General features: G+C 43.9%; 1 protein-coding gene across 1 annotated transcript; it reads right to left on the bottom strand.

The window, feature by feature from the left end:
* Positions 1-78705: 78705 nt before the first annotated feature.
* MTPAP (mitochondrial poly(A) polymerase) lies at positions 78706-225719 on the bottom strand. The gene is made up of 9 exons (XM_085631790.1): positions 225524-225719; positions 199071-199243; positions 196684-196917; positions 182966-183190; positions 130414-130625; positions 127899-128125; positions 123092-123184; positions 122941-123014; positions 78706-79548 (listed from the first exon to the last, which is right to left on the bottom strand). Exons 1-9 carry the CDS (start codon positions 225687-225689, stop codon positions 79180-79182), a joined length of 1773 nt encoding a protein of 590 aa, XP_085487916.1. The 5' UTR covers positions 225690-225719; the 3' UTR covers positions 78706-79179.
* Positions 225720-288358: the final 62639 nt, after the last annotated feature.

Genomic DNA, 288358 nt, shown 5'->3' with positions numbered 1-288358 from the left:
CTTCATCACAGTGTCAATCGAGAACAATGACATCAGCCATAACCAAACTTGCATCATAATGTTCGGTACTTATAGCCGGTGTTCAGTGCTCAAGTTATCACACAATGGGTGAAAAGAAGAAAAAACATATAGCAGTGTATAACATAGGGAAGGCAATGATACAGTAATGGTTTCTTAATTGCAGTTTGCTCATTCAAAGTCCTTTGTATCAATGCAACAAAGTTATTGAAGTGTAAGTCCAATTGCCAAGGGCGTCAACAGCGTTTCGACCTGTGGCGAGTTAAAGAGTCATTGTCAGGACGTGGAAATTGAGAAGAGTCACACTTAATGTTCTTGTTTTCAACAGATTTTGTGGATTTGTATAGAGGAGTTGCTTGGTGTAGGGACTGAGGCAAGCCGTCTTTGAAAGCATAAGAGACTCTGGAGTCCCTCGTCTTTTTGAGGAGTCACTACTAATATCTCTCAACTGTCTACGATGTAGCTAGCTGCCTTGAAAGTCTTTTTTGATGGCTCAGGGACCAAACAGACAAGATAATTTGGCCACAGCTTTCCATGGATCTCAAAGGATAGCCACCAAGATAGGAGACTAAAGCCCTAAAGATGGAACCGACGCTGCTGCTTCGGCGTACAGTACAAACAGCAGACTGATCTGCTAGATGCACCAATGCTGCCTGCTGTGTCTGCAGGTCTTCTCTAAGCTTGTGGACTACTACCTTTCTCCTTAGGACAGCTTCTTCTATTTTTGCAACTCAGATGCTTGCTTTTCATCTGCCCTCTGAACTCATTGCTGTCGGCAGTGTTTCAGCTTTCTAGAGCAGGATCATCTATTTTGCTTTGGCATTGACTACCTTTACCCCTTGGTCCTCTTGTTTTTTTTCTGCACCCAAAAGCCTTCTGCTCTCCATGGCCATCTGCATTGCCTCTACCCTAACTCAACCATCTTGATCTGCATCTTCGCTCAGGGACACCTCCTTTGCTTCCAGGGCTACCTGCCTCGCCTCTACCCTGCATAACCATCTGCTCTGCCTGTGCCCCAAGCAGAGAGAGCTACACAAGAAGTAAGAAAGTCAAGGAAGATAGATGGTGAATATATATACAAAGAAAAAGTAAGAGGGGGTAGGGAAAGGTAGAGGAAAAGACAGAGTGAGGAGAAGGGGTGGCAACAAGAGAGAGCCAGAAAGAGGAGAGATGAGGGAGTTGGAAACAAAGACAGACCGTGGGTGAACTACAAAGATGCAACTACAACTCTGACGATAAATGTCGATTTTCCTAGTGTTAATGAAAGAAAGTCTTCATTTTATTAAAGACATTATTATGCTTCTCTTAACTTGCTTATTTTTAGTAGCAGCAGCCAAAAACATAAGAAAACAACTACATTTCCCATGAGGCTTAGAGACCACAAGCCAGTGGTAGAGCAATAGTAATACAACATTGAACCAATCAAACATAAATAATTAAATAACAACACCTATCTTGACTGCAAACAGTCCTCTTTTCTTGAACAAGAAGTCTATAGTATTTATGTAACAATGGAAATATCAGAAAACCAATAACCATTGTTAACCAAAATATAAACAGTTCCTGGGAAATGTCTGTTAAGTTATTCCCTTAGAGAAATCGATGAAGAACGTATTGGAACTTCCTGAAAATATAAAGAGAAAGAATTTGGCATATAAACTTGTTGCTGTCGAAGACGTCTGTAAACATACTATGCAGAGGTAGTTGCCGTTGAGGTGGACACTAAACAGGGAGGGATAAAATAAAGTTAAATACATTGTGTGGTGGGATAATACCCTCCTCTGTGTCTTTAATAAAATTAAGAATTTCCTTCATTAACACTAGGAAAATCTGCATTTAATGGCAAGACTGGTAGCTCATATTGTGCTTGTTTAAAGCGTGTTTAAAACCAAAGATGATGGTGTATTGACAGGTTTACAATAAAAACTATAAAAAGTATTGAAATTTGATCATTCATTTGATCATTCATCTGATCTTAGATTGCCCTATAGATGTGACCCAGCCCAAAATGTTTTGGATGCCATGGCACCCCTGGAAGAGTGTGCTCCAAAATGGAGGTCTCAGTAACCTCTAAAGACATTACCCATTGAACCCATCTAGCGAGAGTAGGGGATCAATCTGGCTTGTGCATTTTTCTAAAAGAAATAACGTGTTGAGCGTCAGCGGATGTTCGGGATGGTTGGTCTTTTGCTCATATATCTTCAAACAATTACCCAGACACAGTTTATATTGATTTGATGAGTAGGGATAGAACATAGTAATCGGATTAGTTTTAGTATGTCTCCTATCATTATATAAAACATCAAAGGCATTGTAATGATGTGCAGAGATATCCAAGGCTCTTACATCTGAAAGACGTTTTATAGAGATTATACATAATAACGTTGTTATTTTGCAGAAAGCATTTTAAGAAATAGAGATTGGTCATCTGGCCAATTAAGGAACATTTAAAGACCAAATGAACATCCCATAATTGACTATATTTTGGAAGAATATTACAAAAAAATCTCTTTACGTACAAGAGGCCGCTTTCCATCTGGTTTCCCATTAATAGGTGGATGATTTTCAGAAATTGCTGAACGATAATTATTAATTGTGCTGTAGGTCTTACATTCTCTAGCCTGTTAAGCAAGGAAGTTAATTAAGGTTGCATCGGCTGAAAGTAGATAGACAGATTTTCCCAAACATCAGCTTGCCTGAAAAGACTTGGTAGTCCAGTGGGCCAGAATTGTTTTTATATATTTTGGAACTTCTGGTGAAATGCCTAGAATAGACTAGACTGCCGTGTAACGTTACAGGTTGTTAGAATTAGACTGTTGTCCAAAATAAAAACTGCGCATACTGCCCTCTAAATCTAAAAGAAGATTGGAGAAAGATGGTATCATTACTGGAAAAAACACTGTTAGTTCTTAGTTATGTAGATACTAAACCAGAGACTGCCAAGGAAGAACAATTAGAATTAAAATTGATTTCTGTTGTCTCACTTGAGCCAGAACCCCATCTATCATAATGAAAGGAGGAAAGGCATAATTGATCCCTTGCGCCCAATCCTAAAAGAAGGCATCTGTGGCTAGGGCTAAACAATCTGAGCTCCAGCAGAGAATCTCTGGAGATGAGAATTGAGTTTGGAAGTAAACAGATCTATTTCTAGGGAAACCCATTTGCAATAGAGTTTCTTGAATATGGAATGATGAAGTCTCCAATCGCTTGAATCTTGAAGATATTGAGATTACCAATTTGAGACTGTATTGCGAGAACCCAGAAGATATTCTGCCCTTACTGAGCGTGAATGAGATGAAATTCCCAGAAGCTTTTTGCTAGCTCCACCAGGTGTCTGGATTTTGTACCTCAGGAGATTTATATATCTTACTGCTGGGAGATTGTCCATTCGAAGGAGTATGAAGCACCTTACCCTGTTTTTTGCTAAGATCTGGATTGGCAAAGGAGCCTGCAAGCCTCTCTAAACACTTTATGTGCATTGTAGACTCAAGTGCTGATCATGTACCTCCAGTCGAGATTTGACCACTCTGGTCGCCTCAACCTGTCAGACTTGCATCGGATTCTAAGACAAGATCTGGAGCTAAAGCGAAAATCGTTATGCCATTATAGGTGCCTGGATGATCCAGCCACCACTGAAGTTCCATTAGAAACACATCTGCAAAGGCAAGACCTCTGTTTAGATGACACATCTTCAATCTCTGAGGAGCTCACTAATGAAGAGGCCCCGGAAAGATAGCTTGTATCTACGAGGAGCGAAGACCTACAAATCTTGCAAGAGTTCTTAGAGAAATGGAATAGGCTTGAACTGTTTGAGAAATTTCTGATTTTATTGCCTTTACTTTAGATTGAGGAAAATGAAGAGTGGAAGATTTCCAATTTATTAGAAAACCCAGAATCCAATTTGATTGGAAGGAATTAGAAGAGATTTCCCATTGTTGATAATGAACCCTAAGTCTTGTAGTAGGGAACATATGATCTGGATCTGGGACTGCAATGATTTTGGGCCACCAAAAGAACGTTGTCTAAATAAATAATTATGTGGATCCCTTAAGATCTGAGATGGGCAATGACTGGTTTCATAACCTTTGTAAAGCACCATGGTGCTGAAGATAAACCGAATGGTAGGGAAGGAAATTGATATGTTCTGCCTTTCCATTGAAATTGAAGGTATTTTCTGAATTGAGGATGAATTGGTATAGTTAAATATGTGTCTTGTAAGTCTAAAGGGGCCATCCAATCATCTGGTAAAAAAGACTCCAGGAGATGAATTATAGTTTCCATCTTGAAATGATGGTATACGACAAAATGGTTGAAATTTCTTAGGTTTATTATAGGTCGCATATTCTTGTTTTTTTTTTTTTTACAGGAAAATAGCACTTAGAAAACCTGCCAAATGTAAGAAGGTTTATTTAATTGCTGGCTTATATAGAAGGGACTGATTCTCTTTGGATAACAAAGAGTCTAGTATGTGGGGGAATTTTAAAGGAGGAGGAAGATAGTTATGAAAATGATTTGTGTGATTTCTATACAATAACCCTGAACAGTGTTCAACACCCAAAGACCTGCTGTTATAGACCGCCATTTGAAAAAAAAAGTCTTACAAAGACCCTCCCCAGCATGAAGGCCAAACTTTTGACTTATCTGTTGGGTTTGCGCCTCTGTGCACTTTGATATCGGGTTACGGAAACGCTGTCATCGTTGAGAGTAGAATTGGGGTCAAAAGTCTTGAGATCCGTAATAAAAGGAGCCTCTGTAATTCTGACTTCTGTTGAAGTGGCAGGCAAAGCTGCTTCTGCGTCTGCAGGCCCTGGCAGAAACCTGTTGTCCAAAAACTTTATGAAAGGACTGCTGACCTTTATCCAAGGATGCAAAAGTGCTAACATATTTGCTTGATTCCTTAATAAAGGAATCTCCGAATAATTATTCTTCAGCTTTGACTACAGTATCTACCAAAGCTATTTTCAAAAGAAGACCTTTTCTCCTTTCATTTGTAATGGCAGATATATCATTTACCAAAATACATATAGCCCTCTGGGTCCACACGAACTATTCTTCAGCATCTATAGTAGAATTTTTAATCGAGCATTCAAGATTTAAAATGCGAGTTAGGGTTCCCACAATGTCCAACATTTTATCTTGACAATTGGACCACGCTTTATTCTCTCATTTTCTAGGAGCATTGCCAAATTTAGCATAGAAAGTTAACATGTTCTGAGCTATAGTAGGGTTAGAGGTAATATTGGAAGGTAGGGAAGGCCTCTGATGTCAATTTGGCCCCAGCCTGTTTATCTAAAGGCGAACGCAATCTACTTGTAATGTATTCTCCTACATGATCAGTAGGAAGCCATTCTGTAGAATTGGGGTGATGAATTAGTTCAGGTTCAAACATTGGTTTCCCTTCTGCATCTAACACTACTTTCGTATTAAAATTTGCCAAAGAGGGGAGGAAGATCATTTATGTTTCTTCTCCTTAGGTCCAACCCAGAAATCTGAATCGTCCTTTTTGTCATTATCATCACCAATTTCTGGACAATAATTATCCTCCTCTGTATCCTGAATATAATGTACTAAAATATGTAAAAAAAAATCATTGCTAGATGTTGTGTGCCCTCATCCACCTACGAGGAACTCTCACCAACCAATTGGGTATTTTTTTACTGAGAGCTTTTTTGAAGACATTTCATCCTTCTTGGATGTAGAAGAATTATTTTCTACAGAATATAGTGTGCCTTGTGCTTTCTGCTTTCCCTGCAAAATGGGGTAGAGTATTTTTTGACATCACATCTTTCACAACATTTTCAATATTTTTTGCTGACATAGAGGATGATACCGCTTCTTCAACCAAAAATTGTATAAAAGAATTTATATTATTACAATGTTTCTCACCTTCATCATCCTCATAAAAGACTGAATATCAAAATTCACTACAAACAATTGGCAATGAAATGATTTTAAATAAATATATTTGAGTTAATTGTAATAAATGCCAATGTGAAAAAAATATTGTTTGTAAAATATTTATATATACTGCAGTAATTATAAAAGAACAATACATGAGGAGTTAAAAATGAACTTTCCTGTTCAAGAGTCGGTTTATGTTGAGAAAATCACACCCGCAAGGAAGTGGCCAAGTCTATTGCTGACGATATCTCTCAAGCTAGATGCAGGTGGAGTAGACCTAGGTCGCTCCCATGAGATGGCAGACGGACGCTTAGGGAAAGCACGTCAGAAAGAAAAACAACAGCAGACCGTGGAGCTGGGCAGAAAGCGGAGCAGCGTGAGGCCACAAGACCACCTAAAAAGGACAGGAGTTTACCAAAGGATTGTATAAACGCTCTGAAAAGCAACAGAGACTGACGAAAAATTGCAGAAAGTAGGCCCGAGGTATGTCAGTAAAAATAACGGTCGCTGTATGAGAGCAAAGAAAGTTGCACATTGTGTCGGAGATGCCAATAACACTGAGCATCAAACTTCTAAAGATAATAAATGCAAATAGAATGTAAAAGACAAGGCACAATACAGTATATCCGCTGGACGGAATTACACCACATTTGGCAGACAGGTATCTTTTGGTTCACAGATCACGCTTTTAATTATTTGGTGCAAATCTATTCAGTACTTGATGAGAAATTTAAGGAAAACCAAATAAGAAACTCTGCGATTGTGGCTAATTCGCCAATAATAATGAGCTTGTGCAGGAAAATGCAGTGCTCTGATTGGCTGCCAACACTTCAACCAGGAAGTGTTGGCAGCCATCTTGGTATTCTGCTTCAGTTGAGTCCTACAAAAAATAGGGGGAAAAAAAGGAGGCTGGATAGGAATACCCTGACCCTCAAGCCTTGGTCTTGAGGGACCCCTGACCCCCCCCTCCCCCCCCCCCCACCCACCCGGCATAAAGGCGTTTTTTTTTTATTCACAGCGATTTTCACAAAATATTCGCAAATATCACAATGAATTAAAAAAACAAAAAAACGTGGGCGCCTGCACTTGCTATAATTGTAGCCCCTGGTAGGCCAGGGGGCATGCGGGAAGTATTAAAAAAAATGGAGGAAGATGCACAGGGGCCCCCTCCAAGGGCTTAAAAATGCCCCAGGGACCACCACCTTCCCAGGGCTAATTTATTAGGAAACAAGGGGCTGGGCAGACCCCTGAGCCCCAGGGACCACCACCTCCCAGGGGCTGCATAATAAATGCTTGGGGAGGGCTTGCAGACCCCTCCTGAGCCCCTGGGATCATCACCTCCCCAGGGCTTAAAATAAAATGCCTAGGGGACAACCACCTCCACGGGGCTTTCTCTTTTTTTTTAAAGGAGCGCCGTCGCGTGGTCCACCTCCTGGACCGTTCTCACCCCGGGGACCACCACCTCCCCGGGGCAGGCCCATGAAAGTGAAAGGAGGGGGGGCCATGCAGCCCCCTCCTGGAGCCAATAATGGCCCTTGGAACCGCCACCCCCAGAGCCAGCTCCTGCTATGTCCCAGGTTAACCACCCCAGGACATAACTGTTTGCCATGGCTCATTGTTGATCTACTTGTAAAACAGCAAATTGCGGGTCCCACACGGCTCATCATTGGGCCCCCACATTTGTATCTTTACGTGGCCTCTCTGCCTGACCCTATAGCATCTCCTGGCCTCTAGAGTTATGCCTATGCAGATGACTACCAAATTATTTTAAGAAAGGAGAGAGTGAACTTCTCAAAGACCATTTTAAAAGTTGTCTGTGTTATGTGGCCATGTGGATCAATGTAAATTTCCTCAGGTTTGACACTGATATGATTGAGGTTCTGGATGTTGGTAACTACCCTGCCTAGAGTTTCTAATGGTGGCCTGTGTTTCTTGGTGTTTGTTCCACAGCTTCCCACATTGGTCACAATTTGGGAATATTTTTTTACATTAAATTATTTTTCGAAGTCCACATCAATAAATGTATATGATGAAGGACTTAAGAAAAATGATTCCTCTCTTACCCAGTTTTTCCAGGAAAAGTTTAGTCCAGTCCTTCATCTCTAATAGACTGGATTATTGTAACTCCCTTTTTGTTGGACTGTCTTGCCAGCTTCTTTCCAGATTGTAATTGATAGAGGACACCGCTGCCAGTGTTATACTAGGTCTTAGCAGACGTACCTGTACTTCCTCTGCAGTGCCTGCCGATACATAAATGCTGTCTTTTCAAAGCTCTCTGTTATGGTCACAAAGCCACGCATGGTTCTGTGCCTAAAAGCTACATGGCATTCTGTTTTTTCCTCCTATTGGCCGATTAGACCTTTACATTCCACCACTTCACACCTGCTACATATTGCTAAATTCTGTAATGTGTGCCCAGGTGGCTGAGCCTTTTCTGTGCTGACTGCTCAGGCCTGGAATACACTTCTGCTTGCCATTTATGCTGAACCCTGGGGTCATGTTTACCTGAAAATGACACAGTGTGGCTCCACAAGCAATTTTGCTGCGCCCAAGCTGCGTCATTTTCAAAATGCAGGGATGCGCCGTATTAACAAGAATACGGTGCATCCCTGTGCTCACTCCTGCGACGGCGCTAAAAAAGATGCCTAGCGCCAATGCAGGCACCCTTGCATTGCAGGGATGATTGTGTTTGTGCAGGAAGGGCAGTGGTCGAAGTGGGGGGAAAAAAGTAGGGGAACTGTGGGCGGAGAATCAGAGGGCGGGACTAACCCGAGGATTGGATCAGTGGGCGGAGCCAGCGGTGTGGCAAGAATGCACAAACATCCCAATTTTTAGTATTTGTTTGGCATTTCACAGCCCAGTTTAATCAAACAATGGATACACAGGATTATTTAAGGTTATAATGAGTTATTGACATTAAAATACATTCACAAAGTGGGATATGCTTCTAATCACAGAATGTCCAAAATACAATAAAATGTGAAACCACAAGCCATTTGTCTCCGAGCCATGGAATTTCAGTCATCAGCACTTCTCCATTTTTCCACAACAGCAGTTCAAACATGAATGGCAAAATATCCTAGTTTGCAAACGTTTTCTATATAATTATTGCTCTGCCATATTTGCCTCATAATGCAAGATCTGCTGCATGATCTGACCATTTAAACTAATAAATTGTTTGTAGCTCAAACGTATCAAAAGTTAATAAAAACTGTGACTTGTGTTGTTGCGGAGTGGATGGCTTATTGCAAAGGTTGACTGATCACCTTTCTCACTGCTGCATTTGTACGTTACACTGGTACTAATAAGGCAAAATCTAAGAGAGACTGTTAGCATGTGTACACATGTCAAAAAAATAAAATATCAGAAAATAAACTGCGTTACGCTGCAGCCTTTTTTTAAATGCATAATTTAGTCAACACTGCGTCATAATTTTGTCCTCCTTTGCTGCATAATTAATTCCAGTGGCCCCACAGCAGGCAGCACATGTTAAAATTGCTTGTGAATGAAGCAGAGAGACTGTGAAGTTTGCAAACTTAGTTTGGTGTGCGTGCAAATCCTGCATTGCCAATCCCTGGTGAGCTGCAGCTACTACTGCTGAAACTAGGCTAATGGAGGTACCTATGGGGGGGGGGGGGTCGCACCACAATTAAAGTAGCCCCTATTTGTGAATCAGACCTCTAAACAATGTCCCACATTTCAAATTGGGGGCAGTTTTGATCTTGTAAAGACATGCTGTATAGGTGCTTTGCAAGGTATGGCAAACCAAATTAATTTCTGCTTGCTGCAGGCAATTTCTGTGGTAATATCAGGAAAATCAATAACGTGTATTATTTGTAAAGCGCACATTCACCCGTAGATATCTTGGCGCTGAATAAAAGATGTTTATTGTTACCCAACTCAATGGTACTTATTTTATCGACCTCAGATGGATAAAAGGCTGAGTGGAGCAGCCGGGAATTGAACCTGTGACCATGAGGTCAAACACAGGCCCCTGCAGTGGACGCATTAGTCCACTGAGCCACCAGACCTGGCTTTCCACAGCAAACAAACGCCACCAAGATCATGAAACAGACCCAAACAGCCAAAAACCAGCCCATGCATGACCTGTCAGACCGGCCTTTTTGGTACTGCCAGATTGCCCGATAGGCAGGTCTGGCTCAGTTTCATGGTCCAGTTCTAATCTTCCCACAACTTATTGAATCAGGACTGCAGGCCTCCTGCCAAGCTCTACCTACATGTGCTGCTACACCCAAAGGGACAGAAATATTAAGATGTAACCAACTGGGTAAGGGCAAGAGGATCATGTTAATTCTGACCCATAGAGCTCTGATCCCTGACTGGAGAAGTCTGTCCTGACAGTGAAGCCTCCCAACAACTGAGCCAATCAGACTGTGCATCGTGGAGTCCAGCAGGAGTCACTGTGTGAGGAGAAAGAAGCAACAGGGGAATGAACTAATAATAGTTTGTGAGAGCCCGTTTACGTACATCAGAGTATTAATACAGTCACTGTGTCCAAACTCATCATCATCTGTGTAACCAATTTGAATCCCATAGAATGCCCTTTAATTCCCATAGTTGGAGCTCCCTGCTTTGTATATTTGATAGAAGGGTTTTAGGGGAAATTAAAGTGGGGAGGGGAAGACTTCGTGGCCCCACCTTCTGCTGGGAGTCTTCGTTGGCCCAGAGTAGACATTGGTACAGAAAGGTTGAAGCATTTGTATTTGTTTTGAGGTTATATTAGGAATGTTATGTTTGTTATGGGCATTTATAGCAACTTCCTGTGATGTCACGGTTTATGTTAATTAGCAGCCCCCTGCTAGACAGGCCTACATTCATTCCGCGCCCCGGCTGCGCCTGCTGCTCAGTCCCCCTGAGAGTAGCAGCTTTTGCTTAGGTGGACACAAGTTATAATTATTGTAAGGATTGTTGGTAAGAGGGGTTTCTCTGTTGGAGGCTTATGAGCAGATGATTGTTCTGTATACTTTTTTTTTATTACTAATGAGGTCGGCTGGTTCTAGCGGGTAGAAGTGGTGCTCAGGGCTAGACGGGCCTTTTATTCCCCGGGCATTATACCAGAGCCGGGCAGGAGCCCTTGGAGGCCATTTTGAAAGGCCAAGGCCACGCCCAGTGCCTCTGTCACTTTACTCAGCTCCGCCTGGTTGATTGCGTCAGACACATGGAGGCTTCAAGAGAGAGAGGGAGGGGCGATTGGAGAGGGAGAAGAGGAGGAGAGACAGAATGGATGGATGGATGGGATTGGGAAAAGAGTGACTGCGCGAGGGGATGAAGGAAGGGGGCTGGGTTTACTTGTTGTTGCTGTGAAAGAGGACATCTCTCATTAAAGTAGCAACCCCCCCCCCCACCCCCCCCCAAATGTCTCTTTGTCTGCCATGATTGCGCTATCCAGTCCGAAGCACATCAGATCTCTCCTGCCGCCTCAATTTCCAATCTAGCTCTTGGAACTTACTCACTCATGGACAGTAGCGGTCCGTGGAGGGAGTTCGGTGAGGCAGTGAGGCGGGCGGAGGAGGGGCAGAGTGGGGATATGTAAACACCGGAATATGGATGAACGGAGGTAAGTACACATTTAAATAAATAAAACGAATTTCGTTGCCCGCGCTGCATCGCATCTTGCGATGCAGTGCGCGCAAAGGAATTCGTTTTATTTATTTAAATGTGTACTTACCTCCGTTCATCCATATTCCGGTGTTTACATTCCCCCCCCCCCTGACCCCCTCCCTGAACTCCCTCCACGGACCGCTACTGCTCATGGACATCATTTAGGGGTCGCCAGAGGCAGCAGCTGCTACCCCAGGCTTGCTACTTGCTGCTCCTGGCACTGCCTTTGCACCCCTGGCGTCACAAATCCCAAAAGCAGAGCAAAGAACAGAAGGGAAACAGTGTCCTCATGAGCACCGTTTATATTCTCCATTCCCCACTTGGACTTTCTAGTTTCAGTGTATAGATTAAATGCATACATCACAATGCACACTCTGCGGACTACAACATAAATATATATTCAATAAATTAAAAATACGTAGGATTTCAACTTCTTTCCAAGTTTCTTTATTATGAAAGAAAAAAAATGATGTTCATGAATAAAACATCCACCTCTGTGATTCACAGTAGTGCTGTACAAGTGATCATAAAACAAACCTCGTAATGGCGAGGAGTAATTCAAACCAGCAACATAGGTTATAGTCTATGTACGACCCATATCAATTAATATAGGCAAACATGACCACTATTGTTTTTTAAAATCTTTTTTGTATCTCATTGGGATTTATCAATACATTTTCTTTTTGCAGTATTCACACTAGGCTTCAGTGATACCAATTATTGTGATATAAGGATTAATTTCATGTGACATCACTGCCAGGGATTCAAGGTCAAAGGTCATATGATGTAATTTCCTGTGGGGTCAGTGAATGATACCACTTATGCTACTCCTCCCATGTTGGTATATCATAGTTCATGTACTTACGCTTGCTAACCCTGCCATACATCACGTGTTGGACTAATGCATTTAGATAATGCCACTGCACAGCTTGAAGATTCTCATGTCAATGCAAGGCCCTTGGCAGTGCTGAGATGAACTGGAGCGAATAAAGCCGTCCCGGGGCCCCGCTTTGGTACTTGTAGGAGGCAGGCGAGGGTTACAGCCTCACTCATCTGTAGGCTTCCTTTGCACTAACTGCCCTGTCTGGAGTGTCAGCCACAGGCACTGTAGTTTGTTGCACTGTAACGTCTGTTGTGGTAATTGAGCTGGTGGCCATTTCCTCAGGTATCTCAGCGAGTGCATGACTTGCGTCGGAGTGCTGAGGGGAGGAGGGGGTATCCCCCTCCAAGGTTGGATTGGTAAGGCGGGCACTCGGGCAATGGCCGAGGGGCCGGAATCCGAGTTCCAGCTGTGGACTGCTTTTTTGGGCAGCCTGGGAGGCCGATTTGGGCAGTGCCTGTGTTGTTCGGTTGCCGCCAGCGGCCCAGTTGGTGCCTGAGTGGCCTTTCTGGAGGCAGATGGGCGTCCATTACCTACCTGTTATCAGCAGGCAGAGGTGTCCCTCACTTTCTCTCGCTGGGCTGACCCATTAATGTATGCATATTGAGCGGTGGCAGGGGGCCTGATCAGAAGTGGCCTCGCTTGTTTTCAGGTGTGTTTCACCAGTGTGAACTAATCCGTGCATTTTCTTTTTATCTAAGTAAAATAACAAAACATGCCTCTGTCAGATACCCCCCCCCTTCTTTTTATAAAACTTTGCCTAAGCAGTGTTTTGCAGAAAGGCAATATGCAAATGTGGGCCACTTTTATTTAGTGTGCCCGGGCTGATTTTGAATTCCAATCCAACCCTGTCCCCCTCTCCCTCAATACTGAAGTCCCGTCACCACCATGAGAGTGGCCATCAGGCGAGGGATTATTGTACATTTCAGGCATGTCTGCTTCCGGAGAGGGAAGCAACGTGACCAGTAGCACGCAGAGTCTGTTCGAACAAGAGGGGGGGCATCCCGGCAGGGCCTACTCCACCTTTTAACCATTGATGCTGTAGTGAATGAGAGCTATTCCTAACCAGTTACATTCATGCGTCATTGTGAAATGTTTGCCCCTGTCCAAGCAGTCGTTTAACAGCCCAGTACATTGCAGTAGTTGTATTTTTGATTACTTCAATTACTCTTTTAACGGCCGCGAATACGGTGGCTCTGCAAATAATAAATTGATGTTTGCGGGTCTTATAATATAGGAAAGTCAACAAAACACCAAGGGGCATATCATCAACGGTTGAAGATATAATTATCGCCGCTTTAGCGTACGTTTTTGGACGAAAAGCGGCGATAATTATATTGCATTATTTGCAAGGACACGCTAGCGCGTGTTTCCTTGATTCAGCTCCCGTTTTGTTCACGCCTCGCTTTGCATCTCTAATGAGATGCAAATGAGGCGTGCCTGACAAAACACCATGGGAAAATATCGCTACCCCAGCTTCGTGATATCATCAACGAGGGGTAGCGATATTTTAAATCCCGTGAACTATGCCTTAACGCAGGAACTTAACGTCTTTTAAATTCCTGACTAAGGCATAGCTAACATGGGAGGTGGATTATGGTGATACGACCACAGGGTCGTATCATCAAGGCTATCTTTTGTTGGGTGCAACATCGCTGGTTTTCCAGCGATGTTGGCCCATTTCCCTGGAATATTATCGCCCTGTAGTAAGGCATTGTTGATAACGCGTTACCAGGGTGATAAATTCCAGTGATAGACGGCGATAAATAAACAAGCGCTAAGCGCTTTGCGTTTATTTATCGCCGTCCTAGTAAATATGCCTCCAAATGGTTTAGTTTGAAAATGCGGTCCGGGTGTTTGCCCGCGCAGTGACGTAGATAGGGAAGTGGAAAGCCCAGGCCCCATGTCTCGGGTGACTGACACCTTCGTTCTACCCTTGACTTTTATCCAAGATCACTTAGAACTCTACCTCTTTGAAGGACATTAGAAACCATTGCATTACACGAAGTTTACAATTTATGATATCACGTTTCATGCACATAATAATTCTGTCTATTCTCTATAAAGTGTACTCAAAGCGTCACACATACAGCCTTAAAATGTCACACATAAGAAAGAACATTGGAAACTTGGAAGCGTCACACATAAGCAAAGTGAAAACATGAAAGTTAAGTCTTGCTGTTCAATATAAAGAAGCCTATGTAATACATTATATAGTACATGACTAGATGCCTCTGATGTTTACTTTATATGTTTCAGATATATCTCAGGACTTTTTATGTTCATTGTTTGTAAATCTACGCCACAGTTTCGTTTGCTTAATTGGGGTTACGTAAAGACCTTCCGCCATCTAGTGGCCGTTTTATATATACCGCTTCGGCAGTTATCACCACTGAGGCAGACAATGTGATGAACACGAGGATTAAGGTAGACCGCGCTCTCAACTTCGAGGATCTGGAACTACGAGGCACCCAGACGTGGACCAAACAAGCTTATCAACATTACCACATATTGTTTTTTAACGACGAAACACTTCACTTCTCCAAAATTTCAAAAAAGAGTTGAGAGCACGGTTAAGATAGGGGCAGAAGACAACTAACAGAGCTGAGGTAAACTGATCTCATGGTTTTCAACAATAGTAAACATAACTTAGAAGTTTTATTATTTCATTAAAAATCTGCGATGCACATGTGCTAATATTAAGTGTTCTCCCTTTCTGTTTCAAACCAGATTCAAGAGACAAAAGCAGTAGAGTAAATATGGAGTGTCACATACGAAAATATCCGAAAAGCTTCAGGGGTGGACATTCGCACTGTTTGACACATACCACACAGTGGACGCTCGATTCGTAAGCAGCGCCACTCCCCAGGGAAACAAGAACAGACAGCCAGTGCCCAAGGCTTTGTTCCCAGTGGTCTAATGACCTACAATAAAAGTTGCCTGTGCAGTGAGATTAGAGCCTGGAGTTGCGGCCCTTCATTCACCGAGAATAACCCTAAATCTAAACCGAAGCTATTTTAGGGCAAACAATCTCCCTATCCAATGGTGCTGGAACAGTTTTCAGAGTGAGGATGCTGCCACCATTTTTATGTCACTGAAGTCCTAAGGATGGTGACAATCAAATCCATCACACAAAGAACAAATGTAGCCTATGGGCCATGCCCTCCCAGGGGAGTGGTGATGGAGTTATAAATATCCTGGGATGCGTTTTGGAGCACACTGTCCCAAATGTATGACTAAAGCGTGGTGTGGTAGGTACTGCCATTAACAAAAAGCACACTTTGTATTTAAATGGCCTCTTGAAAATTGCCACTAAATTTGCATCCCAATTTACTATTACAAAAATAACACAGCTCATCATTTGTATTCTCATTACTGCAGATAGATGTGTTTTGAAATATTTGTAATGTTCATTTATAAGCATTCAAATTAGGCTGTGCATTGGAAAGCATTTGAAATCCTACAGCTCTCCTTACACTCACCCTGTACCCCAGCAAGACTGCCACCTAGTTCACGTTACAAATGTATCAAACTTTGCATAGAAAGGAAAAGTCAACTCCAATCTCCCAGTTTGAAGAAAAAAAAACTCAAGTAGGAATTGGTCAGAAGACATTGTTTGACTTTTGGCCTCGGTCTTTGAACCTCAGCAAATATGACAAAGTAAAAACTAAATGTAAAGGCCTTTTTATTGCTCATTTTCCTTGTGAACACTGGCATTGTTTTAGGGATGCAGCAGCACCTCCAGCACCTCTATTTCCAGCACCCTTGTCCTTATTAACCTTACCAACACCCCCCCCCCCCCCACTCAGGTGACCTTCTGAGCTGCTCCTCCAGTCTTCCTCTAGTACACATCACCAACATGTAGTCAAACATAAATGAGATATTAGGACAAGACTCAAGACATCTTCAGTCATTAGCATCCAATACATCAGCTTTCCACCCAGAAGAGCTAATACTTTTAGGTGTGCTTGGCTTGGCCACCACCAAACCTGGCAACTAGTGTGCGAGCTCTGCACCGTGTGCATATAAAGTAACACCAGAGCTGCCTGTGTGATTCCAGGAGGACAGAACCGTGTGGGTGTCCTTCCGTTAGTGCAGGGACGTGCGTCGTGACTTTCATTTCATGGAACGAGTCGTCTTTATTAGAATACCTGACTGCCGTTGATCCTGTCACAGGCGCCAGGAGCAGCGGCCATTTTACTGCAACATCGGATCCGGTCAAGCATGATGACACTTCCGTTCTCTTCCCTCCCTCTGCTGCTAATCTGTCTTTCCCTTCTATTGTGAAGGGATTATGAAATATACGGAAAGCACATCATTATATCGAAAGGATTTAAAGCAGTGAGATTCATTTATTTTTTTCTACTTTATGACATTTTGCAATGCATGAAGCTCTTTGGTCACCCACTATTTAATTTATGAATTTGGACTCACTCCTGGGTTTTTTCCTTTTGTCCACTGACACATTATTGCCTCTGTTTGATTGTTCACGCTTTATTTGTATTTCAATACCCTAGCGTGGGTAGGGTTAAGAAGCTCAAGACCAAATGTTCTCTGACACCAAAGAAACTACTGAATCTACACCCTGTCTGACTGCAATGGCGTCTAGTCTAGCTTCCAGCGAGTTGCTCCCATCTGCTATTTTGAAACCTGTTGCACCCTCTTCCTCCTCAAAATCTCACACAACCTCTTCTGAAACTAAGACTTAAGAAAGACCCACCTTCGCCTGACAAACTAACCTCACCTATTTGTTTAAAGTAACTTACTTGAAACGTTAAGATCATTGTGTATTTTCGTAGAGGAATCCAATAAACACATAGAGAGCCTGGATGACAAATGGTCTCTCACTGAAAGGAGGGTCTCAGGAGTGGAACAGAGAGTCAGTACCATTCAAGATGATATGCACAAAGTAACTTGCTTGGATAGGAAGTAGCATTGTTGAAGAGGCAATCGGAAGATTTGGAAAATAGGAACAATCTATGAATTTATGTCCTTCTAGAAGAAATAGAGGAGGCAGGCCCACCCTCATGTTTGCTTCTTTTTTGCCTCAACTTGTTGATCTACCACCTTCAACTGTGTTAAATATCCAGAGAGCGCAAAGGTTGGGTCAACATACGAGTTCAACTACTTCTTCCTCTAAAGCCAGAAGTGCTAATTGTAGGAAGCTGGCTCTGTATATGCCATACCAAAGTAAGGTATAGTGTGCACAGAGTACAAGGGATACCCAGAGATACAGCAGAGGCTAAATTAGATAATCACTAACAGCTCACTTTGTGGTAGTATGGTCAAGCAGTTAGGCTTATCAGAGGGTGTGTTAAGCATTTATTGTATTCACTCAATCAAGACTGATGGTACACACTCAGAGACAGAACCCAGACCAATTAGGTAAATATAAAAAAAAAAGGTATACTTATATTTTATTTGTAGAAACAAGCAGGGCTTGGCACAGGTGAACAACATACACTTTCAAATGCAAGGCTGTACACAGAAATGCAATTGTGGATGGAACTGGAATCGTTACAGGTGTGTATTGGCTTTTAATACAGTTACATTACTTTAGATTACTTTTAGATCACTTTTTCGTTACTTCCACTACTGAGGGTGATATGCCTAGATATCCCACCATGGACCTTACAAAACAAAGGTAAATGCGAAAGTTTTTGGTTCAAAGCAAAATTACTTTGGTTTGCATATAAAAGTCAGTTCAACACTTAGAATATTTTCAGGGAAAAGTCCTAACATGGGTTTCTAAGGGAGGAAGGGTTATCGGTTTGCAGATAAGTAAACCACCTTAAAAAAAATAGCTTTTTGGGTTTAGAACCAAGATACCCTAAGGTTCAATTAGGCACTCAAATCGCCCCACCAGTGGCACTAGGGCGGCCAGGTGCAGAGTGCATGGGGCCCAATGTTAAGCAATGTGGCTATGGGGGCCTTCTCTCAGGGGCTGCTTACAAGCAGGCCACTTGGTTGCTGGAGCAAAGCTCCTGGGACTAAGATCAGCACTGCAGGGGCTAACAATCAGCACAGAACCTGCACTACCAGCAGCATGGACGCGGCCGGATGCAGAGTGCCAATGAGACGTTGGGAGCCTAGTGGATTTCAATGGAGATCTCCGGTTTGTAAGAGATGCTGCAGGTCCAGTCAAGGAGGTCTCCTGAGGACGACCATTGGCAGTAGAGGTAAGGCAGGTTCTTGGGGGATGCTTGGACACCATTGGTTGGGCCACCCAAGGCCGTGGAGCGTCGGGTGCAGAGGTGTCCTTAGGTGTCAAGTCTTCTTACCAACTCCGGTTGCGTCGGAGGGACCCCTCAGGTTGAGGTTGCAGGCGTTGGCTGGAAGGTCGACGCAGGCCAGGGATCACTGGATTCAAAGTCAGGATCACTGGGGAGACCTCCTCGGGGTGTTGGGCCACTCTAACTCGGGCCGTGGGCCTCGGATGCAGTACTGCAAATCCAACTGGATCCGGGATCTGTGTTGGAGTCTTTTTGGTTGAGCATATCCGGTGCTCACGGGAGACAGAATCTTTTAGAAGAAGGCAGTGCAGGACCTCTGGATTATGGATTTCTGATGGCTACTGAACACACCGAGGTTTCACTGTGAGCAGGTCGTAGTCGGGACTGGCCACTAGGGCTGGGGCCAAAGCAGTTGGTGTCCTCTTCTTCCTGGGTCAGCACAGCTCTTTGGCCCTTCTTTCTTCATCGAATCTGAGCAGGCAAGGTTCAGGGTTGCCCCTAAATATTAAATGTTGGTGTGTTACAGGGGTGTGTAGATTGGGACTAATAGTTCCCTTCCTTGGGGTGAGTACACCCCCTATTATGCCACCCTCCAATGATAGTGGGCATGAGTCTCTCTCTAATTGGCTGGGTCCCCTCATCTTCAAGATGGAGGGGACTGAGATGCATGCCTCACCTCCCCCCCGCCTGAGAGGTGGGGTTGGCCAAGGTGGGCACACCTCTCTCCCTAACTTCGTTTTCCCACCAATTCTCCCCCCCAAAAAAGGGGGGGCTCAGAACCAGTAAGAGCCAGTTGCTGGGGGCAGAAAAAGGCAGGGTCAGCTAAAAAAGGCGCAGCAGGACTTTCAAGCTCTTCCTTTTCTATCTCTTCCCCTTTTTTCTTCTGCCTTTCACACCGATCTTACTATCCCCTTTCCTGTTTGCCACGGGGACACACGACACACCCGCCTTTCCACATGTCTTAATTAATTAAATATATGTATGTACAGCCCTGAGGAAGCCCCAGGCCGGATGGCCATGTAAGATGTGAAGCATGTGTTGGCTGTTAGTTTGTTCTTTCACTCACTCTCACGGATAGAGTGACAACACCATCATAAATACGCAAAAAAATGAACCATGGTCTGATTGGAATTTTTTCCTAAGAAATAACAGAAACCTATCTTGCCCTGACAACCTTGTTGAACATTGTCTTCATTAGGGGGTTAGGGGTTTCCCCCTGTCAAGGGCAAGTACCAGAATACAAATTCCCGCTCAATGTATTTTCCTTCCCCCCCGGCCCCCACCAATCCTCCCCCCCAAACAGCCTGATAACCATCGTAACTTCCTCTACCAAAGTATTGAGTCTAGACAGTGGATCACCACACTATACCGTCCTCCCCACCTATATCGTAATTATGCATTATAGACCTCTAAATAGGGGGCCTATTACCAGCCTCTCTGATAACACCCTGGGGCAGGACTCCCCCTTCAGGTCTTCCTTTTATCTCATTGATGCCACACCCAGCATCATCCGTAATTTGCCTCTACCAGGTGCCTTCTCCTAAACTACCACCTTTGAGAAATTTGCCCTTCATCACCCACACCACACGGAATCTGATTTTATTACTTTTCAATTTGTCTTTTATTGGACCTTAACCTTTTCAATATGGCGCCCAGATTAGCACCAACGACAGCGCATCCGGGGTATGACCCAGAAACACTTTTATTTCCATCTTAAAAATGGCTGCCAAACTTCTGTCGCGTACTTGCCAGACCGATGGACTGAGATACTATTGCAGCGGCATTACGCCGGTTAATTTGAGGTAAGCTGCCGCCATCTCCCCTCCCCTCCTGCGGTCAGGAATCACTAGAGGTTTCCTCATTCTACCTCCATTGTATCTACCATTTCCTCATTACAAACTCACCAAAGGACAGTTAATTCCTTAAGCTGAGGCGCTAGCTGGCACCGCAGAAACTCCAACATGGCTGCCAACATACTGACACTGCAACAGCACACTGCTTTTTAGCAGTCTAGTCTTTTAGGTAATGACAGTCTGGTGAGGTGTGCTCCAACATTCCACTGCGCACTTCACTGAAGAATTTGCTGGAAGAGCACCAGTTTCCCAAGCGTCGTGAAAGTTAGTCAGGGTAGTCGCGGAATTAACGGGGTTAGTTTCGTCGGTACGTCATAGATTCTCAGAACCAAGGTCTGTGATAAATTCTGTTAACCATTTTAGAATTTAGTAGGAATATTCTTGAGTAATTATAATAAAACTCATAGGTTAAAAGCAAGTGTATAAACCAGTGAAAATAGCTAAGTGAAGAAACTCTCTCATTTGTCATTGTTAAAAACATCTGAGGAAATATTCAAGTGTTTGTGACATCGTTGGTGTGAAGCTTCAGTGAAATGAGACGCGGGTGTGACCTTTCAACACACCGCGTCTTCAGAAGTTTTCTGAGCAATAACTCTTGTGGCCGAGTATAAACTAAGGGGAAAAATAACCAAACGTGGGCACTGCCTTCTCTTGTGCCGCGTTTGAACTTCACCGGCAATAAAACTGAAAACGCGTGCTCACTTCTCCAACGAGCCGCGTAGAAAACCAGAAACGATAAGAATCAAATAAACACACACGGGCACTTCCTTCTCCGTGCCGCGTTGGGTAATTCAGGCAATTTTTAGAATTAAACACGGGCATATCTACTTCGCGCCGCATTTAATTCTCTTTGGGCAAATAAATAATATGCGCTCGTTCTTCAAGCCTTCCGCGTTAGTTTAGAGTATAAAAGAGTAACGTGGACTTGATTTTCTTAACGCTCATTCCCATTACCTAATTAGAAGCTCCAATAAATATCATAATAAATCCCACAAAAATAAAAAAAAGAATACGCTTTCGTGGCTAGAGCACTGTGTAGCTGAACAAACGGAAAGCAGAGTAAAGCAACTCCAGACACCCAGTTAAGAACTTCACTCCAGCTAGTTCTAGTGAGTATAGAAATTGGGGAGAAACAAGAAGGTAAACCCTATTTAAAAGGGTATTAAAATATACATATACTTACCCACATTGTCTTGCACCACAACAGAGCACATTCAGAAGAAGGAGGACCTGTAAGAGAAAGAACAAGTGAATTGAGCGAATTGAGTGAAGACTTCTCATGATACAACGCAGACTAAACACATGAGAAGTAAGAAGAGAGGCAAACCCAAAACTACTTCTTGGTAAGATAAGTAATCCAATGCTAAGATTAAAGTAAGTTTAAGGTGAATTACCATAGCTAATAAATGTAAATGCTTTTAGCCTGTTCAACGAAGAAGACAAGGACAAAGCTGAACCGGCAGAGCTTTGGAGCAGTCTCTTCTCTGTCCCCAAACCCCTTTCCCCCCTTAGTACTTACCTGCGATGGAATACTAAATACCTAGCAGGAAGGTCCTGAGAAGGGCATTGGAACTTAGCGTCATTCTGCTCCTGTGTGGTTAAACTAGTTAAAAGTCTAGACCTTGACACCTGCCCGCCCTTTATAACTCCCTCTGACCGACCCCTGCCACAGGCAACCTCCAACTTTCTATTAATTTCTCCTTTAGAAACCTAAAGAACCGATTCGACTTAGATGACTTAATTATTCAATAATCTCTAATACGGTAAGCTATGAGACGCCACATTCATAGACCTAATCACGTCAAATCACCGATAACTATTTAGAGCGTTGAAGTTTCACAAGCACATTATATGCATGGCCACCACAACCCGATATACGTACGATCTTCCTAAGCACCGATGTGACCCCCATTGCTAGTGAGCACACTATTCACTTTAAACTAAGCTGCTCTGACAACTTGCCGCTGTGCTAATACATGTAATTTACATTTCGTCGCATTAGTTTCTCGATTACCTCGTTGATAACAAGTCCACATTGTTTGTGCCAATGCACTTAATATAAACTCTCGCTGCATAGGCTTCTTGATGATCCTGTTGATGCCATAAATACTTCCCACAGCACCTCCGCACATGATAGATCTTCTCTAGGATCTCGCTGCACGAGCGTTTCTTTTCACAAACATAGTGTCCGTACACTGCCATATAGACTTGTATAGCTCTAGAAGTGACACATGCCTGCTCACCAGAGGTCTTCCTCTGTTTCAAATATAACCAAACTTGCATTCCCCCGACTAACGAGTTTCACCTTCCTCCATGTACACCCCTGGATCCTGATCGAAATTGACTACTAGAAAACGACAAATGTGAATATATCACTGCCCATGCTAATTTTATTTTTGCTGTCTCGCTGGTTACATTTTCCTATTTCCATCTTCTCTTCCTCCATATGCCTTCCTTTCCAATACCTTGTTCACTACCTGAACTCTGGGACCTACTGTATGCAATCTAATGTTGAATGACGTACCATTGTAAAAATATGCAATCTTGCTGGCTGCAGTTTCCTGTTTCCACCTTCCCCCATATGCCGTCCTTTCCAATAAACATGTTTTTTAATTCACTACCTGAACTCGGGGACCAAATGTATGCTATCCAGTCCTGAATGACATACCATTGTACAAATACGTCTCTGTATTTTATTATAACAAATACCTGCTATGTTCCCTATACTCTTGCACACCTACAAATGTTGCCTTTCCATCAAGTGCCTTCCCATGTTTATTGCTATTCATATTGTATAGGGACATACAATTTGTAATGACTCTTTCCACCGGTTTTTGACCGGATGGAAAATGACTGGACACGTACCAATTGCCATAATGCCCCCTGCTTTCTCTCTTTTGTCTTCTAGTTTCTCCACTTCTTTACTCTTTCTATTTCTCTATTTTCCCTCTCTCTACTCCCCCTTGACCTCTCATAACTCTCACTTGCTTGACCTTTCCGTGCTTCCCCTACCCCTTGTGTTGGTTTCTATCTACACAATTATGGTGACTAATTACTCTACATTACTATCTATAATATTGTGCGTTATCCATTATGCTCCGTTCCTCCCCTGCCCACAAAACCCCCGCTGTTTGCATAATAACTAACAAAACACTTCCCACCTTACCTCCCCCTCACAATCCCTCCTCTTTTTCCGTCTCTTCCCCTTTTTTCTTCTGCCTTTTACACCGATCTTACTATTCCCTTTCCTGTCTGCCACAGGGTTGGACACCCCCCTTTCCACATGTCCTAATTAATTAAATATATGTATGTACAGCCCTGAGGAAGTCCCAGGCCGGATTGCTGTGCAAGGGGTGAACCACGTGTTGGCTGTTAGTTTGTTCTTTCACTCACTCTCACGGATAGAGTGACAACACCATCATAAATTCGCAAAAATATGAACCATGGTCTGATTGGAATTTTTTCCTAAGAAATAACAGAAACATATCTTGCCCTGACAACCTTGTTGGGCCTTTCAAGCTTCCCCTTCATGTACCCAGCCCATCATAGGGGAGGAGGCATGACACCTCTGCCCAGGATGGGCTTGGTTGAGCGGAGACCCTCTTCCCAGGGGTCCAGAAACCTGTCTGGGGTGGCAAAGGGTGGGTAGGCATTCAGGAACCACACCAGTTGTTGGTCGTTTTTTCAGGGGGAATCTCTAAGATGCCCTCTGAGTGCATTTTACATTAAATCTTTGTTCCAGCCTGCTGTCACTAGCCACGCCGCCTACCTGCTCCCTGTGAGGTCGCCCACACCTGCACACTACAGCGTCTCCCTGCCGCCGCCGTAGCTTCCATCAACACGGCCGCCGTGTGCAGGGAGACTACCGCTCCCAGCAACCTTTGCGGGTGGAACCCGCCCACGGAAATTGAGCGCGCTGAAGGCGCATAAAGACAGCGAGAGCCCCGGCAGAGCGGGGGTCTTTGTTCCAGCCTGCTGTCACTAGCCACGCCGCCTACCTGCTCCCTGTGAGGTCGCCCACACCTGCACACTACAGCGTCTCCCTGCCGCCGCCGTAGCTTCCATCAACACGGCCGCCGTGTGCAGGGAGACTACCGCTCCCAGCAACCTTTGCGGGTGGAACCCGCCCACGGAAATTGAGCGCGCTGAAGGCGCATAAAGACAGCGAGAGCCCCGGCAGAGCGGGGGTCTTTGTTCCAGCCTGCTGTCACTAGCCACGCCGCCTACCTGCTCCCTGTGAGGTCGCCCACACCTGCACACTACAGCGTCTCCCTGCCGCCGCCGTAGCTTCCATCAACACGGCCGCCGTGTGCAGGGAGACTACCGCTCCCAGCAACCTTTGCGGGTGGAACCCGCCCACGGAAATTGAGCGCGCTGAAGGCGCATAAAGACAGCGAGAGACCCCGCGACGCGGGATCGCGCGCGGGTCGGCGCCGGGCTAAGCCCGGGCAAAGGGCGGGCCCTCTGAGGCCCTCAGAGGTCAACAGTGGTCGGGCGGGCCACCCATCTAAGCTGCCTACACAGGGATAATCAGGTGAGAGTAACGTAAATGCCAATTAGTGGGAAGTGCCCTGTTAATCAAACCAGCAAATCAATAATGGCACATCCCACCATTCCTTCATCGTTAGAAAGCATGCTGGATAATGCATTTAATATGGTCGCAAATGAAATCGCGAGCACTGAGAGACGGATGTCATTGGGCCTCTTACGCACACACTCGGAGTCCGGGGATCTTAGTACAGAACACACCCTACCCCTATCTCCAACTGTGACAGTTACCAAGCCCAACTCGTGCCATCAACCTACTATCACCCCAGAGGAGGAGGGCGACACTATCATCCTTGATTCTCAGCTTGACGTCACTGAATATGTCCCTATTTCCCAGGCACCTTCAAAAACTAAACCCACTGGTGGGACAAGGAAAAAAGGGCCTATTAAACAGTTAACCAATAGAAGGAAACCAACCACATGCAACAAGGATCAGCCTACACCACAGAGCATGTGGACCAGAGGGAAACAAAAAACAATAGAGGGTAGTAATGCCAGGATTGAACCCGTACACTTGGACGAAGGATTGTTGAATACTACCCCCCCCAGAGACGGTACAAACTGTATTTGCACACAGACTGATCCAGTGAGTGAAAGTTCCACACTCAATAAGTCAAATGTCAATTTTATGGAAACCATTGTGGACACCATTTTTAAACAGCTAGAATCTCAAATGATCAAACAGTTTAATAATGTTTTTAAAAGACTAGATCGTATTGAAACTATGATCAGAAACGAGGATGCAAAAAGGAAGGGGGCTATTAGCCTTGACTTAACAAGGGGTGAGCGCTTCATTAAAGATTTAGAAGCTGTAAATAGGGGCACTCTGATTGAAAAACAAAATGCTCCCAATAAAATGACCACCCCTAGCATCATCATACCCAGAGGTGTTAACAAAGCTACAGAACCAACACCATATACTAGCCAGGCCAGTAATATGATAAATGATGCTCCCACTATGTCATCTTCAGGGAGGAATGTAAAACCAATATGCCACACTAGTCAGGCTAGTAATATGCCAAACGATGCCCCAACCCTGCTATCCACTGGGGGGAAGGCTTCTGCTCCCACTGGATTAGATAAGGGCCATACACTTACTATCAGGCCAACAACGCATTCCGGGCCTGTTCTTCATCTGCCCCCCGACGCCTGCCCCTATGTAATAATTTTGGCAGGCGTACCACAGTTAAGAGAGGGGCAGAGCGAGTCATGGATGCAATTAAATAATAAATGCACAGACTGGCTATGTAAACACAAAGGAGTAGGCCCCAATATTATGAGAGAAATTATAACCACTAGACGGGTGAGTTGGGTTGGGCCATCACCCAAGAACATTGAAGGGGACTGTATTGTCATCAACTTTAGAAATCCTTCTACAGTTAAATATATCCTTGGCAGTACTAACATGCGCTTTCCCCGTCCGAGCGACATAACTTCTCTGCAACTGGGCTATTTTTACAGACCGCATCATAGATTACCTAGCCCTTCTTCATTACCTCTCCCCTTACACAATAGATATAGTGCACTGTCTGACTTGGATACCCTGGACTGACCATCAATTATTCCCTTTGACCCACTGGGTAGAAATCAACCCAACATACCTGACCCAGTAGGGGATCTGTCCTTGGACTCAATTAAAATGACTGCTAATGCACCTAAGGCGGCTACGGACAGGTGTTATGTCTCCCCCTCGGTAATACCTATCAACAACTTGACAATCCTGAGCTGGAATATAGCAGGTTTAAATACTAAAGTAACAAATGGGGATTGGGTGGACTGGGTCTCTAAAATTGACATCCTGATGTTTCAGGAAACCTGGTGTACCACCCCTTTGTTTTTTGATGGATACCACTGTTTTAACCAAACCGCACTAATTCCTGCGTTAGGCAGACCAAGTGGGGGACTATCCATATGGGTTAAACCAGGCGCAGACATTAAAATTGAACCGTTGGCAACACACGACAGGAATTTCCAGGCTTTGCTCTACATCAGTAGCATTAGAATATGTTTAATAAATTTTTACAACAACGATTTTAAAACACATCCCAATATGAATTTTACAAGGCTGTTTAATTTTATCGACGATATTTCGGAGGGACAAAAATTTGGGAAACTCGACGGGATATGTGTAGGAGGAGATTTTAACGCACACATTCACCGACAAACCCCTCCTTGTAAAAGAGGCATAGAATTATTTAACCTTCTGGCTACAAGGGATCTAATTAATGTTATGGAAAAAGCCAACATTAAGGAAAATAAACGTCCCGCGGTCACTTATGTCGGGCACGGGGGTGCATCCACAATTGATTATGTATTTGTGACCTCTGCACTCGTGGACCTTTTATTGGAGGCCAAAGTAGTTAGGTCTGTACATAGTGACCATTACCCAATCCTATCCACTTTGAAACTTCCCCTTAAGAGGGTGAACCGGATAGAAATAGGGGCAAAAAACCTAGTTGTATCCACAGACAAACTCAGGGTGGTCTGGAAGGGGATCGACAATAAGGGGGTGTTAGCTCGAGTTATCAAATCTGAACCAAGATTAGTTCTTACTTGTCTATCTCTTGAAGGCCCAGATCATATGATCACTGAAGCATTCACGGAGCTGTGTAGGACCATAAAAAAGGAGATATCTAAGCCTGTTAAAATCAACTTTGATACTACCCCTAGATGGTTCGATAACTCCTGTTCTAGAGCAAACAGAGATTTGAGAGCTGCCCTAAAAGTCGATCCACCCAATCAAATATTGGTGAGGTCTCTGAGGATCAATTACAAACGTACTCTAAAAAGACGATCTGAAGAGCTACTAAAAACCCACTGGGAATCACTCGTACGAACCGCAGCAACGAGGGATGCTGCTGGGTTTTGGAAAGAGGTTAAAAGCCTGAAAACGTTTGGTTCCAATATTACCCCTACAAATTGTAGCATAACAGGGGACGTATGGGTGAAGCACTTCACTAACATTTACCTGTCACCGACCCCTCCCACCGAAAATCGTCAACCTTTTAAGCTTCCACATATTTTAATTACAGAAGTGGAGGATGCAATTTCTCAGAGCGCAGGAAATAAGGCGCCCGGGCCTGATGGAGTATCCATCGATCTAATAAAATCAGAGCCCGACTTATGGTCCCCATTACTGTGTAATGTTTTTAATAACTTGTCCAATACCTCATTGCCCGATACCTGGTCGAATAGTACAATCGTCCCTATTTTTAAAAAAGGCGACAGGCTCGACCCTAGCTGTTATCGCCCAATATCACTGATTGATAATACATTGAAGATTTTGGGCAGGGTCATTTTTAACAAGATCAGCACCTGGGCCGAGGAAAACGAAATTTTACACCCCTGCCAGCTAGGCTTTAGAAATAACGTAGGGACGGTTGAGCAGTGCTTGAACCTAAACCTAGTCTTAGATAAATACACCAGAGCTAAAAAATCCCCACTTTATCTAGGTTTCATGGATTTAAGCTCTGCTTTCGACTTTGTCAACCGATCTCGCCTATGGACTGCCTTGCTGAGCTACGGTCTAGATGAATCTCTGGTCCAATTTCTGGCTTATCTACACAGAGACCTAAAGGCCCGTGTTCGCATTAATAACGATGGTGAGGTTTCGGACGAGATTTTAATTGGTAGGGGTGTCAGACAGGGTTGCGTCCTGGCTCCCCTACTTTTTATTTTATATATAAATGGATTAAGTTCATCAATAAATAAACTAACCACTGATGTTCCGCTCGTCAACGGCAATCCTTTACCTGTACTCCTTTATGCCGACGATGCGGTACTCATAGGCCGTACACCTAATGCACTTCGCACTTTAATTTCAGGCTTTGTTTCTTTTATGGCCGACCTGGACCTATGCACAAATTTAAAAAAATCCTATATAATGTCCTGCGGGCCAAAGAAACACAAAATCCGACATATAATGGCAGGGAATAATACCCTAGATAGCACTTGCACTTTCCCTTATTTGGGCCTGTTGTTTTCTGACTTTGGATCCTGGCAACCACATGTTGCCAGAGGGAGGAACAAATTGGGTAAAGCTATTAATTCCTTAATTACTTTACGCCAACCAAGGCACGCTGAGGTCACCTTATCTTTACTAAAAATCTATAAAACCCAGTGCGTCCCTACAGGAACGTATGGCGCCGAGGTGTGGGGTTACTCGAGCTGCACCAATCTTCAGGTAGAAGAAAATAAGTTCTGTAGGAAGGTACTGGGGGGAGTCTTCTCGGCTTCGTCATACATATGTCACAGAGAATTGAACCTCCCCTATATAGAGGACTTTATAAAATCAAGACCCGCTCTATTCTGGTTAAAAAGTTGGCGTAACCAAGCCGCCTCATTGACCCGCGATATAATCATAGATTGTTTAAAATGTGAGCGGGTAAATTGCATTGCTTGGCTTAAAGCGGTACAGGCGAGCCTAGAAAGTATTGAAATGGGGCATCTCTTTTCAGCACCTGACACAATAAATTCATCACACAAGCTTATAGTGAAAAGGGCCTTATTCGACCTATATCGATTAAATAGAGAAAATATTGAATTTAGAAAGCCAGCCATCCTTGGGTACCTACACATACAAGAACATTGTACTAGGCCATCAACCAAACCCCAAGGTTATTTGTGTAAGGTATTGGGCAGATGGGACAGGAGCCTGTTGTTTAGATTTAGGGATGGGAGCGTGGTAAATTTACTTTGTTTCCCCCTAGGTTATTCCCACAACTTAAAAGACTTATACTGTCCATGTAACCAAGGTGGCAAGCAAAATTTGATGCATTTTACATTATTCTGTGGCTTCTATAAAAAATATACTAAATATTTTCTCATCTCTTATTTTAAAACCAATGCACTGACAGATTTTAAAGAGGCCTTTAGAACTTTGCGGACACTAAGCAATGACGATGTAATTTATAGAGTCAGTCATTTTCTCCGAACTGCTGTCCGCTCCCGTGCCTCAATGAACACGATTTGAATTATGTCTATTATTTTAGATTTTTGTACAACGGCTTGTATATTATCGTATGTTGCATTTCTGCATTTTAGGCGTACGACAATATGTGTTGAACACATATCTTAACTTTTTAAATTATTCATTGGGATGTTCTTTTTATGGATTTTAAAGATGTATTTATTGAGCTTCTGATGTGAACAAACTGAACCTGGCCAGCTAGTCTTAGATGTATCCTTTGCACATCCACACTTTGACTTTGCACTTTGTACAAGAATATATGTAATAATTTTTATGTACTTTTATGGATGTCTTTTATATATCCGAATAAAGATCATTTGATTGATTGATTGATTAAATCCCACACTGTCATCAATGTGGGTTTAATGTGCTGAGAAGTTTGCTACCAAACTTCCAAGGTTTCAGTAAAGCCATTATGGAGCTTTGGAGTTCATAATGACCAACTTTCAGACCATATACTCTTTATGGCTTCACTGCACTTACAATGTCTAAGAATGGACTTAAAACCTGTAGGGGTACAGTGTTCATGCAACTGTACCCCCACCTATGGTCTAGTGCACCCTACTAGAGGTATGTCTTACCTAGGCCCCAGGCAGTGGGTAGGAGGTATGTCGACTCTTCACTTTTCGCTGCACTAAAGCACGCAGCCTCCAATGGCAGTGTGTGTGTGTGTGTGTTAAGGTGCAGGGCCACTAAAGGTGGCACAATAGGTGCTGCAGCCCTTCGAGAACTTACCAGGTCACAGTGCTTTTGGTACCCATGCTACCTTTTACAAGGGGCTTATCTGTGGCCGGAGATGTGCCAATTGTGGGTACAAAGGTACAGTTTTGGTAAAGTACACAGGCCCTGGGAACCTGATTGGCAGGAACACTGTGCACATCAAGTTAAAGTGCATCAAGTGTCAGGCAAAAAGAGGGGGCTAACCATGCAAAACGGGGCACTTTCCTAGAATATTCTGGTATGGCTTGAATTTACGGACCTCCTCAAGGTACTTAATGCTAAGGCCAAGAAGCCATTAATTTGCTCCGGGAGAAAGATTTTCCTTACTCAGGATGTTGCCAGGATCACTGCCAATCACCAAAAAGAATTTCTTAACCTTCGCCCAACACTTCGTGCTTTGAGTGCTCGCTAGGAGTTGTTCCATCCGTGTGTTCTGAAAGTCACCTATAAAGACAAGAATACGAACTATGAGGACCCCACTGAACTCTGGAAGTTTCTTAACGATCATATGAGTGAAGTTATGGGCACGTCAAGACTATATCAACGTTATCACTTTTGAAGGCTAATTTGCTTCCTGCAGTTCTTCTAGATGTTAGATGTTTTTCTGTATAACTTGTTATGTCCATGTGTCTCTAGTTTTCTCTGTATGGTGGACACTGTTGTCTGATTTGTGTTTTTAACAATCTCCTTTTGCTTCAGTTACAGACCTGTTTAATGTTGTGAAGTCCTCACCCATCCTTGCTTATCTTGTTTATCTGCTCATACATATCGGTGTCAGCATGCATTGCTCCCTGGACGTGTTGCCTTTTCTTGGTGTCATCCCCACTCTATCCCCCTTTTCTCATTCCAGTGAGGTACAGTCTTTTCAGTCGACACTTGTTTCACATGTACTGTCTTTTTTGGCCTTCTCTTATTTCCTTTTTTCTCATCTGTATTTACCTTCTCTGTTTTCGTTTTCATCTTCCCCTCATTTGGTATTTCCCCTTTGCTATCACACTTGCTTGTTCTCTATCTTTATGTTTTTCTTTGTCAACGGTGAAGACCACGTAAACCACCATCCTTTTACAGTTAATATAGTTCAGAGTTATTTTATGGAATGTAAAAGGTTTTAATAATCCCATAAAGAGGCATCTAGGTAAATTTAATCCAGGTCTGGTTCTTCTCCAGCAATCTCACTTTTCTGAAATTGAGGTACTGGAATTCAAATGGAATTGGGTAGGGATGGTCATTGTTTCCCCTGCCCTTAATAACAAAAATGTTGTTATTATTTGTAACAAAATATTAGATTTTACTGACTTATCTCAGGAAATCGACAATGATGTTAGCTGGATAATTGTAAAATATTATATTAATAAAATTCCTTTGATGGTATTTAACGTCTATGCTCTCGAAAATATACTTTCTCTTCCCCCGTCCATGGATCACTATCTAGATTGGATTATATCTTTAAAGCAAAAGCTTACCTCAAAATGTTCTCTCCACTGACATTGGGTCTCTTCTGATTTTGGATCACACCTTGGTCATTACTGATCTGGACATGCTTCCTGTTCAAAGACCAAGGGTTAGATGCAGATTTAATAACTACTTTTTGAAAGACTTTACACATTTTCTTTGGACTTTATCTCATTTGCTCTGGACTTTTTTGATATTCACAATTATTCTAATCTATTTGCTCCATTATTATGGGACATATTTAAATCAGCTGCCCGTGGTTTTGTAATAGACTATGTAGCCAGAATGAAAGCATTTTTATCAAAGAACATAAAGAGTTGCTCAAATCTACCAAAACACTATAACATCAATTTTACTTGTCTAAATCCAATACAATTTTTGATGATTTAGTTACAGCCAAAATGTGATTTGATGAAATTTCTACAACGGCTGCTTCATTGTGCTACTCAAAAGTAGGGCTCCATACTATGGTGGTTGTGATAAAGTTGGAAAGCTACTGGCTAGTTATCTGAAGGTTGAACCGCCCACCAGGATATATCATGTGCAGAATTCTCAAGGATCTCACATTTTCAAAGATAATGAAATCCTTGCTGAGTTTGAATATTTTTATAAGTCTATATGTGTATATATACATATATATATATATGCACTGAAAAAACCATAGGTTTCACACATGTTATAGTTAGCTGGACATTTCACTCGTAAAAAACCATTGAAATTCCCCCGTTATAGTTAGTGCAGGCAACTATAACTCACGCGACCGCAATCCTCTGCTGATGCTAATACTGCATTTAGACACTTATTTGCCCATGTCTTCTTCCATTAAATTTTAGCTATACATATATTGCAAATATTTTTTTTTCATAAAGACACATATGTCATCAGCAGAGGATTGCGGTCGCGTGAGTTATAGTTGCCTGCACTAACTATAATGGGGGAATTTCAATGGTTTTTTACGAGTGAAATGTCCAGCTAACTATAACATGTGTGAAACCTATGGTTTTTTCAGTGAATTTGCAAGGTTTTTTAAATGCTAATTCCTAACTATAACGTGTGTGAAACCTATGGTTTTTTCAGTGAATTTGTACGTTTTTTTAAATGCTAAGTTACTTTACGCTGTTCGTGGCGTGCGCGCCCACTTCACGCAGTTCGTTCCGTGCGTGCACGGTGCGCTTCGTGCACCGTGCGCGCACAGTGAGCACGCGGTGCGCTTCGCGCACCGCGCGCCCACTTTACGCAGTTAGTGCCGTGGGCCATGCCGTGGGCCATGTACGCACGATGCACTTCGCGCATCGTCCACACACGGAGGACATATTATGCGCTTCGTTGTGAAAGGTTATCTATTAAATGATCAAAACTTCCATATGCCGTGCACAAAAGGTGCACCTCGGGCACCTTTTGCACACGGGGTGTGGAAAATGTGGATAATTATTATTATTTTTTTATACCGTACGCGTACGGTAAGCGCAATCGGCGTTTAAAAAAAAAAAAAAAAAATGCATTTTTGGCCTTCGGGGTTCTTTTGGGACACCCTAACCATGGATAGGTGGTTAGGAGCTGTCTAGCCTGCCCCTTTCATGTTATCCAACTTTGTTTTTCTTCCCCCCCTCAGAGTGCGAGAGAGAAAATGGCGGCCGACACTTCCTGGTTTCGACCGATTCGAATGTTTACTAAGATCTAACAGCCAATCAGAATCGCGCTTGCGCACGGCACCGTACGCGTACGGTAAGCTTACCGTAAGCGCACGGTAAACGCACGGTAAGCTGCCACAGATATATATATTGATTTAAATGCTATTTTCTCAGGAACTACTGAACAGATTTACACCAGACCTACAAAAGGCACTTCCTTGACCTGTAGACTACCTCTCTGCCAAATTTTAAGTAACTCTGTTCAGCCGTTCGGGCTGTAGCTGTGTCTAAAGGTCCTATGGAAAAATGCATGGGGAAAATGCGTTTTGGGACCCCCCTTTTTTCTCAGCCCCCGCTTGACGAATCCCCCCGAGACTTTCAGGGTAGGAGCGGAGCGTAGCGCCCCATTAGTTTTGAAAATTTCGCGAGGATTCGTCGACAGGCGCCAAAGTTATTCAAAATAGAATGTTGCGGTTTTCCTATGGAAACAGGGTCCTAACTATAACTACCTACTGGCGACCGCCAGTAGGTAATTTATATATATATTCAGTGAAAAAACCATAGGTTTCACACATGTTATAGTTAGCTGGACATTTTACTGATAAAAAACCAATGAAATTCCCCCGTTATAGTTAGTGCAGGCAACTATAACTCACGCGACCGCAATCCTCTGCTGATGACATATGTGTCTTTATGAAAAAAAAATATTTGTAATACATGTATAGCTAAAATTTAATGGAAGAAGACATGGGCAAATAAGTGTCTAAATACAGTATTAGCATCAGCAGAGGATTGCGGTCGCGTGAGTTATAGTTGCCTGCACTAACTATAACGGGGGAATTTCATTGGTTTTTTATCAGTAAAATATCCAGCTAACTATAACATGTGTGAAACCTATGGTTTTTTCACTGAATTTGCAAGGTTTTTTAAATGCTAATTCCTAACTATAACGTGTGTGAAACCTATGGTTTTTTCAGTGAATTTGTACGGTTTTTTAAATGCTAAGTTACTTTACGCCATTCGTGGCGTGCGCGCCCACTTAACGCAGTTTGTTCCGAGCGCGCACGGTGCGCTTGGCGCACCGTGCGCGCACAGTGAGCACGCGGTGCGCTTCGCGCACCGCGCACCCACTTTACACAGTTAGTGCCGTGGATGGACCATGTACGCACGATGCGCTTCGCGCACCGTGCGCACATGGAGGACATATTATGCGCTTCATTGTGAAAGGTAAGCTTTTAGATTTCTAGCATTGATTCTATATGCCATGCACAAATGGTGCCCAGCGGGCACCATTTACACACGCGGTGGGGAGAGTGTGGATAATTTTTTTTTTTAATTTTTTTTTAACCGTACGCGTACGGTAAGCGTAATCGGCGATTTTTCATAAAAAAATAAAAAAGATTTTTTGGCCTTGGGGGTACTTTGGGGACACATACCAGACCGCCAGTAGGTAATATATATATATATATATATATATATATATATATATTCACTGAAAAAACCATAGGTTTCACACACGTTATAGTTAGGAATTAGCATTTAAAAAACCTTGCAAATTCACTGAAAAAACCATAGGTTTCACACATGTTATAGTTAGCTGGACATTTCACTCGTAAAAAACCAATGAAATTCCCCCGTTATAGTTAGTTCAGCTAACTATAACTTGCGCACCCGCAATCCACTGCTGATGACGTCACATATTACATCACTCATGACATGGTCAGTGACATCACTGATGACATCACTGATGACATCTCAAATGACATCACTGATGACATCTCAAATGACATCATCCATTGAGTATGTGTTTCTGAACAATTTTAATATGTTTAATATTTATAGGCAAAGGCCTGTTGAAGAATGAGTGGGTGTACAAGTGTGTAAATGGATGATTTTCTTTGGTGCGTAACTGACTCTATAAGTGAGTCATTAAATGTATGTTACTGCAGACTAGTGACTAAACTGTGTAAATGTTTGTATGTGTCTGTATGTTGGTGTATAAGTGGCGGCATGGTTTTGTGAATACCTATATAAGTGTCTATATGAGTTATTGATTTGTGGAAATATGGATTCTTCTGGTCAGTTATGTCCCCTATCTTGGACCCCAACGGTTCTATGTGCATGTTACAAGTACATGTATCCTCCCTCCAGTTCCAGTTATGAAGACGCAAACACATGTGCGTCCACCGTCAACATGTCCTCTGTCAGATCCGCCATGAATAGGCCGGATATTCCATTCCTAAGTATGAAAAGCCACCGGCTTTATATGGTTCACTTCTGCCATTTTACAGTCCAGGCAAGTAGGCCCTGATTCTGTCATCAAGCTTTTCTTGCCTTCTGCCTCTGAAACCTCCAGTCTGAGCCTGCATCTGTAACCATGAACTTTGTCTCATTCTCTGCGCGGCTCACGAAGCCTGACATCAGCCTATTCTCTGCCAAGAACTGTATTTCACCTTCGAGTTATCTGCTTCCCCCCCTCAGCCGATGCATTCCTGTCTAGTAGTTTAAGTAAACATTCTTCCAGCTACCGAGCAAAAGGCCCGGCTTCTCTGTCTTTATACAAGTAATTCATAGCCTTGTTACTATGGAAGATTCCGCCATCGCATCTAGTGTAGACACTTAGACGCTTGTACACGCACGCACAGTCAGTATAGAATAGATTCTGTCCGAGAGTCCTTCTTTTGTGGATAACATAGTTCTTTAAACATAGGATGTTAGATATGATTTGGGATTAGGTTGACTTGACCCCCCAGACTTTTCGTCTCCACATGTAGAGCTAAACGTCAAGTCCCCTTCACCCCCTAGTTGCACGTCAATCACACGTCATGCTGCTGCGCGCGCATCTATGCCAAGTATTATCTTATAGATCCACCTATATATGACATCATAACCAATTATGTTCCTTTTTACTCCTTATTACACCCATTTTCGGTTACGCATATGAATCGTCATTTTCCTTATCAATTGTTACGCCTACTGTGTTCGCTTCATTGTAATGTATGTACTATAAAAGTCATTTCTTGTCAATAATGTATGTACTTCACTTCCTGAACCTCCGTGGTGATGGAACTTGGAGCAACCGATTATAATCGTTCATTGGAATAAAGCCCATTCCGAACCTCTAATACCACGGATTCTGCCTCTCATTTTACTGAGCTGTTTTATTATGTTTCCGTATCAAATTAAGTCCCGGTAAAGGAAAATTATTTACCACATGAATGGCGCCCGAACAGGGACACTTTCTCATCTCACGCGCCGGCGGTGAGTTGCAGGCCCGGTTTCCTGCCACAGCTGGACGGACAATAACGCGTACCAGCAGGATTTCCTGTATCTCCCTCCGGTCAAGCGGGGGCGACTGAGGCTGCGATCAACACCCAGACGAGGCGGTGAGAAGTGCGAAGTATTCCGACCAGAGCCTAGCTGAGAGAGCAAGATCCGAGGTATACAGAGGCCCACCAGTTTCCGAAGTCCCAAGTCGAGTCCAGTTTCCGACGAGTCGAGTCGAGTCCAGTCCGGTCCAAGTCCAGTTTCCGAGGCTTTCCGTTTCCGAAGCTACCCGGTGAGTACCATTGCTGGGGAGGCATTTCTGACGTGCACATAGGTTGTGCCGGTCAAGACGGGTTTGGGTACACAAATCCGGTCTGCACTGTTTTAGCAGTGTATATGTACTGTTTAGCAGTATATCAAGTATTCCGAAGTATCTAGTTATTGTCAAGAATTATGCTTGGTGATTAGTTATGCAGACGATCATCATTGTTGGTTACTTTAAAGGTTAAGAATGTTTAATGTTTAATGTTTAATGTGTTAAACGTCCTGCATATTGTGGTATGAATGGTTGTTCATTATTGTGCTTTTGTACTAAGTGTGTTCAAGATTAAGTATCAGATCAGTTCTCAATATGCCGCTCTTTTCGAAACTAAGACAGATCACTACAAGAAAAGGGGTACTCGAAGAAGCCGTCCCTATTCCTCCTAGGGACACTCCAGGGTACTTCATGTATCATAAACATGGCTTAGATGCTATATTATTTCTTGATTTATGGGTAGACTACACCAAGGAATTACCAGAAAGTCAGAGGTGGCCCACAGCGGGAACCTGGGATGCAGAGTGCATCATGAAAGTAGAAGAAGAGTTATGGAAAAGGAAAGTCAGACAGTCACAGAAAGATGCCATTGAATTATGGCGTAAAGAATCACATAGACGAACAGAAAAAGCACGTAGACAGGAAGAGAAGAGTAAAGAGAATTCTAATGAAGTCCGAGAAAATCTATTAATTGAGGAAGGTATCCGAGTGAAATCAGAACAAGTAGATAGACAAAGGAATGCCCTTATGAATGGTATGTATCCCCTTCTGGCCGAAGGATTACCTAAAGCTACTCCAGAAATACCGAAAGACTTGCCGCCCCCATTATTCCCAATAAAGGTACATCCTAAGGGGCATCCTAGAACCGCAGAAGATGTTTTTCTTTCCTCATATTTAGATGACGCAGCTCCCGAGTATGCTAATTCCGCCCCACATAGACCACCTATCAGGGAGGTTCAACGCCAAGATCCGGTACCCGTATCTCTACAGCAACGACTTCCGGCAAGCACATCCGTTTCTACATCTGTTCCCACAGCTGCTTCTATAGCTGTGTCCACACCTATAGTTGCTGTATCACGTTCAACGAATCCTTTCACACCCGACACCCCAGATGGGGCTACGGGAGGTGCTACCAATATTTTTTCTACGCCACCCAGAATAAATAAACTTACTTTTCAAGAGTCAGCACATTCACGTACACCCAAACTCATAAATGCCCGTACGCTTAAGGAACTTCTGATAGATTGTAGATATGACCCTGTGCCCGGAAAAGAGGACGAAATGACCCTAGCATCATTACGTATCAGACGAGCCGCAGTGTACTTAGGGAAGTTACCAGGAATGACTGCGCATCTAGATAAAATATACCATTTTGTCCAAACAGGGCGAGATCCAGAATGTATTAACAGAGCTATGGAATACCAGAAAGTGGAGATACAGGGGGAACTGTTACGTTTCCTCATAAATTGTGTGATCAGAAATGAAGACCGACCGGGGGTAGACCCGGAAGCAATGCAAATTCTTACCAGATGGAGCCAGAATATATCAGAAGGTAGACATGATAAACAAAATTGTATAATAGCCATGTGCCGAAAGATCCGTAAAGAAATAGAACGCCTACACGAAGAAAGATTAGCGGTAGATGAGTTCGAACAAAACGAGGAGGAAGGATCAGGACTGCCCACAGGACAGTCAGACACTATAGCCTATGTAGGTAGAGGAAGATCTTGTAATAGTAATAGATGTCCTATTGACCCGATACGTCCGATATGTCCAGACAATAACAGGAGTTTCCCAACACCCGTAGTCCATATGAGGTCTAACGAGCATTCGTTCCAAGTCGCCGACAAACTACTCCGAGAACGAAGGGGTTATCATTTCCTCGATTCTATGGATGAACAAGATTTAGCTAGGGCAGCTGTCCATTGGGTTGACAGTCCCGGAAAATATGGTGATGATACAGTAGCACGCACGTTTTTGAATCTCACCCCAGATGAACAGAGGTTAGCTGGGATTTATATGATTCAACAACTCATTATACTATATAGGAGTCAGCATTCGGACCCTGGTCCCTTACCTGACATATTGACTGAATTGCTTATGAATAAATGGAGAGGTTCAGGTACTAAATTAATTAAAGAAATTCTAGAATCAAGAAAGCAGTATATTCTTTTTGTATGTTCAGACCGTGTCTCATTACCCGTCAAGGAAAGAACCACGTATTACATGGATAGACAGAATCCCTTACGAGAAGTGCACCCAATAAAGGGCGAGGACAACGAGTTTAAGCGCGTATTTGTATATACGCCCATATCAAAAATAGAATTGTTAGAAATGAAGAAAGTGGTACCCAGTCATGACAAAGACCCAGCGGGTTTTCACCGAGAAATTAAAGACATGTTACTAATGGGAGAGTATACCTATCCCGACATTATGACAATATTAAAGGTATTGATGCCTGCTGGCATTTATGAGAAACTCAGGGAAAAAGAGTGGGAGGTAGGAGACCAAAAGATAGAATGGTCAGTATTAGAAGCAGAAGAAAAGGCCCGAACTGCAGGAGCAGGACTTGGGGATAAAACTAAAGCACTACCAGGTTTATTAGTACAGGTACTGCCACGTTTATTAACTACGAAAAAGGAAGATTGGGGTGCAATTTCAGCCTGTAAACAGAAGCAAGATGAGGACACTAGTGATTACTATGCCCGATTTGAAAAATGTTTTGGTATAAATAGTGGCCTAAAAGCAAGTAGCGAATCATACCCACATCTGTTTGTAACAAAATTAGTAGAAAATGCTCTACCCCAGGTAAAGAATAGAGTATTAAAATTCGAGAGTACCTGGCAAGGTAACACTCCATCACAAATGTTACAAATGTTACAATACCATCACAATAGAATTAGAGAGGAACAAGAACATGAACACAGACGCATGAAAGACACGAAAATGAAAATGCTAGTTTCTCAGACAATTCCAGCTGAAGGACATAAGAAGGGTATGACACATTCCGGTGATTCAGCAGGACCTGTAAAAGGGACATGCAATTATTGTAAAAAGCCAGGTCATTACGTACACGATTGTCCAGTTTTGAAACATAATATCGCCATAGGTAAAACACAAGAAAGATCACGGCCACCTAGACAGGACCAGAATGAACAAGGAGCTCCGCAGCATGCACAGTCCATGCCAGCTCCACCACAGTCTGTGCAGTTTGTGCCAGCTGCACCAGCGCTGCCTGTTGCTGCCACACAAACCACGACACGACAACTGTACCAGACCGCACAGTACGACTATCCTGATTATCAACGATACGCATGAACAAGCCTAGAGAGGGAAGTTGACTTACCCCTTATCGAGATCCCTGTAGATCAAGAAGGACCTTATATACATAGTGAATTATTAGGTCAAGACAGAAAATTTTTACTCGATACAGGGGCAAGTCGAACGACCATAAAACGTAGTGAAGTTCCAGGGGCACCCCTCTCAGGCTCACAGAATATTTCCCTTGGTTTTTCAGGAAAGCCTATTGTTAATGAAGTGTCACAGCCTCTCCCACTTACGATAGGACCTTTGACCCGAACTACCGATTTATTGCTTACTAAATCATGTCCAGAAAATCTGTTAGGAATAAAAACACTGAAAGCTCTAGGAGCCATAATATGTTGTTCTCCGGAAGGAGTAAGATTGTTTTTACGTGATTTTAAAGGTCATTATGTGTCTAGAGACATGGATCCCCGACTACAGACTTTACCCACACATCTATGGGCACAAGGCCCTACTGATGTTGGTTGCATGAATATTACACCATATCGAGTCACATTAAAGGCAGGAGTGGTACTACCACGAATGCGACAATACAAGTTACCACCAGATGCTGTAGTGGCTTTACTACAAATCATTGACGAGCTCATTGCCCAAGGAGTGGTTGTGGAAACAGACTCCAATGTATGTAATTCACCGATAATTCCGATTCTTAAACGAACAGATCCAAAGGCCCCGCCAGTCTATCGATTGGTTATTGATCTGCGCGAGTTAAACAAATGCATTGTGCCACAATTTCCTGTGGTCCCAGATATCTCGTCATTACTGACAGCTATTGATTCCGAAGCGACATTCTTTACTGTAATCGATCTCAAGAATGCCTTTTTCAGCGTCCCAATAGATCCGGAAAGCCAATATTTGTTCGGATTTAGTTTAAATGGACGTAGCTTTAAATTCTCACGCGCACCTCAAGGATTTACAGAAAGCCCCAGCATCTATAGCCAAGCACTGAAACGAGAACTTGACAGTATCCACATGCCAGTTAACACTGCTCTGCTTCAATACGTCGATGATCTGTTGATCACCGCGAGAAGTGAACCGGAATGTGAGAAAGCATCACTGACAGTTTTACAATTTCTAGCCGAAAAGGGGCACAAGGTGTCCCCTTCTAAGCTGCAATTCTGTGTCCAGCGAGTTATTTATCTTGGACACTCGCTGTCCAAGGAGGGAAGGCAGCTTACACCCGACCGCATTCAGTTGATAGCTAACATGCAAATACCCAAGACACAAAAGGAGGTGCGGGCTTTCATAGGCCTCACTTCATACTGTAGACAGTGGATCCCGCAATACGCATTTTTAGCAATACCACTCATTCAGTTGACAACACAGGAGGCAGCCACATCGACTGTTCTCCCTTGGACCCAGGAACATACACAAGCTTTTGAAAGCCTAAAGAAAGCTTTATGTCAAGCACCTGTTTTAGCAACACCATGTTACAGAAAACAGTTTACACTCTTTGTTACAGAACGCGAAGGTACTGCCTTGTCAGTACTCACACAGGAACAAGCAGGAGCACACAAACCATGTGCTTATTTTTCTAGTACATTAGATCCCGTAGCCCAGGCTTTGCCTGCATGCCTAAAATCAGTGGCAGCGACAGCTTTAGCAATCAGACAAAGCGATGCCATAGTGTTAGGACATCCATTGACAGTTCAAGTACCACATGCAGTAGAGGTTCTTGTAAATAGAACGCAAACACAACACTTGACTATAGCACGACTTACAGGGTACGAGCTTACATTGTTTCAGCCACATATAGAAATCAGACGCTGTAACACATTGAATCCTGCCACACTTTTGCCAGTAACCGGAACAGACCCACTAGCCCATAACTGTATTGAAGTTATTACTATAACGACGAAACCCAGACAAGACTTAACCGATGTCCCATTGTCAGACCCAGACCTGACATTGTATGTAGATGGTTCATGTATGAGAACAAATACAGGAGAATTAGTGGCTGCTTACGCAGTCACAACAGATACTGAAATCATTGAAACTAATCGTATAAATACTTTGTCAGCTCAAGCCGCAGAGCTCATCGCTCTGACACAAGCCTGTATTCAAGCTACAAATAAAAAAGTCAACATATACACTGATTCACGTTATGCATTCGGAGTTGTACATGACTTCGGCGTGCTGTGGCGAGAGAGAGGTTATTTAACTTCCCACGGTGCCCACATTCAGCACGGACCCCTCATTCATGCCTTATTAGATGCAATACATCTACCGACTGCAATATCAATTATGAAATGTAAAGCTCATACGAAAGTTACTGATATCATTTCTCAAGGCAATGATCTAGCCGACAGAACAGCTAAACAGACTGCTCAAACCCAAACATCCGACATGACAAAGACAATAGTCCCGATGCCGACACATTGTATGACAGTTAAAGATCCTACCCTTGACGTAATTGACATACAGACACATGCTACACCAGACGAAATAAAGAAATGGACTGAATTAGGAGGGATCCAAACGGACCAAGGATGGATGATGAAGGAAAAGTCTGTGTGGTTCCTCCCTGATTCAATGGTCCAAGTCATTATTAACACTATCCATAGTCCAGCGCATCTAGGAGAAAAAGCTATGCTAGATAGCATTCAACACATTTGGTTCAATAAACATTTACGAGCAGCAGCCAAACAAAAGGTCCGTACCTGTATGATCTGTTGCCAGTTCAACCCAGGAAAAAGTGTTCCCGTAGAACAAGGTGGATTTCATCCTCCTAATCACCCTTTTGAAGTCCTCCAGATGGATTATATCCAGATGGAACGATGTCGAGGATTCAAATATGTTCTCGTAGTTGTCTGCGCTCTGTCCCGCTGGACGGAGGCATACCCGGTTTCAGATTACACTGCCCCGACTACTGCCAAACAGTTGGTTCGAGAATTCTTCCCACGATACGGTTTACCACGTGTTGTTCACTCAGATAACGGCCAGCCGTTCTCATCCGAATTAATGAAACATGTTTCACTTTTGTTAGGTTATCAGTGGAAATTCCACTGTGTCCGACACCCTGAGGCAGCAGGTCTCGTAGAAAGACATAATCAGACACTGAAAATTAGATTGTCCAAAATATGTAGGGAGAAAGGTGTCGACTGGGTAGTAGCACTACCAGTTGCACTCTTTTTCACAAGAATGGTCGCACACTCTCGAACAGGGCTATCCCCGTATGAGGTGATCTTCGGCAGACCACCAAATATGTGGGGGACGCCTATACCACGCAAAATAACTGATATTGACTGTAATATGCTGACAGATTACTTGGCTTCCTTGATGTCTGCACTACAATCTTGTCGTTCACAGGTAGCTGCAGCCTTTCCCGACAACACTGAGGTGAAACCCCATGACGTAATTCCGGGGGACCTCGTCCTTGTGAGGAATTTCGACCGAAAGACTCAGTTGGAGCCCAGGTGGAAGACACCCAAGTTGGTCTTGCTGACCACAAGGACAGCCGTGAAGATCGAAGGCAGGAAAGGATGGATTCATTCAAGTCATATCAAGAAATTTCATGGACTTCCTTCAGATGTAGACAGCCCACCTCGTGTGTCCTCACCAATTGACTCAAAACTACCTCTGGCTGAGACCGACAGTAAAGAACTTTATAAACTAAAATTAAGGCCTAGACCGTCGGACGATTTGATTGTTTAAGTCCTCTCCTAGGTGAAGCGGTTGAATCTGTCTACGACATGTATCGCCTAGACCTGAATCATGGACAGTCGCGAAAAATAATGAAACGACAGGCGTATTGTAAATCACTGCGTAGCCATTGCATAGTGACATTATTAATCTTGTTTTTTTTGAGCCTTTTAATAATTACTGCAAGTATATTGTTGCACATATATTACCCTATTGCCAGAAATGTTTACAATGTTACTGCTGAACATTCTTTTAGTGACTTACCTCCGCATGAATTGTCTTATAGACTTGCGCTGCGCAATAACACTTTCATTAGTATGTTACATCATTCCCATCAGACTAGTAATGCAACTAATTGTTGGGTGTGTGGCCGGCTCCCTCCCTATCAGAATTATGAAGGAGTCTTGCCTTTCTTTCCACATCCGTTTACACATAATGGCTCCTGTGGAGCATGGTTTAGTTTGATCAATTCCATAGACTCAGACACAGCAGTTTACCAAGACCAGTGGGTATGGGGAAATCTGAACCTAGTTTTATTCAAAGTCTGTTACCCTGATAAGGAGGGTCGCCCCAAAGGAACAGGAACTGATCTAGAAAATGAAGTATATGGATTAGGTAACTTTACTCCTAATCCCATGGTTCTAAATGTCGAATCCAAAGTTGAACTAGTTTTACCAACCATGTCAGTATTCCCAGCGAAAGGTGAATTGTGTGTAAGAAAAGTTGGTTCCATACATATGGGCCATAGTAAATGCACTACTACAGTAGAATTCAGTGATCAAGGCAAATCTTCATTTAGAGCTTATCGCCACTCCTACTTTATATGTGGTCAGACTGCATATATGCGTCTACCTCTAGACTGGGATGGTACCTGCTACATTGCATTCCTTTTGCCACCTGTTTTCCTAGCTCCTCCTGATTATTATAGAAATATTCATTTAGTACACAACAGAGAGCGGAGAGATCTCCCAATTGTCGATTACACTGAAACAGCATGGGAAAAATACACAGATTTCAATAAAGGCATCTTTCCCTATATAGGTACTGTTACTAATAGTAAGCTGATACGTAGATTAACTAGAACCCTTGAAGCAGTAGTGAATGAAACTATTTCCGCCTTAGGCAATTTAACAGAAGAGCAATCTGCTATGCGGATTGTTGTGCTTCAAAATCGTCTTGTCCTTGACGTCATCCTGGCTGATAGGGGCGGAGCTTGTAGGGTCATCGGATCAAGCTGCTGCGTATTCATACCAGAAAATTCGCCATCTGTATATAAAGCTATAACTCGCCTTCACAAGATTGTAAGCCAGATACACCAGAACCCAGGCACCTGGACTTGGTCCGGTTGGTTTTGGAGTGTGATATCAGCCTGGGGATGGAGAGTTCTATCCTTCCTAGGTATTGGCCTTCTCATACTATTCAGTTGCTGTCTATGTCTACAATGTGGACCAGCGATCTGTGGTCTGTGTGCCACATCGTGCACTCCACATCAAGATTTTCATTCAAGATCCCGGAAGAAGAAAGAAGAACAAATGATGCTATATGAACAGATCAATGGATTAATGAAGATTGATATCTCTTGACGGGCAAGGAGGGGACAAGGAGGGAATGTGGAAATATGGATTCTTCTGGTCAGTTATGTCCCCTATCTTGGACCCCAACGGTTCTATGTGCATGTTACAAGTACATGTATCCTCCCTCCAGTTCCAGTTATGAAGACGCAAACACATGTGCGTCCACCGTCAACATGTCCTCTGTCAGATCCGCCATGAATAGGCCGGATATTCCATTCCTAAGTATGAAAAGCCACCGGCTTTATATGGTTCACTTCTGCCATTTTACAGTCCAGGCAAGTAGGCCCTGATTCTGTCATCAAGCTTTTCTTGCCTTCTGCCTCTGAAACCTCCAGTCTGAGCCTGCATCTGTAACCATGAACTTTGTCTCATTCTCTGCGCGGCTCACGAAGCCTGACATCAGCCTATTCTCTGCCAAGAACTGTATTTCACCTTCGAGTTATCTGCTTCCCCCCCTCAGCCGATGCATTCCTGTCTAGTAGTTTAAGTAAACATTCTTCCAGCTACCGAGCAAAAGGCCCGGCTTCTCTGTCTTTATACAAGTAATTCATAGCCTTGTTACTATGGAAGATTCCGCCATCGCATCTAGTGTAGACACTTAGACGCTTGTACACGCACGCACAGTCAGTATAGAATAGATTCTGTCCGAGAGTCCTTCTTTTGTGGATAACATAGTTCTTTAAACATAGGATGTTAGATATGATTTGGGATTAGGTTGACTTGACCCCCCAGACTTTTCGTCTCCACATGTAGAGCTAAACGTCAAGTCCCCTTCACCCCCTAGTTGCACGTCAATCACACGTCATGCTGCTGCGCGCGCATCTATGCCAAGTATTATCTTATAGATCCACCTATATATGACATCATAACCAATTATGTTCCTTTTTACTCCTTATTACACCCATTTTCGGTTACGCATATGAATCGTCATTTTCCTTATCAATTGTTACGCCTACTGTGTTCGCTTCATTGTAATGTATGTACTATAAAAGTCATTTCTTGTCAATAATGTATGTACTTCACTTCCTGAACCTCCGTGGTGATGGAACTTGGAGCAACCGATTATAATCGTTCATTGGAATAAAGCCCATTCCGAACCTCTAATACCACGGATTCTGCCTCTCATTTTACTGAGCTGTTTTATTATGTTTCCGTATCAAATTAAGTCCCGGTAAAGGAAAATTATTTACCACAGATTGCTTGTCTCAGTATCTGTATGGGTTCCTGAGTGTTTGTGTGGGTAGGGTGTGTGTGACTCTATGCATAGATGTGTGAGTGGGTGATTCTATGGGTGCATGGTTTTAAGAGTGCATCTGTGATGGACTGTATGGTTGAGTGAGTGTATGTATGGGTGTGTTAGGGATTGAATGTATATCTCAGTGGTACATTTGTGACTAACTACATATGTGAAAGGCAGTATATATGCGTGTAAGAGTATATAAGTGGGTAGATGTGAGAGTGTGTGATTGTGAGAGTGACTGTATGGATGAGTGTGTGCTTGTATCAATGATTCTATAAGAGCGTAAGAATGTGAAACTATTTTTATGAGTAAGTGAACTTGAGTGTGTATAACCGCATAGGTGAGTAAATGGGAGTGTGATTATTTGCATGACTGAGTAGGTGTGAGAGTACCTCTATGGATGATTGGTAGTGTGTGAGTGTCTATATAGGTGTATAAATGCATATGATAGTTTTGTATGGAGTGACTGTAAGTATGAGTGACTGTACAGGTGAATGAGTTAATAAGTGGGTATATAGTTATTGGTATTGCAGTATGTATGGTTTTGAGAATGGAACTCTTAAATTTTGAGTCGGTGTATCAAAGGTTATATTAGGGTGTGAGAAGATGTGGTAATTTATCACATGGATGACGTCATCAGTGATGTCATCAGTGATGTCATGAGTGATGTCACTGACCATGTCATGAGTGATGTAATATGTGACGTCATCAGCAGTAGATTGCGGGCGCGCAAGTTATAGTTAGCTGAACTAACTATGACAGGGGAATTTCATTGGTTTTTTTACGAGTGAAATGTCCAGCTAACTATAACATGTGTGAAACCTATGGTTTTTTCAGTGAATTTGCAAGGTTTTTTAAATGCTAATTCCTAACTATAACGTGTGTGAAACCTATGGTTTTTTCAGTGAATTTGCAAGGTTTTTTAAATGCTAATTCCTAACTATAACGTGTTGAAACCTATGGTTTTTTTTAGTGAATTTAAAATGTTTTTTAAATGCTAATTCCTAACTATAACGTGTGTGAAACCTATGGTTTTTTAAGTGAATTTGCAAGGTTTTTTAAATGCTAATTTATGAATGTATTATTATATTTTTTAAATATTTATTTTACAATAAGCTACCTATATATATATAGTTATAGATTAACTTTATCCTGTAATATGGAATGGCTCAGTTTTTTTTTTATTTGGATAGAGTTGAACAGCATAGTTAATATCTTCTATAAACTTATAAACACTTTAAATTATTTTTTTTTTGTAAGGGTTTTTGACCGTGCGCGCACAGTGCACGCATGCGTACGTGCTCCACGTGCGCATGCATACGTCATGTGTGCTCCGTACGTGCATGCGTGCGTGCTCCGTGCGTGCTCCGTACGCTCTGTACAAGTCATGTGATTTATAAACAACACTTTTCATTGGTTTATAGTAGTTTCAGGTCATGTGATTAAGAAACAACACTTTTCATTGGTTTATAGTAGTTTCAGTTCCAGAAACGTCCAACACCACACCCACTCCCCTCATTATTACTTCTGATTCCCTGGGAGAAGGAGCTGAGCAGCTTCTCCAGTACTTGAGAATGGCAGAGCAGCAGTCATCTTCTGGGAGTGAGCAGGAGACCCTTGTGCCACAGAGACAGAGGAAACAGAAAAACTCTTTTATATGGCAATTTTTCACTTTTCCAGAGGGGCAGAAGAAGGTGAATGCTCCAAAAGTCACCTGCACTCTTTGTGGTGGTGTTTTATCAAGAGGAGATCCTATAAAGAAATACTCTTTTAGTATCTTCACTATGATCAGGCACATTAGAGAGGTACATCCTGTGGCTTATGCTCGAGCTGCTAGAGAAAACCCTCCAGCAGCTCAGCCGAGCACATCTGCAGCAGCTCAGCCGAGCACATCATCGGCAGCTCAGCCGAGCACTTCATCTGCGGCGGCAGCTTCACCTGCTTCTGTTCCTCTGGATATACACCCTCTGTTTAAGAGGGTGCATATACGGTGCATATACGGTGCAATGCGTGCAATGCTCTTCTCTCTTATGGGGACACCAGCATGCCCCTAATAGAGAGCAAGATACAGCAGCACACGTGCGGCACCCTATAATTTTTTGTTCCTCTGTCCCTCAATTAACACAACGGCTCTTTTTAGAGCCACCTAACATCTAAACACTTAAATTTGATTTTTAATTCTATTTTTTTATGATTTTTTTTCCGCCGTGCGTGCACCGTGCGAACACCCCGCGATTTAAAAAAAAAAAAAAAATGTTTTTTTCACCCTTCATGGTCCTTCAGGGACCCCCTGACGAAAGCTAGGGGGTCAGGAACTCTGTACCCTGCCCCCTTTTCACGTTCTACACCTTTCTTTTTCACTGTCACACACAAAATGGCACACAACACTTCCTGATTTCGACCGATTGGAATGTTGACTGACATCTAACCACCAAACAGAATTACGCTCGCGCACGGCATCGTGCGCGCACCGTGCGCGCCTATAGATATTTATGTACTTTTAACTGCAATTTTCTCAGGAACTACTGAACAGATTGACACCATATATGCAAAAGGCACATCACTGACCTGAGGACTACCTCTTTGCCAAATTTCAAGTAATTCTGTTCAGCCGTTCGGGCTGTACCTTCGACTAAAGGTCCTATGGGAAAATGCATGGGGAAAATGCGTTTTTGGACCCCCCTTTTTTCTCAGCCCCCGCTTGTCGAATCACCCCGAGACTTCCAGGGTAGGAGCTGAGCTGAGCGCCCCATTAGTTTTGAAAATTTTGTGAGGATCCGTCAACCGGCGCCAAAGTTATTCAAAATAGAATTTTCAGATTTCCTATGGAAACACGGTCCTAACTATAACTATCTACTGGTGACCGCCAGTAGATAATATATATATGCGAGAGGAGCAGGGGTAGAGACTTTGATATCCCTGAATCTCTAGCAACAGGAGGCAAGCCAACAAGCTCTTGGAGATCACTTGGCGTGAAGGCAGAGTCCAGCTCTCCTTCAGCAGAGTCAGAAGGGCAGGGCAACAAAGAAAATAACAGGCCTTCCAAATCAACAGTCCAGTTGAGGTCTATAAGCAGCACAGATGTTCATCTGGCAGAGCTTCAGTTACAAGTCCAGTAGTGCCTTTGATGTGGGAGAGCTCTTTGAAGAGCACAAGTATCCCTTTCATCCCAGTACTCTCTGCCGGCGGGGGGTAATCAGTCCTTTGTGTGGGGACAGGACATTCCCTATTTAAGTGAGGTGTTAGCCCCTCTCTTCCATACTGCCCTGGCAAGGCCATCAGAATGTAGATGGGCACTCAGACACACCTATCCATCCTGTGTTGTTGTTCTCTAGAGAGAATGCACAAAGTGTAGTTGTCACCCAGCCCAGAAATGTATTGGAGACAGGCTGCAAAGCACACAGAGTTATAAGCACAGAAAAAGTACACTTTCTAAAAGTGGCATTTCGAAAATAGTAATGCTAAATCCAGCTTTACCGGTAAGGAGGCTTTGTCATTACTGTTCCAAACATATGAAACATAAAAAAGCTTCTCTTTACTCATCAGGAATTACAGCTTAAAAGTGTATTATGAAATTCCCAATGCTGACTTACAAGAGGCGTAGGCCTCACAGAAGTGAAAAACAAAACAGACTGGTTGTCACTACCAGGACATGCAAAACATACCAGTATATGTCCTACCTTTCATTTACACAGCACCCTGCCCATATGGCTACCTAGGGCCTCGCTTAGGGGCGAATGATGTGTAATAAAAGGGGAGTTCACAGCTTGGCAAGCAGTTTTAAATTCCAAGATGAAGGGGCAACGAGCTGCACACACAGGCCCTGCAGTGGCAGGCATGAGACAGGTTTGAAAGGCTACGTCTCTGCGTGGTGCAATCAGCGCTGCAGGCCCACTAGTAGCATTTAATTCACAAGCCCTTGGCATATGGTATACCATTTACAAGGGACTTACAAGTAAATCAAACATGCCAAATAGGTTTAAACCGATTATACCATGTTTAGAGGAGAGGGCACATGCACTTTAGCACTGATCAGCAGTGGCAAAGTGACCAGAGTCCTAAAGCCAACAAAAAGAAGGTCAGAAAAAGAGGAACAGGAAGGCAAAATGTTTGGGGTGACCCTTCACAGAGTGCCATTTTCCAACAATGCCCTTTTGTCTTATTCTTTAGACAGCAATAATGCTTGATGCTGAGGAAGCCTTTGATAGGCTTGGTTGGGATTTTATGCTTTCACCTCTAAACTGGCATGGCTTCAGATCTACATTTTATCTTCTAGAGTTTCTGTGGTAGTGAATGGCATGACCTTGCCCTACTTCCCACTCCAAAGAGGTGTCCGTCAAGGATTTCCTCTTTCTTCTCTCGTTTCTTTTCACTTTGGAACCTCTCCTTTATCGGATACGGAATTATTCACTAATTTAGGGTTTTCAATATAGTAGTCATCACTTGAAGTTGGCATATTATGCTGATGACATTCTGCTTTTTGTGTTGAACCCTGATCCCTCATTACCAGCTTTATTGACTGAATTCTCACTGTTCTCATCTGTCTCCAGGTATAAAATTAGCTGTGATAAAATAGAGATACTCCCTTTAAATACATTCTATACCAAACAATCTTTTGAATCTTTGCGCTTTATTTTGACCTCTTCTAAAATCAGATACTTGAGAGTGAACTGCTTCCCTTCCTGCACAGTCCCACCTGGCACCTGCTGCTCCTGACCCTTGCAGGTTGGTGTTTGAGGCCCTCTTACGCCCACAGGCATCCTCATCCCTGGTGGTCCAGTGGGGAGCTTCTCTTCTCTGCCACTGTTCTGCCCTTTGTCTCTCTGCCTTCCTCTTTCCCTCATTTCATTTTGCTTTGTTTTGCTTTTTATTTGCCTCCTTTCACTTTTTCCATCTCTTGCCTCTTTTTGCACCTTTTCTCTCAATGTACATGCCGCTGCTCGTTCCTCGCGGACCTGCCCCCTACAGTGCAGATTCCCGCTTTCCTGCCTCCCAGCTGTCCAGCGCTCCCCCTCACACTACTTATGGCGGCCACTGCACAGTAGCACAGCAGACGCATGCACCCAGCCTGTGCACCGAAGGCATGTCAAAGGCAAGCCCCATCTGCGCCCATCCGCGCCCAGCGCGACGGGCCCTGGTTCTTGGACCATCCACCACTACGACACCAACACTCTCCATGCTCTCAACATCAGACTCTACATTGCCTGCTGCCGAGCATCGCTGATCGACACCCACGGCCCTTTTTCCTGCCTGAACTGCAGCTTCACCTTCACCTGCCACCGCACACCAGCCCCACCCACCGCACAACCGTCAAAAACCGGACCCGGCCGCTTTAACTGTATCCTGCTCCTGCTTGACTGTGGACCCCGACATCGTCATCCTCATGGAAACCTGGATGAGCTCCACCTCTGCTTCGGACATCGCCACCGCCTTCCTGGGTGGCTACATGATCATCCACAAGGACTGTGCCAACTAATTGGGAGAGGAATCGCCAGCGTACACAAAAGCACCCTCCGCCTCACCACCCATGCGGACGACCTCTCGGCCACCATGGAGCATATCCACTTCCAGGTCCAGAACAACCCGAACACCACTCTCCGCAGCACCCTCATCTACAGACACCCCAGATGCCACACACCCTTGAGGGATTCCATCATCTACTTCATCGCACCCCACGCTCTCGCCTGCACAGACTACATCCTCCTTGGTGACCTCTAGTTTCACATGGACAACTCCAACGACAAAAAACATGTCATCCCTGCAGGAGAATCTCGCCACAGTCAAACTGGTCACCCCCCAACCCACTCAGCTGGACACACGCTCGACTCCATCTTCTCTGCCAGCGACATCACCTTCAGCCACACCACCGAGCTCCAGTGGACTGACCACTACTGTGCCCACTTTTCCTTCACCAAGCCCACATTACACCACCATGCCCACCGCTGCCCTCACAGGAGTTGGAACACGGTCACTGAAGAACAGCTCACCACCTCCCTCAGCAAAACCCCTCCACCAACATCCACAGATGCCAACATCACAGCACGCAACCCCCACAATAGATCTCAGACTGCACTGACACCGTGGCCCCTCTGAAAAAATGCCCAAGCAAGCAACACTCCAAGAAAGCCAGCTGGTTCTCTCCCACCCTTCATGAGTCCAGACGCACCTGTGGATGGCTCGAGAAGAGATGTCGGAGCAGCAAGAACCTCAAGAACTTCAGTCCCATCCCCCATTCTCAGCCAAGGTCATCAAGAAGGCCATCAACACGCCAGTCTCTGAGTTTATCAAAGCGAACCACATCCTGGACCTCTCCCAATCCAGCTTCCAAAGCAACCACAGCACCGAGACCGCCCTCCTAGCTGCCACAGACAACATTCGTACTCTCCTCGACCAAGGCCAAACTGCAGCCCTACTCCACTAGGACCTCTCGACCACCTTCATTACCATCTCTCAACGCACCCTATGCACAAGACACCACAATGCCGGCATCAGCAAAAAACCCTGGAATGGATCTGCTCCTTCCTCACCGGTCGAACAGAGAGTCAGACTACTTCCGCTCCTGTCAAAATCCACAGAGATCAGCTGCGGAGTGCCTCAGAGCTTCTCTCTGAGCCCCACTCTTTTCAACATCTACATGGCCTCGCTCACAGTCATCATCAGGAACCACGGACTCAACATAGATTCCTATGCAGACGACACCCAGTTGACTCTCTCCCTCACCAAGAACCTACAGTCACCAAGAACAACTTTCATGACAGGATGAAGGCTGTCGCCTCCTGGATGAAGAACAGCTGCCTCAAGCTTAACTTAGAGAAAACCGAAGTCCTCATCATGGGCTCCAGCCCCAGGTGGCCTACAGCACTTGGAACACCCCCACATCCACAGACCACGTGCAGAACCTCTACATCATACTTGACTCCTCGCTCACCATGAGCCACCAGATCAATGCAGTCTCATCATCCTGCTTCCACACGCAACGCCTGACCCGAAAGATCTTCAAGTGGATGCCCACAAAATCCAGAAAGACGGTCACCCATGCACTCATCAGCATCAGAATCGGCTATGGCAAGGCACCCTACACCGGCATCACCCAGAAACTCCTCAAGAAACTGCAGAACATTCAGAACGTCTTCGCAAGACTCGTACTCAACATCTCCCACCGCATTCACATCACCGGCTCCCTAAAAGACATTCACTGGCTCTCAGGCAAGAAAAGAATCACCTTGAAGCTCCTCACACACGCCTACAAAGTCCTACACGATGCGGGACCTGCGTACCTCAACCACCACCTTTCATTCCACATATCCCCTGAGATCTCCACTCTGCCCAACTGGCCCTGGCCACTGGCCCATGTACCCGCAAGACCACAGCCGGAGAAATGTCCTTCTCCTACCTCGCAGCAAAGACCTGGAACACCCTGCCTGTCCACCTCAGGAAATCACAGTAACTGCCTAAATTCAGAAGGAACTCAAGAACTGGCTCTTCGACTGAACCATAGCGACTTCGACGGACCAGCAGCTCCCCCCCACCTCCCCCAGCACCTTGAGACCCTTACGGGTGAGTGAAGTAATTAACTCTTTGGCTCACTAACTCCATCAAGGAGACAGTTCACATTAACCTTGAAGTTCTGTCTAAATCGGACTCCTTACTTTCAAATTTTAATACTTTATTCTTAACTATGAAATTGATGATTTCACTTATTCTACTTTATAACATCTCCATGATACCGTTAAGAAACCCCTCTTTCATTTTAAGACACTCGACTGTTGATGTTGGTCTGTGTCTCCCAAATTCTTGAAGCTAAAATACTCAAACAAGAAATGTGCATTGGTGTAGAAAGGTAGAACCCTTCTCCATGGTTTCCCCCACTTTTTGCCTGGTGCTAAGCTGTTTTTGAACTAGTCTGACTGAGATCCTGCTAATCAGGACCCCAGTCTATCTGGTTTCTCCCTATACTGTTGAGTTGAGTACTTCGGTACATCCCAGATTGGATACTGGGGTACGCTTATGAGTCCCTAGTATATGGTACTAAGGTACCCAGGGCATAGGTACCCCAGAGGTCCCCCATGGGCTGAAGCATGCATTATGCCACCCATGGGAGACCATGCAAAAGGGAGCTACAGGCCTGCCATTGCAGCCCATGTAAGTTGGTGCTAGCACCACTTACTAAATATATAGGTTTACTATATCTAGGGTCACTGCACTTAAAACCTATAAGTTACCCCTATATCAGGCCTTTACAATACTGAAGGCAGGGTGCTTGGTTATGAGTGAGAGGGTGCCCCTGCATGAGCAGGACACACCTGCAGCCTACGGAGTCCATTCTCCCAGGTTGTCAGTGAAGCAGCCATATCCTATATAGAGGGGCACCGCGTAATTACGTGATGACCATCTCGAAAACGGCTGCAACGAAACCTATCATGTTTGGTATCAAACATGTTGGAATCATACCCCCACACTGCAAACGGTGTGGGAGGTATGATTCGAATCACTCAGGCCGTGGATAAGATTCAGATCAGACACCACTGCTCTTCTACCGTCTGGGTATTCTGGACTTCGCTGGACTTCGTTTGGGCCTGACTTCGTCTCCCTTCCAGTTTGCTGCATCGCCTGTGCATCATACAAGAACCTTCCAATGCCTGTGAAGCATCAAAGACACTTGAAGAAATTTCCCTTGGAGTGAAGGAGTCACGCCCCTGCATTTTCAGGCACCACAAATAAGTTGGGCGGTCTGCAGATCCTGAGCTCCTCCGGACTCCGTGGGCTCTGTAACACAGGCGGTGGTTTGCCCCAGCTCCCGAGGCATGCTCTATCCTCTCACCAAGTTTGAGCCCAGTATCCCTCGTGGCGGTTGCAATAACAGATCCCCTGTGCACAGCGTCAAACTTTCAGTTTCAAAGGCTTGTTAGTCTCTATCCAAGAAGATCTTCAGACTTCAAGAATATCTTCGGGTTTCAAGTAGCTCCAACCTCGAGCATCTCCATTGACCAGAATCTTCAGCCACATCACATTGTGTGCATCGTGGCCTGCATCTTTTGGTGAGCTGCTTGAGTTCCTCTTGCGACGCCAGTGCCTCCAGCCTGTGTGTCCACTTGAGGGTCACTCCTGTTTCTGTTGGGCTTCCCTGATTGCTCAGGCCTGCTCTGACTTCTCTGCCTTTGGTAAGTCCCCTGGACCTTGCACGCTCCAACGTTGCTCCTTCTTTAATTCCTGCATGGCTTGCCTTTGCCAAGGCTTGTTGGTGCCCCCACTGGACAGCGACCCCTCAGCACTCGACATCCTTTGTAGGACAGCTCATGCATGGCTCCTGGTCTTCCTCAGCACCGCCTGGTCCTCACAGCTGTATAGTCAATGTCATCGTCACCCATCCAGCAACACCCGACATCGGAGGGCATTCATCTTCCAAGTCTCCTGGTCATTCCTGAGTGACATAGACTCTGTCCCCTCTGCTTGCAGGTACCTCTCATCTAGAATCCACCTTTGGACTTCACCGGACACTTTCCCCTTCTTCAGCAGCAGCACTTCCCTGAAGTCCTCCATTGGGTTCGACGGCGGTTCCTGACACCACTTCACACGTATGCACCCGGCATCTCTGGTGTAGGTAATGTGTGTACTAGGGTATCCACGGGTGGGGTGGCTCTCCAATCTTCTGTCTTCCATGGGGTTTCTTCAGAGTCTGCTGGGAAGGGTCCTTAATCTTTAAAAATCCAACCGCAAGTTACATGTAGAGTTGTACGAAGCCCGTAGTCGTGTTCCCACACTGCACACGCTCTCCGTGGGGTCCCTATCTACTCACCTTGGGTGGTTCCTTGGGATCCCAGCACTTCTACATCCTCTTGACATTGTCTTGACTCCCGTCGTGGTTCTTACACAACTTTCTTAGTATATGTTTTGGTCCCCCCCCCTGGGGCCCCTGTGTATTTCGTGCAATTTACTGTGTTTCTTTGCTAAAGTATTGTGACCATATCTCTGTGTAGGAGATATTTCTATGTGTTAGAGAGTCTTATATAATTAAATACATATTTTATAAATACTTTGTGTGGTTCTTTTTCACTTAATCTATACTATAAGATTACATTCTGGTAAAACAAGCTGCTTTACACTCCTTCTGGACTAAGCCTGAAAGCTGCTCTCTGCAGCTACCACTTAGAGAGCTTTCTAAGGTTGTCTAAGACCCTTTAAATCACCATAAGGGTTGTCTGGACTGGTGCAAGGTGTCCACTTACATACGTGTACATCATATACCAGGTCAGCTTCTCACAATTCGGAAAACATGTTGTTCCAAAAATCTAGATCACCCACTATGCGCTGATAAGAGTCACAACTCAGTTTTATCTTATTTATTTTTCCAAAATAAGCACTTGAAACAAAATAAAAGTGGATGGGCAGAAAAGGATTCCTTGTCTAATATCTACCCCAAATATTTTCAAAAAGTGTAGCAAACAAGGGGGCTTCAGATAACAAGGACTTAGAAAACTAAGCTTCCCTTGTTTCCCGTGCGGATGTGATATCACTTCTGGCTGCAAACGGGTAATATGCAGCAAGGATTCCATTACAGGCGTGCTGAGAACCAGTAATGTTCCTGTAATAAAGTCCTGACACTAGTTAAAGTTGTAAGTTGAGCGAGTTTTTATTATACAACCCTATCCAAAGTAGACCTGAGCCAACTGACTCAAGTAGAACCCCACATGCCCCACACTCCAAGATGGAACGCAGAACCTAGCTACATCACACTTCTTCCTCTTTACATTTTGAAATATAATTACAGTATAGAATTAACATGTAAATATCTAAGAACATAAAATGTAAAAGTCTTAAAACATGTGAGATACAATTTTAAGCTTCCCAAACCTTTCCTCCCAAATGAAACAACAAATCAACTTCTTACAAAATCTTTGAGATAAACAGGAATCTTCCAAGATCTGATGCTTTTGCGTATAGGTTCCAAACATTCTTTCTCCGAAGAAGAACCCCTTTGAACTATCTCGTCCATCTGCATAACCACCTTTTGCCTTAACAAGAACAACACGGCTATGATTCCAGATGCGACCATCATTTGTTTTCACAGCACATTTGAACAACTTCACCACAGTCTTAACATCCGTAAACTTTGACCAGTTTAAGCAGCCTACAGGCGCCCTAATTTTAACACTGCCTCCCACTTTAAATTAAACTCTTAGTGGATTTATGTGAGTCAACATAAATCTTCCTTTTCCTTTGCAACAACAATTCTTTATTTCTCCACGGACCAATTTCATTATTCTCAAGTCCTTTATCCATAATCATCCATCCAGGACAGATGATGGTATTGGCAGATCTTCCTTTGAATAGCTCAAAAGAGGTTCTCCCTGTTGAAGAGTGAGCTGTAATCCTATTTTGTAACTCTTCCCTCCAATTCAAACTGTTGACTCTTGCCAATTGTATACTTTCCTTCAATGTTTTATTTAATCTTTCAATGGCACCATTGCACTCGGGATGATAAAGAGAGGTCTTCTTAGGTTTGATTCCACACTTTGCTAAATATTCCTCCATTTCACAAGAACAAAATTGCGGACCATTGTCCGATAACAAAGAACAAGGAAAGCTTTCTCGCTTGAAAATTGTATCTAGAAACTTAATTACAGACTGAGTAGTGATGTCACGCACTGAACTCACTTCAATCCAACGTGAGTATAGATCTAGTAAAACCACTAAATACGGAGTCTGATGTTCACCATGAAGAGGTCCAACAATATCAATGGCTATTTCATCCCAAGGACACATGGGTAACTTCCTACAAACCATGGGGGATTGTTTGGGCTTAAGAATCTTGTCGCTCAAAGAACATGGGATACAATCACGCACTGCATGTTCCACCATGAGATCTAGACCAGGCCACCAAAAGTCTGGTCTAATACGTTCTTTTTTTTTTTTTTTACAAATACCCATGTGTCCTTCATGAGCCATTTTTAGGTCTCACCTGACCCAGCGCATGCGCTGGTCTGGCGAAACTTTTAGTGAGGGCTCAAAAAAATGCTACCATGGCCAGCCTAGAGCTACAGTGCATGTGCGCGGGCGCGCGCTTAGGAGCAGAGGCACCCTATGGCAAACCTCATTAAGCGCCCGTGTTCACTTTCACTTTTGCCGCGATCACTTTTGCGGCGCTGCTTTGATGTTCTCATTCAAAGAACATCAAACATCAAAGAACATGTTGTTGTGTTAATGCTTTGCTGCACCCGTTTGACTTGCAATGTGCTTTCTCTTTCCACAAACTCGATGTTTGTGTTCCTTTATTTTGATATGCTTTTAGTATTACTGTCACACACATACACACACACACACAACCACACACACATAACCACACACACAACCACACCCACCCAACCACACACACACACCCAACCACACACACACACACAACCACACACAAACCACACACACAACCACACCCACACACAACCACACACACCCAACCACACCCACACACAAACACATACATACAAACAACCACACACACACACACAACCACACACAACCACACAAACACCCACAACCCCACAACCACACACAACCACACCCAAACAACCACACACACACCACACACACCCGCACCCACACACACACCACACACAACCACAAACATGCACAACCACACACAATACACACAACCACACACACACACAATACACACAACCACACACACACACAATACACACAACCACACACACACACCACAACCACACCACAACCACACCCAACCACACATCCACAACTGCACCTGCACCCACAACCGCACCCACAACTGCACCCACACCCACAACCACACACACACACACACACAACTACACCAAGCATTGGCATAGCCAATAGGTCTCGCCTCTGAGACCTTATAAGTGTTTAGCCACGATACAGTTGATGTGGTTGCACCAAGGATATTGTGCTGCATACCTAAATACGTTAAAGGTCCCAAAAGCAAGACCTATTTGCTATGCCAATGCTTGTTACAATGTTGTCTCAGACTCACGGGAGGAACCAATCTTGTACCTCTGGTAAGAATGTCATTATTAATAGCTAACTCATCACAGACCAAGACCCAAGGTTTCTCCAGCTTGTTGCCTTTATCTTGTGAAACCATATCCATCACTCTCAACATTTCATTATCCTTCTTTATTTCTTCCTTCCATTCATGTTCTTTAATCACCCCTAAAGTGATTTCACACACTTTCACTTCAAACTCATCCACCAGATCATCTTCTCCGTTTTCATCCTCACATTCCACACAATCTACCAAACGAGAGAGACAATCCGCCGAAACATTACTTGCTCCTGGAATATACTCCGTAACAAAATCAAATTCTTGTAGAGAAATCACCCATCTCCTGATCCTAGAAGAGATCGAGTCCAAGCCCATTTTCTCAAAAATCTCTTTAAGAGGTTTATGATACGACCTAACACTGAATTTTGTACCCCACACAAACTTCTTAAATGTATTCAATGCCCTGAAAATGGCAAGCGCTTCCTTCTCGATGACTGAATAATTAACTTCAGCACCTCTTAGACATCTTGAAGCACATGCGACTAAACACTCTTGATTATCTCTCTTCAGGGTCAGTAAGGCCCCTAGCCCTTTCTTACTAGCATCAGTTACAATAAATGTCTGATCACCTGGTTTGAAAGCCTGTAAATCCAGCGCATTTTTTAGATCCAACTTGACCTTTGCAAATTCTCCTTTGCATACTTCGTCCCACACAAACTCAGTTTTCTTGCACAGCAAACTTCTTGGATGGCTAGTTGTATCCGCAAAATTTCTTATAAACTTTCCGTAAAATTCAGCCATGCCCAGAAAAGATGCCAGTTATTCTTTTGAACACGGATCCTTCAAATCTGCAATGGCGTCTACCAACTCTTTTTAGGTCTCGCCTGACCCAGCGCATGCGCTGGTCTGGCGAGACTTATTGAGAGGGCTCCAAAAAGTGCTACCAGGCCGGCCTAGAGCTCTAGTGCATGTGCGCAGGCGCACGCGACTCGCTTTACCGCAAATACTTTCACTTTGATGTTTGATCGTGATCACTTTCACGGCTGCACGGCCGCTTTGCATAGCCAATAGGTCTTGCTTTTGGGACCTTATAAGTATTTAGTTATGCAACTGTTGCATGGCTAAACACTTATAAGGTCCCAAAGGCGAGACCTATTGGCTATGCCAATGCTGGTTTGGTTTGACACCGCTCCTAGAAATATGGTGACCAAGATAATTTACTTCTGTAACTCCAAACCTAGTTGTCAAAACGTAGAATCAAACCAGCTTTCATCAGTCTTTCTAATACCTTTTCTACTCTCCCATCATGTTCCTCAATGCTCTTACCATAAATCAAAAGATCATCCTGATAACACCTGCCACCCTTAATTCCCTTCACCACATCACTCATAATCCTCTGAAACACTGATGCCACTGAATCTATTCCAAAAGGCATTCTTAAAACTTAAAAGATCCCATCTGGGTAATGGAAGCAGTAAGCTCCTGAGAACTCTTATCGAGAGGCACGTGGTGATATGCTGAAGCTAAGACCAGGGTACTGAAATAACATGCACCATCCAATGTTGACACCATCTCATCTATATTTGGTAACGGAAATGTATCTACCACAACTTCTTTATTGAGCGCACATAAATCCACACATAGACGAATCTCATTGTTACTCTTTCTAGCCACAACTATGGGAGCCAACCACTCAGTCGCCTCCACAGGCTCAATCACTCCTGCATTCAGCAATCTATCAATTTCTTTTTGTACAGGCTCTTGTGCGCTCAGTGGAATTCTCCTCACTTTTGCTGCAACTGGCTTTGCACCCAGCTTCAGTTTAATCCTGTGACTGTAGCCCTTCAAACGTCCCAAATCCTTCTTGAATAATTCTCCAAACGTATTCTCAACATTCACTATAGTTTGTACCTGTACAGGCGGATTAGCATTAGGATCTAGAATAATGCCAAGGTGTGCCTGGTGTGTCCAACTTAGTAAGTTATCACCCTTCTCTGCCACATAGAGCTTAGCATCGGTAAATCTCTCATTGCACTCTACGCAAGTCTGAAAATAACCCAACATTTTAATAGGAGTTCCCCCATAACCTGTTGGTCTTGCATCAGTTTTCATCAATTTCACTTTGCTTTTGAAATCTCTTTCAAAAACCTCTTTAGATATAAACGTCAGATGATAGCAAGAGTCGAACTTCATTTTTATCTTTACATCCCCTAATTTGACCCATTCTGAAGGATACTCCAAACCACACACCTCATTCACATGGAAACTTACTTCTTTCACTTCATTTCTGCCATCTCTTTTGTTTCGAAAATGGCAGTTCTTAGAAAAATGTCATTTTTTACCACAAAAGTTAAAAACTACACTGAAAGCAGGACAAAAACTGGCATTAGCTTTGTGACTCACCTTTCTGCAACGATAACAAGTTGCTTGGAAGAACATAACATTTATTTTTGCTTCTTCCCCACTCTTGTTTCTCTTTTCTTCCTCCCCACTCTTCTTATTTTCTGTGTCTGATTTATGTACAGCCTGACACACAACTTTGTCTACTTTTTCTGAACTAATGGTAGATTTCATCAAGCTGCTCAATTCACTCACACATTTTAACATGTGCTCAACCCGTTTCGCAATCACCATAACTTCATCCAAGGGAGGTTCATCATTTAACCAGAGCTCCTCTCTTATTTTATGACTCCCACATTTCAATACAAATTGGTCACGTATCCTCTCTTCCACCAATTCTCCAAACTTGCAACTTGACGCTAATTTCCTGAGAGCAGTCACAAATTCTTCAACTGTTTCTTCCTTCCCTTGCTCTCTAAAACCAAAATAATAACGCTCCATAATAGTACTTACTTTAGGCAGAAAATGCAGATCTAATTGCTATATACAAACTTCATATTCATTCAACCCTCTGTGGTTGCAGGGCTTAATGGTGGCAAATTCTCTAACACCTCCTGCCCCTCACCACCTAAACAATAAAGTAATAATGCCTGTTTTCTCTCTGCACTCAAATTTGTACCACACACTAGCATAATTTTCCAATATTTTCTTCCCACTTCTGCCATTTCACCGGTGGCTCCCCAGGATCTGTCATAAAAAAGGGGGTGCAGTTACATTTGGCATTTTCCTAAAAAAAATATTTTTTAATTATATTTATATATTTCAAGCATTCAAAGTAATCTTTATTTCGGTCGTAGACCATAAAAGATAATCATTCCTAAAAACATACATTGTTAAAAATAGATATTATAATTCATAAAAAATATATTACAGTAAAGATTACATTAGTTCATAGACAATTCATTAAAACAATAAAAGAATAATAAGTTAAAATAATTGTAAAAACAGTGGTGACCTAGAATCGATGGCTATTTGGATAGGCTTAAGAATTGGATAAAAGAGAACATCTCCTCCGCCACACAGCATGCCAGTAGCGTGATACCGAGAAGACTATAGGTAATGATGTATCAGTCTTCAGGATTCTGTAGGCAGCCTTACAGTGTGTAGTGCCCAAATTCCTACAAAGTTGAAGGAGCCAACGTTTTCTAATTAGTTTATATGTGGGGCAAAAAAATAAAACATGTAGGTCAGTTTCACTTGTAGCTCCACAAGTAGGGGAATCAGAAGGATTATCTACCAACCACTTTCCTGAGAAGGCTCTCAAGGGCAGTGTACCATATCTGAATTGCATATACAGCTTTCTAGAAACATTTGGCTCAATCAAATCTAGGGCAGGTTCTATTTTGAACTCCTCCTTTATATAAAAAAAGTCCATAGTCAGTGAGCCTAGCTTTTTATTGGTTAGCATCATATTTTTGCTATTTGACCAAAATGCGTTAACCAATTCAGCTCTAGAGAAATTTAGGGCAGTTATCTCGGGGTGATACCATAGAGTAGAGATTCCCAATCTAATAAACTCATTTTTAATGTATGCTAGCCACGGTATATTGGCTAGACCGGAAAGGGCCATTAGTGATTTTAGATCGTTTTGGTAGTTCACTAACTCCGGTGTTGCCCACAGCCTCCGCCAATACAATAGTGGCCTTAGTGCAATTTCTTCTTGAATGGATCTAACTCCCAAGTCCATTCTAAGTGGATTAAGTGGTGTGCTGGGTGGTAGGGTCAATAGAGACCTTAGAAACGAGTTCTCATATCTGCCGATGTCTCCAGTTGGGCAGTGCCCCCAAAGTTCAACCCCATAAAAGGTTGCACCCCATGCTTGCGCTTTGTAGATCTCAATAATGGGTGCTATGTGTTTGGAAGTAGATGCTCTATGCATTTTGAGGATCCCACCGCAGGTCTGTGTAAGTCGTAATTTGGCTTTTGCTAACTGGGAGCCCCATTCCATCCTATCTGAAAGTGTGACTCCAAGATATTCGAACACTGTTACCCTGTCCAATATGGTACCATTAAGGGAAAGATTAGGGCCGCTTTTTTGGGGGGGTTACATACAATAAATTTTGTTTTCAATGTATTAACCTCGAGCCCTCTAAGGGAACAGAATTCGGAAAAACTATCAAGGGCACGCTGAATCCCCATGGGGGATTTTGACACTAAAAGGGTATCATCGGCAAACATTAGTGCCACCACCTGCACGTTGTTAAGTTTAGGGGCGTCGATATCCTGGACTCCCCTCAAGTGGGCCACTAATGCGTTAGTGTAAAGGGAGAATAGGGTTGGGGCCCGCACACATCCCTGATAGACTCCACGGTTAACAGGGAACTTTGATGTCAAATTTCCCCTCTTACCACACCTTACTTGGGCAAAATTATCTTTATGGAGCCGTTTTATAATCCCAAGTAGACAGGCAGGCATCCCCATCTCAGCCAAAACCGCCCAAAGAGTCTGCCGAGGAACTAAGTCAAAAGCTGCTTTGAGATCGACGAAGATAAGGTAAAGACTGCCACCCTCTACCCTCACGGTTTTCCAATAGAGGAGTTGTAAGCGAAGAAGTTGGTCAACCATGGAAGTCTTCTCTCTAAATCCAGCCTGGTATGGGGTCAGTATTGATTTTTCATCCATCCAGGATTGCACTCGATCTAGAATGATACGTGCAAAGAGCTTTTGACTAACATCAATTGAACTTATCGGGCGGTAATTGTTTGGCATGAGTGGGGAGCCTTTCTTGAAAACCGGGACTATTTCGGCACCTGCTCAGGTGTTGGGAATAGGTGCACCATGAAGTACAGCATTATAAAGGGAGAAAAGATAGGGGATTCAAACCTCAGGTTGGTGCTTGTATAGGTCCCCGGGAATTTTGTCCAAACCCGGTGCCTTTCCTACTGGGAGCCTATTTACAGCCTTTTCTACTCCCTTGAGGGTTACGGTGTCGATGGATTCATCATTCGAGTTAGAGAGAGGTAAGGACTCAGTTGCCGGGGCCAAGGGAGCGTATAGACTCTGATAGTGATCGATCCATTGGCTCGGTGCGATATTAGGGTCATCGGCCACTAGGCCCTCCTTTGTGTCTGATCGAATGATTGCCCAAAATTCCCTCATATCTTTATTAATAAGAGCTCTTTTGATATCATCCCATTTATTATTTTCCCAATTCTGCTTGGCCACTTTTACGGTCTGCTTATATTCGATTCTCCTCATAGCCACCTTTGTCCTATCACCAGATTTTAATGAAACCAGGTGAGCTAATTTGGCCCTCCTACATTCAGTATTAAACCAGGAAAGGACCTTCAGGGTTTTTTTTGTCTTAGATACAATTGGGTTCAAAAGATCGCCCAATGTTGTAACTAAATCTGCGTGAATTTGAAGTAGATAATTTTCCCTGTTATCACTGTCCTGGTCTAAAATATAACATATTTGTGCGAGGGCTTTATATGTGGCCAAATAAACAGAACTGATTTTATCCGGGGATTTAAGGATCAGCGGCCACTTGAGCCGTCTTCTGTCACCAGAGAGGAATAGGGGTCTAAAGTTGTTCCCACAATTTTGTGTAGGACTATTCTCCATCACTAAGGTCAGGTCGAGGATCAAAGCATTGTGGTCGCTATCGTGACGAGGGTGAATCACGAAATCCATAATCCTAGACCATGTTTTAGCCTCTACCATAATATAATCAATGCGTGAAGTCTGTCCAGGTCGATTAAAAGTGTGGTTCCCCTCTAAGTCCGATAGGGTGCGCCCGTTGCAGGCTCTCAGTGAGTTAGCGAGTGTTAAGGAGTTTATTTGCAAGGCCAGAGGTGTCCATGCCTTAATAGGTGGAATTTGGAAGGCCGGTATGGACCACTGTTCATCCTCCTCTCTGGTAATGGGATCAATGAGCCCCGGTAAGGGCTCAAACAGACAATTGAAATCGCCGGCAACAATCAGGATGCCCTTGTCTGCTACTGTTTGGATAAAATTATCCAAGATTTCTAATGTGGGTGATTCACTACCTGACTTAGTGGGACGGGAGTAAACGTTAACAAAAATAAGGCTAGACCCGGAAGGGAATGTGAGTAGTATGCATTGCAAATCAATACTTGGCGTGGTAATTTCAGAGATTACACATCCCAAATGTGACCCTATAAAAATAGACAGCCCCCCCAAATGGTCTTCCCCTAGGACCTGCAAGGGCTAGACTATTAACTGTAAGAAAGCCGTTTTTTGTAAATTCGTCTTTTGCCCAAGTCTCCTGCAGCAAACAGATGTCGTGCTGGTTAATGAAAAGATTCCAGTCAGGGCAGAGAAGTTTATTTACAATGCCCGCGACATTCCAAGATAATACTTTTAGATGGTTATTTGGATGAGTGTTCTTTCTTTCTGATTGCGGGGCAGGGGACGAGGGAGAAGTAGAATGGAAAGTCACCTCAATGGGTGTAACATTAAGAGGATGGGGGCCAATGGGGGGGAAAATGTTTTGGGGAACGGTGTATAAAGGAGAGGGGATGGGACTAGTTATAATGTCCCTATATACAGGATTTGCCTTTGCTGGAATAATTCCGGCCACCTGGGCACCCATAGAGCCTGTGATAGGATTAATCAAGGTATTGCCATCAGTAAACAGAGGGCACGACGAAACCCTTTTATCTAATGTTAGATCAGTCGAATCATCCAGTCAATCAACGTCCTCTAGCGGAGCAAATCGATTGTACACAGGAATTCTAAAGGGTGGAATATTCAAATTGAATCTCTGTGGGAAATTTTGGGATAACCCAATGTCTGTGGCAATAGAGCCAGTTCGGTGAGGAACAGGGACCCAAGTTAGTTGAGGATAAAAAAATTCAAGGGGGGACGCATTAATTGAGGCTTGGTAGCCTAAGGGTAATGTGGGTTGAGCAAGGATTTTTTGGTTAATCTGCGGGTATCTAAAATGAATAACCACACAATCCCCCCTCAGACTTTTTTCCATTGGTCCTATCCATGCAACACTTCTCACCATCAGAATCTCGTTGCCCATCTCATATGGGAATTGTTTATGTCTTGCCAGCCAAAAAAGAGCTTTATTTCGTAGGTCTAAGTGATTTTCCCTAGTGCCTTCCTTAAGTTCAGGAACACCAGTCAATATGGTCACGTAGGGGGATGCAGCTGGGGGAAGATTGATCGTTGGCAAGTTTGTGGCAGTAGTCTCATTGTTGTTATCCAGAAGATTTTTACGAATCAGGGTAGGTGTAGCTATGGTCTCACTACTGTTAGTATTCCGCACTGTAGGAATGGGGTTATTTAGGCATGGATCTTATGCGTGAGAAACATAAGAAGAGGGCCTTCTGATCCCATTATTTACAAGGGATTCCTCTGTCGGTATGCAGACTTTGGTTACCTTAGCTTGCCCAGTTTTACGTTGAGCAGACACTAAATCTGATGATGGAATTTGGGCTGTAAGCAGCCCATCATTTTGAGCGTTAGATGTACTAGCCGTAGAATTTTGGGGAGGGTCAGCATGTACTTTCGTAAAACTTTGGACTAATTTTAAGATAGGGGCTACCTCCTCTTTTATAATAGACCTACATTGGTCAACAATATCAATCACCACAGCATGTAGTCAAGATGGATATGCTGTGTCCTGAGAAAGTGTTGATGGTGGGGTAATGACAAGTGTTTGAGTACTAGAGTGTATGGTTCCCTTTGACGGGCTCCCCTTAGTCTTCCTACTCTTTTTACCAACCCTTGTAGCTTTCCTTTTTCCCCTGGTTTTGGGGGTATAGGAATAAAACCCTCAGTATCCATAGATGTTATTATGGGATCTTGGATAGGTGCAACCGATAGAGAAGAGTTCAGACTAGTATGTGGTTCGTTAGGATCTAACTCGATTGGGTGGACAGATGACCCCATAGATGGAAAATCAGGGGTTAAAGAAAGACGGCGCTCAGTCAGTTCAATTTCTGAGGTGACCACACCAATAGCTTTCTGGAGCATTAAGTCTATTGCAGTCGGGAGTTTACCCTCAAGTGCTCTTGGTTTAGTTTGTTGGTGTTTGGTAACACATGCACGGACCCCTTGAACACGTTTAGGGAGAGCAGGTTTAGGCATTATGCAACAGTTGGTAGATTATCCAATATAAACCCCTGAGTCACTAGAACAACACGATGTCAAATCTCAACAGTGCCTTAGGTCCTTCGTAGGGGATATTTAGAGCCGGATGATAGGGATATGGCCCAGCCCAGCCTCTTCCAGTCACTGACGGCCACAGACGGCCCGCCCTCTGCCCGGGCTCAGACCGGCGCCGCCCGCGCGCGTCCCGCGACGCAGAGGGAGCCGGAGCTTTTGAAGCGCCTCCGGGCGCGCTGGTGGGCGGAAGTGGGCTGGTTCCGCGAAGGCTCACGGGAGCTGTAGTCTCCCCCAACTGCGGCCGATGCTGTAGTTTGGCGGCAGGGGAGACTTACAGCGTTGCCACCCCGTAGGAAATGCGCTGCACTGCACCCAGGAGCTTCTCGTAAGGTCGAGTCCCGTTCGCTATGCTGCTGCTATATTTAACTTCAAGCAATTCACAACTGACTTATTTACATGTTCTTACAACACAATACATTTTTCCCTAAATATGAGATGTCCAACCAGTATTAGATACCAGGTCCAAAAATAAGAACATAAAAAATAAAAATAAATTAATGAAAAACCAACTTTAAGGTGTGCTTGTCACCGTGGTAGCAAACTTACTACTGACGATCTTTTTTAGAATTCCAAACAGAGAAGATCCTGTTAATTTTCAGCTTTTCCTCGACTATCCACAAAAAAAAAGGTATCGTTTAATTTTCTCTTTTAAAATGGCCGCCGTCTTCACCACACAAACATATGTTTTTGTTTTTTATTGTTGATAGAGCTTGATTTTTCTTTTCCTATTTCCTGTCTTCAAGATGGCCGCTGCTGCCGCCGCCGCCATCACGCATACATTCCTGTCTATTTCAGCCAGAAATAGAGCTTGTTTGCTGACGCTTCCCAACGTAGCACTTGGCCTTATTTCTAAGTGCAGTTGAGCACAGTATTCAAACGATCACTTTACATGAAACGCAGACGCTCTCTGAGTTCCAGCAGCCACCGCCTCAGCGCCGCTTTGCGCTCCACTGCTCCTCTTCAATCCGATCCTCCTCCAAACCGTATCAGACAACGCTCGCAGTGATCCGCCACACCAAGTAAGCAGCTTTCACTTCTCTGTGCATCTGGTCCTTTTAACTTCCCTTTCCTTTTTCTTCCAGCTAACAAAGTTATTTTTCCTGTCTCCCAATGTTGGGGTTGAATTCGCTTTTGTCCCCATGCGATCGTCGCCAGTGTAATAAAGTCCTGACACTGGTTAAAGTTTTAAGTTGAGCGAGTCTTTATTATACAACCCCATCCAAAGTAGACCTGAGCCAACTGACTCAAGTAGAACCCCACATGCCCACACTCCAAGATGGAACGTAGAACCTAGCTACATCACAGTTCCGGCAATACCGCAACGAGGATACACATCCCATTTAAGTTATGAAGTCCAAAAAGCTAGCTCAACCATGCACTTCCGGATTACAAGAGGAGTAACCAGCTGACAGTCTCCCCATATGTTTTGTTCTATTTTGTCTTGCTCCGCTGACATGAGTAGAGGTCAAATTCACAGTGCCGCAAAAAAGGAACAGTGAGCTTGTCTAGCAGCTGCCACGGTGGATTAAGTAAGGTAGGACAGTAAAGTCTTACCGATACTTTTACGTGCTATTATCCCTGGCCCCGACTAGCACAAATCACCATGCACTATATCTTTGCAGAGACTGGAACCAGTCGAAAGTTAGAAAAGTCAGCCCGTATGCCAAAACCCCATTTATTTTATACCTAAGGGCACATTGTCGCGCCCCATCTGTCGCACTGCGAAGTGGGAAAAACATCCCTCTTATAACCACTTGATCCAATATTATCCATATCCATCAGTGTAATCAATAATCATACTGTTCCTTCTCACGTCATTTTTCAAAGCTTATTAAATCACTGAGGAGACAGTGTCATTCCACCTTCTTTCTTTATTGTAATTTCTTCAAATGACTACTGAGCGCCCATCAAGGCTTTTTTCACACCATTATGTACAACCAGAAGGTGAAACATGCGACAGAGTAAACTCTTCACTTTATGCCCAATGCATTTCGAGCCTAAAAGGCTCTTCATTAGGGGTTTCTGCAACAGATTATGGTGTTTTAGAAGTGCCCATAAGGCATTCATATTTGCCTCATTAAATGGCAGGAGGGGCTTTCAAACTTGATTATTTAAGGTATGAATTTTTTACAATTGTTTGGGGTGTCATACTTGACTAAGAGACGTCCAACACGTCCCTGCCATTTTAGTTTGAAACATGTTATTTAGGTTTTCCATGAAACAGAGCATTCACAGCCATAAAGAAATCAAAATTCTATCAACACAGCCCCCGGCAACTTCTAGCAAATACTATGTGGGCCAACCATTAGGAGAATATAGGCTCTAATATGAACCGGACAGCATGATTCTCTGTAGTGTTTCGCCATATAGTCAAGAAGTTATCACCATTTAAGGTAAAATTTCCTAGATGAACCCCACAAGGTAAACATTTGTCTTAATTGGGGGACAGAATAAATGCTGTGCACCATAGATAGTCCTTTGGTCACAATTCCTTACCTCATAAACTAGCCACCCCCAGTCTGCACGCCATGAGCCGATTCATAGTACACGAAATCTAGCAACGGTGACTTCTCCCCCATTAGATGTCCACCCCTCATTGGCACCTATGAAATGCCTGTAGCCATAATCCCTCCCACTTCTTTGCTGACTACGGTTCAATACTGAGCAAAATATGGTTACATCTACTGAATATGGAGGAAATCCCTTTTTCCTCCCGCATCTCCTTCAGCAGAAATGTAACCCATTTCTGAGAATCAATTTCATCATACCCACTATGTGTAGTACTATCTGTACATATACTTTAGATTGACCGCTCTCATTTGGAGAGTAGTGTTTGAGTAAACATCCTATCATGCATCATTTTCTACACCCTATCTGTGATGACCCCATATATGTTTTACCCAAGGCTTCCCTGTAAGAATATACTGAACTAGGCAAGTTTGTACACAAGAGCTCAAAGACATGAGCTCAAACCTCCAGAGCTGGACAACCAGCTCATTTGGGGCTCAAACTTGGTCATCCCCTTTTTGCAGCAGACTTAATTTCTTGCTGCCAAACACACTAGGTTGGTAACACTGAAGATCATCTGCTTCCGTCACCGGAAAGTACCTCTGCCAGTTCTTTCTGAAACTAGTCTACTAATATCTTACAAACCCTCCAGTTTGCCCTGGTTAAGGCCACCCTATCCTGTGCAAGTAAGAACCCAGAATTTATAAATATGTGCAAGAAGGGTGGTGCATTTGAAGTTATCCCTAGTTTTAAATACTGCAATCCCATGTTTGCTTAAACACCCTCAATTTCTTTAAACAGCTCAGTAAAGAGACTCTGCTTGTATTCACTCCCCTCAAATCTGCTGCGCCAGTGTGACAAATGTAGTACCTTTACTCCCTTCTCTGTAACAATACCTTATCTGGTTCAACAAGATGCAGAAGCACTCTAACAAACCATGCAGCTAAACTCCTAGCAATCAACTTTGCATCTATGTTAATTAGGCAGCAGGTCTAAATGAAGTGCAAACTTGTGGGTGTGTTCCAAGTTTAGGGAGAACTGTGATCATAACCTCAGATATAGTTTTATTAACTATTCCTGACCCCAATAAGGAGTTAAACAGCTTTCCCAAAAGACCTGACAAAACACACTATAATTTCACATAAAATATATTCCTGTCAAGCCATCTAGCACTGTTGTCTTATTGACCTTCAGCAATTTAATTTGCTTTATTACTTCCATTTTGTGGTGGCCCTCTTCATCATCTCTCACTGGACTAGGAATCTGGCAGCAGCACATTACTGAAGAATTTCTCATCAGCTAGATCAGCCATGTGCAGTGATTGATAAAACTGAGGGGAAAAGGTCAGGGTTTTTTCTCCTCTCCATCCTTAAAGGAGGCAATGTAAGAACTCTCATACTCTCTTTCAAACTATACTCTAAAATGTCAGCCGTATTGCTTAAAAACCTCTGAAATTAAGCAGCGTCTTTTCTTCTTTGTTTGTTGAGAGCAGGTTTTCCTGTGACTACACTGCCTTCAATTTGTGGAAATCCACAGTTGACCGGGGACTTATTACTGAAAGGGCGCACTGTCCATGTTTGCACCAATGCACATTTTAAAGCTGGTGCCCAGGGGCACAAACAGGGACAGTGTGCCCTACTACCAGCGCATTTAATGAAATACAGAGTGGTTGCTTCATAGCCGCTCTGTGTTTCTCAGTGCAGACAGCAACCCACCTGCACTTGGAAAAGGAACTGGAGATCCCTTAGCACGAAGAAGCAGTGAGCGACTGCACCCAACTGCAGGGAAATGTCTGAGGGGGAGGAGTCCGTAGGACCCCCTTTCCTCTCTTTAGAGGGCTGCCTTCAGGAGGCGCACTGACAGTGCACCACCATTTTGTTTCACACTGGGAGTGTGCCTCCTAGGGGCCTGTTTGTGTCTGCGTCTGCTTCTATAATACAGCACGGTCACCAAGGAGACCAAACCCTCCCTTCTTTCCAGTGATTCTTGCACACAATGTCCTCACTGCCTGTCTCCTCTATTCAACTATGGCTTTCACTAATTCTAAGTGTCAAAATTCACTTTCCTACAGCCAGACCTTACATGCTTTTGAGGCTAACTTGTCACTTCTTTGCCTCTACAGGAAGACTCGCAAAAAGAGACCCTCATATTCTGCCTCTGCCCCCTATGCTGCTTGCTGTGCGTGGCGTTAGAGAAGTTGATTTAGACACAAGGACAGTGTTTACCACTGACGCTGCCTGAAGAAGCTTCCCAGGACGGCTGGCCCACTAGCAAGCACTAACTGCAAAGACTCCTCTTTGCTGCCCCTTTCTCTAGCCCTACACCACCTCCTGCTCAGTTGCCAAAGTGCCTGGCACAAATGTTCCACATTCACCACACTTCCCAGATTGTAGACTCCTCTGTCTAGTTCTTTTTTGGACAATTCACATATTTGCGATCCCAAGTCTATGGATTCGGAGCTGCCATGTCTTACCCATGACATAGTTCCTGCAACAGTTCCTCTCCCCAGCCACTATATATAATTGCTCCTGAGTTACTTTTCCCAGCGAGAGCCAGCACTCCAGGGGATGGGAGCACATTAGTTCTCGGACATGCTATTCGTACTGGGTCGGATTGGATCCAAAGGCCTGGGCCATGCGAGGGTCAGGCAACAAGCTAATGGATGTCATCTTTGATCTCCCCCACCTTAGAGTAACTGCAACAAAGTGTGTTTTCTAGAGAGGAGGAAAGTAGAAACAGACACCCTCTGGAGTAGTGCAAGCTCTACCAGCAATCAGTGGGTTTTATGCAAGACCATTGCCAGAATGCTCAATTGGAAAAACTTGTCTATCTCACTGTATCATCCTTGTATCAAACATGATAAGGCCCCGAAAACCCCAGAGTATCGGAGCCCAATAAGAGAAGAAAAATTCTGAGTTAAACCACCTGTCTATTTAATTTTTTGATTAACCAAAAGGTTCCCAGACACTTTTGTTTTACTAGATCCGTTCAAGGTGCAGCGGATGTAGACTGCCACAACGTCTGCTGGAGCCATCCTGTGTCACAGGCATTGTTCGCAAAATCACTGAAACCAACTTGGACATAGAAACAGACATGCTCTGGTGTTTTCGAACGAATATTTCTGAGTCATTGCCACTAGTTGATCAGAAACTAATATATGCCTCCCACATTCTGGGTAGAACTTGCAGTCTAGAGATTAAAGAGCGGATTTATATGCGGCTTTCTCGTTAAATCTATACAAATGGTGAAATATGCATAAAGCAACAACTGAGCACACACCAAACACAGAGATCAGTGGCACATGGAAAAATAAGACACCATCATCAGTTACATGCGTTTACTGCAAAAACATATCAAGATACAATCTGCAACCTGCAGATACTTAAAGATGAATAAGCTGCTGGCAAGAGTGTTCCTTTGAAAAATTATTGCAAACATTAACAAGCATTGCAAAGCCAATAGTTTTGCCTATGCGAAACCTATTGGCATTGTCAATGTTTTTAAAGATGCTACACAGCAGCGTGGGCCGCTGTCCAACATGGTTCAAAGTCATAGCACTTTTTTTGTTTACTTTAAGCCATGTTGCACAGCAGCTGCTGTGCAACATAAAGGCAAATAGGTCTGCAATTTATTAAAGAAGAGGGAGAGGGTGGGGCCAAGGAATGCTCCCCAAATGGTATCCTATGCCAGTCTGGTGTCGGTTCATCTGAAGGGGGGGGGGGGGAGGGGGGAGAATCAGGCTCAAAGCGTGTGAGCCTAAGGTCACACAGTGAACAGCAGGAAGAGCGCTGTGACCGCACCCCTCTAGTAAGGCTCCACTGAAGGGACCAGGCTGGTGTCCGTTCATCTGGGGGAGTCCCGGAGCGCAGTAGTGTCTTCAATCCCTGCCCCAGATCTCCAACAGTCGTAACCTGTAAACACAAGCACACACTGTGACAAGAAGGTTAGAAGGCGAAGGGCTATGACCGCACCCCTCTGGGAAGTCTTCACTGAAAGGATCGCGTGGTTGGAGCACGCAAGGAGGGTGGGTGGAGGAGTTCGACATCACAGAGGGCCGAAGGGGGTGGGGTTGAAGGCAAGGGACTGCAAAGGCATGCACTCTCTAAGACTACAAGTTGGAAAGTTAAAAAATAAAAATAAAAATAAAAAAAGTACCTGCAGGAGCCTGCGGCCAGTGGAATGACACTGGCCACAGAAAGCTTTACTCGGTCCAGCAGATACGAAGACGGAAGCCGGGGCAAAGAGGAACGTGCAGGGCAATAGGAAGCAATAAAACAAGAGTGACCTGGGAGCCAGCCAGTGGTAAGTAAAGGTAAGCAGTGAGAGGGCTCTTAGCTCCTTTTAAATAGTTTTGTGAAAAATCACCAATAGACACATGTGGGGTTTACGAAGTAGACTGCTCTTCTAGCCGCACATTTTAGTGGCATAAAAAGAAAGGAAGATTGCTTGTCAGGGTATTTGCATTTTTGTAAGTTTCGTATCGGGGGAAATAATGAGATGACCACTTGACCACAAGATACTTCATAAAAGTCATTAAACATTGGGGCCTCGCTAAGTGATTATTAGGTTTCACCTGAGACAGTGCGAATGCGCAATCTGCAAAATCTATCGTCATCTAAAAAAAAAAAAAAACCTATTACTTACCATTGGTTGGCTTCCACATCACTCTTGACTCCTTGCTACTGATTGTTCAGCACTTCCAGTATGTCACTGCCGTGGAGCATGTACCTAGCACAGCTTCCTGTCTGCGGCCAGTGTCTTTCCACAAGCTTAGGCTCCTGATGGTAATTTTTTATTTTCTACTATGCACTCTGTACAAGGGCATGATTCTACAGTTCTTGCCTCCTCCGACTGTCTGCACTCATGCCCCCCACTCCCTGTTGTGTTGCTGTTCTCTACTTCCTCCCCCACACCTCCCTCATGTTGCTTGCCCTGTACTTTGTTGCCTTGCTGCTCCTTTCCTCCCTCCTTCCCCACACCTTCATGTTGCTTGCCCCCCGCCCTGCTACCCATGTCCACTTTACGGCTAACCCCCCTCCATTGGTCCACCTGCACCCTCCCAATACTCCCGTCCCCCACAAAAAACATTAGGCAAAGCTAAATAGCTATAGCTGATGCGAGTGTTAGTGGACTTAGTTTAATGTTCTTTAGACATATTGCACAGCAACTCGGGCTGCTGTGATACATGGCTTAAAGAAAAACAAAGCACTAGGATGCGGTCAACACTGGCCATCTCATTGCACATTACTTTTTTCCTTTTTTTTTAACCTTAAGCTATGCATGTTGCAGCCCACGCTGCTGTCCAGCATTTCTAAAAAAAAAACATTGACAAAGCCAACAGATCTCGCATAGGTGAAGCTTATTTGAATCTCATGCATGTTTTAACTGTTTATTGACTAGAGTGAGGATTTCTATGGCTAGTGAAAACCACCAGTAAGAAAGATAATTCATTTATTTCAAACATGATTTACTTTGCCGCAATACTGCATTACACAAAATATAAAAAGCAAACACGTTCTGGGTAGGCTCTGAAGCTATTGTACAATACTCCCTTGTCACACCATGGCTGTCAAGGGCTTACCTCGAACTAAACACAACTGAAGCGGAGTTCACTCTCATCAGAAACCTCACCGGGAAACTCAGATCCAGGAATAGCTCAGCAACATGAAGACGGACCGCTTCACTAGATCTCTCTCCAGTGATAATACGTCTTTTGGATTCACTACTGGCAGAGACACCTATTTGAAAAGCGAGACCACTGAGCACAAAAATTGTGGTTTCTCACTACTGTGCATAAAAAAACACCCTTGACACATAAATCCAGGACCTCACCTACATTGGTAAAATGACATTTACTGCCATCCCCGATTACAGACCGAAGAGCATACTTCATACAAGCCCTGAAAAAATACCCATACTACTCTGCATTGGATATTCTGTTGAGCCTCCATCATCGTCAAAACCTGTGGCAACAACAGCAGTGATATCAGTGCACAAACCTGAAAGTTAATCACGTGATAAGGCATTCCCAACACAACGAGTCATTAACTGGTACACTCTAAATCAAGAAATGCAAGAAAGAAAGAGCAAGGAAACTCGTTTTATGCTCCTACATCTTGGAAAACACCCCTTTACTTTTGGGATCGCGAACATCACTGCTGAAGCTGAAAAAGGAACACTTTTCTTGAAAATGCATTCCATCAAATCTCACCTTCTTCGCTGTCACATCCGTCAAAAGGACACAATCCGGAAAGATTCCCTAACCACTTCATGACCCAGAAAATGTCCCTTTCTGTTACTACATACAGGGCTTAGTTGCTCCCCAGCAACTTTCATGCATTATATAAATAGCACCAAATATGTACACAAAGGAGTGTATTAATCCATGGCCACCATACCTGCAGTTAAATATTAGCTATAATGGTTTTCTACCATGGCATAAGAAAGATCTAAAATTAGACAATTATATTTGTCCATCTGCCAAGAAACCAAGATGTTCCCTGACACTTTTGATACAAGCATTGAGATGAACAGTAGAGGTGCTGCCACCTGAATACAGAAGAAAGGTACTTTAAAAATGGCTTAAAGAAAATCACCATCTTGATCTTTAATATTTTCAAATGCTTGGGGGGTATGCAGTGAAGGAATTTTTCAATAAAATTAAATTTCACAATTAAGAAGTGGTGCATCAGCTAACAAAATACAAAAGTGAAAGATCCCTCTTATAGTTAATAAATTATAAATAATAACAGTGATTGATCTAGAGGTTTATTTTGTGTGTTCCAAGGGAGACTGGTTCTTTACTGGTTTGGACGTTCAGTACGGTACTAGAAAGAAATAATGGATTTGTAACATTATTACCTACGCAAATTAATCGAATAAATGTACATCTAGTTTGTTATGGCCGCTGGTAGACCATTAAAGACCAGGGGTTCAGTAAAAGTAGGAGGGTGACCGTTCCACTATGGAGACCTGCAAAGATCATTTTTTTAGAATAATGGTAAAATGTTCGAAGTGATTTCAAAATGAATTGTCTATCATGAGGGACCAGAAACAATTCAGGGTAAATTAACTCTCCGTTTTGTTTTTAATAACCGAGGTAAGAAAATAATTAGTTCATATATGCCAACACCCTTTCTTGTCTTAAATAAGATGTTCCTAAACCTTCCTAACAAAGTGGGATTTACAATTGCTAATGGAAGGTAGAATGGCAAACTGCATGGAACCCTAAACTTTAGCTATATCGTTTCCAGATAAAGCATGCATTTAAATATTGAATCATAAAAGAAAATCTGCAGTCTCAAAATAAACAGACATTTTTAAACAAAGAGCTGTTTAATGTGATCTTCTACAGGTGGCCTAACTGAACTCTAGTTCAGTGAACTGCACGTCCTCTTTAAAAGATGTAATACTTGTTGATTGAAAATGCATGTGTATTAATGAAAATAAGATTTTTATTTAAAGAAGTATATTTAATAAATCATATTATACTTTGATAGAAAAATCATTGTCAGGCTATCCATTTTAAATTATGTTCATGGCATCGGGTCTATTACAGTGAAAGTTCTGATTGCTGTGGGAGCCATTTGACTTCCGTTCTGTTTACAATACATTTCCACCCATGTTGGAGTGCTTCTGGAAAACTCCCCATTACATTTGCTTCCTTAGGCTTGATGTTTGTCTTCCCATTTCATATTCAAGTATTTTGCTCCGACTTGAAATTACTCAGGTACTTTCCTCCCGGTGGGTGGCAAAATGGCGTAGGCAGTGGTTATGAATTCAATATAAATGGGTGTAGACAAACTCTGGGATGGCATAAGGTAACGTGAAGCCCAGTTTCAGAATCTCACCACAAGTGTTGTAAACAAATTGCCTTTGCGGGGCACTGTCTGTGCCTTCTTTCAGTAACAATGGTTCTTTTTCCGCTACTGTTTTTTAGTATCAACAGTTCTTTTCTTAGTGTCATCTGTGGTATTTAATTTATCATTGTTCACTTTTAAAGATTCCAAAAGGCCTTTGATTCGTTCACTTGCAGGTCCCCTTTTTCTTTTCTTTTTATTTTTGCTTCCATCACTTAGTGCAGTTGGTAGTAGTACTGCTGCAAATCCCCATGGTTGAGAATAACTTTCAGATAATTTGCCTCGATCTCCTTGTAAAATCCATGCACTGTCTCTGGCCAGGGCCACAAATCGTTCAAGCTGGGTCTGGTTCACATTCTTGCTGACGTTAAGGATGCATTCAAATGGATTCTGGATATACAGTGGAGACGTTTCGGGCTTATTTTGTTCCTTTCCCTACGGAAAGTAAAGAGTAAAGTGCACATTTCAGAAAATGATTAACCATAAAATTACCAACACAGTAAAACATGCTACTAGTGGGTAGAACATCACTTGACAAGAGCCCAAAAATATATAGTTGTGAGGTATTGACTACTGTTGCTATGCACGGAGTATTCAATGAACGAGGACGTCTGTGAATATGCTAGATTTTGAGGATAGCCATAGAAGATAAACTTGCATGCAATACATCCAAATGGAACGCATTTATATATTAGAACATTGGAATGGTGAGCACTCTTTTGAAGACAATGGAGTGCCCCGGGCTTCTAATGCCTGGTAGAAGCCCGGAGCATCAACGTTCCAATGTTTGTTTCACATCTGTTGCTGTGAACAAAGGCCTCAAGGAGCCCGAGGGAATTTCCAACCCCCTTAGCTCGGTGAGGCCTTAGTTTTACAAATTTGAACATTTTGCCCTCAGGGGCGTAAAGTTCTAATAGTCTTAGCGCCCTCTGTAGCGGGCTCTACCGGGCATTAAAGGCCAGCTCCCTTGTTTAAGATGCGAGCCAAGGCGGGCCTTTAATGGCCGGTAGAGCCCGTTAAGGTGGGCTCTAAGGCTATAATGATTATCCAGAGATCCAGCCCCCAAGCTATACAAATACAAGCAACATACAGAATGATATTGCACTTGCAAAGACCTTCATATTAATAAAAACTGTCATTTCCAGACAAAGACCTACTTCCAAATCTCTCGATTAATTTCTTATTGAACCCAATTAACTTTACTAATGAGTAAAATAGCACTAAGGAACGTTGTGAATTATTCTTCGTTGCACCGCCTTAATACAAGGTTGTGTCTTACCATAGACAGATGCTCTTCACAATGAAATACAAACTGATCCCCAAAGATATTTGGGTGATTGGCTGGAGCCCATATTAGGGTGGTGTATTCCAATTTCCTAAGAATGTTGTCACACCTCTATGCGGCCGATTTACAAAAAAGTGAAAGTCCATTTGGGTATAATGGTGCACCAATGCTTTACATAGTTCTGCCAGTTTTCGGCACTTCTAATACTGTCAGGTAAAGAAAAAAGAGCATTGCCCTACAAGTACTGTGGTTCCATCAAGTGCTGCTTTGCATACTCAATCAACCACAGGTATATTTTTATGGAGCCAGTAAGTCTTACCACAAACATGAATGCTCTACAGCAAACTGACCAAGTTTCTGATTTTATGTATGGGTGGTACTACTTTGTGATGATCATGTACATGTGAACTAATTGATAAGCACCTCACTGATTAGAATTACCTTATTAAATGTTACAGTGATACAGAAGCAATAAGGGCCTCCCATTTTACATGTAGCTTCTAAATATTGGCTGTTTGCTTTAATAAATGATGACAAAGTGAAAATTATGTCCATTATTTATAACAAGGTTAGATTTATCTGCTTAGAGAAGTAGATGATGGTCAGATATGTTGTCATATCTAAAGCGACAGAACAAAAAAACAATATACTTACTTTTTTAAATCACGTAAATGCTGCTGATTAGAGGGGACAAACGTAAGGATTTACGCAGTACCTACCTTGCACTGGGTGACTCGCTGCAAGGAAGAAAGATCAATAAGATTGTTTTTTTTAAAGAATCCAGCTGCACCTAAAATATCTTTGTACACAGCTAGATATGTAAAATCTTCTAGTGGAAATGGGAGTCACAGTTTGGATAAGAAGCTACCATGGACAGCAGCCTAATAAGGGATGCTTTTCATGCCAGATCTTCAGGAAGTTCTACCACACAGCAGTTTGAATCCTTCTATTTGGTGATTTATTTGGTTTGATAGCATCTGGGTTCCACCCACATGCCCCTGACCTGCTGGTGTTGTATGTAGAGCTTATCAACATCACTGCTTACCAATTCATCCAAAACTCTTGGATGGCACTTTTACCTATTTCTATTACTGAATCAGTCTGTTCTGTTAAAACTATGGATCGTCAAATCATGCTACAAATGGGTGAAAACGTAGATAGCAGCAAACCTACTGACTTAATATATGATCTGGTCTCAGAGCAAAATCACCACAGTATTTGGTAGCGGGGTGACAGAACCTGACATTACAAACAGAACTCAAGTGTAGTTTGCATTATTCCACGAAAGTAAAAAGAAAGACACAGTAAGATATCTTCAAAATTATATCTCCATTATCTCTTAATGTTTTTCTTAAACTCCTTACCATCCACACTACCTCATGACTGCAGGGGACATTGTGGTCATGTCCAGGGCAGGACATCTCTTTGGTACATGCCACAGAAGGATTTCCTCTGCAGGCCCCTACCTGGGGCTGCAAGGGAAGAGCTTTCCCTCCAGCCCAATGTCTTTTTTGATCACTCATGCCGTCACATATGAAAGTAGCTGGGGCTGAAAGGTCTGACTGTTTTCAGTTTGATCAGGGCGGGGGGACAGCGATTTGGACCAGACTAAAGATTATGATACCCAGTAGAACAAAGGGATTTTTGTAAAGGGGAGGAGCAGCTCTCCAGGCATGGTAAACTTCTACCCCTCACCAAGGGCCCAACACGTCTGTTTGCTACCATGGGCAGACTGCAGTAGGTCTCTTCAATGTAACCACTCTGGGGGAGGGAAGGGGGGGGGGCAGAAAGCACTGCTACACATTAGGGATTTTTTTTTATCTGAAGAGGGTCAAGGACTGGCTTATATCAGACACCAGCGGTTACTTTTAAAAAACAAAATGTGTATGGGGTGGGGGCTGACACACATTGGCATCAGGATGCACTCCTCCACCCCAGGACCACCAATAGCCATTCTGCCTCCCTTAAGGCGTGACTGGGAACTTCACCCCTATACCACTCCACAGGTGGGCACAAAGACCACTAGAGAACAAGGATTTTTTTAAAGAGTGGCTGGGGGGTGGGGTGTGCCCTAACCCAGCATGAGAAATTAATCCCTCCCAATACCAGGGAACATGAAACTTTTTCCCCATGGATGGGTTAGCCCTTCCTGCTTTTGGGCCATTCTCCCACTCTTAGGTCAGTCAGTCTTCCCATTTGTGTAAAAACCTTTTGTAACTGCCCCAAGGACCTCTCAGTTTACATGAGGGATGGTTGCAGTATTTTCACCTGGGGTGGTAGGCAGGTGTGCGTTTTTGACAAATCCAGCCCCCAAGGAAATCCAGGTTGGTGCTGCTTGTGTGAATCCGTGCATGGTTTCTTACCCAGCATGCACTGCAAATGTAAACTCCCTGCATTAAAAAAAAGTTTTTCTCTCCATTTCCAAAGTGGTAACTGCAGTATTTTGGCCCAAAGTCAGCTGGGACCCAAGGGACCCTACGATTCCTGGCCAAGGTACAGATGTAGGGGAAACTGGGGTGTGTGGCTTGCATGTATCCCATGACACGTTCCCACCCAGAAAGACCAGCAAATATCCATACATAGCTGAAAAACACTCAATTCCCCCATACTGCTTTCATGTGGTAGAAAACTCCAGTAATTCTAGCTCTACTTCAAATCTTACCATTGTGCATTCATACACTGCTGATAAAATATCCCACGTGTGTGGGTGAAAGTATCCAACCTGGCAAGAACGGATGACAACTGTTAACAAGTGGAAACCACATGATTTCAGAAGGTCTCAGTTTTGAACCGCACCTACTGCTAAAATAACCCTACCCACACTTGTAGGGTACTTTTTTCAGCAGGAAAGTGGAAATACAAGATAGGGCTTTCGTTGTGGTCTACTGTTTTTTTGTATTCTGCTTTTTGTTATTTTTTTGTTATTAGTACTTTGAAATTTGCAGGGCATTGTGGCTCTAAGAAGATGTTGTCAAACCCATGAAAGTCACTCAACCCGGGATTCCCACAGATCAATAACTTTTAGAAATATGTGGAGTAGGTAGATCTCCTTAGGTGCCTATCAGCTCAGACAAAATGCAAAAAAGGTGAGAAATGTTTTTGGGCACAGTTATGAAATTAGTGGAATCTACACAGGATTTACTTTGTGCGAACTAGTTCAAAGTCCAGACACCACAGCTAGCTACTCACGTCCCAAGAATTATTGGCCTTCGCAGGAAAAAAAACAAAAACTGAAGAGTAAGACTTCACGTGTACATTTACTGCATCCTAAATATGAAGTAAATGTAAACGTGAAGTCTTACCCTTCATTTTTTTTTTTTTTTTACTTACAAGGTCCCAAAGGTGAGACCTATTGGCTATGCCAATGCTTGTTCCTCTTCGCTCCCAACCGACCCACAACCTTCTGTGGAAGTGGGGGTGAGCTGCCTTACTCACAAGCAGAGGGGCCCACTCAGTATGACACCATCCGTCATTGTGCGCCTGTCGCACGAGGCAGTGGGCTGCACACACTTCTGGCAGGATGCAGTGGGCGCCAGCGTCAGAAAGTTGTCGATGCCGCTCAGCGTGCAATTAATAACCGCGATTACAGCCCGCCCGCAGGCTGCGTGCTGGCAAGAGCCGGGCGTGCGCTGCCGTCAAGCAGAACCGGGAGACGCACGCACAGGCGCCGAGCGAGCTAGGCGCTGCGTGTTCCAGGCTCTAGCTCCCACATCCATGGGAAAAATACACACACACAGTGACACTGAGAACGTACAAGGGGCAGGCACCGCTCTGAGGAGAACTGGACACACACACACTGAAATCCGCAGCAGCGAGGGAGGCACACGCACCACACTGACAGGATGACTACTACACAATAAAACAAACAGCCAGCTAAAAACACACAGAGATGCTGAAACAGCCAGCTAAAACCACACACAGATGCTGAAACATCCAGAACATGTAGTGGCACACTCCACACTCACAAAAATTGGCACACAACCAGCAAAGCGCAGACACAACATACTGAGAAACCCATCCGAATCGTAAAATCACGTTGAAGAACGCACACAACTCTGGTATGTAAACGTATACACTTCAACCAGGAACACACAGCACATGGTGTCAAACACGCAGATTCAGATTCAAAAAGCCCACGTGGCGGCAGATATTACACTGCCCCCCTGAACACGCACATTTTAAAGTTTGCGGGTCACGCAAGCGACAGAAACAGCCGAGACAAGACGTGTACTAACTCATAGCAGCACACAGATTAGAGGCAAAAATCAACAGTACATGCAGTGAGCACACAGCACTGCCAGCAAGACTTAATATCCAGTAACAGAACATATATGAAAAGCATAACGAGAATATACTGACAATTGTTAACACACACATACGAGACGGTGAATCGAAACGAGTGGTGCGGGCGCGCGCGCCACAGCAAGCAATCTGTTTTGAATTATCGCGCACGCATCTGTGCATGATAATTGAAAACAGATGTGGCCTGTGCAGGTAACCGCAAGCAATAGGCCGTGGGCGGAGCAAAGGCGGGACATGCGCTCTCCTTTGCCCAATTGCGTGCTGTCTTTCTTAGAAAGACACACGCAAACGCCAATGGCTTGTCACGAAAACAAAACCACACACACAAGCGTGTGGTGAGCTTTTCAAAGCCCTCTACTGATGACATTAAGTCTCACAGAGCGAGGAGCGCATGCGCGCTCCAGCGCTAGGTCTGCAAGACCTGAAAACTACCTACCTTTTTATTGAAAGTTTAAGCATAAACTGTCCCAAGTGTAAAAATAATGCGGAGCATGGGGGTTGGAGTTAAGGGGGAGGGAGTACACACATTATCATTGCTGATAAGATGACCATTTTTTTTCAAAACGAATTTAAGACAACTTTTAGTTGCAAAAAAAAAAAAAGCATATTAAATGCAAGTATTCATTTCACCCCTACAACCCTCCCTCACCCCCAGTAATTCTTGATGCATTGCATACCTGCGTAAAAATAAAACACACCTTATTAATAATTATTGGTTCCATATTTTGCAACTCAAAGCCTACTCAACTAACATAACGTGTTTCCTTTACAGATGAAAAGCCAGAACATAATGGAGTTAAATTTTTTGCAAAACAAATTTGAACAAAAATACTGCAAAATATTGAACAAATAAAATCAAAGACCAACACGTTAGAAGCTGAAAAATTGGCGTAGTTTATCCAAACCTATTTCAGTTTCTTCACCTTTCATCTTACTTTACCAAATAATAGATTGCTTGGAATAAACAAACATTTGTCAAGTAAGTTCCTAACCTAACCAACTTCGTGTGAACTTGTTACAGTAACAGGTCAGTGATATGGGCATGGTACATAAATAGGTATTTTCCAAAACTTAACATTACTCTAGCTCTCAAAAGTCAAGTCAACTTGTATTTTATCTGGGTCTGTATTTCAATTTCGCTTTTATTTCATAATTATATTAGTAGTTTGTAGAACTTCAGTCCAGCCATATAGATGATACGGAACTTTAGTAGTAAAGTGATGCGAGTCAAAGGGAGAATAACTAAAAGAAAACAACAATTCAAGCTTGTGTGATTGGCAGAAGAGCTGAACTGAATTACATGTTACTACTTCTTAAGTACACCTCAAAGCCGACAAGCAGACTTAAGTTCTAAAGCCTTGATAATACAGAGATGTTCCCATCTTGAGAGCAGAAGCAAGAGATGGTGCTAAGAGGAAAGGTACTCAACTGTGCTGTTGCTGAAGGTTTCTGGACCAGGCAGAAGGTTTCAAAAGTGTTGCTTCATTTACTCAGCAGCCAGAGAAACAACCTAAGAACTGTTGAAAAACTCTCAGTTCTTTGAAATCCAAGAAAGTATCTAGCAGCATAATTTCAATGGCTTTGAAGCTTGATGATAATTGTTTTTGCTTGGCGACCTCTACAGACACTATGGCAACAATTGATACTCAAAAAGGTAATTTAGTGAGGAGTCTATAAGAGGGGGGCTCCAAAAAGTTGGCAATGATGGATGAACTCTTACTTAAGACACACTAAGGTAAGATTATGCCAAGATTCTTGAGCATGCTGGTCACGGTTGGAGGAAGGGGAGGGCACCCATGATAAAATGGAACAATCTAGGTCTTCAGAGTCTAAGAGCACAGCCTCAGCGTCATGTCATTCATGCACAATGAATTAGAACCGGTCCATTGCAATAGGTGAGAGGAAACCATGGGTGAAGAGCAGTCTCTCAGCTCTTTAGGCAACACAATATAAATTAGGGTATCATATCTATATATATACATGCGATAGCAGTTATTTTTGATTTTGATGATGGTGCAATCTGAGGGTGGAAGAGAACTAGTTAAAAGGAAGAGTGCTGGTGCACAACACAGGACACTTTGTCAGCTTTCAAGAGAATGGAGCCAAGCCTTACCTGCAGGATAATTTGAGAGGAATGATCCAAACCACTGTTGTGCAGTCTCTCCTATTCCACACAAAATTTACATTTGATGAGAGAAGAATGTTGTGATTCTCCAAGTCAAAGACCATGAATGAGTCTTGTAAAATCAAAGCATCGTTTTGGGAATAGTGCCTAACAGTGAAGATCGACTCAGAACACTAACATGGTCAAGCATTACTGGAAATCACTTAAGAGGTAATCTTTTTCCGGTGAGCAGAAAAGAACACGATAATCACAGTTTAGAGAATATTCACAATGGATGGTAGGCTGAAGTTCGGCATGTATTTTGTCATGACTTCAAGATCAGCAGTTCATCTCTTAAGGGGTGGAGAGTCAATGGCATATTGTCTTACCTAGATAACTCCCTGGTGTAGGTAAGCTCCGACAAACATTAGAATGAACGACATGACGGTAGACTGGCTGTGGAAGTTGTTTTGCAGTACAGAGAGTCACAGGATACAGCAACAGATTTCCATTCCTTGAAGAGGTCCTAAAAAACCATAATTGCTAATATTTTGGATGGATGGGATTCATGTCTCCTGGTACTATTAGCTCCTATGGGGGCGTTCTCCACAGATAATGATGGCTGCCTTTTAACAGTAATGGAACACTGCATCAGAATCCAGGGAAAAGTGTTTTTAGAGGTTCACCTCTGTTCTATCCAAGTGATTCCAAAGGTTGAATCTTTGCTGCCACACCATCGCAATGCGGGCGTCTTGTGGGAGTACCTGAAGGTACAGTCTAAGCACCTAAGCTATTCAATATGTAAATTGGACCGCAGTGTTTGAAGACACAGGAGATTGTAAACCAGTAAGCGGCTGACAACCAGGTTGACCTGAAAATCGCTTGTATTTAGGATATCATCATTCTTCGATCAGTACTAATCAAGAAGCAACCATGGATGAAAAATCTTTAACTAAAGTGAAAAAAAAATTGTACTGCTCTCCACTAAATACAAAAACCTATTTGATCCAGAAATGCTTGAGAAACTAACTTCTACAGACTTCTTACCTGTTCACTCCGCCACAGTGATCTCACTAGGTTTGACGCTTGATATATACCTATCTCCTTGACACCTTACATAGAGCCTCAAAAGCAGCAAACTTTCAACTACAAGCTCTAAAAAATGTAAACCTTTTCCGATATCAATCCAACTGAAATTTGCAGCTTACATATTGACTGCGTCTAGACTAGACTTTGAAAATGAAATTGTAGTAGGCATACCACAAGTCATGCTCAATCCACTGAAAGCCCACCTTCCACAAGTCATGCTCAATCCACTGAAAGCCCACCTTCCATCCCACCACAGGATAAGTGTCATTTTCAAACAAATATGATCAAATACACCCCTCTAAACCCCATCCATCCTCAAAGCTTTACATTGGCTTCGAACCGACCAACGTTCGATGTTAGAACTGGGATGTCTCACATACAATGCTCTACATCTTACCTCACAGACTTTCTAAAAATCACTGCTGACAGACTAGGCCTTCAAAGCAAGGGTACACTTTCTTTTTTTTAAGAAAGCCCAGGTTTTAGAATATCCCATGCCCACCACCAATCATTCTCTGGGGCTCTCACCAAATTATGGAACTCTCTTCTAAGGCATACAAGAATGAACAGGATACTGCTGTCATTCCATCTACAGTAAAAGATTCACTGGTTTAAGTTATATCTCCCTAAAATTTAGCCCACTAAACATTGTACGTACCTGTTTTTAGTACTGTTTGTTTACTGCACTGAAGGTTGATGATGACAGCAATGTTGCTTGCAATGTACAGCGCTCACATGCTCATGTGCAAGCAACACTTAGGAAAACGTTTAAATAAATAAATATCTGTATTTATCGGATAAATGTGTTTTCCGAGTATTAAAATCAAATGCTGGAATGTAATAGGAACTTCATAGTGACAACTTAGCAATCATATTGTCGCTACTGCACGGTTAAAAGTGCTTTAAATTATCTTGTCTTGCTCACTTAGCTGCTGGTGTGCCAATCTCCTGCTCTCAGGAACCAGATAGAATAGATAGGCAATGGGTACTGTTTCACTGATTCAGAGAGCTCTGGGTATTGCATGAAGGGCTACATGAGATTTTCAAAGGTGGACTTCACTTCAGTCTATTTCAAAATGTCTTTTCTCACGTGCTGTGCAATATGTCTTATCACAGCAGGGATTTAATCCTTTCTACCAAGGTTCTGCTAGGTACCAGCTATACAGCAACACAGTAAATAGGATGAATATGTATTATTTGTTTCTTGAAATGTACCCTGTACAACAAATATAAAGCCGTCTGAATAAACAGGCCAAACCAACACAGCAGCATCAAAACCTAGGGCAGTGACAATAAGAGGATAGCTTCACTACAATTAAAAGAAGAGAAGGAATCTTACAAGTCAAACCTGGCTGGAGAGTCCTGTGTCCTGCTGACAAGACTAGGATGGAAACGTGTAATACACTATAAAGAGATCTGAGCTTCCCAAAACAGATTAGCCAGAAGGAACAGATTACACAACTAAGGGGCTGTTCTCAAAACAAGCGTAGAAAAGACAGAAGGAATGTTAATAACAGGCACACAAGAAGAAGATTACTGCTCCCATTTCCATCTGGAATGAGCCCAGGGCTTTAGGTGAGCTGGGTCCTGCTGGTGCTCAGCACCGGCAGTTCTAAAAAGCAGGTGCTGGGACGGGTCCTTATCGGGCTCTTCATTTTTGCCTTCAGCATTGGGGTGAAAAATAGGCCTGGGTAAAATTCCGTTCCGCTCGCGGAAATTGCGATAATTTGACATTTTTGCGCTCCGCGGTGAGCGCCAAAATGTTAAAATATCCACAATCCGCATTTTACCGGAAATTTTTTGCTTGCTCGCGCTGTAAAATACATTCTCGCGTGCGCGCGATCGCCTTACCTGAGTCCCCGCGTTCGCCGACAAGTTTTCCCGATCCGGTCGCGTTCTCCACGAGATGTTGGATTGTTGGTAGCCATTTGTGCTGTCTCGCGACAGTTCGCGCCCGCAGTAACGTCATTCATCGCGCGATCACGTCTTTCTTCTCGCGATCATGCACCGCGAGACAAGTGAAAACAAGATGGCTGCGCCCGCGAGCAACCGCATGGGTAAGTTGGCAAGCCGCGACCACGCAGAAAATACCGCGAACGGGCGGGAAAAAAACTTCGCATCTTCGCGATATTTCCGCGTGTTTGCGTAGATTTTTAACATTTTCACGATAATTTGCGAAAGTGAATTTCGCAAATTCCGCCCACCCCTAGTGAAAAAGAAATCTTAACTCTGCAGCAGTACCACCCATCACTGCCTTTGAGGTAACTTCAAGGTGACTCGTTATAGTTCTTTCACAGTCTCATCATTTCAGAACTGAAGCATTTTCAATGCTAAAATACAACAAAGCCATAGTTGCAGCTTTTGTATCTTATGGAACTAACAGCCATTGACAAAGCCAATAGCTCTGGCTTGTTGTAGGTGTAATGTTACTTGTTGCATTATATATCAGGATGCAATCACAGAAGCAGCAAAATACCAGTTGGGCGGCACACAATGATGAAGCACAAATTCTTAGCTTATGGGTTTTTAAGCCGCGCCCTTAACTGCATTGACCACACCCCTTTGAGTGACACCCCCCCTCCCCCAGTTTTGCCATCCCGTTTAAAGCCCCGAGGGAGTCTATCAGAGAAGTAACTGATCTTTTAGCCTTATTTTTCGTTTTGACATGCAGGAGGCAGCATGGTTCTTGTTAATCGCCTCCTCAATACACATTACATCTAATTCTCTGCACTCGTATCATCACCCACTTTGGACGTACCTGAAATGCTCCGCAGCACAGGACTGGAAACAAAACACCCAGAGTGCTGTCCCCTGAACTCCCCACTGCATCCCTCACATGGTTCTGCTTATGGCACCATCGCAATTTCACGCCACATTCAACTCTCACCATGAAACTCATGGGACTCTGTGTCTATGACCTACTCCCTTTTCTTTCTTCGTTGTCCTCCGTTCTCTGTTCTTCCTTGCACTTCGTTCTCTATGCCTCTTGGGTATTCATTCTCTCGCTGTCGTATTGTCGGGCAATTTCATCCAAGATCGCCTGTGTTCTGATTGGCTTTTGTGCCATATGACTTACTTCCTCTCCCTTGCTGTTCTCCCTTTGGAGATGGTGGCTGACTAGGGCACGGCAGTGAGAGCATCCACTGCTTCTCTGAAAACATGCACAATGCGCATGCAGGTCTGCCTCTTTCTGCGCATCAGAGTTTACAGCGCAGTTCCCTTATGGCTCTGCTATATTAATGTGTGTATTTGCAACACTCCCTATCAATGAAATATGCTCGACCAGGGCTACCATCGGACAGTCGAAGACACTGTTAGCTGCCAAGGTTTCGGATGGCTTATGAGTGACATTTTCATAATTTCAGTGTAATTATGAGTGGCATTCAACAACTATAAGTGCCACTTTCTCAACAGTGAAAATCAAGCAATGAAGACGAGGGAAACATAAATATAAGAAATTACACCCATTTGAGCAACAAGAAACTCTAAGATCTTAAAACTGCTGCAAAGCACCAGAAATGGAAGGGCACTAACCAACATGAGACACCGAGAGTCTGTCCAGGCATAGCTGCCAAGCTTTCAGGTAGCCTATGTGTGACATTTCCATAGTTTCAGTGTTGTTATGAGTGACATTCTACTACCTTATAAATGACCTCTCAGGTGACAATCTCTCACCAGCCAAACCAAGCAATAAAGCCAATATAAAGTGATAAATATTTATAAATTGCCACCTTTAGAGCAACGAGCAGCACTAGCCTTACTACACGGTCCATTCAATCATCATTAACCAAGAAATAGCATGACTCAATCCAAGTCCATCCTAACTCCATTAACAGTATCAGAAAGAGCCTGCCAATGCATTATGTTCACACCTTGTACACATTCAGCAGATCTACCCCTACTCAATGTCCTCTAACCCCATTTAAATCAATCAATTAGCCCAGTCATTTCAAAGCCATTCCAGCCCCATTCCCATCCACCAGAACCAGCGTGGCCCTGTCAAGTCCATCGTAGCCCCATGAACAACCATTAGAACCAGCCTTGCCCTGCCCAGCCATCCAACCCAGCCAGTTCAAACCATCCTACCCCCATGAACATCAACCAGAACCAGTCTTAAATAGGGTTGCCATCTTGCCTGATCAGTATTTAATATCCTGGACCACACAAAAAAGAAAATAGTCTTAATTCAGTATTTTTTCCCTCTTATCAGTAAATATTTAAAATGGCAAACATAAGAGCAAAGGACTTCAAAATGTATTCAGGAGCTAACTTAATGGTCAGTGACTGGCAAAGTAAACAAAATCAGAGAAAGCAGTTTTGATAATGAACAGGGACGATTCTATATAAATCCTGTTACTATGTTCAGGCCTTTGCTGAATATTAAAATAATACCAAATATGGTATTATTTTCTGGGAAAGGTGGCAACACTACTGACGTAGCCCAATCTTACTTTAACCCAATTCACTGCCCTGCTTAACTCACCTGTGCCAGAGGCACAAGTTTCAGCCTAGTGACTCAGTGCCAGGCAGAGCCAGCGTGTTTTCATGTGGCCGACAGGGCTGGGGGAGATCATGGGGTGCTCTGGAGTGCTGCAGTACTGAATATGAGAGAGCCAGAGCCCAGCATAGGCTGAATGGCTTCAGTCACGGATTGGTGCTTCCTGTTACTGCACCTTCCATTTGAGGCAAGGAGGACAGCCAAGCACCCTCATTTTCTTCGCTGTGGATGGCAAAAGTCCAGTTGCTGTAGCTAGGTGTTGGCAGTGATCAGTGAAAAACTGACCACAAGGGGTGCTCAGTAGCAGTGACCGCTAGCCTTCTGGATTGTGCATGGATGGGGCACAATTCGGTATGGCAAGATAGAAAAAACTGCCGGTGCCACCTCAGTATCTGCTCTCGACCAATCCCGTAGCGTGGTCACATTGAGGCAGGTGCCTTGCTGTAATGGTAAAATAACATCAGGCAAGGCACGGCCCCAGGATCCACATGAGGGACTAAAGCACTGTCTCTGCCAGCAGGAGTGAACGGTCTGTATTCATGAGAGACCACGTGGGACTCTCTAGCTGGGAAAGGTGGCTCACTTCATAAAACTGCTTCAGTAACTGGGTGATATCCAGTGCCGTGGTGCAATGTATTTAATGCTCTCGGTGAAAAAGTTTGATGCAGCCACTGCTGCCAGGACGAACAGCATGCAGCACATTGTGCCTGCTGCTTAAATGCCTTCCAGCCTCCCCTGGGTCACTATATTTGAGTGACTAATGCATTTTAGTGTGGTGATGCGAATACAAGCAATAAAAATGTGTTAGTCAAACCCCTAATGCGTACTTGGAAGGCTTCCGGTAGTCAAGTCTCACCCTAGCAGACCTTGGATCTAAAATATAGCTAGTCCCAGGAGGGAGACCATGAAGCAGAAACTACTAGGTCCTCCATGGAACCAACAGGATCTGGAGAGAGCACCTGACAAGACCACAAGTGTGCCTTCATGTTTTGTTTTGCTATTGAAATTTCACTTTTCCTGTGTCTGTCTGATGCCTGAGAGAGCATGTCGGACGAATTGTCACATATGTCCTATGTGGAGTGAGGCTCCATGAATGCCAGAATTTGAATGGATTCATTTAAAGATTCGGGACACAAATACATCACTTGATTGCCCTACTGGTACTTTAGAAATATAAAAAGGTGCATTGAAAACCATTTTGTAATGATCCCATATAACTCACAGTACCCTGGAGTGCAAGCACTTTATAAACTCCTGTCACTAATTGTTTAAAGTGCCTTCTGGTATCAAAAGTTATCAAAAGACTCCAGAAGGCGATGGTAGTTACTTTTTTGTTGTTGACGTTTTTAGAATTTCAAAGTACACAGTACGGTAGAACAACCCATAGAGAGACAAAGTCTGCAGCAGAAACCACTGCGATCTTTTTGCCGGCGGAATTAAGGAGAACAAAGCAATACTTTAAGATAGAGTAGAACAGTCCACCATACGCATCACCGGTTACATTAACATAGGAATGCATAGTGAGAATGCCACAAAATACAAAGTAGTAGTGCCAGGGCGATTGGCATAATACAACAGAAAACAATAAGCTGTAACAGATGGCATGATGTTGGGAGACAGAGGATAGAAAGAACCGTTGAGGGGTGACCACGTTAGTGGCCAAAAGAGACATCGACGCAGGTGAAAATCACCAGATCCCCCTTCACTGGCACAATGGAGGAGGGGTGTGGACTGGTGTGCTTGTCAGGAGTAGATTGATCTATGAGGCACGGGGATACTCACGGAAACACAAGATCTGGGGCAAGTGGTGGCAATACCACGGGTTGCGTGAGGGATCTTAACATTTTATGACCACTGATTAATTGCCTTTTGTATTTTAGTGTGGAATGGATCAACTGTGTACTGTTACCTTTGAAAATCAATAAAATGTGGTTATTAAAAAAGACATCAAATTTCTCCTGGGCACACCACCAGCAGTTCGAGTGAGGAAGTAGGCCTGCCTTGTGTAATTTGTGCGGCCTCGAATACCAGTCCTGAACCATCTTGAAGAGACAGCATTCCATTCTGGATTCCCTGGCCCCTCTGTCTACCAGCACCCTCCAGTCGGACTCAGTGTATTCAACGTGCAGAAAGCCTCTCTGGCACACAGCTCTCCCTTGCCTTCTCTCACCAGCTCGCCGTCAGAGGAGAGGCAGGCAGTGGCTCGCAAGCTTTACTTCTGTCTTCATTTTCCTACAGTGCTACAGTGGCAGTAGGTCAGACCGCCTCTGGTAGAATCTCAGGCGATCATCTCAGCGCAGGACTTCTCCTGACTAGTGGTCAAGTGGCAGTCCTTATATACTGAATCTTATCAGAAACTGGAATTTCTGATATTAAGTTTGAGAATGTTTGACCTAGATTATGTGCATCAAGGTGTCCCAGATGTTTCCTTATGGACATATAGGGTAAAAAAACATCAATTCAAACTACATTATTTTGGTTACACGTCTGTATGTGTTCTTATCACACTTTGACATGGGGATGAGCAGACATTTGACCCAGTCGCATTAAGCGTTGTGTCAATATTATTAATCGAATGACTTGATGCTTTCATAGTTCTTGGAAAGAGAAGGTCAGGTGACATCTGTGTCTAATGACAGACATGACCATGATACTGCATAAATCGGTAAGAAAGTGACTGCAATGTTTTGAGAGTGGGAAGATGGCGACCTCCATTAGTCAAATTGGGGTTGGGCCTACATAAGATGGAGTTGGACCATAGGTGCTTTATGTCAGTGAAAGAGCTTTAATAATGGCTCAGTGAGCTAAACGTGACCTGTTGAAAAAATACTGTGTTCAGAAGAGCATAAGATCGAATCCCAGAAAGACAGACTCAGTCTTTTATCTTTCTTGGATCTTTAAATTGGGAAATACTAACAGCTGATACTTCAAGCAGATATAAATGGACTGGTGAAGTGTGCCCAGACACTGCATGGAGGTTGGGCACTAGCAGAATGTAGCAGAAAGTGATATATGAGATAATCCATCTGTTAATTGTGACCTTAGAACCTAGTAGGTTGGCATCATGCCCTCAAAGGTACAACCAGATCATCGGAGGAACACAGCTTCTAACGTTTATCCAGATAAAAGTGGAAAGTCAATAACACATCACAGTTGTGCAATGTCTCTTTGAAGGAATCGGAACACGTCAGGAGAATAATCTCTGCATTCTGAAGTGATTAACAGTAATTTTGGGTCAAGTTTTTTTAATGCAACTTTGTTTAGCATTCCTTAACCCATATTAACAGAGACAGAGAGACTTATTCAGGAACCCTTTATTTACCTCTAACAATCCGTTTTCAGCTTGTAGTGCTGGCTATTTACAAGCTGTGCCCATCCCTGCCTTTTAGCGTTGGTCTCAGAACATTACAACTTGTTTTTCTTCAAAGCAATTCTGAGGAGGCTCGCTATAGCTCCCTTGAAACAGACCATGCACAAAGACACAGTCTTCCACTCAGATTGTATTTTTCCTCTTATGTGTAACTAAATGTGTAAAGATGCAACACAAATAGTGTCTTGTAAAGATAATGTTACAAAGCTCAATGCAGGTGTAAAACTAGAACTGCCCTTCTGGTAACTGTCTCCTGGCTTGTATTTGGAAGGTGGGTAGGGCACATATGAATCTAAAGCATTACAGGTAAGAAGCGTTTTCTGTTTGCTGGTGCTGCAGATCACAGGTTGTGCACAGAATGAAAAACATTACTGAATCCTCTAGTACAGAGGCCTGCAAAAAAATAAAATAAATACTTGAAACAAAGTATTAGGCACTGTTTGACCCATCTCCGCTTCTTGGTGAGTGAGGGGCCTCAATATCTACACAATAGTGTTTAGTAGAAGTATAAAGTGAAGACCAAGCGGCAACTTTGCAAATGTATGCTAATGGCAGGTCTACCAGTTGCACCATTTTTGCAAGTAGAATGACACTAGGGATAGTATGCAGTGTGGGTCTGGCTTCAAACTAACAAAGTTAAATGCCACTAACAATCCATCTTGGCTTATATACTTTTGAGATTGGGTTTCAAAGATAGGGAGGTACAAATTAATCAATAATGGCTTCTGTCTGCACATAAAATGTGAGCTCTTCTACCATACAGTGAGAATTTGAAGCTTTGGAAAAGAAGGAAGGGAAATAAGTAGACTGATTGACACAGAAAGGTGCACATTTGGCAGAAAGCACGGATCTGTGAACAGCATTACTTTAGCCTTATGATTTTTCAAGAATGGCTCTCGGTCTGACAGAGCTTGAAATTTCACAACCCAATCCAAAGAAGTGATGTCAAGCGGGAACATCACATTCCAGGACAGAAACTGAAGACAACAAGAAAGGAGCAGCTCACCCCCGGGCATTAGCTCAGTAAGGACAACATTCAGGTACCAGGTGAGGGTAGATGCACCTCGGGGATGGGGGGAGTGGGGGAACACTCACATTAACCCTTACATAAAAGACTTGTTTGACAACCTCCTCTTATTACTCTTACATTTGCAACAAAACTGTGTGCGGCTCTGAAAATTTAAGAATGGCTGCATAATAATATGCATATGTTTCACCTTGTGGAGCAGCATTTTCAGACTCGATTGGTCCAAAGTCCTGGAGGTCCAGCATTAACTATTCCATGTATTGTCCCAATGATCTTCCATTCCTGGTTATTGGTAAGTTGCTGGATCATCCTCATCTGTGTGAAACTACTGGTGAGAAGACGTGGATAGCAACTCTTCAGTTTTTGGATTAGGGAAAGCCATGAGCTCAGGAGATAAAGCCTCTTGCAAGTTAAGTTCAATTTTCTTTTGAATAGGCGGCTGAGGGATCTTTGTAAGCTATCCCACTATGTGCCCTGTGTCACGCTACATGTAAATGATATGCTGGAGTTCATCCGACAATTGTGGTTGGGGTGAATCCAAGTTTCAGCTTAATGGACCGGTTTCTGTGCAGAATGTTTACAAAGCATTTATAATTTACCTGGTGTCAAAATCACTTTTGGTATCAAAGACTTAGTGGTATCTTCATGAAGCAGCGTGTTGACTCCGGGTCGAGACTTGATGTAGCATGACTTTAAAAATCATATTACACGACATGTTTATACACAGAAGTAACGAAAGGTTGAAAGTATACGTAAGATACAGTGACACATGAAACAAGAGACAAGTGTAGTAGAAGCATCGTAAACTCATGCTTTAAAACGTCAGATAAAGAAAACACATTTAAGAGACAACACTAATACATATAAAGAAGTTGTGCTAATGAACATTTAATGCATATGTATGCTAAGTGAAGTGGCCTAGTATTTTTCATGCTTTTTGCTGAAAATGCACCAGTTAGAAAAATCGGTGCAAAAATGTGTAGCAATGAAGTAGAAGCGTGATATTTCGTAATATGATACTAGAGACTCTATAGTTTCTGAAATATTAAAAACGAATTTTGTAGAATGAAATATGAAAAAACGTGCATTTATATGAATAGGTAGGATTCTCTGAAGTCTGCAAACGGAACTTTATAACCACTAGATAAGAATTTGCCATAATGTTTGGTGCTTTAATGCAAGCTGTGATACTCTTGACTGAAGTCCTTAAGAAATAGCTTATTTTAATGATTTTCGATTCTTTTATACAATAACCAAGTTAATCTAAATCTGTCCGAGTCTATTATTGAGTCCTGCTGGTTCTTCCATTTACACTGTGTTTCTGTACTGATGTATTTAAAGTATTGTAGAGAGAATGGACGAGCTCTATCCGCGTTGCTATTGCGGAGCTTTTGGTTTGCATAATCTTCACTCGACTTAACTTCTTTAGGAGGTTGGGTTTCCCAGTTGCTACTCTTTATTTCGGATTACAAATCTGTTAGTTGGCTGTCAAATAAAGGTCCTTTGCGCAGCTTTCACCCCTCATAGTGGCGGAGACAGATTCACCCATTGCCTCTGTGGTAATGGAAACCTTTCAGACTGTCTAATCGTAAAGGTACCAGTACGGTTAGAGGAGTAAAGAGAGTAAGCGTACAATAAATATTGTACCATACTTCACGCTGCAACAGGCTCTTCTCTAAGCAGAGTCTATTTCAATGTTGAAGGGGCATTACGATGTCAGACGGTTTTTGGTGGATGGGTTTTCAGCCTTTTTTCAGGGAATCCTCTTAGCTAAGGCATGTTGCTAACTTTTGATGCTTTTTTGGGTACAAGGATTTGTGATTCTTTTTGAGGTATAACCCACCGGGAAGGTTCTTATGCTAAAGAGTTTGATACTGGGGAAGGGAGTTTTATTGGAGCTGCTTTTCCATGTCGAGTGAAGCAATGCAAGGCGTGGTCTTAGTCCTGAGGGGAGCCCGATGTGGAGTCCTAGAGAATATTGCTCTTCATTGTAGAATCATCGGAAATATAATATGAAATCCAGTCCTGGAAAACGTTTGGGGTACCAAACGGTTCTAACTCATTAGCAGTGTATTCCAAGCCCTCAACGACATAGGCAACCCAACTAAAGCTGAATGGTTGCACCTTCTGTCCCTTCAATGCCATAAAGTATTTAAGGATCGAAAGGCATGCTATGCTGCACGTGCACTTCCGCACTGCTTCCTCTAAGCCCGGTTCTAGCAGGGGGTCCGAGTGAGCCAAGCCCATCCAAACATGACCCTTGGCCCACACAGTCATGGCAGAAGAGGCCATAGAGAAGGTAGCTGTTAATTGCTTCCTCCGTGTCAACGTTGGATCACTGTGATGTTTTGTCACTGTCTTAACTTTAATTATCAGTCAAGGGTCATGAAGGAACCTTTAGAACACATTTTAAAGTGTATCATTTATATAATTAGTATTTTAGGTACGCACTGATAAGGGGAGAAACTACTGGCTTTAGTTAATTTTCCCTATTTTTTTTACCGGCTGAGACATTAAAATACTAGTCATGTTGGTAAAATAAAAACAACCAGGAGGGACCTCCAGCTGGTCTCTCTCCCCAAACTGCAATTGGGCCGTGTGTGTGTTGGAGGCAGAGGTGGGCAAGCCAACCAATTAATGGGGAGAGCAGTGCCAAGCTAAAGGTCTGATTTGGCTCTTAGACCAAGGATCTGGCTTGCCTCTTAGAGCCTGTGCATGAGCCGAGCCCCAAACATTTTTGCTACCTAAATCATACAACAAACATCACGTAAAATTTGATAAAGTCTCTTCAAAATTCAAAAAAGTGAATTTCTTTAACACGCAGAAGATTTTCCATTAATAATCCACAATATAGCGCTGCACTAAGAAGTACTTATCAAAAGTGATTTTTAAACATAAGCTTACAGTTATTTCTAAATGCGACACTCAAGACCGGTCAAAACAATGATCTGGATTGCAGCATAAAGTAGTAAAATTATAAGAGGTCGGCAGCAACTTGGTTAAAGGTTGATTTATTGCATTGGAAAGAGGCAAAAAAACTTCTCCAGAAAGATGATCGATATACCAGTCCTCAAAATGAAATTGCATGAGGCATTAAGGTGTCAAGGTTTTTCAGACGAGAAACCTCAGCTAAAGCATACAGCAGCCTCGGTTCAGAACAAAACTCTTTATGCTGCAAACTGGATCATTTTTTTGATCAGTGTTGTGTCGCATTTATCATATGAAGAGCCATATAATTATATACCCCGATCTACATATATATGCATCAGTCATATATTCTCTGACCTTCGTTCTTCTGGTCTCGATATAGGATTTATTTTGGCTTTTCCTGATAAAAGCGCTTTGTTCGCAGAAACACGCGTATTGTTACTAAGAAGGTTCATCAACACATCAGAAGCCACTAGATTATATTGTTGATTCATGATGTCCTTGATTTTTTCCATTTGCTTGTCATTACCTTTATCACATATAATTAGTTTGTCCTATGATTGACTATATAAGAATGTATGTTGCATATATTCAATATTGTTTATTCTGTGTGTCATATTGTGATGTTATTGTTTCATATTTATCTTTTATATGAATTACCATACAATTTGGGAATGGATGTTTGTATTTTAAAAAATCTTTGTATAAATAAAATGAACTTTTGCTGAATATGATTGTACACTGAGTCCATAAATATCAAGTGCGCTTAGTTTAAGGTCTTACATCTTTAATAGACAGATAGTTGCCTAGGGAATTTTTCTTCAATACACAGTTATTCCTGCCATTAGTGAACCAAGAGGCAAAAGAGTTCTGACATGGGCCTTGCATGTGGCACAGATTATTTTAGAGCAACATTAGTCTATTAAATCAAACACAATAAGCTTTTGTATAGTAGGTTTCATGAATTACATATTTGAACGTGCTTTCATGCGCAAATATGAAGAATAACAAGCTGTGGTGAAATAAAATATTTGTCTACGGTCACACAATTTAAGTGGGTAATCTGCAATTTATCCAGGTTTTATAGTTTCACTTTGTACAAATCAGCCACTAAATGGTTTGTCTCTTTTTATGTTAATTCTTTGTTTTTACCTCGTTGTGCAGTTTTTATATAGTGTGAACTCGACCTAGAGGTACTGAAGGACTTTACATGAACACCAGTTACATTACAAAAGGTCACATTAATTTCTTTTAGGGACCAGAGATTTGCCCAGAATCACAAGATGTTGAACCGACACAGACTCGAACCTGGCTGGTTCAGTTCCAGAGTTGGAAGCTCTGGACGCAACGCCACATCCTGGGTAGATGAAGGATGCAGACAGAAAGTACATGAAAGCTCGGCTCGTTATGGGCTTGAAGTTCCAACAGGACCTCGAGCTGAGCCAGGCTTCAGGCTCAAGCACGGCTTGAGATTTCAGTGGGTCCCTCATCGCTATTTGGGAGAGTGAGGAGAGAGACTTACCTGGCTATGATGCAGCAGGTACAGTGACACCAGGGCACAGGCCTGTGAACTGCCTTCTGCACCTCAATTATAGTCTGTGTGTGGGTTCTGAGAGTGTTTATGCATTTTAGATTGTGTAAAATGCACACAAGACTATACTGTAGAATGGGGCATGCATTGTCCTATTCAGACAGTGCGTGCCTCATCAGATGAGGAGCCAAGAGGTCGAGGGAATCATAAATGTCCCCCATTACCTAAGAATGAATGTGGAATTATAATGCATAATAAAGTAAGGGCCTGATTCACAAAGATAAACTTACACTTTTGTGTAACTTTACTCGTTTTTTTAATATTAACAAACTACAAGTTTATTTACACTAACAGTAATTTTCCGACTCCAGAGATGCCGCAGAGTCGGAGCGGAGAGCTCTGCACATAAAAACGCGCGGCCCATCTTTTATGTGCAGAGTCTCCCGCGCGAGTGCGGAGCCTCCGCAGTCGTAAAATTACTATTAGTATAATAAAACTTGCAGTTTATGTATACCAAAAAAAACATAGTAAACTTACCCACAAGTGTAAGTTTACCTTTGTGAATCAGGCTTTAAACGTGTCCATCGGTTTTCTGCCAGATGATGTGATAAAGTAAATAACTGTGTTATCTCAAGTAAGATTTTGTGTTAGGCTGAATTTATTCCCATCAGTATGACAGACGTACAAATGTGAGCAGTTCGTATCCTAATATCCTGTGACACATTCCAAGGTTATAGTTCGAGCCACTGGAATTATACAATTTTATGCCTGTGGTGTTTTCCGCAAAGATATGGATTTGCCGCATTTGACACACTATCTTCTATGGCATAATCGGCAGATTCCAAAACACAAATTCTAGCTCAAAGTGACCAACAGTTGATAGAAAATGATGCAGCACATCTGCAATACAGTTGAAGATTCTTTGTAAAGGTTGACTGGTCACCTTTCAGTTGCTTCAGTCACAAAAAATCAAAAGCAATGTTACTAGACCTGCAGGTCTAGTGACTTAAATAATTACTCGGGCTTACTGTAATGCTCGATTCAAACTGCTTCAAAATATGTGATCCTGGGCTAATATTTTATTCCACTGAGCCACCATTTTCTTCATTGTCATGTATAAGAGCACCTTCAAATATGCAAGTTCAGCATGTCTGCTGTACCAAAACCTATTTAGTTTGATTTAATAGACTAAACTTTTGCTCCATATATATAATACAAATCTAGCCACATATAGTATACACCTGACTTGCCTCATAGTTTATTAACAGCACTGTCATCCGGGCAGGGGCAGGAATGCCTCTCAAATCATATTTAAAACTATCACTTTTAATAAATACACTGTAATTTTCAATCAACAGATTTTCTATTGAAATGGCCACAACATTTCTCACTGACATACAGTTTTCCTGCTAAAACTATATAGTGCACAAACAATAAGGTTTGGAAATCGAGTTTCTGCAAATATTTGTCATTTGCACTTTACCAAGTAAAGTGTTCTGATTTATTTTGCTCCTATTTACATCTTTGTGCAATACATTTCTGAATCACAAAAAAAAATTAAGCTTTTGTAATTCCTGATATATGTTTTTAATATTTGTACTATTCATTTACAAGCTATTTAAATGTTGCGTTAGAAAATAAACTGACATCTAACAGACTTTTGTTTCACAGTGATTGTCACACAGCTCACTTGACACAAACCTCTAACTGTAGTAAGAGAAGTAAACACCATTTTCCAGGGTAAGATAAGCAGAAATTCGCAAAAAGACAAACTCACATTTGACCTCTGTCCTTGAACAGACAGCAAATGCGTCAAGATGAATAAAGATTGAAAGGCATCTTTATTGCTCATTCACTTTCTGAATAAACAGAACACCTGTCCCTTTCCAGCTTAAATTCAGTCGCAAGAATGGACCAGTAGATCCTAAAAAGAGCTTGACCTGATAAAATCTGACTCGCCGCGAGTGGATTTTTTTAGGCCTGTGCTTATTTTTACCCTTGCGCGTTAAACTTGTACTAATGAGGTGCAACCCAGGCCCAGGCAATTCTAACATGTGTAAAAGAAAAATTTAAAAACAATGATGTAATACTATAACAAAATGTCGCAGCATTTCACAACATATTTTGCCTTTTCTTGCTGCATAATTTAGTTAACCTTGCCGCATAATTTGGTTCTCCCCTACGCTTAAATTCAGTGAAGCCGATTATAGTGATACTCTTTCTAATCCCATCTACTTGGAACGAGAATCATCATAATTCAGTTCAATAAAGGACTACCATGCATTATGCAATGTGGCACGATATACACAAGGTGGTATTAATGCTAACGTATCTGGACTAATGACCCACACCAAACTCCACATCACAGCCCAAGTCAACGCCATCATTGCATTCTGCTTTCACATAATCAAGATGCTGGGGAAGATTTTCAAGTGACTCCCAGTCAACACCTGGAAATTATCACCCACACTCTTGCCACCAACAGACTAGACTACAAGAATATGCTCAACGCCAGGATCAACAAGCATCTCATCAGGAGGCTGAAGAACATCCAGAACTTGGCAGCCAGAATCACTCTCAACCTCCAACAACATTCACACATCTCATCTCACCTAAAAGATCTACAGTGGCTACCCATACACAAATGAGCACATTTCAAACTCCTCACACAAACTTTCAAGGCAGTTTGGCTCAGCATAACTCAATAATACCATCTGCTTTCATATACCCTTCAAGCATCTCAGTCAGCAAGACTCCTATTTGTACACATCTGACGCATACAGAAAGTCAGATCTGGTGGTTGAACCTTCTCCTACATCACATTTAAACCTTGAAATCATGTGCTTTAACACATTCAAACCTCCACCTCACTTCTTGAATTCCACAAGAATCTGAAGACCTGCCTTTCCAAGTAGTCACATTAGGCGATAGGCTTGGCTATCTCACAACTCCTCAGCACCAGGACACCATCCTGGGTGAGTGTGTGCTTTAAAAATCAACATGACCTGACCTGACCCAAGAGAAGCAAATGCATTTTATGGAGTATTCAGTACAAACTGGTACAAAACCAAAATATGGGATGGGCTCAGAGGCACTGGGTGGGGTCACACCCCATGCAAATGTGGGAACTCCCTCTAAATATAGCGCTGCTTATACATGTGTGACAGTGCTATCAGTATTACAGACGGGGCACAAGCATCTGCGGCCTCTACAATTGTCAGTCATGAAAATTGCTCTTAGCTATCAACAATACTGCTTTATTTTTTACAAATGTGCTGCTATTTGTTTACTTTTTTAATCAATGAAAGTACATTGTAAAAGACTGACATGAAAATAAACAGTTACAAAGTTCACATTGTGGAAAGACATAGGTGTTGGGCAAATTACAAGGAGTAAGTACACAGTCTTCCTAGTGTGAAATGTCAAGGCTTTGTTGTGGTATCAGGGACCTCCTTAAACTTAAACTACTATTACAATCTGCTTGGAATCCTGATGCTTGTATTGAAGCATGCCGTGCTGGAAATTATAAGTGTTAGGGCTAATGAGTATAGACATTAGCTCTTACTCTCAAATAACTCTACATGCCCTGTAAGCCTGTTTGGAAGAAGATAGGATGTAAATCAGGGGTCTTCAACCTTTTTTGTAAGAAGAGCTACGTATGTTCAATGGAAATCATCCCACACTACTAACATTATTATAGATGTAATAGTGACCACATCAGACAAGATTACATTAGTGCCCACCATTGGCACGATTACGAGCAGTGGTCACCTCTGTTCATCATGCAAGGTTTCCAGCAGTAATGTACAGGTGGAATGCCTCGTTGTGAGTAATACATGACAACCATAGCTGCAATGCCTCAGACACCAAGGTGGTAGTAGCAGTAATAATAATTCTCCCTAATGCCCGATGTTTTATCACTCAAATATCAGTTTTAAATCTATTGTGGATTTTGGACCATTTCTCTCCAAATATCAGCTTATAACTTCAGGAAACACACACTTTGTCTTGAATACACACTTTTCAGTTTTGGTACACATATATTTATATAACCAAACAAATATTTGTATTCAGTAGGATGGTCTACCCACAAGAGAGCTGCCTAGAGGTAGTTGGAGAGCTACCAGCATCTCACGAGCTACTCGTGGGGGAAGCCTGATGTAAATCTAGGGCTTGTAGGCTAACTCCAGAAATGACAACAATCAGGCCCACCCGAAAGTACCGATGGTTCATCCAGATGAAAATTCGTGGAACCGGGCCTGGTTCCCTCCGTAGACAGAGGTTAGTGGCCAGGACCTGGTCTGACCTGGGACTGTACTCTTACAATTCGGACAAAATGAAAAGGGGTCCCGCTTCGCTGGAGAAGTGAACGGGAGCAGAGGTGCTGTTTTCCACTGCGGGGTCAAACGCTGAAGGCTGCAATTGACCGCAAACATCTTTGGGGGCATTCAGGCTCAGACGCACGGGACTCCTAGGACCAGGAGTCCGTGCACCAGCGCACCTGTGCGGAGATCCGCCCCATCCCCACCGGCCTGTAAAACTCCTCGCCGGACCCGATGGCGCGGGTCCCGCTTCGCTGGAGAAGTGAACGGGAGCAGAGGTACTGTTTTCCACTGCGGGGTCAAACGCTGAAGGCTGCAATTGACCGCAAACATCTTTGGGGGTATTCAGGCTCAGACGCACGGGACTCCTAGGACCAGGACTCCGTGCACCAGCGCACCTGTGCTGAGATCCGCCCCATCCCCACCGACCTGTAAAACTCCTCGCCGGACCCGCTGGCGCGGGTCCCGCTTCGCTGGAGAAGTGAACGGGAGCAGAGGTGCTGTTTTCCATTGCGGGGTCAAACGCTGAAGGCTGCAATTGACCGCAAACATCTTTGGGGGCATTCAGGCTCAGACGCACGGGACTCCTAGGACCAGGAGTCCGTGCACCAGCGCTGAGATCCGCCCCATCCCCACCGGCCTATAAGAACAGCCTCCGGTCTTCGCAGCGCGGGACGGAGCCGGACGAAGGGCGGACAGTCTGACAGTCCGGGACAGGACGCGACTGGGCTGGGGCTTAGACTCTGATCCCCACATGCTGTTGGACCTTGTGCCCCGTATACAGTGAGGTCTTATTATCTTAACTGTGTATATATATAGTGTTTATTTAAAACCCTGTGCCAATAGCTGGCGGTTTGTCAATTGTGTGTAATTCGGAAAAGCTTTAATCGGTTCTTTTACTGATCATTGTTCATTGTTAACTATGTCAAAGCAAAAGGCCCCCCCAATGCCTCACACCTTGGATAACTACTTATTGAAGTTTGTGAGCAAAATTAATAGTGAGAGGCGACAGTCGTTAGGGCTAAGTAGTTCTTCCCCTCCACCTATCATGCAACCCCCATCTGTTTCATTGGTATTGGACGACAGTAGTAGTGTCTATTATAATCTTGATGTTTCGGTTAGGGAAATGCCTGAGCAGAATACCTCCACCATAGTTGATCTAGATGATTTTACAGAACCCACAGTGCAGCACCTACCGAGCCCTGTGCCTAGAGTGGTCAGAGCATGCAGGAAAGCTCAGACCAAACGTGAGGGTTTACCTCCTGTACGAAAAAGAGCAGTTAGCCCCCCCTAAGAACCTAGATAAGGACGAGGATATTACGGCAAATAATGATGCTGTTAAATTGGATGCTGAACAAATTAAAAACTTAGTAAGCACTATTGATTTAAAGATTAAGGGTATTATTAAACCTCTTATGGCAAAAATCGATCAGCTAACCGCAGAGGTTAATAGATTAGGTGGTCTACTTAAAAAGTCTGTGGAGGAAGTGGGTAGCGTACCAGCTCCATTAACAAGTAATTGTGATACTCAGGTTGCCCTCTCGGGGGAGGTATAGGTATTAGTGGGAATGATGTACAGAATCCCCCGTCTGCCCAGCTCCAAGCCCGTAATGATAGCCAGGATGTAGCAACACTCGATAGAAGTGAGGGCTGGACTGAGGTAAGGCGAAGGCGCGCCACTAATCTACCCCCTGATTGCGCACCATATGTGGTCGTTTTAACTAATGTCCCCCCCTGCCGAGAATGGGAATTACCAGGAAACACACGAGTCTTTAAAAAATAAAACGGTTTCCTGGTTGCATAGACATTGTGGATTCCCAACTGTATTCTCTGACCAAGTTTTGACTACTAGAATGGTTAACTGGATAGGGAGCTCTAAGAAAAGTTTAAGGGGAGACGGTGTTATTATAAATTTTAAACATCCTCAACATGCTGCCACTGTATTACTGAGAGCTGCCTCACTATCGATTACTGATAATAATGTGTGTGCCCGCTCGCTTGCTTTCTTCTATAGTCACCTTAATATTGCCCCTCGTGAGAGTAGAAGAAGTAGATTTTGCCCAGTTACACATAGGCCATACCCTGACATTTTAATGCAAAATCGATTCCAGCCTTTAAATTCTCTGGATGCAAATGATTGACTTAATCAGGCAGGACAGTGTCTACCCCAGGAGACTATTAGCCCCTATTTGGTTTCCTGTAAAGATAATATTGTGGCCCAAGAGATCACCATTATAACAGATACCAAATTGGTGGCGGATGTAAGGGCACTGTCCGAATGCGGGGACACATGTAATTTAAATCAGAATGAGAACGGGGGAAGAAATAACGGCCTGATGCATGATAGCGATCGTGTCAGGGGTAAAGGCATTACAATCGTTTGTTGGAATGTGGCAGGGTTGAAATCGAAGGAGAGGGACCCGGGATGGTTAACGTTTATTAATGCCCATGATATCCTATGTATCCAGGAAACATGGTGTAAAGATGAAGTTAATTATGAGGGATTCGTCGCCTGTAACTTACCGGTATTGGGAGGAGGTATAGGTAGAGCCAAAGGGGGCCTCCTCACACTTGTAACGATTTGTCGCCCCATTGTGGTTAAAAAGTATATACCTGTAGGTGATCTTGTGCAGATCCTTTGGCTTGTTGAGGACAAAGACCATAATATGCTATTGATTAACTACTACAACAATATTTTTGATGGTACCCGGGTCAAAGTAGTAACAGACTTAGCCGGTACCATTGAAAATGTATGTTTGGAAGAGAATATTGTATTTGACTTTATCTGGGTAGGGGATTTTAATACTACATTGTGCGAATTGTCTACACAAAAGGTCTGTGGGGTTACTAATAATGCTGGCTGGGATGTCCTGCATTTCGGGCATAGCAGTTATGGGGACGCATTGCACAAGCTCATGGGCTGTTATGACCTGGAAATAGTGGAGTGTTGTAAAGATGTTAATGGTTTATCCATTCCCACTTTTAAAAATTGGCATACCAGCTCTGTCATCGACCATGTGATCATATCCTCCAACATTATCTCTTACTGTGACCCACCCAGAATTGAAGTAACTACATTAAGTGATCATAACCGCATCATTCTGGACACCACTCTTTGGGTAGGTAGCTCGATGGATGTAGGAATTACAATTACTAATGTAGAACCACACAGGATTAATCGTGTAAGGCTAAGATGGACAGGTGAAAGGGCTGATGAATTAATTAGCTCCATAATTAAGGAGAGCCTGCTGGACATAGTTTCTATTTTAGAAAATAGTTCTGATTCTGAGAAGGTTTTATATTGCTTTAATAAAATTAATAAAGCTATTGATGCCAAGTTCACTGGGCGTAATAGCGGGCAACGTAGGAATGGACCGGGTTGGTTCAATCACCATTGCACTTCCACATTAACTGCCCTCAAGCTGGCATTAGCAGTGACGCCCAGGGACATAAATTTGATAATTAAACTGAGAATAGAATATAAATGTGTGCTCAAACAGAGGAAGCGTGAACTACAGCAACAGGCTTGGGACTCCCTTAACCAAGCAGCAGAGTTATCGAATTGCACCTTATTTTGGGCCACGGTTAACTCGTCCTTTTTAAGGGGTGAAAAAATACCCGAGCTGACTTCTAATGTATCAAGTGAGGGTTGGATTGCCCATTTCTCTAGCATTTTTTACTCTAATAGTGTCACTGATGCCAGCCCCAATAAGTGGGCTGTTTTGCCCCTGGACATTTCTGTGAGTGAGGTTGAACATGGCATACGTGCTAGTAAAGGAGGGAAAGCCCAGGGCCCGGATGGGGTACCTATAGATGTTTACAAGGCTGCACCAGATGTTTGGGGTCCTCTACTGGTTACTGTTTTTAATACAGCTGTGTGTGTCGAGGCCCCTGTAACTTGGGGCGAATCGATTATTGTGCCAATTTATAAAAAGGGAAGCAGGTCTGACGCTAAGAATTACCGCCCGATCTCTATCCTTGACTCATCAGTCAAGGTCATGAGCAGAGTTATGCTCGTGAGATTAGAGGAATGGTTTGAGCAGGATGGCATACTGGCCGAGAGCCAGTATGGATTTAGGAAGGGCCGGGGTACGCTCGACCAGTGCATCAATCTTGATTTACTGATCAGGAAATATACTGAAGCGAAACCAGGCTCCTTACATCTCTGCTTTGCAGACCTGAGCAGTGCTTTCAACATGGTAGATCATTCTATTCTGTGGCCAACCTTGCTAAAGCTAGGAGCACCAGAAGGCATAATTTTCTTTCTCGCTAGGCTATATGAGAAATTGAAAACCAGTGTACGCTTTGGAACTAGAGGAGAATGTACCCCAAAATTTTGTGTTAAACGAGGAATTAGGCAGGGCTGTGTTTTGGCTCCCCTCCTATTTATTTTATTTATTAATGGAATTGATGCTATTTTAAAAAAAGTTGATGCTGATGCCCCCCAGATCAATGGTGTTCCGGTGCCGGTGTTATTATACGCCGATGACGCTGTTTTACTTTCTAGAACTTCTGTTGGACAGCGAGTAATGGATAGTTTTTCCTCCTTTATCAAAGATAGAAAATTAGTAATTAATAAGGGGAAAACGTACACTATGACTTGTGGGGCTAAAGCTAAAATGCTAAATGCCTTTTTTATAGATAGTGAAAAGGTGCAACAGGTGGATAAATTTTGTTACCTAGGTATTACCTTCTCTAACGACAGGAAGTGGAATAATGAATTTAATAATATCCGGAACAAAATGGTAAAGAATGCCCATGGTATATACAGATTTGCTGCAAAGGTTGGGGACCGCCGTACCAGGGATATGCTCAAGATTTACCAAGCTAGATGTGTGACTATAGCACTGTACGGGGCAGGAGTATGGGGCTATAGCTGTGTTCACAACTTACAGTTAGAGGAAAATATGTTTTTAAAAAAGCTCCTGTTTTTGCCCGCTTCAGCTTCAACTGAATTAAGCCACCGAGAACTAGCCATCAATTACCAAACTGATCTGTTATCGCTTAGGCCACTGATGATTTGGCGGTCTTTTTGGCTTGGCGATGAGAAGTTATTTAATAGATCTATTGTTGAGGATTGTTTACGTTTGGATAAATATCGAGATATTCCCTGGGTTAAATATGTTGTTGTCTGTTTTTCAGACATTTTTAACTTGAATATTTTAAATGATACCAGCGCAGCATCATTGATCTCCAAATCGGAAATGAAAAGTATATTTCTGACATACGTGGAAAGGAAGCGAGCAATCGCAACCGGATCATTGTCTACTGTCATTTTTTATAATAGATATAATTTAGCGGAGGGTTTTCCATCTTACCTATCTATGGTGACTAGGCATTCACACAAATTCGTGCTAACCAGACTAAGATTTGGGATGGCACATTGTTTAGTAGCCCATCCAAACATTAAGAAATATCCGATTGGGCCATGTAGGTGTGATGATGTATCCACACAGAGCACTGTGCACTTTCTGCTGTTTTGCAAACTGTACACGAGTTTTCGTATAGCATTTTTGAAACCTCTGTTTGTTAAATACGGAGTATATACAGTTAAACATGCTATGGCTTTAATTTTTAACTTGCAATCGGCAGATACTTGTTTTTATACTGCTACATTTTTAAATCAGTGCATCAACTCCAGGAAAAGTATGAGTTTTAATGAATTTTGACTATCAATTTCATATGTTTATGTAAATGATATGAATTGACTCATGAATTATTGACTGTAATTATTAGTTGTAAATTTTAGTTGAAATGTCCTTTAAAATGTATTGTTGTTTTTTATGTCTGTGCTTTTATGGTCAATTATATGTGCCGAATAAAGCTTAAAGAAAGAAAGAAAGAAAGAAAAGGAGTGCATTCCACCACCGTACGCCATGTGTCATTTGCATACGACATGGCTCATCAGTTCGATCCTCAGTAACATCGCTCCCCTGGTGACGAAACTATTCTCGGTGCCCACTACAGCTATCCACAGAGCACTCGACTGCATGTTCAAGCCCGACGGAGCAAAAACAACAATCTCTGCCCTAGGGACTTTGTTGATTCCAAGGGAGTTTTCCACGAGTGAGCTCGAAAACGTATAAACGTCTATGAAAAAAAAAGCTGTAATGTTCGAGAGCAACACTAGGTGGCAGGAGTGTGTCTCGCATTTGATCTACAACAGCACAAAATGCAAACATTCAGTTCCCGTTAGCAGAAACATTGGGATAGAAGAAATCAGCAGCATTAAAATATTACAACTAAGGCAGTCAACATAATAAATGAAAAGTAAAGGCTAGTATTTATCTGACAAAAGGATAGATACAAGACAACATATTAGAGAAACAAAGTCTAGGGGCGCAGACCATTAACTGCACTACCGTTTGCCTTATTGCTCAGTCTTTAATAATAGAACCGAAGCACATGTTCCTTCATGGGCTCGGTCTCAGGTTGCAGAGGGTCTGCTTCAGTAATTCAATAAACGTCAATCCAAGATACTACCTGAAGATTAGAATACTTTAGTCTTGAAGAAGAATCATTTTGGCAAATTAGCTCACGCATGACACACATTAAGAAAAGTATGTGTCCCTGGTCGACCTGAAAGATACTGAATACTCCGCTCTATGTCCACTGATATAACGAGATGGATTCCCCCATCAATCCCTTCAGGTGATTGCTTCATTTGACTGCATGTCACAACGACAAGAACTAATCCCACCCTTTTTGACAAGCACTACCAACAGTTTCCATCATCCTCCTTTACATTTAAATTGCTCACTTTCCATAGGTACTGCTGAGGGTGTATAAATGTCTTCCGCTATGTGAGCACAGGTTCGCTTGTCATACTTATACATTTTTCTCTGGGTATTCCAACCGCTGCTGATCGGAGATAGATTCATTCAGCTCAACTTTCTAGTTCAATTTACTATTTTGCAGTAACATCAAACGGTCAGCTATAATAATATAGCTTATATAATTCAGATGCAGAGAAAACAAATCCTACCCAACTTACTATTGTCTTAACACCACCAATGCGTCTGATCTTTCACAGAGCTTAATACAATGATGTTTGCCAGCCTTTGTTTCACACTTAGCTTCCCATCAGAAGCAGAGAAATTAAGAATGGAGGTCTCTCAATGTGAGAACACCTTGGCCTTCAAACCAGCTGACCGCAGTCTCTGTAAGAGTATCTCTAAATAATGTTATATGTAATGGAAGATTTAACAGGCCACACCTTTCCATAATAATCCCATTTTGAGTTTCCCTTTTCTCTCGAAGATATTGATCCTGAATAAGAGTAAAGGACCGATGAAATTTCACAAATGTGGGAATCCTAATCCCTTCCTAAAGGGAACTGCTGGCTAGGCTAGAGAGATTGTTGCAGCTTTATGTAGAAACCAAATAAAGATATTGAACATAACTTCCACTTCAATGTACAGGAAATGTTTACAACGAAAGCAGAGGGTTAGAAATAAGTACAGAATTCTATGGCACACTTGATTCATGGGATTCCTAGAATGATACACATATAAACGGCAATCTGCATAGATTCCCATTGAGAAGGCCATTCGAACCAGACCTAGAAATAAGCAACAGGATAGATTTATCACACTGTAGTAGATATCCAGAAAAGGAACCACATTACTGCACAAATGTCAATACTGTTAGAATAGAGGTCTCGGGAGGTGACAACAGAATTAATATGTCAGCTACAAATAACCAATTTATATTAGTAAGTGCTAACTCTGTCATGTATAAGAAAAGAAGTCAATTATAGCGGCAGAGGTTTACAGAGCAGAACTGAAAAGGATGAAAGAGAGGTTAACCCTGCTTAACCCCCTTAAAAATGCCTACAGGGTGTTATATTAAACTATTAGTAGAGAATTTAGACCTTGGTGCAGAATGTGCCACCAAAAATCGTACTCTTCAAAACTTCGATTTTCAAGGACAAATTGGCAGTATCGAATATCTTCTTGGCACTAAGGCCCAAATCAAATGATGATCCGGTCTGTTTCTGGTGAAAAGAATAACATATTTGAATTGCTGTAGATTAATAGAAGCTTTCCTATATTTTACAAATCCTGCTTGCTCAAAATGTATCAGCTTAGTGACAACAACTTGAAGTATTACTAGCCATTTGCATCAGGTTTAATGCAAGAAATTGACCTATAGTTTTAACACCTTGGGATTTTATTAAGTTTACTGAACAATGTGACCTGCAGTGATTTACTGAAGTAACTAACAAATGGCTTTGTATCTCCTGATTATACATCGTACATCTAAATGAGAACATGAACTAAAATACCATCATGGTGTAAAAACAGGCGTAAAACCAACCAAGTCCACAGATTTTCCTTATTTTAGGGATTTAATGGTATGCAGGACTTCTTCAAAAGAAATATTTATTCCTTCAAACTTTGACTATCTTTCTTTAAGGTATCATATTTAAAACAGATACAAATGTTGCTGTGATATTGGAGTATTTTGGGGTCTCCAAAGAACCATCCATAGAACTTGTGAACTTTTTAGTTTAACTTGTAAGCACATTCGTTTCCACGCCTTTTCCCACCCCTTCAACAATATTATTCCACTCTATAAAGAACAAACTCTGATTTCATAAGAGTACATTTGAGCTATTTCAACATAATTTTGAGGTTTACATGTCACTAGTAGTTTGGCCGCTTTTCCTAGTCGAGTTAATCTCTCTTGTATATTCTTTAACATCTTTTGGTCACTTTCCAGGCATTTCGGAAATACACAATTCACAAAGTGACAAATATGGAAGGACAAGGTGGAATACAGCGAATAATTTGCCTCATTCCTCTAAAATAGGTTAGCAATATGCCAAATTGGGTTCATCAAATAGCTCCTAATCCTAGTCAAATGTGGAGTTTTCCCCATGGCCGAACACCTGACCCTATGTTCTTCAACTTATATATAGAGTCACTAAAATTCTATAAAGTAATATTGACATTTTCGATCAATATGCTGGCAACACTCAACTTCACCTCACAGTAACCTCAGAAGTGGATATCCAATACCAAGTACACTCCACTTGCACACTGTTCAATTCTTAATCCACCACTGACTGCTGTTCTGCTCACCTGACTAGCCTGACTCGCTGCACTCGCTGACTTGCACCGCACCGCCCGCTCTGCTTGTCGGAAGCCGAAACCAGTGTTGGACGCCGACCTCGCCGCTGCTGCTGCGGTGAGGCCAGTGTGGAGACGTGTTCTGGCCCCGCTTGAGGGGCAGTGGGAATCCGCATTGCCTCCGCTGCTGGTGCTGTTGCTGCCACAGCTCACACTTCCAGCGCTACCAATGCTGCGGTGAGGCCAGCGTATAGATGTGCTCCGGCCCCGCAGGAGGGACCGTGGGAGCTGCAAAACTGCGGAGGAAACGCCGGTGCTGGAAGAGCAGTATCTAGGGAGGGGCCCTGATAAGACGCATCGTTGCATTGCTGTTCTTAGCTAGGCCTGGGCGAAAATTTCGTTCCGTTCGCCGAAATTGGGATAATTTGACATTTTCGCGTTCCGCGGAGAGCGCGAAAATGTAAAAAATTCCGGTTTCCGCAGCTTGGCGATAATTTGTTTCTTGCTCCCGCTGTAAAATAATACATTCTCGCGCGCGATCGCCTTACCTGAATCCCTGCGTTCGCCGACAAGTTTTCTTGATCCGGTCGCGTTTTCCATGAGATGTTGTATTGTTTTTAGCCATTTGCGCTGTCTCGCGACAGTTCGCGCCCGCAGTGACGTCATGCGTCGCGCGATCACGTCTTTCTTCTCGCGATCATGCACCGCGAGACAACTCAAAACAAGATGGCCGCGCCCGCAAGCAACCACATGGGTAAGTTGGCGACCCGCAACCATGCAGAAAATCTCGCGAACATGCCGGAAAAAAACTTCCGCATCTTCGCGATATTTCCGCTTGTTTGCGATAATTTTAAACATTTTCGCGATAATTTGCGAAAGTTAATTTCGCAAATTCCGCCCACCCCTATTCTTACCCCGGGATGCCTCTCACTAGCGTTTTGGAGTCACTTGACGTGGAGGCAGGAAAACGTGAGTGCCCGGAGCCCGTGTGTCCCTTGAATACAGCAGAGGACAGTGGAAACAGGGCGTGCAACTAAGTCGGCCCCCAGCAGGGAGCTGTGGGGCGACAGGCGTGCGCAGGGCATGCCCAGCTGTCTGGTTCCTGCTGGGAAAACCAGAGAATAAGGAAAAGAAGATATAAGGAGTCTATGGAAAGATTGGAACCCAAACTTGGATCAGAAATAGGAGAAGAAAGAGAACAAAAGAAGGTAAATATTACCGGATGATGAAAGCTATGGATTGTTTGGCAGCGAGAGTCAGCTGGTGAGCAGAGGTATGTACCAGGAGTGTGCATGAAGGTGAGAAGTGTGAAAAAGGAGGAAACATTAAGCACTTTGGACAGCTGCGAGCTGCAAGTTTGAGGGGGTTAGAAGCGGACTACAGAGTGGAGCGGAGGAAGGAAGCCACGGTAGCAGGAGCCGTGAGAGTGCCGCAAGTGAGTGAGTGCAAGTGTGTGCCGCAAGAGAGAGCCACGGGGGCCACGGAGAGGGGAAAAATTCCCACAGCCCTAGGAGGTGATCAAGTGGCAAGCGGTAAAACAGCAAGACGGTCAAGGCCAGTGCCGCGGTACCTCTCAGTTGTGCGGAGGCGGCCACCATTAGGCTGGTGCGGCTATCACAATCTGTGAGGACCGCCCCTGCTCTCCCCAGGAGGAACGTGATCTGCCCCCCCCCAAAGCCTGCACCATAGTAAGGGAAGAACCTGTGATATCCCCGATTGAGAACGCGGGGCACCACATAACAGCTTGAGGGACGGAAACTGGAGTGTGATTTTGCTACTGAAGATCCCGTTCGAAGTTTGGGGATACTGCCCGGAGTTTCGGGTTCGCCGAGAGGAAGAGCACCAGTGGCGAGCAGTGGCGAGCACAGCGGTACAGGAATGCCAAGAACGCTGCCGGGCATTTGCCGCCCTATCCACTGCCAGCCTGCCCCGGGCCCCTGCCCACCTGCTTCTAAACAGCCTCATCTGATTCTGCTGAGGCTTTGGCTGTGGCTTCCTGCCTACCCACCTACCTAGCCAAGCAATAGAGAAGAATTACAGGACAGGACAACAACGGTGAGTGAGTGGCGCTGCAGGGGGAAAGGCAAAGCTTGGCGAGATTACCCTTTTTTTCACAATCCCAAAGCTTAAGAGCTCAGGGCTAGATATACAATAAGCCTTGGGACCAATTTGTATCATTAACGTAACACTGCCATTAACTCTGCTAAAAACTAATATGCGTTCAGGAAAAGAGAGGGAATTGGGTCCTCCCATAAGAAAAGAAAGGAAAGTACAGGCGTCAAAAGCCACCAAAAAAGTAAAAGCCAAAATTGACAGAGGAATGCAACCGCTAATTTCACCTATAGCGCATACGTTTGAAAAATCTATGAAAGTCCCTCATAAATTTGAGTTCATGAAAGACCACCCCGGGGCTATGATGACAATGCAAATAGTAACAGAAGCGGCAAATCTTCAATCTCCAATTAAGCCAATCAGTAAGCTAACAAATACGTTTGATAATAAAACGAAACCTGATGGTCAAGAGATAGGTGTGCAATTTCAGAGTAAAAGCTTCCAAAAGGCAGATAGGGAAAAAGTTAATACAACAGGTGCAACAGATGGGTATATTTCAGACCTTGAAATGTTAAGTATAATACCAACAATGCCAACGAGGGCCCCACCGCCCCTAGAGGTAAAAGCAGAAGTTAGAAAAAAAACTGAGAGGACGAAGGACAATATGCTTTCACGTCAGGTGGCTAACCAGGGCACTCAGGAACAGCCAGCAGTAGGTATTCAGGCAATCAAGCATGGAGTAAGTAGTGGCATAGCCCCTGAATTAAGAACAGATATGGGCACAGTCTTAGTTGCGGAATTAAGCATAGAAATGAAGAATAGCTCACCCTCCAATGATCAAATTGAAGAATTAGATACCCACCATGGAACCGATGGAAAACTAGGGGGAAAAAAGGAGGTCAATATGCAGCTTTGCAGTATGCCAAGCATCAGGGAAACCTATAGTGATAACAAATACACCAACAAATTTAAAGAGGCAAATAAGGAGCAATTACATTCCCAAATGGGTTCAGATGAATTTACTCAAAGGGATCAGGGATTCCAACAGAGCCATGAGGTCCAAAACGCAGTCAATCAGGACTTGGGATCCATATGGGACATCTTTTATCGAACATCATCACTGACCTTAGAAGCACTGACATTTCAGTCAAATTAAATGGAGATCCAAATTGACTTACTTAACGTGATGGCCAATGCAGTAGCAGGAATAGATCAAAACTGGATCAGTTAAACAGCCTGATAATAAGAGCTCAAACACAAGCTGCTTCAACATATCTTGAATGTACATGCGCGCCAATAATTAATAAACTGGTAACAATGCCAGAGGTAATGAACTCAATACTCGAAGACGTAAAATTGAGTCTACAGAAGGAAAAAAACAAGAATAAAGTGGACACCAGAATAATAAAGGACACAGGAGTAGTCAATAATATAAAACAGTTAAGCGATGTTGTCCAACTAAACGCTCTGAAAGATACAGTAAGCATGGAAAATCCAACACAAACAGTAGGCCAAAAACTACTGCGAGAGGAGGAGCAGTCAAATGGCATAAAGCCAATGGTCTCAAGTAGAAGATAACGCGAAAGACCTTGAGCCAGTGAAGTTTGTGGAGTAAGGGAGAGACAGAAGTATGTCTAGGCATCCGAAAGAGAAGGCGGGCAGCCGCATTCTGAATGATCTGTAAACGGTGGATCACTGATTTATCGGTGCCCAGGTATAGAACATTCCCATAGTCCCATCTGGACGTGACCAAGGCCTGTAAAACCATTCTTTGGGTATTCAAAGGAATCAGCCAAAGAATTTTCTTGAGCCATTTGAGAATGGAAAAACAGGAGGCTGCGAGTTTGGAGACCTGCGACTTGAAAGATTCTTATCAATAATAAAGCCAAGATTGTTGACTTTATCATCTGGCGTAGGTAAGGGTCCCAAGGAGGTCATCCAGTGTTTAACTACCCAGAGTTCGGGATTGCTGCCCAGAATCATGACTTCGGTTTTATTGCCATTAAGCTTGCTTAAGTGGGGAAGGATCTGGGTTCTGTGCATTAGAAAGTGAGAAAATAATTTGGGAATCATCAGCATAAGAAAACAGAGTGAGACCAGACTCCTCAATCACGTCCATCAGATGGCGTAGGTAAATGTTAAAAAGCAGGGGACTCAAAATGGAGCCCTGCGGAACCCCCGAGGGCAGCAAGAGTGTCTTAGATGTGTTATCAGCTGATGAGACCTGAAAAGTATGATCTTTCAAAAAAGAGGACATCCATCTTAGTGCCAAGTCCACAATGCCTAGCGCCGCCAATCTGTCCAGCAGAATAGAATGAAGAACTGTGTCGAAAGGTGCACTTAAAATCCAAAAGGATAAGAGCGGCAGTCCCATCGGAGTCAAGTTCTTGCAGGAGGAGCTCTGTGACTCCCAGTAAGGTGGATTCCGTACTGTGGCCTGCCCTAAAACCAAACTGAGATGGATGGAGCAGATTGCAAGAAGTAGCGAAGGAGGTGAGTGGAGTGTTGATATGCTTTTCAAAAATCTTAGAAAAAGCAGGGAGGAGGGAGATAGGCCTGAAATTGGACCAACAAATAGGGTCAAGGCCATGTTTCTTGAGCAGAGGGTCCACTACAGCATGTTTCCAATTCTGGGGACATGCCCATACTCAGAGAGGAGTTGAGGATATCAAGAATTACTGTAAGGGCAGCATCGTCAATCAATCTGAGTTTAGACAGGGGAAGGGGATCTAGCGGAGAGCCAGACTTAATGGTGTCTAATAAAGTATGCAACGATGCTAAATCCAACGGGAGCCAGGCCTTGGTTTCCAGGGGTTCTTCAGGCTTATTGTTCGACTTGTGAGCAAGAGAATTCAAGGCTTGATAGTCAAGCGCTTGGGTGGCAGCGAAAGAGGGTCTCACTAGCGTGAGAGCATCTACTGCTAATTACCGATGGATTACCTCAACTTTGCTAAGGAAAAAGGTGGCTAGCTCGCAACACTGTTGTTGCGAGAGAGAGGGCGGCGGTGTAAAAATGCTAGCTGTCGAGAGTTCATTCACCACACTAAACAAAGTTTTTTGTCAATGTTTGGGGCTGGAGATCTTCTCAGTGTAATCGGATTCCCGAGCCCGTTTGCAGGAGGCATGATATTTCTTTAAAGCGTCAGTATAATCTGCTTTGGCCTTCGGTGCATAGTGCTTCCTCCAGACCCTTTCCAAGATTTTGAAGCGTTTCTTTTCGCATCAAAGGGTTTCATTGAACCAAGGGGCAGCAGGAAGCATTCTTCGTTGCGTTATAGGTGCTAAAGGCAAAATTGTGTCAGTGGCATCCCTAAACCATTGATGCACAGCGATTTGATTAGCATGAAGATTGACATTGAGGGTAGGGATAGTGTTATGGAGTCGATTATTGAGCTCAGGCATATCTAATTTAGCCCAGTATCTATTCGTAAGTCGCGGTACAGGCCGAGTAGCAAGGAAGCAAGGGAACGGGATATTAAACGTTACTGCATAATGATCAGTCCAACAAGTTGGAATGGAGGATCAACGAAAGGGGTGGAGAGGCTGGAGAAAATGGGGTCTAAGAGGTGGCGCGCAATGTTGGTGGTGTCAAAATTAAGACGGAGAAGGTTCAATGAGCTCAAATCATCCATGAAGGTCAAGGCTGGTTTATTCTTAGGATCCTCGAGATGTAGGTTAATGTCACCAAGCAAGGTAAAACTGGCTGCCTGCAAACATGATGAGCCAAATAGTCAGGTAATACAGAACACCAGTTGCTAGAAGGCCCAGGGTGGCAATAAATAAGAGCCCCTGACAGGGTGAATTTTGGAGAAAAAATAAACGGTGAAGAGTAAAGCTTCACAATTAGGAATCCGTAGGTCCCGAATATTACATTTGTAATCCTTTTGATAAATAATAGCAATGCCTCCTCCCATGTGGTCTATTTATCCCTAGAAGGGCAAAGTTAGTAGGAAGCGCAGAAATTATGTCAGGTGAAGAGCCGTCTTGGTGCCAAGTTTGTGTTAAGAAAAGCATGTCAAAACAACTGTACAAGCCCTTGCCCTTGACGGGTGCATTCCATTTCTCACTGGCCTTTCATATACTTTAATATACTACGCACTTTTCACTCAAGGTCACCTTCCAAACAACTGTTTGTCTGATCATTTGTGAATATTAATACAAATCACATCATCACCACCCTTAGGAACTTCTGCTGGCTACCTCTCTCAGTGGACACCCAACTCTTACTCCTATGCATCTTTTAAAAAAGAAAGAACACTCAAAAGACAATATACCTAGTTTTAAAACGCTCTCAGTGATCATCAATGTATGGCCCACAGAACCAATCAACTGATCTATGAAATACCCAATACAAAAAAAAGTTTTAAAAAAAAACAACAACAACCCAGAGCAAGCCGTCTTCTTGATTGTACTTACCTGTAATCACAGTTAATCTGCATATCCAGTCCAGGTTCCCTCTCTCATACCCTTGAAATCTTAATTGAAGACCCTGCTCCTCTCAACCCCACTCACATCCCACTATGCCCTCCCCTGCTAAGATGAAATTTTGCCCTTAAAATATTTTGAAACACCTTTTCATGTTTTGTGTATTCTGAATATTAGCTTAGTATCACTTGTACATAACAGAGAACCTTTGTGACTTGGTCTACCTGTAGCAGCCTCCATATAAATGGGTCTAGAGTACAATTTCTCTTATTCAATCTCAAGTCTGCAGTTTTCAACTCGGATTACACCAGCACCCGGGGAAATAAAGCAACTCTTATACTTTCGAAAATGAACACACAGTGTATTCAAGATCCAATAGAAGTGACAAGGGCAATGACTTGGAAGACGCATACTGATGCAAAGAGGTGTGTGGAACTTAGGAGAGTGGAGTCTTCATTCACTTTGCCACACTAAGTGCATCACGTGGGTTTCAGTATGGTTTTGGAGTGGAAGATAGAGAGATGGCTTATATCTCTGAAAATATATGCTAATGGAGGGTCCCTGAGTGAGATCTAGGTTTTGATACATGGCATGCAGTGTCTTCCTTCAAACATATAGACTTGGTGCAAGGCAAATACACTGCAGGGCAAAGGGTACTAAAAACTGCTCGGTGATGCCCTGAGTGGAAAAAAGCCAGAGTAAGGCCACACTTCCTGGGGGACTAGGCTGGTGCCACATTTATCTCAGTTCATCTTTAACTTGTTCATGGCAGTTTCTCTACCTGGTTTCTAAAGTGATTCTGACATCCTCATTTCAGGGCTGCAAATTAACATTTTTCCTCAAATGAGTACTCCTGCTTGCCACACAAGGGGAAATGTTCCCTTAATGTTGTAGGGTGGCAGAGTGATGGGGGTTGTATGCTCAGGTAATAAAGACACTCAGTGAGTAAAATTCACATAGGTTTGCAGGCTTTTCCAATCAACCCCATTGCCACTAGCAGAACAAAGTACTTCTTACCAGCATCTGAGCTGATGTACCCTAGGACAAAATCTCTGCTGACAATGGCACTGGTCTTTGCCTTTGGCACCTTAAAAATAAGGGATTTTCTTGAGTCCAATGGCCAGAAAGTAAACAGATGAAGACTCGAGTGGCAAAATGTTGCTTGTTCTATGAGAACCAGCAGCCAAAAAATGTCTAGCGCAAATAATATATAATATGAAAGTGGTTATAAACTGTACTTATAACTTGCAAAGAAGGGAGGCATAATATGATGTGATTAAACAAATCTTCCATCTTCTTCACACATTGCAAGCGCTTAGAGTTTTAAATAGTTTGAAGGAAACATGTAGAAGTTGAAATGACAGCAGATCGTTTTCCAACTCAAAAGCCAGCATGCTGAGGCATATGTGAGCACAGGGATTTTGTGTAACATTAAATAACATCATGCTTTTTTAGAGTGGCTTCCATCGTGGCAGTAATCAGACTTCGTAACAAGTTAGTAAAGGGACAAAGAAAGGTCACAGAGTACATTGTAGGTGATGGATGCCTCTAAACATATATTGCAGATTTCGAACTTCAGTTATTAGCTGTAATGGATGGGCAGATTTAAAGAAAATAACTTGTTCCAAATGGTACACAACGAATTTTCATAGCAAACTCACTTGTTTCTAAAGTAACTTAATAAGGCCCATAACTATAATGAAAGCACAATTGAGGCAAATTTCAAGAACGGCTGCAGCTCAACCTTACGTTTCGCCATAAATATAAACTATATTTGAAGAACATATTTAACAATAATTAAACTAAAACAAATTACTCACTGTTCTAATGTTTATCATATTCTTGTTGAAGGCAAAATTCCCATAAAATTCAAAGAATTCACTCAGCAATACACCTAGGAAAAAAGAAAATAATTTAAGAAACTGAAAACATGTTACTAAGGATTTAAAATGACACAATTTAAGATCTCACCTAATGTTTCAGTATTTTTTGTCGCCTTGATTTTATTTATATCACTAGCAAATGTACAATCATTGTCATCAATGATGTGGATGTCTTCTGCATCTATAAATAAAAACATGAGTCAAACAATATTTATTAAAGAATACACAAAAATGAGTTATATTTATCACAAGGCATACTTAATGAACATGCCTGAAAGCTCTTAAAGTTCATGAGCAAGGTTGGGAGTACCCTGCAGTATCAAAGGGATAAACAATGATTGGGTCAAATCCTAAACAAGCGATTAAGAGTTTATTGTTAACAGGTGGTACATTAAGCTCGGAGAGCACTTTCTCTCCACTGACATCTATCGGAGACCTAGAGGTCACATGCTCAAGTAGCAATAGGGGTAGAATGTGGGATTTGACTAACGTACTTTGTAGGGCGGACCGATTGGTCCCTGGTGTGGCAAGAGACAAGTAGGGGCTCTCTGGGCAACCTTACCGAGCAGTTCTTGGCATTTAAACCTATTCCAGCTTTTGAAAACTACATGGACATTATTATGCCACCACTGGCCAAGACCCAGATTTAGAATAGGTTGTTGGCCCATTCGATCATTCGGCTGACTCTTGATCATGTGATGTTTGTATGCCCAAATATCGTGGTGCACGCAGAAAATGGTTGCACCCAAGCTATTTGTCCTTGGAGGGGGGGGGGGGGGGGGGGAATACTCCATTTTAGAGAGGCGAAAAGAATATTAATGACTGATACATCTGGTCCGGTTGTTTTTTCTGTGAGCCGTTCTTGTTTAACATCTGGATTAAGTGGGAGATGTTTTTGGAAGTATTGTACACTCGAGTAGCCTCAGTGCATGTGTTGTCTTGGGAAAACAATTTTAAGTATTTATGCGTCATGTAGACATGTTTTATAGATTTTACATATTGACTAGTTCTCTTTAAAAACACTTTTTTGAACTTTGCACTTTTTAATACAGAACAAATTCTAGCCATTCGGAACTGGGGAGAATATAAAAATGTTTGCAGACATAAGATTATAACATGGACTATTTTGAGAGTTTCAGAAAATATTGGTAATGAAATCATATTGTGTGTGGTTGTTGAGGCTTTACGGTTGCATTTTATTTGTTATATTTATACATCAAGTTATTGAATGAAGCGAAAGCTGCTGTATGTATTATATGGTCATTTTTAAATTCTTTTTTTTGTTGCTTTGATGGTTTGAAACCGAATAATGTATCCTGATGACGATACCCTTCCAAGGTTGCTGAAGGTAATACCATTACACCGGCTACCAGTGACTGCTGTTACTTACTGTGCCAGGAAACGGCAAACATTTTGATGCAAGCACAACATAACAGGCATTGTCAATGCCAAAGGTCTGGTACTGGAAGCTAGCCTTTTGGCTTTGTCATTGCTTGTTTTGTCATGACTTTTTTAAAACTCTATTGTTGAAGCAGCAGCCAGGCCTTTGCCAATAAAAACATGGCTAAACAAAAAATATATGTTAACCTTAAAGAGCACACATTGCCATAGACATCCTTGACACTAAAAGGAACTACTTTGTGTGTGTGTGTATATACACCTTGTAAAAGAGCCGTCACCCATGGAAAAGTTGGCCAATGGCTTAAGCAGGCTGACCCAGATGCCCATGTTGTATGATCTAGCAGGTGGAAGAAAAATGTGCATGGCAAACACAATTCAGTAGCGTGATTCTTTAAAGAATAGCCAGATTATCCTGAAAACTGCAAGTAGGTTTTGTTTATCTAGTGCTAGGAAAAAGGCCGGGTCTGCATATAGTACGTTTCTGCCGCTGGTATATTTCTGCTGAGTTTGATTTGAATGCCTCTTGCTATAACTCTTGACGAGTTTGATAAAAAAAAAAGAGCAAATAATAAGGCTGATAATGGGTACATTTGTCAAGTCACTCTCTCGCAAATAACTTTGCCTACCAAATTACCTTCCAACATCAGAGTACCCCTAGAATCCCAGTGCAGGTTTTTTATTAACCTGGTGAACTGGAGGGGGAGGTTTTAAAAGCTATGAGCTGGAGTCAAATATCTCCAGTGTCTCAGTTTCTAATAAAAAATAAATCACTAACAAGTCTTGGTCAACTTCTGCGTACTTCAATGCTTACGAAATCAGGCAATAATCTATCATGGAGAAAACCTGTTTGGTTTGTGACTACTAAACAATAAATCAGCTTAGTTAGGTGCATTGCATCACATTTGTATGGATATCTTATAATGGACATTAAACAATGTTATCTGAATAAGAGATTGCTTCGCTCCATGTCTTTGCCATGTTCAAAAAAGTTACCTCCCTTCTAAAGGATGGTGGAGACTTTCCTCCTGAATTTTTGTAATCAAATACTAATTTCAACTGGGAAGGCAAGAGGTCTTTACACTCCGTACACAATTATTCATGAATCTAATGTTCTCCCGGGAACTTTGCAGATGGCAATGCTTGGACGCACTCCATGGCTTGTTTTACAGAAAAAGGTTAATTGAGCTCAGGTTGCTCCCCCATAGTAAGGCTGTCTAAGCTAGCTTTCTCAAAAATCTCTTCTGCAGTGGCCTCCGATGAGGATTCTGTTCCTCATATACGCCAAGGAAGAATTTCAGGCAGGGTCCTCATTGAAAACACCGACGCACCTTTTTAAAAAAGATTCTGATACCGCTGAATTGATTTTAGATTAATCTACATTTAGTTTTCCACACAAATTATCTTGCAATTTCGTTATTATCCTCAAATTCCGTTTATTATAGCTTTTGCCTGTTTACTATTTCCTCCATTACAATTGTTTCCCACATCTAACATTCCTCTTCGGGGTTCCTGTTCTGCCAGTAGATCTACTATAACTAGCTCTTGGGGGGCAACATCAAAATATCCACCAATGATTTATGGTGAAGAGAAAATGACTAACTAGATCAAAAGTTACCCTAAGGCTGAGGTAACCTCTGATGAGGAAAGGCAATTAAAAAATGGGGGCAAAAGGGAAAGTGTGCAGCTATGGGAAAATCTATCACTTCCAGCACCAATTTCCAAAATGGTGAAGCAATGGAGGGACAAGGAAATCTGGGGGCTAAAACAATCGACAAGGACTAGTTTATTCCCTTCTCAGAGCTACAGGATGCATATTAAAGAGGGCATTGGGTTAATTTTTTTTCATTTAATTTCTAAGACTACAAGCAGAGATAGAATCCAAATGTTCAAAGTGGTATTTCATCTCCCACCACCCAGAGGGGCTGCATTGCTCGAGTGTATATATTTCCATTAGATTTCAGTTCTGTAAATCCGAATAATTAGCAACAAGACATGCGGACTAACATCACAAAACAGGAGTGGGGGGAATCTGAACTGGGAAATGCATCATCTTGCAGTTAGTTCGGATCTTCATTGAGTCCAATATTTTTCACTGTATAGATTATATTACATACAGGAACATTTGAACACAATTTCCCAGGAGCATATTAATTTATGTACAAGGTATTAAGGGCAGTAGGTAACTGGTGTCATGTAATATGTCCAAGAATTAGAATATTCTGGGATCAGGTTTTAGTAACCTATGTGTCCAGAGTTTAAGAACTGTCCAGAGACCTCTGTTAGGCCCTTACTGGATGGAGACAAATGAGGACGGATAGCCTATATGATAAGAATTTTGACTCGCTTGGTGGCTTGTTCCTTAATAGCACAGATATGGATGGATGAAAAAGTACTCTACATGGTATGAATGAGAGTACAAATTTGATAAAATAACGGCTTTAGAAAAGAGCTTTTATTTGCAACTAGCCAAGCTGAAATATTTCCAGAGATTTTGGGGCATTTTTTCATGAATGTAAAACTCATCTATAAACAAGTATTGCCATATCCTGGGATACTGAAGATGGAAGTAAGGTGCTTTTATTAGGTACATCATTCTCTTTCTGGATTGTAAATTATGTTTGTTGCTCTAAATAAAAAATAAAAAACTATTGACATTAACTCTGATGGTTAATGTCGAGTCATCCTCCCATTTATTTTTTCTTAAACCCTTAGGTTCTTACTACAAGTTGGGCGGAAGAGACAGGGGTATATACCACACATGGTAAATACCATTACCACAGTGTGACATATTAATCACGTGTGGTAAATATTGCCCATTCCGAGTTTTCAACTTGAAAATTAGGCACAACAAACAGAATTGTTTTTTAACACTGTGAATTCTACATGTTTTCTTTTTTTTCTTTGGGCTTCCCCCACACCCTAATACATTTCAGAAGATTTGACCAGTCAAAAAATAATCAAGAAAAAACTCAGATGTTATGAAAATTATCACACAACTCTTCACAAAGATGGAAATGTAGCCCTTAACTTGTAATGAGAGCCCAAATGTCTGGGGTATCTGAGTTGCAAATCTTTGGTGTTGCAGCGAAACGTATTCCTAATGGATGGTGCCCACTACTTGGGGTTGGCTCTATGATGATTGTTCAGCAAGACGTTGGTCTTGGCAGGCCAATGTTGCTTTCCCAGATCAACCAGGCAACTGGCAATGCCGGCACTATAACAGAGTGCTAATGAAAAGATACACTTTCGTGCCTCTTTCTCATCCTCCATATAAACAGCTTTAGGTCTATGTTGTCCTCCCCTCACAATTTTTAATATTAATGAGAAACACACTGTATTAAATTATATAACCAAATGACTTCAAAAGGATTACCTCTAAACTGTGGAACAATGTTGTCATGAGTTTCTATCACACGAAAGTTATTTCATAAAAATGAATTGCATTTATCATAACTATTTATTTAAAACATACTCATTGATAAACTTCACAGTACCTGCTAGATCCTTCAGATGGTTTAGTGTTGGAATAATAGGAGGACTTCTTTTTTGCAAGAAAAACATAACCATCATGGTTAAAGAGAAGTTTGAAATCCAGGCACCAGGAATACTGCTTGTGATTCCATGCACCCGGGCCCAGCAGCGCACACTGAAAACAAGCGCCCTTACTCTTGAGTCAAGATTGCCGTATATGTAAAGCAGTTCTGAACTTCTCATTGCAACTCTGCAATACATAACACAGGATTGAACAGGTCAGTACAAAAAACTGTGCTATGGCAGAAATCAACAAATGAATCACTGACCATCTATGGTGAGGACACATTTCCAAACCAGAAAACGCAAATAGACAAAGGATTTCTTACTATGGTAAAATGCCTTGCATAAAGCCGACCGCTCTTTCCAGGGAGGCGGTTATATAAATAAAGAATGTGGAATAGTGTTGATGGAACATGACTGATATTAGGAGCATTATGTAAATTCTAGATCATGACTCACTGGTGAGAAGTGTACTTTGACACTGGATAGCAGCTTTCGTTTTTCTTTAAGGTAACAACTTAAAACTAAATTTCACATAAACGCAAAGGAAAATAAAACAATAAATCACCAAACAGTGAATAGTTTATCTATCAATAAAAGTCCATCTGGCACAATATGCGAGCCAGACTGACAATGGTAATAAAAAAAAAAGGAAGAAAACCATGACGCCAGAGCAGGCTTTTTCCTGCCTAACCTTAAGGATATTGGACCAGAATCCGTAAGAACAATTCCAAGCCTCTATACCTTCAGAACGATATTAAAAATACAGGTTTTTCTGCTATTTCTACCATACTAGTCTCTTAACTTGTGGTTGGGTCCTAATTACGCCGATTCCACCAGAATCCATTTGGAAGCTGAAGTTATAAAGATGCTCCAATTTCAATGAATTGTCATACGTAAAGTGCCCTGCTGCCAATGTAGCTAGGAACTCAAACAAATAATAAATATATACTGTATCAACAAAAATCTTAATGTTTTTCTTTGTTGCAGACAAGCAGATAAGGGCCATCATTCCTTCCCACTTCTGATTTTGCATTTAATTGTAAACTACTGATATCTTGAAAATGTGACTTATTGTGCTTTCAGAATAATTTTGTTTCACCTGAAGGACCCACAGTGCATCATTTGTGGTGTGTTGGCCAGTGGGGGCTCTAGCAGCCACATCGTGCTTCAGTGAGTTACTTCAGCAAATTGTGATGTAGCAAGAACCAACTTTTCAGACAGATTCCTAGGTTGGGTTTTTTCCTTTAACCGACAGAGCGGAAATCCTGTCAGGCAGATAACAGACTGATGGCCCGTGTTTGTGTAAAGTAATGAACAAGGTAGTCTGCGTTTCATCTTATTCCCAGTCGTAGCCTGAATTTTCTGCATCAAGCTAATCTTGGCTGTACAAGAGTTAGCTAAGATGGGAGAGAGGTTGGACAGAGTGTGATATCCAGGCAGTTAATAAATTGTATTGAACACTGGGATATGTTTCCCTGCTAAGGCCCTTCATACTTCTCAGGTCAAGATCTTGTTGTGTAAAGCTCAGACTGCCCTCTTCCTAATCTGCAGACTGAGACTTGGTTAACACTTGAATTTCACACCTAGAAAGAATGCATAGGAACCATATCAATAATGGATAACAAGAACGGATAGTGGCTTCAGGTCAGTGGTAAAGGAGAGAGCTTAACAGATTTAAATTGCTTAATAGATTTGGCTGCTCTGGAGCCCCACAGGCCGATGAAGTTCGCAATGGAGAGTAATAACTTCAGGGCTTTTACCATGACCACATGCTCAACTCTCAGATTCAATATTTTCCATATGACGTACAACCACTTGGGCATCCAATAATTAACAATCTCCTCATGAAGGGAATGCCAGTCTACTCGTATGGATGAATCCCCTGGCAGCCGAACATGGTAGACCATGAGGTACTGCTGCCCTATCCATGTACTTGATAAGGAGAGGATGAGTTGTGCCTTGGAGTTTTTTTTTATTTTTTTTAAATCGACTTCCCTATATGCTGGGTCTCAGTTCATCCATATGTGGCCCTTCGAATCAGCTTCTACTCATCCGTGATGAGCCATAGTGTTTAATCACTCCTGCTTTTCAACATCTACCTACCTAGAACTGTGCCCCATGCTTATTTCTTTCATTCAATCTCAGGCATTTAACATTTATTTTGCATTAATTTTTAGTCTTACAATGACAGGACAGGCACACCATTCATACTTCCCTGGTTATAAATACCTTAATTGCCTTCCAATATCAGATCCACCAACCTGGTCCTAGTATTTTCCAGGCTAGAACAGGGAAGTACTAGTTTTAATGATCTTCAGCCTAAGGAAAGCCCTCAGAATCAATTTCATAATGGGCCTTCATTTAAAAAAGGCAGGGAGTGTTCCTTTAACATTCACAGCAACCATACAAAACAAATAGCAGAAACATCTACTTCTAGGCATATTAAGAAGTTCTTCTGTATTCTAGAGTTACCTGTTGTTTGCCGTCAGATCACACTGAAATCCTGCAGGCTGATGTGAAAACCTCACCAATGGACAACGAGCATTCAAGATCTTGTGCACACCTACACATCCTGGGCCAAAGTTGTCAATGCATTCTCCAATCACAGAAAGAATATTCTGTGTGGCCACTCTTCCTGAGGAAACTCGTTTCATCTGAAATTCCACTGAAAAGGGCCCGGGCAACTATAGGAAAAACACATGCTGGTTACATCTTTAAAAAGGGTATATCAATTTAAAAAAGATTATCACTTAATGCAATGTTACAACTGAGCCACCCAGGAAGATATGCTGCAGGCAGATTATATTAGCACAACATTTCATGGAGACTTTCTTGAAGTTCCCATTACATGGACTGTAAAACATAAGACCCATGCCAGGTTCAAACAGCCACAAGAAAGAAAATTATACAGTCATTAGAAAAATATGTCTTTTAACTTGTTATGTAGTAAGATGAAACATACGATTAAACACACCAAAAGAGATGTTAAAAGAGAGAAAATAAAAAGCACCATATTCATTTAAGAAATAAATTAAATCCAATTAGCAGAATCAATATTTTCTGAATAAAAGGGGAATAAAATCAAACCTATTGAAAAAATTCACAAGCTCATATTGTGTTGGTTAATTTACACACATGTAGACCTTCAGTACAGTCCATCTATGCTATGACATGTTCAACTGCATGTTAGTAAATGTTCCAAAATGTCAACCACCTGCCTTTTCCGTACTGGCTTTTTTCCATTTAGGTGCTTATGGCATCCCACATAATATAACATATTGGGTGACAAAATGTCACATCCCTTCTTGGTGAAACAATAGGTGATCTTAACAACACAGAACACAAAAAGTTGCACTGAGAATTCTCTTGGGAGGAACAATTATTTTTTCTGCGCTAGCAACTCTGCACTTGTACTGGACAATAAAAAACACTATTACATCTTCAACTGTATTGGGCACTTCTGCAGAGGACCATTCAATAAGCACTCATTGTTCACCTTTAAGTTAAAAAAAAAAAAAACAACACACTGATAAAATCCATTCTGTGATAAACAGTCTCTATTGCAATGCCCGCTCACTTCCCAAACATACAACAGAAATACGGGACCTCATTAACAATCAGAAACCTGATTTATGCTTCTTTTCTGTTGGCTCAATCCTACGACCACTCCAAGCATTCCCATAGCCATCCCAACGGACTATAGTTTACTCACACTAGACTAGACAGAATAACAAAACAAGCATTGGCATAGCCAAGAGGTCTCGCCTTTGAGACCTAATGAGTGTTTAGTTAGTGGCGATTAAGTGCTTTGGGATGGGTGAAGCGTGCAGGTGAAAGGGGGAGAATAGTGTGTAAATTGAGAGCTTAACAGGAGAAGGGTGGGGATGAGATCTGGCTTAAGGGCTACAGCTGCTGCTTTTGGAACCGGGTTGGAGTCCCGACGTTGGTTTAACACCCTGTGATCCTGGAGAAGTCACTTAATCTCCCCGCGCCTAAAGCAAAGTTAACGTGCTCTTGTATAATATGTGTTGATCTTGTAAAGTGCTCCAAATCCTTCCGTGTGAGTTCAGGCTATATAAAAACTGAGAGAAAGTAGTAAACATCACCAGAAAACGGACTGAAAACACAGAATAGTTTGACATACAGATGTCCCTTGCCTTGAAACGCTGACTCTGTAATTAGGTACTCATACCTGTATGTGAAATAGAATGAATGGGAAAGGAAAGAGAGCAAAAGAAATTGAAGAGAGAAAAGAGAAGAGATCGAAGCAGGCATGGAGCAAGAGAGGGAAGAAAAGGGGAGAGGACAGAGAATGGTTCAGCGAGGAAGAGAGGAGACAGACGGGGGAATGAGAAAAAAAGAGAGGGGAAAGTGAGAATAAAAGAGAGAGTAAAACATAACAACAATTGATTGAAAAACGAGAAGAGGCCGAAAAGGAAGAAAGAGAGAAGAGTGTGCAGAGGAAGACAGGAGTGAGATAAGAAGAGAAAAGGTTTAAGAGAGGTAGAGGAGAAAATAAGAGAAAAGAGATTAAGAGAGAGGGAGGAAGAAACCGAGAGAAGAAGGCATGGAGCGAGAGGGGGGATTAGAGTGCGACTACAAAGAGAGTGAGACAGAGTGAGAGAGTCTTTAATTATCATGCCGAATTGGTCACAGATCTGGAAACCCAACTTCTTGTCTCCTTGAAGGTCACCGGCCCCACTCATACTGCAGGTCATACACTAGATCTTATTTTTACAAATGTTTTGGACCTTCATGTTAACTCTCCTCTTCGCCTAATTTGGTCAGATCATTTTATGCTCAGTTTTCAGATGTCTCTCAATGCAATGCAAACCAGCAGGAATAATGAACCACAAAGGCAGATTAAGCCCTGGAAAAGAATTTCCGAGTCTTGATTCTCCTCTAATTTTCCCACTCATTACATTTCAGAATTCTCATACATCAATAGTGGGCTCACATCTTTTCAAGAGTCTTTTACTCAGACCTAGAATATAATTGCACATTTGAGACCCAAGTACTGCAAGAGTTCACTCAGTGGCGTAACGTAGGCCCCCGGGGCACCCTCAGTGTCGGGGGTGGCCCGAGCTCCAAGGAACCCCTCGGCACAGTACCCTGGCCTAAGTCCAGAGGGGGTGGTCTTTTTATTTAGTTTGGATGGGGGGGGGGGGGGAGTCAAGTTTTGTTACGCTAGAAAGTCCACTAGACCTTATGCTTTATGGTTCAGAGAGAAACTTAAGCAAGAGAAATTTACTTGTAGGAAACTGTAAAAGAGATGGCATATAGCCAAAGTTCCCTCTGACAAAATAACCTACAAATCAGCCCTAAGTAGCTATTATAAACAATTAGAGCCACTCGTAAGTGTCTTCTCCTCAACAGAATGGAAAACGCTGGTAACTTCACCATATAACTTTAAGTTCTGAATAAGTTTATTGCACCGATGGCGTGCATTTCCCCTACTCCAGTCTCACAGGAACTGTGTGATGCCTTAGCTAACCATTTTGAGGACAAAATTGAGAATATCTACAGGATCCTCACCAACTGCCCCCTTCCTACTGACTCTTTTCCCATCAATCTTCCTACTTAGAACTCCTGCACTACCCTGAAGCATTTTTAATCCATCACTACGGAATCAGTTTTAGATAAAATGAGCAAGACCAAGTCAGGTTCCCCCTATAATCCATCTCCTCCACACAGAATGGTGGGACTTGCCAATTCTTTACTCCATGCCATTACAGCACTGTGTAACCTTTCCCTTGATACTGCCACTTTACCTCACACATGGAAGATAGCCCAGGTCATGCCCATCTTGAAGAAACCTAATGTGGACCCTGTAAATCCAGCATACTAGAAGACCATTTCTCTTCTCCCTTACCTTAGTATGAAAAGCCTAGGTAGCCAACACTTTACATAGTATCTGGAATCCAATACTCTGCTAGACCCTTCACAATCTGGTTTAGAGCCTCACACAGAACTGAAACAGTGCTGATGGGGATTCATGATACCATAAGCTTCTCCTTGATGAGGGCTGGCCAGCCATGGTGGTGCGGCTTGATCTCTCGGCTGCCTTAAACACCATCTCACACTCCATCATGATTCAAAGACTTTCTGAGATTGATGTTGGAGGCAAAAACCTTGGCTGGCTTCAGAGCTTCCTCAGCAATCATACCCAGATTACCAATCTACGTCCCTTTAAATCTCGGGTCATGACATTGGGCAGAGGAGTCCCTCGGGGTTCTTCACTAAGCCTTGTAATTTTTAACATCTATGTGGCACCTCTGGCTCAAGTTGCAGGGTCCTGTGGGTTCAGTGTCATCTCATAAACAGATGACACACAATTGATCATCTCCATGGGCCCAAACCCTACTCTATTAAACTGAAGTTCAGGGAATGCAGGAGGAAAAATCGCTTCCTGGATGTCCCAAAATTGCCTACAGCTCAATGGTGATAGATCAGAAATGGTGCTGTTTGGCAAGGACCATGACTACTAGACGAATAATTGGTGGCCACCTGAATTAGGCACTCACCCTCAACCAAAAATGTGGTAAAAAACCTAGGCATTTTAATTGACTATAGCCTCTCAATGATCATCCAGCACCTGCTTTGGGATAATATGCACGTTGAGAAGAGTATTTCAATGGCCACCTCTCCATACAAGAAAGACTCTCACACAGACACTTGTGGTTAGCAGTCTAGATTATGGAAATGCCCTAATGGTAGCGGCTAATGATTCTCTCCAGTCTAGACTGTAAGTAGTTCAGAACACCGCAGCCAGTCTTGTCCTCAAGCTTCCACCTCGCACATCTTCTAAACCTACGCTTAGATCACTGCACTGGCTTCCTATTAGGAAGGAGTGATTTTCAAGTTTCTGTGTCTGGTCCACATACCTCTTGCAGGTAAAGGACTGACATATCTCGAACACAAATTCTCAATTTATCGACCCACCAGAAATGTGAGTTCCAAGGATCAATTCTTGCTCTGCTCACGCCGTATTCGCACGGTCAAACATCGCAGTCGATCCTTCTCTTACCTGGGCCCTTTTCATTGGAACAAGCTTCCTTCCACCTAACAATCGCGTCTGCTCTGATTTTGTCTGCTTCAAAAAGCTGTTTAAGACCATATTTCATCTTATCCTCTCTTTTCGCGGACAGACCTTCAGCACTTGGAAAACCCCTGTGGGGTTGATTCACTGTGCTATATTGAACTTCTATTACATAACATAACGTATTCACGTTAAGGCCCTGATTAAGAGTGGCGTGATATTTTCAATGAGCCTGGCATTGAGAGTTAACAGGCACAATGGAATTTGAAACTCAGCAGACAACACTGGTGAGTGGTATTCGTCTAGAGACATGACCTACTTCAGGCAAGCAAATTCTCTAGTTGGAATACTTAGGAAAACTTGTGGAAATTGCCACAATAATCCCAATATCCATGTTATTCGCAAAAACTCATAATCCCCTTTACACACCCCTTATTACGCAAAAAAATGCAGGGACTCCTAGTAATGGGAAATTTGGGAGGCGGGGAGAAAACATTGATTTCTATAGGCAACACGTACAGAGGATCTAACTTTGTTTTGCAATCATGAAATGATGTCTGAATGGAGAGATAATCCCTGCATCTTTGAAGATCTGTGAACACTGTTTCAGAGAGAAAATCAGAAGCATTTCTGGACTCATTCTTTTCCAAATCGTTCTCTGGTGTGGGGGTGAAGAAGAGACTAAATGATGGGCCAGGAGAAAAACGATGTTGCCTGTATAGATGATTTTGCAGGCTGCAGATACATATAAGCAGGTACATAAGAGGTTAGAGGAACGTTCGCATATTTTCCATTGGGAGCAATTCTAATGAGCCTGGAGGAGTGCGTGGGCTCTACATGGACAGCTGCTCTGTCCATGTAGAACCCACACATGTTCCACTTGAGCATTCTGCATCATCATCAAAGGATGAAGAGTTGCTTGGTCAAAGGAGCAAAAAAGGTGGAAGAACAAGGGCGTTGGTTGACCTCATCCTCACCTGATCCTGGCTAGGGTGAACAACTTGAAGATGCAGGTTCCCAGGAAGGCAAGCATGAGAGGCCCTTACCCACAACTCCACAGTCAGAGATATTTTGCATGACTATCCATAGCCAAAGATGAGTATGCTAAAACCGATGACTGGATTAAAGAACTCCCTTCTCCAGCAAGAGCAGTTCTACCAAAGTATGCGAGGGAAGCAGATTGAAGAGTACAGAATTGAAAGCGTATATGGCACTACTGCTCAGTTGCAGGTGTACTGCGGGTTAACACTAGGATCCAACTTCAGTGCACACATTTTTCAGAGTGACTATGGTCCTTGGAGGGTTTTTTAAAATGACCAGGTACAAGACGTTTCATAAAACAGCTGTAAACAAGACCTGCGAAGCTACTGACAAACTTGCAGCTTTTTGGGATATTTGAATCATGTTTGTGCAGCAGCAACTTCAGTGATAAACACTGAAGACAACATTGATGAGCAGCAGATGGAGCTGCAAAGCTGAATCTTCCTTTTTAAGATATTTGTAAATTGGTAGGCACCTGAATCACTGCGAGAAATCCAATGTGCAAACATAACTTTTCGACCTTTGAGTTAAATGTATTTGAACAATTGCATAGTTATTAAAAATCATTACAATCTAAAAGCCATTACTAGAACACTAATAAAGGTGCACACACTTTAAAACTTGATACCCTATTGTCATACAATTGTCATTGGAATTTTAACATAAGAAATAGAATGGCTGATAAATCATAATACTGGTCATCGACATACAGGATTAGAAGATGGCTGATATAGTTAAATATACCTAAAGTGTGCGGCCACAGAATAAAGATTTAGTTAAGAGTACAGAGGTAAATACTAAAACTGTCTTGATTACTTTAAAAACTTTGCCCTAAACAATCGTAAAAGTGCCACAGCAGAATATGTGTTAAGTAAAAAAAGGCTGATGTGAATATCAGAGTTAAACCTACATTAAAACAATGGATAAACACTAAAATGAATGCATTACTAAGGGTGTAATCATAAGAGCCACATGAGTTGTACGAGTGGGCCCCTGTTGGAAGCAAGTGGCTTAACTAGCTGCACCCAGTCCAGAGAGGTGTGCAACTCCAGAGGCAACAAGCTAGTGCTCTACTTGAAGTGCAGGTTTAAAGTGCATCTAAAGTACAAAAAACAAACACCAAGTGAAATAATCAAGTAAACTTCCCCCATTAGATGGAAGGTGGCTTAGCTAACAGCAACTAGTGCAGGAAGGCATGCAACTACAAGGGCAGCCGACTAATACTCTAGAGAACATGCTTATTTAAAGTGCTTTAAGTTAAAGTGCTACTTAAAGTGCAAGTTCGATCAGAGGTGCTGTAGGCACCTTTCACACTTTACCTTGAATCACTTGCGATCAAAACTGCACTGGGATTTCAGGAGGCCTGAGGAACCCATAGCCTCTAAGACAGCCTGGAGAACTGACTTTTACGTATTTCAGGAAGCAAGCAGACAACTGGGTGGACTACCCCTTTAAGCAACATTGCATTGCCTCGTTGCAAATGTGAATATTCAACAACTTCAGGATGAGGCATAACCAATAGTTTCTGTGAGGTAGTAACGTTTTTCAAATGCAAATTATATGAATAAGGGACTCTACCCGCATGGCGCATAGTCTGCACTTGGTTCCTTTTCGCACCCCCTTTAGCCCTTATTTTGATACACGGAGAAATAGGGTGGATAATTTTTCCCAAGAGTCCAACTGGATGAAGCGTTGGCAAGAATAGACATTTTCCAGGTGCGCAGATGAAAAAACCTATATATCCCTCCCACGATACAGCCACATCCATGTGGAGAACCACTGTCATCACTCTTTCATTTTGACAGTGACTATACTATGGTATTGTATGTTCCCAAAGAAGGAAGTAATGTCATTACACTTTCCTCAAATTAACATGTTTTTTGGTGCACGGAGAGTCCAAAAAGTCAGATATTGTGCATTACATTCTACCGAAAACGGAATGGACAACCTGGACCACCTTGTGAGGAGCTACACTGTACGCACACATTTTGGCATTTTTTAAAAATGTATGTTGGACAGTGCAGCCATGGCCTCCTATAAGCTGTGGGCCCCCACATCCTCAGTGGTAAAGTAAGGTGTCATAAGGGAGAAGGAGCTCTACATTGCTCCTGGGAAGATCAGATGCATTCCTGGGGTGCAGAAAAGTGAGCATGACATGCCAGCTATGATCATGAGCATCGTGCCTGCTGCACATGCTCTAGCTTGTGTACACCCACCTCTCGATCAAAAGTGCTCTATTACTTCTGTGCCACAGGAATAGATAAACATCACTAGACTATGGACAAACAATGGGAGGTTTCATCGCTGTAGTGAAGTGCTATTTTTGACAGACGCTTTACCTGCCATACTAGAGATAGTTCTGTGTATGGGATTAAAAAAATTCCTCCAAGACAACAATGCTTCTAAAAGTCATGTTTTCTAATTGAAAATATACATTAAAAAAAAAGATGTTTCAGGATTAAGAAATGTTGTCACTCCATAAGCCAAACAGGAGGTGGGGGAAGTTAATGTGCATTGAAAATAAACATTTCAAATTCTGTGAATGAGTGTTTTCGGGAACTGTGTAATTTGATATTGTTTAATAGTACATTATTAGAAATTAAATATTAAAAAGTGGAATCATGGAATATTTTATACCTTTAATTTGTGTGGGAGGAGGGGGTGGGAGGGGCCAAATACATTTGCTAGGTTATTCTTGATACACCAAAAATATTAAGGAGAAATAGAATATAGTGCTTCAGCAAGATCATTGGCATACATTAGTGGTTACTGGGAAGAGGAATCACTATTAAAAGATTCACATGTTGCCTCTTCTTTTGAAGATCCATCTCCAATGGTAGTCCTCTTGAAGGAGAAACTTATTTCCCCGACACGTTGCCCCACTAACCTGAAGCAACCCATCATCTCCTTTTACAAGTTTTCCTTCAGATCAGATTTTTCAGCTGCTATTTCATACTGGTTTTGATTTCCTTTGTACAGAAACTCTTGTAATTAGTTGTCCTTTAACAATTCTTCAGTGTACTTTCCTTTCCTATCAATGTTGCATTTTAAACACTTTCACATAACAGGTACAGCATTCCTAACAGTCATTTCTAGACGAAGCAATCTTCCTCAGCCTGTCAGTTAAACAATACCACAAAAGAGCTGATTGACCAAAGTTTCCTATCTCTGAACACTGTTGATAGGACTCCATTTTTCAGCACGCAACTGAACAAAGTTACCAACCGCTTGGCATTTCCATGTCTTTGGAGGGTTTAATGCAGAGCTTTCCAAATGGCTGATGATTTGAATGGAATGTTTTTAAAGTGAAATAATTTCAAACAAAGAAGTGACTTTTTCATCGCCACTGTGTTGCTTGCCACGTGTGGGCGTGTCGCGCGTGTGTCCATTTTTTGTATTATTTGAAAATACAACGACGATCTATTAATCATGCAGGACGGTACTGCGCATGTTAGTGACACAGTACTTGTTCTTGCGGAAGACGAGGAGCATCACAAAATGGCGCCTCGTGGTGTATGGGGGTGCGGGTGCGATCAGCCGTTGCCTGCTGCATGCACAGGGCACGTTGCTGTGAGGGAGGAGGGATGCGGCGGCGCTGCTGATGTGGAGATCCGTGGCCAAGGCTGCAGAAGAGTCTGCCACAGAGACATTTCCTTCTGTTGAGTTCCCCACTGGTGTATGATGTCACCACCTGTTGTATAGTGTCTTTCTCAGGCATATTAGGTACCCCATGGCATTTGAAGCTACTCACGGAATCTGGTGGCTGTCCCGTTCATATGGGTCACATCAGGCATACGATCAACCTTCATGGCAGCCATAGATAGACCATCCCTCCAAGGCAATGGTGCAAAACCAGCACACTTTGGCAACACCAGGCATCTTGTTGTAATGGACCACTGGCATACAGAGACCGTTCAAGCCGTAAATTGGCTCTCGGTTGAACCTGGCAGAGATGCCTAGCCTAGGGTCCGCATCCTCAGCACAATGCGGCCTTTGCTGACATTTTGTGATCAACCCTGGCAGAATGTGGGCACCCCTGCAATTCAGTAACCATTACCGGCAGAAAAGGGGCATCCTCAACAACTGATGGGCAACCCTGGGATCTGGTAACCACAACAGTCACTTATAAAAGACAACATGATTTAGAAATGTATGTGTGTTATCTTACAAATCATATATTTTTAAAATTTCAAAGAAAAAGTTTTGTGAGATATGTTGCGTCCCCATACATTTTGTTATTTGCAATTTCTATGCCATATGTATTTGTCCTTATCTCTTATATGCAGTTAATTTAACCTCCGGTTTGCTAGTAAAACTGAATTTACGCGTCGTGAAATGATGCATGTCTAAAAATGCAGTTAATTTATCCTCCGGTTTGCTATTAAAACTGAATTACCGTGTTGCGAACTGATGCATGTCTAAAACGTGTGTCACCAACATGAAAAGTTTATAAATCACTGGTCTAATGATTGCACAACTTTGTACGAGCCTAAGACTTAATTTCTAACCCTGCGATCAGACAGCAGAATTAAGTGCCATCAGAGCTTTTGTTGCACCTCTACTTTCAGTATTTAGCACCCAGCGTCTTACTTAAGTATACCAATATAGTTTTTTTTCCATTGTTCAAAGTCAACCATGCACTGTTCTAAGGATTTCTAATTCCCCCTTCAACATGGCCCAAGTGTAGTACATCTCACCTACGCAACTCCTCAAATAATCAAAATCAAACATGGGAAAAAAGGTGAGGTTTTTAAAAATGAATGACAAAGCAGAATAAGTAGGTGTCTTAATTCAATCAACCCTGTGTCCTGCATTCCTCATAAATGTAATTAACCCTAAGACCTACACTGAGTCTGGCCTGACTCCCTACATCTTCCAGACTTTATCTGACAATGTGGCCCCTGGTACTTTGTGTTCTACAAAGCACCAACATGCTCCTTTTAATATGGGTCCACACCACTCCATGAACAAGCTCAGTCTTTTAGTTAATATACCTGTACATTAATGTTCAGAAGAACTGGTGTACAATAGGAGCTGCACAGTGTTGGCTCTTTTCCTTAATTCAGGTTGGTTGATACATTTCCACCAGGAATACAAGACATGACCTTCCTTGTGTTAGTAAAAGACTAAACAACTATGAGCACTGTCCTATCAAAGATGGCAGTGAATTTATCTGGACCAGTTGCCTAGTTTAATTCCAGTACCACAAAAGACTGCTTCTTTAATAATTCAAGATTCCATCTTCTTTCTGGTCTTTTCCTAAGAGAGATTACATGCTAAACCGAAGAAAGGAAAAACTCAGTACAGATTTGTATTTCTTACAATGCTGCTTGGTAAAAGAAGAATATTTCATTGATTACAGCCAACAGGCACTATCTTGGGGCTTTGGAAGAAAGATGCAGCTGAGTGGTTGGCAGCGGATGATGCAGAAACATAAGAAGCGTCAGGATGATCTCAGAGTCTGGTGTGATATGTCTGATTAATTTTGAGTGCCGAGGAGAGCGATTGCTCTCAACATAGTTTCCTCTCAAGTGCAAAAGGGTGAGATGATGTTTAAGATTGATGGTTGGTCAACTGACGTGTGACAAAGTAAAGGGAGCAGTGAAAGGCCTCTCCATATATACGTAAGAAGCCTGATGGATAATACCAATGTACAGTCTGCCACCCGTCCTTTCTGCTCCTTCCTGTGTGTATTTGAATGAATATTAGTGCATGGAAAAAAACAAATACGTGTTGAATAAAAAAATATATATTTTGCTTATTAGGGTACTCGCCATTTTAATTACTCACCACAATAATAATTGTTAATATGTGCACGGCATGATTTAATCACTAATTTGTGGTTCTTTAGAACATGTATGACATAGAAACAGGATCACAAAAGACCATTCCTGAAGCACTTAAATTGGTTCCACAGATGGTTACTTTAACAAATGTTCAGGAAATCATCAAGGGCCTCATGTAGGTAGCCAAATACCGGTCGGTAACGGCCGAAATTCGGTAAATTTCCCGTTACCGACCGGTATTTAGTCAAGTGAGATGTATGAGGCCAAAAACCGAAAATCGGTAAATATGAAGCGGTAAATACCGATTCATATTTACCGAATACATGTTTACCGATTCGGTAAATATGAAGTGGTAAATATGAAGTGGTAAAACGGAAAAAGACATGTAGGTAAATTCGGTATTTTAGAAATCCATGAAATTCGGTAATTAAGAGTCGGTAATTAACACAGATTGAAAGCAGGTGGTAATCATCAACAGTGCATAAAAGAAATCCCAAAATGCATCAGCGTGGACAACATGGCCGCTCTGTATGTCATTGCAAGGCGTCTACGTCTACAGGCAGCAGGACACTATTCCAACTGACTGAGGATGAGATACATGAAAGGTACAGGCTACACCCCCAAACCATCATGGACCTGATAAGGGACCTGCACCCACTCCTGGACCACCCAACACCAAGGGCGCATGCCATACCACCACATGTGCAGGTACTCTGCAGCCTACATCTCCTCACATCTGGCAGTTACCAGGGGGTGATAGCTGCGGTGGGCGGTGTATCCCAGAGTTGCATGTTTCGTTTCTTCAGGAAGTTCCTGGATGCCATGATGCAGAGAATGCACCACTACATCAGCTTCCCAAACACACAGGCTGAACTTCAGAAAACTAAAACAGACTTTTATCGCATGGCACAGTTCCCCCATGTAATTGGCTGTATTGATGGCACACACATCCCAATCTGCCCACCAGCTGCCACTGAGCACATCTACAGGAACAGAAAGTCCACCCACTCCATCAATGTGCAGGTTATCTGCGATGCAGGGAACATCATCACTGACATTGTTGCCAAGTTTCCTGGGAGCACCCACGACTCCTACATCTTCCAGAACAGTGGGATCTACACACGACTGCTTGCCGGAGAATTTGGAGAGGGATTACCTGCTAGGTAAGTAACAGTGACGCACCATGAAACTAGCAAATCAAAGTGTATTGAGGCATGTGACTGATGGTTCCCTTTCACTCACCTAGGCGACAGTGCATATGCCGTGCGCTCATTCATCCTCACTCCCTACCTACACCCATCAACCCACAGTGAGAGACGATACAACGTGGCACACAAATCTACACGCCACGTGGTGGAGCGCACATTTGGACTATTGAAAAGCAGGTTCCGCTGCCTCCACAAGAGCGGAGGCGCACGCCAGTACACACCCATCATCTGTTGCAAGATCATCGCCACTTGTGCAATGCTGCACAACCTTGCCACGAAGAGAGGTACAGAGGTGGAACTAACAGATTTTGAGGACAATGAGGATGATTCAGGACAGCCAGAGGCCAACGCAGATGGAGTGCCAACAGCAACAGATGGGAGAGTGAGACGGGCAGAGATCACATGCAACTATTAAGTAAGGGGACACAGGCAGTTGTTGGTTGTCATGTAGTAGTTTAATAATGCGCCACTACGCCACGAAACCAAGATTATGCAATTCTGGTAACATTGCTTATTAACAAGTGTGAAGTCCAGGGTTACGTCACCCAATAGTCTATTGCTACGCGGTGCAGCATCAAAGTTTGCGGCAACGCGCTACATTGTGGGATGGCACGGATTCAGCCTCCTCACTGGTGCCAGCCCCATGCCGCCTGCTGCTCCTGCGTGTTTCTGGGACGGGGGGTGTGATGCTGCTCCTGCTGCTGGTGTCCATGCTTTCAGCTGCATCCCCTGCACCACTTGTGGCCGCCTGACTGGTCAATAGGACCTCCAGGGCACTGGTGACCTGCACCATCCCCCTAGTGACGTCGCTGCTGCAGTGTGTCAGGCCCTCCTGCATGTTCACTGAACGCAGGCAGAGTAGTGATGTTGCAGTTGCCAGGCGGTTGAGTGCCCTGGTGTGCCTGTCTCCCCTCTGCCGTTCCCGGCGCCTTGCAGCTCTATCTGCGTCCAACTTGCTGCACAACAGCTGCATGGACTGTGACACGTCCCGCAGGCCCGCTGCCATGTCAGAAATCCCCGCCGCCATTGCGCCAATGTTCCTGTCCATGTGTCTGAATGTTGTTCTGAGTCCCCGCACATGCCGCTGTACTGAAATGACTGCCTTTGTTTGCAGGCGCTGTTGTTTCAACATGTTGGCCTCAAGGCCCCCAAAGACCCCGTGGCTGAGATGGATTGGTGGTGGACTTTGCTCACGCGACCTGCGGCGCCGTCCTGCACCCGTGTCTTCTCCCTGTGAGGTGGAGGGCACAGTGGTATGTCTCCCATCCTGGGGCATAGTATTTGGCTCCGGGCCCCTGCTGTCATCAGATGATGTGTGTAACACGCGCAGCCTGGCAGCAGCACGCCTCCTCGACCTCACTATTGCAGGCGGTGATGTGGCCGGTGACTCCAGCATGAGTGGTGATGCTGGCTCAGGTACTGGGGATGCTGGCTCATGTACTGGGGATGCTGGCTCATGTACTGGGGATGGTGGCAGTGGCAACGCTCTCTGGCCAGAACTTGTGCTGCCCGTAGCTGAACTGGATTGACGGTGTGCCCCCTCTCCTGTGCCATCTGCAGTCCTGCGCGATGTTACGTCTGTGGACAGAAATGCAACATCAGCTCAGTGTACCTGAAGGCATGCATTGCAAGCATGACAATAAATTGATGTAACACTCTCACATTGTCCTCTGTCTGCTTTAGGCTAATGTCTGTTCCATGCATCATTGTTCTGTGCTATTCTGTTCATGGTGGGGGATCCCTGACTACATCTCCCATAATGCATTGCCTGTCTGCAGTAACACATGGACTGGAGTGGGATACTCATTTCACAATGGGGGATGTGGGATAGGGGTAGGGGGGGCTACATTGCTGTGCATTCCTCTTACCTTGTTGGGTGGCGGCTCTGGCAGAGCTGTCGGCATCCCCAAGGCCCACGACACTCTCGGGCTCGATTGTCGACTGCACCAGCTCCTCCAGTTCGGTGAGGACAGGTGCCCTGTTAGTTCCACCTCCTGTCCGGCTGGCCTCCTTCTGGATGTCCCCCATCTTCCTCTTAGTCACGATGCGCAGGTCGTACCAGCGTTTTTTTAGGACGTCAATGTCCCTGTGGGTCACTCCCACGGCATTTACCTGCGCCTGGATTGCCAGCCAAATGGTGCGCTTCTCACACTCTGCCACTTGCAGGGATTGCCTCCCAAAAAGCTTCTGGTGCTGCTTCACCACCTCCTCCACTAGCACCTGGAGTTCCTTGGGGCTGAATTTCACCTTGCGCCTCCTTTCCCCTCCTGTCCTCTGGCTGGACATAGTGTAGTTTGGTCTCAACAATCAGCCACTGGCTCCCTGCCTCTCCTCTGCACTCCCAGCCTCTCCTGAGTCTGTTGATTGAGTGCACCTGCCTGGGTGTGGCCACTTCCTACTTGGGTGGGGTTTGGTTGCACAGGATTGGCTGTTTCAAACAGTCATGTGATTTCGTTTTTCCGATTCGGTATTTACCGATTCGGTAAATACCACCTCGGAATTTACCGGTTCGGTAAATACCACCGCGGTATTTACCGATTCGGTAAATACCACCGCGGTATTTACCGATTCGGTAAATTCCGATTCGGAAAATACCGAATGTTACCGATTCGGTAAATGTTACCGACTTGTTACCTACATATAACTTACCGATTCTTAAATACCGATTCGGTACGGTTCGGTATTTAAGAATCGGTAAATTTTATTTACCTACATGAGGCCCCAAAAGTGGACATTACCAGCACACCAGCCAGATTTCTCTGATCCTTCACCTCACACCTGATCTAGCAATGATGGTGCAAACTGATTAAGAACTGTGTTTGAATGCTGGGGGTAGAGGGCCTAAACTTACTGTAACCAGGTCCGATAGCCGCTCAAAAACACAGACACGTTCTCAAATAAAGTCAATCTCAGGAAAGCAACAATCGACAGACAGGGCACTCGGCTTGCATTCATTTCAACTCACACTGGTTTTGGCTCATCTCAGTTAGGTTTGACTATAAACCTGAGCTGTTTAAAGAAGCTGATGGGAAGCAAGTGGCACACTATAAACTCCTTTTGGAGAAATACAGGTCACCTTCACAAAAATGGTCTTCAAAAACCACGTAATCAACAACATGCAACTTAGTTTTCATCACAATGAAATCAAGGTGATAAAATTATAAGTAAATCACAAAATATATCATAGCATAGACTTTAACACGAACCAGGGAGATACATACTGAAATGACTTAGGGTCCGCAAGGGTCACTAAACACTGCAAACAACTTGCAATTATGAGACTACATTTGGAAGGAGTTGTATTATTCACCTTAATGTATACGTCATGATTTGACAAAACAATGCTAGCAAATGTATCCAATGCAACAGAAAAGACACGTTCTACCAAGTTACAATGTAGTGTTTAGACTTACTACAACTCTTAAGATGAATTTATTAGTTACATTATCAGCAATATCTATCAAGGAAATACGTTCATGTGCATGTTATTTTTTAGAACAATCTACATCGGCATTTTGAGAAATAATAAAATGTGGAATAACAAAGAAAAGGAATAGCAATAGGACAAGTACATTCATTCAAAATCCAGTATTCGTATATGACCAATTCAGAGAGCAATACCATTCCATGATATTACATAAGACCAGAGCAACGAAACATACACCCAAATACGGTAAAATATAAGCATCAAAACTATTTCATCACTCATCAATGTAAAGCTGGCATGTCACAGGCCTCACATGCACTGATGTTTTTAAACTCTGGCCGGTAAATCGAGGCTTCGGAAAGAATACAATTATCCAAGCCGCTGGGCCATTCTACCACCAAAGCAGCATCTTTACTGCACCAATCCTTGGCTTTGCAAGAAACAGCTCAAAATTATTCTGCGATTTCATGCCATGGCCAGCAGTACAGTCTTCACCAAGGCCAAGTCACAACCGAGGGCAAGATTTCAACAACCCTGGTCCAAGAATGTGGCGAACACACATCCCCAAACAGACAGAGAAAATGCTATTTTTCTGACACACTCCACTGGTACCTGGAAACTTGCTTCAAGTGTTACAAACACCGCATGCACTCTGCAGCAAGACAATTGTTTACAATTCAATAGACTTTTAGCCCACCTACGGCATTTCATTGGTTTTTTAATCGTCACTCATTTGCAATCTTTTGATTGCTTAGTTTCCGTAGGCTTCTCTTCCTTTCTTGGGTTAGATTTCCTACCTTTAACACAGGCATATGGCTTCTTATTTGTGGTGCTTTCACCCTATCTGCCACCTCTACTGACACTTAATTCCGACACTGTACTACTGTACACCACTCTTCTCCACTCTACTCTATGCCACTTTACTCCACACAATGCCACTCTTCTCTGTACCACAACACTTCACTTCAATCCACTCCACTCTACGCCACTCCACTCTATGCCATACCACTCGACTTTACTCTATACCCCTGTAATAAACACAATGCCACTGTACAGCACTATATGCCACTCGATTCTACACTATGCCACACCATTATACTGTATGCCATTCTATTACACTCAATGCCATTCCCTCAATACCACTCTGTGACACTGTATTCCACTCCAATCCACACCACTCTACACTACATCACTCTACACCATTCTATTCTGCGCCACTCCATTGTATGCGACTCAACAAACACACTGCCACTCTACTGCACTCAACGCCACTCTAGACTATGCCATTCTACTCTACACCACTGCATTTCATTCTACGTCACTCCATTCAATTCTATGCCACTCCATTCCACTCTACACCAGTCCACTCTATGTCACCCAACTCTACGCCACTTCACTACACCACTCTACCCTACACCACTCCGCATCACTCTATGTCATGCACTACCACAGGGGGGGGGGGGGTTCTCTTGCTATCCAACCAATCCACCCCATTATCTTAAGTGTCTCACACCATAAATGGTCCATTTGTCCAGGGAGAGCACCTCGGTAATGCAGCCGCCATAAAGCAACTGCATGAAGTTGATATGAGCTGCCATACATTAAGTACGAATAAATGGGCAGTGCAAGATCACCAATGCATATTTGCAATCCTTAAAATGGAGTCATATTGTAATAGATAGTACTTGTTCATGGACTACCAAGAGTCACAACCAACCAACAAAAACTTCTGCATCAGTTTGATAAGGCATCGAGAAAATAATTCTCTGCAATTACATTGAGATGGCTTTGGAAAGTATTGCGCAACCTAACAAAGGACATCATCTTAAAGAGGACTTTTCCCTGATAATATAGATTGGGAGTATTTAACAAAAACTTTGCACATTACCAGTATACTAATACACACAAACCTCTGGCCCATTGAAAAATGTGTACTCTGGTATCTTTTCATTCAGAATCAACAAAAGAGCAACTATGAGAACTTAAAAAGTTAGGGTAGCACAGAGGAAAAAGTGTTTCCTTTAAAAGAAACCTCACTCACCAACCTGGTTGGTGACATGCTTCATCATCGGGTTCCCACCAAGGAGGCCGAGTGCCTCCCTGGTGTGCTACGACGCCTGGTTTACAGCGGAGCTGGTCTTTTTGGGGCAGGTACAGGGATGTGAGTGTTTGGGAGTGAAGTACAGTTTAAAAGGTGATGGGTTCTATCCAAAAATGAATTTTAATGGTGGAGAAACCAGTGACCGTTAAAAGAGAGTGACAGATGTTAGCTGGCTGGTTAGGTTCACCAGGACCATCTGGTTTGATAAAGTGAATATAAACAAATGGTCGACATGTTTCAGCTTATTTTTGCACGTTCTCCAAGCTTTCTCCAGGACTCTGGTATCTTGTCCTTATTCAGTTTTGACTGCCAGAACCCAGAAGGAGGATGGGTGGTATCTCTGCCTCTCGAAGGGGGAAGGGCTTTGACAGGGTCCAATTGACTCCAACTCTGGCTACTGATTTTATATATTTCAGGCAGACTGGCCTGCTAGTCGTTTTCGATGGAACTTGTTGACAACTGGAAAAGGCCTCTCTAGTTAGTGAGTTGAGCATTATGTAGTATCCTCATTTTGTGACAGGTGAACTTGTCGAGCATGAAACCACTCTGGCCTTGGTTTATCAGAGATCCAATGGCATGAAGCTGTCTATTGGATGGGGCATTAACAAATATATTTCACTCATGTGAATTCAAGAGGAGGGTCGGCATGAGGCACAGAAATCTGATGGCCTCCCACAATTGAGAGCAAATTCTTTTGGTGTTTAATAGCTCCAAAGACAACGCAATACTTTGGGAGTTATCCAGGTTTTTAATTCTTACTTGACAGTAGTCAGTTCACCTGTGACATTTTCCCTTTAAATGGCATACTTTCAGATTTGCTAAGTTCCCTCACTGACAGGTCAAAAAGAAATGGTACCATGTCTTGATTAGACCTGGGATCAGTGGCTGTATACAATTTTGCACAGCAATTCACAAATATTTGAGTGATGCTCACTGCATTGATAAGTAGCTCAATATCAGAGTGCATAATATCCAAAATGTATTTTACCAGCTCTTCATGTGGGTTGAGCCAGTACAGAAGCTTACTTGTTTTGTTCCATTCTTTTACAGAGGTGCCGCTGGGACGCCATCCAGGTAGTCTTGGTAGCCTCAATGTTGAGTTGTTTAAGTCTCATATTACCCGCCTCAATTCCCCTCAGTGGTTACTCTATTATCCAACAGGTACTGCATTTCGAGCTGTAGTAGGTAGTGAATCCAGGTAAATCATCTATTTCTCTTGTTCATTTTTTCCAATGGTCAAGGCCTTCCCTTTTCTCCCTTACAGAGGTTTGAACACTTTCCGAAAAGTAGATTCAAGGAAACAGACCTGAAGTCTAGCTTCAAGTAGGAACCTATTTCCTCCTTCATGTTACCAATGAATTGTTCACTTATCACATCACATGCCTTCAAGTACCACATTCTGTCCCATTAATTTCGCTTTGACCCTCTATCAGGAAAGATGATAGGGCAAAGTCCTGTACTAAAGATTTCTTCAGGGGTCCCCATAAAAGGAGATACCCCATTCTGCTTCATTAAGTTAAAATGTGATAGATGAAAAGTGGCTATCTGCATGTGAAATCCAAGGAGAAGACTTATTCACTGGCAGCTACCACTGATAGTTGTAAGGACAGTCAGGAAAAACTACCTGGGCACAGAGGCACCTACCTGTCAGTACATTGTTAGAATTCTATTATATCAACCCGAAGACGTTACGCCCCATGTGTAGAACATGCAGTCTAGTTTTTCTAGTCTAAGCGCCTTTCAGTCGGACAGTCTGTCTGAGAGGACTGATGTAGAGTCACTTTGAAGATGTCTCTGTAAACTACAGCCTAGTCCCATGGCGCTTCAATTGTTTCAAGCAAAAAAAGATTGCCACTGAAAATTACCTTTTTTCTAGACCAATTCAGTGCAGTCTGAAAACACTATGAACCTTAAAATATACACAAGACATATGGTCCTCAATATACAAACTCTATCCACGTACTTGAGGATATTGGCAGAGGTGTATCATCCAGAACCAGCACTGGAGAAGGCCCAATGCACCCTCCTGACATTGAAACTGAAATAAAGATCCTCCACCTTAAAACAACTTGGTCCTCACTTCCAGGCACAGGTGTGGGCTCATCCTCTTGGCTTGCTTTAGATCATGATCACTCTCAGATCACAACCCAGGACCATCCCTTCAACTTACTCAAGCAGGACCTTGGAAGCATGATCTGCTTAGACAGAGAGGTCTGCAATTTATGAACAGTTTCTTCGAGCTCACGGATTTGACCCTCTGCTTCCGTTACTTTGTTAGTAGTGTTTCCCGAAGCCTGAGCAAAGAAGCGAGAGAGCTGCACCACCACTCGCATTCCGTGGATAAAACTGTACGATGAGACCAGGTGATAACTGCCTCAGATTCCATGTGCAACACCCTGAGCTTCTGCCATGTTTACTTTCAGGTGCAGGTTGAGGATCACTCCATATAAAGGTTTTGTTTGTGTATACCAGCCTATAACCACAACAGCTGCCATAGAAGTTATCACCACAACAAAGTTCCCATGTCACACCAATAAAAAAAAGCAATAGTGTTCAATATCTTCAGAACAATGAAATAGTAACAAGGAACATCATATATATATATACTGGGTGTGCCTACAGGCCCTCCCTCTGCACACTTATGTCGAACAGTGACCAACACCACCCAGAGATAGCCATTGTTAAAACATTCACTTGTAAGCCAACTGACAGAGACTTCTGCAGTACAGTCAGCCTTCTTCTAAATGGTGCTTAGGGTCAGTTTCATCCCTGTGCCTTTCCAGGCCAAAACTGAATTAACACTTCAACCTCCAATGGCTCCATCATACAGAGGACCCACTGTCACCTTCCTATGCATATCTCGAACAGACAGGATTGATAAACTGCTGTGGCCCGCACCAATGGCATGACTATGATTAGTAATGTTGAGAACCAAACCTAAGAGCCTGTAAAATAATCCCCTGCTTTAAAGAAATCGGTAGAAGTTGGGGTAGCCTTAGGAGCACCAGTAGTAGTGGAACTCCTGCAAGTAAACCACGAGGAAAACAGATGGAAATCTGTCTATCGGTGACTGAAAGTGGAAACTATGGCTAATGAGAATGAAAAAGGTGATATTTTATTTACAAAATCAGGAATTACGATGAACTGAAAATGTAACTTTGTGAGTTGAATGCTCTAGTTGAAATATTTCAGTTGAAGATTTTGCAATTTGTATAATTAGCTCCAAATTAACTTTCATTATTTGCAATGCAGTGCATTAGGGGAATACATTTCTTGAAACAACAAAAACATCTAGATTCAATAGTTAAACAATTTACAAAGTGGAAATTTAGTTAAAACCTGGTGACTTAAATATATTAAAGCCCTAGTTTGATGTTATTAATACAGCACCTTGTGAAAACAAAATGAACATCTTAAACACTATCGACTTCACATCGAGAAAATGATTAATCTGTGCTTTTTTTGTTTAAAGCTTGAAACTCTTGCTTAAACCAAAGAGAAAGCAAGAAGCAAAACCAGGGTCTGACAAACAAGTTACTTCCCCTTTAGCCGCTTTCCTTTATCATAGAAACCGCTGTTGAGAATGGTCAGAAAAAAACAGTCTGGGGAATCCCCAAACTGTAATTTTTATACTGACTAAAGAAATATTGTTATTAATAGAATTTGCCTGATGTAATATGTTAAAGAAAAAAGTCCCTGTGCGCCATTTATAAATTATCTATGGATCAGTCACACAGCCATACTAACACCTGCCCATTTTTTTTTTAAACACAATTTTTATTGAGTTTCAATTTGCAAATATGCATACACATGCAGTAAATTATTGAGCACATGGCATAATAGCATCTTGATGCACCGTTACATAAGGGTATATCTGTCCCTGCTCGCACAGGACCATGAGCAAGAAGTGAAATTCCGGTTTTCTTTAGAAGTGAACCTCATATCATAAAAAGCAATAACAAGAAGCAAAATTAAAACAAAGAAGAATAAGAGAACCCCCACACAAGAAATACTCCCCTCCCCTCCCCACCCTGGTTCATTAGTCCACACAATACAATAAGGTTTAAGGAAAAAAGGGGGTTGTGTACACCGTCGCAATTATAACAAGCATTTGCAATGCAATAGGTCTCGCATTTATAAGAGTTTGAGCTATTGGCATTGTAAAATTACAATGCCTTTTATTTATGTTTTGGTTTTAAAACAAATAAAAGGCATTGTCATTTACAATGTCAGTAGCATAAACTCGCATAAAGCAGTGTGTGGAGTGCAGCAGTGTGCGGCGTGCAGCAGTGTGCGGCGTGCAGCATTGTTTCGTGTAGCAGTGTGAGGCATGCAGCACTGACGTGCAGCGGCATGCAGCAGTGTGCGGCGTGCAGCAGTGTGGTGCGTGCAGCAGTGTGCGGCGTGCAGCAGTGTTTCGTGTAGCAGTGTGAGGCATGCAGCACTGTGGCGTGCAGCGGCATGCAGCAGTGTGCGGCGTGCAGCAGTGTGCTGCGTGCAGCAGTGTCGTGCAGCAGTGTCGTGCAGCAGTGTCGTGCAGCATGCAGCAGTGAGTAATGCAGCAGTGTGCAGCAGTGTGCGGCAGTGTGTGGCGTGCAGCAGTGTGCCGGTTGCAGCAGTGTGGCGTGCAACAATGTTTCGTGTAGCAGTGTGTGGCGTGCAGCAGTGTGCGGCGTGCAGCAGTGTGCGGCGTGCAGCAGTGTGCGGCGTGCAGCAGTGTGTGGCAGTGTGTGGCGTGCAGCAGTGTGAGGCGTGCAGCAGTGTGTGGCGTGCAGCGGCATGCAGCAGTGTGTGGCGTGCAGCAGTGTGAGGCGTGCAGCAGAGACACGTGGAGGGTGAGGAGAGACACGTGGAGAGTGAGGAGAGACGTGTGGAGGGTGAGGAGAGACGTGTGGAGGGTGAGGAGAGACGTGTGGAGGGTGAGGAGAGACGTGTGGAGGGTGAGGAGAGACACGTGTGGAGGGTGAGGAGAGACACATGTGGAGGGTGAGGAGGAGACACATGTGGAGGGTGAGGAGGAGACACCTGTGGAGGGTGAGGAGGAGACACATGTGGAGGGTGAGGAGGAGACACGTGGAGGGTGAGGAGGAGACACGTGGAGGGTGAGGAGGAGACACGTGGAGGGTGAGGAGGAGACACGTGGAGGGTGAGGAGACACGTGTGAAGGGTGAGGAGAGACACGTGTGGAGGGTGAGGAGAGACGTGGAGGGTGAGGAGAGACACGTGTGGAGGGTGAGGAGAGACACGTGTGGAGGGTGAGGAGAGACACGTGTGGAGGGTGAGGAGAGACACGTGTGGAGGGTGAGGAGAGACACGTGTGGAGGGTGAGGAGAGACACGTGTGGAGGGTGAGGAGAGACGTGTGGAGGGTGAGGAGAGACGTGTGGAGGGTGAGGAGAGACGTGTGGAGGGTGAGGAGAGACGTGTGGAGGGTGAGGAGAGACGTGTGGAGGGTGAGGAGAGACGTGTGGAGGGTGAGGAGAGACGTGTGGAGGGTGAGGAGAGACACGTGGAGGGTGAGGAGAGACACGTGGAGGGTGAGGAGAGACACGTGGAGGGTGAGGAGAGACACGGAGGGTGAGGAGAGACACGGAGGGTGAGGAGAGACACGGAGGGTGAGGAGAGACACGGAGGGTGAGGAGAGACACGGAGGGTGAGGAGAGACACGGAGGGTGAGGAGAGACACGGAGGGTGAGGAGAGACACGGAGGGTGAGGAGAGACACGGAGGGTGAGGAGAGACACGGAGGGTGAGGAGAGACACGTGGAGGGTGAGGAGAGACACGTGGAGGGTGAGGAGAGACACGTGGAGGGTGAGGAGAGACACGTGGAGGGTGAGGAGAGACACGTGGAGGGTGAGGAGAGACACGTGGAGGGTGAGGAGAGACACGTGGAGGGTGAGGAGAGACACGTGGAGGGTGAGGAGAGACACGTGGAGGGTGAGGAGAGACACGTGGAGGGTGAGGAGAGACACGGAGGGTGAGGAGAGACACGGAGGGTGAGGAGAGACACGGAGGGTGAGGAGAGACACGGAGGGTGAGGAGAGACACGGAGGGTGAGGAGAGACACGGAGGGTGAGGAGAGACACGGAGGGTGAGGAGAGACACGGAGGGTGAGGAGAGACACGGAGGGTGAGCAGAGACACGTGTGGAGGGTGAGCAGAGACACGTGTGGAGGGTGAGCAGAGACACGTGTGGAGGGTGAGCAGAGACACGTGTGGAGGGTGAGCAGAGACACGTGTGGAGGGTGAGCAGAGACACGTGTGGAGGGTGAGCAGAGACACGTGTGGAGGGTGAGCAGAGACACGTGTGGAGGGTGAGCAGAGACACGTGTGGAGGGTGAGCAGAGACACGTGTGGAGGGTGAGCAGAGACACGTGTGGAGGGTGAGCAGAGACACGTGTGGAGGGTGAGCAGAGACACGTGTGGAGGGTGAGCAGAGACACGTGTGGAGGGTGAGCAGAGACACGTGGAGGGTGAGGAGAGACACGTGGAGGGTGAGGAGAGACACGTGGAGGGTGAGGAGAGACACGTGGAGGGTGAGGAGAGACACGTGGAGGGTGAGGAGAGACGTGGAGGGTGAGGAGAGACGTGGAGGGTGAGGAGAGACACGTGGAGGGTGAGGAGAGACACGTGGAGGGTGAGGAGAGACACGTGGAGGGTGAGGAGAGACACGTGGAGGGTGAGGAGAGACACGTGGAGGGTGAGGAGAGACACGTGGAGGGTGAGGAGAGACACGTGGAGGGTGAGGAGGGTGAGGTGGAGGGTGAGGAGAGACACGTGGAGGGTGAGGTGGAGGGTGAGAAGTAACAGAGTTGGAGGGTGAGGAGAGATGGAGGTGGAGGGTGAGGAGAGACGGAGGTGGAGGGTGAGGAGAGACGGAGGTGGAGGGTGAGGAGAGACGGAGGTGGAGGGTGAGGAGAGACGGAGGTGGAGGGTGAGGAGAGACGGAGGTGGAGGGTGAGGAGAGACGGAGGTGGAGGGTGAGGAGAGACGGAGGTGGAGGGTATGGAGAGACGGAGGTGGAGGGTAAGGAGAGACCGAGTTGGAAGGGAATCAGAAGTGGAGGAGAGAGAGAGGTGGAGGGTGAGGAGAGACAGTGGTGGAGTGGGGGGGAGGGGAGGATATCACTTTTACTTCCTCTCCTAGTGTAAGGTAACGCCTCCACCCCACAGGCCCTGCCGGGGCCGAGAGCAGATCACTGTTCGCATCAGCCGTCACCCGAGACCGCTCCGTACTTGTTGGTAAATAGAGGTTCACTATCTGTTGATAATGGGATTCACTTGGGGGGCTGACTTACCTCCTCCACCCCCAGGGCCAACACTGAGAAGGCATCAGAGACCTGGTGCTGCCTATGCTGCAGTACTGCGAGAGAGAGGGATGGGGGGGGCGGGCAGAGGAAGAGGAGTGGGGTTAGAGAAGGGACAGGTGGGGAGAGAAAGAGGAGAGAAGGGACAGAGACAGAAAAGGAGCAAAAAAAGAATTAGAGAGTAAAGAGGAGAGTTGGGGAAAATGAAAACATTACGAGGGAACATGTAGCAAAGAGGTGGAGAGAGAAGATGGGAGAGAGTAAGGACGCAGCCAAGAGATAGGGCAGAGACAAAAAGAATCGAAACAATACAAAAGTATTTTCCAAACTCGTAAATAACCACGGGCCAAACAACTGATCTGCAATGAAGCATCCGAATCCGGTATATCATGACGTTAACCATGCCTAAAAAATTAAAAAAACACCCAAAAACACGTATACACCATGTTGACCCTTTTCCATGCAACGTATTCTAAAACGCCTCCATGCAACGTATTCTAAAACGCCATTCTCATTCATACATTCACAGCAAACCTGTTCACAAGAGTGACAGAAAATGTGGTATTAGTGTTACATTTTTGTTTACATCCATACCCGCTCACTTATGCAATTAAAGGATTCATGACCACACGGTTAAACAAAACGTACTGATTGGCCTTGCAGTGAAGGAGAAACACGTGTTGACACACACTTCCGATCTGTGAAACGTTCACCCCACTTTCTCGAAATTGAAACCAGTGCATGTGTCCGACGAACTTCCTGCCGCTTATCTGAATGCACCAGTGGCAGAAGAAAGTCACCATCTTGCAACAACACAATTAAAGGGAGGAATGTCTGTCTCTCCCCACCGCCACATGTCTCTGAGTCTTACTGTCTCATGCGAGATCTCCCTCTAGGAGACAGCTGACACCGACTCTTCCCCTGAGACAGCAAAGGAGATGCGTGTGTGTGCATAGTGTGTGTGTCTATATGTATATATCTGTGTGTATGCATGCATGTGTGTGTGTTTGTATGTGTATATGTTTGTGTATGCATGTGTGTGTTGGTGTGCAAGTATGGGTGTGTCATTGTGTTCATTTGTCTTCATGGATGTGTACACATATGTTTGTGTACAACAAAAACTCCGTCTCGTAGGCTGAAGATGTCTCCTCAAGACACAGAAGCAAACCCAGGGTGCGGTGAAAAGATCCAATTATTTATTTAAATATAACAGACACCACCGCCGCCATTACGCGTTTCAGCCCGTCACAGGCCTTGGTCACATGATGCGCAACACAACGGGTCCACCACTTTAATATGCTTGGAGTGAGTTACATGCACAACTGGGGATAAATCATGGAAATAGAAATCACGCAACGCATACATTGTTAGTTTGTCTTCACAAAACAATGCCCATCACATTTGCAATTGCCTATTGAATACACCGTATTTACAAATTGAATACTGTATACCATTGCGAAATCGCCAATTGTAGGTTGCTTTGTTTAAAAAATATAATATAATTTAAACAAATTATCATGGATGTGTACACATATGCTTGTGTGTATACCTATGTCTGTGTATGCATGTTTGTGAGTATGTTGGTGTGCGTGCTTGTTTATGTGGGGTTGGTGTGTTGGTGTGCATGTATATGCATATGTTTATGCATGTCTGTGTGTGTTTGTATATGTTCATATGTGTGTGCAAATGCATGTGTGTGTTTGTATGTGTGCATAGTTGTGTATGCATGTGATCAGAGGGAAGAGTGCACTTGAGGGCAAAGAGGAAAACATACAGGTAAGAGTATGTGAGGGCAGAGAGAAAAATACAGAGGGAAAAGCATGTGAGGGCAGAGAGAAAATACAGAGGGAAGAGTCCATGTGAGGGCAAAGCGAAAAATACAGAGGGTAGGGCGCATGTTAGACCGGAGATAAAAACAGAGGGAAGAGAGCATGTGAGAGCAGAGAGAAAAATATAGAGAGAAGAACACATGCGAGGGCAGCGAAAAAAAATACAGAGCGAAGAGCACATGTGAGAGCATAGAGAAAAAATGCAGAGGGAAGAGTACATGTGAGGGAAGAGAGACAAATACAGAGGGAAAAGCATGTGTGAGGAAAGAGAAAAATGGAGAGGGAAAAGCACATGTGAGGGCAGAGTGAAAATACATAGGGAATAGCACATGTGAGACCAGAGAGAAAATCATAGAGGGAAGAGCATATGTGAGGACAAAGAGAACAAGTACAGGCTATGCCAAGCGGAAGTGATCGCGTTTGCGATCAAACATCAAAGCGGCGAAAGTGAAAGTAATCGAGCAGAGCATCAAAGGGCTGGGTGAGAAGGGAGGGGGGAATGCAAGGGTCAAAGTGGTTAAAGTGAAAGTAATCGAGCAGAGCATCAAAGGGCTGGGTGAGAAGGGAGGAGGGAATGCAAGGAGCAGAGGAGCAGCTGTGCATGTGCACGCCATAGTGCACTCAAGCCCTAGGCCAGCAAAACCATGTGGGTAGCACTTTTGAAAGCCCACTTACAAAATGTCTCAAAGAGACAGCTTTCGCTGTCTCAGCGAGACCTAAAAAGGAGTTCAAAGAGGGAATCAAACTCCAACAGGTGACTAACACCTGCCCATTGATTGCGAAGAGGTAAAACAAAAGACGGTTTAAATTACTTTCAAACAGTTTAGAAATAGAGAGACACGAATATCCCACTTTGAGAAGACCATCACACAGATATTACACTAACATCTCTATGCAAACCCAGGCTTTTAATTCTGGTGGTAAAAATAAATCCATTGCAAATGTTTTATAAATATTTGGTGTCTGAGTACGCAAAACACATATGTAAACAGCGTAAACCTACAGACTAGCAAACCTAACTGTATTAAGGTTCCTGTGGCTAAATTAAAGGACAAGAGACATTGTAGCCTAAAGCCATGGGTTTCTGAGCAAGGAATCAGAAGCAAGGGTAAATAGAAAAGGAATCAAATCTGGAGCCTGATGTGACTGAACGGTTAACCCAGAGCCAGAAATATCTTAATGAAGCAGTCACAGCCGGTGGAGGCAAAGGGGTCAAAAAGACTAGGAGTGACCAAATGGGTAACTTAAATTTTACTCAATAGTATTAACATTTTCACACAGATAAAGCCTTTCTTGCAAGAATTTGTATACAAAACAGATGAAAACAATTCAAAAAGCAAAACAGGAGGGAAGGATTGAGGCACTAAGAGTAAACAAAAGTGGGCAGAGAATTCATTTTGAAGGAAGAGTGAGGTTTTCAGCAAGGGTAAACACATATTCTTGGAATGGTATGTACTGCTAAATGCGTTTTGCTATGTAATAAATCTCTGCCAAAAGAAGAAGACTTTCAACAAGTCTCTTTCCATTCTATTCGCCCTTGAGACGACAGGCATGCTGGGTATACATTTATATTGGCAAAGAAAGTAAAATACAGAAAATAAATGTTGATGAACTGTAGACAACAAAAAACGTCAGCTCGTACAGTTATAGTAATAGAGGTACGGTATACGTAAGGAGTTAGAGATGATAAAACCAAACCTGTCATTCCGATATAGGGCATATAGCTACTTACATGCATGTTCTGTTGCTAAAAGAGGAATGCTTTTAACAAATGTATGTTTGTGGTGACTGGACTGGTTTGACAATGATGCTCTCCAACCATCAAAACAACTTACCCATACCAATCAACTGGATGCTTAAAGTGGAGACCATAGTATAACTGAGAACAAAAGTTTGCCAAAACTGCAATTAAAACCAAAAAGTGACTGAAAAGCATGCCAAAAGAATCCAGTGACTGAAGAGTAGCTGAAAGTCACAGGCAAAGAAAAGGCCAACAAGAGCCAACAGTGACAGAAAGAAGGTACCTAGAAACTGAGGGCCTGATTATGATGGCGGGAACGGGACCGCCCAACTAGCCGTCAGCGGTTCCGCCATCAAGATTAGAATGCAACCACCTTCAAGGCGGTCGCAATCTGTATATTTTGTATTGCGGCGTGTGATGCAGGCTGCAGCACATGCCGCAGCTCAAAATAAACACAACGCACATATCCCTGCACTATGTGGCAGGCACCATGTGGTGCCTGCCACATGATGCAATGATATGTAGGGAGCACCATGGGTGCCCCACCCCAGGGCCCATATCGGAGGGGAAGGGGGCCCGCTACGGGATCCCAAGTCACTGTCCGCCTGTCTTTTCATGGCGGATTAACTGTTATGAAAAGGCTGGCAGAAAGGGACATTGTAATCCGTAAGGTGGTGTCTGAGCAGGTGCCGCCACAGTTGTTGGTACTGCAGTCCCTCCGAATAACCGACTGGCTCCTAGAGCCTGTCGGATGCGTGGCACTTTTACAGAGTCACTTGGAGATACTTTGAGCTATCTTTTGCCCAAATATGCAAACTTTACACTCTTAGGCGATTTTAACCTTCACTTAGAAGGCAGTACTGATCCAGGTACAGATAACTTTCTTCAAACTTTAGAACTTTTTTCGTTACAACAACTGGTGAGGGGGCCAACACATCTAGCGGGGCATACCTTAGATGGGGTATTTTCTAATTTGGCCTGGTTATCGGCTGACACCCCTTCCCAGGTATGGTCTGGCCATTATTTTGTCCCCCTTACGCTTAGAATTCCCCAGAAGTCCCAATTAGATAAGTCACCTAACGAATTCCAACAAGGGCCCAAATGGGCACAAATAGCCGGGAATCCTAAATTAGCCATTGTGGCACAGGCCTATACTCCAGCCCTGACAGGTAACACAGAGTTTGATTCACGCCTCTTTCAGTCCTGGATAACTAACGTATGTAATATACTCTCTCCTCCTGAGAAGCCGAATAAGCATATGAAACTAAAAACTTTGAAAGCCCCCTGGTTTACGCCCTCATTGGCACAAGCATACTTGCTTTGTAAACAACATGTGCGGCAATGGAGAAAGTTTTATAATGCTGAACAAAAAACAGTGTTCAAAAAGAGTAGAAAGCTCTACTTTCGCCAGATGAAATTGGCTAAAAAAAGAATACTTCACTAATAAAATAAATGAAGCTAAGCAAGATCAGAAAACTATTTTCTCAATAGTGAAGTCGTTCACAAATCCTAAAGCACAACAGAAAGAGCTTCCAGCCTCGCAGAAATTATGTGATATCTCACTATTCTTCGAGGAAAAAATCAAAAAAATTCAAAAAGATTTTCCTGTGTCCCCCGTCGACAATCAGGATTTCGTATTTGATCCTGTTCCAGTGAATATTACTGATTCTATTGTTACTTTTGAACCAGTCTCACTGGAACTGACTCAAGCGGCTATAGGAATGTGTAAATCAGGCTCGCCGTTGGATGCCTGCCCTCCGATGATCCTTCATAGAATCTCAGATACAGTGAATCCTATCATAAATCATATAGTTAATTCTTCCTTAAGGACAGGCCTAGTAACAGATGAGTGGAAGCTCGCGCTGGTAAAACCGTTAAAAAAAACAAAATAGGGAGGAGCCAAGATGGCGACCGGGACGGCAGCGTAGACTCCCGGCTCCGTGAACCTCCGCATCCCGCACGGATATCCTGCCTGAGATCCTCAGCCTGCGCTATGCGCTCGTATTTGTGAAGGAGAGTGGCAACCGACCGTCTGACTCCGAAGTTTCTGGCGGCTGTACCGCCGGAGAAATGTGCCTTTGAAATTTGCGGCCCGTGCAGCCCTGGAGCCAGGACCTCGAGTGGACGCCTTGGCCGGGTGGCAGTTCAACAACAGCGGCCTGTGGTGACTGGGTGGAGTCGGACCACCGGAGCGGTGCACACCTCGGCCTACATTTCGCCGTGGTCGTTCCTACCGCTAAGCGTAGCGGACCGAGTGCATGCCCGGGGTGGCAATTCCGAGATTCTCCGGTGATTGCCCCTGCCTTTGACGGTGAGCTGCCCGGATGCCGCCCGTAACTCGCCCTGATTCTTGCGGGCTGCTCCCGGATTCTCGCGGGCGCTGGTCCGTGGTGGGGAAGACTGTCGCCCGTGACCACACAACGGATAATTTTTGCCTGCCCCCGGAACCCTGTTTCCAGTGACGTGGACCTTGAGGCGCTTGTCCCTGGGTCCCGGTCCCAATACGGGTCGGGCCTACCCGGCGGCCATTTTGTTATGATGAAGCCTACCATCCTGTCCACCGGGTCACAGCAGGATTGGGAGTGTGTGACTTTTGGGAGTGTGGCGGAGCGATCGCAGAGAGCTGTGCTGGGGTACGGCGACCTCCTCGAGGCTCTCGGTGCCCTTCATTCCACCTTGGTTCATGGCATCGGGGTCTTGGGGAGTAAGCTCGATGGTGTGGCATCAGCGTCGGGACAGTTGCGGCCGGCCTGGCCTCAGGTACACAGGGACGTCCCACACTGCACACAGGAGGACACTGCCGCGGCCACCCCTGAGATTAGTGAACAGCTGGAAACTCCGGACAGTATGCTTCCGTGTGATCGGCTGGCTGTGGGTCTGATCTGTTCCGGAGGTATTGGACCTGAGTGGGAGGTGGTGGCCTCGTCCCGTGCACGGCCTCCGGCGACCCAGGGAAAATTCAAGCAACAGTTGTCTACTTTGGCTGATTCTGACTTCCTGGACCTTGTGTGCAGTGCAGATCCTGGGGCAACACTGGGAAAGACGTCCCTCCATGATGCGGACTGTGTTGGTACTCAGAGACTTCCACCCCACCTGTGTGCGTCGCTTCCCGGTCGTTTTTGGACACTCCTTTACCTTGTAACATTGGACATGGCGCTGGGTCGAGGGGTATGCGTGGGCAGATTTGCAAAGAGTGGTCAAGGATAAGGCTGATCCTTCAGGGGTGGTCATCTAGTAGACGGGCGGGCTCAGGGGTTGCGTGCTCTCATGGCATAGCTATTAGTATAATTGGTGCATAATGCTCCCCATCTTTCTTTGACATGGTCGATTTTGTGCTGCTTACTGTTTGCCTTGGGGAAAACTTACCGTGCGGGAGGGAGAAGCCGGGGGCATGTTTTGAAGGCCCTCCTCCAGTTTATTAATACTCTCTCTACCCCCCCGTCTGGTGGGGTTCTTTTCTTACTCCCTTTTCTCTGTTCTTCTATATTTCGGGTCTGGTTCCAGGGCGACAGGCACACTGCTGGGGGGGGGGGGGCCGTACTCATCTGCAGAGGTGCAGGGTGGGGGGTTGGGGAAAGGGATTCTTTAGTCTTTACTCTTTTTTTCCATGGCCTCCTTTTTCTTCTCTGATTCTTCTTTGTTTTTCTTTTCTGGGATCAGCGTGGTACAACTCCTTTGTTGTGAATCACTGCTTTCTCATGTGTGCCACAATTTCCGGGGTGTTTTCTGGGCTTTAGGGCATGGGGCTGCAGGCGCAACTGGTCATGATACTTCTCAACATCCTGCACTTCCTGTTTTAGCGCCATTGACTCGATAGATTGCCGTTTAATGTTTACGTTTGTTATTCTGCCTGCCATTTATCGCTGCTGGGAAATTGTTTGGCACCTGATCCTTTCGTCTTTCCCTATTATAAAATGAAAGCCTTCTTAATCCTGGTGTCCTACTTGCGCCATTCACTGGCCGAGAATATATTAGCATGGAGAATCGGCTCCCTGAGGTTCTGCCTGTGTCAACATTGGATCTCTGTTGCTTTGTCCGCTTAGCGGCCGGCCCCGGGGGGTTGTAGGCCCATATTTGTTATTGGTTGAAATGCTAATAAAGGTTTTTCAAAAAAAAAAAAAAAAATATATTGATCCTTCGGTACTCTCAAACCTTCGCCCTATTTCTCTTCTCCCTTTTTTAGGTAAAATAACAGAGAAATGTGTTCATAAGGAACTAACTAAGTTCATTGAAGGTCATCATTTCCTTCATCCACAACAATCTGGATTTCGACCAAAGCACTCTACAGAGTCGGCTCTTTTGGAAATAACCGGTATTCTTAAAATGATCGCCGATAAAGGCAGGAAAGCGGTGCCGATTCTTTTAGATTTGTCGGCTGCATTAGAAACCAATTCCCACAATATTCTCTTGAAGCGTCTCGAATGCAGCGGCATCTCCGGTACCGTACTGGAATGGATTAAGTCGTTCCTTTCTAACAGTAGACAAGTAGTTACCCTGGGTACGTTCCTTTCAACAGAACGTAACTTAACGGCAGGGGTCCCTCAAGGGTCTTCTTTAAGCCCCTTATTGTTCAATGTATATATGACCCTACTCATCTCTTTAATTGGATCATTTGGGATAGAGGTCACCTCATACGCAGATGATACCCAGATGATCCTTTCAATAGACAATACTACCACTGATGCGGAGACCAATTTTAAAAGTTGTCTATCTGCTGTTCTCCAGTGGATGAGGAATAACCAGCTAAAATGCAACACGGACAAAACAGAAATCCTCCCGATAGGGAAAGATGTCCTTTTCCATCCATCTAAATAGTGGCCTGAGGGTGCGACTCCTCCGCCAGATGTGGTAGAGGTTGCTACGAACCTGGGGGTACAATTTGATGCCTCACTTTCTTTCTTACCTCATGCTAAAGCGGTAGCAGGGACATGCTTCAGTCTCATCAAATCACTAAAAAAGTTCTTCAAATTTCTCCCATTGGCAGCAAGGTAATCTGTGGCAGTGGCTTTGATACTCTCGCGCCTAGATTATTGCAATAGTCTCCTTGCAGGAGGTAATAAAGCCATCCTAAAGAAGTTACAGGTGGTGCAGCGTGCAGCAGCGCGGTTAGTGCTTAAACTTCCACGAAGATCTTCAGCCTCAGCAGCTCTAAATAGTCTGCAATGGCTCCCGGTGCACAAGAGAATTCTTTTCAAGATTCTCCTGATCACTTATAGAGCCAAGCTCAACGTGGGACTAAAATATCTGGCAGCACGCTTTGCCCCATACAACACAACAAGACTTCTTAGCTCTTCCTCAGCAAACTTGCTTAAACCCCCCACTTTTAGATACAAATTGAAAGGAGGTAAGACCGTGGCTTACCTGGGTGCCAAAGCCTGGAATCTGCTTCCATCTCATCTTAGGCTATGCAACTCAGAAACTTTATTCAGGAAGGCCTTAAAAACCTGGGTCTTTAGTGTCTCAGATGAATCGTGTCTTGCTCTTATCTAGTCCCTTTATGGTTCTTTCTCACCTCCAATCCAGCGCTAGGATACTCCTTGCGGAGTGACAGTCGCGCTTTATAAATACCAAATTCAAATCTCCGCCCGCCCTCCATCCACTCCATCCATCCATCATAATTAGGGCTCCCGGTTTTCCGTATTTACGGATTTATACATATAAATACAGACGGAAATCGATATTTCCTTTGTCTGTATTTATATTTATAAACGGTAAAATACGAGTAAATGTTGCCGCGCTAGTCTCCCGCCTCCCGATTCCTGCAAGCTAAAACCCGATGCCTCTGGGTTTCAGCTGACAGGGCAGTATTGTGTAATGTGCTAATTCTTCCAGCAATAGTCGGAGTGGCGATGCAGGGGCTCTAGAAGGGGTGAACAACCAACAAAGCCCCATTAACAAGCGAATGGTCTTTTAAAGACCTGTGAAGTGCTCGGGGCGGCTGTGTGTAAGCTGTTTCAGCCCGGGCTGCCACAAACGTGGGGGGGGGGGTATGGGGGGGAGGTACGCACTGCCAGCAACCTGCCAGGCCAGTGCACAACTCTTGCATCACCCTCTCTCTGCCATTACACGCCATGCTTCTGAAAGGTAAGAAAACAAAGTGCATTTGCGTTTCAAATGTCCAGTCCTGCCCCTCCCGCCCCCTTTGCATAGGCTCTTCTCCTTTCCTTCTGGGCCCCACAAGTGTGAGCGGGCGCCGGGGTGGAAGTCAAAATGCACAAGAGGCCCAGGTGTTTCTTTCTTAGAACATGACACGCAGAATCGCTCACCTTAGTACATAAGGTGAAGCGATTACACTTGTCATGTTTAAAGAAAGAAATAATAGCCTTTGCATCTTGACAACTCCTGGGTGGATTCCTCTGGGAAGCCGGCGTGAACTAACCAGCACAAGCATCCACGTAGGGGCTGGTCGTGGGTCAAAATGCAAAAAGGGTATTTCTTTCTTTTAACATGCCATGTAGTATAGCTTCGAGTTATGCCCTAAATTGAAGTTATTCTGCGTGCCATGTTTAAAGAAACGGGTTTTCAGTGGTCTTCACTTCATTAACAAACCAGAAAGAGCCTCAATGCCCTCAAAGTCTCTTGAAATGCACATGTGCTTGTACTACAATGGCGAAGTTTTCAGCTGAATGTATTGTGTTGCCCAATAGCAACCGGGCGCAGGTGTGCCTTGTCAATGTAAATAAATGTGGAAAAATACTAGCTGTAGCGTCGCCTTTTGCTTGTGGCAAAAATAAATATGGATAAATACAGAAAAAAAAGCCCAAAAAATAAATATGGATAAATACAGACGGAAATGGCAAAAAAATAAATACCATAAAACCGGGAGCCCTAATCATAATGCGGGGGTCCGTCATGCAGGGTCCGATGGCGGTGGGACCGCCACTGACTGAGGCCCTGAGTAATGGAGAAGGACAGTGAATGAACTTTCTGTGTAACCTAAACCTTATTGTCCTCATTTAGAGTTTCACGGATGAGTGTTTAGTCCATCAGTGTGATGGAGCAAAGTACTCTGTTGCCCTTAAGGCATCCCCACCTTCCAAATGCGGAGATGTATGCCGGCACAACGGACAGGTCTACTATTGGCAAGAACCGCCATCCCGGCGGTTACCATCAAGGCATTGTAAGTTTAACAGACTCTCTTCGCTAATTTCTAAATCAGGCCATTTGTTTAACGGAACCATCTCAGTGGAGCTTGGGTGCCAAGGAAGATGGCCGCCTCTGTGAAGAGCTTTGTTGACCTACCCAGCCCAAGACTGATTTTCGACCTCTCGTGGCCTTCATTGCTAGATTCACTGACAGGTAAACACACAAAAACAACAAAAAACGCAGACACCGACCTGGAATGTACCTTCAAAACAGAGACTTCACCTTGAATACATGCTGCGTGAGAAGTGTATAGCGCAAAACCTCTCCTCCCACTCTTGGTGGCACTAAAGAATAAAGGCCACAGAAACACAGCGCGTCGGCAATACCAATGCAAAGATGAGGCCCAGTAGAATTAATTCAGTATCAGGCTGTGGTAGAGAGCTGATGAGAGTCCTACCAAAAGGTAAAAGGTGTGACTTCCATTTCTGGCACTTACACCTTGTGATTTCGAATCAAAATTAGGCAGGCCTGCAGCAATCTCTCTGACTTAATGCAGACTAAAGGTATATGTGCGTGGGACACATTCAAGTAAAACCATATCAGTGGAAGGGATAGTTGCCCGGTTACTGTATGCTGACAACCACAGAAGTGAAAACTGGCAAGTGTCACAGGCTCTCAAGGACTGGCATCAAATATAATTAGGGCTTCTGGTTTGATGGTATTTATTTTTTTAACATTTGTCTCTATTTTTCCATATTTACTTTTTGACCATTCAATTGGTATTTATCCATATTTATTTTGTGCTTTGAAAATAAATGGAGCCAAAGTGGTATATTTCTAGATGTATTGAATTGATAAACATGCACTCGTACAGCTATACCAGTCTTGTTTTAGCAAATAAAGCAACCAAATATAACAAAACCATAGAACCACAGGTAATGATAATGTTACTTACCCAGAAAGCATCTGTTCTTGGCATGTAGAGCTGTAGATTCACATGCTTTGCATACCCCTGCCATCTAGTGTTGGGTCCGGATGTTTGCAAGTTTTTTTTCTTCGAAGAAGTCTTACTTGTCACAAGGTAGGGGACTCCTCCTTTCGGTGATAGTGCGCATGGGCATCAACTCCATTGTTAGATTGTTTCCCCGCATAGTGTGGGAGTAGAGTTAGCAAAGGTAGATTAGAGGTGACCATGCGTACGTATAGAAGATAATAAGGAACTGCAACAGGTATAGGTACCCAGGGAGGTGAGTGGGCGCATGTGAATCTACAGTTCTACATGCCAAAAACAGATGCGCACTGGGTAAGTAACATTATCCGTTCGAGGCATGTGAGCTGTAGACCACATGCTTTGCATAGACTATACAGCTGTATTTTCCCAAAGCGGTGGCGTATCTGTTGTAGTTGTCTGAAAGAGCGTACTAAGTACTGCTTGGCCTACATTAGCTTGCTCCCTTGCTAACACATCTACACAATAGTGTTTGGTGAATGTGTGTGGTGTAGACCATGTTACAGCTTTACAAATGTCAACTATGGGAATGTTTCCTAAAAAAGTCATAGTAGCCCCTATTTTGCGAGTGGAATGCGCTCTAGGGTGAAATGTTAAAGTTCTCTTTGCTTTGGTATAACATGTTTGAATACATTTAACAATCCATCTAGCAATACCCGATTTGGACATAGGATTGCCTTTGTGAGGTGGAGCAAATGCAACAAAAAGTTGTTTTGTCTTACAAAATGGTTTTGTTTTCTATGTAATATAACATCTAAAGTGTGTAGAGCATGTTCTGCCATGGAAACTGGTTGAGGAAAAAACACAGGTAACTCAACTGATTGATTAATGTGAAAGGCAGATACTACTTTAGGTAGAAATTTAAGGTTGGTACGAAGGACCACTTTATCTTTGTGAAGCTGGAAAAAATGTTCTTCTATGGTTAGTGCCTGTTGCTCACCCACTCTCCTCAGTGAACTAATTGCAATGAGGAAAGTGATTTTCCATGAGAGAAACTGCAGTTCACATTTATGCATTGGTTCAAAAGGTGAACCCATGAATCGTGTAAGGACTATGTTAAGATTACTTACTGGGGCAGGTGGAATTCTTGGTGGTGTAACTCTTTTTAGTCCTTCCATAAATGCTTTGATAACTGGTACTCTTAACAGAGACAAGTGCTGTCTGTTTTGGAGGTACGCGGCTATTGCAGCAAGATGTAAACAGATGGATGTGTAAGCTAATTTTGACCGCTGCAAATGTAATAAATACCAGATTATATTTTGTATGGAAGCATTTAAAGAATTGATATTGTTACTATTGCAATAGATAACAAATTTAGCTGCATAACAAGCTCTAGTAGTAGGCCTTCTGGCCTCTTTGATAATGTTCATACAGTCTGGAGGAAGTTGAGATATCCAAACTCTATGACTTCAGGAGCCAGATCGCAAATTTGAGTTCCTTGGGATCTGGGTGCCTGATTTCTCCATGGCTCTGTGCGAGGAGAGTGGATGTGAGATGTAGTTTTTGATGTGGAACTATTGATAACTCCAAAAGGGTCGTGAGCCAAGGTTGGCGGGCCCATGAGGAAGCTATTATGATTAGTGTGAGGGATGTTTGCCTGAGTTTCTGAACCACTGATGGAATGAGTGGGAGAGGTGGAAAAGCGTATGGAAATATGCCTGACCAGTTCATCCATAGTGCATTGCCTTTGGAGAGCGGGTGTGGATACCTGGAGGCGAAGCTTAAGCATTTTGTGTATTTGTGTGTGGCGAAAAGATCTATTTGAGGAAAACCCCAACTTTAAAAGTATGGGAGGAAAACTTGAGGGTGAAATCCGCACTTGTGGATTTGCTGCCTCCGTCTACTGAGAAGGTCGGCAATTTGATGGTTTACTCCGGGAAGGTGTTCTGCTAGGAGATACATTTTGTGGTGTATGGCCCATTTCCAAATGGCTTGAGCTAGGTGTGACAGCTGGAGAGTATCCCCCCCCCCCCCGTTTTGGTCTCGCCTGGCTGGCGAGATTTAATGATATGGGGTATTTTCTGTAAGGGGCATTAAGCCCCGCCCCTCTTTTCCATTGGTTGGCGTCACCGTTTATGCTAAACGGAGGCCAGCCATTGGAAAAGAGCTCCTTGTGACGTAGTTGCTCGGCTTTTTCGGATGTCCCATTTGGACGGCCTCGCCTGCTTTGCGTTCGTCGCAAAAGGTTTCTTATCCTTATGGGGCCAAACACATGGCCCCATAAAGATAAGAAACCTTTTAGCAGGCGAGAAAGCCGAGCAAATATGTCATGGCAAGCGCTTGTTCACACTGGCAACAGCTTGTCTCACCTTCCAGCTCGTGTACAGTTTCACCTGCACGCTGCCCCTTTCTCCTGCGGCACACTAACTAATGCTCTTCCTTCCACAGTCTCCCACCCACATGCACCACCCACCCCTTTCCTTCTCCTCCCACCCACACACTGCCCAGCCTGCCCTCCTCCTCCACCCACACGCCACCCACCCCTTCCTTCTCCTCCTCCTCCTCCTCCCAAGTATGCTATGCAGCGCCATCCGACTTCCTGTGAGTCAGACAGGAGCCGAGAGCGGCACGTGTCTCAGGCGGCCATGCTCCTCCGCGGGACTGGTGCTCTCATGGAGGGAAAGGTGTGATATTCCTGAGAGTGCCATCTCTCTGGGGACTTGCGACCACAGGCTGAGGGCAAGGCAGGACCTGCTCTGTACAGCGCGTGCCTCACCACGAAGAGGGGCTGTGGAAGGTAAGGGCGTACAGGTTCGTCTTCCCCTAAATTATTTATTGTGTGTTGCCTTACATCACAGTTCAGAGTGAAATACAGTCAAAAGAATTGATGTTTAACTGTCAAATACACTGCATAGCTTTGGTCCCATGTAACTTCAAAGTCCTCGCGGTATATAGCTCCCCCTAGTCAGTTTTAGCATCGCGAGACCTCCTTTCTCGCCTCTCAAAACAAATCATCATGGAGTATGCGTGTCCCTGTCTGAACTTTCCCTTTCATGCACCAGTATCTGTCCGACTGATGCTTTTGTGATATGTTTTCACATATTTGCACACATCGGTGACTTGAGAAAAAAACAACTTTATCTAGATCCTAGAAGTGCAACGCGGGGTAAGTATGTGGGGATGTGACTTTATTAACTCGAAGTAGACTGTGTACGCAAATTAATTAAACATAAGTGCAATATTATCATAGATGGTTGTGTCGCGAGGTATCAGATCACCACGAGCAGGACAATAGAAGCACATTAGGAGGGATGAGAGCAGGTAATTGGTAGTTATTTTGGATAGTTTATTGTGATTAGTTTTAAAATTGCCTGGCCGACTTTCTCCTGGAGAAAAAAACATCATAAAGGATTTAACACTGTCGTATGCTGGAAATATACTGTTTCTCATCAGCGCGTTGTTAGGATGCCGGTAAGCTTTGGGTGGGTTACATTTACTTATTGTTGTTTGCATTGGTATAAGTGAACTGAAATATGTTACTGTTTTGTGCCGAGTCTAAATACATTTGCGCGACGTGAGCTCAGCTCCCCCTGTGCGAACGTCTTCGGAAGCCACGCCCACTTCCAGAGTCTGAGAGCAAGGAACCACAGGTGTTTGTTTTAAAAGCACACATTGTTCATGTCACCCTACAGTGACCTCTGTTGCCTGAAATTAACCTGCTGCGGTGCTGGCAGGCTCCTCTGCGGCCTCTTTGCATCGGCAGCGCTGGGCGTAGAACCAAAACCAGTCATCGACGTGTGCAGTCACATAGGGCATATTACAGCCAGTTATGAAGGGGAACATCTAAACTATTTCAGCATTGTAGTGTCTTACAGACTAACATGATGCAAGGTCTGTCAGTGCCCGAAGCAAAACGAGCCATAAAGAGGCAGTCATGTATTGGTGTCAAATAATATTCATTGCCTGCCTGACACAATAGGTTTGAAGGAACAAATGTCCCCAGAAAAATTATGTGAGAAAAAAGTACAAACAGTGATGCGGTGGATGCTTGAATTAATCTCAGCTACTGCCAATTACTGTGCACAGTACCCAAGTAAATCTTTTCCTGTCTGTGCCCCTACGGAAAGGGGACCAAACAATCCATTGTTTATTATTTTGTTTCTTTTTCTTTGTTTAATGTTAAACTATACTCTAGGAAAATGGCAAAAGTATTGACTACTGTACCAAGACACTGATGGCCTGAAAGAAAATAACAAGCATTAAAAATTCATTAAGTTAAAGCCATTTGCTTTGCTATACAATACCATTAGCAAAGCAAATGGCTTTAACTTAATCAAAGGCGAGACCTATTGCATTTTCAATGCTTGTTTTGTATATAGTACTTAGCTGCCATGTTATCGGTGCGGACTAGTACAGCTTTGTCTAAAAGGTGAATTTGAAAAGCTTGGCGCGCTAGAAAGACTGTTAGCAGCTCTAGATGATTTATGTGGAGAGCTCTTTGGTTTTGACTCCACATGCCTTGAATTGTGTGTTGCTGGAGATGAGCTCCCCAACCAGTGAGCGACGCGTCTGTTTTTAGTACTGTCTGTGGAACAGGGTCTATGAAGGGCCGCCATTTTGATACATTTTGTGGGTTCCACCACTGCAGAGAGCAATGAGTGCGGCGGTTTACCAACACTAGATCAGTCAAATGATCCTGCGACTGGTTCCACTGACTTGCTAAGCATTCCTGGAGGGGACGCATATGAAGCCTTGCATGGGGGACAATCATTATGCTGTTATATTCTATATAGGTACCCTATATAGGCGCAAGTAACACGGCAACCTTTAACCTATATCCTTCCTTATATTACATACATAACGGTTCATAGGGACTGACCTTTTACCTAGATACGACACTGCAATTAGAACACGGGTTTTCCCCTGGTTCGAAATTCATACAGTATGCATGAGGCTTCTTGGAAGCACAGCAGGACGAACATCTCCTGTATAATATCTATGTTAAAGTTCAAGCCCGATGTCATCCTTTAGGCCGACACAGTAACACAGCAAGGTAGGACCCCTGGAGAGACCTGTGGGTATATATACATCATGTCTTACTTAGACAGAGGAGACCATGACTTCCGGGCTGAAACACTGACCAGAGTCGCTGAGGTTCCTGCATGCAGACACTGTAGCTCGCAGTGGTCTAACATCCCTCGCGGGGTATCCAACTCGAGACCAGGGTGGGGTCCCATATTCTCTCCTTTCTCAGGTAATAGGGTTGACTAGATCCTAGAGGGATTCTTGGCATAACACCTACACAGATGCTTAGTACATTTAGGTACATCTAGTTAGGGAGAAATCGTAGGAGTACGCACTTATTTATCATGTGTTTTATGTACTTGTATATATGTATGATTACTGCAAAATGATAGAACTGTACCATCCCTTTACTTTCGTAGTACTGCTAACCATATCTCTCTGCTACTGTCTAATGGTTGTTACAGCACATCTATTTTACACAAGAATAACAACCGTTCAATAAATACTTATTGAAATGCCCAGACTGTTTATTCTGTGTATCTCCGAGACAAACTAAGTGAGCATGAGTGACTGAGTGAAAAGTAGTATATTGTTTCCACGATCCTGAGGGATCAGGGTTGTCATGTTCTGAGGTTGCCAGAAACTATTCTCTCCCCAATAAGAGGAGATTCTACTGGCACTGTGAGCTAGCTAATGCAAACAGGCTAACATATCCAGTGGCAGTGCTTGGAACCAGTCTATCACCAAACCCACAGTTTATGTTACCCGAACGCGCAGATCCTGTATAGGCTATATAGGAACTACACAGCAATTCAAGAGGCCATCATTCCCAGAAGTTGCATATACACTCAAGCTGGTAGTGAGTGTGTACGCTGAAACAGAATGACTAGAGCCTGAATATTACAAATTCTGGCTGCATTGGGAAAAGCCAGAGCTTTGAGTATCTAAAGAGGCTCCTAGATAGGTTTGTGTGTTGGAAGGTTAGAGATGAGACTTTAACACATTGACTGTAAACCCCAGTTGGTGCAGTAACAGTAGTGTAATGTGAGTGTGCTGGAGACACTTTATGTAAGTGCTGGCTTTGATGAGCCAGTCATCTAAGTACGGGAAGACATGAACATGTTGTCTTCGCAGGAGAGAAGCAACTACTATAACTTAACAACAAGAGGGGGAGGGAAATTTTTGGAGCCACTCTTAATCGCCCTGGGCTAGTATAGTTAAACAAAAAAAAAGAGTGTATTCATTAAGACTGAGAAATAACAAAGAAGTGATAAAGAAGTGAATCACTGTGTCTTAAAAGAACCCTCACTCACCAACCTAGTTGGTGACATGCTTCATCATAGGTTTCCCACCGGAGAGACAGAGTGCCTCTCCGGTGTGCTGCGACGCCTGATTTACAGCGGAGCTGGGTTTGGTGGAGACAGGGCAAATTGTGAAAGTGCAGATTAAAAAGGTGTCACAATTTTATCCAAAGATAACTTTAATAATGGAAAACTGGACACAGTTAAAAGGGGTGAGGTGGACGTGTAAGCTCTGGTGACTATTGGACCGGCTACGTCCTAATCAAAGTGAGAGGTGGTCAACATGTTTCTGCTTCTGGAGATATTACGTGAAGCATTCGTCAGGACCTTTTATGGACTACCACGGCGGTATGGGCTCGCTAAGGCGCACCCTAACCTGTGGTGTCTGGAACCGCTTCAACTTACGGTTTAAATGTGGCCTTCAGGATTTCTGAAAGCTTTTTTGATCTCTGTTGAAACAAAAATAATAATAAAAGGACAAACAAACAGTAATTCACAACATAAATATCGACAAGTAGACAATATATATAGAATAGATATGTCTGTAAATGCTCACCACTAGTTTTTCTGGTATTGTATATCAGAGCACCTGCATGCATACAAATACTCTGTCAATAAAGGTATGATAGGAAAACAATAGTGACAGTATCACTAGTAATTCGAATAAGAACACTCTTGCGTTCCAAGAGAGAACCTAACTTAGGGTTTTTCTAATTAAAGCTCTATTACCTATAGCTTGAACTCTTAATAGAAAAAAGAGCCATCAACAAAACTCAGCGCCAAATTTTTGTGCTGAGAGAAAGAGGCGACATGGCAGACTTAAAATAGAGTGGGAAAACGTAGGGCTTATCATACTTGATCCAGTCGTAATGGCAGAGAGATGAAAGAATTTGGATTTTAGATTGACGCTTACGTGAAGTGAAATTGCACATCACAACATGAGTCCTGGTGGGGGGCGAGACTTGTAGTCACACTCTAAACAGGAAAAAGGTGAAAGGGTTTAGGAAGAATCTCCAGAGGAGAAGACTTTCCTTACTCCATTTAAATAATAAAGCTGGGTTCTACCAACTACTTACTACATCAAAGCCTTCCGCCCGCGGGACACCTCCTTCATTCCTCCTGAGGACTCGAATATTGACAGGTCCCTAGAACACGAGGGTAAAATAGGAAGTGACTCGCTAGCAAGGGGGAGGACGTTACGTGAACGTGCGGACGTGATTGCTGTCCAAACGCGCGAAAGTGAAAACACTAGACCGCTTGGTCATTACGGCGGGCGGTCTTTTTTTGTGACTCAGTGGACAAACAATAAATAAAGCACCTGGAGGTTTACACAAGGGTGAAAAGTTAGTCATTCCTAATTAACCGTTAGTGTAGAAACTGAAAAAAGGGGGCGTTTAACGCGCTGGCGTACTGATGATCAAAAGCGCGGACATGCAAAAATAACTAGACCGCTAACCCATTGAGGCGAGCGGTCGTCATGGCTTGGCAGACAATCAATAAAGCATCAGGAGGATTGAATACAAAAAACTTATCATACCTAATTAGATGTTGGAATAGATATGAAAAGAAGGAAATATGAAAACTTAAAGGCAGATTTTAGCTTTCGTATTCCTTTGTTGATTGACTTAAAGGGACGCATGGTATGTAGGGAAGGTGTTACTACACTCGCTCACTGTTTACTGCATATTGCAAGGGAGTTGGTATCAGTAAGAGTCCTACTCATTCCAGAAAAAATTATGATGACGAGTATACTTCGGGGGCTCTTGTGATGCAGATTAGGGAACACTCGTTCTGGGCATTCTCAAGAAAGGAAAATAATACATAAAGAGCTGACTGAAATTATCCCAGTGGGTGCTGATTAAAGTTCAAAATAATTATTTGGGGAAAACCACAAACACTCAGTAAGGCTGATGGTATCAAAGAGTGGTTAAAATTTGTTGTCTCTACAAATGTGGGTGAAGAGGTGTCACCTAACGTCTGAATACCGAACCCCAGGGGATATTGTCTTTAAATCCCTGCGTGTGAGTGGAAAGGCGGTAGATCCATCTCTGTTCTTTTTCAAATAGGATGTTAGTGGACCTATTTCCTGGTTTATTTGCTCAATTACTGTCCAGTAGAGATCATTGATGTCATGCTTGATTTGCGCGTAGTGTTCAGTTAGTTTGGTGATGTTCTTTCCACACCGTATGTTGCTCCTGTGTTCTCCAATGCGTTGCTTTATTTTACGTGTCGTCATGCCAACATATCTAGTGCCACAAGGACACGTTATCAGATATACAACATTGGACGAATTGCAGTTCGTATGTGCGCATAGAGTCCAAACTTTTCCTTGTTCAAGTGTCAAGGTCTTGGTGGCTTTAGTTAGATGACAAACGCTACACGAGCCGCAGGGAAAATGCCCTGAAACTTTTGGGAGACCCCAGGACTGAAGCACAGATGGAGTGTAATCATTCATTACTGTCCTAGGTCTAGTATGGACCAGGGCATCCTTGATACTTCTCGCTTTTCTGAAGGAGAAAAGAGGTTTTTCTCATTTCAAGTTGTTACTTTCAAGGATGCGCCAGTGTTTGCGGATTGATTTAGTCACTGCATTAGATGCAGTGCTATATGTGGTGACACACATCAATGGGACTTCCCCCACTGGTCTTTGGGTTTCCTCAAGGAGTGCTTGTCTATGTTGATTTTTTGCCCTCTTGCAGCTACGCTTGAGGATTTTGTCAGGGTATCCTCGTTTTTTCAATTTATCCGATAAACTCGCTGATTGAGAGCGGTAGTCTTCCATTCGACTACAGTTGCGCCTGATACGAAGGTATTGCCCAAAGGGGAGATTCTCTCTCAAAGGCCTTGGGTGGAAACTGGAAAAAGCCAGAAGGTTATTTTTTGCCGTAGGTTTATAGTGTGTTTTAGTTAGCAGTTTTCCTTCAGATTTTGTAATAACTAGGTCCAGGAAGATCATTTCTTTTTTATCATAGGAGTTGGTGAACTTAAGACTGGGATCACAGGTATTGATCCAGTCAAAAAAATCCAGAAGTTGGCATTCGGGCCCCTGCCAGATCAAAAAAACGTAGTCTATATATCGTTTCCAGAAAGATATAAAGGACGAGAAAGGATTGTTAGACGCCAGAATGTGTTTTTTCTCAAAATCGTAGACATAGAGGCCTGCCACACTAGGGGCAAAGGTACTCCCCATCAAAGTACCGGTGGATAGTAAAAAGAGGGTCCCATTATATCCCAAAAAATTCTTTTCCAGGGCGAGTGTGGCACATTCTACAACAAATTGTTTTGATGTCTGAAAATCCCAAGGGGCTGCCTCCAGGGTATCATGGATGACCTTGATGGTGTCTTCCTGGGGTATACTGGTATATAGGCTCTCGATGTCCAGAGAAACCAGAAAGGTGGAGTCATCTTCCACCGTAATGTCTTGTAAGAGTGCCAGGAGACTTTTAGTATCTTTAAGATAAGGGAGGTAGCCTGGATCAATGGTTTCAGGAAAAAGTCACAATATATGGAAAGAGGTTCCAACAAAGAGCCAATACCCGAATACTGCCAGGCATTTGGTAAATACTCTGGGAGCAGTGGTGACTCCGAATGGGAGCTCTTTGAACTGGTAATGTTGCCCTGCTACCGCAAATCTGAGATATTTGCTATGAGCTGGATGTATTGGAATGTTGAAATATGGGTCTTTTAAGTCTAGAGTAGACATGAAGTCGCCCCGCTGTAGAAGTGGGAGTACTTGTTGAAGTATCACCATGTGAAAATTATACGATTGTATGTAGTGATTTAACTCCCTGAGGTCTGGAATGGGTCTGAGAGAGCCGTCCTTTTTGGGTATTAGAAAGTACAGGGAATATACGCCCGAACCTTGATATTGCAGTGGTACGGGCTCTAGGGCTCCCTTTAAAAGAAGAGACCGAACCTCCTGTTTGAGGAGGTGTATATGATCCGATGACATTTTGTGTGAACGCGGGGGAATGTTTGAAGGGTTGTTGGTAAGCTCCAGGCAATAACCAGATCAGATAATTCCTAGCAACCATTTGTCTGTAGTTATTGATTGGCAGACAGGGAGGAATTGTGAAAGACGTCCCCCGACAGGTGTTGCATGATTAGGGGGAATCGTAAGCAAGTCACTGTTTGTTATTGAGAGGGGGGGGGGGGGGAGGGGTTGTCGCGGAACCTCTACCTATGCCATTGTTGCCTCTGGAGCCTCCTCTAAAGAAACCTGGTGTAGAGGCAGTGTCTGAAGAGATATTTTGGACCCCCCACGATAGAAGGTGCGCTGAAAGGACCCACAGTTGGAAGGGGACTGTAGGGTTCTCATAGATTTTGCCACGTCTGTATCCTTTTTCATTTTTCTAACACGTGTCTACTACAGGACCAAAGAGATGTTTGTCGAATGGTGTGTTAAGAATGGAAGCCTGAACTTCGGGTTTAAAACCCGAAATCCTTAACCATGCGTGTCTTCTTGGTAACAAGCTGGTATTGATGGCTCTAGCCGCAGTGTCCGCTGCATCTAGTGCACGCCTAATGGAAGAATTAGAGACTCTTTGTCTAGAGGTGGAGCATCCCCTGACGTCTGTGAATTGGGGCGTTTACGGGCATTAGAAACAACTAAAGAGTCTAAAGGTAACTGGCCTTTAATGAAAGCTGGATCTGATGGTGCAGGTTTATATTTTTTGTCTATCCTGGGGGTGAGAATGCGTGCACGAACTGGGTCATTAAATATGTTGTCCACATGTCCTAACATGCCTTTGAGCATAGGGAGTGTGTGGGTGATTCTTTAGGAACTACTAAGGGTTTAAAAGAGGAAATCCTCCTCTAGGGACTCCTCTGGTAATTGTACCCCTTGATATTCAGCAGCTCTACTCAGCAGCTCTATATAGCCTACATTATCATCTGGTGGAGAAGGCTTGGTAGGATAAAGGTCCGGATCATTTTCTGTGGGAGAATCCGTATTATAAACCATCCAGGGGTTTGCAGGTGAAGGATCATTGCCCCCATACCAATTTCCATCATCCTGATCAGCAGATGTTTGTGGCGAATTAGTAAGAATAATTAGTGAATGCTGTGTTTGTGGGGAAGGTGGTGATGGAGGAGGGGGGAGGAGAAGGGTTAGTACAAACATGCTTCCTTTTTAAAGTAATGTGATAAGTGTCCTCTGACTCAGATTTGCGTTTATGGGGCAATTTGGTTGCAATATGTCCAGTTTTTGGATTAATATAAAGTTCTTTTTGTTTTGGGTCCGGTTTCGAAGGCGGGCGGTGAAACGGGGCTCCTGTGGTGGTTGCAAAGCATCTTTATGTTTCGTTTCCGAAGTTTTCGGTGTTGGTGTCTTTGGTGCCGAAAATTTCAGATCTGAAGACGGTTTTGGTGTTGAAGGAGTTGGGCCCGAGACAGGTCTCGGCTTCAAACCCGAAGGTTTCGGCTCGGTGCCAGAGTGTGGAGGACTCAATCCCGAGCCATAAGGCCTAATGTGGGTTTCGGTCCCGAATGGAAGGCAGGGTGATGGAATGATTTTCTCGGTGCCGACCAAGGCCCGAAGGCAGAAGTGGGATCAGAGCCTTTTTCTTAGTCTGAGTAGGACTTTGGGGCAAGAGAGGTTTGGTACCAACGATACGATGACCTTGCAGAATCTTTTCATCCACATCGGAGCTGGATTCTGAGACGGATATAGGATCCTCCTGTTCTTCCTCGGCCTCTAGTCCATCGCCTCTAGTCCATCGCCGGTCTATAGTTCGGAATCTTCTCCAAAGAGGCCCGGAATGGAACCGGTGTGTTGGCTCTGCATGTCGCAATGTCAAGCCCAACGGTTGCGGAGCGTTTTCTTCGAGCAGAAAGATTTACAGGCATCGCAGTCCTGTTCGTTGTGCTCCAGAGATAAGCACAAGTTGCACACTTTGTGTGAGTCGGTGCGTGGGAACTTCACGTGGCACAGAGGGCAGAATTTAAATGGAGTCCATTCCATCGACTGCGACGTGGACCGACGCGTGTAGGCCTGACGTCCTTCCACAAGTTTCCCGCTAGAAAAGAGTTTTTTTGTATTTGATACGATATGCGGAAAAAATTAAATACGCGATCGCAAACAGTACCGTCGAGGGTAAGTGAATTGTGCACAGAGGAGAACCCAAGAAACGGTTTACAACTGGAGCACAGCAATTCACGTCCGAACCCGATGGCGGATCAAAAAAATCTAACAATGGAGTGAATGCTCATGCGCACTATCACCGAAAGGAGGAGTCACCTACCTCGTGACTGGAAAGACTTCTTAAAAGAAAAACAACTTGCAAACATATGGATCCAACATTAGATGGCAGGAGTATGCAAAGCATGCGATCTATAGCTCACATGCCTCGAACATATTAACATTCTATACAAATATATGTTAACATATGCCTGTACTTAAGGAAATCTCATCCTGTGTTTTTTAACTCCCCATGCGGTCTATACGCTCAGCTGTTGGACTGGAATTCATAAAGAACAGCATGGAGATTATCTCACAAGGAGCACAATTTTCAGTATTTTTCTGCTTTTAAAAATAAATACAGACAGGAAACAGATTGTTTTCGGTTTGTATTTATCTGTAAAAAATCTGTAAAAATTGTAAATTGAGAGCCTTAAATATAATTGAGGCGCAATCCATCTTTGTGTCATTCTTATAGTCCCTCAATTCAGCAGGAGTAGAAAAAGGTCAAATGCCTATACCAGACTGCTTTTTTATATGTTGATGTCAAAGTGTATTTTTTTTCCAAACACGTTCATTTAACACAATGTAAAAATGCGGCTAGCATGGAGCCACCTCTGATGAGATCATAAACGTATCACCTGCTCCCAGTATTGGGGCTCCTGTAAATGGAGATGGTGTGCCTTACAGTGAACATGTGAAATGGTATAGGTTGAAGAGTGTGGTACAATCTTTTCTTGTTCTGACCTTTTTGCCTCCCCCCCTATGAAACTGGCAGAGGTGGAAACAGAGGTCTGATCGCAGCCACACACAATATCCGCCCCTAAGTGCCCTGCGACCAAAGGGTCATTCTCCTACTGATCACCATTTGAGCGTTTGATAAACTTGTCGATGCTGACATAGAAAAATATGATCTGGTTCATACATTTGTAGGGCCACAATAGAACTCTATTGAGACGCTGACTAGTACTATGGCCACCTGGACATTTTTTAAGAATGCTCTTCAAGGAAGTAGTAAGGGGCACCAAAGGTCAAGGCCATTATATATAGCATTATAGATGTGTAACATTGAATTAAGGGGTTCCGAGTGACATCAATTAAATGAGAGTGAAGCTCGAGTAGTGTATGATTTCACTCAGACCCCAGAGGTGAAAAACATCCTTGTAATTCACTTTTTCCCCCATCTATAATTTGTATGTTATATAGGGCTCCAAAAAATATCATCCCCCTGCTTTCAACTGCTACGCAGAGGCACTTGAGTAATGGGGGAGTCATACAGAACACAGCCTCTCCTTACTGTCCCAAATTAGAAAAAACCTTACCTGCTATCCCTAACCAACCCCGATCACCTTCCCTGCTTTCGTTCCGTCTCCCGCAGCTGTGTTTTCGGCTTTTAAAGCAGACAAGCAGTGCTGCGCTGACAGGCTCTCGTGGAGGCTTGTCAGATTGTCCTGGAAGGCTTTTAGGACATCACAACAGTGGGTAACCAGTTTTATTATCAACAGTTGCTATGTCACAGCAGTGAGTTATGACATTCAGAAACTGAAATAAACGATAGAGGTTTTCAATGAGGGCCACATAACAAAATAATTGACAATTGTAGATTTGAAAAATTGATGAATCGATTCTAGAATGGCTGGACTGACAGAAGAGATGAGACCTTAATGCCTTTCATAGGAGTGTGGAAACTGCTGGGAATAGAGTTGACTATGTGGAAGACTGCCTGAATACTGCACAGGATCTGAGACTCAATATTTGGCAATTGAAGCAGAAAATCAATGACCTGGAATGGAAAAGATGAAGAATCTGTGTGAGAAAGTCTTCCTAGTGAGAACCTTACCAACAGTACTGAACATTTCCTTTTAGCCTGCCCTTGAATTCTAACATATTCGTGGATCGACTATAGAGACACCACTAGCCAGGATAATATGCACCCCAGACCTATCAGCGCATGCTTTCTTAGGCATGATCACTGCCAAAATCAGAAGTGCACGGATTCATTCAAGATCTCAATCTCCAGCTTTTGCAGGGTACAACTACTGGATGGGGAGATAACAATGAAGGGGATAGAGTCAGCCATCTTCAAGCATCCATACAATAACGTACCAGGGAAGGATGGCTTCCCTGGGGGATTCTACAAATGGTGCAAGGGGGATATTACAAAGGTCCTGTATGATGCCTTTAAAGAAGCAGAGTAAAGGCTTCATGAGAGCGGCTATCTCTAACAAGGCCCTAGTATAAGTTATACCCAAGACGGACAGGGATCCACTCCTATGTGGCAGCTATCGCCTGATTTCTTTACTTAATGTGGGCAGCAAATAATTGACAAACGTTTTTGAGGTCTATATCATGCCAGTCGCAGACTGGTTTCTGCGTGGCCATCCCAGATTTTTCACCTTTTGCTGGACCCTATATTTTTGCTGGCTTTAGAATTCTTTGCACTTTACCCCTGCTAACCAGAGGTAAAGTGCCTGTGTTCCCCCTTTTAACATGGTTGAATTGGCAAACTCCTAATAAGTACCTGTAACTTGCTTATAAGTCCCTAGTATATGGTACAAAATGTACCCAGGGCCTGTAACTTAAGTGCCTCAAGTGGACAGGACCCAACCCTTGAAAATAGTAGTGGCCTCCTCATTTAACTATGTCCTTGGCATGTTGCCAATAGAGGTGCTGTCTAAAACACAGAGAATCATAATATGTATGGGATATTACAAAACCGCAGGGGTGCAAGTTATAGTTAATTCAGCCAACCATAACTGGTAAATTTCATTTTTTTTTTTTTTTTTTTTTTTAGAGTTTAGGATGTTTACCTAACTACAATGTCAATATATAATAATCACGTCAAAGGTCTAAAATTAGTTGACACACTTGGTGCTTTGGTAGCTGCTACAAAGGATAAGCATGCTCTCTTGGTATCAGGGAACTGAAAATGAAAATATTGCAAAAACAAACATTTATGTATTAATTTGAGGCCGATCACCATTTCACAGTTACTTTGTTAACGCTTACCTTGCCGATGGCACTCTTTCGAATGTCATCCAGATCCAGAAACAAGTCTAGATCACATCCCAATTTGCCAAAAGAGTTCACTGTTGAGCCAAATGGTTTCACTGTGGATTCTGGAAAATACGCTGTCACAACATCGTTTATCAGCGAGCTGACCAGAAAGCGTAGCCTAGTATTCTCTTCGGTGAGTTGGTACTCATCAACCAAACACAAAAGCTGCTCTTCAATCTAGGACAAAAATGGAGCACATATAACTATATATCAAAAAAGAGTGAGGGCCCATAATGTGAACATGTGATAACATAACATATTATTTAATGGTTAAAAACCTTCTGATAAAACGTCACCCTCTTTAAATTCTTCTACAACTAAACAGTCATGTGTTTTAGCACTCTGTTTTCAACTGCAAATAAAGCACTGCCTGAAACAAAGGAGACACTCACCAAAATCTATTTTATGTCAAGGGAAATGGCTACTGAAGTACAAGGCATCAGTGGGACTTTTTTCTGACTCCAAAGGACACATTAGCAGTGTTTTTTTCAGATTTTGATTTGTATCCGTCATTGCAAAATGAAGACCTCAAGATTCAAAAGTACTGAACTTTAACATCAAGGGACATTTTGAGGATAGGATGGTACACAAATAATAAAATAATCCCCGAAATGGCAAATGCTCTACGGCATATATTACTATGATGACAATACAAGCCAAATTCTTTTGTATTGTACGGCTGAGCCTTAAAACAATTTATTCCACTTTAGAAAGATATGATATTTCAATTAATATTATTATAATAATATTCATATTTCAACACAGCTAGCAAAGTCACTTTAGGTTTGCTTATTTCTCATTTCCTAAGTAGGTCTGTAGGTGTTTCATAAATCTACAAATGGCTTTGAAGGAAAAAATTAAATAACAAATAAATAATTTGGATGATAATATTAAAAATGTAGCACTAGTTTGTAGGTGGAAACAAATGTCTGTTAAGTATTAAATTCATAGTTCACGATCTAGCAGAGCACAGAACAAACCCTCTGACTCATACTTGGAATACACTATGTTTACTCATAGGCTAGTGCAGGAGAAATAACCTACTTACCTCCAGTAACACTCATCCTGGTGGACACTGTAGCTGCAGACTTCTGAACCTGAAAATATCCTCAGTGCCAGAATGGATATGGAAATCTTTGCAAGAGCTCCTGTACATGGCAGGTGGTGTCACTGCCCTCTGTCACAACTCTGACCGGTCTATGAAGATTATTACATGGACCGACATATAGGTGCCATCCATGGAAGTTGATTATAAATGTTTGCGATTTTTTCCACATCCTCAAATGCGGCACCTGGCTGACAATATTGAGTTTGTACAGAGCGGTCCCCAGCGAGTGAAGATGCTCTGTGCCAGCTACGGGTGCAGAAGCCATTCATTATTGTCTAGACTATGGCTGCTTAGTTCATCTGCCCTGATGTTGAGGGAGGTGGCTAGGTGACGGACCACCGGGAAGTGCCACTGATGTGAAATCCAGTGCCACAACCTCTACGGTTCCAGAAAGAGAGCCTGCTGCCCCAAGCCTCCCTGCTTAATACAGCAACACATTGTGATCCTGATTTCGGTTAGCCCTTGGATTACCCTGCCGTTCATGGAAGGCCCTTCAGGCCTTGAGAGTCAGAAGGATGGCATGAAGCTTAAGGAGATTTATATGACAGAGCTGCTCCACTAGAAACTACAGGCCTCTGATCTTCACCTTGTCGAGATGACCATCCCTACTGAGCGATGATGGATCTGCCACCAGTGTGACTTCTAAAAGGGTACAAAGAACTGTCTGCCACAGGTCAGATTGGCGTCTATTTGAAGTCCATCATCCACCACTGGAGGTCCCAGGTGTCCTTGTTGGAGACATGGGTCTTATCTGAAAGGTTCCCACAATGTTGGGACTACTGCAGAAGCTGGTTTAATTGAAGGGCTCTCATGTGGCGCCGAGTGCGGGTACCAGCAGAATGACAGAAGAGAGAACCATAGGAAAAAGCATAAGCATGAAAGTGGTGGAAGAGCCTGTAATGAGAACATGCAGCTAGTACTATGAAATATAAGGAATGTTGAACACAGAAAGTCATCATAATCCTGTATGTGACAGGCAAGATAAGAGTCTCAACAAAGCGGGTAAGGAACACAGAACCAAGTGATGAAGGACAAGAAAAGAGAGAGAACGGAGACTTAAGGTAAAGTTGATGCAAGAAGATATATTGAAAGTGAATGCAATGCATGTAGTAAAACTGATATATTGTGCATAACAGTAAGTGGAGAAGTGTGGCTCAATGATTAGAGCGGCAGACCCTGATGCAGAGTTCTAGCCCGGGACCAGGGTTCAATTTCCCTGCCTCGGCGTGGTCTTGGGCTCAAAAATTCCACGGACCTGATAATTCTCGCCTCGGTGCCTATTCCAATCATGGAGTCCCACTCTGCAACTCTGGGCAATAGCTTGCTTAATCTCCACAACGGCCCCCCACAACGCTAAGGATGCCTGGCCTCCACCTTGGGGGGTGCCCAGGAGTGGACGCCTCACAGGGAAAGCCAGGATGGGTTCCACAGCGGTATTCGTACAAGTGCCTTGAGACCCTTGCGGATGAGTTGTGCGCTATACAAGTATCAAATTTACATTTACATTTTAAGTACCTATTAATTTCCAGTACAAAGGTTTTTCATGCGTAGAAGTGACATGTCAGCAGGGAATATCAACAGTGGCGGAGATCAGAGCGAAGAGGTAAGGATGTCATATGGCTACCATGGAGAAAAGGAAATTTGAGTGAAACAAAGTAAAAGAATGTAAAGGAAGTGGTTATAACCAAAAGTATGAATTTAATGAACGTTATTTAAACACCCTCTTATTTACTTCAATATATCTATATCCAACGCACACATCACGTTAAAATATACCCAATGGAGGGTTATGATTGTACTTTGGGGACTGCTGTGACCAGGATGCATTGGGGCACGATGTCATTCATTTGCATATCATCAAGTTAAATCACCTGTGGGATTTGCAGCAGTCTTCAGCATTTGCCATGCCCGTGAACAAGACTATCGTCGAAACGCGTTGGGAGGCAACCAGTGGTCGTGTGTCGCTGGATTATATTAAAGGAGTATTGAACCTGCTTGAGTGTGCCGCTTGCTGCTTCCCAGGGTCTCGTGGGGAGCATTTGGTAAATAAATTTTCCGGCACAGCCCAGTGCCGGTAAAAGTGCGCACCACCTAAAAAGGATGTTGGGCTGCCTGCTGTACTAAAAAACAGGCTGCTCGCATCATCGCGGATTACCGCGTTGAGGGCCTGTCCGGGCCAACAGATTTTTGGGCCTGTTGATGGGACAAGCTGGTCTCCGGAATTGTGTAGAATCCAACGCACACATCACGTTAAAATATACCCAATGGAGGGTTATGATTGTACTTTGGGGACTGCTGTGACCAGGATGCATTGGGGCACGATGTCATTCCTTTGCATATCATCAAGTTAAATCACCTGTAGGATTTGCAGCAGTCTTCAGCATTTGCCATGCCCGTGAACAAGACTATCGTCGAAACGCGTTGGGAGGCAACCAGTGGTCGTGTGTCGCTGGATTATATTAAAGGAGTATTGAACCTGCTTGAGTGTGCCGCTTGCTGCTTCCCAGGGTCTCGTGGGGAGCATTCGGTAAATATATATATATATACACACACACACATAATGTTTTCGATTTCATTTTAATGTGTACTTAATTCTAATGTAACCATGTTTTGGACTTCATAAATGCCTGTTCTATAAATGTTATAATCTTATTGTCATAATTATTTATGATGCCATTTTATTGTTAGAGTCAGGGGACTTGTATTGTTTGTACACTCATGCTTTTCCTTCTATAATAAAGATAAAAAGAATAAAATAGCAAAAAATGAAATAAACATACTGCAGGGAAATAAAGCAACTGGTGTCAAAATGAAAATAAATGGCAATGATTATAAATGAGGAGTGAAAGCCTAAATATCAATAGCTGGTACTAGTACTTAGAATTGTGACTAAAGTTAATGGCAATAATACTTAATAAGCAGGAAGTGAAGTAAATACCGGCAAAGAGGTAGAAAGAACTATAAATGCCAAAGTAAAAGAGCTTATAAATAAATCATAAAAAAGAACGTAAATTACCTCAAAACAATTGCATTATAGAGTGTCTGAGAAGTCAATGATGAAATAGGAAGGGAGTTCCAAAGGTCACAAATTGGTATCTAGGATTTTATCATGTGCTGTTTCGGTGACATCTTATTGTAGCGGTGTTAAGAAACTTGGAGACAATTTATATATCTAATTGTGCTTCTACGGCTATATACTAGCAATGTTTTGGAAGTCATAACAGCTTAAGTTTTCGTCAGCAGATAATTAGGCCTGGGCGTTGAACTCCGCTCCGTTCCCAGAATTTGCGGAGTTTTCTTCACTTCACGCTCCGCGGAGCTCGCGGAGTGCAGAAACGTTTTTTCCCGCTCGCGAATGGTAAGTTCGCGAGCGCGAACTGCCGCTCGGGTAGATTTTCTAGCCGACCGCCAGGAAAACCATCGCAAACTGCAGTTCACACTGCTCTCTGCCACTTGCGGAACTCCGCAGAGTTTTTTTTGTCATTTTGCGGAGTTCCGCGTAGCAAAACTCCGCCCTGGCCTGCAGTTAATACCCTCCAAGGCCTCGATTATTGTATAGACATCATTACCATCAGTGCTATATGGCATATTAATTGATACATTGTGTAGAAAGCTGGTTTGTATTTCTTCTTTTTGACGGGAGAATTCCTGATCACTTGTAGTATTTTACCTTTTGCTTTCTGAATGATATTTGATGGGTAGTTTCTGTCAAGGATTCTTTTAGCCATATCATGTATGCAAGTCAAGGAAGCAACTGAAGCCAGGGCCAGGGCCAAAACCAGAACATCCAGTGAGGCCTGTAGCATAGAGGTAGATTCATAACATGTCGCTGGAAATGGAGCCGGCTGACTTCATCCATGGTCATTGGGGAGGGCCACCTGTGACAATTCAACAGGAGCTGCCATTTAGTCCATGGGCCACAGAGCAAGGCAGAGGGGTCTTGGAGTTAGTTTGAATATCTGCAGCATGGTGTCTTTGCTGCATAGTTGACAATGGGTAGGGAGTTTGTGGTCCATTAGCTCCAGGTTTGGCAACTGGAACATGGTACTAAGAAGAAGGTGAAATCAGTGTTTGTTTTCAGGAACACCGAATGCAAGATCTCTCTTGAGATCGGGAGCATCTGGCCATCTAAGAACCTCGCGTAGGTTTCCTATGCTTTTTTGATGCGTCAATAACTTCGCCTTACACAACAAAAGTGATCTTGACCAGGACTAACCTTGGGATCAGGACGAAACCCATTTTATGGGCTCAGAGACATGGACTTTGGTTTTGTGCACCCTGGTGGTTTGGGGTTCATCAGACACCATATGCTAGGGGACTTGGAATCCTTTTTAGTAGCACAGCATCACAGGAAGGCGTTGGTTGAATCCATAACCAACATCCGGCATGCGTAACATGCTTGGAAAACCGTCATTTTCAGGGGCTACATCCCAGCATACCTGTCAAATATTTCACAAGAAAAGGGTTAGGGTAAAATATCAATAGGATTGGAGTTCCAGATTCACATTAAAGGGTAAAGTAAATGAGGATATGAGGTTAGGGGGCGGTACCAATATGCAGCTACTTGTCCTTATATACGAGTTGGAATGCGACACAGGACAATGGTGCCATCTGAGGCCACGCAGCAGCTATTGCAGGTGTTTGCCAGGTGCAGTCTGATGCCTGGAGAGATTCACAAGGTGAGAAATCTACAGTCAGAAATATCCATCAGAAAAACAACTTCTCATTCGAAACGATTTTCGCCCTACCCTAGAAGCAGAGATGGATTGGAATAGATGAGTTCAAGTCCACCCCATGAACCTCTACTTGTGGGAGGCCCAAAGAGTTACATTTTACATTACCTTGGTAAAAGAAATGTGACCGAATCACATGGGGCGATGATAAATGAAGAGACACCAACTGAGCTTAGCTACAAATTACATCAAGAGGCACAAGGTAACCAGATGATAAGTTGAAATAGGGATGGACAAAAATCGAAACACCATATATTGCTGCAGCTCAAAGGATCAACAAGCATTGGCATAGCCAATAGGTCTCGCTTTTGGGACCTTATAAGTATTTAGTTATTTAGCACAATATCCTTGGTGCAATAACATCAACTGTTGCATGGCTAAAAACTTACACGTTCCCCAAAGTGAGACCTATTGGCTATGCCAGTGCTTGTTATTAAAGTTGCTGCACTGTCACTCCACTTCACTGCCCAGCTGGTTAAAAGCTGCAACTCGCTGAACAGATTTCAGTGTGAGTTGTCTATGTTGGATTCGAAATAATAAGAGACCACAGTGTATTTTTACACAGCAGGCTCACGCAGCACAGCACACTTACTGTCAGAACGATTGCTGCAAAAATATAGCTCCTCATGGGGTGATTAGGCTGGCAATGTGTAACTAATACATTTTAGTGCAGTGATACGCACACGGCAAATAAAATGCATTAGTCTAACCCCTGATGCGTGGTACTTGGTAGGGATGGAATGCTTCCAATGACCTTTTAGAGCAAATAAATAATACCACAGGCTAAAAATGCACCCCTGAATCTAGAACACGTATTGCTTAAAAACTAAATTCAAACCGCATAAAAAATATGTCACCCAGGAGCATGACTGATTTTTGGCAGTCGGATGCATATCAACGCTTTATTTCTGGAGGCAAGCCTTTATTTGTCGTAAAACAAACCAGGATGCATTTTCTAATGCGCGGGCTCACATGGAACACTGACATTTTTAAATTAATCAGATTCCTGCAGGACATCTTATGAAAAACTGTAGGCTTAACACAAGCTTGCATCCAGCATCCCACTTAGAACAAATTGGCAGGAACAGCCAAAGACCAGGAGAAAACCCATAGCTCCAGCCCATTAATATTGCAGAAAATGTTTACATTATACAGTGATATTAAAGAGTTAGAGAACAGCCAGATCCAGGAAGCATGTAAATAAATATCTAGTTAAAGAGCCTTGGTATGTTAATAGCGTATTTCTTATTTCATTTGCTTTATCTGTCATAGTCGCGTGGGTTGGAGCTGCTGAAAACAAGTTAATTAATGCCACGTGCTCCGAATATGCTGTGTGTTAGAATGTTTTTTGAAAAGATGATTCAAGGTATTGAAACAGCATGTCTGATCTGTATTGTTCTTCTTCGACAAAGGAATTAACATTGTGTGTGAGAAAATGCTGCTGTTAAGACATTTTACCTGGGTCGGATCAAACACAGAAGATAACCAGAAGCAGAAGAACAGACATCGAGACAATGAGAATAAGCAATCAGCAGCTCGAGCTGGATGGGCTCATATTCACTTCTTCCCAAGCTGCAGTGAGGGAGACGAGTTCTTGAATATTGATAACAGTATATCCCGATGTACGCGCATGATCCTTATGAATAATGCAAGATCAGCTTAGCATGGAATGAGCTTCGGAGTCTTTCCATCTCCTCCTCGTCCGAGTTCTGCAGTTAGCACAGATCTTCACCTAGTTCATGTCTTAGTGTGGCATTGGCAGTGAACAGCGATCAACCGGATGTGGTTCGCATGCCGCACAACCGTCTCAGCCTTTTATTCTTCTGAGGTTGATGAAATAAGCACTATGAAGTTCGTTTACAGTAAACTTCAATGTACAGCACTACAATTATGTAAGAGTATTGTTACAAGTACTAAACGAAATAAACATTCATCTGTTTTCGTATTTACGGAGGAGTTAACACTTTTTAGCAGTACATGGAGGACAGGGTCAGATTTATGATTAACCACACCAGGTGCATATAAAGGAAGATGAAAGAAGACAGTATAACACGCACATTAATATGACATACATTTTTTTAATGCAGTTTACATCATGTGGAAAGGAAAGTGGGCCCTCAGGGGTAATGAAGAGAGAGGAATATAGAAGAAGTGATGTGGAGGAGATGGAAAAGAGTTGAATGGGTCAACGTAAGTGAAGCTCACTGTGGAAGAGTTTTGAGTATGACCTTGAAGGTAAGGAGAGAAGGTGACTCTCTGAGATGAAGTACAAATGGTTTCCATTGAAATGAGGTGAGAAGGAGGATCGTGAGAAAATGAGATTGAGAACATGAATGGTAACATTGAGGAGGAGTGGATCGGCACATTGTGGAAGTTAGGAGGGTAAGTGAAGGTACTGAGCATCAGATAGAAGCGCGCGCGAAAAGCATGCCGCGGGGCCAAAGCGAAAGAAATCGTGGGGCAAAATGCTACCGCCGGCCACAGCTTGCAGTGCATGTGCGCGAGTGGTGTGCGCGCAGCAGTAATCACGCCATATGGCGCCTCTGCTCAAGCGCGCGCCTGCGCACATGCACTGCAAGCTGTAGCCGGCGGTAGCATTTTTTGAAGCCCTCACTTAAAGTCTCGGCCAGACCAGCATAAGCGCTGGGTCAGGCGAGACCTAAAAATCAAAGAATGGAGCATAAAGGTATTACCCAGCCAAACAATAAATCTGCCAAACAATTTTTCAAACAATTTCAGGGAGGGGGCCCTCAACATTTAATATCCAATTGCCATGCAACAAAGAAAACTGCAATATTTATAAAGTGGCCTCTCCAAACAGAAATAAAAACGTGAAGAAAGGACTACTTAGGTCTGTTCTGCTTTTATAGCACAAAGGAGACCAAAAGTGTTGGCATTAGCTGCAAGTTTAAACAACCAACAAAAATAAAAGTAGACCACTCATTAAATTTGATTGTGTCTCAATCCTTCTAGAACTCGAGAGACCGACGGTTGGCCTTGGCCAAAGGAAGAATAACGTGGTCTCAATTTTGGAGGAAATAATGCCTCTTTATAAGTGTGTAACTCGGTTTATGTTAAACAAAATGTTATTATTTATACATACCACAAAACACAGAATACTAGTTGCGAGGGAATCAGTACTACAGAAACAGAGAATGGCGTAATACTGGAAATCAGAATCAAACACTGATCTATGCCTTGTAATACATTGCAAAACAACTAAAAAATGTGCACATCTTTCAAACTTTTACAATCCAAATGCATACAAATTAAAAACACGCCATTTCTTCTAAGCAGCGAGCAATTAACAAACTACGCATCAACACCCAACCATAGTTACCCCTTACCAAGCGGTCAGAATTTGAGCTCCCTTCACACCCAAAACTTCTTCATTAAAGTCAATGACTTCCTCTCCCAGAATCCTCCTGCAAATTCTAAGAGATATCAAAGGCATCTGAACCTATGTCAGGAGCTTGAAGGTTATCAACTAAATGCTCCCATGCTCTAGCCCGATCAATTTCCCCTCACCCTTTTTTCAATTCACGAAACAATACAATACTCTCAAGTCCAGCCCATTTAACTTGCTCCTCTCTCCATATAAGCAATCGAGCTCCCCCAGCAGATTTCCAATGTTTTGTCAACTCTCTTTTTGCAAGAATCAATGCCAAATCATTAAATCTAGTAGTGGTTTTCAGCTTTTTAGGTTGTGGGTAACCCCCCCCCCCAAGGTGACAAGCCAGATATGTGCAAGGGATTTCCCATTGCATGACATCATTGACACAGTCCACCACCACCTCCTAATAGCCTATCAAAGATGGGCAGGACCACCCCACTTGGATCAATTCTGTTCCAGATTCCCGGCATCTTGGACATGCTGCTGCAGCAGCAGCATAGATCTTATTGATCTTACCAGGTGTAAGGTAGGCTCTATGAAGAAAATAAAAATTAATTAATTTAAATCTGCCATTTTGGGAAACAGCAGGTAGGTTTGCTAGGATCTTTTTCAAATCAATATCAGAAACCTGCATTTCCAGACACGTCTCCCATTTAACTTCCAGATCTGTGAAGGAAGATAGAATGTTCACAGGTATGGCATGGCACAATGACGTGGCCGCATATACATGATCAGTCATTGTACAGAACAGATACAGACTTTGGTCTTTGCAAGTTTCAAGTCTCCATTTACCCAGTGAGTCATAATTGAGACAACTATTGCCCGTTGCAACAAGAACTCGCCACCAGGAATACTGAAGTCTTCATTGGGCACCAGGCTAATTAGGTAATAAAATCAAAGTTCTTTCACTTTGGAAAATAACAAATTAACATAGAAAATAAACAACAATAACATAAAAAGACAGACTAGTCAAACCTCAAGACACAACAAAATAACCACAATCAAATAGGTTGCTCTTGACACATCACCCATCTATCTAAGTACCCTTTACCCAAAGAAATCCACACACAAAATACCTCAACATAAAGAGGAAAACAATAGTCAATTACTACAAATATTTAAAGAGACTGGGAATTATAAGTCACAGACCATCCAGGCTCTTCTGTCCCTCTAAAACATCTCTCTTTCCCAAACCCACAAGTCTACTAAGATAGGTGTTCTTAGTGCAGTCCATAGTACAAAGAACAAATGAAAATCATTTATATATAATAAGCAAACAAAATTAATATGGAACCTGCAGAGTAAATCTTCTAAAATGACCCAAGTGTGATATACCTCTCGCATACCCTTCCTCCAACCAAGACACAACAGTAGCCCCATGCATGACACAAAACATTTCACCACATAGGTTCATATCAAGTACAACTCCCTTCCAAACAAGCACTCCACTACGGTGTAGCACACCACCCATTTGACGATGAAAACCTACTGTCTACAACCTAAAGAGGCAAACATTTCTGAAGAATACAGGTCTTAAATCTGGCTTAAAAAATATGGAGATTGGGACACTTCCACATACAGAGCGAGAAGTAAACCCACAATTTGACTCTCGCACAATTCAGTATTGTACCACTCATCCTAACCGGTCTGATTTTGACATTGCCAGTTTAACATCAATACTGTGTGGCTCTTGTCAGCTGAAAGTGACCAATCAACCAGAAGTACAAAGACTTCATGTGAGAAGCAGCACACAGCCATTCGAACTATGAACAAGCTTGTTACCCATGAATAAGCTGACACCTCAGACCATACCCTCCGATTAAACCCGCCAAGGATAACAAGTGAGTGCTGAAGCAGAGAAGATTAGGGTTCAGACATGGGTGGCTCTGTAAGATAGTAAAGAGTTAGGAGATATGAATTGTCTCAATTGCAATTACTGGCCTCTACCTGAAAGGAAGGAATAGGTTTAATCCAAGACCATCCCTCTGACCTGGTCATTCAAATACGTAACAAGGGTGACACAGTCTATGGTGTCAAATGTCACAGGCCAATCTGATAATAACACCAGAGTTGGGTTAACTTAATTTCTTCAATAACAAGTTTATTATGCAAAAATGTCATATCAAAAACAAAAAAAACAAAAAAAATCAGATTGTAAAGTATTGGATTTCAAATACTCAAGTAACGGAGCAAAGACCTCTTGTTCTATGACAAAGGCCTAAATTAAGAATGTAAGTAGGATCCAATACTTTTTAGAGCAGAACTATAATATCCTTTTTGCTGGACTGCAAAATTTATTTATGTGTTTATTTAGCTGTTTCAGGTGGCACCCACCACTGAAAAATAGGATTGCACTTTACATGGAACCATAGTGAGGTCAATGACATATGGAGATCACAAACGAGATAGTCAATGCAACAACGGTAGGATTGGAAACAAATACATCTAAACAAAAAGGAGACCCAAGGAAGAAGGCATGAGAGGAAGGGGAAGAACACAATTGGAGAAAGTAAGTTTAGGAAAGAAGAGGGCGAGGAAGGTTAAGCACTGAAACAGACAAGGAGTATATTAATGTAGGATACTTCCACTACCCAATCCTTAATGTTATCGGGAATGCAAGACAAATGCAACCTAATAGTCCCATTTCTTCATCAGGCACATCACGTCAGGCTGACGTAAAGGGAAGACTTGTTGCGGTGTACTTTCATAGACACACAATAGGTGAGAGGAGGAGACTACCTAAGTAACAGCTATCCGACTATCAACAAATTTGTGTACACCCATCTTATTACTACCCTTTCCAAAATAGTTCCTAATGAATGAGTATCAATCATAATTGTTTGTATTGGACCTATATAAGTATTTACAACCAAGTAATTGATAAAAGTTATTCACATTCATTCATGTTTCCTATTTTTTCCCTACGATTCAACAATGCTTCAGTGTCACAGCACGTAAGACTGGATCATTCAGGACTGCTGTACATACTTGTAGGAGAAGTGGACTAGGTTGTTACCTACATAGCTTATCTTCTTCCACTTCTTTAATAATGGCACCAAGCAAAAATAAATTATCATGTACTCTCAGACTATCTTAAACCATGTGATATATGTAGGTAAGTGCACATAGAACAAAGAATATATTTCAATAATGATGACTGATCTTGTGTGTGCCTCATATTACAAAACTATTCTCTTTATACAACAGAATTAAGGGGCTGAATATGATGGTGGACGGTATCGAACACGGGACCGCCAGACATGCTGTAGGCGGTTCCGTAAGAGGCATTACAATGCGACCGCCAACACGGCAGTCGAAATGCCTATATTTTGCATTGTGGAGGGTGGTGCTGGCAGCAGCACCCGCCGCAATTCAAATCCCCTCATATCCCTGACATATCCCCTCACTACGTGGCAGACACCATGCAGTGCCTGCCACATGGTGCAGGGATATGTAGGGGGACACCATAGGTGTCCCTCAGTGCCTATAGCTTAGGGCTAGGTGGGACGGAGAGTCTGCTACGGGCCCCTAAAGTCCCTTTCCGCCTGCCTGTTCATGGCAAGTTAGCTACCATGAACAGGCAGGCGGAAAGGGACAACGTAATCCCTACGGTGGTGCCTGGTAGGCACTGCTACCGTTGAAGGGATATGACTCCCTTCCCACAGTCCAACAGGCTCCTTGAGCCGGTTGGACCAGTGGTTGGTCTTTCCGACCGCCAACAAAACGCCCGCCATTGCTATATGGCGGGCGTGAAACCTGCTTACGATGGCGGTGAGACCACCACCGACAGGCTGTCGGTGGTGGTCTCACCACGATCATAATCAGGCCCTAAGTTCGCATATGCTGTTCATCATGGCCGATATTTATAATACATAAAAGTAAAATACACAATTATGTTATACCTTTGTTTTTGAGTAGTCAAAGACAACCAGAAAGTCCTGCGCAGCAAACTAAACTCTCCCGCATAATGGACCAATGAAAATTACAAACAGTCTTCCTCACAGGGTGGGATGCATCTATTGAGACAGTGGCTTCTTTGGCCAGGAGCTGTGCAAATTGCACCGAGAGGTTTGTCACATGACCCTCACACTGCATCTACAGCAGGACCATATCAGCCCCAAAGACCAATGATATCAAGAAGAGGCCAGAGTAATGATGCCATATCACCAAGCACTTAGTTTCGCAGTTTAATACCTAAAAGCACAAACCGATATTTGCCCCCTGGTCTTTAAGAAATGTCTAATTTGATGATCAGTCTGAAAAAACAGAGAAATATTTAGAAACAAAAGTCACAACAGTGATCAGCTGACCTAAGAACCTAGACCTTACTCCCTTACTTACATGCTAAGACCGTTCACAAGATTACCATCCATACTTATTCAATCCCGAAGTATGTTAAAAAGAAACAACAATTCCCACTCACTGGTATACTTACATTTGCCGCACTGGAAAGCTTTGTAATCAGTTCATTGATGGGGATTGTTGACTGCTTCCGGCACCCAACAGGTTTTTGGTTAGCAGCTTGCTCTAATGAGGTAGTTGATTTTATAGTAAAAAGCCTCGATTTGAATGGCACAAAACAATCTTCTTTAATGATTGGGATACTAGCTCTAGAAAATAGTGACTCTATGCTGTCAAGTTTGGAAAATTCAACCACAGCTTGGGTGCCCTGTAAAAAGAAAGGACCAGATTAAGAGTCAAAGATGTACAACTTATAGTCTTTTGATTTCACTTTGCTGAAATAATGGAAATGTATAGAACAAGTTTTACACCACCACCCAAGACATAAGAGCCTGATAAATTGTATTAACTGCATGGTTATCACAGCCAACTTACCCTACTAAAAGTGTAATCACACTTCTTCAATTCTATTCGTAGTACAGACACATTAGTAATAGAAATAAAATGTCCAAGGGTAAGAAGCCAAATAAGAAAAATATGGACAAGTCCTTTGGGGCTGTGTGAACAGCAATGATAAATTGAGTTCTAGAATCTTCATCACAGGCTCCTCAGCGCTAGGTGCAAATCCTTTGACTATTTGAACTACTGATGTTCCTTGAACAAAACAGTATCTCAGTCAATATCCATTGTAAGACAGTTAAAACATACTCCAGGTTATTTCTTGGGCAGAACAAGTTTCAGGGTGAGCAAAGACACACGCACATATACATAAGATTAAATCAAAGGACTTCAGAGGAATTGAATTTAAGGTTACCATACTTTACGTACAAATACCTACTGGAACTCGTGAAATGCAATTAGTGGGCTCATCCAACAAATGGTTTTCGGAATTTAGAAGCCAATAAGAAAGATGAGGTAAGAATATTTTATAAATCCCTTGTCCATTTGAACTGGCTACTCATCACCAGCAGGAAGCAATATGTGAACTTTACACTGCCAGAGTGAAAATGAAATGCACGCCATTAAAAGGGTCAGGGCAGATTTGTGGGAGTATAGTCCCAGGCCAAATCCACCCCCCCCCCGTTATTTTCCTCAGAATAACTTTTAATTTGGTCCCCTCTAGCAGTTCCTGGTCGCTATCGCTAATGTCTGTGGTGTTATTGACGAATCCTCTGACCATTCGCCACCATCGGACAATGAAAAGATAAAGTCACTAGGTTCTTTGTCCAGATCATTTTGCCCCATATTAATATTGCAGGGTTTGGAGGCTGCTTGCTGTTGGCTTGTATACAAATCAATTTGCCCCATGTTCATATTGTTTATATTAGGGGCGGCATGCAGTTGACTTGGGCTTGCAATGTCGGCGTTCATGCTCAGCGCTTGAGTAACTGTAGTAACAGTGACCCCCACCCAAGTCCACAGAATCACCCTGGGTGTGGGGTCTGTTGACTTTTATTAGAGCTGATGTGTCAGTCTGAGCTGCAGGCAAGGAGATCTCTAACCCCCCCAGCAACAGTCATAGACAGATGTAGAGAGGGCCCCCCCACTGACATACCTTCTGTGTTGGCAGTGTTAGGAATATTTGCAGGACCCTCATTCGGGCCACCTGTCTCCACGTTGAGTAGATTCTCTGCCTCTCCCCTTTCTACTGACACAGCCTGCTCCACATTCTGAGACTCACAAGCGCGCGTAGCACTCACGATCGTCTAAGGACAGTGCTTGTTCTGAAACCGCTCCTCATGACCCGGAGCTGTTCTCCCGGCCGGCCCTCTCAGCAGTTCAACCACAGTATTTTTCAAACCTGCTTTTATTTCTGGTCTCTTCATGAGCTTATCTGAAGGAGCCAGTGTGTTAAGTTCTGGATGAGAACGATAATTGTGCTCTATGTTCTATGGACATGAGCCCTTGGAAGTATCTCTCCAACAAACCCACCAGCATAATTAGAGGAGGAAAGCACATTTCCAGAGTGGTACCAGCAGCCAGGAAAATGCCTGTCACTATAGATTTGACAAGCACCTTTCCCAGTGAGATTTTGGTGTTTGGAGGACCATACTACTTTTATAAGTTTTTGTCACCTTGCCTACCTACTCAAGCAATAAAAGCAGCTTGCTTTGTTAATCCACCTGTGAAAGCACCAGGCAGTAAATTAGTGTGCATAGAGTTTGTACAGGAGTAACAAAAAAGTAACATTCTAGCACTATTGGAGCAAATATTTACTTTCTTCTATATGTTCCTGGTAGACAGGTGAGCAAAGTTAAAACAGTTTAGGCTTTTAGAAAGGTGACTTGTATTGCTGAAGAGCTTGTTAACATTTAGCTGATCAAACAATTGTAACCAACACATGCAGGGGTGCACATATGGGCAAACAAATGTGAGCTTTGATTTGTGTTTTACCTATTCTATCACTGTTGCGATACTTACGTAACTTTCATAAAAGAAGTGAGTGTTGATCGTGCCATGTTGGGATAAATATTTGAGGAATTTTTTCTCATTAATCTTGGGTGGACAACTAATCAAAACAGTATGCTTTGCTTGTTGCTGCCTTTCCTCTAGTACTTTGCTGAAAGTCTTCCTTGAGCTGCAACTTTCAGAACCTGGAAAAATAAAACACACAGTTGATAAGTGAGTCCTCAAAACACACTAAGTATGCAATAAATGGTCTACTCATCAAATTAAAGACCTCAAATGGACAGTCATTTCAAAAGTTGTATGTGACGAAAGAGGTGGCGATTTGGAACTCAAATTATCTCGACAAGAAGCCATGTTGATATTGAAATTCAACACTGCCATTAGCGGACTTAATGAACTTTCTGAACTATATAAGTTGAGCTAAATACTTCATTCTTGGTGCCTTCACCACTTCCAAGAACGTTAATTAGCAAGAATGTCTTCCCACTGGACGACCAATACCCAGTTCACTCCATCCATTGAATCTTCACAATTTGTTCAGACCTTAAGTATCAATAAAGTTTTCCCATTGGATAACAGACAGTCAGTATTCTTATACTGACTCATCAGGTTTTATTCTACAACGAGGAGATATTACCAACAACGCATGTTTTAAGTTCAACTATCGTGGTATCAGTGCAGACTCAGCTTGGTCTGCAAACAATAAATTAGGCTTATTCATCTATACAACACAATTAAATCAGGCATTAATAATGAAGCAGTTTTCAGCTATTGGCTTCACATTGTCTTCAAACAGACAAGCTGTGCAGTTGAGAACGCCGCATGCGGACATTTAATTATGAAGAGCTCAATTGCGTTGCGAAAAAATATCCTTTATTCAACTCGGAAGAATGCACATTTAAAAACAGCATGTTGTAGTGAAAGTCTTTCTTCGATGCCAAGCTTCAGCGTACACAATACCAGATCACGTCACTCTACGTGATCGACGTCAGCGGCACTCGATCGGAAACGGACTTGAGACGAGGCGAAAATTAAAGTATGCTCCTGCCACATCGACTGAAAGCACCACAAAGCGCGTTCTATCTTGTATTTATTAGCATTCTAACGGCACATCAACGTTTTTTCCTCAGGCTTCTATGGAATTCAAAAGTACGACCGACCTTAACAATTCGAGGTATTTTTTCTGCATGACTTCTTTAAATACCGCGACACGGTTCCCACTCAAACACTAATGGCACGATAATTCCTTTCCAGCCCTTTTAGGACCGGTTGACATTAACTACAGCCACAATAAAAGAACCGATACGTACTCCTTCCGACTTTTAACAGAGGTACGAAGTAATTTTGAATTATGATTGTCTACCGCTTTGCACAAAAAGTCCTATGGAATTAGACATTTAAAGGGTTCCTCTCGTTTTTTCAGCTGTCACCACACCACTTTATTCAAATAGTGCGCTGTCAACTCTCAAGAACAGAACTTGCAAAGTAAGTCCGCTTAGTTGAATGTAAGTTCGGAATGTCTCTTTTAGTCTTTGACTGATGTTACACCTACTCATACACCTTTTTCTACTCAGGTCATATTTTGCGGCAGATATCTACAGCATTTCACTAGAGGTAATTCAATTTTTAAACGAGGTTTTTGTATACTCATAAGAGAAGACAGGGGTTCCCTGGCATATTGAAAAAGGCTTTATTATCTCCACAGGTCCGGATGAGAGCCCCTGGAAAGAAGGGGTCTCGAAACGCGTAGACCTAGTGAAGAGACCACAAGATTTCCTAAAACGCTTTTCTCAAAAAAAGAAACTAATATAGAGATTATCATGTTCAAAATCTCTCTGTGGTCCTAATAGAAAGAGTTTTTTTGTTTATGTTCTAACTAGATATTTAGGATATGTGTGCTTGTGAGATACTGAGGATATGTGTGCTTGTGAATGTATGAACGTATGGTAATGAATTTCACGGCAGAATAGTATGTGTTATAATGAATGGTGTGGTAAAATTGTTCTAAAAATTACCATTAATTGATTGTTTATTTTTCAAAAATTCTTCTTGTTAACCCCTTCAGTGCCCGCCCCTTTCCCCGCCCTGTGCCGGGCGTTTCATTAGCGGGCGGGGTTTATGACGAGCTGGTCTCGTCATGGGCACAGCGCAACCGCGGCCCATGACGAGACCAGCTCGTCATGGGCACTGAAGAGGTTAAAATGGAAGGTTAAAAAATTAAAAATAAATAAACTCTTTGATTAATTCAGTAAACTATGATCTTTGACACTTCTTGTTTCATATCAAGATGTGCCTCCATGAAAGCAGTTGAGTTTTAAGACTTGGTACAGTACTAGCGTTTTTTTTGTTACATATAAATGGTCTACAGCACGATTTTTCCGTTTGTCACACTTCAAACTGGAGGTTAATACATGGATAAAAATATGTTCTCCTCTAGACAATGTCAAAGAAGCATCGGTTTAATGCACAGAGTCTACTCACAAAATATTTTTAGCATTAATTTAAATCTTAGCAGCAAAATAAAGAGTTTTGCATTTTTTACACACTGTGCACCATTGACACAAACAATACTGACAAACCTGCAGGTGGACCTTAGTGGACAATCTGACAAAGGTGAACTGCTCGCAGCACTAAGGAGTGGGTCAGGTAGACGACAGTGGGTTAGGGTGGCCGCCTGGAAGAGCATCTATAAATTCTAAGGTAATGAGTATTTAGAAACATTTTGAAGAGGATTTTCCGCCCCGGAAAAACATATAAAATTACTCTTGCACAAGGAAAGAGTAAGCTCATTTCTAGAGCTTGAATGGAGAAGGAATATCCCCATATAGGATGTGCATTGGGGGATAATATTTCTCCACTGGGAATAATAATTTCTCTGTGGGAAAAAGAAGAAAGTATTTTTCAAGCAAATTCTCAAAATTAAAGCTAATCTTGCAAACTGTACAACTTGAAGACAATCACCAGGATTAAGTATGAAGGAGGAGGAGCATACATGATAGCCAATGATTAGAACAGATTATGTTGCATAATACTGGGGATTTTTGCGAATTCCATAAAGTCAGTAATCTATTTAAATTGTATGGGGAATTTTACAATGCCTAAATATCCAACATTTAACATAGCCTTTGGAGCCAGGCCCATAGCGAACAATCAAGAGAAAGGAGTGTTTGCTATTGATATTAACACCAATTGCATGTTTATGTAGTGTGTCAAACTGCATATATGCCACTTCTATGCCCCGAAAATAAAAGCTGTCACCAGAATTAATTACATCTACCGAATAGTTGGCCTTGCAAGGATTCAAACTTGCTGCTTAAAATTACTACATTTCTGCAGTAAATTTACCTTACAAAGCCTTTTTGCCCATCAAACCACAGACACTCAGTATAGTCACACAAAAAAACTTGACAATCTTAAGAATAAAATGTACGCTCACATCAAAATTATGCTTGAACTCAATTAATGACGTATAAAACGCAGGTGAAAATGATGAGAGCTTGTACTGGCTATATAATAACTACTTCTACATGGAAGCTGCACATTCCTTAAGCGGTAAATTTCAGAGCAGCAAATGATGAAAAATGCAAATAAATGATAATCAGAGGCAAAATCAATAGATCTCGCCAGTGACACCGGAGCTCAAACCAACTAGCTTTGCGCACACAGTGTCCATCTTGTAATGTTTTTTTCATAAAGCATAAGAAAACCCATGATCAGATGGCCTCCGCTGATGCTGAGGTAGACATCTTACAATGGTTTAAAACCATTAAACGATGTCCACCTGCTGCTTTATTAGAGGCCCACTGCGGACACCAGCACAGGGGAGGGAAGCAGGTAGAGAGGAAATCAATAAGAAAAAAAATAAAAAGTGGGAAATTGGGAGGTTGACAACAGCAAGGAAAGAAAGAGACATTGCTAATGCAGTGTAAAAAGTCCTGAACGCATAAGTGAAAGCATACAACTACAGGCAAATGAAATTATCAAAAAACAGAAATGCTCCTTTGAGAGGGGAAAAAAAAGATAATAAAAGAGAGGCAAGCCATCAAATCAGAAGCAGGGGGTGGAGATAGACAAGATAGCCATCAAATTATGAGCAAGGGGCGGACCAAAATATCCACTCCAAGTATATTGGTTACAGTAGGTCTGCCAACAGACAGTTAAAGTGGTCTATCATACGATACCTTAAAAGAGGGGTCAAGTCCATACCACAACTGATGTGTGCAGCCAGTTTCAGCGAAAGACAAGACCAAAGTCATCAAGAGGCTTGCAGCCTTTGTAGCTGCTCCAAATTGAACTTCAACTTTCACAGGTAATTAATCTTTATATTGGTCATACATAAGATCCTCCAACAGGGTGAGTGTGCACATACACACAGACACAAAATTAATGGAGATCATATGCTGGGAGTGGGGGATGTATGTGGCAAAGTGAGCTGCAGGAAATGAGACTTCTTCCACAAGTCCATGCCATGAACACCTCTGCCCTATGTTAATCCCTTCCCCAAGGCAGTGAACTTGTTTTTTGTCATTCAACAATGCTCAAAATGTTTGAAAGTGCATCATACACCAGTAATCACTAATAAGGCAGCGCCCTTCGCCCAAGGCTGATGACACAGAGCCTGTTCCTCTTCCTTCTGATGTAGGCAGTATATGTGCAACCTTATACCCTGTTCTGGTTATCAGTGTATATTGTGCTGAAAATGATGATGCAGGGGTAGACAAGCAGGAGGTGATGGGACTGGGTGTGCTGCAGGAACAGATGGGAATGAGGGGTACAGGTAGGGTAGAGGGGATAAAAACAGGTACAGAGTTAAAGTGGGTCAGTTAAATGTAGGGGCTCCCAAATGGATGTGGTCCATGCAGAGTCATTGAGGACAGCCGGCGAGGTACTGGCAGTAAAGCAGAAGGGTTCAGACAGTGGAAGTGGGAAGTTGTGGGAGTCCAGACATAAGTGGAGTGTCAAGACAGTAGAATTGTATACGTAGAAAATGGAGTAGATTCAATATGCATTATGCAGAAATGCTGCTAGCCTGACAGATTAGGGCTTACGGAGTAATGGTGAGGCCATGGGTGTGGCACAATTGGAGGGAAAGAGGGAGGTGGTAAGGGGGGGAAAAGTAACAGACAAACATGTTGGGGTACTTCAACATGTTGGGCTCTTGGTGGTGTCCAACTTTCTTGCATCTTTCTTTAGAGAATTCAATGGTATTTTAAAGCCTTTCTCAGAACGCCTAACTTTTACCTAAACTGACACAAAGTTCCTTTTAAAAGGTGACCGCTCTATCCTGTGGAAAAGGGAGGAGGATGTCCAGGCATGTTAAGGTCAGGGCAGGCAGAGGAACGGTCTCTCATGCTATAAAGGGGACATGTATCCCCTCTGCAGGGTTTGGGGTTCTGCATTGCCATTTGCAATAGTCTCTAGTCCTCTTTAGGATTCATAGACCTTACGTACAGAAGATGATGGCAATGCATTTTCTTATATTGTGCTGCAACCAGTTTATTTATTTGGGATACTCCAAAACCTCTCACTGCACAGGGCCTTAGGCACGTAAAGACCTGTCATACTCACCAAAGCCACTGTAACGGACTATGTGAAAACAAAGGCTGAATTTGCACTGCACAAAAGTGTTTTCCTACTGACAATTAAAGTTACAAAAATGCGAGGTACACACTACGAACCTCATCATATTATTTTATTTGTGAAATAAAACATTTAATAATTCCCCCCCACCCCCAAGTAGAAATTGCATAAGCGGGGGAGCTGGCTTCCACTTGTGATTTATTGGGGGTCTACAGAAATCAAAAGGTTAAGAACTGCTGCTCTAGCTCTAGGACAGCAGTACTTTTTTGTTGAAGTATCAGCAGCAACATCAGCCACAAATGTTGCTGCAAGAACAATAAAAACATGTGAATGAAACTCATTTTATCTCCTTCGAAAGATGAGAATCGGAGGACGTCCTCTCTGCAATCAAACTTTTCACCTGCAGGGAATAAGCAGATCTCCGCAGGACATACTTAACTTCATTAAATACTCCATGACTTTTATGATGCATGCTGTCAGTAGAAAGAGCAAAAGTGAAATTTTATAAAGCAAAAAAGATGTTCCACTGGCACTCACTATTTTAAGCAAGTAGAGGGACAGTTATTGCAAGAATCTGTGTCATCGTCCCAGCTGGTCCACATGGCCTTTCATCATTCTAAGCCTGACAAAATGAGTACCTATAAATTGGGTAACAGCAAACATTTTTTGAGTAAAGAGTTCCTAGAGAACTACACGGGAGTCAACGTGTGAATTACAAATACAAGTTATATTACACTAACAACAAAGTTCAAAAGCCAACTGTAGCACTTATCAGGGGAGAACATTATCCTTGTTCTAGCCAGGTCTGTCAGCCTTTCACATGCACTGGGCCACCGGGAAACCTTGTTTTCCCTATAGATCAAAAAGCTCTACTTGACCTTTCACTAACATCTGTGGTGAAAATGGTTCTTGCCAACTGGACGGACACGAGTGAGACATCTTATAAAGGCTGGATAAACTGGATCACCCACCTCAGAGGGGCAGATAACATCGCATTACAAAACTCTCCTTGGAAACCATAATCCAGGTTGATGTGGAACTCTTTGGACACTTATCTAGACTCTTACGAACCTCCATGAACACTACTGTATGCCCTTGAATCATATCCTGTGCCTTTACTGACGTATCACTTGAATATTTGTATTTAATTATTGTTACCTGTACTAGGCTGTTATATGTTAGGCCTATCAATATCGGACTGCTCTTGTGCCAACATGTGCATAGAATTTTGGAAATAAATGTTATCGCTCGACTAGCCTTCGCTCTCCCTTTCCTTCTCTTCTCTTTCTTTCCCTTTTCCTTCCTTTCTGCCTGTCTTTTCTTCCTTTATTATTGATCGCTGGGGTTAGGAGTATGAATTGTGCTTCTTTGTGTATGGCGAGCCAGTTGAGCTCTTTCAGGTGTGGTGTGATGAGAGTGTGATATGGTAGGTTTGAGAGTGATTCGGTCGATCGAGTTCTGAATGCCCTGCAACCTTCTGAAGAAGTTTTGTAGATCCCAGCTTAGAGGGTGTTTTCGTAGTCCAACTTTCTTGTGACAAGGGTGTGGGTGTGACCGTCTTGCAGGTGCGGATTAGGAGCAATTTGAAAATCTTCCTCAACTTCTTCAGGGTATGGTAGCATGTGGGGGTGACAGCGTTGATGAATATCCTGAGGTTCTTGGGGTGGGTGGTGGGGGTGGTTATCGGTCCTAGCTATGTTGGCCACCAGGTGGAGTCCCACTGGAAAATGCTCTTCCCGAAGATCACGATTTCGGTCTTGTTAGTGTTCAACTTCAGACAGCTGGTCTTTCCCCAGTGGGTGATTTCAGTCATGCTGGCATTGAACTTGATCCGGATACTGGAGGTTTTGTCTGTGACGGAGGGAATGAGCTGCATGTCGCCGGCATAGAAGAAGACTGTGATATTGTTGAAGCAGATGATGCTGGTTAGAGAGATCAGGCATGCGTTGAACAAGGTAGGGCTCAGGGAGCATCATAGCGGAACTCCGCAAATGAGTTCGCGAGTGTACAGTGCCTGGCTCTGAAGTAAGTTCGGGGCAACTTAAGTCGCAATAAAGTGGATAACTCTGGTAATTAATACACTTGCTAGAAACAGCGGTGTCCATTCTAATCAAAGGTTGAACTCACCATAAAATTGCATTCAGGGTCAATGTGCCTGCTAGAAAGCACAGCATGCATATCACAGATTTATTTTTTAAAGTTGATAGCTCAGTTGGTTACCTTTTGTTTTTATTGCCTAGATCCTTGTGTTACCTGCAGGTCACAAACTAAAATCCTTGTAATATATCTTAGTAATTTACGACCCTTCAACAATGCCTGCGTGCAAACAGGGCATATATTTAGAACCTTACTGTTTTTTCCTGAATGTTTTGTTATTTTAAGGTTGTTAGAAAAGGTGTCATTTTGGTAGTAATAAACACTTATTTGTAAGTGGTATATAAAATGTTTATTAATGGAATAACTAATAGACAGATACAACTCACATTCTAATAATGTATGTAGATTCCTTGCATACAAAGCTTGGAAAGGTCAAAAACCTAGCCCCTTCTCTTATAGCCCCTTAAGCGCTGCACTTATGCCTGCCCCAAACTCCAACCCCAGTCCCCCTCCTTTTGGTGTATACCTACCCTTAATTTTCCATTTAAAGCACTGCCTACGAGGCTATAACATACAGGCAGCTACAGCGCTAACCTAGATATATTTATCACGTGACATTGGCTTACTGGATCAATGAAAGCAAACCAAGACCACCATTAGGGGAGAGGATGTAGCCTTGTGGCTAGAGCAGTCGACCTCGAAGCTGGGGAACCAGGTTCAAGTCTCGGCAACGACGCTCAACATCCTGTTATTATGGGCAAATCACTTAATCTCCCCATGCCTAACAAAGATGAATGTGTACTTCTGTAACGAAACTGGTGCTCATGTAAAGCGCTCTGATACCCGATTTCTGGGGTTTAGTTTGCGCTATATAAAACTCAAAACAAATATAGCAACAACAATAAGCAGAAGATTTTTCTCTCTCACTTGTCACCAAAATGTGATTCACCAACTAGGATTGGGGCGTCCGTCACCCCTTGCTTAGGCCAGTACACTACCAGCCTTGCCAAGTACCATTCATCAGGAGGCAGACTAATTCATTTTAGTGCTGGTGTCCGCATCACTGCACAAAAATGCTTAGTCACACATATTAAGCTAGCTCCCAGCAGTCTGACTAGACACTACAGGCAGCTGACTATGTGGGGGTGTAATTTACAAAGCAGCAGTCTGCTTCCTTGCCATGCGCTGCTAGCAAAGGAAATTATGAGCTATGGCCCTGGTCCAGGAGCGGTGACTCACTGCTAGGTTAATGACCTGGTCCCCTGGATAAGTTTGTTTACTTATGTTTTCATTTAAACCACTTAAGCTGTGGCCTCCAGGTGGCACTCGCAGCATTGCGGATCCTGCTTCACACTAATAGAGCAAAACTTAAAATTATTGAATAACGTAGGCTTTATTAAAATGTGCAGAAGCTGAACTGCATTAAATGTAAGAAAAACAAATGCTTAAGAAATCGAAAAATGTACATCGCTGTCGCACTTACACTCCCTAGGCCTGAATTGTTTGAATGAAATTATATTGTAGGCAGCCCGCTTAGACATGCTACAGTAGCACTCTTATTAAAGATGAGCTCATGAAGAACAAAGCAACCAGAACTTATACTTTTGACCATCACTAAAGACGTCTTTTTATTCAATATAACATTTTAGAATGTTCACATATTTTCTAGAAATGTATCTGATTGGAATAAGTGTGCTATCGTTCAAAGTTTCATTTATTTGGAAGCTGTACAACTTCTCATGGGGACACAGCAGTTTCTTTTCAATACTGACCTCTTAAACTAACATGCAATTCCTTTCCAGTTGATGTCAACACAAAATGTTTATACATTCTTATCAATGTTGCCTTTTTCTGCGTAGTTTACTTTAGTTTGAAGGATATCCCATTATAAGTGTACATACAAAAGCTCCACTTAGAAGCATAGCTGGACAGTGTTTGATACTACTTGCAACATTTGGTTAACAAAGTTACTGTCATGTTGAAGATTTAGGGAGGTGTGATCCTATTCCCAAGCGAGGCCTGGACGCTGAATGAAGGAGAAGACAAGGAAGACCAAACTGTTGCAACGTACTAACAAATAGTGTTATTATATAAGTGCGGGTTGCTAGACTAGATCAGATGCCGCTGACCAGATGCTGCTGAAGCTACTGACCGACCATTTCCCTATCTGACTTGTCTAGTGTCTCACCTATTGCAGACTTTGGTCTGCAGAGCCGGTTGAGATTTCCTGATACCCCAGACCCTCTGCTTCTGATAACGGTGCATTTCTCTTCAGGAGAAGTTGCCTTTATTTCTCTTATTAGCTTTGAATAGAATTACTAGAAGCTTTATCATTACTCTCACCTTTCCGGCCCTGAGCCCTTTACGAGTTTGATTCTGACCCTTTGCTCATTTATTAAGAATAGAGAATACTTTCCTATATGGAACACGCTTAGAATTGATTTATGCTTGATGTCAATGATTTAACAAAGCCACCAAATAAATAAACTTTCAGAAAAGATATTTAATAAAACCTTTTAAACTATACTATACTCTCATCATCGACTCACACCTAATATTGATTATTGTTGATAAATGTTTGATTAGGGTCCCTCCCCTTGCCACAACGGCCAAGATCAGTCGGCCTATGCCAGCGAGAGTTTATATGGACATTAAGTAAACCTGTACCTTAAATCTTACTGACCCTATGGTGCCATCAGTTTCTGGTAGCAGAGTTATGGATTCCGTTGAGAGGAGAAACTATGAAATCACGAGTTAGATAGATGCCCCTCTTGCCCATGTGCATTGCCCAGGTCCTAGAACCAAAGACTGACAAGGTGCAATTTTTCGAGGCAGTTGCTGTATTGGAGGTGTGAGCATTAATAGGGTTATGCGTAGCGAGTATTGATTTGTGTTAATGTGGATTTATTGATGATGCACTTGCGCTTATGGTGAAAAGTTGAAAAGGTTAGTGGCCTGTAGTAGCCCAAGAACCTGGGATAGAGTAACAACAGTTGTGCTTTGGATTGTCTGTTAGAGAATTGTGGTGTAGGTCATGGGGTACCGTCATCCACACAACTGAGTTAGAGATTCAACATTGTTGTAATTGGACTAAAATGGATTAATGTGGTAGAACATATCTGCAGAGGTGAAGCTACATTAATTATGGCGATTTCCCACTGGTAGAGACTTCATTAGTGTGAGAGCAGAATCTTTCAAATGCAAAGTCCGAGCATGTTAATGCCTTAGAATTCCGACTAATGAAATATGCTTTTTTTTTCTAGAAGCTGACAACAGTTGTTTTGTTGCTTTATACTGGCTTAGTTGTATTGTGGTGAATCGTGTGTAAGGAAAATTGTAAAGGAGGGTGACCCACTGCAAAGAGTGACATCATACATCATATTGTGCCATGCTAGGATTGGTTGGTTTGCATGCTACTGTGCTGTGATAGGCTAAATTGTTGTAAGATTTACACATTGAGACTCTTCAGAGTTGCTAACTGAAACAGGATTGGATAAAATAATCTGATGTTTCCTGAAAAGAATCAAAACATTTACACATTTGAACTGCCATTACAGCTTTTGGTGAAAATAATTTGAAATTGAAGCGTTTAAATACTTAAGAATTTTGTGAAACGAGAATGTGAGAATTCGGGTATGCAAGGGGGAAGAGGAACCTCCTGAGGTTACACCTGCATACATCATGACAGCAACTGTGAGATTACACACGTTTGTGGCTTAGTCAATGGGGCAAGATAACTGAAAATGAGGGTCCATTGTGTTTCCCACAACCTGGGACCTTTGAATTGAGAATAATTGAAAGATTGTGGGACAAGCTTTATGAAAAGAAACCTACAGCTAGACCTGCCCAGTAAGAGGTGTTAAACATTTGGGAAAAGACTGCACATACCAGAGAAAGAGAGAGGTATTAGAACAAGACTAAAAAGGCAGTTTGTAATTATGTAGATGCTAGAAGGGAGGAGCAACAGCAGAGATGGAGAAAAGCTGTAGTCAAAGGGTCCAGGCTGTATCCAGCCATTACAGTTAAAAAGCCTGAGAAACCCAGGAAATCAAGGAAAGAGGATGAGGAAGATAATACAAATATCTGATTCTGAAAGTGATTCAAGGGATGACATTCTAGATGACTTGTTAGCTGCATGTCCACCACTGTATGTTGCTCTGGTGCCTGTTACTGAAGGTTCACAGACAGTGGGGATTTCCCCACCCGCACCCATTCAACAGTTAGCTCCCACTCCCATTCAACAGTTAGCTCCCTTCATTGGTCTTTTGCCTTTGACAAAAAACCTACAGTTCATCCTGTAATCATGAATATTACACCCTTAAGACCCAGAAACTGGAATAACTATTGGTATTACTGCACAAATCATTAGAGAGTGCCCACATCAGTGAGTGGAATTGCCACCACACAGCCAGTTGAAATTCATGTACCTGCTGCCCCTGTTACAGTAGTTTCTAGAGCTGCAGCTCAGGGGACTGTCGGAGAAGCCTCTAGAAGTGGAATTTATTCAAAATTCATAACTCGTTACTTGGACACTCCCACAAAAAATGTTGACAGTACGAGAAGGGAGGAAAATTATTCTGACCTCTCTAATGAAGCAGGATGAGGTGAATCTGCTAGAGAAAGGGGTTTTGTGGATGGAGGAGATGGCAGTAGGTATTGAGGCAGAAGGACAGGTAGTAGTTGCACAGCAAAAGGAGAAAGGGAGACCAATAAATGTCACAAGATTAAAGGTAGAGATAGAAGAAATAGTTTGAGGAGGTCTGAAACCTAAACAATTAAACCAGTATCAAGAAAGAGAACTGATATACATGAGTAAGGAAATTACTAGCCGTGCTGCAGTCATACATGAGAAATTGACAGAAGTGGCTAAGAAATACGGTGTAGATATTATAAATAGCATACCTTACCAGAAAAATTTCAGGGGATAACTGGATGATGAATCAACTGGGACAATGCATTCTTCAGGAATCACATCGGGGATATGAATACATGAATCAGAAGCCTCAAAAAGACGTTCTGCCTAGAGAAACGCTACTCCCAGCGTGGTAGCATTACTCTAGGCAGAGCGTCAGCCTGCCCGGCAGCACTCATTCCCAGATGTGAGGATTCTGATTAATGTACACACACTCATCCCTGATGGGAGGCTTGTGATACATACATGTAAAACTATTTGTGATTGATGGATTCCCCAAGTGGCATGCAGCACATAACGATGCATATTTTGGACATCATTATTTTACCTCGGTTGCTGGACAACCCATAATCATCCTTTTATTTATTATTAACACGCACGCTTACAAAATTGCTGGAGTTCTCTCTGCAGGTGCAGCTTTTGCACACCCCACCGGACTCCCTTCTGCTTGGTACAGCCATTGTGCACCCTACTGGACGCACCATTCACAGGTGGCTGAGCAAATTGATCCCCCCCCCCTGCGACACCCTGCTCACTTGGCATGCGTCCAGTCTTCACTTCAGCTATGGTTAATCAATATGTGTAATCCTGTCCTGTTGATGACCTGAAACAACACAGATCGAAACGCCATTGACAAAACTCAGCGTAATTTTGGCTTCTTGACTCCTAACGCGTTTCCAATACATTGTAATCACAGTGTTCATGTTATTTATGTTTTTTCCAACCACCCAGGTCTCAAGTTTTCGGGACTACTGCCACTCGTTTGGTTGGATCACGCCGCCGTCCGATCGAGCTGGCCCCATAACCACTAGAGCATGGAATAAAGTTGAAGGGACAGCTTTGCAGGAGCTTCTAACTGCCACGGCAGGGCAACTGCCAGTGGGAGTGGATGAAGCCTCCGAAGTGTATACGAATTGGCTGGAACAAGCCTGCAAGACATTAGCTCCAGTTCAGACTCTGCGCCCTAAAAGACCGCTACCCTCTGCGCCATGGTTCATAGAGGATTCGAGAAATCAGAAACTCGTGTAAAAGGCTGGAGCGGAACTGGAGGAAGGGCTATGGTGAAACTGGGAAAACACTGTATAAGCTCAGTCTGCAAAATTACAAACAACTTATTTTTGCCGCCAAACAAAAGTATTTTGCAACCCGCATTGATTTGGCAAAGAACTCAGCGAAAGAGCTATTCAGAACTGTTTCGAATCTGGCTTCACTAAGTCCGGCAAGAGTTCAGCCCAGCCAGGAACTTTTCGAAGATATTGCCAAATTTTTCTTGACTAAAGTAGAGTCCATCTACTGTGCTTTTAGTGGGTAGAGTATGGGGGAAATATACGCAACTGCTGAGGAACCAAAACTAACAACAGTTCTCACTGAGAAATTCTCACCAGTGTCCTTTAAAGACATTCAAGAGCTCCTCACGGCAGCAAACTCAGGGTCACCTTACGACCCATGCCCAGTGGAAGTGGCCAAGCTGGCTCTGATCCCTATTGCTTCATTGCTGCTACCAAATTTTTAAGGGCATGTATGTAACTGGGCAGTTTCCTACATGTTGGAAATTAGCCTCCATCTTGCCCCTACTGAAAAAAACCAGTTTGGATCCTAAGGATCCAAACAATTTTCACCCCATTTCTAGGCTTCCACTCCCAGCAAAACTGATAGAAAAAAATATGAATACACATCTCAGTGCCTTTCCAGCAGAGACACCAGCTTTGGATTCTTCCAATATGGCTTTAGGGAGGGCCATAGCACAGAGACTGCCCTCATCAAGGCCACAGATGAGATCAGGAGAACTGTGGATCGGGGGGGGGGGGCAAGGCAGCTTTGGTGTTGTTGAATCTGTCCACTGCCTTTGATACGGTCCATCACGATCTCCTGATGGACCGTCTAGAGGCATGCGGGGTCCTTGGGAAAGCCTGGGACCTTTTAAGATCCTTTCTATCAGGTAGAAGACAAATTGTGGCACTTGGAGACCATCAGTCTGAACCTTTTGTACTGCCCTGTGGGGTGCCACAGGGCTCTTCCTTTAGTCCCACGCTTTTTAATGTTTATGTTTCCTCTTTGGCGCCTATTGTCAGGGAGTTTGGATTTGGCCTGACATCATATGCGGATGACACCCAAATTGTGGTGTCCATGCTACCCGGAGACGAGGTAGGTTTAGACAATCAATTCCAGGAATGTATGTTATCAGTGGGGAGGTGGATGGCAGAGAACTGCCTAAAGCTCAACACGGGTAAAACAGAGGTTATGTTGTTTGGCAACAATATTAACTTCTGGACTCCAAATTGGTGGCCAGTTTCGATGGGTTCTCTCCCCTCGCCACAAATAAGGTGAAAAACCTGGGTGTTATAATGGAAGAGGGTCTTACCTTTAGTCAACAGGTTAATTCTGTGGCATTAAAAACCTTTTATGTGATAAAACAATCAGAAAAATACTGCCGTCCCTGTCCCCAAGTAGCCGGCAAACAGTAGTCACAAGTCTAGTAATGTCGAGATTGGACTACTGTAATAGTTTGTACCTCAATGATCAACAAAGGCTCCTGAATAAACTCCAAACATTACAGAATGCAGCAGTCAGACTGATCTCGGGCACACCTCAGTTTGCACCCATTACCAAGGAAATAAACAAACTACACTGGCTACCGGTAAGGAACCGAGTTCGCTTAAAAGCCCTTTGTCTAGTTTTTAAGGCGCTGCATGGCTCAGGACCAGACTATTTAAAATAGCATTTCCATTGGTACACACCGAAAAGGCCACTTCGTTCATTAGGGGCTAGGCTTGTCTCAATATCACGCATAAAAAAGGTCGATGGAGAGGCAGAAGCTTTACCTACAGTGCGGCTAAAGCTTGGAACAACCTCCCGTTCCAATTAAGATGCATTACAAACCTTTTAGCTTTCAGAAAAAGCCTGAAGACTTGGCTTTTTGCCCAATAAACCCCTTCCATTCTTTTGCCATAGGAGATGTAACTAGCGCCAGGACACCTCCGGGTAGCAGCTGCGCTGTATAAATATCATTAACATGTACCAATTTTAAAACTGCGCCGTCTCGCTGTTTTCTTCAACGTATCACGTGTCTCACTATGCGCCGTTAACATTGCCACAAGCACATTGCATGCACCTATGTTTTAGATTACACTTGCATATAATGAAATGGAATATTGCTGTCTGAAATGAATACCTTTCCTAAAAATTCTAATACAGACCGCAATATCCAACTCTGGTGTTTTTCTGTTTCTTGCCTCATTCTTGTAATTTATTTTATATTCTAATAGTTTTTTTAAATATTACCTGTTGAGACATTGTTGCTTGTTACCACATTTACACAGGTCTTAACTGGGTTTACGGGATTTCTACTGTTGTAATTTCTGTGAGAAACAATGAAGGCATCCTTAGAGCAGCTTATGCTGTCTGCGCAATACAAGAAATAGTTGAAGCTTTTTAGCTTCAACATGTCACCTCAGCGCAAGCTGCTGAATTAATTGCCCTCATTAGAGTCTGCAAGACACTGGCCTGTATTAAAGGGACTATATTTACAGACAGTTAATATGGCTTTGGACAATTGTGGTCCCAGAGAGGTTTCATGACCTCTTCCGGGAACCCCAATTAGGAACGGAGCTATGTACGACAATTACTTGATGCAATTCAGTTAGCTGCAGAAGTGGCGGTGGTTAAATACGCAGCTCATAGAAGGTGCAGTAGGTAGATCACTGTTTTACTGAGAAATTTGCATGATACTGTGCACTTTTGGCTTGTAAATTTTCACATTTTCGATAGGTTTGTGCCCTCACTATCATATAAATTTGTAGGGTAATCCCAGATTCTGTATTGAGCGTGGTAGGTACAAGGAGTGGGGTACTCTGTTGTAGAGGTCTTTTTTCTTAATTTGAAAAAAAATGAAAAGTAAAGAACAGCCGACACGTGTTTCGCCCAGAAGGCCAGGGCTTTCTCAAGGCAAGTAGTCTCTTATTTATTGATTCTCAGGTCTACAGTCGACATAGATGAGCCGGTTAGGAAGGCTGATTCTAGCATGATGCGTGAAGTGAAATGATTGTGGTCCGATTATCGCTTCGCGCTAGACCACTACAACAGAGTACTTCAGTCCTTGTACCTACCACCCTCAATACGGAATCTGGGATTACCCTACAAACCCATATGATAGTAAGGGCAAAAACCTACTGAACACATGAACATTTACCTAATACTAGGTGGTTTGTGGGTGAAACCACCAGATTGGCATGTGCCATAGCCATAATTTGGGTCATGACAAAGTGGGTGTGAATCCCGGTAGCACCCATCACAGGGAAATGTCACTTATGACTTGTGCATTGAACAGTTCTTACAGAAATGAACTGAAAGAAGAGATTGCATTGTCAATGTTGTTGTCAGTGGCAGACACCTGGAAGGAGTTAAAAAGAATTACAAGAAGGAGCACTTCCAGATAAAGACAATCACACATATGACCAGTTTTGTGTCAGATCATTCCCCAACCTTGCTGACGTTGAACTGGGGTGGAAGGCAGAAGGGGAGTCAAACATGGCATATGCCCTCTGATTTACTCACAGACATCACATGCTGAGAGGACTTAATTACTGCTATAGACACATACTACTCTTAATTGGGGGGGGCCATGGATTCCAGGGCGATTGAATGGGAGGCATTAAAAATGGTGGTGCAGGGTAATTCATTAGTACCATCTCTGGGGTGTGTAGAAGGTTAATAGCGGACTTGAAGACCCAGGCAGATCGGTTAGCGGATTCACAAAAACTGGAGGTGTACACAGCAGGGGCATGTGCAGACATACTGGTAGCTCATCTGGAGGTTTTCTCCCTATGGGATACGCTAGATAAAACAGACCTTAAAGCCTACCGACAGTTGTTATAAAGGGAGGGCGACAAATCAGGTAAACTGGCTACTAGCACATGTGGAGCCCTGCTAGTATTAAACACAGAATTAGTAGCAATTAGATCTATGGTTTTTCAAAATCACCTTACATTAGACATCTTAATTGCAGAGAAATGAGGAGCTTGCCGGATGCTGAAAACTCAGCATTGTTATTGTTATATTTCAGACGGGAGTATGAAAATTACAGAATATATTGGATTTGAAACCCAAATTGAAACCTTTGGAGACACCCTGTGTCATAAACAACTTTGGAATGGGAATTTCGACAATCGCAAATTGGTTTGCCACTGCTGGGGAGACGAATACGGAGGGCCATTTTCGTGCCCGTGTTAATCTTTGCCGGTTGCATACTATTCATATTTCTATTTTTCAACGGCTGTAGATAATGCATTAACCGAAGAAAAAGCATAAAAAAAAGCCCAGTGGAAACATGTAACAATGGTATTAGAATTAAAAGAGTGACTGAGGAGGAAACCACTCTCTGAAAATCCAGTACATGAGTGTAAAAATTTAAAATGGTTGACACCATTTGAAAGGGGGGGGGGGGGAGGGAATAGTCAATAGAGCAAAAGTTAAAAATATTGATTAACGTAGGGTTTATTAAAATGTGCAGAAGTTGAAGTTTGTCATACCAATTCCAACCCAGTCACATGTGCGACAGCAAAAAACAGTAGGACTGCTACTTGCCACCTCCCTGGTAGCCGCTGAATTGAAACTAGTCCCAAGTCCTGTGTGCGAGCAGCGGCAGTCTGGTACTTTTCAACAGCCTCCATCCAGTGAGACTCCAGAGTAATCTGTCAGAGCCTGCTCAGTATATAATTCAAAGATTCTGGTCTTGTAAACTTACGTTTTTCATAAAAAGGTCAAACATAATGAAGTGCATTGTACCTTCTACAGCAGTCTGAAAACGTGTTGTTATTGGCTGCGTTATTTGTTTTGCTTTTGGACATGACAACGTTAAAAGTGTAAACCAGTTGACTATAATATAGTGGTATTCCTAATAAAAGTGATGTTCGCAAGACCAGCCTTTTCAAAACCTAACAGTACAGTTTGCAATATTTGAAATTATGTTTGTGTGTATGTGTATTTGAAGTCTAATGCATAGGGGGCATGATGGGAAAGTGATAACCCATGACACGACATAGCTGTCAAGTGATCCTGTCCTAGAATGACAGAAACCTTCAGTCTTTTCTTGCTTTTCACAGAAGACAACTTTGCTTTCTGGACTGTTTTATGGTAATTTCTTGTTAATATTAATAGCATCGATGCCGATGTTTATAATGTATAACTCACATAAACTAGCGAAATCGCATCACTATTAACAAACCCTCCTGTCATGAACTCTCCATCAACCCAGACTTAAAAATACATGGTCAGGGAGGCTCTGTGACATAAGTCGGAGGTTTACTGATTGACACATCACAGGTAGGGAGTGACAAGTAGCCAACAGACAAACGTGCGAACAGGAAACTCTGGTCCATTACCCAGATAAGCGCAGCGACACTACAATGTTCCATTGAGAATGGCCGCAATAAAACACACATGCACGCATTCTTAAAACATCATAAAGTCAGATGCCACAGGAATTTTGGAACGCATAGCCAGTCAAGACACAGCACACACCGTTCATGCAGTAATCGTGGCCCCTCATGCTGGACACGTTACTCACTGGCCTCCTTTGTGTCCAGACAAGGTCAAGGCCCACCTGCATTTGTTATCAGGGGCCTTATTTATGACTCCACAGGCAAGGCCCACATTCTTTTACCAAAAAAGGATCATCAGAAGTACTTTATGACACCCAAAAACTGTATAAAGACTCGTTCAGATTGATTGTACTTTGAGACAGTTCTCAGACTCGTTTCTGTAACTGTGCTCCTGACTGAAGTGTTCTATTAAAGCAACTGTTCCTGTTTTGCCAAACGCCTCTGGTCTTTTGTTTTTTCCAAGGCAAATTTATCTTCGAGCAATATTTTTTATGCTTACTCTCACCTTTCCAGCCCAGAGCTTTTCATGAGGTTGATTCCGACTGTTTGCTCATTTATTTAGAATAGGGACTACTTTCCTACATGGAGCGAGCTTAAAATTGATGAATGCATATACAATTGAAACTGGCCTGTTGATGTCAATGATTTCATAAAGCTGCCTAATAAAAAACTTTTAGAAAAGAAATGTAATAAAACCCTTTTAACTATACCAAACTCTCCGTGTTGTCCTTTATTGTGCTCCAGCAGCTGCTCAGGTTGGACCAGCTTACCCTCGAGGAGCGCACCCTCCGGCTGTGCTGGCTTCGCAGTCAGAGACGGGCAGGCTTCGTGGTCCCATACGCTCCGGAAATTCCTCTGGGCATGTGCACGGCCCTCCCGCAGGGTGGGGATTGATCGGCGTTGGCTGGTTGGGAAGAATGTGGGGTTCATATGATCGGGGATTTATACAGGGAGGGTGTCTTGCTACCTTTCCAGGATTTACAGGAGGCTTATGATTTACCAAGGGGGGTGTTGTAAATACTTATTTACATATTAGCCTTGTTAGTACTTACTCTGTTTCTTGTGTGTGGGTCAAGCCTTCCTTTGTGTCCTTTCCCAGTTCAGATCCTAGAACGCTTGTAGCGTTCTTAGTACTAGCATGTTACCGTTGTGGGGATTCCAGCTGGGGGCAGTTGGTGTCCGGTCAGCAGTTGTGGTGTACGCTTTGTCTGTGCTCTGCAAATAAAGATCCTGCTTTATATAGAGGAGACTCCTGCATTCCTTCCTGTGTTTACTTACATCATTTTGGCGACGATTGGAGAAACAGACCGGACGTAGGAGCACACGAATTGGAAGTTGCTGAGCAGACGGACAACGAGCGACAACAACCAAGGAGAAGTCACGACGTGCTGCTTGAAGTAGCCATTCCCTGAATCCAAATCTTTCACTACGGAAAAAAGGCACTTCAGCGACTTTTGGGAGAGAAAGTGACGTCACGCCTTGAACTGTGAGCTTTTCGAATCTTGTGAGCGGCTACGAAGAGAAGCGCAGCCAGGCGTGAACGTAACAGCGTGAGTGCGTAACCACACAGTGCGTTACTAGGCAACAAATCCAATGCGCGTATGAGGCAGTAGAGCGCGAGCGTTGCCTAGCAGCAGGACTCACTGTAAACAACAACTCGTTTCCGCGAGCTTACGCTAACAATCTCGCGCTATTGAGCGGCCGTCTTAGTTCTGGTTCGTGCAAATTTAAGAACAGCTCTGGAGCAAAATCCACCGCAAGTGGGGATTAAGGGTTTTAAAGGAACAAGTGTCTTTTCTCACAAGCGGAGGAAACTTTTAAGAGTCATAAGCAAATAGTATGTATTTTTAACCCCATACACAACCTGTTTTCGCTAAAGAGTCACTTTCAGAATATTGTCACACTTTAACTTCAGTGCAAACGGAGGCCAGCATGGCACAGCAAACTAACCAACAAGTCAATGTGACTCTTCCACCTCAATTTCTTAGCGAACCAGGGGCCCCATCAATCTCATGGGAAGATTGGATACGTATGTTCGAGAACTATTTGGACGCATTAGATGGTCAAGAATTTCCTGCTAAACGGAAGAAAGCATTACTCCTGACTGCCCTGGGCAAAGAGGGTCAACGAGAATTTCAATACCTTCCTCAAGCTTTACAAGCTAGTGGTCAGCCTATTCCTAACGAGTATAAAGAAGCTGTTACGAGACTGGAAGTGAGGTTTGGTAAAGAGGAGAACCTTGTAATGAATAGATACAAATTCTACACTCACAAACAGCGCATGGAGGAGTCAATAGATGACTTTGTAGCACGCCTCAGGGAACTGTCGGTTAAGTGCAACTTTGGGGTAATGAATGACGAGTTGATACGTGATCAACTCATAGTGCAGTGCAACAATAAGAAGATTAAGGAGAGACTGTGGGCGGCTAAGAATCCGTCATTGAAAGTAGCTATAGATTTAGCCAAAGTGGTAGAAGAGTCAGAAAAATGTATAAAAGAGCTAGAAGGTTGCAATTCACAACAGAGTTTGATTTCTGTAGTTGCCGACAAATCAAACATTGAGTGTGAGTCAGGTCATGAAGAGAATGTAGCTGCGTTGGGTTACAAGGGTAAGAATCCCTTAAAGAAAAGTAATGTTGGGAAATATTCGAACGACAGAGGTTGTTGTTCTAGATGTGGTAGCAATAACCATAAGTCAGACGCAAAGTTCTGTTTTGCGAACAATAAAGAGTGTCTCAAGTGTGGGAGATTGGGGCATTTCTCTAGGATGTGCAGGACGAAAGGAAATGCTAGTGTAGCTTTCGTTGAAGACGAATCCAAAGGGTTAAAGCGTGATAAAGACAAAATTTTGTGTGTTGAGGATGTTTGTGTGAGTGATTGTAATGAGAAGAGAGAAGTGAGACCTAAAGCACAGTTTGTGATTAATGAGCATAATGTAACTCTGATGGTCGATACGGGTTCAAGACACACAATTATTCCCGAGCCTTTATTCAGGGGTGAGTGGGGTAGTCAACCCTTAAAGGAGAGTGACATCTCACCAACAGGTTACCAAGGAGAGAGGATAGACTTGTTGGGCTACTTTGATGCGGATATTCACTTTGAAGGAAGGTCAATCACAGGGAAAGTTTATGTTGCAGTTGATGGTCCACCAATCTTGGGTTGGATTCATCAATATGACTTGCATATAATAGTGAACCCCAGAGCACCCAATCAAGTCATGGTAGTGGATGAACACACTCTTAGTGACATTCTCAATGAAGCAGGGAGCGTGTTTAGGGACGAGTTGGGAGAGTTGAAGGGATATGTCCACAAGATAGTCATGAAACATGACACAGTTCCCGTGCAGCATAAGGTGAGGAGAGTCCCACTTTCAGTGAAAGATGAAGTCAAGAAGGTGATTGAGGAGATGTTACAGGGGGGTGTCATTGAACCGGTGGAGGCATCTTCTTGGGTATCTCCGGTCGTCATCACGCAGAAGGCTGATGGCAAAATTAGGTTCTGTGTGGACTTGAGGTCATTGAATAGGTATGTTGTGGCTGATACTTTTCCTCTTCCAAATATAGGCGAACTTGTCTCAACCTTACAAGGTGCAAAATTTTTCACGAAGTTAGACTTAAAGAGTGCATATCACCAAATCCGCCTTCATGATGAGTCTAAAGGACTCACAGCTTTCATTACCACTGAGGGCACGTTTCAGTTTACGAGACTCCCGTTTGGTTTAAGCTCTGCAGCTAGTGTGTTTCAACGCATGGTTTCTGAGATCTTTAAAGGCATTAAGAAAGCGGTGTTCTTTCAGGACGACATATTAGTCTTTGGAGACACCATTACAGAACACAATGTAGTACTTAAAAGAGTTTTGGGGAGAATCCAAGACGCTGGGTTGACTCTACGTAAAGAGAAGTGTCGGTTTCTTGTCCAAAACATAGAGTATTTGGGTTATGAGATTTCTGCTCAGGGAGTCAAGCCGAAGAAGGACTTACTTGAGGCTATAAAGTTAGCTCCGCGTCCCATGGATAAGGAGCAACTCAGGTCTTTTATGGGTCTCATCGAGTTTTACTCGAAGTTTGTGGAGAATTTTTCTAGCAAAACCATGACCCTAAGATCGTTAATCAAAAAGGGGGTGAAATTTTGTTGGAGTGCTTGTCATGAGGAATGTTTTAACCTGATTAAGGAAGAGTTGTGTCAGGCGAAAGTGTTAACCCCCTTCGACATTAGACGTACTTCCATTTTGATGGTGGATGCCAGTGCCATAGGAATAGGTGCGATTTTGTTGCAAAGATGGCAGGAAGGCGAAAAGACCATTGCTTTTGCTTCTCGCACCCTTTCCTCATCTGAACAGAATTATTCAGTTATAGAAAAAGAGGCATTGGCTGCTGCTTGGGGTGTCCAGTACTTCAGGACATATTTGTGGGGAACTAAGTTCCAGCTCAAAACAGATCACAAGCCGTTGTTAAAGGTTTTGTCCCCAGGGGGAGCGGGAAAGGGTTCACCGAGATTGGCAAGATTGGCTTCAAAACTTCAGGAGTATCAGTATGACATCTCATATGTTCAAGGTTGGCGTAATGTACAGGCGGATTGTTTATCAAGGCTTCCTATTAGAGAGGATGTTACGTTGAAGGAGTTGTCCGATACGCATTGTGATGACGCTGTTGCCGTCATTCATGATGTGGTTACATCAGGGGGATTATCTTTTACACGCCGCCTTGGTGTCGGGGATTCAGAAGCACTGGAAGATGGGCCTGTCGGAGCCCATGACCTCTTTGGGGTGCCAATATATCACTATGGCGGCGGGTACGTTCAGGGCCATCACTTGTCTCTATAGGCGTTTATCTACGGAGAAGCTTCCGCCCTTGGATGCCTTGCGGGGTAAATGGGAGGGTGATCTTGGTAGGCTCATTTCTGAGACGACTTGGCCCCAGCTGCTGCGACGGGCCTGGAAGGGCACACGCAACGCTAGATTTCAATTGGTTCAATTCTTCACTCTTCACAGGGCTTACTTAACTCCGGTAACATTTTTGCGGTACTTTGGAGGTTCCCACTCCTCATGCCCCCGGTGCAGGGCGGACGGGGCTGATTTCGGCCATATGTTTTGGTCCTGTCGGGGATTGGGCTCTTACTGGTGGCGTGTCTGAATCGAGTGACTGAGCGCGAGCTGAATGTGGAGATGGGGACTTGCCTCCTGCTTTGGTTTCCGCACACTCCTCGTACTAAAATCACGAGCAAATTCTATGATCTGGGTTTGATAATGGCGAAGAGGGAGCTCACCATGCACTGGAAGGCACAGGCCGGGCCGAGCTTTCGGAGGTGGAAGGCGAGTTTCTTGTCTTGGGGGGGGAGCGAAGGGACGCTTCGGCTGCAGCTGGCCCAGCGGGCGGCTAATGATAAGGCGCTGGATGCGGCTAGGGCCTGGGGAGCGCTAGTGGCGGGGCTTCGTGCTTTGGAGCAGTTGGATGAGGAGGACGGGGATCCTGTAGACGTTGGCCAGGGTCTGGGACCCGGGGCGGGGCCCTCTGGAACCGCGGGGGAGACTGCATCGAATGAGGCCCCTTCAGCGTAGTTGGGAGGGGTCTGTGTCTGCACAAAGTATTGAGGTGCACGTGGGTGGTCAGGGCGGGAGCATGAAGAGTATATGGCGGGGGAGCCTCAGGTCCTTTGAGATCATTCCTGATGTCTTTTCCGTTGCTTAGAGCTGGGCTGTGTCGGACCTCGGGGTGCTTAATGTCTCAATTTACAGGGGTTGGAGGCGGGCACGCTGACAGGGGGGGGGGGGGAGGGGGTAGAGAGGGTGGTAGGGGGGGGGGGGAGATAGGGTAGCAAATGTGGACGATCTAGTTTCTCCTGATCTGTGTATTGATGACTTGGTCTTATATAGGATACTATTGTAAGCAACATTGGTTTATTGGTTCGACGGTTGGAAAACCTCAATAAAATATTTTCACAAAAAAAAAAAAACTATACCAAACTCTCATCATTGACTCTCACCTAATATTGATTACGGTCGATAAATGTTTACATTGATTTGAAGATTAGGGTCTCTCTCCTCGCCACAACGGCCAAGACCGGCTGGCCTGTGCGAACTAGAGTTAGTCTGGAGCTCAAGTAAACCTGTAACTTAAATCATACTGACTCTTGTGCGCCATCAAAACATTTAAAAAAATAAAATAGAATAGTCTGGCGGCCCCTGCTTACAATATTTATCCAACACCTTCCGAGAATTCACATGCCCAATAGACTTACGTATTCTACGCCTCACAGCCGGCATACAACCTGACACTTAAAATACATTAGAGCGGAAGAGGGACAACATGGAGACCATCACGAAACACGCGGGTATGACTTGCATTGCTTTAATGTTATCATTTATTTATAGATATAAACAGTTGGTCATTATCCACTCCTACCCTCCCCTCCTTTTTTGTTTTTTCTTTGCTGGCCATTGATTGTAGGCGAATGATCTGTATTTTCCTCTTTCACAACAATAAAAATTGATACAATCCTATTATAGCTCTGGTCCGGTCCAAGCCTCAGGCAGGTACAGTCTTTTGTCAAACCTATTCCAACCAAGTTACTAGTGCAACAGCAAAAAAACAGTTGCACTGCTAATTGCCACCTCTCTGATAGCAGCTGAATTGGAACTAGTCTTGAGTCCTGTGTGCGAGCAGCAGCAGTCTGGTAGTTTTCGACAAACACCAGCTGATAAGACTCTAGAGTAATCTGCCAGTGTGCTCAGTATATAATTCAAAGATAATGGTCTTGAAAACTTACGTTTTTCATAAAAAGGTCAAACATAATGAAGTCCACTGTACCTTCTACAGCTGTCTAAAAACGTGCTCATTGTTATTTCCCCGCGTTATTTGTTTTGCATTTCGACATGACAACACTAAAAGTGCAAACCAGTTGACTAGAATATAGTGTTATTCCTAATAAAAGTGAAGTTTACAAGACCAGCATGTTTATAAGCCAAAGAGAACAGTTTGCAATATTTGAAATTATGTTTGTGTGTGAACGTGTGTTTGTGGTCTCAAGCACTGGGGGCATGATGGGAAAGTGGCAAGCCATGTCACATGACATAGCTGTCAACTGATCCTGTCCTTGAATGACAAATCTTCAGTCGGTTCTTGCTTTTCACAGAATAACAGTTTGCTTTTTGGACTGTATTAAGGCAATGTTAAAACCATTTTTCCGAGTTTCCTAATATTAATGTTATTTTATGGTTATAACTGCTTTTTTCAATTCATGACAAAATGTCACTCAAAGTGTCACACGTAGGGCGTTAAAATGTCACAAATAAGTAAGCCAATAACTGGAAATATCTCACATAAGCAAACTGAAACCCTCGCAGCTATGCACCATGTCCATGGAAGGAATTTTAATTAGATCAGCGTCTCACTGGCGGCCACCAATGTATTCATAACGTACTAACTAGCTACGATCATGCCATCTCCTTCATAGTACAAGGCAATTCTATAAAGTAATCCTTTCAAGAGTCACTCGTACCTGTCTCCTCGGGCTTTGCCACCTGCTCTTCCCGAGCGGCGATTGCGCTTAATCTCCGGAATTTCAAACAAGCAATCCGTACAGACTGGGGACTTGAGTTCCTCCCAAGTATGGGTAGCCCTATGCAGGCCGCCATGACTGAAAGAGAAACGACACCACCGCGCATGCGTCTGAAGGCTGCTACGGGTCTCGCAGAAGGTCAAAACTCAAAACGCGTTAGGTCATTGAAACCGATAGGCGTACTGTGAGTTTATACGAGCGTGTCCTATGAAGGTAAAAGGAATACTCTGCACTGGAGATAGTACGACGATTCAATAAACTCGTTTGTTTGTTTGTTTTCCAATCTCCCTGATTTTGACCAGCAATTTGACGAAATATCACATGAAATAATATAAAACATGTATACCGAAGCTGTTTACATTGTTGGCAAAATGGTTCAGGTTACTGGCATCTGTGTGATCCTGCGGTCGCAAGTTGAAAGCCCCTCAAAGTCTTTCGTCCTTCCGAGTTAATTGTTTAATATCTGGGATCCAAAACTATCTTTTTGATTAACTTCTAGGCACAACCGTGCCAACCTTCCTGTTTGGAGGGGATAACCTTGATAGCTGAGTCAAAAACGTGATACTTTGCAGTAGGTTGACTATGTTCACTTTTGTAACAGTTTATAAAACAAGCATTGTAAATGCAATAGGTCTCACCCTCGTTTAAGTTAACGCAATTCTGTGGCTTTTTAGCTTTGCTTTTAGTATTGTTTTGCAAACTTTTATGTACATAACATGCATATGTATGTATATGTGTCTATGTATATGTATGCATGCATTTATATTTGTATAGATATGCTGATGTGTATATATATGTTTATATAACTATTCTGAACTTCAATATGTTAAACTCATTCACAAGCTGCAGAAACATACGGAAGTCATTATAAATAAAGCTGACAAGGGCGGTAATATTGTTTTGTGGCCTAGATCTCTCTATATGGAGGAAGCATGGCATCATCTTAATGATGCCAGCTGTTATAAGAAAGCTAGCTTCCAGGAATTGCGCCAAATAAAAGATAATGTATTTGCCGAACTTTTGCAATGGAAACGAGTGGGATTATTAACTAAAAACGAATACAATTTTTTAAAGAATGACCATCCTATGACCCCATTTTATATTTTATCCCTAAAGTGCATAAGAATATAACACCAGTTCCAGGCAGACCAATTATATCAGCACAAAAGAGTCTACTAGAAGCTATGTCGAAATATGTAGACTATTTTCTACATGGATTCGTGGAAAGTCTGCCTTCTTACATAAGGGATACTGGACACTTTTTAACTAAATTGAAAGATGTCAAATGGGAGAATGACTGTTACCTAATAGTGATGGACATATGTTCATTGTATACCAGCATTAACCACAGTGATGGTACAAATGCAGTTCGCTTTTACTTAGACAAAAGAAGTATACATATGTATGAGCATAACAAAATGATTGTAAAAATGATTACCACTTGTTTGACCAACAACTATTTTTTATTCAATAAGGAAGTTTTCCAACAATTGCGCGGCGTGGCTATGGGAGCATGCTTCTCCCCCAGTTACGCGTGTTTGCACGTGGGCTGGTGGGAGGAGCATGTTCTGAAGGTCACCCACAAGGTTATATTTGAACAACATGTGCTCCATTGGTGGAGATTTATCGATGATGTTTGTTTAATTTGGAAAGGTACCATCGAGTCAGCTAATAACTTTGTGGAGGAAATTAACAAAAATACATTGAACCTTAAATTCACTTCAGATATAAGTAATATCAAAGTACAATTCCTGGACGTTGAAATCTTCATTAGAGAGGGCACATTACACACTAAATTGCACAGAAAAACAACAGCCGGGAACTCTGTTCTGCATGCTAAGAGTTCTCACCCTCGCCATCTCATTCGTAGTATCCCCTATGGGGAATTTTTAAGAACTAAACGGATTTGCAGCCATGAGGAAGATCTAAAAAGCTGTCAAACTGATACGTTTGAAAGATTTTTAAACAGGGGTTATGAGGCTTCTGATTTGCACATAGCTCGAGACAAGGCAAATAACATAGCCCAGGTTGCTCAGCAACACATTGTTCAAGAGGCCCAAGAACCATCAAGGCTAAGTATTGATAATACTGACTCCACTATTTCGGAATCTACAAATAACATTAGATTGATAACAAATTATTGCACACAAGAAAGACAAATTCGTAGAATTTTATACAAAAATTGGCCAATAATTAGGACAGACATTACTATGTCGCAAATTCTGCCAGAACTCCCCCTATTGACATTTAGAAGGGCCCCCTCAATGAGGGATGCTCTAGTCAAAAATAGTCCCGAGGTGATGACTTCTAGCACATGGCTAACAGCCAGGCATGGTTTTTTTGAAGTGCAACTCTTGTCGCGCGTGCAAGTTCGGAAAAAATGTATCTGAATACGTCACAGCTTTTAGTCCCAATCCAGTTAAAATAAAAGGACATTTTACTTGCAGAACCGAATATGCAATCTATATTCTGGAATGCACTTGCCATCTATTATATGTGGGCAGCACTAAGTTGCAAGTTTTTAACAGGATTTTACAACACCTTAGAGCTGTGGTCAATTCCGATCCCACCTATCCTGTAGCGCAACATTTAAAGTTAGTACACGAGAATAACCTCAATGACCTCAGTTACTACATCATTAGTGCGATACCCAAAAACATCGGAGGGAGAAATAGGGAGAAAAGGCTGAGACAAGTGGAGTCTGAATTTATTATGTTATTAGATATCAAGATGCCAAATGGGCTTAACAACAATGAGGATTTGCACAATTTTTTATAATGAATTATTTTAATTCAATGATGTTGAGGATTTGGTGAGTTCCTGGTTTGCTTTTAGACTAGCGTTTTATCCTTAATTTTACCATATTTTATCTAGGTCTCTAGATTTTATTTGGTTTTTGTAGGATTTTATTGTTGGTTTTAAGCGCCTAGATTTTATCTATTTTAAACATCATTTTACAGTTGTGCAATTATGTGTGATTTTTTGGCTACTAACTATTGATTCAAATCAGACCTATATGTTATTATATGACTGTATAGCAATACAAACACTTTAGGTCTGTGTTCAATCCTAACCCAGAAATATCTTGATTTCCTTGTCTCATTAGATGCTAACAATAAGAACAATTTTGAAGAAGATGACGCGTATATCTGTATGAACAGTATATTCCAATTATCTGAAACATGGAAAAACTCTTAAAACGTCTATTATAAGCTGCTATGTATTTTACACTTATTATTTTTTATATATATATAGGTTCACTATGATTATGCACTTTATTATTAGCACTTTATTTGCACAATTTTTGCACTTTTGTCAGAACTACCGCAAAAGACGCCGAATATTTTAATGGACTTGTGTATGAAACTGTATCCAAAATGTAAAAGTTGCACATAGGAAAATTTTGCCAGTCATTAGATGTTAACAAAAATGCATTTTGCCTGAATATATAATTATCGACAAAAGATAGGGTGGTTTCTATTTATGTGATGCTTTACAGTTGTGAATTGTCAGAAATGAACACTATGTTCTGATTGAATTTTTTAGATTGTCCACAACTGTTGAAAACTGAACGAAGCATTTTTTTGTCAAATGCCAAAATGGTGATGTTCTAAATTTTAAAAGAACGTATAGGAACACTATGTTCTTATTTGACAATCAGATTCCCATACCTATTACTATGGTAATTTTATTTATTTATTATGTAATAATTGGCTAATGTGCAAGTAATTAGGAAAGTATTTGTATTTCTTTTAAAAAATCACAGTCCTATGTTTATGTTCATTCGTAAACTGTGTTGGCAATTATCTAAGCGGTCATGTTATTGGTCACCTTATATATAGCCACTGATTGGTCCTGCGCGTCATGTGATCAAGACTGCCGTGGGGCAGTCGAAACGCGTCAGGCTGAGCACTTGCGTGATATTTCCATGCACTATGCACTTTAATCTGCAACTTCAATAAAATAATTTATCTTCCACGTTGTGGTCCGTACCTGCTTTTGGATCCCATTAAGGATCGTTCCAGGACTTTGGTTCTCATATATGTTTATATATATACACATACATATATATAAATGCATATGCATATATATGCATATACATACATATATATGTGCATATGTGTGCGCTTGGAGAGGTAGACAGAGGTAGAGAGTAGGAGAGAGAGAGGTAGTGAGTAGTAGAGAGTGAGTAGTAGGGAGCAGTAGAGCGGGCAAGAGAGGGAGAGGTAGAGAGAGAGAGGTAGAGAAAGATAGAGGTAGAGAGAGAGGTAAAGAGGTAGAGACAGATAGAGGTAGAGAGAGAGAGAGAGAGAGAGAGAGGTAGAGATATGTAGAGAGGAGTAGCGAGGGTTAGAGAGGAGTAGAGCGGGCTAGAGGAGTAGAGGTATGGAGAGTTAGAGAGGTAGAGATGGCTAGAAAGTTAGAGAGAGGTAGAGACGTTGAGAGAGGTAGAGAGCTAGAGAGAGAGGTAATGAGAGGTAGAGAGTGGTCGAGAGGGTAGAGAGAGAGAGGTAGAGAGAGAGCAGTAGAGAGGTAGAGAGAGAGAGAGGTAGAGATTTAGAATGGTAGAGAGAGAGGTGGAGAGGTAAAGAAAGGTAAAGAGAGGTAAAGAGGTAGAGAGAGGTAGAAAATGATGTAGAGAGTGAGGTAGAGAGTGGAGAGAGAGAGGGAAAGAGAGGTATAGAGAGAGGTAAATAGAGAGGTAGAGAGGGCTTCTTGGTATGAATACGCATTCTGAAGCCCTGTTTCAACCTCGCCTTCAGCTTTCATTCGTGAGCGTTGTTTGTCATCGCAAATTATGCCAAAGGCAGTGCAATGATTGCACCGAATGCATGTCAATTTCTCCTTGTTGCCACCCTGTCTCCTTTTAGCCATGTCTAGCGGGATTGGACCTCTTATTGGCGGCGTGACACAGTAGGTTTATTATAAGCTTGCTTTTTTTTTAACAATTGCATGCTACCTTTCCCTCTTTCCTCATTTCTCTTTTTTTTTTCTCCCTTTTCCCTCTGTCATTGATTGCTGTGATTAGTCCCATGTTATTCACAAAGGCGCACTATCCTCAATCGATGTATACAAATGTAAAACTTTGCCTAGGATATATTAGGGTGACCCTGATATATGCTCTCTGTATACCATGTAAAGATCAATAATGTAATTGCAAATAAAAAAGTTTTTAAAAAAAAGAAACAATTGCATGCGTTTGTGTGTGGGATACATTGTATGTTTGTATGGTATTTTGTATTGTGTTATTATTAGCTACTTTGTTGTTATGTGGGGTTTTTTATGTGCAGATGGTGGGTTATGTTGAAGGGAATACTTTGTAACTGTTCGCTTAATGCTACACAGAGTTAAGTTTGTTTTTTTAAAGTTGTGTTTTGTCAATGCTGTTTGTTTTCCTAGTTTTTTTGCGATTACAAGGTAGAGAGTTAGGTAGAGAGACGTAGAGAGGTACAGAGAGAGATAGAGAGAGAGTTAGAGAGAGAGGTAGAGGTAGAGAGGTAGAGATAGGTAGGGAAAGAGGTAGAGAGGTAGAGAGAGAGAGGTAGAGGGAGAGAGAGAGAGGTAGAGAGAGGTAGAGAGGGGTAGAAAGGTAGAGGTTAATAAGTGGTGAAGCGCGTAGAGTTATAAATAGGCATCTACTAAAGAGCACATATACAGCAAATGGATGCAAGTGACCTGCAGGCGAGGTGTACTTTATTTAAATGTAGAAGAGATGTATTGTAAAGCAGTTGTGACGCTCTAACAAACATTGCAGTGTGGCGGTGTTTAGTTTAAATTGCATAAATAAGCAAGCGATTACTATACATAGTATGCGTCAGTGTCACAGGAAAAACTATAATTGGGCACCGCGTTCCAAAATAAAGTAAAGCAGCACTGAAAAGGGGTGGGTAGCGGTGGGGAGGAATGGGGGGGTATATAAGGAGAGAAATAAAAGCACGTCAGCCATTGTTGAAGGCAAACGTGTATTACGTTAAAAAAATGCTTAGCGGCTAATTGAGAGAGACTGTCTCCCGCCGCAAGTAAATGATCCAATCCCGGTGGGCAGGGCCAAAAGGGAACAGGGTGGCAACCCTCAGTGTAATGATTGCCACCGGTGCAATTATCACACAGTGTTTTGCATCAGCCATGACGCAAAACAACCCGCACCAATGATAATTGGAGGCGGAGCCGCAAGACAACTTCTGGAATCGTATCGATTCCAAGAAGCCTCATAAGACTAGAGCAGCGCATGCGCTGCTTACATCACAAGACCTAATAAGAAGAGAGCAGCTCATGCGCTGCTTACGTCACGAGACCTAACAAGCAAATAGTGCTTACAGAGTAAATTGAAGGAGGCTGTGTCCCTCCACAAGTAAACGATCAAATCCCGGTGGGCGGGGCCAAAAGGGGACAGGGTGGTAACCCTCAGTGTAATGATTGCCTCCAGTGCAATCATTACACTGTGTTTTGCATCAGCCATGACGCAAAACACCGCGCACCAATGAAAATTGAAGGCGGAGCCGCAAGACGACTTCTGGAATCTTATCGATTCCCAGAAGCCCTCGTCTATGACGAGAGCAGCGCATGCGCTGCTCACGTCAGGCCGAGACCTAAAAACAACCTTTCAACTCGTACATATGTTAACATTTAGTTAAAAGGCAAAGTTTCACTCATGAAGCCACGCCACTGAAAAGAAATGGGCTTTGATTCTGAGTGCCCGAACATTACTGATACGACCCCTTGCACAGGACGGCATTCGTTAATAGTAAATGTGTAGTTAAATATGCAGTGCTCCTTTATAGGTGTCATGTTTTGAAGCTGTCATGAAAGCCACGTGAAATCGAAAAGTAAAGCTTCTTTTTGCATTGCAATGTGGTGAAAAAAATAATATTTTAGAAATGTTATAGAAGTCTTTTTGCATAGTTTTAAAGAAACTGATTAAAAGGACAATTGGACTTCAACGGTTAACTTCCATTCAGTACTTATGTTTAGGCTGCATTACAGGGACAACTAATTTATTTAAGGATCAGATATGTCAAGTCTTTATTGCAATGCTAGTAGCTAGGATAACTAAAACTTGGAAAAGCGCAAAAATACCCACACTTGAAGAATGTGTAACTACAATGACTAAAGTTCGAAAGCATGAAGTAATTTATGCTGAGAGAATTTACACTAGGAAGAAATTTCATCAAATATGGGTCTTTTGGGATATGATTTATTCAACTTAATGGTTTTCAAGCAGCAAATCTGTTTAATGTTTGTATATATATATGTTATCAGGTATTCTCTTTTTTAGCTGTATAGGGTGTATTAACACATCAGCAATTGTTATCTTTTATGTTAACTTGATTGACATTTTCAAATTATTATTTTATGGTATCCCAAATAAATAAGAATAACAAAAAAAGAGATTCTCCAGACTGTTAAGGTGATGGTATACTGTGGTTGTATTTCTATATGTCTTTTGTTATACATTATTTGTTAATGTTCCTTAACAAATATACATTTGGTGTGAGTCCCGGCTTTGAGCCTTAATATTAGTGGCCAGGTAAAAGGGCCCGATTTTCCCCACCCGAGTTACTGGTATCTCCAGTCAAAGGGTTGGCAAATTACTCATAAAAAGTTGGACCCCAAGGATCCTCTTAGGCTCTGATTACGAGTTGCACAGTACTGGTGGGGTACAAACTCCACATGTGGAATTGACGTTATTGTGTGATAACAACTTACCAGTAGGCCACAAGTCCTAAAAAAAGAAGTGGAGATACTAACCAAGTCAGGCAGAATGCAAGTGACATCATGGCGCGTGCAATCACAGTGCATGATGTAACAACGTGACATTGCATATGGCCTCACAGGAAGTGATATCACAAGAAGTAATTTCGGATATAAAGACCTCACACAAAGGTAAATCAGGTACATCATGAGTACAATTAAGCGCAATATGAGATTTAACAATTAAGATATTGCGTCGGGGCTGTGCCAAAAAGTGGCGCAATCCTGATGCTAAATCTAGGCCTTAACTAATACATTTTTTTTAAACCCTGCGGCAAAATAAATTGTCAACAAGGAGAAGCATGGTAGTAGATCTGTTGTTCTTATTTCGTTGCAAAGTCTGCATTTTAAAATATTATGTGGGGTTAAGGCATCTCCTGCAGAGGTGCCCAGTAAATCTCTGGGAATAATAATAATGGTGAGATAACTCTGTAGGTGAACTCATTTGTTGGAGAGATCTGTGTTTTGTGTAGTCCCAGATTTGAATCAAAGTATTATAGAAGGTTAATATGTCTCCTGCAAACGAAATCATGTGACATGTAGATGACAACTTTTTATTTTATGTAGATAGGTAAGTGGGTTACTGCATTTAACACAGAGATCCTTTCGTTCCTACCAGTTCATAATTTGTAATCCTTCTAGTATAGCACAGTGAGCTATGAAGGACATGTGACTCCTACATCTTGTAACCTCACCGTCTCATGTAACACATCTTGTACACTGATTTACACATTTCCTTGATTTTTGTCAATGTATAATGTGTATGATACATAAAGCGCTTTGACACCCTGCATTGGGATGAATAGCGTTATAAAAACAAAACTGCTATTTAAATTGTTATTTGTGTAAATACTGGGACAGACCAACACGTTTGAAATTCTTTGAGTGCATGCACTTATATACAGGGACTGAATACATTCAAAAGCACACCTCTCTTAAGTACCTATGAAGTGGTAACAAGCTGTATGCTTTTGTTTCCCCTCTGTTGCATTTGCATTCAAGTGTGAGGTTCCAGGCCACGCCTAGTCTGGATACACAATCAAAACGAGTCCTGATGGCCTCTTAACCTCGGCCTTAATGGGTGGCAATAATAATAATATTAAAGCCCTGCCTGCACATTACTGCTGGGAATGGAAAGCACACAACATGGAGGTGCCGCTGCACTTGTCCCGGTGTCTGAAAATGACATCAGGACCAGTTCATCATATTTCTGTGGGGCCCAACTTCTTAGCAGGGTGGATGGCATCCACCCTGTGAAATAGTGGGTGGGCGCTGTGAACTGCCGACTTGTGCCCTACTTACCAGTACCATGCAGTTGTGCATTTTTCTCAATGGAATAGGTAATAGTGAGCAACCAATTTACCGGTCCTTAAGCCACACAAAATCCACACAAAATTCCCAATTTGGTAGGGTTTCACGAAAACATTTATTACCTGCTCTGAACAGATGGTAAATGTATGCTGTGGCCTCTGTGTGGGTTGGGAGTGGAGGGAGGGGGCATGGGGAGTACGGAAGGGAAGGGGAAGCTAAACTCTGGCAGGGGGAGATCCAGAACAAAATAGGGAAAGAGGCTTAGCTGATTTAGCCAGAGCACCATGCAGTTTTACTGGGCAGAATTATCTTCCAGTAAGATTAGGTCCAGGGTTCCAACACCTGGGAAAACCAGGTGTTTTAACGCAGACTCATTCAGAATCAGGCAGAGTAGAATGTCATATGATAATTCCATTCTGCCTGACTCATAATAATCAATGCCTAAAAAACAATAAATTACTCTGGAAATCTGTAACTCCTGGCCTTTCCTCTGGTAATTTCTAATTTATTGCTGTACTTTCATACACAGATTTTGGCTGTTTTCAGCAACCAGAATCTGTGTGTGAAAGTCAATAGATTCACAGTGTTCCAGCGGTAATCATAATTCCAATGGGGCCTGCAACTTCTATCACAGGCCCCCATCAGAACTAAGAGGCCACTCATAATGAGGGCCTTTAAGTTGACCATTAGGTTTAGTTTGGGATATATATAATTGTGTATATGAGTGTGTGAGTTAGGCATATTGCGCCTGATTAACAAAATAAAAGGTTGGATTGCAAATTTCCACTTCCGGAAATTGACATTTTTGTATCTGCGTAAGTTTCTGATTTCATAAATCACAAAAAGTAATTTGCTTTCAGTAATCCACCCCCTATTTCTCTCTGCAAATTCCATTTGGTCTTGTGTTGGCTACATTTCCCTATGTACCTGTCCGCTAGTTTGAATGTGTGTGTGTCATTTCTGTGTTCGGAAATCAGTGTTTAAAAATAAGGAAATCTGACCATGCATGGTGTAATAATGTGATGTAGTAGTGTGACATGGCATTGTGATGTCATGTAGAATGAGTTTATGGGGAATGTTCTATAGTGGAAGGTAAGGTTGATTCAAGGAATTAAAATACTGGTATAGGAGATAAGCAGGAAAAATATTACACTGAGGAGCTACTCAATAAAAAGAAGATTTCAACGTACCACTTACGTGTCTGGTGGTTTTTGAATTTGTTACAATGCGATGAGGATGGGATGTAGTAGTGTGGCAGAATTGTGTACAGAATTAATATTGGCTGCTAGTCCTGTAGGACTAGATGCAATTTTAGTACAACACAAACATGGAAGAGAAACTAGATATGAAATTTCTCATGCCAGTAAAAGTTTGTCAGATGTGGAACAGAGATACTCACAGCCAGAAAAAGAAAGTTTAGCAATTGTCTGGACATGTGAGCACTACCATGATTTCATTTATAGAAAACCATTCGTAAATATAACAGATCATCAAGCGCTTACATCTATTTTTGGAAACCCAAAGACAAAAATGCTCCCAAGGATTGAAAGGTGGGGAATGAGACTAATGGATTATAATTTAACATTTGTTTATAAAACAAGTAAAGGATACAACCCAGCAGATTATTTATCTAGGCATCCATTCAAAAATGAGATAAAACAACAATTAGTGGCAGAAGAATACATATGCTTTATAATTAGAACAGCAGTACAAGGAGTTATTAGAGAAAAAGAGTTGATAGAAGAAACAGAAAAAGATAACACCATTCAATAAGTAAAAATAATTATACATGAAAGTAAGTGCAGATTAATAAACAGTGCAACTCGATTTCCTTACAACATAAAAAAGAATGAGATATTGGTATTCAAAAATAAACAGTTTGAACTGTCTGTGGATAAATCTGGAGTACTTTTAAGAGGCAATAAGTTAATTATTCCTACAATTTTACAACAACATGTCATTGATTTGGCACATGAAAGTCATAGAAGTCATAGAAGTATATCTGCTACAAAGAAATTTTTGATAGAAAAATTATGGATTCCAAGATTAGATAGTCAAGTGGAAGACGTGATTCAGTCTTGTCATTTATGTCAATGTACATTCAAGGAAAAAGGGATGCAAGAGTTACCTATGTCTGTGTTTCTGAATGCTGTGTAGTCCAATGTAGCAGCAGATTTGTATGGACTATTGGACTCAGGACATTATCTATCAGCAATAATAGATCAATATTCGAGAATCCCTATTGTGAAAGTAGTATCTGTGACATCTATGTTAGTGGTGCTTCCTGTTCTGGATGAGATGTTTTCCACATTGGGAATACCTAATACATTTAAAACAGAGTACGGACAACCATTTAGTTGAAATGGATTTAAAAAATGTATGGACAATTTAGGAATAATTTACAGAAGAATAACTCCAAGGTGGACTCAAGCAAATGGAATTGTTGAAAGATTAATGGCCACTATAAAAAAAAAAGCTGTGCAGAGGTCAAGATTTTCGCAAATTTCAATAAATCAAGCATTGTGTCAAGTTTTGCGAGAATATAGAAATACTACTCAGCGGTCAACTGGAAAATGTCCTTCAGAATTAATGTTTCGGCAGTCGAGACAAACTAGTTTACCACAGTTACCAGCATTTCTGCCAAAAGATCATGAAGACATAGTGAAGAGAGATAAAGTAGCTATAGACAAAATGAAATACTATGCGGAAAGTAAAGTGTCAAAATCACAAATATCAAATAAGTGATTTGGTATTAGTACATCAACAACAAATACGAAAATCACAAAGCAGATTCCATCCTATACCCATGAAAATATCTAAAGTGCAAGGAACAGCGCTAACAGCAAAAGATCACAGCAGAGTGATAAGAAGGAATAAAACATTCTTTACAAAATTTCAACAGAGCTATGAACAAGAAAATATGCAATTAAATGTTCAAAGAGATTAACAAATACTTAGGAAATCAGAAAGAATCTCAAGAAAATCTGATCGATTGATTGAACATTGCTAAGATATATAACGTGTGTTTTTTCTTTTCTTCTCTCTTTTGCTCTATTATTTATTCACTTTCTCTCTTTTGCCGTTATATATATATTTTTTAACGAAAAAGGGGGAGGGGGAGAAATGTAATAATGTAATGTAGTAGTTTGGCATGACACTGTGATGTCATGTAGAATAAGGGTAGGGGAATGTTCCGAAGTGGAAGGTTGGTTCAGGGAATTACAATACTGTTAGAGGAGGAAAGCAGGAAAGATGTTACACTGAGGAGCTGCTCAATAAAAAGAAGATTTCAACGTACCACTTACGTTTCTGGTGGTTATTGAGTTTGTTACACATGGGAAGGGACAGGATGTTTGGGGGAACCCAGTAGGAGGCAATCCAAGGAAAGATTTGTTTCTTTCAGCTCTTATCATCTCTAAGTCTTGTATCTGAAAGACTCCAGTAGGGCCAGGGCAGATGGGACTATGAGTGTTCCTCCTATGGATGTTGATGTGTATTAGCCAGGTCACTTTGGAGAAACTGGGTGGTCTCATGCTACCAAAAAGGATCTCCTGATTAGTGACAAAGCCGGGTACTTAGTTAATATGAATGAAGCAGTGACCATACAAATTCGAAATGCTCTTCACATGGCTCCTGGTTTCATTTGTTCCTGGCACTAGGCCCAGCCACACAGATGGGAACTCATTTTTATCGGGAGAAGTATGGGAAAACTGGGTGATTTTGTGAATCCATGCAGATTGCAGAACTTTCCATCACAGAAAATGCGTACTTTTAACCAATGTTTGAGGTTTGCAGGGCATTCTGAGTAAGACAAATGGTAGGAGTCACACCAAGACTCCATATGGGTGTCTAATTTTCAGAAATATCTGGGTTATTAGGTGTCGTTTGGTGGTGGCCGAGTTTGAGCCCAAATACCACTGCCACCCACATAATCAAAATGTGTTGATTTTGAGCGGAAAAATATAATTTCACCACATTATATTTAGGGGTCTCTCCTGTTGTGGGCGCTAGACATAGCCATACAATTGGGTACAGTTTTTATTTGGGAAAAGTGTTGGAGCACACCATTGTCAAACATTTTATTATCAATTGAATTTCTCTCCTTTTTGGCTTTCAAATGTAAGCCAGTGTGCAAGAAAACACACATTAAACAAACCCCTCTGAATCACATAATAGTATAGGTAACCCATCCCTGAAAGTGCTACGCATCGTGGGTTAGGTGCCCCAGTCGAAGAGGGGACTGTGGTTGTGATGGATACACAGTCATTTCTGCCTGGACTGGCCCTCTCATCACGTACCACAAGACCCTTTTTTTCTTGAGTTAAGCCGCATGGCGCATTGTTGTTAAAGTGTGGGCATTTCTTTCCTTTGGTGCCCAGACAAAGTGGCCAAACGCTCTTCAGACTGGCTCCCAACCTGCTGGATGATCCGACAGTCAGTGCCACACAGACCTGACCAATATTGAGAGTCCCAAGGCCCACGAAGATCAGCCCTCTCCTTGGTTAAATGAGTTCTCTTATTTCTACCGGTGGATAAGACACTATAAAATAAACATGTCTTTTTTACCTAGGCACGGTTTGCGCTCTTTAAACTGCTGAAAAATAAATGTGTAATCATTATACATTTATATTTCAGCAGTTTAAATAGCGCAAACCTTGCATAGGGAAATAGAGCACTTCCTAACTAATACCAATTACATTAGTTATGAAGTTGGTATTAGTTATGAAGTGCTCTTTCTTCCCTATGCAAGGTTCGCTCGCACTATTAATACTGCTGAAAATCAAATATGTAATGCACTCTATGGCAGTTATGAATCACTCACATTTCCCTGGGCAAGGTTTGCACTATGTAAGCTTCTCAAAAAATGAATGTGTAATATGGTCTGTTGCAGTTATGAAGCGGTCTTTTGATCCTGGGTAAGTTTTGAGTTATATAAAACTGCCCAAACAATGTGGGCTCTGCTTTTCACCCATGCTCTAATTTCAAATGCTAATAACATTAAAGACAAGGGTGCAACCATATGGTCACAATATACTAATAACACAACTAGTGGTGCACCACAAGTAGAATTTTCATAGTGAGTCCCAATCAAATTTTACAGTTTTTTTCAATTCTTACGTTTTATGTTCATTTGTGTAAAATATCAAATGGTTACAGCACAAAAGAGCCAACACATTTCGTCTAAAGACTGGACTTCTTCCGGGCGTGATTATGTGTACTATTTATGATCATCAGTGGGCCAATGGCCATTCAGAATCCACCCGTTGGCATGAAAAATATGTCTATGTCCATGGATAAGGAGTATCCAGATTGGAACTTTTAATAATAGTATATTTCGAGCCAATCCGCCCCAGAGGTCGGTGCCATATTACGCACCAAGCAGCCATAAAGGTCCTCCTCGCACATCACGTGCGATGCTGTGGTAGAAGAAGGGAAGCCAGGGAGCTTTCAGTGCATTGGTCATGTCCCGAAATTCCCTTAGAGAATCCCTGTATTCGATTAAGTCTGGTGTAGATCACAGGCGTATCCAATAGGTCAGGTGCTTCAATTTCGCTACATCAGAAATTCTGTTCATTCCTATATCAAAAAAGAGGGAAATAAGGGGAGTACTAGTCGGAACTGAAACAATAGTTCTAATGAAATTGTTCTCTGGTGTGACTAGTTTCTCGAGATCAGCATAAGCCCATAGTTCTGCTCCATAAAGGGCAGCAGTTTGCGCCTAGGCACGGTAGACTTCAAGAGCAAAGATATTGAGCAAGTGGAGGTTCTTTTGTGCATCTGTAAGATTGCTTTAGATCTATGTTGGAATAGCAAAAAACTCTTCTTGAGTTGGTGATCCCACCTAAACGCTTTAAGTAGGGACAGTTTGCACTGTTTGTCTACCCAATTTAACAACTTGTCAGGGCCCTGCCTTGCAAAGACATTCTGCAAGTTATCAATTAGGCTGATAGGCCTATAATTAGATATATTACCAGCATCTCCCTTCTTATAAATTGGAATTATTTTGTCTCCTTGCCAGGATTTTGGGATTGCTCCACTGGGATTTAAATTTCATTAACTTCCACCGCGTCTTCGTTTTTTTCTGACGTGAGCGGCCGCCATTTTGATTGCACGGCGGTCACATTGCTTGAATTTTTATCCACTTGCATGGATTAATGATGGTTCGGTTTGGTGTTAAAACTTTAATTTCTCTATGCTATCAATTCATGTTTTCTGACACCAACTTTAAATAGTGTCCATCAAAAATTAAATATCTTGGTATATGGTTTTCACCTACCATTCCCCAAACTCTTACCCATAATAGTAGTGCCTTGAAAATCAAGATTCAAAATTTACTCTCCGCATGGTCACCCCTACATTTGTCCTGGTGGGGCAGGTTGGATACCATTAAAATAATTATTGCACCGCTTATTTTATTTCTACTATCAATGTTACCCTTTGAAATTCACAATTACTATTTTAACCAAATTAATTCTATCTGTACTAAATTTCTCTGGAACAATAAACCTGCCTGTATTTCTTTCACTAAATTAATCAAACCTAAAAATGAAGGGGGTATTCGATTTCCTAATTTTAAATTATATCACACTTCTTTTCTAATCAGACAATCATATGCACTAAATAGACACTACCATGATGATCCGATCCCTAGTTCGATTAATTTTGAACGTTCCATATTACATGATTTGTCTTTCCATGACATCTGTTTTATGTCTAGTTGCACCTTCATATCTAAAAATCCTATCTTAAAATATTCTCAATACTTGTTACACTCACTGTTTATGGATGGATCCAACTTTCATCAGGCCTTCCTTGCCTCCTCTATTTGGTACAATAAATGTATTAGGTTTCGCCATAAATCATTCTACTTCAAACACTGGAAAGAGAAGAATATTTTATACGTTCACCCATTTGTATCTCATGACTCTGTTTTGCCTTTTAATAAACTACAAGATCTTCATGACCTACCCTCTTTTTTGCTTATCCCAATACTCTCAAATATCACAGACACTTCAATCATTTCTTTCATCTAAAAACTTTTCTATTAACGATACCCCATTTATTCCCTCAACCCATCTTCACAATATCTCCACTGACTCTAATTCCAAAGCCTCATCTATATATAAACTTCTTGCTACTCCTATCTGTGAAAGACTAAAATCCCCATTGAACTAGCTTGGGAACTTGATTTGTCCATCATCCTTTCTCCTCAAAAATAGGACAAATGATGGTATAAACATTTTTCCACCTCTAAAGCTGCTAATATCACTCAATCTTTATTTTTTCTTTACAATAGAGCTATTAGAACACCAGTATTTTTGCACAAAATTAATCCATCTTCCTCTCCTCTTTGCTGGTCATGCCGTTCCACCAATGGCACACTACCTCACTTGATTTTCCATTGTCCCAATGTCCCAAAATTTTAGAAATCCATCTGGACCAAATGCTCGAACATTTTTCATCTCGATATTTCCTTATCATTTCAAAAAGTTTTTCTAGGATCCATGTCGTTTGTTTCTCATGATATAGTGCTAAAGCCGAAACTGATCTTTTTATTGCTCTTGCATTTAAAGTTATGCTTACCTGTTGGAAAGACAATTCCAAAATGTGCATGTTAACATGGTGGAATCTTATTTGTGACGAACATAGAACTTCTACTGTTTCATCTTCATCTGTAGCTCAGAGAATTAAGTCTGATTTATTCTGGTTACCCTTTGCTACTTTTCTGTCTACACACTCTCACCTACACTAATTCTTACCTACTACTTTTTCTCCCTCGCTTTCTTCTTTTCTCTTTATTCCTTTCTCTTTTTTTCTTCCTTCTTCTTACTTCTCTCTCCTTTCTCATTATTCACTAAATAGTATCTAGATAATTATTGTTTTGTAAGGTACCATAATCTATTCTCTTTATAACCGTTACATAAGGTTGTATTTTATAATCTGTTTCTTCTATATTTTGTATTATTGCTTCCTTTTATTGTATATTTTGCCATGTAAATTCATTCCTTATGCTGAACTGTGTTCCTGGTACCTGTTTGTTATTCGATAAAAATTATTTAAAAAAAATAACACTCATGTAAGAGCCCCTTTTAAAAGTGGGTGCGCTCTCCAAATTGCCCTGGCAAACTGCTATTGATGCTTGCTGGAGGTCTGTATTTGGATACCAGTTAAGTGTGGTATGTTCCACTGTTCGTCCTTCTGTTCAACTAACGTATTAATATAAGGTGAGGGCTCCAAAAAATACATTGCAATTTCTTACCACTACAACTTTTGCACGTTGGTGCTGCAGTTCAGTGAGCTCATTAAGGAGTGCCAGAACAGGTGAATCAATATTAACAGGCGCCGATCTCACGTAAGCATTAAATACTACAACAGTCAGACCTGAGGAAAACTTAAGGGTAATGCTCAATAAATCAGGTGAGACAACCTTCAATAGTGCATGTGAGCATGGGAAAGATTTTTTTTCTAGAATCCTGTAGTCTGCGCGAATTTCCCAGGGACCCTGGCTTCCACGTTATAAGAAGTAAAGCCCTTACTGAACAACTTGTTCACTGCCCAGGTTTTTTGGAACATACATAAATCATGGTTGCCTATATAAGAGGCCAACTCGTTATCAGTTACTTTGGATTTGATCCTTGCCAGATTCCAGGATATCATAGAGAAACCAATTTTTGAAATACAAATACCTTTGGATGCAATATTTCCAGCCAATTGCTCAGTTAGTACCATTCATAAGCATGGACCCATCCCGGCCTCTCTAATGCAACCTCAACTAGATACAACAGACCCCCCGACATCATTAATTTAACTTTTATTTTTAACAGTGGCACCACCGTGACCTATGATGTTACTTCCATCACAGTCCGCCATCAGAGATAAATTGGCCTGTTGCCCCAGTCAGTCAATTGAATTCAAACTGGATGCATCCAGGCCTGCAGTGGTTCCTGGTGCCAGAGGTCTTGGTTCAAGGAAGGGCTTCATATTATTGTGGCTGCATTGGCTATGTTGAGGATGCAATCTTAGTCTGATTTCAGAGTTAGAAGACCCTTCTAGGTGGGAAGTGCGCAGTTCAAAGTTGATAAGGCCATCGACCAGCACCTTGTTGTTTAATGACACAAGAATATCGTCAAAGTTTGCAAGACCCATAGGGCAATGTCTGGCATACTCAATATCAAACCATATTATAGATAGACATGCTTGCTACTGAACCAATGCATGACCTTGTTGATCAAAGACTCAGTATCTTCAAATGCACCAGGGGCAAATTTAGGCACCAGAGTCAAGTAAACTAACCTTCCAATGTTGGCGTCAGGTTCAATTGACATGAATTTCCCCATAGGGGATGGCCAATGCATGTCTAGGTGCTTAGTAGCGTGGGTCTTTCTTGCCCCATCAGTCTGGTGTTTGTAAAGGCGATCTAGTGGCCTTGTAGTGGTTGTAGGTGAATTGATGTCAGCCAAATGCTGGCATGAACGTATAGCTCTACTGTGAGGGTTCAAACTTTGCATGGGCTTGTTGCTAAAAGACATCGCTTCATTGGTGGTAGCAAGGTTTATGCCCTGAACATGAGGATGTGGCTGCTCCAGAGCCAGGGGACCCGGGGGCTCTCCAACAGTAAGGTGTCTACAAAATAAAATGGAGGGGTCATTCATTGGCAAGTATCCTCCCCACCGCCACAGGTACATTTGCCGTTACAGTTATTAATAATACTATACTGCATTTTCGTGACTTCTTCGAGTCTTTCGGTTAACTTAAGGATTAGGCACATCAGATCTTCCAACATGTGTTGTAATGGAAGTGAGTCGCCAGCACCTGCAGTTGCCATAGAATTGGTAACAGATGTGTTGGTAGATACAATGTTGACGGAAGTCAAGGGCTGTGCAATAGTTGCAGAAGGAACCTGAGGGATTTCATCAGTAACAGCTAAAGGTGAGTACCGATTTCGGCAGGGAATATTAGGGAGAATATTAATTTTTTGAGACGGCGGTAAACAGTTGGGCAGTGTCAATGGGTCACACCTGGAGGCCACCCCAACTTCAGCTTCAACTTTGAGAGCTCCAGGCGCAGTTGAATTACCGAGAGTAAGTTCATGTCGTCTGCCCTCATTATTAAAGAAAAAACATTTTTGTTCTCTTGTTTTTCTCCCTCCTGAACATTTCAGGTACCATTGGAGGACCATTTTTATCTCTGGGATTCGCAATTTTAGCTTTCAGAATTGTCTTGACTGCCTCAATTAAGTGGCCAATATCATCCAGAGTACAGTTAGCAACAGCCCGAACACCAGCATTTTTCAATGACTTATTAGAGTTAACTGGAGCTTTATTTATTTCAGGTGCTTTCCGTTTCACCATTGCTGAAGTTGTTACACAGTAAGCAGTACATAATAAGTGCACAAGATGGAGCCTACCAGGAGAAGATTAACAGAGGACAACAGCAAAGTGGTTCAGCAGTAAAAATGCAGGAAATAAGGGGGAAATGGACTGGCTTACATGACAATATAAGTGGTTGTCAATTGGGCTGCCTTGTCTCAAACGAAAGAGGGTGGGCGAAAACGGGTCTGTCTTCACCAGGGCACTCGCTCGGATGCATCCTGCGCGTGCCCCTCGCTCGTGTCTTCTTTCGCGCCATGCAGGTTGTGGCCCCTCCTCCTCTTGCACAGATGTGTGCCGGCTCTCTCTTGGGGTGACAAATGCAAAAACAACAGTTGATGGACATAATGCAGAACAATGTCATACATTCACCCCAGTACAGAGATCTGGGCCTAAATCCATTGTTTTTTTGCTCACCATGCCATTCCAGTTTGAACCCAGCCATATGCAAATCAGTCTTGACCCTGTGCCTCATGGGAACAGTCCAGCCCGAACTACCAAGCCAGGTCCTCCCTGGACTGGAAACAAGCATCCTAAGATCGGTTTCGGGGTTTCACTCCTCTTCAGCCAGGATAGCTTGATTCCAGTGGCATGGAAAGCACGGGACCCACGTCTGGGCATACCCATCCCACTCGGGCTCTCTCTTGGCCACACAACTCTCCAGCAGCGCGCTCCATTTTGTCCATTATCATGTATGAGAACACCTTCAAATATGGGAGTTCAGGATGTGTGCTGTACAAAATCCTACTTTGGGGCCGATTCCGATTCCGGTCGCAAAATGTACCGACCGACACGGACCCGGAACGGAGACCGACCGACACGGACCGGCGCCGTTCGACCCGTGCAGTACGATGCAACGCGTGTGAATTACAACCGACACGTACGGAATACAAGCCGTATGACCGAGCCGTAGGGAAAACCTTGATTCGCCCGGAAAACGGACGCGATTTGCACAGACCGACACGTACCAGGAGTGGACCCGACAGACACGTACCCGCGATGTCTGATCCGTGCAGTAAGATGCAATGCGTATAAACCCAGACCAACTCGCACGGAGCCCAAGCCGCATGACCGACACGCACAGAAAACAGGGACCTCAAGCAATAGAGATCTCCGCGACCGACGCGTATGAAACACAGAAGAAAGTTAGCGTGAACGACCTGGAGAAGCCCGCACGAGCCAACATCAGCGTCCGTCTCGGTCAGAAGAACGTCTCCTTCATGCCTAAAACCCAAAGGAAAAAATACAAAAAAAGGACCAAACAAAGCAATGACAATGTCAATAAATATCAACAAAAAATACTTGGAACAAAGACACACCCACAACTGCACCTATATAAAGGACATCAATCACTACCATGATCCTTTGCAAATAGAAGACAACAGCCAGCAGAAAACACCATCACACAGCAACCACTGACACACTTATAACTCACCCATCACACAACTTTCACACCATTAGCACCTCACCAAAAGCACCCACACATACAGCTAGCAAAACCGACACTCACCCACCCTCACTTGCACCCTCACACACACATCACTCACCACCACCACCCATCACCATGCCCTCAAAGAAGAATCCAAAGTTCACAGATAGTGAGTAAGAAGTGCTGGTAGACGAGATCATCAGAGTAGAGCCACATTTGTTTGGTACAGTGGTCCAAAGGACCCCCATGTCACAGAAAACAAAGATGTGGGCGAGGATTGTGGACAAGGTGAACACACAAGCACCAACGTTGCGCACAAAGGACGATATCCAGAACAGGTGGTATGACGTGCGCAGGAGGGTCTAGAAACTCATCGAGAAAGATCACGCCTTGAGTCAGCGCACTGGCGGTGGCCCTCATGCCAAACCAGTATACTTCAGGTCCTGGGAGGAGAAGGTGCGAGACATCCTACCACCAGAGAGCGTCCATGGTCTAGCAGACATACCAGAGCCTGGTAAGTACACAACCAACATACTCAATATTGTGTTGCAAGGGGACAGTGAAACCATGCACCATTAGCAAATCCACAGTAACCAATAGATAATCATCCCAAGATGTGTATGCTAGTCAGACAAACACAATACCTGCCATCTCATAGTGACTTGTAACTGTGTCATGACATGTACAAACCTACCAACAAATAGAGCAAGGCAGTGGCACAAAGCTAAATAAACACTGTCAGACAGTTTGCCACCACAAACACACTACCTCACTGTGAAGCTGACTGACAGGAATGAATAGTGGGTATGCAGGGCAAGGGAGTGTATCCAAAAGCATGATGAGGTTTGTAGTCACAGATAATGCTCCCCTCAAAATTGGCCCATCAAGACCTCTCTGAACCATACCCACATCACAGGGAGTGGAAAATGACTGACAAGATGGCTGACACTGGGTCCTGCTGTGGGGGAGCACAAGGCCCTGGAAGGGCTTGTGTGCAAATCAGAAGCAGGACACCACTGCCTGACATCCTGAAAGACAACTTGCACGCCTTCCAATGGAAGCACGTTTCATGGTGGGATGTCTGGCCGGGTGGGAAGGAGGACTGACAGCTCTGACCATACTTACCAGCATGTGGAGACACTCACACCCCTCAACACAAACTCCACACAACTCACCGGGTAAAATGCATTGACTCACACTGTAGTGAAATATCACCCAAAGATACACCGCACTGGGTGCTGCTGTGTGAAGCACAGGGGCTCTCTTTGGACTTGTAGCCAAGTATGGGCATGCTCGGAAGGGGGGTGTAGCCAAAAGCATGATGGGAGTTGCAGTCACAGACATTCCCCACACACCCACATGGCCCAGCAAGCTCACACTGAACCATGTTCGCCTCACAGGGAGTGGGAATGGACTGACAAGATGTCTGAAACAGGGCTCTGTTGTGGGGAGCACAAGGCCATGCGGGGAACTGGGCAACAACAAACACCAGGACTGCACTGACTGACATCCTGAAAGTTAACCTGCATCCACTGCAATGGTGGCACGCTTCATGATTGGATAACTGGCCTGGGGGAGAAGGAGGTCCTGACTTGAAAACAAATAACACCGATGCTGGCCATACACACACCTCCTATGCTAAAACACATTGCACACGTGGTAGCAGTCACTCACAAATATGATGCCCGGGCAAGATGTATGACACGTGGGCCTGATAAATGATGTGGCTGAAAATCACACATATGCACTGGCCAAACCAAACACGGTCGCACACACAGCCATTGCAACCATATGTTCAAACTCACTGTCTGGGGATGCAGTGTCCAGAGGTGCCCCATGGCCTGGCTGTGGAGGTGTGTCTTGCAGATGACAAGTGTGGAGAGCCATATATAGTACATTACACAAAACACACAGCAACTCACATATACATCATTGACAGGGGACATCTGACAGTGAATGGAATGGACACACTAATATAGCTGACACCATAGCATGGTCTCATTTACACTCGGTGCTGTTGTGAGCTGCATTCCACTCCTACATCGTGCTGCAACATATGCATCCTTCACACAACACACCACTCACTGACATAGACACTGTAGACACAAGGTCGAACCTGGACTGCATTGGAGGAGACATGCTACTCACAGCAGCCAAACTGCAACACACACACCACCGGCTCTCACTGTCATGAGCATTGAAAAGCCAGAGTGCTACCTTGCCCAATCCATGTCACCATGGAGAACATTGACACGTCAAATCACATATGCACGTACAAAACTCAGCACCAGACTCATTAACGATGGTGACATCATCACTTGTATGAAATGAGATGGGAACTAGGAACACTGTAAAAAAAACACTTTCTCCAAAAAGATCACAGGCATACCGGACTGTGACCATGTCGTACCAATACACCGATGTGACACACAAAGACTAGCAAAATCTGCTACCACACATGCCCCAATCTTACAACATCTACTGGAATTGCATGTCTGTCCTTGTTAAAGCTCAAATGTGTACAGGGATGACACACCTGTGTCAGCAACGTGATGGCCCTTGAGTAGTAATGGCCATATACAGCCAAATCTATACATTAGCTGGGCATGCACACACTTCGACATGCACATTGAAATGTTTCATTTTGACTGGGCAATGTGCCACAACAATATCAATCTCTGTCCGTGACAACCTTGGACAAAGCAGTGTACAGGCACGCATCCTGACGTACAGTAGAAAATGTCATGTATGTGAACCATTGATGCCTGTAGAAACATAACTTACATTGTGTGTCACTTCCAAACACAGGTGTTGCTGGGGACACAGCACCAAATGAAGAGGAGTCCCTGTCCCAGACTCTGGTGGACCCTCAGCTCTCTGGAGTGGATCCGTCTCTGTCCTCTTCGGATGACGACGAACAACCTGGCACCTCCGGTGTTAGTCATCATGCAGCACCAGCAGTACCAACATCTGCACCCCCTGTATCCACACCTCCAGCATCTGGCAACAGACAGGGCACCCCCGCCAACACGGACAGACCAAGGCCACAGAACACCGACAGTACAGGGACACAGGACCCCCAGGAAGCTACGGACAACACCGCCAGCAACAACACCCAAGGGGGCCCAGTGTCACCTGTGCGTGCCGCCGCAGGTCCTGCCCGTGTGGATAGGGGTGCTGGCAGGGGTGGTAGGCAGAGGGCGCGCCTTGCAGAGGGGTCTGGACTGCATGATGACCCCCAACTGGCACGCATCATAGATGCGTACCAGGATAGCACCGGAGGATTTGGCCAGGTAGTGGGGATCCTCAAGGACATTCAACAGGAGCAGGCTGCCCATCATGCCCGCATGGAGGCAAAGTGGGATGCACTTACTGCGGTGCATCGGGACATACTCCAATGCCTCCTCCAGATAAGCACCAACATGTCCACAACTCCCTGTGTGGTCACAACATCTGTTGCTGCACCATCTGCCAGTGCCACAGGGAGGGAGGATGACTCTGGCGGAGAGTCCTCTGCATTGCAGACGCCTGCACCTGAGGATCCCACCTCATAGAAGAAGAGGGGTCATCCGAAGAAGGACAAGTGAGACGCAGATGTCCCTGCACATCCCCCAGGGCCTCTAAACCTGTTGTGCACAACCCGTTCACCTTGTCGTATCTAACACAACTCGCCTACATGACATGGAGGGTTCATGTTGGTCCAATGTAGCAGATAACTGTGGACTTTACTCTGGGCATTTCAGCTACCAACACTTCCAACTCTACTGTGAACTTTGGATTCAAAAACCCAATGTACAGCACCCACCATCCTGTGCACTATCCTCACACATGTTTGTAAATAAACTCACCAGTACACTATACTTGCCTCTGTTGTGATTCCAACTTGTCATGTGTCATGGAGATGTTGATCTGCTAAACAACACAGTGCATGCCAAATACTACAACAATGTGAGCACCGTTATGTGAGTCATGGTGATGTGACACATGTGAGGGAGACACACCACTATGGCACCACAACACATACTCACCATGTCCATGTAACTCATCCCACACAATGAAATACATTGGTATGCACAGACACCACACCTATCCCACTGGTGAGGTAAGCAAATGTCAGTCAGATGTGCGAAGACAGACAACGCACCTAAAAAAGCATAGCACAGGTTCATTACACATCATCAACATGTTTATTCCACAATAGTTGCAAGGTAATTGTATGTTACAGTGGACACACGGTCACAAAGTGTCGGAGAATTGAAGTCCAGGGGTGTGTGGCACATCACTTGATGGGAATTGACAACATCCACACTGGTGTTGGATTCTGGGTGTTGGGAGTCAGTGTACCAAACACCAGGCAAAGTACCCTGGGAAGGACAGACACAAGACACAGTCAAAAGCACAGCAGAACAGGAGAGAAATGCTATACACATGCACAAAACATGTCAAAATAAACCTACAAAGACACAAGTTAGCAGTTCGACACTATTGTGGAGTACAGACCACCTGAAAGGACACATCACTGCACGCATCCAGTCAAGTGGCACACAGACACACGCAAACAGCAACAGAGCAGCCCCAACACATTTCAGGCTAACTCAATACATTGACATAACAATCCTGTAAACTCACATTCAGGTGAAGAAGTTGTTGAGCTGTGTGCGGACGTCACCCTCATCATCATCACTGGCATCGTGGCCCAGGCCTGGATCTTCCACAGGTGGTGGAGGTAGGTCATCGTCATCCTGGATGAGAGGCAACTTCTTCCGCACCGCCATGTTGTGTAGCATGCAGCATACAAGGATAATTTTGCACACCTTTGCAGGATCACATGGGAGGGCCCTTCCGGTCTTGTCCAGGCAGCAGAAGCGGCTTTTCAGGAGACCAAATGTCCGCTCAATCACCCTCCTGCTCCGACCATGTGCCTCATTGTAGCGCATCTCGGCTGGTGTCACAGGGTTCCTGAGGGGTGTCAGCAACCACGGCATGTTGGGGTATCCCGAGTCACCTACATACAAACAATTAAACAATTAGCTGAGTTTTGAAAGAGGGTGGAATACAACATTGCCAAACACACACAATGGTAAACAGTCAGTACACACCGACAAGCCAGGCACGCTGGTCTGGCATCTGTGACATCAGCGTGGCAATGCGACTACACCTCATGATGTAGGCATCGTGTGCAGAACCGGGAAGACATACCACCAGAGCATTGATGGAGTGGAAATCTTTTCCTGTATGCCTGCTCATGTGCCTATGGTGGTACCAGGGCCACATGTGTACCATCAATAGATCCGATGACGTTCGGCATCCTCCCCAGTATATAAAAAGCATCCTTTATTTCAGTGAGTTGACCTGGGCTAGGAAACTTGATGTACAGGTCAGGGAAATGCAACATCCCCTCCAAGACATCGCGTAGCACACGACTGAACATAGTTTGCGACATACCACCAGCAGTAGCCACAGTGTACTGGAAGGTACCAGTAGCAAAGAAGTGCAGGGCTGCCATCACCTTCACCTCTGGGGTCAGTGCTGTAGAGCAGTGTTTTTCAACCTTTTTTGGGCAAAGGCACACACGAAAAAAATCACGAGGCACACCACCATTAGAAAATGCTAAAAAATTTAACTCTGTGCCTATATTGACTATATATAAAGTAATTCTCTTGAATAGGAATCAAATAAACACAAAGAAAGTATTTTATAATTACTTTATTATAAAATAGTAAGTAAACAAAATAGTCCGCATTCTTGTTTTGAAGCGAAGGGTGTTTCGTTTGGAGATGGCGTTTAAGTTTGCTTGGGACCATAGCACTGTTAGCTAGCTTTTCACCACACACCACGCACAGTGGAGTTGGTTTGTTTGCATCTCCGGTGACAGTAAATCCAAATTAAATATAGCTTTCGCTATATTGCCTTGTGCCAGAGAATTTGCTTGAGCTAACCATCTTTGCTTTCTTTTGATCCCCACTCATACTTGGGCTCTCATCTGGCTCCAAATTTTGTTCAGAGTCCAGTTCTTTCCTTTTCAAAAACGTGTCCATCACTGCAGTATCTCACTGTCACTCAGTACTAGGCATACACAAGGACGCTGCCCCTGCAAGTTACCTATAAAAGAAATTTAAGATTTGTATCTATAAGGAGCAAATTGTGACAAATTGTGACTGGATGGTTTCTCAGAGAGCCCTTGATGCCAATTTTGAGGTTAGCAAGTGCTTTAACTACAAACGTTACGTCTGCCCAATTCATTAGTACTCATTGTGTATTAAAGACTGATAATGAACCACAGTACTAGTATAACGCTTGCTCGTCTAGTCTGGAGACAAAGGTTAGTGCTGCTACAACCCATGCGGAATTCTCCAAAGATAGTTAATTTCTGCAATAGATATTGGGTGACCATGTAAATTAAACAGACACTTTTGTAAATACATCTTGCCTCATGCAGCGTGATATTGTCACATGTGTATTAAATTGATGGAAGCCTGGCTGCATCACTCAAAACTGCTCTCTACCCACAGACTAGGTGCGCAATAGCTTTCCGTGATACATGCAAGCTTATGATCACACCATAAATCTATTCCACAGGAGTGAAAACCATGGACCACATCACAGAAGCATATCTGGAACTCACTCAAGGACATGCGCTGAACCCCTCATACTTCAGCTTTAAAAAAAGACCATAAATCTCACCTTCTCAACAAATACTTTGGTCCATAATTACCTCCTCTGAATCTACTCTCTTCTTCCCCTTTACTGATGATCCTTTGTGTCCCCCCTAGCTCTCTCCTCTCCCCACATTACACATCCAACCTCTTACCTGCGACCTGCCCCCCTTTCTACCCTCTCCCCATGTCCTCTTTCCATTTCCCCCTCATCTTTCTTCGATTTCTTCTCCTACGTTTCTCTCTTCTACTCCTTAAAATTGCACCCCTCCTCTTATATTCCTAAGCGTTGCATTTCACGTTACTCTGCACAAGATTTTTTTTTTGGCCCCCCCACATTACTGAACTGGTTGAGCGCAACCTGGGTGTTTAAAAAAAATAAAAAATTGTATTACATTTGTAAAATTGCTTTACCTTATTCCCTCCTCTTGTCCTACCCTTATTCCCTCCTCGCATGTACATTTTCTTTCCAATGGCCCTTTTTATTTCTAATTCAATTGTGTTATTGACTGTCTGTGCTTTGCCCAGAGCAAATGTGTTATCTCTTGTTCTGTGTCTGCTCCTGTAAAGCGCTCTGATGCCCACGGGTCTAGCCAGCTCTATAAAAAACCTTTCAAATAACATAAATAAACTAACGTTAAAAAACGACCGTTAATCATGGACCCATGAGCATGGCCACACCAAAACTGCTCTCCAAGAAGCGTGTGCAATGGAAACCTTTGCATGGGTCCAACCATGTACCAAATAAATGAGGCTCTGCACCAAGGTATGGGACTCCCACCAAAGAGTAAGAGGTCTCGCGTTCAGCAGAGTTCACAGCACCCGAAAGTGCCAGTTCTGTGACATCAAGGACACATATACGAACCCTTCAGGTACTGCCTCGGCTCGACGTAGCAACTGCACCTGAAAACGACCCTTCAAAGCACAACGGCTTTGGAATGTTGCCTGCACTAAATCAAACCCGCTGCCATTCAGTGCACCTCCCAGAGCAGTGACACATACCAGCAGAGGTCCACTCCGTGATGAGCTTTTACTCAACTCCTGAGGGGGAGCAGGCTGAGAAACTTCCAGAACTTGAAATTCTAACAAGAGATTGGTAAAAAATATAAGCACCATGTATGTATCTATTTATTTAATTATTGATTTAAGTTTTTCATTTACTGCCTTGTCCTATCCGAGGACTGAGTCAGGGTGAAAGGCATGAAACCCAAATACAATGAGGGTGGAAATGAGTGAGACTCACCTCACGCTGCACCTGCGACCTGGTCTGGATCCGGATGCAGTCTCTCTGCAGTGCCGACTCCCGCCGAGTCCTGGTCTCCGTCCGTCTCCTCCTGCTCCGGTCCTCCTGGGAGTCCTGGTGACTCGAGTCACGATGTCTTCTTCTCTCCGCTGCTGCGCACACTGCGCTCGGGCGGGAAGGAAGTCGGAAGATACTGCTCTGTGATAGGTCCAGGCTGGAGTCTGGACCAATCACAGCCCGGACATCAGAAAAGTGGAGGGTGTCCCCCTGAGGAGCGCCAATCAAACCCCCCCCCCCCTCCCCCATACCCAGGATACAGTCCGGCGCCCGGCCTAGTGGGGGAAAATTTGACATTTTAAAAAAAAATCTTTCGAATGTTTCCATTTTTCCCACGGCACACCAGGCAACATCTCGCGGCTCATTAGTGTGCCGCGGAACAGTGGTTGAAAAACACTGCTGTAGAGTATGTCCGGCCAGGTAGCAGATGTGGCGCCAACTGCTCCGCCAACTCCTCAATCAGTGGCCTGGTGAAGCTGTACCGTCGGATGCTGTCGCGTTCCTGCATGTTTTCAAGGTCTGGGAACGGTCTATGGACAGCTGGTGCCCTGCAGTACAGAGATGAACAAAGGAAGGTTTTCGATTCATCCACCCATGTGGCTATGACCAAGCAAAATATCACATGATACATCATGACAATACACAATGTACTGAGGTGAGTGCTGTTGGGTATGGACACATATGTCACCTACGTGCCCCTCACCTCACATCTCAAGTCCACATGTCTACATAAGTTACATGTAGTGCAATGGCCACTCATTGGGCTGTGTCACAGTACCTATGGACTGCTGTCACGTTACAAACACACACCACAGTGACAAGTGAGGCCTGATGTCTCCCAGGCATCACAGGTCTTTGACATGCAGATACCCAGGCTCCCTGTATTGCCTCATGGACACTGGCATGACATGGCGTATCCTGTGCACGCCACAAGACAACCGTGAGTCCCACAGGTAGTGGCCACTGTTGTCTCTGCAGGCCCTACATGTACGTCTCGTAGACACACACACAACATTAATGTTGATGCACAAACCACATCGATGTGGAGACTGTCTCCCATTGGGCACATTTGATCAGCCACATCTGAGACACAACATGCACACACACTGTGGGTGTACATCAAAATTGGGGCTATAGGTCTCACTGTGACGTACATACCATCACCCGCAGGACTCAGGGTGTATGTGACATGTCCTAAACATATCCAACCTGAAACTGTGTCCATGACTCATGCCCATAACTGTACAGTTGCACATCACAGTGGTAATGTGCACAACACACAAATGATTCTGTCCCCATGAACACGTGCACAGCCTGGGAGTGGTTGCACAAAAGTGGCACACAACAAACCAAATGTTGCCCCCCCAAACATACAAGGAATGCAGCCTTACATGCCATGGGACACAGTGTGGCACATGCTGTAGTGTGGTAGGTGTGCACCTGAGTCCCTGGCAAGTAATTGTGTGTGGAAGCCGTCAAACAGTCACACCAATGTCAACCGACGCGGGTGACTTCTACAGAGACGCATTGCACAGTTCAGGACCGAGCCGTGCGTACGCTTAACCTTTGACTTCAATGAGAACCGATGCGGGTGACTATGCGTATGCATTGCACAGTTCAGGACCGAGCCGTGCGTATGCTTAGCCATTGACTGCATTGAGGACCGACGGGTGTGACTATCATGCGTACGCATTGCACAGTTTAGGACTGTGTCGTGCGTACGCTTAGCCATTGACTGCAATGAGGACCGACGCGGGTGACTATCATGCGTACGCATTGCACAGTTTCAGGACCGAGCCGTGCGTACGCTTAGCCATTGACTGCAATGAGAAGCGACGCGGGTGACTATGCGTACGCATTGCATAGTTCAAGACTGAGCCATGCGTACGCTTAGCTATTGACTGCAATGCGAACCGACGCGGGTGACTATGCGTACGCATTGCACAGTTCAGGACCGAGCCATGCGTACGCTTTGCCATTGACTGCAATGAGAAGCGACGCGGGTGACTATGTGTACGCATTGCACAGTTTAGGACCGAGCAGTGCGTACGCTTAGCCATTGACTGCAATGCTAACCGATGCGGGTGACTATGCATACGCATTGCACAGTTCAGGACCGAGCCGTGCGTACGCTTAGCCATTGACTGCAATGCGAACTGACGTGGGTGACTATCATGCATACGCGTCAGGCAGGCATGGACCGAGACCTGCGTACGCCTTGGCCATTGAATCGTATGGAGACGGGTGCGTGTTTATTTTCAAACTACGCGTTGTACAGTCAGTTGACCGAGCCGAGCGCACCCATTGGCTCTGGACTGTCATGGAGATAGATGCGGATTCAAAACTTGTACGAGTTGTGCGCTGGAAATTCAGTTGGATGCCTACAACAATGTTGCAATTACTAGGGTTTTATGAAGGTGAAGAATTGAATGATGCGGAAGACGTGTACTAGTCGTACATTTCCATGGATTGGCCAGATTCATAGAATGCAAACGTGTTGGCCCTATCACTTGGGACACATGGCACAGATTCTGCCTCTGCAGCACAGATATAAGGCTGGGTGGCCCCAGGGAGCTCACTTGCCTGCACTACATGCTACTGGACCACATCTCTGCTACCACTGCTGCTGTCTCTGCATCCTCTGGCTACTGCCTATGCACTGCCTCCTTCTGCTGAGCCCAGATCCTGTCCCTGCGGTGCCTAGCCTGTCCCCATGTATGCCCCTCCGAGGGGATGTCCCCTTTCCTTACCAGTGCAGGCAAGCAACGTGTGACAGTTGTCACTCAAATCACATTGTTGACATTTGGATATGGACAGGCCTTTGGCCTTTGTTTGAAAAGGATTTTGCATTTAAAAATTGCTGAATAGGTTGAGGAGCCTAGCGCGCATCCAAGATGGTCGCGTGAGCACAGGGCTCCCCGGACCCTCTCTGCTCCTCGGAATTTATCCTGAGAATATCCTGACGTGGCTTATGGAATCTGGGAGATAAAGACCAGCTGAGCGTATATCTCTTTTCAAAACTCAAATCGGACCTGGGAATCCTGAGTTGTCGTCGTCGGAACTTTTGGGACCCACCCGACGGAGGTGACCGGGGTGAAGGTGACCCGAGGGACCGGGCTGCAATTGAACAACAGCGGATACAGCGCGGTGCCAGCTGCCGATCCACCACTTTCGGTTTCGGTTTTGCACTTCAGGAGACCGGCAGGGAGGTGCGCTCGGGGTGGAGAGGTGCTTCCTGGGCCTCTGCATGAGGTTTTCTTTCATCTGCCACTAGAGCGCCTATCGCCTCGGACCCCCTATACCGACATTTTGTGGTCTTCTTGCTGGTGCCTTACACCTCTTGATTGGAGGTCCCCTCGGGTGACCGTGTTCACATGGGGGGCAAAGGGGGTCCCGAGGGCCGCAAGACCAAGGCTTCCCTCCGCGGGGGGGCAGTCCAGAGCAATAACATGGACCGCTACACCCAGGGCAGGGGGCCCTCTGGCGCTGCTGGCCTCCCCTCGGATACTGCGGAAGGAGGCGCGACCGCCACTACGGATCTATCCTTGCAGGACATTATGGGCGCCATTGATGGCATCAGGGAAACCATCGCGACGCAATATGAGGCCCTGGCCCGTAAGATTGACACTGTCGCGATCGATGTCACCCTGATCCGGGCCGACCTCTCCAAAACTAACGAGAAGGTCCAGGCTCTCGACGCACGGACCTCCACCCTCGGTGCGGATGTGTCGGATCTGCGGGCCGCGCTTGGAGACATCAGGGTGGTTAACGACCATATGGCCCGGCGGCTTGAGGACTTCGAGGGACGGGCCCGACGCAACAACATCCGCGTCATAGGTGTACCGGAGTCCTCTGACGGCCGCCCGGTTGACCTCGTGGTCGAGGAACTTATCCTGAAACAGTTGTCCTCGGCTGGCCTAAGTAAGTTCTTTGCCGTGGAGCGGGCCCATCGAGTTCCGGGCGGTCGGCCACGGCCGGGGGCCCCCCCGAGGCCTATCGTGGCCAAACTGTTCTACTACAGGGACCGCGACGCTATTCTGCAGGCCTCACGGACCCACGGCCCGGTTCGTCATGAGAACTCGACCATCAATTTTTACCCGGACTTCACGCAACTGGTCCAGAAACAACGGATGGGATTCCAAGGGGTGAAGCGTCGTCTCCGTGAGCTGGGCCTAAAGTATTCGATGCTCTACCCTGCAAAACTCCGAGTGGAACATGGGGATCGGACAGCCTTTTTTGACTCTCCTGTGGCTGCAAGTGACTGGCTGGACTCTCTGCCGGACGGAGGTGGCCGTCCCGGACCCTCTGCGGGCACCGCAGGTGATGGGTCCCCTTTAGAATGACTTTTGGTCCTTGATTTTGCCTTTTTGCACAGTACAGTCGGGTCTTATTTCATTTGCATATTGTGTTTTACCAGGACCAGTGAGGGGGGCGGGCGGGGACGGGTCCCTTACCTCCTCCGGGTTCTTTTCGTAGAATGGGGTTAGTGGGGCGACAGGCACACTGCAAGTTGGGGGGGTTTTATGGCCCGCAGGGGTGCAGGGTGGGGGGAGTTGGTCCTGGGGTGGGGTTGGGGGGGAGGAGGGTTTGTTTTGCTGTGTGTTTTTTGTTTACAGGGCGAGGTACTGATTTTTGTCCACATTTGGGAACTGTGCTGCAGGCTGGGGGACCCTTGATCTATTGGGGGGGATGGGGGGGGACGGGTTGAGGCTTATGTCATGGAACGTCAATGGGTTGGGGGACCGTATCAAGCGGGGTGTAGTACTGCAATATTTGCGTCGTTTGACTCCTGATGTGGTGTTTCTCCAGGAGACGCATCTGGTTGGCAATGTTTGTCATGCAATGAACAGGGGGGGATACCGCCTCGTGGCCCATTCTGGTTTCACAACTGGTTCCAGGGGGGTGGGCATTCTGCTGCGAACCTCACTTCCGGTGGAGATCACTAAGATAGTCTCGGATGACAGAGGGCGCTATGTGGGTTTGATTGGGAGGTGGGAGGGGCAGCCCCTTGCCCTGGTTTCAGTTTACGTCCCCCCGGGCCTCCAGAACTCCACCTTCACTGACTTGGGTCGAATGCTGCTTGACCTTCCGGACAGCCTCCTGCTCATGGGCGGGGACTTTAATTCTGTGGTTTCGGGTGAACTGGATCGTCACCCACCAAGGACCCTCCCCGCTGCCCAGGCATGGCTGGGTGGGATGCTGGAGACCTTCGGCCTGGTGGATAGTTGGAGATTAATGCATCCGACCCAATGTCAATTCACCTTTCACTCGGGGGCGCATGGGAGTCTCTCTAGGTTAGACTACTTCCTTATGCCCGCGGCGCAGACTGGTCGGATTCGAGAGGTCAGGCACCTGGCGCGGGGTATCTCCGACCATTCTCCGCTGTGGCTTGTTTTTGACACCGGGCCGCGGTCTGCAGGGCGGATCGCTCCCATTAACCCATGGTACCTGCGAGACCCTACGACTCGTGACAGCCTGGTTAAGGCTATGGACCAATACTTCCTGGATAACGAGGGGTCGGTGTCTTCTGCAATGTCCCTGTGGGAAGCCTTTAAAACCGTGATCCGCGGACACGCCCTTTCCCAGATAGTGGTGGCTAAGAGGGTCAAGAGTGAGGCAGTGGTGAGGCTGGAGACTGACATCTTGGGGCTGGAGTCGGCCTTGGAGGCGAATGTTACTCCGGACGGGCTCCATGCCCTCAGCCTGAAACAGTTTGAATATAGGTCCCTGGTCACTGACGCGGCCAAAACTATGTATAGGGAGCAGCAGGGTCGACTGTACGATGCCGGGGACAAGGCGGGAAAGTTGATCGCGTGGCTGGACAGGAAGGAGAGAGTGAATCGTGTGGTCCCGGAGTTGCGTGCTGCGGATGGTGTGTGTGTGACGGAGCCTGACGAGATTGTGGAATGTTTTGCCGGCCACCTCCGGGCTGTGTACTCCCCAGTGACTGACAGGGATGAGGGCGACTCTCGCCTTCTACTGAGGGATATCGCCTTGCCCTGCCTGTCCGTTGAGGACCGTGAGCGGCTGGACGCCCCCTTGTCGGTGGATGAAATAGCGACCGCGATCCGCTCCCTTCGCTCGGGCAAGGCTATGGGTCCCAACGGTCTGCCCATTGAGCTATATAAATTGCGCCCTGACAAGCTTGCGCCCTTCCTCAGTCGCATGTTCCGTGAGTCTCTGGCGGCGGGTTCCCTCCCGGCCGATCAGCGTTTGGCCACGATAGTCGTTATCCCCAAGGAGGACAAGCCGCGAGATCGCTGTACTTCTTACCGGCCTATTTCACTGCTAAATGCGGAGCCTAAGATCCTGGCGAAAGTCCTTGCCAATCGTCTGTTGAGCGTCGTGTGCGATCTGATTCATCCGGACCAATGCGGATTCATCCCGCATCGTAACACCGCTCTTAACTTGCGGCGTCTTCATGGCGCCCTTGCCAGGGCGGAGCTCCTCTCCGAACCGGCCGTGCTGGTTTCTTTGGATGCCACGATGGCTTTTGACACCATCGAGTGGCCATTCCTCTGGGCTGTCTTGGCTAAATTTGGCTTTGGGGAAGGATTTATTGGCTGGGTGAAGCTTCTGTACACGGGACCCATGGCTCAGGTGGTGGTGAACGGGCGGGTCTCTCGGCCCTTTGCCCTCGGCAGGGGCACGAGGCAGGGATGCCCGTTGTCCCCTTTGCTCTTCGCTCTCGCCCTGGAGCCACTCGCGGCTTGGCTCCGCTGGGAGCCCTCGCTTCGAGGGATCCGGTGGGCCCCGGGCTTTGAAGATCGGGTTTCGCTGTATGCGGACGATATTCTCCTATATCTCACCTCACCGCGGCAGTCGCTCAACGTCCTCTTTGACGTTCTGACTTCCTTTGGGAATAATTCGGGTCTCACGATCAATTGGTCTAAATCCTGCGTCTATCCGATCTCCGGTGGTCCTCCACTCCTACCGCCTCGGCTTCCGATCCAGGTATCACTGAGCGGCTTTAAGTACCTGGGGATATACGTTTCGCTGGACCCGGTGGCTCGCTATGAGCTGAATCTCCTGCGTCCGCTTCGGCGATTGCGAGAGGATACGGCCCGGTGGTGCAGGCTGCCCCTGTCCCCGCTGGGTCGGGCCGCGCTGTTCAAAATGATGTCCCTTCCCAGGTTCCTCTATGCACTCCAGAATTCCTTCGACGTCATCCCAGTGGCCTACTTTCGGGAGGTAGAGAGCCTGCAGAGGAGACTGGTGTGGGACGGGCGGGCGCGTATTGCTCTTGCTAAGCTTACTCTCCCCTGGTATGACGGGGGCATCGCGCTTCCCGACATTCGCAGGTATTATTGGGCCGCGCAGCTTTCGGCCATCAACCATGCCACGTATGCGCCTGGCCTGAACCCGGCGTATGAGATGGACAAGTTCCTGCTTCCCGGCGGGGACTATAACAGGGCGCTGTACTCCCGCTCGGCTGGCCGGACCCTTACGGGTCCTACTAAGATTGCTGTGCGGACCTGGAGGGCCGCCACTGCGGCCACGGGCTGGGGTGAGCGACTTACATGTGCTACTCCTTTGTTTGCCTCCGATCGCCTGGGGAGCCTCTGGACTACGAAGGGGTTTGACCAGTGGGACACGATTGGTATCAGCAAAGTGGGAGACCTGTGGCATAAGGGTGCGGTTAAGACTTTCGCAGCTCTTCAGGCCGAATATGAGCTTACGGACAGGGAGTTCTTCCGCTATGCCCAGGTTCGACACGCCCTGCTCTCGGTCTTTGGAGAGGGGACCACGATCCCGGTTTCCTCGCCCCTCGAGGACCGCATACTTGACGGACATGTCCCGGACAGCACTATTTCTTTAATTTATAAGAAACTGATTAATCATCGGGCTGACCTCTTGGTGCGCCTTCGGGAGGCTTGGACGGGGGATGGGGTGGAATTGGACGACGAGGACTGGCAGTCTGCACTGTCGTCCCCCAAAGAGGTCGCCATTCCGGCCCGTCTCCGGTTGGTACAGCTTAAGATTCTTCACCGGGTGTATGTGACGGGTCCTCGCTTGGTCTCGATGGGATATTCCGACGATGGGCTCTGTAAGCGGGGTTGTGGGCTCAGTGCCACCTTTCTCCATATCCTGTGGGAGTGCCGCGAGGTGGCGGACTACTGGCGCCGGGTTCATACGGTTATGGGACAGGTCACTGGGGTTGTGCTGCTGCCGGAGGTGCGTCGCTGTGTCCTGAATGTGTGGGAGCCCAATGATTATAGCGCGGCTCAGACTCGGTGGGCGGCCCTGGGGAACATGATTGCCAAGAGAGATATAGCGCAGCTTTGGGGTGCCCAGCGGCCGCCCACCGTGTCAGTATGGAAGGAGAATATGGACTGGTGTATGTTCAGGGAGAAGACTGTGTATGTTGCCCGTGGTAAGCCGGGGGTATGGGGCAGAATCTGGGGGCAATGGAATGCTTATCGCGGGGGTATCTGTACGCCCCCCCTGGTGGACACCGATATCGCCATGTCCCCCTGACCCTTGACGGTTCCGGGCACCTTTTGGAATGACTACATATGGACGTTCAGTTCCCTTGGCCCCCCCCCCCCGTCCCCAGCCTCCCGGTACTCCTTCCTTTCATGTGCTGCTTAATGGTCTGACCTGGAGTTCCCCGGAGGAAGCCTGACCTGCGCCGTTTGTCTTTATGCCTCGCCTTTTGTTTTTCTTTTAGTTTTCTGTGTTTGTTTGATCTAAGTCTCCTGTGCCTCTAGAACTATCCGGACTCACTACGGGGCCGACCCCCGGGAACCGACTGCAGCTTTGATAAATGTATATTTCATTCTGTACTTAGCGGCCGGCCCTGGTGGTTGTAGGCCCGTGCTTGTAATCGAATTATTGTTCAATAAAAACTTTTAAAAACAAAAAAAAAAAAAAAAAAATTGCTGAATAAAGCTTTTTTCTTTCTCCTTGTGAATTTGATTTAGCTGTACATTAAGTTGATGATGTTTAGCATGACCTTGCAGTTGTAATGCTGGATTTCCAATGTTGAATACGGAGGTGTTGATGTGAGGTACTCCATGTGGTCCATGAGATATGTATCCTATTCTGGTCGGTATCCATGTCATCCTTTGCAGCTAACTGGGTGTGTCATGATTAACAATTTGTGAACATCTCTGTAAACATTTTATTTGCATAGTCACATCTGTGGCTTGCACACATGCACATATGATGTGCTTCCCATTGTCCAATTTGTCTATTTCCCTGACTGTGGGCGCATCTCCACTGGACATGTAGGTGTGGTCATCATTGGTGTAGGAGCAGCTGGGTCCTCTGTGCAACTTGCTGGACATATGTATTGAGTATGTGCAGATGACACTCCCGTACCCAGGCTGTTGTGACCAGAGCCTTCATTGTGTGGTAACTGATGGCTGACTGACCAAGTGTTCTGCTGACATGAGTGAGACCTGCTCGGACTATGTTTGGCACAGCTGAGCTTCCACAGGAGTTGAGTCCCCTCAAGTAAGTGTGTTGTTCTGTGACATTGCCTGGGCCCATGGTATGTGTTGTGTGAGCATGTGTGTGTGTGTCAACATCCCTTTTCATACACAGGCAGTGTTCCCTTGATATGTTCCTGTTGTGGATGCTTGCTGAGTTGCACTGTGTTCATCCCACATCTTTGCCATGGGCTACCAGATGTGTGGGTGCATGACACACTACTGTTAATTGGTGTTTCATCATTGGGATTTGTCAGTTCTGAGTGGTGATGATGTGGTCAGACGCTGATGGGACACAGTCAGGGGTCCACAAGGCACTTCTTTGTTCGCAATATCATGTAGTTGTCCCTAGCTGGTACCTTTCAGTGATAGAGACATGTGTTTGTGTGTGTGACTGCTCCCACTTGTCCGGTTCAGGGCTGCAATGTTGGCAGGTGTCAGCATGTGTGCCTTGTGGTTCTCCTTGGCTTCTGCATTGTCCTGGGACTGTGGCAGGTATTCCGAAGGTTACGGGAGATTTGACGTCATGGCCATGTACCGCATACTGTGCAGAATGTCTGTCATTCACCAGGGTTGGAGACTGTCCTTGTGTGATGAGTCTGTGCACCTTAGTTCCTCCCAACATTACTGTGTTTGTCATGGGTGCATGTGCAATGTCACCTGTCCATGTGGGCTTCACAGATGCACATTGGTGCAGTTCAGGATGTGTGGTGTTGAGGGTGGACTGTTGTAAATGTTTACATGGATGGGCCCCTAGCTCCCGTTTGTCCCTGGATGACAGGCCATGCTGAGTGATTTGTGTTTGTGTAGGTGTGATGTACGTTTGTGGCACAGGACACATGTCTGGGTTTCACAGTTTGTACGATGTAGTACATATTTAGCATTACCGCTCATAGAATGCTTCTGTATACTTTTTTCCATGTTTGCTTGCAATCTGGGATTCTGTTCCACGGCAGTTCCGAGTTGCTTCCATGGTGGAGAGTCCGCTCTTGTCTCTTCTCTTGATCTTCAAATAAAGGTCTTCATACTTCACCTGGCTGTACCACCTCTCTATTTACAACATACGACATCTACCTTTGTCATCACAGTGGACGTGTCATGCATGCTTGTGTCACCCCAATGTATGGTCCATGGGGGTAGTGCTGTTGTGTGTCAGTCTCTTGCTGTGTTAGTTGCTGTTCATTCCAGCTTGTGTCACATGTGTCTGTTGTGCTCACTGTCATCTCACAATGCCTGATTGCCCACTAAGGGGGGGCCCAATGATGGGTTACTTTTGTATGGCACTGTGTCCACATCTGTCTCACTGTGGTTCAGCCCCCTCATTTGTTGTGTAGTTGCCTGTGGATACTGAGACACACACACACATGTTGTGTCAAATGTGCAGTGTGTGGTTGCCTGTTTGTGTTTGTGCATCTGCACCAGTGCATTGGTATTGCTGTTGTGGGCCATTTTATGGATGTTGTTTTTGTGATTTTTCCTGCTGTCCCTGTGAGTCATATCACATCATTCTGCACATTCATCCTGGTTGTTAGGTCCCATTGCTGCCATGGAATGGGAGTTTGTGACCTGACACCTACAGTCTACACAGGGTGTTTTGATTTGTGTGTCTATTTTCGAGATGTGTGTATGCTTTGTGATGATCACTTCTGCTTTTGTGTCATTGTACACTGTATGCAATGTCAGCCCACATGGGTGGTGCTTGTCTGCACATGGCCGAGAGTATGTTAGGATTTCACAGCACTGTTAGCCTCACCACATCTCTGTGGGTATGGGACACAACCACTACTTTGCCACAAAAGTGTTTCATGTGTTGGGAGCAGGAATCATACATGCTGTTTGGCATTTGCAGATTTGACCATGATGACACTTACCTTTTTGTCACTGTGATGAGGGGGGTTTTCAACCCCATCACCACAATGCTCAACATTTGCTGCAGTTTGGAACCCCACACTTAACTTTTGTTCTACACAGTGAGGGGGTGTTAGTGCACATTGACACAGTGCTATAGTGATGCTTGCCTTGTGTAGGCCACACTCAGTTTTTGGTCACACATGTGATGGTAGCTACATTGTATGTTTGAAGTCATAATCACTGTTGTGGGCATTTGTCACAGACTACACACTGTTGTCATGATGTTAGTGCGGATGTATTTTGCTGACATACCTAATGTTTGTGTATGATGGATGTGTGGCGCATCACCCATCCTATGGGTGGGGGTGGCAGAAGTGCTGGGATACAGGTCCCCTATGGGTGGGGGTGGCAGGAGTGATGGGCAACATAAGCACTATGAGTGGGGGTGGCAGTAGTGATGGGCAACAGGTCCCCTAGGGGTGGGGGTGGCAGGAGTGCTGGGCAACAGGTCCCCTACGGGTGGGGGTGGCAGTGGTGATGGGCAACATAAGCCCTATGAGTGGGGGTGGCAGGAGTGATGGGCAACATAAGCCCTATGGGTGGGTGTGGCAGGAGTGATGGGCAACATAAGCCCTATGAGTGGGGGTGGCAGTAGTGATGGGCAACAGGTCCCCTATGGGTGGGGGTGGTAGGAGTGCTGGGCAACAGGTCCCCTATGGGTGGGGGTGGCAGGAGTGGTGGGCAACATAGTCCCTATGGGTGGGGGTGGCAGGAGTGCTGGGCAACAGGTCCCCTATGAGTGGGGGTGGCAGTGGTGATGGGCAACATAAGCCCTATGAGTGGGGGTGGCAGTGGTGATGGGCAACATAAGCCCTATAAGCGGGGGTGGCAGGAGTGCTGGGCAACACAAGCCCTATGGGTGGCAGGAGTGATGGGCAACAGGTGCCCTATGAGTGGGGGTGGCAGTGGTGATGGGCAACAGGTCCCCTAGGGCAGGGGTGGCAGTAGTGATGGGCCACATAAGCCCTATGAGTGGGGGTGGCAGTAGTGTAGGGCAACAGGTCCCCTATGGGTGGGGGTGGCAGGAGCGCTGAACAACATAGTCCCTATGGGTGGGGTGGCAGGAGTGCTGGGCAACAGGTCCCCTATGGGTGGGGGTGGCAGGAGTGATGGGCAACAGGTCCCCTATGGGTGGGGGTGGCAGGAGTGATGGGCAACATAAGCCCTATGAGTGGGAGTGGCAGTAGTGATGGGCAACGGGTCCCCTATGGGTGGGGGTGGCAGAAGTTCTGGGCAACATAGTCCCTATGGGTGGGGGTGGCAGGAGTGCTGGGCAACAGGTCCCTTATGGGTGGGGGTGGCAGTGGTGATGGGCAACATAAGCCCTATGAGTGGGGGTGGCAGTAGTGATGGGCGACATAAGCCCTATGGGTGGGGGTGGCAGGAGTGATGGGCAACATAAGCCCAATGGGTGTGGGTGGCAGGAGTGATGGACAACAGGTCGCCTATGAGTGGGGGTGGCAGTGGTGATGGGCAACAGAAGCCCTATGAGCGGGGGTGGCAGTATGTGATGGTCAACAGAAGCCCTATGGGTGGGGGTGGCAGGAGTGATGGGCAACATAAGCCCTATGGGTGGGGGTGGCAGGAGTGCTGGGCAACATAAGCCCTATGAGTGGGGGTGGCAGTAGTAATGGGCAACATAAGCCCTATGGGTGGGGGTGGCAGTGGTGATGGGCAACATAAGCCCTATGGGTGGGGGTGGTAGTGGTGCTGCCCATGCAACCCCTATGGTGGCCGGTATGTGTCGTTTGTTTGTGTGGTGGGTGTCTGACTTACCGTCTGCGCCGTCCGCGTCTGTTCCTGATCCGGTCATAGATGTACAGTACTGGTATGACCTGCGCGATGGGATTCATGATGTGTTCGTCTCGTACACCCTGCTTGTTGCTCCGTCTCGTACCCATTGTTAGATGGTCCGTCTCATAGCCATGGATTGTGTTCTGGCACGAATCGTACCTGATATGCTTCTTTTCCGGATGCTGTGACGTGCTGTACGTGGCGACCTGTCCGGCGCGTATGATTTGCGCATCGTACTTGTCCGGCCGGAAACTGCTGTGGTTACTGCTTCCGGGCGACTCGGTTCGGCGTTCGGAGGTATGGCTCGGACGGAGAATGAAGCTTGAATCACAGCCTACGTGTCGGTCAGATTTTCGTCAGTTATGCGCATCGATCTTCCTCGCCCGGACGGACCGGCTCCGGGTACGAGTCGGTCGCAAGGTAAGGCTATGAACAGCTCACGGAGAGCTGTCCGACCCGGATCGGAATCGACCCCTTTGTGTTTGATATAATAGCCTATAATGTTGCTCCATTTTTAATACGATTTTTGGCCACATGTAGGGTATGACAACTGACTTGCTTCTTAGCTCACTAACAGCATTGTCATCAGGGCATCGCCAGGGGTGTGGGGGCAGGAATGTTTCTCAGTTCACCTTAAAACTAACTTTTAATATATCCTTCTCAATGCTGTGATATGATTTGTGAGGTCTGTGATATTATCTGATATACTGACGTGAAAAGCTTCAGCATCTAAAAGAGTACACTTTTTAGAATTTTGGAGACACTATCAAAATTTTATGGCAAGACCGGAGGCTCCTATTATGCTTTTCTTTTCTAGCTTTATTCAATAGCAGCCAGAAAAGTGAAAAACACTACAGTTCCCAGAGGGCCAAGCGAGAAGAACTGGCCAATGGGAACGCAAAGAAAACGGAACGAATAACCAATCAGATAGAAGCTAACAATAAAACGTCACAACTGACTGTGGAGCTTCCTCTTTTCTTGCTGCTCGCAGTCAGTTAAGTGACCTTATCTTTTGCTCCGCTATTGCATGTTTAAATTTACTGTCAATTCTGGTTAAATTGCTCATGGTTTCGTTTTTCGGCGTTTCGCCGTCTTTACATGTGGTACCTCTAGCGTCTCCTGCCTTTTGCAGCCTTGTGCAACATTCTCTTCCCCCCGCCTTCGGGCGCTAATGGGCTGCTCTCTCTCCACGCGACTTCCCGCTTTCTGTCTTCGCATTATTCTGCCGTTTTGGACTCGCGCGCAGCGTGCTTTCACTCGGACTTTGTTTTTCCTCTCACGGAACTTGTCCTCTCAGCCTTCCGTTTTTTCCCCTGTGTGGCACGCCCCTGGGAGGTCTCCGCTTCTCACGCTCCTCCCCATCAGGAGAAGGTTTCTCCTCATTAACCCTTTCCTTCCTTTCAGTTCTCACACTGTATTGTTATGGAGGTTGTCAGCTCTCCCGAATCACTGCATAATAATGAGGAAGGCGTAGCCTTCAAGTAGGACTTGAATAAATTCATTAATTCCTCTGTGGAAAATGCGGTTGAGGTGTCAATGAGACGTATGTCCAAGGGTATGGAATCGTCCATGTTAAATATTTTGTCCAAAGCTCTGATCCATTCTGCGGGGATAGCAGAAAAAGAAAGGTGGTTTCTTCTGTCTCTGGTCATGCTTCTCATTCTGCATCAACTTTGACTAGCGGGGTCTCCTCGCGCCTGACTGAGGACTTAGTTCCTCCAAGGCCTCCTACTCAGGAGAGGTTTTTTGGTTCCGAGGGCAAACGCAAACAAAAATTAAAGCATGCAGAGTCTCCCAAAAAGTTAATAATTTCCACCATTTTGGACACGGACGATGACCAAGACGACGCAGATGACCTGTTTGACCTTTTTGATGTCTCTGACCCTCATTCTCCTCCCGCTAAAAAAGCCAAATTTGATTCCTTTTCATTTGAGCCAGTTTATGACTCAGAGGGGGTGCCCATGTTTGACCCGTCCTCCATTCGCCATCCTAACTCGTCAGAATGGTTGCCTTCCCCTCATGTTGCAGATTATATTTCTGCTAGACTACGTCTCCCTCTGGAGGTAGCGGTTTGCGCTCGTTTAAAATCAGAGTGTCCCAAGCCCTCTTTGCCTGATAAAATTACCTTAGTCCCTTCCATAGACCAATCCTTACTCACTTTCTTTTCAAAGTTCGGCAAGGACCCCCGCAAGGGTGTTGATAAGGCCTGGTCCTCCTGCCAGGATAAGTTGCTGGACGTGGTCGGTCCTTTGGCACGCATCTTTGACATGGCTGAGACTGCTCGTCTCGATGGGTCTGATCTTTCGGCTGAAGAAGTGTCGTTGTGGGTCCAACGGGCCTTTTGCTTACTTGGCAACGCTAATGCGGCCATTACCCATGAGCGGCGTAAGGGTCTTCTCATTAAGTTAGACCCTAAACTAGCTAACTTAGCTCCCCAGGATCCCGGTGCCAAGGCTAACGGTTTACTTTTCGGAGACTCTCTGGTCAAAGACCTCAGTAGGTTCGTGTCTACTTTTGCATCCTTGGACAAAGCCCAATTGTCTATAAAAAAGGTTTTCACACCTCGGGTTTTTGGACGGGCCGGCAGAGGCAGGAGTCGCTCTTCCGGCCATGCATACTCCAACCAAGGCTCCAGATGCTCCTACAACAACAATTCCTCTCAAGAATACAAACCACAGTTCCACCCTCAGCAGGGTAGAGGTTCCAAAGGTCGTGGACACAGAGGTTTCCGCTCCAACAACTTTAACCAACAGGGTAAGTCCATCTCCTCTTCCCCCTGTGGGAGGGCGTTTAAAACTGTTTCTTCAAAAATGGCAAACAATTACCTCGGACCCCTGGGTCCTAAACACTGTTCAGGGCTATCTTATAGAGCTCTATTCTCCGCCTATTCAAACTGTGTTCCCCACTCCTTTGGTCTTTTCAAACGAGATGTCCACTCTAATTTCTCTAGAAATCCAGTCCCTTCTTCAAAAACAGGCCATTGTCATCTCCCCTTTCGATCCATCAGGTTTCTTAAGTTCTATTTTTCTCGTCCAGAAAAAGAACAAAAAATTACGCCCAGTTATCAATCTCAAATGGTTCAAACACTTCGTGGTCTACCGCCATTTCAAAATGGAAACCATCCTCCATTTACGGGACACCCTTCGTCCTCACGATTGGTTGGTTCGTTTGGACCTTCAAGATGCTTATCTCACAGTTCCCATTCATCCTTCTCATTCAAAGTTCCTCCAATTTCAGTGGTTAGGCGAGACTTTCCGTTTCACTTCCCTTCCTTTCGGTCTTTCTTCTGCACCTCGGTGTTTCACAAAACTCTTGAAACCAGTCATAGCTTTCCTGCGTTCCCTGGGAATCAGAATGATCATCTATCTAGACGACATTTTACTCATGGACACGGACAAGCAGCTGCTTCTTTCCCATCTTCACGTCACTCAGTCTCTGCTCAAGGATCTAGGATTCTTAATCAATCTCGAAAAATCCATGCTTCTGCCCTCCCAGAGCATCGAAATTTTAGGCTTCAGAGTAGATTCAGTCGCAGCTTCTCTGTTTCTTCCTCAAGCGAAGGTATCTTCAATCAAAGCAGAAATTTCTCACGTCCTTCGGTCTTCTTTCCTGTCTCTCAGGGCTCTGGCAAGAATAGTCGGTCTTCTTTCCGCTTCCATCCAGGCCATCTTTCCGGGTCCCCTTCACTATCGTACCCTTCAACGTCTAAAGATCAGGCACCTGCGCCTAGGACTAGCCTACGACGATCTTATCGCCTTGGACCCAGAGTCTCGCGTCGAACTACAATGGTGGATAGACCATTTAGACGCGTGGAACGGGCGAACGATTTTCGCCGCGGCCCCAGATCTTGTGTTAGAATCCGATGTCAGCCTGGCGGGATGGGGCGCTCGCTGTGGTCCAATATCAACTGGCGGTACATGGTCTTTAGAGGAGTCCAAGTTGCACATCAACTGTTTAGAGATGCTTGCAGGCTCCTTTGCAATCCAAAGCCTTTCAAAAAACAGGGTTCGCTGTTCTATTCTTCTCCGCATGGACAATGTTTCTGCGGTTCGTTACATAAACCATCTCGGTGGCACAAAGTCCAGACCGCTTGCGGAACTGGCGAAGAGTCTTTGGGAATTTTGCCTGTCAAATCAACTTTCCCTGACGGCGGAGTATCTTCCAGGAGAGCTCAACTCTGTAGCGGATTGGCACTCTCGCTTTCTTCGGGACTCCAGCGACTGGAGGCTTCTTCCATCCGTCTTCCAATCCCTCTCTCACAAATGGGGCCCTTTCTACATAGATCTGTTTGCTTCTCGTCTCAATACTCAGCTACCCAGTTTCTTCAGTTGGCGACCAGATCCTTTGGCCCTGGCCACGGATGCCTTCCTTCAGGATTGGTCTCGACAACTCAATTATGCCTTTCCTCCTTTCCTCATGATCAACAGAGTTCTTTCCCAACTATGGCGTCAATCGACCTCCCTAGTCCTGGTGGCTCCCTTTTGGCAGTCCCAAGTTTGGTTTCCGTCCCTTTTGGAGTTGGCAACGGACTTTCCTGTCCTCCTTCCGAGTCGCACGGATTTCTTGGTGAATCCTCAGGGTATGCCACACGATCTTATTCTGGACAACTCCCTGGTTCTGTCTGCCTGGAAAGTTTCCGGCCTGTCCCTCCTGACGACTTCATTTCACAAGAGGCTTCTATCTTTATCAGCAAAGCCTGGGCTTCCGGGACCTCCAAAGCCTACAAATCCGCCTGGTCTCTTTGGGCAAGCTGGTGTCTGGAACGGCACGCCGATCCCTTTTCAGCCCCTCTAAACTTTGTGGTCAATGTCCTAGCCTCTGAAGCTAGTGCAGGTAAGTCCTACAGAACAGTTAACCTGTATAGATCCGCCATTACACTCAATCATTCCCCCATTGATGGCAAACCGGTTGGCTCTCATCCTCTGATATGTCGACTGTTGAAAGGAGTTCGTTGTTCTAAACCTCCATTGGCTAAGTATTCTAGTTTATGGGATGTTTCTGTTGTGCTTAAACTGTTTTCTGATTGGCCAGATAATAATGCTCTTTCTCTCAAAATGTTATCAGCCAAACTTACCATGCTTTTGTGCCTGGTCTCTATTAAACGGGTTTCTGATGTTAAAGCGCTGGACATATCAGCTCGTCAGTTTTCCCCTACTGGGGTTCTTTTTCAGATTCATAGACGTACTAAGGCTAATTTAAATTCAGTATTTTATCCCTACTTTCCCTCGCATCCAAAACTATGTGTTGGGCAATGTTTAAAAGTGTATGAACAAAGGACGTCTGATCTCAGAGTGCCCTCTAATTCTCAGCTCCTCATTTCCTTTCGCAAACCCCATCTCCCTGTCTCTTCTGCTACCCTGGCCCGGTGGGTTCGTTGGGTCATGTCCCTGGCGGGTATTGACGTCTCCGTCTTCGGAGCCCACTCCACGAGAGGTGCCATGGTGTACAAAGCCTTTTGGGCAGGTTCTCGCCTGGAGGACATTCTGAGATCAGCGGACTGGACCAATGATTCTGTCTTTCGCATGTTTTATTGTAAACCTATTGATACTGTAGCTTCTCTAGTTATAAATATGCTTTAAACAAGCATAATAGGAGCCTCCGGTCTTGCCATAAAATGTAGATTTTCCTAGTTTCTTATGACGGAAAGTCTTAATTTTATTAAAGACACGGAGGCGAGTATTATCCCGCCTCATCACTACTAACGTTTGTTCTCTCCCTCCCTTCAGCGAATCCAGCTCTGCCGCCGGCATCTTCGTGAGCTTCTTCTTCAACAGAGACGGCCTTCTCCAGCTCCATTGGTTCCTTCTTCTGGACGTCTTCCACCTCTGGGATTTCCTGCTTCTTTTACCTCATGGCTGCATCTGGTTCAAGACTTTTGCTCCTGGATTTTGGCTATTTTTATTGTTTTTTCCATTGCTTCTTTATTTGCTGACTTTTACTGATCTGCTCACCTGCAAAAAGAGGAAGCTCCGCAGTCAGTTGTGACATTTTATTGTTAGCTTCTATCTGATTGGTTATTTGTTCCGTTTTCTTTGCGTTCCCATTGGCCAGTTCTTCTCGCTTGGCCCTCTGGGAACTGTAGTGTTTTTCACTTTTCTGGCTGCTATTGAATAAAGCTAGAAAAGCATAATACTCGCCTCCGTGTCTTTAATAAAATTAAGACTTTCCGTCATAAGAAACTAGGAAAATCTACATTTTACATGATGTTTGTGGCATGATTTATGTGCCAAATATTTTCAGGGCTCGGCTTGTTCACAGGCACTTAGAGCCCCAGACTCAGCTCTGGCTCAGTTGTGGTGCCCAATTTCTCAGTTCACCCACCTCTACTGGCTTGAGAGCACAGCACCACTGACTGTAGGGACAGTCTGACCCCCTAAAGAGCCACACACACCTGCCTGAAAGTATGTCCTGAAATCAGCAATGACTATGTGCCATCTTTCTTTGAGAAACATAACTGCCATTTGTACTGTTATGAGATTAAATAGCATAGTTTGGATAAATTACTCTATATACATTTTTTTATATAGCTCTTCTGCCAAGTTGGTTTGCTTTAAAAATCAGAAAAAGTTTAGACTTTTGATGTGTTTCATTTGTACTTGTGGCTGTGTGTTTATATTTCAAGGGGTAAAAAATATTGAGTTCTGATACTTCCCGCATTACTTTTCCTGTAATAAATTGAAAATACCAGACATGTGGCAACCTTAGTGACTGGGAGAAATATCTGTTCCTTTCCCTCTTAGTACCTGCCAGGTGGTTTGTCTAGTATACTATAGTAAATGCAGCACAAATGTTCTTCCTAAAGAGATCAGATTGCATTCATGGTAGTTATCACACAGAGATCAGACTCTTTTCTGGAAATCACTACAGTATGATCGGGTACAATAGGCGAATGACTGTCACAGGTTTTGCAGTAGTTTCAAAGCCTTTTAGAGCTTTTCTTTGGTCAAACATGGGGTCATTTCCGCTAATTATATTTTTCCATTGACTTCACTGCTTAGTTTTACTTGTGAGAAAGCCTAACTCAAAATGTCATACATTAGGCAGCACAATATCACACATACTCAATTTGAAATCAATGAAATGTCACACATAACTAATCTGAAAACTTGGCAGCTATGGTAACCCCAAATTCAGAGCTGTTCAAATCACCACTATTCCAAAACTTACTATTTTAAAAAGGCATAAGTTTCCTTCATACCCATTTTTAATTCAGGATTTTACTATTTGAATGGAAGCAAAGGATGCGTCAACAGCGAGAGCAAGATGCATCGGTTACGAGTCCAGCATTCAGGTAGATGCGTCATTGTCGGGCCTCACAGACGGGTCCCACGTCGTCGTCAAAACCCTTTATGATGAAGACATGGGTTATCGTTGAGTTTTGTAGTCAGGTCCTACCTCATCATCAAACTCCTTACAAAGCAGGCGATGTGTCATCATCGGGTCTCGCAGTCGTGTCCCGTGTCATTGTTGAGCCGCGCAGGGATGCCCTCGAAGCTGTGCTGCATTGATGTTGAAGGAGAATGTGTCAGTTTCAACTGGTGCAAAGCAGGCAATGTGTGGGTTTTCGAAGACAAACAGCTGCAGGACCCCCTTTCAAGGCACAGGACTGGATTGACACCGCTTGGCAGGGCAGGACTCACAGTTGGCTGAATCCAGCAGCTGAAGGAAGTCTTTGATGTCCCTAAGACTTCAGATTAGGAAGCAAGCCCTTGGGAATCACTTTGTTCTGGGGATGTAGAGATTCAGGTCCAATCCTTCTCAACACCAGGCAAGGGACAGCAGGGCATGCACAGCAGAGCAGGAGTCCAGCAAATCCAGCAGAGTCCAGCAGAGTATCAGTCCTTTCATCAGCACAGCAGTCCTTCTTCCTGGCAGAGTGTCCTCAGGTCCAGAGTATACTGAGTTGTTGGTGTCAGAGGTTCAGTACCTATACCAAGTTACGCCTTTGAAGAGAGACTTCAAAGAGAGTCCTTTGAGGTCCACAAGGTCCCTGCCCTTCCTGCCCTGGTTCCAGACTCACTACATGTGGGTATGGAGCTCTTTGTGTGGGGACAGGTGATGGAGCAGAAATCTCATGGTAATCTCTCCTTGCAAAATCACCATTACCCTTGTTTCCGCTCAAGGCGATGGATCTTTTCCACTGTGTTATGACCAAGAGGACACTTATGTAAACATGATCATATCACATGCGAATATATATTTAGTCAATAATGAGAGTTGTGAGTAGCTATAAAGGGATTTATTTTCTAATCAAAATTTAGGTTTCTCTGACTCTTCATTCATTAGTCAGATATCAATCAGGTTACAGAATTGATAATAGAAAATAGAATCAATACAGAGAATATCATAAATTGCATACAGCGCATTCCATAAAGGAAGGAATCCCTGTTCTAAGGAAAAATGAGGCATAAATAATGTCAGTCAGAAATCACGAAGAGTTCAAGATATACAAGCAAGAGTGAGATTAGCATAAAGCTAAATCAGTCATTAATAATTGCAAAATCTCCCATAGAGAGAATAAAGCATAGGGCAAATAAGTATTTGCAAACCCAGTTAGTTAAAGAATAAAGCTTGGGGTTTTTAGCAAAATGCTTGCATCTAAATCTACCCTTGTTCCCTTACAGCTGATTTTCTCTCCTCTTGTTCAGCTACATCTCTGTCTGTGCCTCTTTCTCTCTTCCCCAGAGGCTGCCCACAGCACCTCCTCTCTCTGCACAACTTACAAAATCTGAGAGAGTCTGCACCTCTCAGCTAGGAATGTGTGTATAGTTCTGCAAAATGTTTCAAAACATGTGACTTTTGGTCTTCTTTCTTCATCCAATTGAAGTGCAGGAAAACATCGACATCCTAGGCTCATTTCATCAATCAGGCGAGTTCTTATAACACATTTGAATTTTGCTCTAAATGATTTAAGGCCATATGTAGGTAGGGACACATTTACCACTTCATAAATACCGAATGTTACCGATTCGGTATTTATGAAGTGGTAAATGATATGTAGGTAATTGGTCGGTAAATATTACCGATTCGGAATAATTCGGTAATTACCGAATCGGTATTTACCGATTCGGTAATGAGGCATACCTTCCCATTGATGGGAAGGTATGCCTCATTACCGAATCGGTAAATACCGATTCGGTAATGGGGGGAACACATGCAAGGGTGGCAGGGTGTCACATTGACACCCTGTTGCACCCCTGAATCGGCCATGTGTGCACATGTGGCACACATACATGCCCTAAGGGCATTTATGTCTGCCACATTGCACACTTGTAGGCGCTTGGAAATGCATTTTCACATCCATTCTTCATTTACCACCAACTATTAGTTGGTGGTAAATACCGACTCATAACAACACCCACACACTCCCCCTACATCTCATTTCTGTATTCGGAATTTACCGAATCGGTAAAATTACCGATTCGGTAATTTTACCGATTCGGTAAATTCCGAATACAGAAATTGTCCCCCTACATACCAAAAGCCAAAATACCGGTCGGTAACGGTATAATTACCGAAAATCGGCCGTTACCGACCGGTATTTGGCTACCTACATGAGGCCCTTAGTCTCCTAACTTTCTGCAAAAGAAACAATTTATTTTTCAACTAAACAGAAAACTTTTACTCCAACAAGAAATTATTATTTAGGCCGGAACCTGTAACCACATTTTACAATAATGAGAAGAAAATGTGTGCTTTGCAGTTTTACTCTACGCTATGAAATCAATGAGGCTTTGTTTAAACAACTGAATACTGATAAAAGCAAGTTACAGGCTGTAAATTATAAAAAGCTTCTTTCTTTCATGGATAACAGGAAAGGCACACATTCCATTATTATCTCAAGGACAGTGCTAACTATTTCAAAGCAAACTAAATCAGAGCTGTATTTCATCTTTTCTACACTTTAAAATGTGTGTTAATTCAGTACAAATATAAGCTACTTTTCAAGTATAAAAACTCGTTTTGCACAGTAAATCTATATTCCATAGTGAGGTCAAATCTAAACTAAACACATTTACATTAACCATGAATTATTTGGGCATGGTTTTACATAATTCATGAAATGGTAAGCCTCTGACCAGGCCTAATTTTTTCACTTTTCCAGCACCAACCTCGCACTGTGATCTATATACACAAGTGTCTGGTAGGTCGGACATGTCTACCCTACGATGTCTGGACACCTCTCCTCTTCGAGGCAGCTGTCAGGGCCCCTGACTCCGATTTCCCCCGCCTCTACAGCAGATTGGGTCGAGTTTCTACTGCCGGACTTCTCTTGACGACCTGGGAGACGTTAGTCCAGGTGGTACCGATTTCCAGCAGTCTTTGTTCCTCTTGGTCCTGCGCCTGCCTTCCCCAACCAGTCCTGCTTCTGGAGGTTGGTTTTTGCTCTGCAGATTTTTTTGGGCTCTCATTTTCTGGTGATGTGGGGGCCGCCATTCTGTGCCGAGGTTGTTGGTGACTGTGGCTCCGGGCACTCCACCTTGATTGCCTTGTCGCTTTCCTCAATCACTGCTTACCGCTGACCCACACCTTTGGCCACCTGCCCGTCCATTGCCCCTGGATGGCCCCCCCTGGGATGCTCTCTCCCCTCCAGACTTGATTGTCTACTTATGGTGCTCCCTTGTCTCGCCCCCTCCTTATTGTCCCCCAACTTTGTCGAGATAACCCAAGGCGCTGATTGAATTTGGTGCTGGACTTAATGAATATGTGACTCCACCTGTGCTATTGTCCCTTTCACTCTAAATTTTTGGGCCTTTATGATGTACTGTTCCTCCACTGCCGGTCTGCCAGAATTGACCTACTTCCCAGCCCCTTGTTTCAACTCCCCTCCCGCTTCCCCCCATCCTCTATAGGGACGTGTTATTCTATGTTTGACTGTGCTACTGTATCTAATGTAACTATGCAAATCTGTTATTTTTATTTTTCATAACCGCTGAGACCTGCGCTACATGGCTGATGCCCGGTGGAGCTGCTAAACAGCTATAGAGGAGATTGGCCCGGGCTCACCCCCTCGAGCATCACCTACCCAGCCGGACATTGGGTACAGTTCTTCTCGTCTCCCTGCTGTGTCTCCTTTCCTCCCCCTCCCTCCTACGATTTACCGTAACATTGTTTTTTTCCCTGTGCTTTACTATTCTCTTGTAACGGATGTAATTTGTAACTCGTAACGCAATGATCCTCATGTAAAGCGCTCTGATAACCCAGGGTCTAGCCAGCGCTATGTAACACTCGTCAAATAAATAAATAAATAAACCAAATGTCTGCATGTGAGATAAGGCCTCATGTTTTCAATTTTCCACCACCAAATGTCTGCGTGCCACTTTTAAATGCAGTTTTATGTCTGAAGCTCAAGGCAGCTTTTGTCATTAGTAATGTTTAAATCTGTAGGTGATATTTATGCTCTCTCACAGGCAAAGCCCTATTCAGGTGTACTTGTCAGCTCCTTCCTCCCATCTAGCTCAGTAAAGCCCATCAGGCTGGTGATGGGCTATCAGGATGTGAATGGCACACTCCAGCTCCCTTTGTATGTGACTGTCTAGAGGGAATGCACAAAGCCCAGCTGTAAACCATCCCAGACGTGTATTCAGAGACAGGCGGTGGGACAGAATGGTTAAAGTAAAAAAATGCCAACTTTCTAAAAGTGGCATTTGTAGACTTACAATTTAAAATCCAACTTCACCATAAGTTCTGATTTTAAATTGTGAGTCCAGAGACGCCAAACTCGAAATGTCATCTTGTCCCAATTAGAAATTACACCTATAATATGTAATAAGGCAATCCCAATGCTACCCTATGGGTAAGATAGGCCTTGCAGTGGTGAACAACGCATTTAGGAAATTCTCACTACCTGGACATGTAGAACTTAAAAGTACTTGTCCAACTTTTTAAATACACCAACCTGCCATTGGGGACCTTCCTTAGGGGTGACTTATATGTCTTAAAAAGGAAGGTTTGGGCCTGACAAGTGGGTGAACTTGACGATTCAAAATGGCACTTTAAAACTGCCCACACAGGCTCTGCAGTGGCAGGCCTGAGACATGCCCACTAGTAGCATTTAATGCACAGGCCCTGGGCACATGTAGTGCACTTTACTAGAGAAATATAAGTAAATTAATTATGCTAATTGTATAAAAGCCAATGTTACTAAGTTTTAGGGAAAGGCCACATGCACTTCAGCACTGGTCAGCAGTGGTTAAGTGCCCAGCATCCTAAAGCCAGCAAAACGAATTCAGCAAAACAGAAGGTCAGAGGGCAAAACTTCAGAGGAGACCATGCCAAGGAGGCCAGATCTACCATGCTATTTTAAGTTTTTTTAACATTTTAACATTCTTTTTTAATTCAATAATTAGTTTCTTTGGGTGAAGCGTGATCAATCTAGAACAATGTCTCCTGGCTGAATTCAGAATTTTGTCTAGGGTTTCAGAAATGTATAGCATTCCAAGGTCATTCATGCATTTCATATCTATTTCTACCACAAACCACAAACATAAGATATGAAAAATAGACTACCATGTAGAAAAGTACTGTGGTTGATCCTGAAAGCAGGAAAGATTGTGATATAAACACAGCAAACCTTTTGTTTATGCCATTTTCAGAAACATATGAAGTTTCTTGCACAGAACTTTTTTCTAGTTTTTCCAAAAAAACACCACAAAATGTTGCTATACTTTGGCAATTTGGCACTTGCCGCCAGGGGATTCCACAAACCATGGGCAACTTTAGAATCCTCAACTTGTAGGAACAAGCATTTACAATGCAATAGGTCTTGCAATGACATTATTTTGAGCTATTGACATTGTAAATGGCAATGCCTTTAAAAAAATTAAAAGGCATTGTTATTTACAATACCAAAAGCAACACCTATTGCATTGCATAGCGCGTTGTCCGTGAAGACGGCACGGCGTTTATTAGATCGAAAAGAAAACTACAGTTGATTCAAAATGCAGCAATTGACCTGATTTGGGGCCTGAAAACAATGACAATATATTAGCCTTGCTTCGTAAATTCCTCTGGCATCCATTCATAAAATATGTGTGTCTGAAAGCCATGAATTTGGCACACAGGGTTATACATGCCACAGGGTTATATATGGAATAACCCATAGTCTAGCCTTTTATTTTATTTTTTTATAATTCATTTTAATTGCAAAAATCAACTCTTTGGTCAATACACATATATAATCAAATGTATTACATTGTTGCAGATTCTTATACAAAATGTATCACTGTAGATGTCATATTACACACGCTGTTGGCAGAACAGAGGTCATTACGGCGTTAATGGTTCGTCAAGGGAGGGGATCATGGGAGGCTCACACAAGTTTCCACGGTATTCATTCCATTTTGACCAAACTGCCATTCATTTCCGGGGACACCCCCGGGCCACACAGACTGTCTTCTCTTGCAGCATACACCAGTCCATATCTTTTTTCCACTCACTGAGCGTTGGAGGTGTGGCCGCTCCCCATAGGCGTGCTATATTGCGCTTTGCAATTACTTGTCCGAGCGTCGCCCATAGTTTGCACTTCGCTGATAGATCCGTGGGCTCCCAGATGTTCAAGAGGCATCTTTTAATTTCAGGTCGCAAGTCAACCTCCCAGACTGTAGTCATACAGTCATGCACCCGCTTCCAGTATGCTTGTATTATAGGGCACTCCCAAATTATGTGAAGATACGTCCCCACCTCCCCACACTGTCTCCTACAGAGCCCGTCTGCACTCCTCCCCATCAGTACTAGTCGTGTACCCGAGATATAAACTCTGTGCAGTATTTTTAGTTGTTACAACAAACAAATGATGGACGGAATGCTGACAATGCAGACATTCTCCCCCAGTCAAGAGATCTGGGTTAAATCCATCGTTCTTTTGCCCACTACGCCACCCCAGTTCAGACATGGCCATATGCAAATCAGTCTTGACCCTGTGCCTCATGGGAACAGTCCAGCCCGAACTGCCAAGCCATGTCTTCCCTGGACCGGAATAAAGCATCCTAGGACCGGTTTCTGGCTATCAGCCGTCATCAGCCAGGATAGCTTGACTCCAGTGGCGTAGTGAGCACGGGACCCACGTCTGGGCATACCCATCCCACTTAGGGCGAAAAGCGTTACAACAAACAAATGATGGACGGAATGCTGACAATGCAGACATTCTCCCCCAGTCAAGAGATCTGGGTTAAATCCATCGTTCTTTTGCCCACTACGCCACCCCAGTTCAGACATGGCCATATGCAAATCAGTCTTGACCCTGTGCCTCATGGGAACAGTCCAGCCCGAACTGCCAAGCCATGTCTTCCCTGGACCGGAATAAAGCATCCTAGGACCGGTTTCTGGCTATCAGCCGTCATCAGCCAGGATAGCTTGACTCCAGTGGCGTAGTGAGCACGGGACCCACGTCTGGGCATACCCATCCCACTTAGGGCGAAAAGCGTTACAACAAACAAATGATGGACGGAATGCTGACAATGCAGACATTCTCCCCCAGTCAAGAGATCTGGGTTAAATCCATCGTTCTTTTGCCCACTACGCCACCCCAGTTCAGACATGGCCATATGCAAATCAGTCTTGACCCTGTGCCTCATGGGAACAGTCCAGCCCGAACTGCCAAGCCATGTCTTCCCTGGACCGGAATAAAGCATCCTAGGACCGGTTTCTGGCTATCAGCCGTCATCAGCCAGGATAGCTTGACTCCAGTGGCGTAGTGAGCACGGGACCCACGTCTGGGCATACCCATCCCACTTAGGGCGAAAAGCGTTACAACAAACAAATGATGGACGGAATGCTGACAATGCAGACATTCTCCCCCAGTCAAGAGATCTGGGTTAAATCCATCGTTCTTTTGCCCACTACGCCACCCCAATTCAGACATGGCCATATGCAAATCAGTCTTGACCCTGTGCCTCATGGGAAAAGTCCAGCCCGAACTGCCAAGCCATGTCTTCCCTGGACTGGAATAAAGCATCCTAGGACCGGTTTCTGGCTATCAGCCGTCATCAGCCAGGATAGCTTGACTCCAGTGGCGTAGTGAGCACGGGACCCACGTCTGGGCATACCCATCCCACTTAGGGCGAAAAGCGTTACAACAAACAAATGATGGACGGAATGCTGACAATGCAGACATTCTCCCCCAGTCAAGAGATCTGGGTTAAATCCATCGTTCTTTTGCCCACTACGCCACCCCAGTTCAGACATGGCCATATGCAAATCAGTCTTGACCCTGTGCCTCATGGGAACAGTCCAGCCCGAACTGCCAAGTCATGTCTTCCCTGGACCGGAATAAAGCATCCTAGGACCGGTTTCTGGCTATCAGCCGTCATCAGCCAGGATAGCTTGACTCCAGTGGCGTAGTGAGCACGGGACCCACGTCTGGGCATACCCATCCCACTTAGGGCGAAAAGCGTTACAACAAACAAATGATGGACGGAATGCTGACAATGCAGACATTCTCCCCCAGTCAAGAGATCTGGGTTAAATCCATCGTTCTTTTGCCCACTACGCCACCCCAGTTCAGACATGGCCATATGCAAATCAGTCTTGACCCTGTGCCTCATGGGAACAGTCCAGCCCGAACTGCCAAGCCATGTCTTCCCTGGACCGGAATAAAGCATCCTAGGACCGGTTTCTGGCTATCAGCCGTCATCAGCCAGGATAGCTTGACTCCAGTGGCGTAGTGAGCACGGGACCCACGTCTGGGCATACCCATCCCACTTAGGGCGAAAAGCGTTACAACAAACAAATGATGGACGGAATGCTGACAATGCAGACATTCTCCCCCAGTCAAGAGGTCTGGGTTAAATCCATCGTTCTTTTGCCCACTATGCCACCCCAGTTCAGACATGGCCATATGCAAATCAGTCTTGACCCTGTGCCTCATGGGAACAGTCCAGCCCGAACTGCCAAGCCATGTCTTCCCTGGACCGGAATAAAGCATCCTAGGACCGGTTTCTGGCTATCAGCCGTCATCAGCCAGGATAGCTTGACTCCAGTGGCGTAGTGAGCACGGGACCCACGTCTGGGCATACCCATCCCACTTAGGGCGAAAAGCGTTACAACAAACAAATGATGGACGGAATGCTGACAATGCAGACATTCTCCCCCAGTCAAGAGATCTGGGTTAAATCCATCGTTCTTTTGCCCACTACGCCACCACAGTTCAGACATGGCCATATACAAATCAGTCTTGACCCTGTGCCTCATGGGAACAGTCCAGCCCGAACTGCCAAGCCATGTCTTCCCTGGACCGGAATCAAGCATCCTAGGACCGGTTTCTGGCTATCAGCCGTCATCAGCCAGGATAGCTTGACTCCAGTGGCGTAGTGAGCACGGGACCCACGTCTGGGCATACCCATCCCACTTAGGGCGAAAAGCGTTACAACAAACAAATGATGGACGGAATGCCCTAAGTGGGATGGGTATTCCCAGACGTGGGACCCGTGCTCACTACGCCACTGGAGTCAAGCTATCCTGGCTGATGACGGCTGATAGCCAGAAACCGGTCCTAGGATGCTTGATTCCGGTCCAGGGAAGACATGGCTTGGCAGTTCGGGCTGGACTGTTCCCATGAGGCACAGGGTCAAGACTGATTTGCATATGGCCATGTCTAAACTGGGGTGGTGTAGTGGGCAAAAGAACGATGGATTTAACCCAGATCTCTTGACTGGGGGAGAATGTCTGCATTGTCAGCATTCCGTCCATCAATTGTTTGTTGTAACACTTTTCGCCCTAAGTGGGATGGGTATTCCCAGACGTGGGACCCGTGCTCACTACGCCACTGGAGTCAAGCTATCCTGGCTGATGACGGCTGATAGCCAGAAACCGGTCCTAGGATGCTTGATTCCGGTCCAGGGAAGACATGGCTTGGCAGTTCGGGCTGGACTGTTCCCATGAGGCACAGGGTCAAGACTGATTTGCATATGGCCATGTCTAAACTGGGATGGTGTAGTGGGCAAAAGAACGATGGATTTAACCCAGATCTCTTGACTGGGGGAGAATGTCTGCATTGTCAGCATTCCGTCCATCAATTGTTTGTTGTAACACTTTTCGCCCTAAGTGGGATGGGTATTCCCAGACGTGGGACCCGTGCTCACTACGCCACTGGAGTCAAGCTATCCTGGCTGATGACGGCTGATAGCCAGAAACCGGTCCTAGGATGCTTGATTCCGGTCCAGGGAAGACATGGCTTGGCAGTTCGGGCTGGACTGTTCCCATGAGGCACAGGGTCAAGACTGATTTGCATATGGCCATGTCTAAACTGGGGTGGTGTAGTGGGCAAAAGAACGATGGATTTAACCCAGATCTCTTGACTGGGGGAGAATGTCTGCATTGTCAGCATTCCGTCCATCAATTGTTTGTTGTAACGTATTTTTAGTTGTATCAGCCTCAACTTCACCGATATCGCTACTTCTGTGGGGGAGGAAAGAGCCTCTCTCTATTCCTCGTCATCAATCTCTAGACCATTGGTCTCCCATTTCCTTCTAAGTGCCAACAAGGGGTCAGGGGTGTGGTGTATGAGCTTTTTGTATGTGAGGGAGATAGCCTTTTCCGGTAAGTGACCGTCAAGCAGTCTGTCCTTAAGGGGGGAGGACTCCGGGAGCGTCGTACCGGGTGGAATATTAGACTGGATTGAGTGCCTGATCTGCATGTACCGAAAGTACTCCGTTTGCGCTAAGTCGTAGGCTTGCTGTAGTGAGGCAAAAGTCACCATCCCCGTGGGCCCCCATAGATCTTTTATATGGGAGATCCCTATCAGATCCCAATTACGGAACCCTTTTGTACGCCCAAACGTACCTAGCCTTTTGGAGACCCAGAGCGGGCTGGCCAATGTGAGTTTGTTAGCCCATCCCAGTTTGCGGCTCACAATATGCCAAAGCTGGACCGAGTGTTTTGTAGGTCCTGTGAGTGGGTACTTATTAGGTTTAGAGTAGAGCGCAGCCTCGAAGTTTCCCCCCCGGGAGGAGCCACCTGTTCACGCCATACCCGGGATCATCTCCACCACTGTACATGCCCTGGTTTATGGCCGAGAGATGTGCTGCCCAATAATATTTCCGAATGTACGGAAGGGCTATACCCCCATCATACCACCCCAGTGTGAGTTTTTGAAGCTATATACGCGGTGTTTCAACCCACAATAGGTCCCTCTGAGTGGCTTCGATATCTGCAAAGTACTTTTGTGGGACTAAATCTGGGTAATTTTGCAAGGCATACAAAAAACGCGGCAGTGCCATCATCTTAAATAGAGCTGCCCGACCCAGCAGGGACAGCGGGAGCCTCTTCCAAATGGCGGTGTCCATCATGAACCTCTGCTGAGGTGGTAGGAGATTCTTCTCGTAGCGAGTCGCCACATCCGTGGAGATAAAGATTCCAAGGTACTTGACCCCCTCCATGGCCATCTTAATCGGGCAGTCACGCGATATTAAAGGGGGGGCACCATGGAGGACGTAGAAGAGTGATTTCCCCCAGTTGATGCTGTAACCCGAGTTTCTCCCAAAACTGGCGAATATATCTAGTGCAACTCTGAGGGATTTGGAGGGGGAGGCGAGGTATAAGAGTGTCAGGATTTACCTCTCCGTGATCGTGCTCGCTGCCTACGTTGGAACAGACGAGACGCGGAAGTAAAAACTACAGAACCCGATAGGCAACGCAAGCACGTTGCGCGTCTGACGGCGGCAGACCGGAAGCAGGAAATAAAGGCCCTGCATTCCGGACCGCGGTGCCGATTATTCGACTTCACCCGCGAGGGAGCAGGACGCTTCGCTCTGCATTTCAGTGGGCGGTAAGAGTGTCAAAGGACACAACCTACGACCGCATCCTTAGAATTTCCCTGGCATACATATTTGCCGGACATCTGTGACTCCCCTGTTGGAGGTGATAGCTTCACCGTGCAGGGGAGCGCCTGCGCACCTAGAGGCGCTTGGGCAGCTATATTGACCCCGTTGGAGAAACCGATCCCGGTTTCATGCGGGGTGAATACGCGCCCGCGAATGGTATGATTAGCAACCTTGAATGGATGGATGATTGTGCTCATATCTTTCTGGGCATCCAAAGGCAGAGAATACCATATTGTTTTGTCCCATGACAGTGTACATGCCCGTTCAACCATTAATATATCGTGACTGTTTCTGGAACTTGTTTCATTTTTTTTATCAATCCTAGAGCATCAGCCTTTTGGGAATTGAGATACCACAAGGTAGAAAGGAACGTGATACTTAACGGTTCCCAGCTGCTTCTAAACCTAAGAACTGTTCATACCTGAAATATCACATCGCTGCAGTGATAGCAGTTTGTGTTTCTTCTCGCTTTCCTTTGTGGTGTGTGTGTGTGTTTCTCTTTTATAGTCACACCGAAAGTAAGAGACAGAAATCAGAGAGCCAGACACACAAGGCCCGCTGCCCCTGCATCTCCTCTGTAAAGTGATGACCCGTTAATCTTTTCTTTGCAGGTAAGATGTGGGTGGATTGAGAGGGGGTAGTAAATAGAGCAAGGGAGTAAAGGGTGAATCTAAGTGCTCATTGTGTTTATTGTCTCTCGCCCACAGGTCTCCCTCCCCGCAGTCCCCACCCTTTCCTTCCCCCGCTCAATTGCCCCAAAAGTCTGCGTATGCTTACATAGCCAGACTTGGGTCGATTCAGAGGTGGGCCCCCATAGAGCATCGACACAGCCTTGAGGATTCGGACCTGGAGAGCCTGACAGAATAATCGGCCCACAAATCAGTGTCCTCCTGGTTGTGTTGAGTTTATCATGGCCACCCTAGAAGACGTAGTCGCGGCCTTAACGCTTGTACAAGCTGAACTGGCCGCTTCGCGTCAGGAGACAGCAGCACTTCATACCCGAGTAGATAGACTGCAGATAAATCCCTTTGATGTAGGTGGTACTCCACACACACCGTCAGTAGTGGTAGAGATGCCAACACAAATTCAGTTAGCACCACCGGAGAGGTTTTACGGTGACATTAAAAAGGTACAAGTGTTCCTTACTCAAGTTCTCCTAAATTTCAACTGCAAGCCGAAAATGTTCAGTACGAATCAGGCCCGAGTGGCGTTTTTGATTTCATACCTGGGAGGAAAAGCCGCTCAATGGGCAGTCCCCATAGTGCGGAGAGACGACCCGAAACTGTATGATTGGGACGAGTTCAGGGAAAGCTTCGAAAAAACATTTGACAGAAGAGCAGACACGTTTTCAGCCGATAGAGACCTCTTGGAATTACGCCAAGGATCCTCTGAGTTGGTTAGCTATTTAAATAGCTTTAGGAGACTCGTAGCAGAGACAGATTGGCCGGAACCTAAACAATCTGCTATATTCTACCAGGGACTCTCAGAGGAACTCAAGGATGTAATAGCCCAAATCGATCCTCAACCTCGCACTTGTACGGATCTTATTGACTTAACCCTCCGGTTAGATCACCGGCTGAAGGAAAGACGAGGAGAAAACAAAAAGAAAGAAAAAGGGGCCGGCTTTAGTGATCGAAGCTACAGTGGAGAAAAGCCGAATACCCAACCGGAACCGATGGAAATAGGCACTGTGAGAGCCTCGTTGAAGCTCAGCGAACGAGACCATCGCCGGAAGCAAGGATTGTGCTTATACTGTGGAAAAAAGGGGCATTTCCTCAGGGAATGGCCAGTAAAACCCAAGTATGGTAGGGGAAGATTAGGGCAAACCATGGCACTAACCACGGAAAAGGAAGAGGGAAACGGCAAAGCTTGAAGAAGAAAGAAGGGAAGTTTTCAGGCGAATACGCCATCCCTTCAGTGGATGCATACGAGTTCGATACCACCAAACACTTTTTTAAACCACTGGCGATCAGGATTAACCACGAAACTCAACACCT

Source organism: Triturus cristatus, chromosome 10, assembly GCF_964204655.1.
Source record: "Triturus cristatus chromosome 10, aTriCri1.1, whole genome shotgun sequence".
Lineage (NCBI taxonomy): Eukaryota > Metazoa > Chordata > Amphibia > Caudata > Salamandridae > Triturus > Triturus cristatus.
This window is presented reverse-complemented; position numbering and strand designations above follow the sequence as displayed.

Coding starts and splice junctions, on each gene's coding strand:
- MTPAP (XM_085631790.1), bottom strand. CDS start 225,689: ATGCGCGGTGGTGTCGTTTCTCTTTCAGTCATGGCGGCCTGCATAGGG. Junction 130,626..182,965: donor GAAAGAGTGCCATCGGCAAG/GTAAGCGTTAAC, acceptor TTTTTCCTATAG/TTGCCCGGGCCCTTTTCAGT. Junction 123,015..123,091: donor AAAAAATACTGAAACATTAG/GTGAGATCTTAA, acceptor CTTTTTTCCTAG/GTGTATTGCTGAGTGAATTC.